General features: G+C 49.2%; 13 protein-coding genes and 1 non-coding gene across 21 annotated transcripts; 8 read left to right on the forward strand and 6 right to left on the reverse strand.

The window, feature by feature from the left end:
- Nucleotides 1-6,087: 6,087 nt before the first annotated feature.
- PALD1 (phosphatase domain containing paladin 1) lies at nucleotides 6,088-27,828 on the reverse strand. The gene is made up of 20 exons (XM_056495587.1): nucleotides 27,701-27,828; nucleotides 20,874-21,071; nucleotides 20,642-20,744; nucleotides 20,311-20,490; nucleotides 20,081-20,236; nucleotides 19,834-19,994; nucleotides 19,663-19,738; nucleotides 18,661-18,809; nucleotides 18,480-18,576; nucleotides 18,250-18,354; nucleotides 15,818-15,913; nucleotides 15,574-15,708; nucleotides 14,444-14,560; nucleotides 14,184-14,363; nucleotides 13,532-13,729; nucleotides 13,121-13,261; nucleotides 12,483-12,554; nucleotides 12,224-12,364; nucleotides 8,673-8,828; nucleotides 6,088-6,433 (listed from the first exon to the last, which is right to left on the reverse strand). Exons 2-20 carry the CDS (start codon nucleotides 21,056-21,058, stop codon nucleotides 6,284-6,286), a joined length of 2,598 nt encoding a protein of 865 aa, XP_056351562.1. The 5' UTR covers nucleotides 21,059-21,071; nucleotides 27,701-27,828; the 3' UTR covers nucleotides 6,088-6,283.
- Nucleotides 27,829-31,780: 3,952 nt separating this feature from the next.
- On the reverse strand, nucleotides 31,781-33,632 carry EIF4EBP2 (eukaryotic translation initiation factor 4E binding protein 2). Its single transcript, XM_056495588.1, has 3 exons — nucleotides 33,435-33,632; nucleotides 32,607-32,783; nucleotides 31,781-32,524 (listed from the first exon to the last, which is right to left on the reverse strand). Exons 1-3 carry the CDS (start codon nucleotides 33,571-33,573, stop codon nucleotides 32,493-32,495), a joined length of 348 nt encoding a protein of 115 aa, XP_056351563.1. The 5' UTR covers nucleotides 33,574-33,632; the 3' UTR covers nucleotides 31,781-32,492.
- A 108-nt stretch (nucleotides 33,633-33,740) lies between these two features.
- Nucleotides 33,741-33,812, forward strand: TRNAE-UUC (transfer RNA glutamic acid (anticodon UUC)). The gene has a single exon. It is a non-coding gene; the product is annotated as a tRNA-Glu (tRNA).
- Nucleotides 33,813-34,884: 1,072 nt separating this feature from the next.
- On the forward strand, nucleotides 34,885-42,034 carry LRRC20 (leucine rich repeat containing 20). The gene is made up of 4 exons (XM_056495589.1): nucleotides 34,885-35,055; nucleotides 35,760-35,909; nucleotides 37,274-37,441; nucleotides 41,530-42,034. The coding sequence occupies exons 1-4, from the start codon at nucleotides 34,986-34,988 to the stop codon at nucleotides 41,679-41,681; spliced, it is 540 nt and encodes a 179-aa protein (XP_056351564.1). The 5' UTR covers nucleotides 34,885-34,985; the 3' UTR covers nucleotides 41,682-42,034.
- Nucleotides 42,035-42,546: 512 nt separating this feature from the next.
- NPFFR1 (neuropeptide FF receptor 1) lies at nucleotides 42,547-47,701 on the forward strand. The gene is made up of 4 exons (XM_056495590.1): nucleotides 42,547-43,167; nucleotides 44,843-45,136; nucleotides 45,690-45,789; nucleotides 46,817-47,701. Exons 1-4 carry the CDS (start codon nucleotides 43,134-43,136, stop codon nucleotides 47,592-47,594), a joined length of 1,206 nt encoding a protein of 401 aa, XP_056351565.1. The 5' UTR covers nucleotides 42,547-43,133; the 3' UTR covers nucleotides 47,595-47,701.
- Nucleotides 47,702-49,109: 1,408 nt separating this feature from the next.
- PPA1 (inorganic pyrophosphatase 1) lies at nucleotides 49,110-59,498 on the forward strand. The gene is made up of 11 exons (XM_056495591.1): nucleotides 49,110-49,248; nucleotides 49,367-49,431; nucleotides 52,323-52,376; nucleotides 52,778-52,897; nucleotides 54,531-54,617; nucleotides 54,881-55,007; nucleotides 55,715-55,842; nucleotides 57,188-57,273; nucleotides 57,496-57,565; nucleotides 58,636-58,675; nucleotides 59,167-59,498. Exons 1-11 carry the CDS (start codon nucleotides 49,185-49,187, stop codon nucleotides 59,196-59,198), a joined length of 873 nt encoding a protein of 290 aa, XP_056351566.1. The 5' UTR covers nucleotides 49,110-49,184; the 3' UTR covers nucleotides 59,199-59,498.
- A 383-nt stretch (nucleotides 59,499-59,881) lies between these two features.
- On the forward strand, nucleotides 59,882-63,870 carry SAR1A (secretion associated Ras related GTPase 1A). The gene is made up of 7 exons (XM_056495593.1): nucleotides 59,882-59,982; nucleotides 60,305-60,379; nucleotides 61,198-61,317; nucleotides 61,760-61,825; nucleotides 62,210-62,313; nucleotides 62,585-62,716; nucleotides 63,216-63,870. The coding sequence occupies exons 2-7, from the start codon at nucleotides 60,322-60,324 to the stop codon at nucleotides 63,330-63,332; spliced, it is 597 nt and encodes a 198-aa protein (XP_056351568.1). The 5' UTR covers nucleotides 59,882-59,982; nucleotides 60,305-60,321; the 3' UTR covers nucleotides 63,333-63,870.
- Nucleotides 63,871-65,353: 1,483 nt separating this feature from the next.
- TYSND1 (trypsin like peroxisomal matrix peptidase 1) lies at nucleotides 65,354-67,342 on the forward strand. Its single transcript, XM_056495595.1, has 4 exons — nucleotides 65,354-66,336; nucleotides 66,409-66,542; nucleotides 66,621-66,806; nucleotides 66,885-67,342. The coding sequence occupies exons 1-4, from the start codon at nucleotides 65,357-65,359 to the stop codon at nucleotides 67,094-67,096; spliced, it is 1,512 nt and encodes a 503-aa protein (XP_056351570.1). The 5' UTR covers nucleotides 65,354-65,356; the 3' UTR covers nucleotides 67,097-67,342.
- A 604-nt stretch (nucleotides 67,343-67,946) lies between these two features.
- Nucleotides 67,947-73,247, reverse strand: SPOCK2 (SPARC (osteonectin), cwcv and kazal like domains proteoglycan 2). 4 transcript variants are annotated; one of them, XM_056495603.1, is made up of 11 exons: nucleotides 72,968-73,247; nucleotides 70,887-70,895; nucleotides 70,655-70,700; nucleotides 70,272-70,386; nucleotides 70,096-70,198; nucleotides 69,907-70,015; nucleotides 69,711-69,830; nucleotides 69,407-69,625; nucleotides 68,733-68,795; nucleotides 68,456-68,593; nucleotides 67,947-68,371 (listed from the first exon to the last, which is right to left on the reverse strand). In XM_056495603.1, exons 1-11 carry the CDS (start codon nucleotides 73,181-73,183, stop codon nucleotides 68,226-68,228), a joined length of 1,284 nt encoding a protein of 427 aa, XP_056351578.1. In that variant the 5' UTR covers nucleotides 73,184-73,247; the 3' UTR covers nucleotides 67,947-68,225. The 4 variants fall into 4 exon arrangements, with proteins under 4 accessions (XP_056351578.1, XP_056351577.1, XP_056351575.1 ...); XM_056495602.1 differs by lacking the exon at nucleotides 72,968-73,247 and having other exon boundaries at nucleotides 67,947-67,996; nucleotides 68,230-68,371; nucleotides 70,887-71,152; XM_056495600.1 differs by lacking the exon at nucleotides 72,968-73,247 and having other exon boundaries at nucleotides 67,947-67,996; nucleotides 68,209-68,371; nucleotides 70,887-71,152.
- On the forward strand, nucleotides 72,824-122,587 carry DDIT4 (DNA damage inducible transcript 4). 2 transcript variants are annotated; one of them, XM_056495608.1, is made up of 3 exons: nucleotides 72,824-72,828; nucleotides 121,299-121,419; nucleotides 121,568-122,587. In XM_056495608.1, exons 2-3 carry the CDS (start codon nucleotides 121,323-121,325, stop codon nucleotides 122,047-122,049), a joined length of 579 nt encoding a protein of 192 aa, XP_056351583.1. In that variant the 5' UTR covers nucleotides 72,824-72,828; nucleotides 121,299-121,322; the 3' UTR covers nucleotides 122,050-122,587. The 2 variants fall into 2 exon arrangements, with proteins under 2 accessions (XP_056351583.1, XP_056351582.1); XM_056495607.1 differs by lacking the exon at nucleotides 72,824-72,828 and having other exon boundaries at nucleotides 121,229-121,419.
- On the reverse strand, nucleotides 75,403-110,499 carry ASCC1 (activating signal cointegrator 1 complex subunit 1). Its single transcript, XM_056495604.1, has 10 exons — nucleotides 110,407-110,499; nucleotides 108,808-108,932; nucleotides 107,613-107,709; nucleotides 106,643-106,740; nucleotides 104,518-104,696; nucleotides 98,479-98,615; nucleotides 96,272-96,391; nucleotides 92,053-92,174; nucleotides 89,935-90,014; nucleotides 75,403-75,969 (listed from the first exon to the last, which is right to left on the reverse strand). Exons 2-10 carry the CDS (start codon nucleotides 108,914-108,916, stop codon nucleotides 75,853-75,855), a joined length of 1,059 nt encoding a protein of 352 aa, XP_056351579.1. The 5' UTR covers nucleotides 108,917-108,932; nucleotides 110,407-110,499; the 3' UTR covers nucleotides 75,403-75,852.
- ANAPC16 (anaphase promoting complex subunit 16) lies at nucleotides 110,056-116,452 on the forward strand. 2 transcript variants are annotated; one of them, XM_056495605.1, is made up of 4 exons: nucleotides 110,056-110,272; nucleotides 111,996-112,153; nucleotides 113,969-114,043; nucleotides 115,729-116,452. In XM_056495605.1, the coding sequence occupies exons 2-4, from the start codon at nucleotides 112,012-112,014 to the stop codon at nucleotides 115,842-115,844; spliced, it is 333 nt and encodes a 110-aa protein (XP_056351580.1). In that variant the 5' UTR covers nucleotides 110,056-110,272; nucleotides 111,996-112,011; the 3' UTR covers nucleotides 115,845-116,452. The 2 variants fall into 2 exon arrangements, with proteins under 2 accessions (XP_056351580.1, XP_056351581.1); XM_056495606.1 differs by having other exon boundaries at nucleotides 110,210-110,338.
- Nucleotides 122,588-125,097: 2,510 nt separating the features above from the next.
- Nucleotides 125,098-141,474, reverse strand: DNAJB12 (DnaJ heat shock protein family (Hsp40) member B12). Its single transcript, XM_056495594.1, has 8 exons — nucleotides 141,307-141,474; nucleotides 137,456-137,630; nucleotides 136,442-136,587; nucleotides 133,584-133,766; nucleotides 132,221-132,300; nucleotides 131,534-131,643; nucleotides 128,813-128,985; nucleotides 125,098-128,014 (listed from the first exon to the last, which is right to left on the reverse strand). Exons 1-8 carry the CDS (start codon nucleotides 141,437-141,439, stop codon nucleotides 127,896-127,898), a joined length of 1,119 nt encoding a protein of 372 aa, XP_056351569.1. The 5' UTR covers nucleotides 141,440-141,474; the 3' UTR covers nucleotides 125,098-127,895.
- A 1,080-nt stretch (nucleotides 141,475-142,554) lies between these two features.
- MICU1 (mitochondrial calcium uptake 1) lies at nucleotides 142,555-227,186 on the reverse strand. 3 transcript variants are annotated; one of them, XM_056495596.1, is made up of 14 exons: nucleotides 227,128-227,186; nucleotides 225,977-226,055; nucleotides 215,293-215,454; nucleotides 207,609-207,780; nucleotides 202,118-202,280; nucleotides 194,266-194,309; nucleotides 183,191-183,256; nucleotides 181,956-182,070; nucleotides 172,675-172,757; nucleotides 165,884-166,081; nucleotides 153,554-153,691; nucleotides 149,504-149,612; nucleotides 144,178-144,267; nucleotides 142,555-143,244 (listed from the first exon to the last, which is right to left on the reverse strand). In XM_056495596.1, the coding sequence occupies exons 3-14, from the start codon at nucleotides 215,451-215,453 to the stop codon at nucleotides 143,081-143,083; spliced, it is 1,503 nt and encodes a 500-aa protein (XP_056351571.1). In that variant the 5' UTR covers nucleotide 215,454; nucleotides 225,977-226,055; nucleotides 227,128-227,186; the 3' UTR covers nucleotides 142,555-143,080. The 3 variants fall into 3 exon arrangements, with proteins under 3 accessions (XP_056351571.1, XP_056351572.1, XP_056351573.1); XM_056495597.1 differs by lacking the exon at nucleotides 183,191-183,256; XM_056495598.1 differs by lacking the exon at nucleotides 183,191-183,256 and having other exon boundaries at nucleotides 226,971-227,130.
- Nucleotides 227,187-228,974: the final 1,788 nt, after the last annotated feature.

Genomic DNA, 228,974 nt, shown 5'->3' on the forward strand with positions numbered 1-228,974 from the left:
CCACCTCTTCCTACCCTCTCCCCACGGCCATGTCCTCATATCCCACATCTCCAAAGGCTGCCATCCTCCCTGCTTCCTCCTTGAGCCCAGCATCCCACAAGCTGGCAATTCCCTGGAAGCAAGAGGACAGCAAAGAGCACAGGAGGTTGCAAGGGTGACAGCAAGAAACCTCTGGAGAGAAACAAACTCCTGCATAGGCACATCATGGCAGGAACAGAGCTCAAATCTTACCAAGGCTCATCTGCTGATGGCACCTAGGCAGTGTTTTTTTGGGATCAGAGCCCTGTGTTCATCCCAGTCCAAACAGAAGCATCTTTCCCTCATCCCAGGGCGCTGCACCTCCAAGCATAGTTTCTCCTCAGCTACTGAGGAGAAAATTCCTGCAAGATGTTTGCCTTGGCAGCCTTGCTGGGAGGTTTTCTAGGGGCTGGGAGTCCCCCCCCTCCATTGCCTTGCCCACCCAGGGATGAGCAGACAAGCTCAGGATCCTGAACTGTAAAGCTGGAAAAGGGATAAATGAGCCAGAAAGGGGAAACCGACGCCGGTCCCGGCTGAGCTGCGAGTTAAGGGATGGTGAAACAAGGTCAGAGAGATTTATACTGACAGCCTTGGATGGCTTCCAGCCCCTACTGTCAGTGGCAGAGGCTTGGAAAAGAGCAGGGAAAAACTTGCTCTCCTTCTAGGAACTGCTCTGCAGAGAGAGCTCGGCCGGCGTGGCCGGTGACAAATAACCCCAAAAGCAGAAAATGACCCCAAAATCCTCATTTTTCTGCAGCAGAGGTTGAACTCCAGGTTGGCAGCACCTTGGTGGGACTGAGGTGGTGGCTGGGGTGAGATTGCTGCTGCCATGGGTGGAAACACACAGAACTCTCCTTCCCAAAACTCCCTGCTGGTGGATTCCAAGAGAAAACAAAATGCTCCCTATCCATGGGGGGTATTAAAGACTCTCCAAGACAGAAATTTAGGACCAAAATCCCACCAGCATCTTCAGCTCTGAGGTTTGGCACAGTCTGGCCACAGGCCTGGCTTGGTAGGAGATATTCATCCCTGCTGTCCTGGCATTCCCAGCCCTTCCCTTTCCCTTTTCCCTGCTGATGCACAATATAAACTAGGTTAGCATCCCTCTCACACAAGCCTTTCCCTCTCCACACATTGACCACCTTATTAATATTTTATCATCTTCCTGCTAAAATTAAGCTTACTGCCATGTAAACCCCCAATCTTTTTTTTTTTTTTTTTTTTTTTTTTTTTTACCTCTTAAATGAAACTCATGAGCATTTCCCAGTCCCTGGTGCCTTGCTCATCCCCTCAGCCCACAGATATTTTTCCAGCATGACCCTCACCAACCAGAGAGAGCTTTTGAGTGAATCCCACTGAGCCCCATCTCCTCTTGTAGCTCAAACTGAGGAAAATTAATTTTTCATTTGCTTGGGGCCAGAAGCACCCTGAGGTGGTGGAGGGCTGGAAAACAGCTGCTTTTTTTTTTTTTTTTTCCCTGCAATATTCATGGAAGAAAAGTGAGAAATAGAGGGAGAAAATCATTCCAAGCCTGGGGTCAGTGGTTTACACACATTTTGCTGCAGTAAAAAAGCCAAGCCTGATTTTTTTTGCATGATATCCATAGGTTTTGGAGCTTTGGAAAAACCTCTCCTTGCTGCCACCTTCTACACAGGTTAGCATTTCCATTGCTCTTAAGGGTTTAGCCAAAAAAATCCCACTTTTCTGCACCATCCCCTTTCAGCCCATGATTTATTCTTGCCTCTTCTCCCCAAAACTTGGGCATGCCTGGGGGTCCAGTGGAGCTGGGAGGGTGAAAAAAGAGGGAAAAGGGGAATTTCTGGTGCTTGGAGGTCTGGTATTGTGCCTATATGGCTTTTATTTTTAGTTTTTCTAGCCCTGGCTCTGCAAAAGCATCTTAATTACTGTTCTTCAGCTGTAAAATGAAACCCAGATGTGCTCCCTTTGCAGAGGTTTCATCAGGGGATTCTGCCTGAGGGGGACATCCCAGCAAGGAAAACATGGAAATTATTATTATTATTAATATTATTTTAAGAGCTCTCGTGTCCAGAGCTATTTGTGGTGGCCCCAAGCCAGCACATGCCTCTTCCCTGCTGCTGTAAATAGAAATTATATCACTCCCAGCCCCAAACACCCTTAATTTTTCACCAAAATTAAAGGGAAACACTCCTGAGCTGGGCCTTGAAAAGCTGATGGCTGTGGGACTTGGGCACAGCTGGCAGAGCTGCCACAGCTGGGCAGAAAAATAGGGAAAAAAAGGGGATTTTTGGGGAAAAACACAGCCCTGAAGGCTCTGATAGCTGCAGTGATTTGGCTGTGGCAGGTTTCCCCTTGCAGCCCCATGTGCCAGTGGAATATTGGCTCCCCAGCACATTTTCCCTTTTGGATGGATAAAAAAGCCATAAAGACACGTGAAGTTCAGCTTCCAAGGATTTCTACTCACCCATAAGAGGAGGAGGAATAAAATCCCTGGCTGAGGTCAGAGCAGCCCTGTTCCTTTTACCCAAAAATGGGTCCCTTTGCCAGGGCCCCTGCCTGATGCAAAGGAGAATCTGGCCAAGACCAGCTGTATTTTTGAACTTTTTAGAATTAAAAAAAAAAAAAAAAATATAATATTGAAAGAAAGGGGCTCTCCCAGTCTGATTTATTTAGGGAGAATTTCACAGAGAGATGGTGGGGTTGGGATAAAGTTTCTTGCCACCTTGTCACCACCCACGCAGCAGATTCGTATTTTTATTTCTTATCTATATTATTGTTCTGCCAGAAAAAAAAAAAAAAAAAAAAAGGTTTCTGGCAGAAAGCTTTGCTCTCTCTGGAAGGAGGCAGCTGATCCAAGAGTACACTGAAATATTCCTCACAGGGGAAAGAAATATGGGGATACCCCCACTTCAAAATCAGATTTTGACCTTAGGATTGAGTCACAGGGGTTTTATTCAGCTCCAAAAAGCTTTTCTTCTATTTTTTAGGAAGTGTTTTATATTAAAATATGTTTAAATAAGCATTTAAAAGGCAGGTTTTTCTCCTGTATGAATAGGAAATGTCATTCAGCTAATGGTTACAGGTTAATCATGCCTCAGTTTATAAAATGTTTTAATTACACCCTTGAACATGAGCTTTGCTACAGGACAGGAGCACCAGTGCAGCAGAAAAACCTGGAGAGGACATATCAGCATACCCCAAACCCTGAGGGATGGGGAAAGCAAGCAGAAGCATTAATAACCCTTTAATTAATTATCCATGTCAAATATAATCTCATTTATGCAGCAGCACAGCTACAAAAGTCATTGAACCACTCACTGCTGTGGTGATAAAGGAGCCAAACTGGCCAAAAAATCCTCTCTGGTGATGATCCAGGGTGTTTTGGTGTGGAGGAAGGAGCATCCCTCCTTTACCATGGAGGTAATATATATATATATATAATATATATAAATATATACAAACATTTCAATAGTTTCTCTCCTTTTCTCTGTCACAGGTAAAAGAGGCACTTACACCATTTATTAAGGCAGCTGTGAGCCCCCTTTCAATCTTCTCCAGCTCCAAATTTCACCTCTTCTAAGCTCCAGCAGCACCAATGCCACAAATAACTTTTTCCATAGGTGGAATAAGGGGTGGATTTGGGTTTTTTTTAAGGGATATTGAGTTTCCATCGCCCACCCCAGCCTATGTGTACAGCCAAGGGTGCAGTGGGATTATTTTGGGGAGTTTTGGGGTGCAAGGCAAAGCCTGGCTCTTTCCCATTTTCCTGTGAGCCTGCAGGTTTGGGAAAAAAGGGTTTGTAGACAAAACAAAGCCCCAAAAATGGGTGATGGAACCCTGTGTCCCCATGGAAGTGAGATGCAGATCTGGGATCAACACCCACAGAGCACAGATCCATGTTTCCTGCCCTGAAATCAATCCCCTAGGAGCACTGGCTGGGATTTAAATATTCAATTCCCTACCCCAAAATTGCCTCAGATTCCCTTGGCTGTATTCCCACACTCCAAACCCTGAACAAGTTGAGGGAAGTGAAGAATTAGGGGTTAACTGAGGGTCAGAAAACCAGTTTGCATGAAAATCAATAAGATGGATCAGCGAGTTCTGGTTTTTTTAATGTAAAAACACACTTTGAGTTTCTTTTTTTGTAGATATTTTGGTTCACACACCCTCTTGCTGATGCTTCCCTGAGAACTGCTGATCCTCCAGGGAATTTACCCCAGTGAGGCTGGAGGTAAATTAAAGATCATTAACCCCATCCAATTAACAGCTGATTTTTACCCCCTGCCATGGGACACCTTCCACTAGCCCAGGTTGCTCCTGGTTGTTATTATATGGAATTTCCAATATTTAATGTACTTAATATTTCTAGAATTTACATTGTATAGAACAACTCTAGGATGTGCATTTTCTATAATTTTATATAAAATAAAAAAAATATAATACGTATAATAATAATAAATATATAATGTATGCACTGTATATATAATAAAATGCATGCTATAGACACAATATTTGGATTTTAAATATGTAATATGCACCTAATAATGATTCTGTATTTTAGATATCTAACATATGACACACAACCCCTTGTTTGCTTTGTCTCTGGCTGAATCCTTTCAGAACTGCCAATCCTGTTCCCTCAGAGCAGAAAATCCAGGCCATTCACAGCCAGGTTTTAACTCCTCATCTAAGAGAGGGATCTGGGTTTCTGCTTCCCCAGCCTGGGGAAAAGAAGGAATAAACACAGCATGGTTGATTTTTCACATTCAAACACACATTCCCATCTCCCAGGACTTTTTTTTTTTTTTTTTTTTTTTTTCCCAGGCAATTGCTGCAGCCCTGCTTTGGAAATTGCTTGTTAGGATGGTGGGAAAGCAGAAAGGAGCTTTTGAGCCCCTCAGACCAGGTGATGCAAAGCTCCAGCCTTCATTACCAAGATTAAAAGAGGCTGGGGTTTCCTAAGCAATTAAAAACTCTGCCTAATTAAGACAGGGCTAATAGGCACGACTTCCAAGGAGAAGGGGAGGGATTTGCAGCAAAAGAGCCTGCAGGTAATTGCCTCAGTAAGGCAGAATAAATGGAGATGTGAGGATAGAGGGGATGTGCTCCTTTAAAAACTAAAATAAGAGGGAAAAAAAAAGAAGAAAAACAGCATCATCAGCCCCTTGAAATCACTCAATCAACTGTCTGACTGCATCAGCAGCAACTTATCCAAACACTGCAACACTCAGCCAGGGGCAAAGCATTCAGGCAGGTATTTCTGCTTGGAAAAAAAAAGAAAAAAAAAAAAAAAAAAACACTAAAATGCACATGCCAAATGTGTGGCTAAGCCAAAAAAAAAGAAAAAGAGGGACCCCTTGGGACTTGGGTCTGTCACAGCCAAGGCTGAAGAAAAAGCAGTGCTTTGCTATTTTAAAATGTTGTTTTTCTTTCCAGCCTCCACCTTTGAATTTCTGCCACCTCCTGCCACTGGCAGCAGATGAAAGCAGCTGCTGGGACAGACAGAGAGTGGTGCTCCTGCTTTTGTGCCTCCCATCCCATTCTCTCCTCCCTCCAAGAGACTTCCCCCTGTTCCCCAAAACTCCTCTCACCCCACTGTGAGGCATGGGGGGCACTGGGAGCCCTCATTTAAATCATCTCCTTTGGATTAATTCATTTTTCACTCTTTCCTTAAAAAAAAAAACAAAAACCTGGCATTAATTTTGCTTTTACTGAGCAGCTTTTGTCTTTTCTGAGCAGCTCAGCCCCTCAGCACCACCCTGGCACTCAATTTGGTCAGTGGGACCCCAAAACTGGGTACCACAGCTGCCACTCCCCCAGCTGCACCCAGGACTAAAAAAGAGATGGGAAGAACCAACAAATGTGCCCAAGCTTTAAAAATACCCAGGTTTGAAGTGACTGGGATTTCTCTGAGTCCTAATTCTGGCTGCTCCATATATACATGGAGCCATAAATACATCACCATATATTTATGTGTATATAGACATGTATATTTGTGTTTATGCACATTAATACACCTCTGTGTGTATAAATAGATAAATTTGTGCCAATGCTACGTTGCCTCAGGGAGAAAAGTGAGGAAAGCCTCGATTTTTAATTTACAATCTTTTTTTATTGCGGCCAAAAGAACCCCAGAAATCCTCCCATCCTACGGCAGCTTTGAGGCTCACCCCTCCCTCCCCACACCCTAATTTTGAGGAAAACAGTCTTTTTTTTTGTTTGTTTTGTATTTTTTTGCTCTTCCCCACCCCAGAGAAAGCAGCAGGGGCTCCCCCCGTGCCTGGCCCTACACGAAGTCCCCGCGGAAGGGACGGGACGTGGCTCCCTGCGCCTGCCAGCGGCCCCGCAGCGTGCACAGGGCTTGGCCCTCCAGGCTCTCCAGCTCTGGGAACCCCAGCTGGTTCAGCACCTCGTAGACCCCAGCCACTGCTGCCACCTGGAAACAGAAGGAGAAAAAAAAAAGAGATTGAATTCCCCTCCCACCCCCAGGGATGCTTTTGCCACCTCCGGGGTGAAGATCCTCAGCATCCCCCCCATCCCAGTTCCACCCCCTTCAGCTCCCCCAGCCTGTCCCCAGCCCCAGTTTATCCATTTTCTAAGCCTCTTCCTTGCTGCTGGGGTCAGCCATCACAGGGTTTGTTGGCTTTGGCACCCTCCTGCCAAAAAGCTACAATGGCTCCTTGTTTGTGCTAAAAACTCAGGGATTATGCAGAGGGAAGGGGCGCCCCGGGGGTCAAAGGCTCCTTGTATCCACAGGTTGGGTGTTTTTCCCTCCCCTCCAGCAGACTGGGGAGGTGGGAAGGGGAGGGATGTAAACACCAGGAGTGGGAGATGTGGCATTAAAAGGGGCAGCGACTTTTGGGGCCACACTCCAAACGTGCAGCACCAAAAGATGCTGCATTAAAAGGTGCTCCAGCAAACCCATGGACAGATATAAATTCCTGCACTGGAAACACAGCCCCAAATGTTGCAGCACTAAAGGCTGCAGCCACAAAAGGTGCAGCACTAAGAGTGTAGCCCCAAAAAGGTTCTGCTTTAACAGGTCCAGCTCCAAAATATGCAGCACTAAAGGCTGCAGCCCCAAAAGTGCTGTTTTAAAAGATGCAGCCCCAAAAGGTGCAGCACTGAAGGCTGCAGCCCCAAAAGGTGTTGCTTTAAAAGGTGCAGCCCAAAAACATGCAACACTAAAGAATACAGCCCCAAAAGTGCTGTTTTAAGGGTGCAGCCCCAAAAGATATAGTACTAAAGAGTGCAGCCCCCAAAAGTGCTGTTTTAAAAAATGCAGCCCCCCAAAATGCTGTTTTAAAAAATGCAGCCTTAAAAGGTGCAGCACTAAAGGCTGCAGCCCCAAAAGTGCTGCTTTAAAGCTGCAGCCCCAGAAGATTCAGCACTAAAGGGTGCAGCCCCAAAAGATGCAGCACTAAAGGCTGCAGCCCAGAAAGGTGCAGCTCCAAAAGGTGCAGTCCCAAAAAGGGCTGTTTTAAAAGATGCAGCCCCAAAAGGTGCAGCATTAAAGGCTGCAGCCCCAAAAAGATGCTGCTTTAAAAGGTGTAGTCCCAAAAGATATGGTACTAAAGGCTGCAGCCCCAAAATGTCCTGCTTTAACAGGTGCAGCCCCAAAAGATGGAATACTAAAGAGTGCAGCCCCAAAAGGTCCTGCTTTAAAAGATGCAGCCCCAAAAGATTCAGCACTGAAGGATGCAGCCCCAAAAGGTGGAGCCCCAAAAGGTGATGCTTTAACAGTTGCAGCACCAAAAAAGTACTGCTTTAAAGCTGCAGCCCCAAAAGATTCAGCCCTAAAGGGTGCAGCCCCAAAAGCTGCTGCTTTAAAAGGTGCAACCCCAAAAGATTCAGCCCTAAAGGATGCAGATTGGGATTGAAAATAATAAGGTACAGTCGTGCAATAATAAAATTCAAATAAATACAAACTATATTAATATTAATATTAATATTAATATTAATATTAATAATATTTTTAAAATTTTTATTATTGCCATATCCCCAGCTTCCCCTTCTCCTCCCTGACTCTCCTTTCACACAGAAGAACCCCCCAGGCACCATCACACACACCCCTGTGCCCATCACTTGCACCACCTCCAAAATCCTTTTTTCCAGGGAAATTTACAACCCCCTCCCCCAAATTCCCTTTCAAATCAGTGCATCCCAAATAAATACAGCACCTACATCCCCCCTGAGTAGGAAATATGGGTAATTTAGGGTCTCTTACCCAGCCTTCCCCCATTCCATAAGGATCAATTAGGGTCTCTCACTGGCCCCCCATTTCTTAAGCATTATTTAGGGTGTCTCACTGGCCCCCTGTTCCATTTTTCCAGCTGGTTCCTGATCCCCTTGGATATTTAATGCCACATCCTATCCTCCCAGACCTCCCATCCCTTGTGCCACCTCTCCTGGCCAGGCAGGTTTGGATGGTGGCCCCCCAGCCCCGGATGCTGCAATTCCCCTGGGAAACTCAAACCAGGGGAAAAGAGCAGGTTTGGGGGTGGCAGAGCTCCCCATCCATGTGGTGGGATTCCATCCATCTCCAGTGGCTTTCCATGAGAGCCACCAACCCAGGGAGCCCCAACGAGCCCAGAAATCAGATACGAGTTAAGACAGCTGCCTGCATCCCAGGAAATTCCTATATAAACGGGAGGCTGGGCCAGGGAAAGCCTCACCTCACGCATCCAGAGGCTGAAGGGCCTCTGCCAGGAGTCCTTCTTCTCCAGGTGCAGGTAGGAGTTGAAGAGGATGAGGAAGATGTAGCGCTCCAGGTACTGCAGGCTCCTCAGCTGCAGCGTCCGCCTCTCCCGCTCGTCCTTGCCCGACTTTCCCTGCAGGGAACACCAGCCTGGCTGAGGCACCCGTGCTGGGAGAGCATCCCAGGGGAGCTCCTGCATCCCAGCCTCAGCCACAGCCTGGGAGAAGCTGTGGGAAGGGCATGGGAAGAACTGTAGAAACTGTAGAAACAAAAATGAGCGTATCCATCCATCCCGCTCCTTCCAGGTCTCATTTCCGTGTGGTTTCCAGCAGGTAACAACATTCCCAGAGCTCAAAAATAACTAAATGTGGGGTGCAGGGGCAAGCTGCACCCCAAACCATGAGTTCCTGGTCTGTAAAGCACTTCCCCCAGGAAAAAACAACTCCCTGGAAGGTGTTCCCACCTGGATTCAGCCTCTGTTTCCAGAGGAAGAGAAGCTCTGAGGTTGGTGGCCATCACTATTTTATATATAAAAATTATAAATATCTCTTTTATATGTTTTATATATATATATATATATAATTTACATGTTTTATACACACTATAATGCTCAAGCATTCATTATTTATATTTGTTGTTTTATTAGATAACTTATGTAATTACACAGATATTAGATACAGTATGTAATTTTTATTAGCATTATTATTGCCATTACTTTTAAGCCCTGCACACTGCCCTTTCTAGGAATTAATAAGTTCTACTAATAATTAATAAGTACTAATTAATAAGTACAAATCAGAGCTCTGATCCCACAGCCCATCCCAAAAAGCAGCAATTTCTCCAGTTCACCCCTTGGGAAAAGGTGTCTCCTCCACCAGTGTGTGCCAGTATTTGTAGGGAGCAAATCCTATTATCCTGTAATTTATCCTGGTACTCTATTACCCTATTTATTTTTCATTCTATTATCCTGTTATTTACCATGTTTGATATTATCCTCTTTATTTCTTATCCTATTATTTGTTGTGTTATTCTACTATTCCTTTTTCTTCTGTTACTTATCATTTTATTCTATTATCCTACTTAATTTTCTTCTATTAATCAGTTTTCTTCTATTACCCTGTTACTTCTCATTTTATTCTATTATCCTATTTATTTTTCTTCTGTTATCTTACTATTTACCTCTTATACATCCTATCACTCATCTTTAATCCATTATTTATCATTTCCTACATTTTCTTATTTTTTCCTCCCAGTTAGGGGTGGGAAACCAAGTACTTATCCCAAATAAAAATAAATTAATAAAAATTTATGTGACTATAAATTAATTAATAATTGCTACATCTGCAAGGAGCTAAGGTTTTCTCTCCCAGCTCCCCAAAAAATTCAGAGGATCTCAGGAACCAGGAGGCTGCAGATGCTCCTGGGTGAGTGAACATTTTGGTTTTTCTTCCCTCCATCAATCATTGAGCAGCTGTTAATTGAGATTTTGGGGCCGGAATTGGAGAGGGGCAGACCAGCCCTGCCCTCTGCTGGCCTCATGGGATGGAAATAAAGGGATGCTGGATGGGTATATATTTCTTATTTTCTTATATATGTATATTTCTTGGTTTAAACCAATGTTTATAACAGTGCACAAGATGAGCCATTTTTAAGTGTTTTTCTGCAACTTGTTAAAACCCTTCCAGGCCACTAAAATTGTGCTAAATCAAAAGAAAAAAAAAAAAAAACCAAAAAAAAAAAAAAAAAAACCAAAAAAAAAAAAAAAAAAAACAAAAAATAAAACTAAGCAATAAAGTTTCAAATAACCACCAATCATTGTATGTAAAAAGTATACAGTAGTCTTAAAATGTATAATTAAAACTAAAAAGCAAACAATAAATCAGCTTCTGCATAATCATATCAGTTTGCTGTCCAAAAATTCTGTTTTTCCTGCAGGATAAGCAGGATCTGAGGCAGCCCTGTGACTGTGACACACCCAAGAGATTCAGCCTGAGAAATGATCCCAGATCCCAGCTGCCCCCTCTGGAACTGCCCAGTGCAATGGCACCCCCAAATCCATGGGTGGGACCACACAGATCTTCCTGATTTAAAGGAAAAATCAAAAATTTTAGAGGGAAAAATCCATATATTTAATGGGAAATCAATATTTTTGCAGCAGAAATGGGAATTTTGGGGCTCAGGACCTCCAGATTTAGAGGAAAAATCAAAGATTTTGAAGTGAAAAATCCATATTTTTTGTGGGAAACCAGTATTTTTTTTACAGGAAAAATGGGAATTTTAGGGCTAAATAGAGGTTTTTGGCCAAGCTGAAAAGTGTTTGGGGAGGAAAGAGTTATTTCAGAGATAACCTGATAATTTTAGGGAATATAGACAATTTTGGAAGAAAAAAGGGACATTTTAGGGGAAGATATGAGAATTTTGGGTGGAAATCCAACCTTTTGGGGGTGAGACTTTGCTGTTTTGGGGGGCAAATCACAGGTTTGGGGAGGCTCAAATCAGAGCCTGGACTGCACAGGATGACCCAACACAGGTCCTGAGACCACCCAGGATGCCCAAAATTGGCACTGGTGCCCCCAAGCCCCCCAAAAGGAGATCTGAGACCACCCAGGATGCCCAAAACTGGCACTGGTGCCCCAAAAAGAGATCTGAAACCACTCAGGATGCCCAAAATTGGCTCTGGTGCCCCCAAAAGGAGATCTGAGACCACTCAGAATGCCCAAAATTGGCACTGATGCCCTCCAAAAGGAGATCTGAGACCACCCAGGATGCCCATAATTGGCACTGGTGCCCCAAAAAGAGATCTGAAACCACTCAGGATGCCCAAAATTGGCACTGGTGCCCCCAAAAAGAGATCTGAGAGCACCCAGGATGCCCAAAATTGGCTCTGGTGCCCCTAAAAAGAGATCTGAGAGCTCCCAGGATGCCCAAAATTGTCACTGGTGCCCCCCAAAAAGAGATCTGAGACCACTCAGAATGCCCAAAATTGGCACTGGTGCCCCCAAAAAGAGATCTGAGACCACTCAGGATGCCCAAAATTGGCACTGGTGCCCTCCAAAAAGAGATCTGAGAGCACCCAGGATGCCCAAAATTGGCACTGGTGCCCTCCAAAAAGAGATCTGAGACCACCCAGCATGCCCAAAATTGGCACTGGTGCCCCAAAAAGAGATCTGAGACCACCCAGGATGCCCAAAATTGGCACTGATGCCCTCCAAAAGGAGATCTGAGACCACCCAGGATGCCCAAAATTGGCATTGGTGCCCCCAAAAAGAGATCTGAGACCACTCAGGATGCCCAAAATTGGTTCTGGTGCCCCAAAAAGGAGATCTGAGAGCACCCAGGATGCCCAAAATTGGCTCTGGTGCCCCCAAGCCCCCCAAAAAGAGATCTGAGACCACTCAGAATGCCCAAAATTGGCACTGGTGCCCCCAAAAGGAGATCTGAGACCACTCAGAATGCCCAAAATTGGCACTGGTGCCCCCAAAAGGAGATGTGAGCCCCCCAGAGCAGGCTGGTGGAAGAGGGGCTCACCTGGCGGTAGGTGCAGATGATGATCTCCCTCAGGTGGTAGTGCATGGGGGTCATGGTCTCACTGACTGTGTCCAGGGCCATGTCCACCTCCTTCTTCATCTGGTGACCATCAGGGAGGAGCTGCACCACCTTCATCACCACCTGCAGCAGGGGCAGGAGCAGCAGGGCATCACCTGCCTCATCCCACTGCCCAGGAGAGGATCCAGCCCCTCCAAACAAGGGATGTCTCCAGGAGCCACCCTGAATCCCCAGGACTCACCTCAAACTCCCCCTTGGTGTACTTGGCATCGGGCACACTCACAATTTCCTCCTCACTCATCTCAGGGATGCCCTGGGGTGGCCAGAAGGGACTGGGTCATTATGGGTTGCACAAAAAGTGTGCCCAGCCCACCAGGACCCCCAGCATCCCTCACCCTGCCTCTGCCAGGCACACAACATGAAAGTTTTATCCCTGTCCACGTGTCTGGATAGACAGAGGACTGTTCCAGGCATGGCTAAGGTTGCCCAGAGCAGCTGTGGCTGCCCCTGGATCCCTGGAAGTGTCCAAAGCCAGGCTGGACAGGGCTTGGAGCAGCCTGGGACAGTGGAAGGTGTCCCTGCCTATGGCAGAGAGTGGAATTGAATGAGCTTTAAGGTTCCTTCCAACCCAACCCATTCCATGATCTCCCTTGCCCTTAACCCTTCATCCTGGGGTGGGAGCTCTCAGGAAGAGGGTAAAGGCTCACCAGGGATTCACCCAAACTTCTGGAGCTCACTGGGAGTTAGGCACAAGCAAATAACAACACCCAGCCCCGCAGTCCACCCACTGCCCACACTCCTTTCAACCCTCTGGCTGTGCCACAGCCACCATGGGCTCTCCAGAGCTTCCCCAGGGCTGGCTGCAGCCCCTGTGCTCACAGTGAAGTGCCAGAGGGTGAGGACAGCGATGACCATGGCTGTGGTGGTCCTGCCCCGGCCGCTGCAGCAGTTGAAGACGAAGGCTGCCCGTGAATCCTCGGCCAGGGCGCTCTTCATGGCCTCCAGCAGCCGGTCAAAGTCCTGCCAGGATGAAGCCAGTGGGGTTTTAGGGATGCAGGACACCCTCCCCGTGGGGTTTCCTTTGTCCTACAGCCTCCAGGTTGAAATATCCCTGTTTCCTTGCTGCCAGATCCATCCTTGCCCACCTGAAGGCACAGAGCCTCTGCGTGCAGCATCTCCTGGGGATCCCCCCCTGCCCTGGCAAACACCCCACCATCACTGAGCATCCAAGAGACATTCCTGCACAGCCTCAGGGCTGGAGGCAGCAGCACCATCCCCTCCCTGGGGTACCTGCTCCTTGGGAGCACAGAAGTCAGGGATGGGGATGCGGCGGTAGGTGAGTCCCTGGCAGGAATTCTTCTGCTGGCTGAAGATCTCCTGAGTGGTCAGGCAGCTCTTGAACATCTTCATCTGCTTCTCTGCCTCCAGGTACACCTCCAGCCACTTCTGGCACTTCAGCAGGTCCCCCTTCAGGGCAGCCTCCAGTTTCTGCAGAACAGAAACTCTCACTGCAACACCCATCCCCCTAATTTTAGCAGGTTTTAATCAATGTTTTTAGATTCAGAACACCTCAAACCCCACACCAGGTTCTGGTCACCAGTTCTGCCCAGGTCCCTCTGCGATTTGATGGGAGCCCCAGGAGCATCCTTTCCCACCAGCTCCTCCATGCAGCCATGCTGCTGCTGGCAGCCAAGCTCCTCCACTGCCTGTCTCCCCTGGAAATCCAGCTGGGAACATCCACTCCCCTTTCCCCAGATGCCTTTTACCCTTGCACTCTAGGCATGCTATAATTCTTTCAGGGTAGATCTCTGCTTTGCTCCCTTGCTCCCAAAGGAAAACAAAACCAGCAGCTCCAGAGGGTGAGGAACTATCACAGCCTGTGGAAATCAACCATGAGGGTTCCTGGGAAATTCCACAGCATCCAGCACCTCCCAGAGCTCACCTCCAGCTGCTGGGGGGAGGCAGCAGGCACGGGGATCAGCTCCTCCAGGAGCCCAGGCTCCCGCAGCGTGTAGATCTGCTCGTTCCCTTCCAGGACCGCTTCCTCCCGCAGGTTGATCCAGACAATGCGGGAATGTTTCCTCTTGGCATCCGTCAGGTACCTCAGGACGCTGCCCAGGGCCTGAGGAAAGGGTGGGAAAGGGTGATGGGGGGCTGGGAGCCTGATGTGGGGTCCCTGCCCGATTTGGGATTGTCCCTCACCTTGGAGCTGGGCTGTGCCGTGCCGTAGACGGGCATTTTGGGCACCCTTCGGAAGTTGGCCACGCTCATCTCCTTGGCAGTGCTCAGCACGTCCGGGCAGAAGCGCTCATCTGCCACCTGGAACAGAGCAGTGTCCAGGCTAGGGATGCCCCTTGCCACCCTCAGCACTCCACAAGCCATGGATCCTGCTCAGGACAAGCCCCCAGACTTTTCCAACGGCAGCATCCCTGCCTCAAAGCCCCACGGCTGCGTTTCCAAGGTGGGACACGCTCTTCTTGCAGCTCAAAGGCACCAATGGCCCTGGCCTCCTTCATCCCACCCAAAAACCGTGGAGGTGCTGCCCAGGATGGATGGGCAGACATCCAGGTGGATGCTTGTCCTAGGTTACAATGTAAAGATGTGCCCAAAATTATGTATTCTGTCACCATCTGCTGAAACCAGGTGGGGCAGTGATCCTTATCTCAATGGAGATATCCTCTGCTAATGGGCCAGTGTTAAAAACCAGCTGGGGCAATGCTCTTTATCTTTCCCATGACCAATCCTTCCTCCAGGGAGATATCTTCTGTTAATGGGCCATTCAGTCCCACTGCATGACTGATAAAATTACATCATCCCACTGGGAGATGCTCCAGCCAGGGGGAGGAGACAAACATTTCCTACCCAGATAAAAAACTGAGATTTGGAACATCAGAGCAGCCCTTACCCACTGGTTTCCAGAGGACAAGAGCTACCAGACCTTTCTACAGGATCACTACTTCAACAAGACCACTTCATCTGGACTGCTGCCACCACCCTGACTAGTGGGGTGTCAGGTTGCATTCTGACTCTGTCAGTGGTTTTTCTTTTGTACTATTGCATGTATTTTATTTTTCTCTTTTTTCCTATTAAACTGTATTTCTGATTTGTGGTCTTTCACTGATTTTGCTATCAAGCCATTACAATTCTCCAGACACATCCAGGTGCACAGGCATCTCTGGCCACACATTTACCCTCACCTGGGTTGGAAGGGAATTCAAAACCATCTAGCCCCACCCTCACCGAGCCTGCCAGCAGGATTTGGACTCAAGACATCACAAAATGAGGAAACCCTTGGCTTCTCCCACCCGTCCCAGCTCTGCACTCTGACTCACCAGCACCCGGGTGCCCTTCGTGACGAGCTCGGCGCTGACGGTGGTCTCGGCGCAGTTCATCCCCGCCTGCAGCCGGCACAGCTCCGGGTGCCGGCACATCCACCTGCTGAAGCTGAGGGCAAAGCCCAGGGGGTACTGCCGGCGGGGGGACGCACCATCAGCCTGGGCTCTGCTCCCCCTGACCAAACCTGCTCGGACAGAGCCCACAAAAAAGAGCTCAGGGGTTGGGCTGTTCTGGCTTTACCTGCTCGTGAAGGTAGTAGTTGAAAGCAATCAAGTAGAAATAGCGTTCGAGGCTCTGCAGAGTCCTCTGGAGGAAATACTCTTTGGTGCTGCTCCCCTGGAAGCAAAGGACAGGGAAATCTGTGATGCTCAGTGCTGCAGCCCCCAGCAGACCAGGAGGCTGGGGAAAAAAGACACTTTGGATTAATTTTATTTTTTTTCTTAATGAAGCATTTCCAGTTTCCCATATTAAGCGGTGCTCAAAGGCATCAATTCACATTTCAGCTCAAAACAACAGCTTCCCCTCAGCACACACTGGGAACAGTTCCAGCCAGTCCATGCTGTCACATGGACACACTGTCCACCTGGGAGAGTCAAACCCAAGGGGATGGGTCTGGAAAATGCAAGGTCCTGCCCCCATTCCAGCCATCTCCATGGCCTTTGGATGAAAAACTCAGGCAGTGGCATCCCTGGGGAGAGAGGGCCCCTATTCCAGCCACACACCCTGCAATATCCTTAATTTCCAAGTGTCTCCCCATGTCCAGAAGCATCCTGGTGCCTATGTTTCCACCAAGCTCTCCTCCTCCTCTTTTATCATCACCTCCACAATCCAGGCATTTTTTCCATCACAGCTATCCCCTCTCAGGGAGGAAACTCAGACCCTCGGGATTTTCCATAATTCAGAAACCTCGGGGCAGGGGGGTTTGTACCTCTGAGCATCCCATCCAACAAATCAACCTGGCACCAGGTAAGGAACACCCAGCATGGCACCCACAAACATCCCCAGAGAGCCTGCTGGAACCCACTTGCCAGGCTAGGATGGAAAACCCTATAAGACAACAGGGCTGTGTTTGGGGTCAGCTCAGAGAGCGGGGTTTGCTCATCCCTGACATTGCACGGCTGACTCATGAATATTTACTTGTTCTCCACAAGAGAAATCCGGCCTGCAGTCATTTATCAAGAGGAAAGGCAGTGGGATTTGCTCTGGAAACTCAAAACAAAGCCTGTGGGGATGGAGCCCTGCCAGGTTTGCCGGCAGCACCGATAGCAGAGCGGTGCTGCTTCCCGAGCACTTGGATTCCTGCAATAAAATCCATCCCAGCGCTCTCACCCAAGGCAAAACTCCTAACAACCCCCCTAAAGAGGTTATGGGTGGAAAGAGGAATGATCTGCTCGTGTTTCAGCCATGGAAAGCCAGGTGTTGTGGGATTCTGGCAGCTCAGCATCCCACACTAGGATTCACCTGCACCTCCATCCCACTCGAGGTCTTAAATCTCCATTTCTGCCCCCAAACCCAGGCAGAAACCCACAGACATCATTCCCCCATGCCCACAAAAGCCCCTCCTCCCCCCAGAACCACCCACCTCACCCACTGCACTCCAGCACAAAGAAGTCCAGGCTGGTTTTCCGATGACTGACTCCCCTCCTCACCCTCCATGTGCCCCCAGCACATTTTCCTGGCCCCTTGCCACTGTTTAAACCTGCTCTTGCTCCACAAAGACTTCAAATAAACACTCCTTGAGGCTTATTTACGGCAGTCCCCCAGCCATTTGTTTTCCAGGAGTCCAGGATGACACGGAGCAGCTTTCCCCAGCAGGGAAAAGTCAGGGAAAGGCTTCAAGGCAATCAGGGAAAATCCCCTGTCCCATGCCCAACCTTCCCCTGCTATGCAAGAGGATCTGCCAGCACATGAGCAGCATCAAATCCACCCAAAAAGGGGAGTATGAAATTTGGGATTTGCCACTAAACATCAAAAAAGTGACAGTAAATTCCTTCTTTTCCTGTTGCTTAATCATTTTCATGGTTTGTTGGGTTTTTTTTGCCACAGGGCACCTGGTTTGAGGTCGCCCTTCACAACCAGCTCTGGCACTTCTGCTCCATGTTCAACATTTAAATGGGAAAATTAATCTCCAAGGAAACTGGAATCAGGCAGCACTTCCACCTGAGCATCCAGCCTCCTTCCATCACCTGGTGAGGAGCCCCCTTGGCTGGGCAGGGAAAACCACAGTTTTCCAGCATGAAAAGCCACCCTGATGGCTCTTCAAAACAACAGGAAAAAACATAAATCAACAACTAGAAAAGCCTGACCTTGGGTGACTATATTTGCAATGACCCCTCCCAGCTCCCAAGGACTTTTACCATCCAGGCTGATATTGATTTTCCAATTTTAGAGCTGATGAAATCAGGGCACAGGATATTATTTGCCCCCGAGGTCATCCAGCAGAAGCAGTAGCAAAGCCCAAACCAGCCTGCTTTCCATTTTATGGCTTTTAAAACAACTGGGGAAGAAAAAAAGAGACACTCCACAACCTTCCAGGTTTCATGTTGCTGGGAAATCTCCAGCTCACAGGAAGCTTTGGGTTCCCAGAATTTACATTCTTCTATGGCGGCGCAAAAACAGCTCGATAAATTTCCCGGTGCCGGCGGCTCGCATCCGAGCAATCCTCTGATTACCTGGATCTGATAGTCCTCCCCAATCCCTTCCAGCTTCTTCTTGTACTCATAGATGGCTTCCTTCATGTCGTGCATCTCCGAGCAGGAGGCGATGGCACCATCCACCTCGGGAGGAGCAAGAAGGAAATTGCTCCATAAGTCTTGGATTTGCGGGGGGGGGGAAACTCCATCCCTCCCTCCCTCCCAGCCACCCTGCTGGAGGGTTCACCAGTTCACCAGCACCCCCTTACCTCCTCCACTATCTGCTGCCCTTTGGGGACCATCTCCATGAAGCTCTGGATGACTCTGAGCCTGTCCCTAGGAGAGGTCTTAGGCAAGTGGGGGAAGCTGCAGCGGGAGAAAGAGGAAATCAAAGCAGCCCTAGAGGGAATGGGCATCCCACAACCCTGCCCTGGGGGCTGCTGTGCTTACTCAGGCTTCAGGGCAGCTCCTCGGTGGTGGAGCAGGAGCAGGGTGCCCATGGCCATGCCCAGGTTGGTCCTGCCCACGCCGGTCTGGCAGCCGAAGAGCAGCGCGGGAGGGGGTCTGCCGGGGTCCCGCAGCAGCAGGCTGGGGCTCTCCTAGGGGGAGAGACACAGGGATGGGTGATGGATGGATGATGGATGGATGGATGGACGGATGGATGATGGATGGATGGATGGATGGATGGATGATGGATGGATGGATGGATGGATGGATGGATGATGGATGGATGGACGGATGGATGATGGATGGATGATTGGATGGATGGATGGATGTATGATGGATGGATGGATGGATGGATGGATGGATGGATGGATTGAGGATGGATGATGGATGGATGGATGGATGGATGATGGATGGATGGACGGATGGATGATGGATGGATTATTGGATGGATGGATGGATGGATGGATGATGGATGGATGGTGGATGATGGATGGAGACTCCAGCGGCTTCCAGGAGAACCAAGTCTGCCCCATCAGTGGCTGGGATGGAGGTGATGACCACTCTCAAACATGGCATCTCCCTTTTGCTCAGGAGATGGAGTGCAGGGAGCAGGACAGGAATGAGTGGCCCACCCACTGCATTCCCCTGCCCAGTGCCCTCTCCACCCACCAGCCTGCCCACCCCACTGGGGACATTCCCACCACTCATCCCAAACCCAATGAGATTTCGTCTTCCAGAACCCTTTGCACCAAAGGGAGATCATTCCTGCCAAAGCCACTTAGAGAAGAGCGGCCTGGAGGTGGCCAGGGATGGTAATTTCTAGCCAGGGGTAGGGATGAACTGCTTCTCCAACAGGATCCTACAGCAAGGGGAGCGGGATCTGCAGGCACAGGCATCCTCTAACAGGCAGAGCTCAGGAAAACCAGAAGATGCTCTCCAACACAGCACAGAAGCAAATCCCACCCCAAGGAGGGCCCGTGGATCAGATGCTTTGCCTCAGCTCACCCTGAGGCAGCGGATGAAAGCATCAAACTGCTCCTCCAAAGGGGCTCCCTCGGCGGGCAGGGGCAGCCGGTGGTACCTGCCGGGATGGGAACAGCCCTCCTTAGGATGGGACCACGGGGGGGGCCTCACCCCCACAACACAAGGAGGAGGAGGAGGAGGGAAGGGAAGGACCTGTAGGAGGGCTGGAGGAAGACAGGCCGGCGGTAGACCTCGTCGGTGACCTGGATGTCCTCGTCGCCCTGCACCCGCACGGCGTGGGGCTCGTCCCGCAGCCGCTCGATGTCGTTGTACACGTGGTACACGCCCTCGCTCAGCTGCGCGAAGTCACGGATCTGCGGGAGACGGGGAAAACCCCGTCACGGCCCCTCCGCCGGCTGCTCACCTGGAGGGATGTGCTGCCTTTCCCAGCCCAGCCCACCTCCTTGCGGATGGCCAGCTCCAGGCTCTCGGCCCGCACGCCCCGCTGCAGGTTCTCGTGGAGGTTCTCCTTGCCCCGCGGGGTGTAGGACACAAAATCCCCCTCCAGCCGCAGGAACACCACGGGCTCCTCACGGACGCAGAAGAAGACACATTCCTGCGAATAGCTCAATGTCTAAAAAGTTCTCCTGGCTTTTTTCCCCCACCCCAATTCCCCACTCTCCCACCAACCTTGTGTCCTTCTCTCTGCAGCTTCTGCAGCACCAGCTTGAAGCCGTTGAGGCTGGGCTGCCCCATCCCGAACACGGGGTAACCTCCCTTGGCCTGACGGAAATTGGGAGCGCCGCAGCTGCCAGTAGTGTTCAAAACATCTAATTTCCCATATACATCCCTGACCATGAAGTATTTCCCCTGCAAAACATCAGAAGAGAGAATGTGGATTTGAGCAAGGTGGGATTTCAACACAACTGAGTGTAAAAATTGATTTTTCTAGGTGATCTTCAAAAACTCCTGAGGTCCCCATAGCCCAGGGTGAAATGAAATTGGTGGCAGAGATGCTCACCTGCACCAGGTAGTGCTCCAGCGTGGCCTCAGAAATGCGTCCCACCGTGTAGTTGGCCTTCAGCAGGTCATCGTGGATCTGGAACTCCTCCCTGCAGTTGTACCTGCAAGAGCCACACACAGATGGGTAAAGGAAAAAAAAAACAATGGCACAGGCTAAGATTGAGACAAACCCCAACATTTGGAGAAGAGGGTGGAGAAGCCCAGAATTTTAGAGGCTGCCGAGGACTTACGTGATGACCACGGGCGCCACTTTGTTGGTGATGATGGACTTGGCCTTGCTGTTGTGGAGCCCCAGGGTCTGGAAGGAGTGGATGCTGAGGGAGTGCTGGTCCTCCATGCTGCCGTCTCCTGGCGCCCGGCTCTCCAGCGGGGATGCCGAGACCGCCTGCTGTGCCGCGCTGGCCGTGGTACCCATCACCCGTGGGCAGCTGTGCAGGGATGGGCAGGGAGCAAAGAGGGGAAAAAAACCAAACAAAACAAGAGAAAAATGGGAAGAGGAATTTATTTTTTCCTGATTTAGCACAGGGAAAATCCCAGGCAACCCCCTGCTGACAGGCGGCCGGGGAAGGAATGCTAAGCCAGCCCTTTCCCTCCCCGCTCCCACAAAAGGCTTTCTTCCTGCCTGCCATGCAGCCTGCTCCATGGGGAGGTGAAAGTAAGGCTGAGGAGGGAGAAGGGGGGGAAAATAAAGGGCAAAATGCTGGATCCGGTCCCTAAAAATCTGCTGAGTCAGCACGTGGCACAGCACAGCCTGAGCCTCGTCCTCTGCTTTCCCAGCACCCACAAACCACTCCAGAGTCCCTCCCCACACGGAAAACTCCTGAACAGACAGCACATGCTGCTGGATATTTGCTAATTCCGGGTGTAGGAGCATGCCTGGAGCAGGTCTGTGTGTGCCAGCCTGGAAGCTGCTTTGGAGCAGTGGGGGGAGCACCCAGGGCAGGCAGGGACCCCGAAAGCAGCCCCTGGGAGCTCATCCCCGAACAAGGATGGAATCCAAAGGGGCAGGGCTGGCGGCGGCCAGGAGCATCCCGCCACACTCCAGCGGGCTGGGACAATGAGCCGACTGTCTGCGCCAGCCAGGGCCGGATCCTGGCTTCCCAACAGGGAGACATGGCAAAAGGGAAGCCTGGAAAACACAAAAAAAATCCCTCTGCCCACTCCTAACGAGATGGTCCCCAGTAAAACCTCCTTTGTGGTGCGTGGGAATAACCCTGGCAGCGTACAGTACCTGCTCCGAATAGCGCTGGGAATAGCAGGAATGGCTTTAACCCAGCCCTACAAATCCTGCTGCAGCTGCTCCTGCTGCCTGTAAGGCAGCACAGGATCCATCCCCTGCTGCAATCCCAGGGAATGTGATGCCCCCCAGCAGCTGCAAATGCCTCGAGTGGGGGGGAAAAGCCTGAGGAAAATGTGCTATTTCTAGCCGACTGTGCCCAGGAACACATTTTCCCCTCCTCCCCACCTCCTTCCTTCACTGCTCCACAGAAAACTTGTTGCTCTACTGTGAATTTTCTGCACCATTAGGCAGCCTGGTTTCTTTAACACACAAGAGCAGGGGGGTGGGGGGGGAAACAAAACCAGCTGTTTCAGGCCAGTGCAGCTCCTCCAAGTCCTCTTGAGTGTTTCTTTCACGTAAACACTGAGAGGGCAAAAATAAAGGGGGAAAAAATATATAGGGAGGTTTAGAGTGTTTCAGAGCAAGCACTCGTGGCTTTGGAGAGCTCAGGCAGCAAGCAGGAATGGGGCACATGGCCAGGATGCTTTTTTTTCCCTGATTTTGCTCAGAATGGGTGCATCTTTTCAACAGTGGGCTGGATCAATCCCTCTGGGTTTGCTCCAGCCATCCCCACGTTGGAGGATGGAGATTCCACCCCCCAGTTTTGAGGCAGGCAGTTTCTGTATTTCCTTTGTCTTTTCTCCCCTCTCCACAGACACCCACCTTCACCCTAAAACCCCCAGGGATATTTTCTTTTCCCGACAAACCACGCCAAGAAATAACAGGCATGAAAGACTGGGCAGATTTGGAAATTGTCTTTCAAACCACAAAATGAATGGAGAGAGGAAATCACATCTCAGCTTCTTCCCCCACTCCCTGCTCAGGCTGGGCAGGCAAAACCAAGCAAGAAAAGTACCGAAATTACCCAGAGTAGGTTCTCAGGGAAGCCAAGGGAACTGCTCTAAAAAGCCACAGGAAGAGGGAAGTGCTGTGTTATCCATGTGGGAGCAGCTATTTACTGGTATTGCTGCATCTGATGGGAGCAGGAGGATTTACAACCCCCCCAAGTGCACACTCTGCAAGCTGGGACACAAATTGGGATGGGTTAGGGAAGCAAAACCCTACCCCAGAAAAAAAGATGAAATTATCTTGGCTGAAAACTTTTCCAAATATTACTGGTGGCTGCAAAGGGAAGAGATGCCATAAAGTCACCATCACAGGCCAGCTGAGAGAAGCAGGAGCCCATGGACCAGCCCACCAAAGGGCTCTGGACAAGCTCAAATATCATTCTTTTCCCCATCACTGGCCAGAATTACAAACACCATGAGAAGTTCCTGCACTGGAACAGGACACCAGAGAAGCTGTCAATGCCTTGGCCCTCCAAGTGCTCAAGGCTGGATGGAGCTTGGAGCAGCCTGGTCTAGTGGAAGGTGTCCCTGCTCATGGCAGGGGGTTGGAATGAGTTAATCTCTAAGGTCATTCCCACCCCAAACCACTCTGGGATTCTACAATTCCAGGTTAGGAAGCTGGGAAGCAAACCACATGGATTTTATGATGGCATTAGCCATCAGCTGGGGTGGTTTGGTTCTGAGCATCCCTTCCCTTTCACCACACAGTATTTGGGGGTTTCCTTCCTAGGAGAGAGAGGATGCAGAGACAACATCCCCCTGCACAGCATCCCATCTGCACCTTGTCCTTCTTTTCTGGGGACAAACCCCAGAAATATTCCTGCTGCCGGCCACTCATCCCTTCACAGACCCCAAAGCCAAGCCTGAGATCAGTCATGGCCAAGGTTCCTGAACAAAGAGCCCATTTTCTCCCCAGCTGCCAAAGGAACCAACACCCTGCACGAGGGCATCCCACCAAACAAACCAGCAGTACCCCTCTCCAGGTGTTTCACTGAAACTCAAAGCACTGCTGATTAATTATTTTTGCTGCTTAATGAAAAAGCTGTGCCTCCAGGTGGGCAAGGCAGAAGTGCTTCCCTTCCTCTCCAGACCCTGTTTCAGAACATCCAGCTCTGCCAAGCCTGGACAGGGAATGCCAGAGGAGCATCCCAGGAATTCCACTTGAGCATCCCCAGCCTCTCCCACAGAAGTCATGATGCCGCATCAATGCTCAGCCCTCCACCTTCCCACCTCTCCTCTCCCCCTCCACCAGGCACAGGGGTTATTCCCACACCCAGGGACCTGGAGAGGACTCAAAGCTGCAGCAAACAATGGACTAAATATAGTGGGAGGTGGCCAGGCTGCAGCTGCAGGATGCATCTGCCCCGGCCACCGCTCCGAGGAGGAAGCGTGCACTTGCCTGGCTGCCTCATTGTCAGCAGGAAATAAATCAAATAAACCTCCTTCCGTGCATCCTCGAGATATTTTATGGCTTTTAAAGCTCTTCTAAATGAAAAGCGAAGCCCTTTGGGGAGAAGAGGCAGCCGTGGCAGCATCCTCCTAATGCATCCATCCTTCCTTGGTGTGGGGCAGCCCCCGTGGCTTTTCAGCATGGAGTTGGTATGGATGCATCCCTGAGGGAGCTGGGGGTATTCCTAGAGCAGTGCTGAGGCAAGCAGGGAGGCAGGAAATACAGCAGGTCAGCAGGAAGCTCCAGGGCAGCCAGAGGGGCATCACCAGAGCCTGGAGGAAACACTGGAGCTGAGCCCCACCCCCCCAGCGTGCTCTTTAACCCTCTTTCCCAAAAAAACAGTGAAAATTAAATTAAACAACACACAAACATCTTCTCTGGGGCAGCCTGGCTGTGCTGGGAGGTATCCCAGAGCAAAGGCTGCATGGGAACAGGGCCCCTGTTGTTCCAGGTGATGCCGGAAGGAAGCGGCCCAGCTTCTCAAAAACACACAATAAAACAAAAAATAAAGGTGAGAAATAACACATTAAACTGCAGATTATTTGGAATGCGTTGTCCACCCACCGAGCTGTGACCAAAATGCCTCAAGTCCACCTAAAAGTGCTTTGCCACAGGCAGGAAAAGGCCCTGGAAAGGCAACATTGCAGGAGCCAGCTCTGCTTTTACAAGCCTTGACTGATTTATTAATATCTTTAAAGGAGCAAAAGTGACTGCCCTACATCCTTACAAGCTCCTCAGAGAGACACTGGTGATGGCCAAAAACATAACTAAATAAGCAGCATTTCCTAGAAAGTCTGGAGGTATTTCCCAGTCAGGACTGGTGCTGCCAATCCCCCCACCAAGCCTCTGCCGAGCACCACAGGGAAGCATCAGTGGGATGCCTGCCCTCAAATCCAAGCAGGAGCATCCAGAATAATGAGGATCAGGCATTTCACACCCCCTCCCCAACGTGCTCCTGTCTTTTGGCACAAAATCAAGTGCCACATCCCCATCTTCCATGTGACCAACTTGCCTTTAGTTACTTCGTTTAAAACTCTTCACTCTGAATCCAGGGAAAGCTGTTTGAGGCAGGGAGTGGAGGAGAAAAGAAGCCACCCCAAAAATGGGGATGCCAATCTGCTCCCCACCATGAGGAGGGTGCTAGTATCCATTGGGAATGGTATCCAGGCTGCAGCCCTCCTTCACAAACCTGGCTTGCATTATTGATCAGTGTTATTAACCTGCCTTGCTAAGCACAGCCTGGGAGGAATTACATCCCTGGATGTGTTGGATGGGGCTTGGAGCAGCCTAGGCTGGTGGGAGGTGCCCTTGCCCATGGCAGGGAGTGGAATGAGATGACTTTTAAGGTCCCTTCCAAACTCAGTGATCCCAGGGTTTTGCAAGGAGCCCACCTGTGACTCCTGCCTCACACCTCCCAAATTCCAAGGCCCGCTGGCAGCTTCCCTGACACATCCCACCCATCCTTGGGGTGCTGCTTTTAGGGCAGGCAGGAGATGCTTGGGCTGGTGGCTGCTGAGGTGAGGGGGTTTCATCAATGAGCAGCAGAGGAAAGAGGAACAAAGCCCCGACTCGGAAACGCTGCCCGTGGTTTCAAGTTCTGTGAGCACGCTCGCCTGAAGGCTTTCCTTCCAGCAGCACAAAGAAAAAAGGAAAAAAAAAAAAAAGGCCATAAAACATGAAGATAAAGGCTGGGGGCATCTCCAAAGAGACCAGCGACCTGTGGGCAAAGCTTTTGTCCCACGCCAAGCAGCTCCCCAGGCTGCAGGAAGCGCCAGAGCCCCACACCCAAAGCAGATGTGCCAAGCTGCTCCCCGCCGGAGGCTCTGCCGAGTGACCCCGCTCCGGATGCCGGGGGGAGCAGGGTGTCCCCGAGGGTGGGGAACTCGGGCTGGCCCCCCCCCAGAACAGCCCAGAGCCACGCGGAGCCGGCCGGGGCGTTTTGGGAAGGCGAGGGCTGTGATTTTGTGCTATTCATAGCTAACCACGGCTCCCCTCCCAGCCCGGGGAAAGCTGCCGGAGCAACGGGACGGCTCCTTTTACACGGGGCGGCTTTTCCACGCCGGGAAGCGCTGCAGACCACACCTTTCCCAGGACAAGCAGCGCCTTATGCACGCCAGCACCGCGCTTTGGGATGCAGGAGGACTCGGAGCTCTCAGATCACCTCTCCCCCGCCCCGCTCCCTTCACAAATAAAGCAAAAATCAAGCAAATCCCCGGGGAGTTTTGCTCACAACAGAGACCTGCCCGTTATTTTTAGGCTCCGTGCAAAGACATAAATCACTTCCTGCCTTCCAGGAAGGAAATGTCCCACCACCGCTGCCTGTCTGCCTCCTCCTCAGGCAATGCCTGCCTGCTCCCAGCCCAGCCACCCCAAAATCTGCTGTTTTCCCCCTTCCAGGAGGGAAAAACAACCGGAGCACAGCTCGGGATGTGAGGGGTGCCACGGCCAGGGAAGACGAGGGGGTGTTCTCTCCGCCAGCACCAAGAGGATGCACCGGGGAAAGGGCAGGGAAGCAGGTCCGGAAAAGTCCGGCAGCCATCGGAAACGCAGCCTGGATGAGGTTTCTGGAAGTTTTCAGCCCCGAGGAGCCGGGCAGGAGCTCAGCCTTGCTCCCAGCACATCCTCTCCGGCAGAGAGGGTGCCTGGGTCGCACACGGGGGCTCTGCGCATCCCGCTCCTCTCGTGGTCCTACAGCGGGAGGCTGCCGAGCCAAACCCCAAACCTCGGCTACATCTGCTCCTCTTCCTCCTCCATCTTCATCCCCCAGCCGTGCAGCACCTCCCCGCTTCCAGAGCTTGCTCCCCAGGCGGTTTTTGGGGGTGCAAGGGGGGCACAGCCAAAGAAGCAAATCCCAAAACTCACTCTGGGAGACTCGAGCCGCAGCAGCAGGCACAGCCGGGAGCTGGGCTCCCAGCCCGGTGGGGCTGGCTTCCAGGCCAAAAGAGGGACAGAAAAGCCTCTTTTAAATAAGAAACGCAACTGGAAGGCAGGAGAGGTGGGAGGATGCCATCCGCAGGGCGCATGCTGGGCCTCAAAACTAGCGATCCATCTATTTTCCAGAGGTTTGAAGCCCAGCGTTGGCTCCGGCAGGGGCACCTCATGGCCACGCTGCGGGATCTGTGCTCCAGGGGCAAAAGAAACCTTCGTCCCATTGTCCCGCCTGCCCTGGCTTGGGGGAGACACACCCCTGCCCAAGAAACTCCCCGGGTGCCCGGAGGGGTTGGGATGCAAAGGGCCGGGAAAAGAGCCCCCACCACCCCCGGGGAGGAGATGAGAGGAGTCCCGAGGGATGCACGGCCCGGGGGTCCGGTAATGCCCGGGATGGCGAGGGGATGCCCGGGGGATGCCCGGGACCGGGGATGGGGCGCGGAGCGGGGCAGGATGCCCGGTCCCGGAGGCTGGAGGGGGGAAAACACCCAGCCCCAGGTTCGGGGGGAGCACGGAGAGGGGGGATGCCCGGTCCCGGAGGGGATACGGTACCTGGGGCGCTCCGGGCTCAGCTCCCGCGCCGGGCCGGCCGCGCCGTCGGGCGCCCCATGGGGGCGGCGGGAGCGGTGGCGGGAGCGCAGCCCCGCGGCCGCGCCGACCGCCGGCGCCTCGGCGGGGGAGGGACCGGGGCGGGCACCGGGATGGGGCCGAGGGGCGTCCGGGACCGCCCCCGGCTCCGGGACACGCCCCCCGCACCGCCCCGGCACGGCCGGGACACCCCCGGGACCCCCGGCAGGCGGCATCCCCCAAAAACAGCCTCTGTCCCCGTAGGGACCCCCCGGGACACAGCATCCCCCAAAAACAGCCTCTGTCCTCTTAGGGACCCCCCGGGACACAGCATCCCCCAAAAACAGCCTCTGTCCTCTTAGGGACCCCCCGCCCGCAGCATCCCCCAAAAACAGCCTCTGTCCTCTTAGGGACCCCCCCTTCCGCAGCATCCCCCAAAAACAGCCTCTGTCCTCTTAGGGACCCCCCGGGACACAGCATCCCCCAAAAACAGCCTCTGTCACCTTAGGGACCCCCCTCCTGCAGCATCCCCTGCCCTCAGCATCCCCCAAAAACAGCCACTGTCCCCCCGGCACGCAGCCCCTGTCGTCTCGGGGACCCCCAGCATCCAGCACCCCCCAGCAGGCTGATCCTTCCATCACCTCCTGGTGACCAGAGAGGGGCTGGGACAGAGAGGGGACAGTGAGATGCCACCACCCCAGCCAGGTTTGCAGTTTTGGGGGTATTGAGGCACTGCCAGCACCTCCCAAAGCCAAAAAGTGTTTTTCCTTCCCAGCAACGGGAGGCAGGGATGTGTGTGATGGAAGCCCCATCTCCCATCTAACCCCTGCCCATTCCACCTTGTCCTGGCACCCCGTGCCCTAGTTCAAAATCCCTCTGCAGCTCTCTTGGAGCCCCTTTGGGCACTGAAAGGGACTCTGAGGTCTCGCTGGAGCCTTCTCCACATGGATACTCAGCCTGTCTCCATAGGAAACATCAGGGCAGCTCCAGAGTCCAGGTCTCAGAGCCATCCTTCCTCCCTCAGGCCACTCAGGCTCCTGGAAGTAAGGCTGCTGCCCACCCAGCTGCTTCCCAGCACCCTGCAGGCACCGTGGTGGGCTCTTGCCATGGCTCCACCAGTACCAGCAGGTCCAGCACCCAGCTCTGCTCATCTCCTGCCTGGAGATCCATCAGGCTTCCCTCATCGCCTCATGGCAAAGATTCTGCGAAACCCCAATCCTCTCAGCTCCCACCTGCCTTCCCACATTCCATCTGGGTTAAAGCAGCGGCTCTCAGAGCCCCCCAGGCAGGACCCCAACCCCACCTCCCCCTGAGCCACCCCAGCATTACAGCCTTGCCCACACCCAGCACCATCCAGAGCTGCCCTGCTGCTCCAAACCAGTGTTCATAGAACACCAGCAGGGTGAAGGAAAAGGAGAAAAACGGCATTAACACGTTCACTGGCACTGGGAAGGAGGGCCAGGAATGTAAACGCAGCCCAGAGCTAGTCCGAAAATGGTAACAGCTGGAAAGAAGGGCTGGAAAGTCTGTTCATTGGGATCTGAGATCCTAGCCAGGCTCCCAGCATCCAGCTCAGCCAAAAAACCCTGCCCTCAGCTGCTCTGCCGCATTTACAGTCCCAGATTGAAAGTTTGTGACTTTTAAAATCGATTTTAATGCCCCAAGAAGCTCCTTAGGGAAGAGCACACCAAAACCCAGGGATATACAGAGTGCAGGGGCTTTAGTAGCTGGGATTAACACACAAAAAACACCCCAAAATTTGGGAAGGAACCAGTTGTCATGGCATTGCAGGGGCAAAACCAGATCCAGGGAAAAGAAGCTCCCAAATGCCCCGTCAGCAATTTTCCTCGTGGTGTTCCTCTCCGGATTTCCCTGACGCTGCAGAATCAAACTGCTGCAATGTGAGCAGAATCCACGGGAGGTCATGGCAGGACCACTCCGAGTGCAGCCAAGCCAGGGTGCTCCCAGAGGCCCCCCCAAGCCCTCAGAAACACCCTCTGAGTTTCACCCATGGACTCTGAATGCTTTGGGAATGTGATGTGCCGCTGTGGTATTTCACACACACAGCTGAGGTGTCCTCAAGGGATGCGTCCCTAAGGGATTCTGGTGGTTTGTGTGGCACCCACAAAAATTTGGGAGCATTCTCTGTAGCCAGAGGGAGGGGACAGACATCCCCTTGCTGCCCAGCCCTCAGCACCCCAGGGTGGGGAAAAGGCTTTTGCAGCTCAGACTCCTCCCCAATTTCAGTGAGTGGTATAAAAGAAACTGAGCTGGTTTAAAAAAAATTAAAAATGTAGCACAATGTAATATATTAACATATATTAATGGTGTCCTGTCACTGAAGGATTCCAGGCCAAGGTTGGTGGACACCTTCCACTAGACCAGGCTGCTCCAAGTCCCATCCAGCCTGGCCTTGAGGACTTCCAGGGATGAGGCAGCCACTAGAGACAGGACAAATGATCAGTCCAACGGGAAAATCAGTGTCTGACATTTTGCAATTTAACCCTCAGCTGCTGGTTCAGGGTTTGACCCTCCCTTGCCCTCTGGGCACGATTCCCATGAGGGGAGTTTGCTCCAAGGGGAAGGGAAAATCCTCCCCGCCCCCTGAATCACAGTCCAAATCACCTCGGTTTAGAAGAACCAAAATCTTTATTGATCGCACTGTAACAGCAACCACTGGCGAGAGCTTTTCTCCTCCCAAACACCTGCTTGAAGAGACGGTAAAAAAACAACAAAAATCCCGAATGGATCCCCTGACTAGCAGAGGAATGCCCTGGTGAGGCCAGGCACTCCCTCCCTGCTCAGCCCCAAGCCCCATTACAAGAGAACCGGAAGAAAATTGCTGGGATGGGGAACAAAGACACAAGGAGGCTGGGAAAGGGGACATTCTGAGGGAAAAAAAAAAAAAAATCAACAACAACATAAAAGGTTTCCCTCCGGCTCCTGTCCATTAACTCACGTTGTCCTTGGATATGGTGTGATTACTTTTGGCTAGCAGAGCAGGTTTCCCCAAACCAGCAGCTGTGCTGAGGGCACCAGGTCCCCACATCCACGGTGGCCGTGCCCGCTCTGCCAAGGATTTCCTCGCCCCCTGCCCCTCCCTCGATCCGAGGGCCTAACCGACCTCCTAGGATCTTAGCTTCAAGGAAAATATATTTATCTATATATAATATATATATTTGTGTGTGTCTCATCACCACCCACCCATATACATATTGCCACTCGCACTCACTCACTCGTGCGCCCACGGCTGCCGCGTTCACCTCACCTCCCACGCCAGGGAAAGGATGGGAAAGACAACCCCACTCCCTGGGGTTGTGCTTTTGCTTCTTCCTCCCCCCCACCCCCCAAAAACGAGGGGGCAGCCCCCGCCTCCTCGTGAGAAAAGCAGCTGGAAGATGGGAGCTCGCCACCAGCGCCGCCCCGTGCCAAACACACACCTAAGAGAAATAAATTACGGGATGGAAAGTGCACAAAGCCTGTGGGATGTCCCCCTCCCCAGTGGGTGGAGCAGGCACTCAGGTGGGGGGCTGGTAAAATGGCACTTGAGAAGGTTGTGGAGCTGGTGATGGCTCCCAACAGGCAGTAAAAAAAAATCCCAGCTGGGAGGGCTGGTGGGACTGGGGGGGCGCAGCCTCACCCTGCACTGCTCATCAGGGCAAGAGTCACACAGAGAGAGGGGGAAAAATAAATCCCATCTCCAGGGGAGGTTCAAGATGGCCACGCCATGCCAGGCTGGCAGAGGGGGAGGTTAACGTGGAAATGCTTTATCCACGACAGCGTGATCCGGCTGGGAGAAATCCCATCCTGGAAACTGAGCAGAGGATGGCATGGATGGCAGCACCCCATCCCTGCGGTGTCTGGCGAGCCCCCCAGGGACACCCAGTGATTCCTGAGACATCCAACGGTGCCAGAGGGATCTTCCCCCTGTAGGATTCACATTTTAAAGGGCTGGGGGATAAAAAAACCCAAAACCTGAGCGCTACAAAGCATTTTCCCAGAGGCGCTCAGCCCCAGCCCAGAAAAAGTCGTCGGGGGTAAAGTGCCCCTTTTTAGTACCAAAAATAAAAGCAAGGAGATTTTATAATATATGGCTACATTGCTGTGAGTCCTGGCTGGCGGGTGGGGGACACAGCCCCTGGCTGGAGGGCCAAGATGGAAGAAATCCGGGTTGGAGAGATGTGGACACGCTGGCTGATTCCACCAGGGACTACATCGGACCCCTGGAGCGCCGAAGGGAACAGGCTCCCAGTGTTGTCCTTTGCTGAATGCCAGCACATCCCAGGGAAAACTCGAAAAATACCCTCCCCAGGGTGCAAGCAGGTGCATGATTTTAGCAGTGATGTTTCCCTCTCCTCCTGCCCAAATTTTCCGGGAGAAGGGGGCAAAGGGGACGACACAGCTCCAGAACCCGAAGCTGCTGGCAATGGGAGGTTTGGGTAACAAGAGGGGAAATTTGAGGGGGGCACGAGGCAGCAGAGGAGGCAAAGGGATGTTTTAAAAAGAAGCCTGGTGGAGATCAGGCTGCTGGCAGGCGGAAGAGGAGGAACAGGGCCAGATCCAGAAGGGATGCTCCGTCTGGCACACGCTGGGACCAGTCACCGGCAAAGGGGGAGAAGACAGAGCTGCACTCCCCCCAAAAAAGAGGGGGAGGAGAAGGGCGGGGAGGGGACGCTGGTGGGGACCTCTGCCACCTCCACCTCGCCGGGACGGATCCTGCTGAGCCGAACGGGGGGTGCACAGGGCTGGGGAGTCGCTGCCTCTCCGTGGTTCCCGCTCAGATATCCATCTCGAACTGAGCATCGTCCCCTGGCAGGAGGCAAGGAGAGCAGCGTTAGGGGCGCCATCCTCCACCCCGAACCCCTCCCGTCCCGCCGCGGGGGTGCTTTACCCATGGATGGCTTGTTCTCCTGGTGGTTCAAGCTGTTGGCGTCCGCTTTGGGCTCCTCGCCGGGCTCGCCGGGGCTGGTGACGCCGGGAATATTGGGGAGGTGACAAGGCGGGGTCTTGGCCATGGGGGAGTTGCGGCGGTCCAGCAGGAACTTGCGGTCGTAGATGATCCGGGTGCCTGGCGGGGGGAAGAACGGGAGGAGAGTGGGGGAATCCGGCTCGGCAGCGCGTGTTTGCCCAAGGAGTTTCCCAGCGGGACGGGCCAAGGTTCTCCGCCAAAGATCGGCGGGGAGGGCCGGGGGGTGCGCGCCGCCGCTCTGCCCGCTCTTATCTGGCCACGCCAGGCGATAATTCGGCGCTGGCCAAACACCCCGGCGGCAGCTGCGTCCCGCTGTCCCGGCAAACTCGTGGCAGGGGCGGGAACGCGTCCCGGGGATGCCGATGGAAGCGGCACCCCCAAACACCACGTGTCCCTCTCCCCCGCACGGGGACCACGCGTGTCACGACCCCCGGGGCGGGGCAGGACCGAAAACACCGAGCCCCTACCGGGAGCTTCCTGCCCGCCCGTCCCGGGATCCAGCTGCCGTCCCGCTCCCGGAAAAATAACAAACCCATCTGCACGCGTGTGCGCCGAGGAGAACGGGCGGCAGGCGCTGCATATCGACCACACAGAGAGGGGATACAGAGGGATACAGGGGGATACAGGGGGATACAGAGGGATACAGGGGGATACAGAGGGATACAGGGGGATAGGTCCGCCCGCGACACGCGGCGCTCGGGCTGGCCCGGGCGCGCTCCCGGGAGGCCCCGGCGGGCGCGGCGCTTTTACCTCCCGGCGTGGTGGAGAAGAGCGTCCCGCCGGGGGTGGTGCAGTAGTCGGCGGGGAGCTGCGCGGCGTCGCTGAGGGTGACGGTGCGGGTGGGGATGGCCCGGCTCTGGCTGGGCTGGCGGCCGCCTGCGGACGACATGGCCCCCGCTCGGCGCCGCGCTTTGTCCCCGCCGAGCGGCGCGGGCGGAGCGGCCCCGCCCCGCCCCGGTCCCGGTCCCGCCCCCGGTGCCGGTCCCGCCCCCGGTGCCGCCCCCGCCCCGCCGCCGCCAGGGGGCAGGCGCGCCGCCGCGCCGCTGTGCCCGCGCCTCCCACGTGGTCTAGCGGTGAGGATTCCTGGTTTTCACCCAGGCGGCCCGGGTTCGACTCCCGGCGTGGGAAGTTTGGCTTTTTCGTTTTGTTTTTTTTTTTTTTTTTTTTTTGTTTTTTTTTTGTTTTTTTTTTAATGAAAAAAGTCGCAGGGGAAAGGAATGCAGCCACATACGCCAAACCAGTGTCAGGACAATTAATCCACTAACACCGGAGGTTTATGTGCAAAAAGGAGACAGAGGAGTCCTTTTCGCTTTATTCGAATAAAGGGAGAGGCCGTGGGGCATTCCCCTGGGGTCTCTCAAATTTTTGGAGGACTCAGCCTCCGTTTTATCCCAATTTCCCTGCCGCATTTCCCTCTCTCCCCATTGGCAGAGGCACTTGAGAGGCACAGACTTCCCAGAACACCTGATACCTGAGATTCCCCTCTAATGTACAACCCTCCCTTTTAATTTTTAATTCTTATGGAATTCATGTTTTTTCCCCAATTGCTTCTTTCATTTTTCAGCAAACCTACACTTTGTTTGTAAAGGCAAACATCTTTTCCATTCATCAATCAGTGGAATCCTTCCCATTGTTTCTTTTCTCTCTCAGTGCTGGTCTTTTCAGCAGACCCACAGCTTGTTTGTAAAGACAAATCCATTATTCCTCTCACCAGGAAAGGAGTTGTTTCCCTGTATCCCACAGCAGGGAATAGCATTCATCTCCATATGCCAAGCCAGGAAAGGAGCATGGATCCCTATATCCCAAATAAGGAAACGGGTTGCATCCCCTTTTGCCAAACCAGGAAAGGGCATGCACACCCATATCCCACACAAGGAAAAGAGACCCATGCCTGTATCCCAAACCAGGATGAATAGGATTCATCCCCATATCCCAAACCAGGAAAGTGGCATATTCAATTCCACCAAGTGGGATGCATCCAAATATCTCAGACCAGCCAGAGGGATGCATCTCCATTTCCCATGCCAAGAAAGGGGATACATCCCCATATCCCAATCCAGGGAAAAGGATGCATCTACATACCCCAAAAGCAGCATCCTGGAAAGCTGGGACTCTCACCCCTGAGGGACACGCCAGCCCCAGCACAGCCTCCCTCCCTCCCCTGGGAACACCGATCCTCTCGGTTATTTTTAGCATCCCTCCCTCTCCCAGAGGCCCGAGTGGCTGTTTCTGCCTCCAGCCCTGGATCCGCCGGTCCGGAGCGCATTCCCGGCGGGTCCCGCCGCCCGCCTGCACAAGAGGATGGGCGAGGCGGTGGCCCGGGTGGCCAGGAAGGTGAACGACACGGTGGAGAACAAAACGGATTCCCTGGGTAAGCCCGGCGCTCCGTCCCGGCTCCCCTAGGATCGGGTATCCGGCAGCAGGGCTCTATTTCTCACTGCCACAGGCTAAAAAAAGCTGTCGGCGTTCCCTCCCCGCGGCTCCTCCAAAGGGCTCTCAACCCCGCAAAGTCAGAGCATAATCCCGCGGGATGTGTCCCCCCTTGCGGGTTTTTCCCCACGTTGCCTTGTCAGATGTGTGCTTCCCTGCGATTTCCCCATTCCCAGATGATACCCAAGAGCGGGGTGCAGCTCATCAAAGGAGAGAGATGAAAGCCACTCGTTTTTATTCCCAGCCCTGGGATATAAATCAGTGTATGGAGCATCGCTCAGGCTCTCCACATCCTCCTGAGAGAAACGTGGGAGGATGGAACTTGCCTTTGGGGAGGGGGCAGGAAGCAGAGCCCATCCCGGGCTGGGATGCAGAGTTTCCATCCCTGGTGTCTCCTGGGAGGGGAAACACAAACCACTCGGGACAAAACAAAAAGGCCACGAGGTGGGAAGCAGAACCAAATGTTTTTCCCCCTCCCCACCGCCTGCCATGGGACACCAGCCCATGATAGTGAGAAACCCAGCCCAGGGAAATGCCTGCTCCGTCCCCATCAGCGCTGGAAAAAGCATCCCCAGGGAATTAGGGACGCGGGGGAGAGGGATGACTGGAGTTTTTAGAGCCCTCCCTGGGTCTCTCTGGGCGCAGATCTGGCCAACTGCAAACTGATGACCTTCCCCGTTGGAATCTACAAAGCCATGAGGAGCGTCTCCGAGGGGATCCGCCGCATCTCCCTGGCCAACAACGAGCTCAAGTCCATCACCAGCCGATTTGTCACCACCTTCAGCCAGCTGACAGGTAAGGCACTGCCACTTCCAATCCTCTGGGGCACTCCAGGAGCCCCCAGGTGGCTGCAGAGGGGGCAGAGCACCCAAGAGTCTTCCCTGAGCTCACACCTCATTGCAAACATTATTCAGACCCCAAAAAATCCTTTTTGCCTCATGCCTTCTGCCCCTGAAGGACGAGGGCACTGGTTCTGGTCTCACCCACCCTTCCAAACTGGTGCCAGGGTCACTCATCACCCGCCAGCTCCTTCCAAGGATGGGGCTGAGGATGGAGGAGGACAGGGAAGGCAGCTTGGGGATAACAGCGGGGCATGGCAGAGACGGGGCAATCCAGGCTGTGCTGACTAATTAGTGAGCCAGTTAATCACTGCAGGAGATGGGAGCCATCATCAGCACCACGGGGACACCACCCTGCAGAGTCCGAGACAGCAGCCAGAGGCTAAACTGCTAAAAAATAGCCATGCAAGCATCCAGAGCATCCAGTGCCACGGTATTGAACACTGGGGACGGCGCTGGGGATGCTCTAAAATCAATTTTGTTCCTGCAATGTACCACACAAATGCCTCTGTGGTGGGTGCCTGGGGAGGCTTCCCTTCCCCTGGGCTGGGGAAAGGAAACACGTCGAGCAAAGGAAATCAATTTCCATTTTCTCGACAGCACAACAAGCCCTGAAGGGGAAAAAAATGTTTCCCAGCAAGGGCTTTGCTCCACCAGCGAGCCAGTCACTCCTGCCATGAACTGTGCTGGGTCTCAGCAGGAACAGCCTGAGACAGCCTGGGGACAGGCTGAATGAGGCAGGACCTATAAATACCAGGTATTAGCAGGGGCAGGGCAGCTTGTGTGGGTATTTATAGTGCAGAAAGCCCTGTGTCACTGGAGAAGGGTGCTGGGACAGCAGGGTTTGGGTTCTGTCCCCAGGAGTGCTGCTCCTGGCCCCACAGGAGCTCATTTCTGGGGTGGGGAAGCATCACAGATGGGTAAACTGTGAAAAACAGATTTTTTTTTTTTTTCCCCACATCCAAAGGCTTTTCTTCCACCATTCTCTTTATTCCTCAGAAGGAATTCAGGCACATGAATATAGAGAGCTAGCCATGAAAAATGTCCATTGGGGTGGTAATTGCACTGACCACAGGAGGAAATATTCCTTATTTTTCACAGACCCTGCTTGCAAAAGCCTGAGGAAACCAACAAAAACACCTCTCCTAAATGTAGTATTCCCAGCAGGCAAATCTGCAATGGCAATAGCCAAAGAAAAGCCTGAATTTTGGAGCTGGAATCCCACTGATGGACCTGGCAGCCCACAGGGGGACAGAGGCTGCACTGGTTATTTTCCCATCTTTTTCCCTGCATCCCAGCACCTCCCTTCTCTCTTCCCAGAGCTTAACCTGGCAGGCAATTACCTGCACCGGCTGCCCGAGGAAATCACCTCCCTGCTGCACCTCCGGGCCATCGACCTCTCCCGAAACAGGTTCCGGCGTTTCCCGGAGCCCCTGGCCACGGTCCCCGCCCTGGAGACCATCGACCTGGAAGAGAACGAGATCGCAGGTGAGATCTGGAACAAAAGGTGATTTAAATGATCACAGCCTGCTTAGCCACTTGTCTTTCCTGATGTTTTCTCCCAGGGAAAAGTTGCTGCAGGCTGTCCTGGTTTGAAGGACAGGTGTCTGCCAATAAAGGCAGAAGCTTCTCTTTGAAATGGAGAATGTAAACCACCTCCCTCCAAATTATTATAATTTTGAAATTAAGGAGCTCTCAGGCAAAGATATGGGAATTAGGAATAACAGTTTTACTTTTACTAGGAAAATTAAATTAGAAATACAGTATTACAAAGAACAATCTCAGAACACTGCCAGAGTCAGAATCCAAGCTGGCACCCGTCAGTCAGTCAGGGTGTTGGCACAGTCCCATTCAATGGTGGCTGCATCCTCCTGCAGTGGCAGATGTGGTTCAGCTGGAGCAGTGCTCCTGGAGAAGGTGCAGTTTCCTCTGAAGGTGCAGGGATGATGTGGAAAGGTCTGGCTTTCCTCTGGAATCCAGTGGAAAGATGGATAACTTGCTGTCCAAAATCTCAGTTTTTATCTGGGTAGGAAAGGCTTGGCTGCTCCCCTGGCTGGAGCATCTCCCAGTGGGATGATGGAATTTTATCAGTCACACAGTGGGACTGAATGGGCCAGCAGCAGATGATATCTTCCTGGAGGGAGGATGGGCTGTGGGAAAGATAAAGATGATTGCCCAGCTGGTTTAAAGATGGCCCATTAGCAGATAATATGTGCCAGGAGATCAGGGTCACTGCCCCACCCACTCTGACAGATGGTGACAGAATTCACATTTCTGTCACATCAACCCAAGACATAAGCATAGTAGGAGCCAAGCCCCTTTCAACCTGCAATGTTGGGATGTAGCTCTTAAAGGCAGCTCCAGCTGGGGTGACCCAAAATCCCCGGATTTCATTAAATATCCTGAGCTGCTTGCAGAACCCAGCCCCAGGAGTGCTGGGCTGGTTTGTTTGCTGCCAGGCTAAGCAAAGGCATAAGCCCACCTGAACATTCCCCAGAGCAAACAGGAGCTGTTTAACACTAAAGAATCCCCTAAATATTAAATTATAGGAATGGTAAGAGATGCTCATCCCTCAGCCCTGCAGCAGCAGTAAAATATTTCATGTGCAAAAGCTGAAAGCTTTGGAGTCTCCAAAAGCTGGGAAAAAAGGGGCAGCTGCTGTACACAGATAAAAAGGGATTTATTTAGGATGCAGCTTTCAAAGGGCCCAGGCTGGAGCATCCCACAAGCCCCAGGGAGGTGGATATGGGAGTCCACTCAATTTTGCTGTCTTATCTGGGGTTGCTCCAGCTGCTGCTGGGAAAGCTGCTGCCTGCAAACACGAGGTTTATTAACAGCCTCACACCAGCAGCTCCCCAGCTGTGCCTGTAGAAACACTGGAATTAAAAACTGCTTCCACAGGAGCCAGAGGAAGGCTCAGCTTTTCCTCACCCTCTTTTTCTCTCCCTCCTCCCAGAGAGAGCTGTCTCACTTTTAGTTCCCTCCATCACTTTTTGAGTTTAATTGGCTGATTTCAATCCGACCTCCAAACAGCATTTTCCCCACTTGTTTTGGGCAAGCAGGGTGCTGGAAGAAGGGAATGCAGATTTTGGATGCTAAAATGCAGGGAGGAAAGGCTGCATCCAGCTGGATTGATCCTGGGTTGGGAGGAGAACAGGGCTGCCAGGCTGGGTCACCTCCCACCAGGCTTCCCTCAGCTGGGAGGTGTCCTTTAGATGTGGAAAAAATAAAAGCAGAGTAAAATTTAACAATTTCAAGCCAAAATGTTGTAGGGATATGTCTGAGTGGTGCACATGATGCTGTGTGGATGCAGAAATAGGTGATGTGAGCTTATTTTACACATTTTCTGCAAAGGGAAGAGGTAGAGGTGGAAGAGCCAGGGGGTTTCAGCCCATTTTTCCCAAGGAAAAAAAACCTGGACAACCACATTGCTCCTACCAGCCCTTCCCAAATAGTTTCCAGGCTCTCCTGCATGTGAGCTTGTGTTCATAAGGTTGCAGATCCCCTGGTTTGTGGTGCTGTGCCAGTGCCTGTCCTCCTCTGCCATCCCAGGGCTGCAAACCCGATTGAAAAGCTCCTGCTGGAGCAGCTCTGACATACTGAGCTGGAGGAGTAGGTGATGTTTTCCAAAGGGAAGCAGGAGTGAAAGGAGATTAATTAATGCCTGCCTGGAGCCTGTGGGCTCTGTGAAAGGAGACATTTAGTGCCACAAGCCACCCTTTTCATCTAAACAAGCTCTTAACCCTGGACTGTAATTATGTATATATTACTGTCAGTGCTTTTAACTCTTTCCCTGATAATTAGAGTTATGGCAAACCAGCTTTTTAAGCTCCCAAATCCATGGGGATGTTTTGATGCCTGGAGCTTCAGCTTCCCTTTCTCTTATTCCTTGATTAATGGTTTAATAGGGATGATGTTGAGACTGCTGCCAAGGCTGGGGAGGTCTCTGCTGGGGGAACTGGGGTTAGTTTTGTCCCCCTGAGATGGGACAAAGGGGATGGCTTCAAACTCAGAGTAGGGTTAGATGGGATATTGGGAAGAAATTCTTCCCTGTGAGGGTGATGAGACACTGACACAGACATTGTGGATTCCTGGGAGTGTCCAAGGCTGGGCTGGATGGAGTTTACAGCAACCTGGGATAGTGGAAGGTGTCCCTGCCTCCACCCAGGGGGTGGCACTGGATGGGCTTTGAGGTCCCTTCCAACCCAAATCATTCCAGGATGGTGTCACAATCTGCTTTAATCAGGTCAAAGCCTTTTCCCTCCCTGATTTTTGCTAAACTGGTGAAGCCAGAGTGAATAATTCAGGCTGCACTGTGTGCCCTGCCTGTCCCTTCATGCCAGGGGTGACTCACTGCTCCTTACCTGGAATTAAGGTGCTGAGCTGCTCCCAGCCTGGGAAGGTCTTGGTCCCCAAAATACTTCACTAAACTCCCTAATTTTAAGCAAAATGGGTGAAAGCACTTTAAACTTTATCATTCTGTGTAAGAGGATGATCAAACCTCTCATTCTCCACTGCCTTAGACAACGATTAAATAGGATGATCTATGAAAAAAAATATTACTTTTGTGCTTCAGGGGAATAAAGAGCAAGCAAAATTATATGGGGGAATGGCAGTGAACAAATCCACCATGAAGAAGAGTTATTAAAAAAATTCATGTGAAGCTCTGCCTGACGAGATATGCTCTCCTAGGGAATTTGTATATGGAAAATAACACAGTTTTCTGGAGCAGAAAGAGGGGGGGAAAAAAAGGCATCAAAGTGTTCGAGTCTTTTTCCAACATAAAACAAGTTTCATGGTTTAAAAGTCACATAATCATCTACCACATATAATTACAACACCACAATTCTGCTCCAGGAGCTGGGATATAAAAGGCTCTTGTCATTTTGGTGGCCAAATCAAAAAGAGATTGATTTAGGTAGATCAGACAGTTGGCCTTTGCAAGCCCAAAAATATTGTGAATTGTTGCAAAATCGATCACCTTTCAATGAGCTTAATGGTTAGGTTTTCAAATCAGTTTCATTCTTGTGCTCTCAGTGGATTCACATTGGGACCCTCCAGCTGAGCTGCACCTTTTTTTAAAGCAGAGTTTGTGAACGCAATGTTTTCTAAAGGACAACACCCAAATTCGTGGAAATTGCAAAACAGAAGGGTGGCTGAGAGCCATTCTGCAGCCTGTCCAACGAGGGCAAAGAGCATGTGCCCTCCTGTTAGCTTGGAGAGAACTCCTGGCCATTGCAACACCAGGGATAAAATCAGGGAATAAGTCTTTGCACATTAATTTAGTGTCCCTGCAGGGTGTTATTAGCCCTGGGAGAGCTGGAGGGCAGTGCCCACCTTGGGTATCTTGGTGTTTGCACCTCGCTGACACATCCTGTAGAATCACAGGATCATTTAGGTTGGAAAAGACCTCTGAGCCCACCGAGTCCGATCGACACCCGTTTGCCCGAGTGGATAAATTAATATTTCTCTGTGTTTCTGTTTGGATCAAAGCCTGCACACAGGTCCATCAAGAGGAGCTTTCATCCCTTCTGCCCCTCCAGCATGGATCCTCACCTCCTGTGCTCTCTTTCCAGAGGTGCCCACGGATAAATTGGCCTCCATGGCATTGCTGCGGAGCCTCAACCTGCGGGCAAACCCCGTCGGGCCCGAGGTGCGGCTGCTGGTCCGGCCCCTCGTCCCCTTCGAGCTGCTGCTGTCTCCGGAGGAGCCTCTCCCTAAAGCCTGACAGGATCCCGAGGGGTGGCTGCCCGCAGAGTGGTTTGGCTCCGGTCAGTCCCTGCCACGCCCCGGTTTCTGCCCCAAAGCCGAGCCAGTGCCTCGTTTTTCCTAAATTAAAAGCCAAGCAGCAGAGCTCCCCCGTGGAGGGATGGCTCTGCCAAATCCCGAGCCAGGCAATCTCCCGCTTACGAGTTTTTGGGGATGCAGAGGAGCTGCAACACGTGTGGTGGGAGGTTTGGGTAAAGCTGGGGGGGATCTGGATGTTCATCCTCCCACCTGGCGGTGATGGGGATGGTGGGGGACATCCCTGGAATTGCTGGCGTGGTGGTGTGCCAAGTGCCTGATTAAAAGCTTTCCTGTTACCTCGGGGGGTTTGTATCTGATTAAATTCAAAGTACCAGTCTTGTCCTGAAAGAAGCCCCTTCTCACAGCTGCTCACTGCAGCCTCCAGCTGGATCCTCCCAGACCCAAGCAGCATTTCTCTGGAAAAATCCTTGTTTTCCAAGGGATTTTTTTCTTCCCTTCTGTTTTTCCACCGTGGAAACCGAAGTGACCCAATGCCAGTGGGTCCCCACACGCTGCTCACCCCGTGGTGTCCCCAGAAGTGTGTGCCCACCTCTCGTGTCCTCAAGTTGTGCTGATTCCCTTCCCAGGGAGAAATGTCCTAGAGAGAGTTGGATTCTCGGTGCCAAGCACACCCATGTCCCTTAGCAGCTAAAAAAAAAAAAACTCCTGGGAGAAACCCCAGGTGTTATCTCAAAACGCTTTATTTAAACATCTCCCTTGTTTGTTCCTTTGGGTATTTAGGGGACAAACAGTTCCCAAAGGTGCGTGCGGGCTGGGGACAGCCAGGAATGGTAAATCCTGTAAATATTTGACTTCCAGACTTGCCAAACTTTGGTAAAATACTATGGTGAGAGATGTTGGAGGAGCTGGGGCTGAGCGGAGCAGCCTGGAGCCAGGACCAGCATCCCTGAACATCGTGCTGCTTTCCCCCGTGTGCGGGTTGGTGGGCTGGGGATTTCCCCACTCGTCTTGAGGTTCTTGGCTTATTTTCCTCCCGGGATGAAGACGGGAGCGCTGCTGGGGACACCGGCCACCAGCTGCCAGCATCAGTGCGGGGACCTCGGCGGCAGCGAGGGGACACAGACCCGACCTTCCCTCGGGAGCGAAGCCGCTCCCTCCCTCTCCCGGTCCCGCGTGGGCTGCCCGCCCCCGCGCTGCCTCACCGGCGGGGGGCTGCGAGCGGGTCCCCCGGTATCCATGGCGATTGGAGGCTCTTTCCCCCCTCCCCTCCTCCGCTGCAGCCGGCGAGCAGCCGCAACCGGCTCGGCGGCACCGCGGCGGCCGCACCGGGGCTCGGGACCGGGCGGGAGGGACGCGGGGAGGGGATGAGGGCGACCTGTGTCCCCTCCCCGGGCAGCAGATCGCCTCCGGTGGTAGCCAGTGCGTGGCAGCGATGCAGCCCCCGGAGCCGGCTCGGGCAGGCGGAGGTGAGTGCCAATACCTGATTTATTTTATCCCCCAAGAAAGCTGCCCACCTCTCATCCCAGCCCCTTTTCCATCAGACCAGGCTTTCCCTGCGGTGGCATCCCAGGGAGGCAGATGGCATCCCAGTCCGGTCCCCCCATCCCCTTGTCACCACGTCCGAGACGTCAGTGCTGAACTGAGGACGCCAGCATCCATCCATCCATCCATCCATCCATCCATCCATCCATCCATCCATCCCTCCCTACCACCCATTCATCCATCTACCCTCTCATTCATCCATCCAGCACCAACCCGGCTGCTCAGCAGTCCCTTATTTTCCTTTCCCCATCTTCCACCTTGCTTTTAAAACCACCTCCAATTCCACAGGATACCGACCTCCTGCTCATGCTGCACTGCAGCCCCAAAAGATAAAGTCCAGCAAAGTTTTAGGCTTAATATCACAGGTTTTGGGTGATCTCATTACAGTCTTTGTTATTGCTCCTGCTCACAAAGCTGGTTCAAGCATCTGATACCGACTATCTGGAGAATCTCGGGCCCTGGATCCCGCTACTTCCTTGCCTCTCCAAGAGGCTCCTTCTCCTGTATCGCCTGCAACCCGCCCCCCGCCCCCCCAACCCCCCCAGCGCTTTTCTGAAATGTGTTGCCCAAGTCCTGCTCCCAGGACTAGGGTATTAGAGGGTGGATAGGGCCCTCCTGCCTGCCGGAACCTGGAGGAAGCCGGTGGTCCCGGTGGCTGGGAAGAGCATCTCGGCTGGCGAGCTGAGCCCCGGCACGGGCACAGGGACGGGGGATGCTCCAGCCGCGCGTCACACGGCGGCTTCGGAAAGCTGTCTCAGCGCAGGGCTGACCTGCAGGCGCTTAGGCTGAGCCCTACAGCTAAAACGTGCCTTTCCTCGCCTCGCCACTGCAGCTCGGGTTCTCCCGGAGCCGGTCCCGTCACCGCTGCAGGCAGCTCCTGCCCACGCCCGGCATCCTCCCGCATCCCTGCCTGCGTGCGGCTGGGGATGCCCGAGGGTGGGAGCTGCCCCCCGTTCAGCCCGTAGTGACAAACGCCTCCGTCAGAAGCTCCCAGATAACGATCGGAATGTGAGGGGAAGGAAGGGTGTGCTCTTCCCCAGCCCCTTCCCCGTGGTTATTTGCCGGAGGGATTAAGATTTTGCGGAATGTTGAATCGTAAACCTTGGAAGCACAAGGAGAAGCAGCGGCAGCCGCCCGGGGGCAGGGATGCTCCCAGGCCAGCCGTGAATGGGAGCACACGGACACAGCTCCCCTAAGGCTGGAGCGTTGGAGTGTCGGGATTTGGATTTGTCTTCCCTTGCATCATCCCCTAGACAATGCCCACGAGATCAGGATGTCTAATTCCACACCAAAAGAATTATGCAAATTATAATGACAACAAGTAATAACGATATCAAGCATTAATTGTATCAAATACTAATGATATCAATGGTATTGAACAATAATGATGTAAAATAATAATTCAGCCAAGGTGCAGCAGAACCTTGAGCTGTGTAACCCAAAGAGGAGGAGACTTGTTGGGGCACGAAGATGAGTCCAGCAGGACATGTCCCAGCCAGTCTGGTCACTGGATTAAATATGAAAACCTGCCTCTGGAGGCATTAAGAAATGAAGGCAATAATTACTTTATTCTCTCCCACCTTCATTTCCCTTCCCCAGGCCCTTCCAATGGCACCTGGTGGCCCAACTCCAGTGCCAGCCACCTCCTGAGGGAGAACTACACCTTCCTGGCATACTACCAGCACTCCTTCCCCGTGGCCCTCATGTTCATCCTGGCCTACACCTTCATCTTCCTCATGTGTGTGGTGGGCAATGTCCTGGTGTGCTTTGTCGTGGTGAAGAACCGCCAGATGCGCACGGTCACCAACATGTTCCTGCTCAACCTGGCCATCAGCGACCTGCTGGTGGGCATCTTCTGCATGCCCACCACCCTGGTGGACAACCTCATCACAGGTGAGCAGGGCAGGGGGAGGGGAGAGACATGAGGAATGGAGAGAAAGTGGGTTTTGGCCATTTGTGCTGCATTTGCTTATTTGTTTGAAGTTCAGCCATTCTTCACCAAGCAACGCTGAAAAAAATTCCTATTATTTTTCTGCATCCACCTTCTCCCGTGCTGGCTCAGCTCTGCCTGTTGACCTTTCCAAAGATAAGGCAGCAGCAGCCAGGCCATAGGGCAGGGTTTGTATTTATTGATTATGGGGTGTGATTTTTTTATTGCCTGGGTATTGGGGTCAAAGAAACAAGATGAAAGTCCTTCTGATTGAGGATCCCAAAGTTGGTAGGAAAAATGACAGCCACCATGTTCCTTGAGTTTCTAAGTGTAATGTGCATCTTTTTTACCAATTTTGGGGTTCTTCTTCAAGGATCCACACTGCTAAAGGCTATTTCCACATTAAACCCCTATTATCAGGGCTTAGCATCCCCCTTCAAAAACAGTGGGTGGGGACACTTAAAGGGAGCTGGGTGAGCCAGAGGCACCTACACCTTCCATGGTGTCCCCTCACAGGCTGGCCCTTCGACAACACCATGTGCAAAATGAGTGGCCTGGTGCAGGGCATGTCCGTCTCCGCCTCCGTGTTCACGCTGGTCGCCATCGCTGTGGAGAGGTACGTTGGATTGGGGACAAGGGGATGTGGGGACCAAGAAATCTCCAGCAGATCCAGGTGCCCTGTGAGTGAAAATCTCCTGGGAATGTCAAGAGCCTGTCCCAGCTCTCTAGGAGGACCACAAAGCTGTCCATGGGGCATTCCAGCAAGCTGTCCTTCCCCACACTGGGCTGAAAACATCAACCTATCTCTGTCACCAGAACTTGAAAAGAGCAGGCACCTCACCTTCCATTCTGTCCTGGTTTGAAGGACAGGTGTCTGCCAATAAAGGCAGGAGCTTCTCTTTGAAATGGAGAATGTAAACCCCCTTCCCCCAAATTATTATTTTAATTTTGAAATTAAGGGCTCTCAGGCAAAGATATGGGAATTAGGAATAACAATTCTTTATTAGGAAAATTAAAATATAAATGCAGTATTACAAAGAACAATCCCAAAACACTGACAGAGTCAGAATCCAAGCTGACACCCGTCAGTCAGTCAGGGTGTTGGCACAGTCCCATTCAATGGTGGCTGCATCCTCCTGCAGTGGCAGATGTGGTTCAGCTGGAGCAGTGCTCCTGGAGAAGGTGCAGTTTCCTCTGAAGGTGCAGGGATGATGTGGAAAGGTCTGGCTTTCCTCTGGAATCCAGTGGAAAGATGGATAACTTGCTGTCCAAAATCTCAGTTTTTATCTGGGTAGGAAAGTCTTGGCTGCTCCCCTGGCTGGAGCATCTCCCAGTGGGATGATGGAATTTTATCAGTCATGCAGTGGGACTGAATGGGCCAGCAGCAGATGATATCTTCCTGGAGGGAGGATGGGCTGTGGGAAAGATAAAGATGATTGCCCCAGCTGGTTTAAAGATGGCCCATTAGCAGAGGATATGTGCCAGGAGATCAGGGTCACTGCCCCACCAGGATTCAACAGATGGTGATGGAATACACATTTCTGGCCACATCAACCCAACACACACTCCCGGTCCTGGTCACTCTCCTTCCCAGGGATGTCCCCACCAGGTGCCCAAAGCCACCCCCAGCTGTCCTCCCGCAGGTTTCGCTGCATCGTCCACCCCTTCCAGCAGAAGCTGACGCTGAGGAAGGCGCTGCTGACCATCGCCATCATCTGGGTGCTGGCCCTGCTCATCATGTGCCCCGCTGCCGTCACCCTGACCGTCACCAGGGAGGAGCACCACTTCATGGTGGACACCTACAACAACTCCTACCCCCTCTACTCCTGCTGGGAGGCCTGGCCCGAGACGGGGATGAGGAGGATCTACACCACCGTCCTCTTCTCCCACATCTACGCGGCTCCCCTCGCCCTCATCGTCGTCATGTACGCCCGCATCGCCTTCAAGCTCTTCAAGTCGGTGGCGCCCGCCCACGGCGGGGAGGAGCCGGAGGGGAGGAGGATCTCCAGGAGGAAGGCCAAGGTCATCAACATGCTCATCATCGTCGCCCTATTCTTCACCATCTCCTGGCTGCCCCTCTGGACGCTGATGCTGCTGACGGACTATGGGCGGCTGAGCGAGGGCCAGCTCCGCCTGCTCGCCGTCTACGTCTACCCGTTCGCCCACTGGCTGGCCTTCTTCAACAGCAGTGCCAACCCCATCATCTACGGCTACTTCAACGAGAACTTCCGCCGCGGCTTCCAGGAGGTCTTCAGGGCCCCCCTCTGCCAGCGCCGGCCCTACGCCCCCCGGGGCCGTGGGACCCTCTTTGGCACCCGCAACCGCGTCTTCACCCAGGCGCCAACCAGCGACTCGCCAGCCGCCTCCAAGTCGGGGCTGCCGGCCCCGCGCCGCGCCGGTGTCCCTGCGTGGGATGGATGAGGAGTCGTGGCCACCAAACCAGTCTGGACCAAGGGTTTGTGGGGTGGGGAGTGGGGGTTTGCCACGGTATGGCCACAAGGCATCGAAATAAAGGTGTATCCTACTGATGACTTGGCTGCTCCACTTCTCCCATGGCACCATCCAGAGGGACCCATGACACCACGGGCTCTGCCAGAACTCCCTTTCCCCTTCCCCAGTCCAGGCATGGGGCCAGGGAATGCAGGGATCCAGGAGGAATGAGGGAGAACGGGCAGTCCTGTGCCATGCTGGGCCATGCCATGGAGAGGCAATGCAGCACCGTGCCGGACCACACTGCCAAACCACACTGCCATGGCCATGCCAGGCAGGACCGAGCCATATTGTGCTGGAACATGCTACTCCATGCCATCCTGGCCATGGGGAATGGACCATTCCATGCCCATTCCATGCTGTGGCCATGCTGCACCAAGCTGGGCTATCCCATGCCATCCCACGCTATTGTACCTCTGCTAGACCAAACCATGCCATGCAGGCCATTCCGGACCACATCCCATGAAGCCACAGTGGCCATTCCATGCAGGACCAAGCCATGCCGTGCCAGTCTGTGCCACCAGTCCATGCTGTCACACCCATGCTGGGCAGAATTGTGCCACGCCAGATTGGGCCAGCCTGTTCTTCTGTGTCCATGCCACCACTTGCTACCGTGGCCATGCTGAACTGTGCTGGGCTAGGACTGTGCTGTGCTGGTCCATGTCTGCCCATGCTGTTGTGGCCATGGAGAACAGGACCATTCCAAGCCAGTCAGAACCATTCCAAAATGGGAAAAACCATTCCAAGCTGGGAAGGGCCATTCCACACCAAGAACCATTCCAAGCCGTGAAGGTCTATTGCAAGCCAAGAAGAACCTTCCAAGCCAAGAAGAGCCATTCCAAGCAGGGAGGAACCATTCCAAATTGGGAAGGGCCATTCCAAGCTGGGAAAGACCATTCCAAGCCAGAAAGGGCCATTCCAAGCTGGGCAGGGCCATTCCAAGCCGGGCAGGGCCATTCCAAGCCGGGCAGGGCCATTCCAAACCAGGAAGAACCATTCCAAGCAGGGAAGGACCATTCCAAGCCGGGAAGGACCATTCCAAATTGGGAAGGGCCATTCCAAGCCGGGAAGGACCATTCCAAGCCAAGGACAATTCCAAGCCAGGTAGGGCCATCCCAACCTGGGAAGGGCCATTCTAAGGCAGGAAAGGACCATTCCAAGCCGGAAAGGACCATTCCAAGTTGGGAAGGACCATTCCAAGCCAGAAAGGACCATTCCAAGTCGGGAAGGACCATTCCAAGTTGGGAAGGACCATTCAAAGCAGGGAAGACCATTCCAAGTCGGGAAGAACCATTCCATTCCAGGAAGGGCCATTCCAAGCCGGGAAGGACCATTCCAAGCCAGAAAGAACCATTCCAAGCCGGGAAGGACCATTCCAAGCCAGAAAGAGCCATTCCAAGCCGGGCAGGGCCATTTCCCGCGCGGCCGCGTGGCGGGGGGCGTGGCCGGGCGCGCGCCGCGCCTGCGCAGTGCCGCCCGCAGCCCCGGCCGGCGGTGGCGAGCGCGGGCGCGTGCGCGGCGATGTCGCGGTACAGCGTGGAGGAGCGCGCCGGGCCCCACAGCCCCGAGTACCGGCTCTTCTTCAGTGAGTGCTCCCCTCGCCCCTTCCCGACCCTCCCTGCCCTGCCGGAGCTCAGCCTGAGCCCGCTCAGGTGGGAGCTGCCGGCGCCTCTCACGCTCGGCCCCCTCCCTTTGCCTTGCAGAGGATGCTGCCGGGCGCTACATCTCCCCATTCCACGATATCCCCATCTACGCGGACGCCGGGAAGGTAAGAGAAGGTCCTGGAAACACGCAGGGGGTCAGGGAGTACTGAAACATCCGGGAGATGCGGGGTGCTGGAACATCCAGGAGATCTGGGGACACACGGGGGACCTGGGATGCTGAAATATCCAAGGACCAGGGGATCTGGGGACATCCCGGGGATTAGGGGATGTGGGAAAATCCAGAGGTCCTGGAAGATCCAGGAAATCTGGGAGTCCTGAATCATCCGGGAGATGCGGGGCGCTGGAACATCCTGAGGATCTGGGGACACACGGGGGGCCTGGGATGCTGAAATATCCAAGGGACATGGGGATCTGGGAGCACACAGGGGACTAGGGAGTCCTAAAACATCCGAGGGACCAAGGGATCCTGCAGGCTGGGACACCCGGGGGAGGCTCCCAGCTCCCCACAATGCAGGAGCACCTCATGGTTGCCTCATCCTGCAAGGAATGAGCTTCTCTCCGTCCTGGCCTCGGGTGGAGCGACCCAGGAGAGGAGGATGGATGATCTCATTCTCATTTTTTGCGTCAGAGATGCGAGTGCTTGGCTCGAGCTCACCCATGCAGGCGTTTTGGGTTAGCTAAGCAGAAAACTGGGGGGTTTTTTTGTAATTTTTTTTGTAATATCTACACCCATTTCTATGGGTGCTGCATGATATTTCAGCCTTGGGTTTTGGCTGCAGCATGGCCTGCAGTATAATCAGAACAGAGGGTGAAGAAGAACAGGTTCAATTCCTGCTCTAGCATCTCCTGGGACATCTTGCCTGGCAGAACCTGCCCCTTGCAGTGCTGCAGGGCTTTCACATCCTTCTAGCAGCCAGTGGTTAGTCAAATTAGGCTGTTCTGAGTAAAAAATTCCCCAGCTTCAGGAAATCAAAATGGTTGTGTTTCAGTTTTCATTTAATGTTTTGGGTTTTTTTTCGGTGGTACGTCGGGGCTTTCTGACTGTGTTCTTTATTGTTGTAGCTTGTTTCTTTCTCTGATATGTACTAAAAAGCTGTGCAGCTCAGGAAATGTAGTGGAGCAGCTACTACTTGTTAGAGAGAGCTGAAATTCAGGGGTGTGGCTCTAGGAAAGGAAAGAAGAATATGCAGAGTTGAGAGATGAACTTCTAAAAAGCAGCTGATTGAGCTACTAAGGTGAAGGTGATGGAGCTACCTGAGGTGCTCTGAAGGTTTTTGCCTTCTCAGAGGGGAAAAGATGGATTGTGGTCATCAAGGAGAATGGTCAAACAGTAGTAGGGAAGCAGTTCCCAGTGCAGGTGCCTGGCAGGTAACCCAGACAAGGAAAATCCAGATAATGCCACGCTCTGCAGACGCCTGCAGAACAGGGCAGGAAGGAGCAGGGAATTGAGTACAGAGGTGAGGGAGAGTTCCTTGAACTGGTAGTGCTCTGACAGGGGAAACTGGGCTGCTGGTGTGCCCTCAGGCAGGCAGTGCTGCTGCCAGCTCCTCTGTGCCAAGTCATTCAGAGAAAAAAGTCTCAATGGCTGAAGGTCGAAGTCCCCGAAGTTACACAATAGTGCTGGTCCCATGGGACTCTCTCTGTGGCTGGAATGCCTCAACACTGAGGTTTTACTCACCACTTAGCAGGTGAGCTGCCAGCTACATTACAGGGCAAAAGACTGCCCCACTCTGTCTGGGCCCCTTGATCTTTATCCTCAGACTCCTAAGACGCTGAGAGGATTGCAGGGTGGTTTTTTCAGTCTCGGGCTGGGCTGTGTTGACCTTACCTGGACCTGTGTCATGGCAAAGGGATGACCTTGGGCTGCTCTCTGTGTGTCTTTGGCCAAGTTGGACCATGGGGAAGCTTCAGTCCTTGCAAAGATGCAGCCCCAAGTCATCTTTCCGTGCCTGCAAAGCTCTAAGTGCCCAGCCCAGCCTGTTCCAATTGCCTCATTCCTTCCCTCGAGTTAGGAGTAAAAATAGTTGTGTGCCTTTCTGCATGCAAAATGCAAATGAGCAGTGACCCCCTGCAATTAAGGGGTTGTAATAAAGCTCTGCTAGGGAAGGGAGTGGGCAAAGTCAGTGATGTAACAGCACTTGTTGCACAATATCAATCCAATTATGGGGCAATACAGGTTCGAGGGACTTTGCCATGCTAATACTGCTTAGGGTGGGGATTAGAAACCTTGCCCAGGCCAAGGAGCAAGGTTTGACTTTTTGTTAAAAAGCCATAATCTCTTCAAACAGCAGCTGTTAAGGTTCAGGCATGGAAAAGCTTGTTTTCTTGGAGAGGAGGCTGACATTGAACTCTCAGCCCAGCTGGATCACCAGGAGATGTTTTCAAGTGTCACCTGTAAACGAGATACAGTGAGATGTGGTTCTGCATTTCTCCCCCACATTCTTATCCTGACACCATGCCACTAGCAAGGTCTGCTTTTACAGGAGTGCCAGCTTGGAAAAAGGGAATCCTTCCCTATATTATGACTAGAATATTTGGGAGTGATGGTCTCACTCATTCAGGGCAGTACACAAATACCCATGCTATTAAATAGATGGCTTGACCTGTTGGTCTTGTCTTTTCTGAATAGCCAGAGTGGCTCTTTCTGGAGCATTAAACACTTTGTATTTAATAAATATAGCCCAAACTCCATTTTGTTATGTCCGGGGTAGTTTGTATGCAGCTGTTTGCCATTGATTTAACTGTTCCTGTAGCCTAGGAATGTGATGGGAATTTTTTTTAGGTGGCAACCTCAATCTGGCCTTTGGGGTGTTTTGTTGGAGTGACTGACTGAGCTACAGGACTTTTATCAGCTGTCTCAAAATTAGCACTGAAAAAAACCCCAGCAGAATAAAATTTGATGTTTTCAGGTGAACTGGTTGGTTTCTGTGCTCACCTGTATGTGTTCCCTAGTTTAAAGGTTCCTTCCCACTCACTGCTCTTCTGCTTTCTTCAGAATGTGTTCAACATGGTCGTGGAGGTGCCTCGATGGACAAATGCTAAAATGGAGGTAACTACACTGCACTTCCAGTCTTAATCCTTGGCTTTGCTGATCCCTCCTCAATTCCACCCTCCAGAATCAGAGTGGTTTCTAACTTCTTCTGTTAGGACTTGCTTAATGCTGGAGTTGTGATGTGAAGGCTGAGATTGCAGAAGCTGGAATGCCTTGGTGATCTCCCATGGCTTCTGATTAAAGCAGTATTTTGTGGCTCTTAAGCCCATGTGATTCCAAGGCTTGTAAGTTTGCTGGAAACCGTATCCCAAGGGATGGCAGTGCAACAGGAGTTGTCCAGTATCTGCCACTGGCATCAGCATTATCTCCTGGCCTCTTGACCTGTCAGTTCCATTTAAAAAACAACAACAACAACTTTTTTATCCATAAAGGGTGAAGCAGAGTAACTTTTCTTTCAGATTTCCACAAAGGAACCCTTAAACCCGATTAAGCAAGATGTGAAGAAGGGGAAACTACGCTTTGTAGCAAATGTGTTTCCCCACAAGGGCTACATCTGGAATTATGGTGCCATCCCACAGGTACTGTGGCTCATCCATCCTGATGGGGAGGAGGGAGGGTGCCTGAAATTGCCACTGCATTAATGAGCAAAAAGGTCAGCAGAGAGTCTGATCTGGAGTGTGGTGTTTGCAGCTGGATATACTGAGGGAAGAGAACTTTTCAGGAAATCAGGAGTATTTTTAAGCAGAAATCCCAAGTTTTAGGCTTCTAGCTGATGTTATAAACAAGCTCCCTGAAGCTCATCCTCAGCTGCTTGGAAAAGGGCTGGGCAGGAGGTGGCAGGTCCTTCTCTGTGGCTGAAGGGAGCTGTCTTTGTGCATCTGGCAGTTCCTTCAGTTCCTGCCTGGTGAAGCACAAGGTTTTATCCTAAAGGTGCAGGATTTAGGCTGAATCTTTATGTAAGACCCTTCTTGCCAACGCCCACCACTGCACAGATGTGCTTTCCCAGAAACAGCTGGCAAGGTGGGATCATGATAGTGGCATCTGGACACATGCTCTTAAATGGCTGGGGACTGCTAGATAAAGAGGGACATCAAACAAGGCTGTTTGCCTCTGATGTTCTCTGAGGCTGGAGTTTCCTCCAGGGAAATAAGCTGTCAGTGACAGATCACAGGCAGACACACTGAATTTGGTATTTCTGCACTTGACAGCAGCACATGTCAAGTGTTTTCCCCACGTGGCTGAACACAGGGCCTTGAAGTTGAGTTGTTTCCTGCCTGAATGGTTTCTGGTGCCTCTTTCTTTGTGCACAGTTGTGTTTTGAAGCCTTTGCTCTGTCATGTGTTTGTGGATCAAAGGTGTTTATACATCAAGAGCTTAACACTTCCTGGTAGAGAAATATGATAGTGTTTGTGAACAGCCCCACAGCACACCCAGGTGTGTAAAAACATTTTCCTGAATGCTCTGAATCCATCACAAGGTCCTGATTGCACTGATCTTGTCCTGGTACACAGAAGTTTGGGAAGAGCATTCTTTTTTATATCTCAACCCACTTAGGAGTACGTGTTCCTTATGATGCAAGTGGGCATGGAGTGCTTTTCACTCCTAATCAGGAGCCTGTTTAAAGCAGCTCTTGTTTTTGGAGTCAGTTAATTGGCTTCTGTGTCCTTCAATGTGCATTCACCACTGTGGGTGAGATGCACTGGGGAGCAGAGTGGGACTCCACATTCTTATCACTTCTCCAGGGTTAACAGTGTCTTTAATTGTTTAATTAAAGGGAAACAATACACCCTGTCTGTCTTCCATCTCTGCTGGACTGCTATCTGGAATTCAGGAAGCTTCTGCTGAGGAATGAATAGGGAGAGGAACAGGCAGGAAGCCAAATCAACAATTGCCCTTTATAGATGTGAACTTCACCTTCACGCAGCTGTGGGACAGAGGAGGAAGTCTGGAAAGTTGTTGAAAGGGGGTTTGTGGGTAGGAGGGAGCTGCTGCTTACCTTTTGGAAGATGAAACCTTTTCACTTGAATTGAGACTTCCCAAGGGAAACAGTAGCCCAAATATCTGACCAGGTGTGAAGTGGGCCATCCTCTGTTTATTCCAGGCAACTGCACACCCAAAATAAACCTGCTTTTTATTAGCTCTTTAAACCTGTGAGTTCTTATTTTTATTATGATTGATTTTGGTGTTGGTTTGGGTTGTTTTTTCCCCCAGACTTGGGAAGACCCAGGTCACAAGGATGAAAACACTGGTTGCTGTGGAGATAACGATCCGATTGATGTGTGCGAGATTGGAAGCAAGGTAATGCATCCTAAACATCTCCTGAAACGTGTAATTAATGTCTCCAAAAGTCAATTACCCAGGGACATTATTCATTTCCTACCTCCCCTCCCTTAACAATGTGATGTTTCCCTCTGCTGCCTCTGGAGATTGTTGCTGGGATGAGCCAGGGCTGCTGAGCTGCTGACAGCAGGAGCTAATTTCGTGGTGCCTGGCTGCTTGCTGGGCTCCTGTTGTGCACCTTGGATGCATCAGTGGGGACAGCCAGGCCTTTGTCCTTGCAGATCTGCTCTAGGGGAGAAGTCATCAAAGTGAAGGTGCTGGGCACACTGGCCCTGATTGATGAGGGAGAGACAGACTGGAAGGTAATTGCTATCAACGTGGAGGACCCAGAGGCAGACAGCTACAATGGTGAGTTACAGGGTCAGTGCTTCCCTTTGTCACCTCTGCAGGAGGTGGGCACAGGGCTCATCAGGACAAACAGAATAAATGCCCCATCATGGCCCAGGGATCTTTAGGGGGAACAATAATTAAAAGTATGAGCACTTAAATTTCTTTTTAAGCATTGCAAAAAGCACAGGTCCTTTTAATTTTGTTGAGGCATTCATTCAGCACCAACTCTGAAAGAAGAGCTTTCCCTTAGAATAATAAATATTGTTTTCTCAGGCTCTGCCTCTCCTGCAGGTCTCTTCCATAGCCCAGCAAGACCTGTTAGTAATTAGGTGATGAGATTTGACAAGATCAGCTCCTTCTGTGCAGTGGTGTCAATCAGATGTGATGCTGGGAGGACAATCCTGGAGCAGAACATTTCACTGGTGTTTGTCACCTGTGGCATTCCAAACACAGGGTGGGCTGTGCCCTGGAAGGAAAGGGATGGTCTCCCCAGCCTCCAACCAAAGCTGTTTAAATGTCTCCAGGCTCCTGGGGGGATACACACTCTGAGGATGAAACACTAACCTCACTGATGAGATACTGTGTCTTAACAGAACCTGTCTCAAATATTGCTATGGCTGCTTGGGAAGGGGCTGAGAGGCACAACTCAGCAGAGCCCCGTAAATTCTGTTATTCAGTGAATTCTGTTACTGCTTCTGGCTAAAAAACCCCCTGTCTCCTGCCAGACATCGAGGATGTCAGGAGGATGAAGCCTGGATACTTAGAAGCTACTGTGGACTGGTTCAGAAGATACAAAGTACCTGATGGAAAGCCAGAAAACCAGTTTGCATTTAATGGAGAATTTAAAGGCAAGGTAGGATCACCTTCTTTTGTGCAAAACCTGAGCTCAGCGTGTGTGGGGATACCAGTGAGTTGCTGGGAGAATGGATTTTTATGGAGCTGCTGATAGTTGATTTCAGTTCATCCTGCTGGTTTTTCCAGCCTTGTGAGTGCAGGAATACCAGAAAAAAAAAATTGGCTGGGGTTAACACTGTGAATATTTTCTTCATGTGGGATCACTTCAGGGCTGGGAGCCTCTGTGTCAGAACCAGGTGGAAAACACCAGGTTTATTTGCTCCAGCAAATAAACCTGGAGCAAAGGCAGCTTTGCATCACCCTTTGCCTCCCTTAACCATTGGCTTTGTTCCACTGCAACCTGGTGCAAGTTCAACATAACTCAGGAGTGAAAACACTTCTTCCTTTGGGCATGAAGTGTTGCCCCACACCCTGTGAGTAAGGCTCTGCCTTGGCAGCACTGTTCCTCTGCCTCTTCTCTGGCTTGGATCAGATAAGTTATTGCTCCTGAGCAGGTGAAATCCTGTTTTGGTGTCCTCACTCCTGCCCTTCCTGGAGTGCCATGAGGGGTTTAGTGAGGTGATTCAACCCCCAGAGCTCCAGAGGTGGTGCAGAGGAGGGGAGTCCTTCCAAAAACCCTCTCTGAGAAAGAAAATGGAAGTCCTGAGGGACTTGTCCCCTTTGGTGTAGCACAGCACCAGGTTGGATGGGCTGGAGCACCCTGCTGCCCCTCAGGATGGGTGAAACCTGCTAAGGAAACTGGAAAATCAGGATAAAGAGCCTCACACGTGCTCTGCAGTGTTTTCTTTGGCTTGGTTTGGTATCAAACCAGAACATTTAGTGCCAGTGTTCACACCAACAAAGAACTGTGTGTGTTTCCTTCTCCAGCTGACAGGTTAATGCCTGAGCATATATTGCTCCTTTTTAAGGAAAGAGGTTGATATGCCTGGAAACAAATTCATTTTCAAGTAGTTGCAAATCCAGATCAGCTGCATGTCTCTTCCTGCTGGCCTGAATTATTTGCCTGGAGTGGAAGTGAGCTCCTGGATAGGCCTGGCTCAGTGAGCAGCAGGGTGGAGGTGCCTTTATAATGGAGCACTGGCCCGAGACTGTGCTCAGTTTCTTTTGGCCCCAAGCTCACTCTGTGACCTTGGCAGATCCTCCCATCTTGAAAGCAAAACAATTCTCCTGTACAATCCTGATTGTTTCAGCTGGGAGTTTCTGCTCTTCCTGAATGGCACCAGAGCCATTCTTCCAGCCCCTTCCAGAGCTGTCTAAAATCAGCTCCTTGTTAGTGATAGTCTGGAGAAGGTGGTCTGGTGCTTCCACATAACATGATGTTTGTTCTCATCTCCCAACTTCAGGATTTTGCCCTGGATGTCATCAAAGGCACCCACGAGCACTGGAAAGCTTTAATAACAAAGAAAGCTGATGGAGGGGAGATCAACTGGTAGGTTAATGCTTGTGGTAATGTGCACCTTCCTCTTCCCTAAACTAAAAACCCTGGAACTTCCCTTCCTGAGTAGTGCCATGCTTTCTGCTGGCTGTCTCCCAGGCCTTCCCCCTCCACCTGGCAGCTGTTAACTGCAATCCTTAATATTCCATTATTTAATGCTTTCCTTGGGGGGAAGGCTGGGCTTGCACGTTCTCACAAGTGCCCAATGTCTTCCAGCACCAACCTGACAGTGTCTGACAGCCCTTTCTGCTGTAGTCAAGACTGTGCAAAAGCTACTGTGGATGCAGTAAGTACCAGTTTGAGTGGCCAAATCCTGGTGTTATTATTGGGAAAAAAAAGGAGCAATTTGTGTGGTGAACTCTATGTGAATGGCACATGGCATGCTCAGAATGTTTGGGGTGGCTGAACACCTGCTTCTGGTTTAACAGGGTGGATGTGGAGCAAACCAGACATTCCTCCAGAGGCTTCTTCCTGCCCTTAGTCATCCAAGAGATGGAATCCCAAACAGAGTTTGCATGGAGGGCTAAACTTCTGAGCTGTAGTTTGGCTGTCAGCTGTTCTGAGAGGCTTTTAATGTTTGGACTTCCAAGAGCTTCACAGTACAGGTCTCCCTTTGAGAAAAGGGAGTCTAATCCCCCAGGGATTTTGCACACTTCAGAATGAAGAGCATGACATTCCTGGTGTAGTTCTCCTGTCCAGCCTCAGGAATTAATTTTGTCTCCCTAGACTTGAAGAGTACTGCTGTTGGCAACCTGGAAGGGCTCAGAGGGAGGGGACAGGAAAATCCAAATGCAAATCTGGCCTCTCTTCCATAACTGGAAACCCCAGTCTCTCTGTAGCCTTGGAGAAACCTTTAAAACCATTGCCTTGTTTTCTAAAGTGCTGATGTCCTAATCAAGGGTCTCAGTGAAGTTTTTGAAAGCCCTCATGGAGGATGTGTCACCAGACAGGGATTTTCTTTGTCTTTGGTTGTTGAATACAAAAGGAAAGCTCAGGGAAAGCTCTTCAGAGGAGTCCTCAGACAGTCCCTCTTGCCTATATTCCCCCATATTTTTTAAACCAACTTTGTAGGTTTAAAAAAAAGAGCAGCTGCCTGCAGCTGTGTAGGCTCTGGAGTGGGAGCTGCTGGTGCTGGGAATGAGATGGCCCTGGAGGCTGCACTTGGAGGAGAGCACCTCAGGCACATGGGGAACTCAGGAATTTAGGAGCTCTGAGAATGACAGGACATGAGCTCAGTTGTTCTCCCACAGCTGACCATGGTTTTAAATGGTGCTCAGGAAGGGCTAGTGCAGCCTAAATGATGTGTGGAGAGTGCAAGGACACCTCTGGTCTCTGATAACACCCTTCTTGTTTCAGGCACCGCCGTGTAAAGCTGCCAGCCCCATCCCACCCGAAGGTGAGTCCCAAAACCCACCCAGGCATCCCAGTACAGAGCAGGGCCTTCCTCAGAGGAGATGGAGGAAAATGAGGGTCTGAACTAAACCTGGATGTTGTTGTAGCCAGGGCAAGCTGGGGGTGGTGTTGACAGCAGAAAGAGGAGCTAGGCTGACACTTCCAATCCCTTCATGGGGAATAAACCTGTGGAGAAATGCATCTTCCATGTGGGCATGGGAGTTGGAGGCAAACTTTGCCTCCCTGACTCAACTGAGCCAGAGGGAAGCCTGGCTTGCTGTCCTTGCCTGCACCAAGCCATGGATGCTCCTAATGGCAGCCTGAGCAAGGGCGACTGCTTTGGGAAAACAAATCCAGGGTTGTGCCAGAACCTGTTTGCTGTGCTGAGGAGCAGAGGAGCTGGAGGTGACACATACACACTGCCACATGACTGCTTATATATCACTCTACATAATAACTGGGGACTAACCTCTTCCTTTTTTCTGCCCCACACAGTTGACAAGTGGTTCTACTACCAGAAAAACTAAGTCCCAAGGGTGGTGGTGAGACAGCTGTGTCCTTCCCACCGAGGAGCTGCCACACGCGGGAATAGACCAGAAAAAATAGCTTCAGTGTCAGCAAGAAGGCCTTGCCTGTAACTTTGCTGATTAGAATTCCACACCTAGCAGTGACGTGTCTGCCAAGGCCTGGGGGAGGCTGGAAGAAATAATTTATAAAATCCAAACACCCTGCTTGTGCATGGTCGTGGTGTGCTCTAAATCGTGACAGGAGGTCACTCACCTGGGACATGTGTACGGATGCTAGAAATAAAAAACTACTGAAATCCAGCGCTGTGGGGCTCCCTGTCCTTTCCCTCCCTGGAGCTGAGGCGTCAGGAAATGACCTCAGAAAAGACCTCAGAGATCATTTAGTCAGCCTGTAGTGCTGAGTGCCACGTCCAGTCTTTCCTGAACCCCTCAGGGAATGGCGACTCCGCCACCTCCCTGGGCAGACCCCTCTAAGTCCAATCACCCTTTATGTGAGGAAACCCCTCCTCACGTCCAACCTGAGCCTCCCCTGGAGCGGCTTGAGCCCGTGTCTCTCCCGCTGCCCTCAGTGCTGCCGTGAGGGCGGCCTCGTGGGGTCGGTCTCGAACCCGCGTCCCCGCGGAGCGCGGGCGGGTCTCGAACCCGCCGCAGCCCCCGGCGCGCGCGGGGCCAGCGGGGCCGGAAGCGGGCGGGGCGCGCGCTGACGCGTTTCCGGCGGGGCGCTGGCGGCGGCCGCGGACGGGACTCGGTGGCGGCGGCGGCGGCGGCCCGGGGGCAGCCGGGGGTGAGCGGCGGGGATGGCGGCGTGGGCCGGCGGGCCCCGGCGGGATGCTCAGCGGGGCGGCGGGCGCCTGGCGGGCCCGGGCGAGGGGCGGCGGCGGCGCGGGGGGTGACACGCAGGCAGGGCGGGGGCGGGGCGGGGGCCAGGCCGCGCCGCCCGCCCTTGAGGCCGGTCCCCCTCAGCCCGGTGGCCCCTCATCCCCCGTCTCCTCTCACCCCCGTTTCCCTTCGCCCCCGCTCCCCACGACACCTCCGATCCCCCCGTCCCACACCCCCTTTAAGCACCGACGCTTTGTAACTCGGCGTTTGGGTTTTGTCCCCCGCAGGCATTTTATTTCCAGAGATGTCTTTCATCTTCGAATGGCTCTACAACGGCTTCAGCAGCGTCTTGCAGTTCCTAGGTAATGCCGCGGCTCCCTCCGTGCCTCAGCAGCCCCCTCTGGGTCGGTGTGGCTTCTCCCGTTGCTAGTATCCCATAAAATCGGGGCTGGCCAGTGCAGAGTCTGGTGAGGAAGCTGCACTGGTGCAGAGAAACTTTGGAAGTATTTGGAGGCGTTGTGCTCCCACTCAGGTGTTTCTGTTGCCCCTTAAAACCCTGAGAGCGGCTGGGCTGGCACCCAGGGTCTGTCCAGCCCTAGGCAGAGGTGCTGCCTCGCCAGGGAGTGAACCCCATCCTCCTCATCCTCCTCCCAGAGTCCTGGATTCCAGTGGAACTCCTTGCTGGAGGATGGGGTGCCCATTCTCCTGATCTCTTGAAGGGATGATGGGAGGGACAGGGTGAGGAAAAGTCCTGCTGGAAACCTCTGGGAGTTTTCCTGTGGCAGGCACGACAGAAATCAGTTTATGCCAAGAAAACAACGTGTTGCTCCCTGCTTTGCACTTTTTCCTGGACAGCTCACTGCTGTCTTTTGTGAGTTTGTTCAGTTTTCACATCTTTTGAGGGGACAGATTGATCCATAATACTCTGCTGCACACTGTGCTCTGCTGCTTGGAGGAAAGAATGGAATACTGATGGGAACACAAGCTTAGGAAATGTCCATTGCTGTAAACATGCCTTGGGAAAAGCCTGTTAGAGCTGTGTGTGTTTTCCATGCTGGCAGTGTGCACAGGTGGCAGCAGAGCTCCGGGAAAGGGCTTCCCAAAAAAACCAGCAGCAACGTTCTGGCTCCAGGATGAGCCCACTGGGGTTTTCCTCTTGCTTTGTTCCTTCTCCTCACAGGTTTGTACAAGAAGTCTGGAAAACTGGTGTTCCTGGGGTTGGATAATGCAGGGAAAACCACTCTGCTGCACATGCTCAAAGATGACAGGCTGGGTCAGCACGTCCCCACGCTACATCCCAGTAAGTCTCACTGGGAAAAGCTTCCCACGTTGCTTTTCTTCTGGATTTTTGGTGTAGGAAGACACCTTGGTGGCAGCTCTGCCTGGGGGATTTGAGGATATTAAAACTTGAGGTAAAGTTGCAGCTGCACTGTTCCTCCCCAAGTAAAATGCATCTGTGTTTTCCACTCTAGAAATGCTCAAGAGCTGGTGTGGCTCAATTAATAGAAAGGGAAGATTTTCTTAATAAAAATTGTAATAAAGGGTAATGATTACAGATTAAAAATTATTTTGTGCCCTCATGATTTTATGAAACAGCTCCATTTTGGCCACTGAATTCCACAGGAAGTGCAGGGAATTCCTTACTGGAGGAGCATGTGTGATGCCAGCACAAATGCCCGAGAAATTCTGCCCATCACAGTTTCCTTGTTCTCCTGAATCCCAGCCTGTGTTTTCCATTTCAGCATCAGAGGAGCTGACAATTGCTGGAATGACCTTCACGACTTTTGATCTGGGTGGACACGAACAAGGTAAGGAAAAAATGACCAAAAAAATTGATCCTGACGAGCGTCAGCGATTAGCAGTGCCTAATTATTTGTTGCCTGGATTTATATATGGAACAACATGTGAAAGGGACCTCCTGGCTGTAGGATTGCTTGGGAGGAAATGCTGCCAGTTCATGCTCTGCTGCCTGAAGTATTTTTAGCTGTGGAAGACTCCAATATAATTTAGTTTGCATAATTGATGAATTTTTAGTTCTGCACTTTCTAGAAGTTTTAAACACAGGTTTTTTTGCCCTTTTATACACAAAACTGTTGGAAGGAAGACACCCTGGCTAATGGTAGCTGAGGTTTGGTGGAGTTTTCCCTGTGTGGAGATTTCACAGGGTCATGTTTGTCCCTTGTGTCTTCCAGCTCGCCGGGTCTGGAAAAACTACCTGCCTGCCATCAATGGGATTGTCTTCCTGGTGGACTGTGCAGATCACTCACGGCTTATGGAATCCAAAGTTGAGCTTAATGTAAGTACACTTCTCTTCTTTCCCTTCTCCAGGACCTCTGATCAGCTGAATTATAAATAACAGCCATCTCTCCCAGAGCTGGAGGAGCCTGGATGTCCTTGCTTTGGCTTGATTGTGGGTTTAGTTCAGCCTCAGGGGTTCTGTGAGTTTTTCACAGGAAGCCCGAGAAACGAGCCCTTGTTGGTCGCAGAGCTTAAACAAATCCATTTTCTTCAGGAACAAATCCTTTTTTCCACCTCTCTCCTCAACTCTTGTTGGCACTTGCATGCAGGCATTAATGACAGACGAGACAATATCCAACGTGCCAATCCTTATCTTGGGAAACAAAATCGACAGACCGGAGGCCATCAGCGAGGAGAAACTGCGGGAGATCTTTGGGCTCTACGGACAGACCACAGGAAAGGTAGGGGGGCATCCAGATCTCGGATTGTCACAGGCAGATTGAGGCCTGGTGGAGTTGTTACTGGGAATTTGTGCATTAATTGGCCAAGGTGAATCAATAATAATGGTGATGTGACTGAAGGAAGCCCGGGAGAGAGAGAGACTGTTTAAAAGCCATGGAGTGGTGGGACAAGAGGGACTGGCTTCCCTCTGCCAGAGGGCAGATTCAAGTGGGAAACTGGGAAGAGATTCTTCCCTGTGAGGGTGGGGAGGCCCTGGCACAGGTGGCCCAGGGCTTGTGGGATCAGGCAGCGGGGTGGAATGAGGTGATCTTTAAGGTCCCTTATAACCCAAACCTCTGATGATGCCCTTGGGCAAGTCTTGAGGCTGCTGGGATTGCCCAAAGCGCAGTGCACGCAGGAAGGGGCCTGCGAGAGGAGCTCCCCTGCATGGCTGTAGCTCACCAGGCTTCCCTGAGTGCAGCAGGGGCGCAGAGGTGACTCCTGTTTGGATTTCCCCAGGGAAACGTGCCACTGAAGGAGCTGAACGCGCGGCCCATGGAGGTGTTCATGTGCAGCGTGCTCAAGAGGCAAGGCTACGGTGAGGGCTTCCGCTGGCTATCGCAGTACATTGACTGATACGGCACGGACACGAGAGTTCTGCTCCTCTGGACTGATCCTCTTCACAGCTTCCTATGGACTTTTCTATTAGAACATGGAAGGCTTTCCAAGCCCGTCCTGGCTTTGTCCAAGAGACTCCTGGTTTTCCGGCTGCCCTTATGGCACAGTGGTGACACCACTCTTTTCCACGCGCCGCTCCTGAGTTGTCCCTGCCGGTTGGGGTGACAGCGGGGCTGCTCCAGCCTGGGAAGGCAAAACTCTGCACAGCTGAAAAAGAGAGCACGTCTCACCACTGTGGTTAATTGACTTCAAAAACAAACACACGAAAAAGAGAAAAACAGAAAAGGAAAAAGCAATTATATTTTTTAAAGAAAGTGTTAATGTAAATGGCGTCCCTTCTAACTTTTTAGTTTAACGTTCATCTTGTTTGGTCCAGAGTCTGGTTTAGGGTTTTTTAAAAATATATTTAACGGTATTTAGGTATTTCACAAATTACTGAACCAAGGTATCACGATATTAGAAGTGCTCAATAAACATAGCATTTGGGCTTAACTGAGCTGTAGGGTGGCTGTGCTGTGTCACGCTGACCGACGACGGCGAGCTGCCGTCGGGACTGAGGTGTGCAATTCCAGCTTCTTTAGTTTACAGGGATTTTATTTTTTTTTTTTTTTTTTTTCTCTCTATTTGGGGAGGAGCACCTGGTGCAGGTGTTGGGGGTGGTGTCCAGTGGGAAGGGGCTGCCTGGTTCCCCCTCAGGCCAGATCCTTGAGGATCCTCTGGCCACGCCATCACAGTAAGAACCACGGAGCTGTTTTGGTTGTTGTAGCATGGAAGTGTTTGACATTTGCATATCATGAGGTGATTAATGTAGACTCAACAGGTTTCTTTTATACTCTCAACGGACTTTTTTTTTTTTTTTGTCTGAAGTTTCATTGCTGTCTGGCACTCATTTTCAGTTCAATAAAGACATGTCTTTCTCCTCTGAAGGGGCAACGAGCCTCAATCTGGCTTGGTGTTTGCTGGGCCTTGGGGCCATCAGAACACCAGCCACAGAGTTCCAGGAGGACTCTCAGGCACAGGGTGGGATTCTTGGGGCTGTGCTGTGCAGGACTCAATCCTTATCGCTTCCAACTCAGGACACTCATCCCATGATTCTGTGACCTGTGTGGTGCAGCCAGTGAGGGAAACTGAAGCAGGATGGAAGAGCCGCTCGCCTCTGGGCTGGCAACCAGGGAGGGCTCATGGCTTGCAGGGGCTTTGCTCTTGGTGTAACAAAGGCCAGGAAGGGGCTGGGAGGAAAGGGGGCGATGGGATTTTAGCACTCCCAAAGGATTCTACCAGTCTCTGTTGGAAATACAGGTTTGGTACTCGTTTGTGCTGCGGGTGAGGAGGGAAGCGAGCGTGGCCGTGGGGTGTCCGGGCCTGGGCCGATGTCCCGAGGGGAAGCGGGACTGCTGCGGTCCTGATTCTCCCAGGGAAGCGGGGATCGAGGGAAGGCTCCGAACCAGGCATGCCTGCTGTCCGGGGGAAGCGGGATGGAGGGAAGGCTCCGAACCGGGCATCCCTGCTGTCCGGGGGAAGCGGGATGGAGGGAGGGCTCCGAACCAGGCATCCCTGCTGTCCGGGGGAAGCGGGATGGAGGGAAGGCTCCGAACCAGGCATCCCTGCTGTCCGGGAGAAGCGGGATGGAGGGAGGGCTCCGAACCAGGCATCCCTGCTGTCCGGGGGAAGCGGGATGGAGGGAAGGCTCCGAACCAGGCATCCCTGCTGTCCGGGAGAAGCGGGATGGAGGGAGGGCTCCGAACCAGGCATCCCTGCTGTCCGGGGGAAGCGGGATGGAGGGAGGGCTCCGAACCGGGCATCCCTGCTGTCCGGGGGCAGCGGGGCCGGAGGAGCCGCTCCGGGCCGGGGGCCGCGCGCCGCCCGTGAGGGCCCCGCGGGGGGCGTGCCCGCCACGTGCGCGCCGCGCCGCAGCCAATGGGGAGCGCGCGGGGCGGGGCCGCAGCCAATGGGAGCGCGGGGCGGGGCGGGGCGCGGCGGCGATGATGGCGGCGGCCCCGCCGTGCTGCGCGGTGCGGGTGCGGGGCGCGGACGGCGGCGGCCATGGCGGCTGCAGCGGGCTGGTGCTGAGCCGCCGCCCCGCGCTGGTGCTGTGCCACGCCGCCGTCTTCTCGCCGTTCCTGCGCGCCGGCCCCGCCGCCTGGGCGCGGCCCGGCGCGCTGCCGCCCGGCGCGCTGCGGCCGTGCCCGCGGCTCAGCGTGGTGCTGGGCGGCGAGGCGGGCGCGCTGCGGGAGCTGGAGGCGCGGCTGCTGGCGCTGGTGCCGTGCGCCGCGTTCCGGCGGGCGCTGGAGCGCGGGCTCGGGCGGGCGGAGCGCTGGCGGTTCGGGGCCGAGGGCGAGGCGGGCACGGAGCCGCGGGCGCTGCCCTGGTTCGCCTGGCTGCGGGTGCCCGGGCTGGACGCGGCCGAGGGCGGCTGGGCGGCGCGGGCCAGCGCCGGCTGCCTGCGCAAGGGGCAGGCGCTGCTGGCCTGCGGCTCCCCGTTCGGAGACCTGTGCCCCGAGCTCTTCCTCAACACGCTGAGCCGCGGCGTGGTCAGCAACCTGGCGGGCGAGGAGAACGCCCTGGTGCTCACCGACGCCCGCTGCCTGCCCGGCACCGAGGGCGGCGCCGCCTTCGTGCCCTCGCCCCAGGGGCCGCGCGTGGTTGCCGTGATCGCCGCCTCCCTCTGCTGGAAGGGCGCCGAGTGGGTCGGGCTCACGCTGCTCTGCTCGCTCGCCGCCATCCTGCGCAGCAGCGCCGGTGTGCTGGGCGAAGCCGGGATCGCGGTGCCGCCGGTGCCGGCCTGGGTGGCCGCGGTGCCGGCGAGCGGCGGGCAGGACCCGCTGGGCTGGACGGCGCTGGTGGAGTGCGGGGCCACCTGGGGCTCCGGGGTGCTGCTGGCACCGAGGATGCTCCTCACCTGCCGGCACGTCGTGGAGGCCAGAACCCCGCTCCATGTGACGCCGGCGGCCGGCCCCGGCCAGTGAGTGCGGCTCGCCCTAACCCCGCACCCTGCGTGTCCCCCGCCATGACATCTCTTTAACCTTGTCCTCAGGGATGCCGCCGCGCTCAGGGGACGTGTGGTGTTCTCCACCGAGGAGTCGTCCCCCTTCGACGTGGCCGTGGTGGAGCTGGAGGAGAGCGTGCCAGGCTTCGTCCCGCCGTGCCTGGCTGACACCTTCCTCCCAGGTAAGCGATGGGAGGACGCGGGCTGTGGGGTAGGGACTGCCGCGCCCCCTTCACCACCTCCTGCCTCTCCCGTCCCAGGAGAGGAGGTGAGCGTGGTGGGCTTCGGGGCGCTGGGGCGGGCGTGCGGCCCCTCGGTGACAGCCGGGGTGCTCTCGGCCGTGGTGGCGGTGGCCGGGCGCCCCGTCATGCTGCAAACCACCTGTGCCGTCCACGGCGGCTCCAGCGGCGGCCCGCTCGTCTCCTCCCGCAGCGGATGCCTCCTGGGTAAGCCGGGGGTGGGTGGGAGGGTCCCATGGGTGTCCCCCGGCCGGACCCAGTGACAGATCGCTGTCTCCCCGCCAGGAATCGTGACCAGCAACACGCGGGACACCGGTGCGGGGGCCACCTACCCGCACCTCAACTTCTGCATCCCCATCAGCGTCCTGCAGCCCCTCGTGGCTCGCTACCGCCGCACCGGCGATCCCGACGCCTTCGCCGGGCTCAACCGGGTGGGTGAGGGGGTGCGGGCCACCTGGCAGCTCCAGCAGCGGCCAGGGCCCCCCAGCAAGCTCTGAGCCCCCTCCCGGGGGGCTTGTGCCAGGGACAGAGGTGCCACGGACCGAGGTGCCAGGGATGGGGCTGCCACGTCTCCTCTCGGCCCCGAGCACCTGGACTCCGCAGAGGCGGTGGAGCATGGGCAGCCTGGGGCAGGGGATATGGCACAATGCCTTTGAAAGCTGCTGACAGCCCCAGATTGGGGAGGTTTGGGGTCTGTGTTATCGTTTTATTTTCTCCCTGGGGCCATAAATGCTGTGAGTTGAGGCCCTGGTGTCCCGTGGTGCTGAGTGGCTGTGGGGAGGGTTGTGGGGTGGCAGGTTGGTCCTGTAGGGGATACTCTGGGTCATGAATAGGATTGGATTGGGGTTTTGTTTGGGGTTGGGGTAAAGCATGGAGAGGGAGTGCTGTTCTGAGTCCTTCTATGGCTCTGGACCCCGTGGAAAGGGTTTGGGGCTCTGGAGAGGGTCAGGAGCTGGGGAGGGGACATACCCCTAGGGAGCTCCAGGTTGATGGCAGCGGAGTGCAGGAACCAAACCCAGGGCACTGACTCCTATCCCAGCCCACTCCCCAGCCCAGCAGTGCCCACTTACTGGAGGGCACAGCACCACCCCCTCCCCAGGACACCCCTGCAGGGCTGGGGGGCACGGGGGGCGCTGGGGGAGGAACGGGCGGGCGAGTGTTTGACACAGCACGGGGTATTTATTTCACAGCCGCTACACAACGCCGGGGGCCGGGGCAGCCACGCAAGCACAACATGAGAAGGGATGCGGGGAGGAAGGGGAGGGGCAGCTTATCTGTAAGGGGGTTTGTTGGTTTTGGTTTTGTTTTTTTTTTTTTTTTTTCCTTTTTTTCCCACTTTTATTAGCGCCATTTGCCCGGTTGAAGACCACGCAGCAGCACACTAGGCCTACAAGGCTCTACCCAAAAAAAAAAAAAAAAAAAAAAAAAAAGCTCAAATTCGCACTAGAGCGGCCCCCCCGCCCCCGCTCGCCCCCGACCCGGGCGAGCGCCCCCTTGCCCCGTCCCACACGGGGCCGGAGGGGCGGAGCACCCACCCCATGCCACACCGGCAGCGGGGGGCTCACGGGGACCCCCGGCTGGGGGGCTGCCTCCCGGCCGTGCCGCCCACCGGGCTCTCCTGCTCCTCTACCAGATGTAGCCGCCGTCGTCGCCCTCTCCCGCTTCGCCCTCCTCTTCCTCGCCTTCCTCGCCCGCCTCCTCCGGCTCCTTCTCCTCCTCGTCCTCCCAGCCCACGCTGCTGCCGAAGTCGCCCGAAAACCCCGTCGCTTCGTCTAGGAAAGGCGAGGGGCAGAGGTTCAGGGGCGGTGCCGCGGCCGCAGCCCCGTCCCCGGGCGGGCTCTCCCCGCAGCTCTCACCGCAGTCGGGGCTGCCGTGGCCGCGGGTGCCCGTCAGCTCGGCCCCGTGCTGGTCCACGCACCAGCACTCGCCGCCGCCCGGCTCGCACTGTGCCCGCCGGTAGTAGCCATCCTCATCGCAGCTGGGGATGAAGGTGCCTGCAGGGAAGCGATGGCCCCCCACCCCCCAAGAACACGTGCAGTGCCAAAAAAGCCCCCCAGGGAGCTCCCCATCCTCATCCCGGCCCGGCTGCGCGGGGCACTGCTGCGGGAAAGGGCCCTGGGGCATCTCACTCACCCAGCTTTTTTTTGGTTGCTTCTTGGATCTGAATCTTCTCCAGCTCCCTGAGACAGGGCGGCTCTGCAGCAACGCCACATGCTGCTCTTAGGGTGGGCGTGGGGGGCAGCCCCTCACCCCCACACCTTGTGCACCCCATCCCTGTGGTTTGCATCCCCCAGAACTCCAGAGTCCAACCCCCCAGCACCATGGAGTACATCCCTGCAGACCCCACAGTGTACACCCACCCTGGCCCACGGAGTGCATCCCCCCAGCCCCATAATGTGTATCCATCCCCCTGGCCCCATGCTGTGCACATCCCCCTAAACCCAAGATGTGCTTCCCCATGACCCACAGCGCAAATCCATGGTTTCCAGCCCCCCCAAACTTGTGTACCTCTCCCCCTAAAGGCAAACATCACACAAACACCCCAAACCCACAGCAAGGATTGCCCCATGATGTTCATCCCTCCCACACACACAGCACGGGTTGCTTATGACCCCACGATGTGCATCCCCCACCGCCAGGTCCCACAGCACGGATCCCCCATAACCCCGTGATGTACAACCCCAATCCCACAGCACGGCTTCCCCAATCCACGGCATGAATCCCTCAGCACACGGAGCCCCCAGCCCCGCGGGGCGCATCCCCCTGACCCCGCCGTGTCCCCGCAGCTCCGCCCCGCCCTGACGCACTTTCCCTCCAGAAGCAGAAGCACCACTCGGCAGCGGAGACGCGGCCGTCCTTGGAGGTGTCGCAGGAGTTGAAGAAGGCGCGGATGCACACCTCGTACTTGTCCAGGTTGATGGCGGCCAGCTCGGCCGCCTCCAGGAAGAGATCCCCGCTCGTGTCCAGCCGGGCGAACATCCACCCCACCGCCTCTTTGCAGGTGGCCGCCACGCTCCTCTCCAGCGCTGCGGGGTGGGATGAAGCCCGTGGCTCCCGGCCCCCGCAGGGACAGCGCCCCACGTCCCCTCCCTGCGTGCTGGGGCCACGTACCGGTGGTGGGGCTGGCGGGGAGCCCGCCCGAGCCGTTCTGCTTGGCGTTCTCACGCAGCAGCTGGAACCAGTCGCGCAGGCGGTCACCCAGGTCGGCCAGATCCTGCCCGGTGCACAGTTCTGCGGGGTCCAGCGGGGCAGCGTCAGGCCGGGCAGAGCTCGGGGACGGTGCCCCGGTGCCCAGCACCGCGCTCACCTTGTTTGCTGTCGCCGGCAGGGCTGTGCGGGGTCGGGCAGGGGCACTGCCCCTCGCACCGCACCGTCAGCTGCTTGCTGGCCAGGCACGCCTGCTGCTCCAGCTTGCACTGCGGGGCGGCAGCGGGACGTCGGCGGGGGGACACGGGGCACAGAGCCCCGTCCCCGCGGGCCGTGCCGCTGTCCTTACCGCCGAGCTGTAGGTGTGGCCGTCGGAGCCGCAGACGGCGGCCACCGGGGCGGCGTGGCAGGGCTTGCAGCCCCCGTGCGCCTTGGGGCCCAGCGGTTTGATCCTGCACGGGGGGAGAGGGTGCTGAGCCCCCGCCTCGGGCCCCCCTTCCTCCTGCCGGCCCCCCGCGCTCCTACCTGTGCTCCAGCTTCTTGCGGCTGATGCACATGGCGCGCTGGTAGCCCTGCGCCACGCACACCTTGTGCCGGCTGCACTTCACCTTCTGGCAGGGGTCCTTGGTGGTGTCCAGGGCTGGGGGGGCAGAGAGGGGCTGGGGAAGGCGGGGACGCCCCAGGGGAGCCCCGGCAGCGCTGGCCAGCAGCCGGCCCGGCACAAAGCGCCATTCAGGATGCAGCTGGGCAGCCGGCTCGGCACCAGCTGCTGCTTCCCGGTCCGCACCGACCCCACCACAGGTCCCAGCCGGAAGGGAAAAGCCCGGGATTGCAAGCGGAGAGTGCGACACACATCCCCCCCTAATACTGACTGGCACCGAGCCCTCTGTACCCCATCTCAGCGGTACCTTCATCCCCGGGCTGGTTGTCCTCCCAGCTCTTGATGTAGTCATCCTGCGAATTGGGGAGAGCCTGCCTGAGTGCAGGTGGCAGGAAAGGTGACACCGGGCCGGGCGTGCGGCCCGGAGGGGCTCCCGCTGCACACACCCCCTGGGAGGGCAGGGAGCAGGGACGGGGAGCAGGGAGCAGCCTCCCCCCACACGCGGGGTGTCACCCCCTCGGCAGCCCCTCGAGGCTCACCTCCACCTCCTGGCAGCACGGCAGCGAGATGGCCCAGCCGGCACCGAGAAGAAAGAGAAAGAAAGAGAGAGAGAGAGAGAGAGGGAGTGTGCCCACGGTCAGCTCTGGGACAGCCCCAAGCCCTGCTCTCGGCCCCAACCCACGGGGACAGGCACTCCGTGCCAGAGGGAACCCCAACCTTTCAGTGCCCAAAGCTCTCGGCACCAGCCCTGGATATCGCTGGCACCGAGCACCAACGTGCACTCCCATCTCTGGCTCTAGACCTGTAATCCTGGAGAGCCTTTAAAAGCCTTCCCCCACCAGGCAGCTGGGAAAGTCGGGGAATAGGGATGGAAACGGCATCGGGTGGAGGAAGCCCCTCGGGAGCCCAGTGAGGACCTCAGGGAATCCCCGTGGTGCTGCCACCCTGATTCTTCCATCGTGAGCCCAGAAGGAGTGGGCCAAGATGGATGTCGCTGCCTGGGGAGGCAGAACTGCTCCCACAGGACCCCGAAAGCATCCCGGGGGTGTGGGCGAGTAGCAGGGACTCAAGCACTCCCAGCCCCACGGGATGCTCCAGGGTGGGCTTTGCCATACGGCAGGAGCATCCCAGCCGCCCCGGGGAGGGTGGGCAGGGTTTGGGACGGCAGCTGGAAGCAGCGGCACGGGGGGCAGCTCTGGAGGGGATGCCTCGCTCCAGCACGGCGGTGTTTGCACCGCAATCGATAGCGTTCCCGTGCCGTGATTGGTAACACTGCGGCGCCCGGCAGCTCCCTGCGGCCGCCGGCCTCCTCCCCGTGCACCCCCCCACCGGCGCTGCTCAGCCGAAAACCCCACAAATCCATGGATTTGCTTATTAATCCAAGCTCGCCGCCAGCAGGGCTGCAGTCTCCCCAGCGCGGCAGCCGTGCCAATGCAGGGTGGGCCCCACGTGTGCTGCCAGCGCCCGGGGATGGGGATGGCTCGGCCCTGAACCCCCCCGGGGATGCTCGGTGCCATGGGGGCACGTCCCCTCGAGCACCCGCAGCCATCCGAGGTCCCCAGTGCTGGTGTTGGCCAGAAGGGGTAATGCGGGCAGGGGTCTCCAGGGGAGGAATTCACACCTTGCACCCTCAGCTGTGCTCTGCCTCCCTAACTGGTTTATTTCGGCGGTGGTGCCCCCCTCCCTGCCCTGCAGTGGGCACATCTCCCTTCCTGCCATCCATCCATCCATCCATCCATCCATCCATCCATCCATCCATCCATCCATCCCATCCTCGCTGCCAAGGTGAACCCGAGTGTGCATCTGAACAAAGACCCGAGGGGTGGCTCGGGGTGGGGGGGAGGCTCGGGGTGTGCCCCCTCCCCGCCCGGCTGCTGCAGGTGTCCTGGGTCTCCCTAGGATGGGGCTGCAGCACCATGTCCCCCACCCTGAAGGTGTAAAACGAGCCCAGAAAAAACCCCGACCGCTCCGTAAAATTAAGGGCTGGAGCTAAATGCCATCGAGGCTGCGTATCACCGAGGGGTGACAGGATCCTGAGCTCGGTGTGCCAGGTGTGCAGTGCCTGCATCCTCATCCTCCCCGCCTCGCGTCCCCCCATCCCCAGGGGTCACCACCCCGCGGAGGCAGCGCCGGCTCCGGCTGCGGCACCGCGCGGGGCTCCGGGGGAGCGGGATGCTCCTGCCCTGCTCGGGCTGCGCTGTCACCGAGGGTTTCGGGCCACGGCGCAGCCCCCGCAGCGGGCCCCCATGTGGGGGCACGGCAGAGGGTGCAGGGGACAGCACCCGCGGTCACCGGAGAGGGTCGCTTTGGCGTTAAGCCCTGGCCATGGAAGCACTGGCATAAGCCGCGCAGCTTTGGCGTCGGGCAGGGAGGCGGCGGAGCTGCCGGTGAGCATCCCCCGGGTACCGGGGCCGGCAGCCGCCCACGGCCGCGGCGGGATGCGGGCACCGCCGAGCATCCCCGGGATGGGGCCGGGGCCGGGGAGGGTCGCGCTGCGGCAGCCGCAGCGGCGGGGCGGGGAGCGCGGGGAGCGCGGGGAGCGCGGGGAGCGCGGGGAGGGGGCTCTCGGTGCCCGGCAGCGCGTCCCGTCCCTCCCGCCCCGCTGCCGGCGCGGACTCACGTCTCGGAAGCGGTTCCAGTGCTTGATCCTGCCGCCGTACTGGGAGATGGACGAGAGCCACTGCTCGTCCTCCATGAAATTGCCGGGGCTCTCCCCCGCCGCGGCGGGCCCGGGGCCGGTGGCGGGGCCGGCGGCGGGCCCGGGGCCGGCGGCGGCGGCGGGCAGGAGCAGGGCCAGCAGGGCCAGCAGGGCGCGGCGCCCGCCGCAGCCCCGCATGCTGCCGCAGCGCCGGGGGGAGCGGGCGCGGTGCGGAGCGGTGCGGTGCGCACGGGGAGGCGCCGCCGGCGAGTGCGGCCGCGGGGCGGCACCGGGCGGCACCGGCGGGAGGGCGGGGGCGGGGCCTCCGCCGCGCCCGCCGCACCTGCGCGCCGGCACCGGGGCGGGGGAGCCCGGCACGGCTCGGCACGGCTCGGCACGGCACGGCACGGCACCCTTCTGTCCCCGTCCTGCACCCCCGTCCCGCGTCCCTCATCCCGCATCCCTGCCACATCCCCATCCTGAAGTTCTCGTCCTGCACTACCGGTCCCTACCGCGTCCCCATCCCGCGTTCCCCATTCTGCATCCCCTGACACACCCCTATTCCACATCCCGCATCTTGCATCGCCTGCCACACCCCTATCCTGCACCCCTCATCCCTGGTCCATACCGTGTCCCCATCCTGCAGCCCCCATTCTGCCCAGTCTCCATCCCACATCCAAAGTCCTGCATCCCTTGGTCCCTGCCATGTTCTCATCCCACATCCCACATCTCTGTCCTGCATCCCCCATCCTACATCCTTCATCCAGCATCCCTGGTCCCTGTTAGGTCCCCATCTCACATCCCCCATCGTACATCCCCTGCCACATCCCCACCCAGCACCAGTCATCCCACATCCCACACCCCTCATTTTTACCACGTATCCATTGTGCAACCCCCATTCCTTCCACATCTCCAACCTGTATTCCCCATCCTGCATTCCCAGCCCCTACTGCACCCCAATCCCACAGCCTCATCCTGCAGCCTCTATCCCTGCATCTCCCATCCTCCAACCCCTCTCCCTGTGATGCTTACACTGCAGTCCCCACTCCTCAGCCATCCCAGCACAGCATTTTAGGACTCCAGGGAAGACTCCCACTCCTATCCCAAGATTTTGCTTTTGGATTTTCCCCTCTTCTCAGCGGGGGAAATCAGGGCAGGCAACAAGTGGGCTCCCTCACAGCTTCAGCTGGGGATGCCACAGCACACATCCAGCTTCTCTTCTTTCTGCCAGGATACTCAGGATGGGAAGGATAACTGCCAGCAAACCCCAGCGACGACAAGGAAAAGATCAGAATCCTTAATTCTGCCTGGGGAAGGAGGTGTGAAATGAATTTTGCTGTGCCAGGCTAGAGCAGTGGGATAAGCTGCTTACCAGTGAAATTCAACCAACTTCCAAAAGAATTGTCACTAAAACATGTTGACACAAGTGGGAAGAGGAGGAGTATGCTCCAATTGTCAAAAATTTGTTTGGTGAGAGCCGTTAAAAACTCATCAGGCAGAAGCTTCCCAAGGTGCATCTCCCCTTTCCTGGTGGCGGCGTGAGCAGCTCCCGGGTCTGTTCCGAAGAGATTTGCCAAGTACCTCTTCAGGCTGGCGGGAGGATGACAGCAACTGGTGTTAAGTGCTCTCAGCACCTCCCTGTGAGTGTGTGCTGGTGCTCTGCTGCCTGAGGGAGCCGTTTGGAAGGCGGCTTTCAGAGAGCACAAAGGCATTCCGGAGCCAAGGAAAAGGACACAAACAGCCCAGGCTGTGGCTGCGTACAAGCAAGGGCACCCAAGATGATTTGATTGCCTAACAGGCAGGCTTAAAAGCAGACAGGCAGTTTGGTCTGGGAAACACAAACAACAGCACATTTGGGAGGAAAAAGAAAAGCAATCCCAGTTCCTGAACGACTCCCACTGCTGTTTGTGCATGGCCAAACAGCTCACTCTGCAGGGAGGATATAGGGTGAAGATCTCTTAGACATGATCACCAGGACATGTGGGTTCTGCTGGAGCACCCCTATCCCTGGCTGAGACACTCCCCACCTCTTCCACAGCATGATTCCATATCCCTGGAAGCAACTAGGAATGGGCAGCAGCACTTGTTTTGTTACAAAACACCCAAGCACCAGCACCTTCCATTTTTCAAAGCGTTCATCCTAGGGCAAGTTGAAATCCTGTGTCGCTATTTTTACCAAATGTGAAGATTTACAGGAAAAAGCAGCGTTGTCTTGAGATCTCTGAAGGATTCACAATGGAATCAAAGAGCTTGGTGCTGCTTTTAATGGAGAAACCACCCACAAGGCATATGTTTTTTGACATGCTCCTCAATGGTCACTGGAAAGAGCTCTAACCATCAATGCCTTATTATCATAGTTATGTTGCTGTGCTGGAAGTTTAATTACAGAAACTATCAATGCAACAGGAGATAAACACTTTGCTTTTGAAGGGAATTAATTTATTTGGAGATCTACATCACACAGGCACGCTGCTGGAGATCCAAGCAATGCCTGACCTCAATATCGTTAAATCGTGCTCTGGGGAAGCTCTCCTGGATTTTAAATACTTATTTTAAGAACAAACTTCCTTCTTCTGAAAAAAAAGCCACGTTTAAACACCCAAAAGCCCCAGTTCTAGCTGTTTTCTTGGAAAACCAGCAATCCACGGGCACCAAAGAAGCAACTTTGTGACATTTTGAGGAAAGGAGGAGGAAGGACCCCGACAACCCCCAAGGAGAGGGCAGTGGGAAAAACTGCAGGGAAATGCCATGGTTCCCATGCTTTGGAGGAGTCATGAGGCATCCCAGCTTGGAGTTCCCAGGTTCCCATTGAAGATTCATGTCCCATAAAACCTTTCAGTGAGGGATCATGCACACAGCAGACCCGCTCAATAGAAGCACAGCTGCCCAGATGTTGCATAGTATCCAGAGGCATCCGAGGAGAACCTCTGGGAGAGAAGCACTGAGTCCAGCTGCACCTCCCCGAAGTGGAAATTCTCAAAGAGCTGAAAGAAAGAAGAAAAAAACCACTTGAAGGGCACCAGAGAAATGGAGCCTGCAGCTGGCCCATGGCTCTGTCAAAAGCCTCTACTCACAGATTGGTTTTGCCTTTAAATCAAAGTGTTCTTTACGTTATTTTTCCCACTAAAGACTGCACTTGAACTCTTTTTATCTACAGCAGCAGCTGCTCAAGCCTCCCCTGTTTTGCTGCCTGTGTCACTGAGGGAGAGTGGGGAGGCTGCTCACTGCTCTGGAGGCACCACCCCCGGGTGGCTCTCAGGCTCTGCAGGAGCAAGGCTTGAGGCCAGGAGGTTTGCACCAATCCAGGCCACAGGATGCAGGACTTAACAGCTACAGCTCAGTCCTAATTCTAACTAGAGGCACAAGGCTCCTCATCCCAGCACTGACCCTGCTTTGTTCAACAAATCCGTCTTTGTTCGGCGAAGACTTGAGTGCAAATGAAGGAAAGCAAGCCAAGTCCGGCGCCCGGGGGTGTGTCCCTGCCCGCTAATCCAATCCACGGAGCAGACCAACAAAATGACATCAGAATTTCTTACAAGAAGTTATTGCTGGAAAAGCATCGTGTCCAAGCGTAAAGTGCTCCTCCCGTTCCATTAAGCAGCAGGAAATTGCTCTACCTGGGAACATCAGCTGTGCCTCAGGAAAAGCTTCTCGGTGCAGATGCTAATTTGGAAGCTCTGTTTAACCGGGGAGCTGTGAGTCACTGAGAACATGAGCAGCGACTTCTCCCCACCTTGGAGATCCCCAAAATCTCCATTCCATCTGTCTCCTATTCAATTTTCTATCTGTCCCTGCAGGCGTGGGCTTGAGACAGTCCCACAGCCCTTCCTGCCCTTACAGAAGGCAAGAAGGAAAGCCAACACATTAAACCTCCCTGAGCCAATGGTGCATCAATTCCTCCACAGAGGGAATGACTGAAATCCCAAATAACTACTTAGCATCTGAAAGGCTGCACTTCACCTCCTCCAAAGAGGCATTTGGCTCTGCCTGGCACTGATTTGGGCACAACTGCTCTTTTGTTGGTTCTCCCAAGAGTATTCTGTTTTGTAAATACCCTTTTTTTCCAGAGGAAACCAGCTAGTTTTTTTTTTTTTTTTCAGGACAATTCCTGGGTTTGCTGAAAAGAACCATAGGGAAAGTGATTCCCTGCCCATCTTGGGGCAGAGCAAAAGACCCCAGGGCAGCAGCCTGGCCTCAAGGGACACTGTGAGTGGTGGCTCCAAGGGGTCACTGCCCTAAAGAGCAGCCTGCAGAAAAGAAGCTGTGCTAAGGAAGCATCTCAAACCGGGAGAGGAGGAAAAGAGAGGAAAAGAGAAATGATGACAGCCACACAAACTCCATTTCATACAATTAAAGATTTATACAAGAAAGATTAATTATGTTCCCAAAAGCCTGCGTCGTTCACGTTGGAGGACTTAGGATAAAACGTCTCATTAATAAGAGATGGCAGTAAAAAGGGGTTGGTCACCTTTCTCTTTTTGTTTTGGCTGACCTCAGAAGGAAGGATGGTTTCCTGCAGTGCTCTGCCACTGTGCCCACTCACCCCAAACCTTAACACCTGTCCCTGTCACAGTGGCTGCTCACACTGTCACTCCTGTCCATCACACAGCACTCTCCACCCAGGAAAAACAGAAATCACCTCTCTCTTGATTCCTAACAGAGGGAGTGGTAGGTGTGCTGGTAAGCAAGGAGTACAAGGATTTGAAGAGGACCCCCCAGGACCTAAAGGGGCACCAAGGGAGCTGGACAGGAACTTTGGACAAGGAGTCATGGGACAAAGAAGAATGGCTTCCCACTGCTGGAGCATGATTCTGATATTAGGAAGAAGCTCCTCCGTGTGAGGTGGTGAGGCCCTGGCACAGGGTGCCCAGAGAAGCTGTGGCTGCCCTGTCCCTGGAAGTGTCCAAGGCCAGGCTAGATGGGACTTGGAGCACTCTGGTCTAAGGTTGTCCCTGACCATGGCAAGAGGGATGGAACAAGGTGGAGTTTAAGGCCCCTTCCAACACAAACCATTCCAGGATTCTATGAAGAAAACAAATTAAATGCTGGGATGTGCCAGACTCATCAGCAGTGCTAGAAGTCAAACCTTTCCACAAAATAATCAAAGGAAGAGTTTTATTTATGCTATTGCTGCACACCACAACCTGTTCTTCTCACTAAACACAGACACTTCAAAGCAAAAATTAGTTAATGACACAAACCTTTCCCGAGCCCCTCTTGCCTCACACAGCCTCAGGCATGTCACAGCAGAAGGATGATTGGGAAGCCCCAGAAGACACTGCCCAGGTCAAGGGCCCTCCATTTGTACACTGCTAAAAGTGCAGCAAAGCCATTGTACCAAAGCACTTTGTATTCCCTTGGCTTTTATAAGATTCACCACCTCCCGTGTGTTCGAGCAGCTGTGTGTTTCCCAGGGAGGAACGCTGCTAGAACTATTGATTTTTGGTAATGTGGCTGTACTTTCTGAGAGTAAACATGCTACAAGATTTAGAGGACAACCACAGACACTTTTTCCTGCTCTTGTTTCAGGCTGGCTTCTCACTGATGCCCCTGTGCTCTCTGAGGCTTCCCATGACAGAAGGCACCCGACTCCAGGCACAGAGATCACTGCACATCTGAGACCTGCCCCAGGCAGTGTGGACAGAAGCCTCTCAAACATCATCCTCCAACACCTCTGAAACACCAGGAATCCTCCAAGACCTCTGAAACACCAGGAAGTGGCTTCCCATCACGAAAGCATCCTGTGCTCAAGTCCCTGGGGACTTGGGAAGAGATTGCAGAGAGCCAATCCTTTGCTTTTGACTTTCACATCTATTTATCTTGAGGAGAAGCCAAGCAGAGCCAAGAAAGATATTTTTAACTCCCCCCTCTCCCCAGCCACCACGGAAACGCTCTGGTTTCAGAGGAGCCCTGGAGCACAGCTGATGAAATGCCTCCTGGGAAAGCATCTTAGCAATTCTGCACCAGGAAAGAAGGTATCTGGAGGTTGTTGCCCTTCAGAAGCAACCCAAAGATTGGCCAACTCCCCTTCCTGTCCTTTCCTATGCTGCCAAGGGCCCACCTTTGCCTGAAAAGGCTGCAGGGAACAGGAGATGTGGATCAGGAGCAGGCAGGAGGGAGGCAGGGGAGGAGAAATGCAATCGCCCGCAGAGCCGTGTCATTTGATTGGAGTGGGACGCCAGGCTCAGCAAAAGCACAGTAATTCTATAAATCCAAACATGCCAAAGGATTTATGTCCTCGATGCCCAAGGAATAAATAAGAGGATGGAGGTTGGGGTTGTTTTTTTCTTTAAAGTATTATAAATGAGAATGAACCTGATGGAGGTAAAGGTCAGCTTACAGAATCAACACCACGCATGCAGTGCAAGCCACTAACTCCCACCAAGGGAATAGCACTTAGAGGACTAAGTGCCCTCTGTCTCCCTGCTGCCTTCCCAAATTGAATTAGAATGGAATAAGGAAAGAGCATTGTTAACTTTTAACCCCAGACCCAGCACCTCCAAGCAAAGGCTCCAGGGATGTGCCCTGCCTTTCAAGCCACAGACAAAGGTTTGGGAAACGCTCAGCGAGGATGGCTGTATCTCCCATGGGGACAGAGCAGGTGCCTGCAGAGTGGCAGCAGCAGCATCCCAGATTTGTGGGGATGGCACAGACTACAGCCACACTGCCCTCCCCAAAAGCCATGAGTTCCCAAGAGAAGGAGAGAACTGGATGATGGATAACCCACATGCAAATTACCATAGGCCCAAGTGCTCCTCTCTCATCCTGGGGACTGGGTCCAAGGACACACCACCCAGGTCATGATGAAAGGCAGGCAGCCCTGTGGTCACTCCCAAAAAGCAAGTTTTCCTCCACTTCTCCCCCCAGAGTCGTTTATCCTGAGCCAGGAAAAGCCAGCAGCACCACTGTCATTTCTGACACCACATTTTCTCCCATTTAAGATAATTCTGTTCAGATGCTGGAAACCCTTCTTCCTCTGAGGTCTGTTCCCCTCGATTACCCACAAATTACCCAGCAGACCTCGCCTGGGATGAGACAATCATTTTCTGAAGGAAAACAAGAGGTTGAAGACTTGTTTTGGGAGAGATGGAATCACACATCAAACCGCTCGCTCCTTGCGAACCCGAGCCAAAACTGCTCGTACAAACTTCAACCCCTAAACCACAACAACTTCCTTATCAAAGGCAGAGCAACAGATCAAACCCTCTCTGCCTCTCTGTTTTCTTCCCCTTTTTAAGCCTGTGAAGTAGGTTTTGCTGAGGCAAGGAGGAGGATGACTCCTCAATGAAGAAGTTAAAAGAGGCGCCTAAACGATGTCGTGTTCCCAAGCGCGGGTGTTTGTCAAGCTGTCCTCCTCGGGGGGCTGGCTTCCCACAGACAACTCTCCTGGAATGAGACAGCACCTCTGTGTTTCAGCCTGGGAACAACAGCAATAAATCACAGCTAATCCACATAAGGACAGCAGCGATGTGTTTCAGCTCTGGTTATGAAGAGCGGAGGTGCCAACGCAAACTGGGGCTTTTAAATCACCTGTCAAGGGCTCAACAAGCATGAGAAATATTAATGGATTCAGCTGGAGAAGCATTGGGGAGTGGGAGGACAAAGTAAGTCCACAGAAAGGAAGGGAGTCAGAGGTATTTAAAACTTCCTCCACGTAATCTCTGGCTTGCATTCATGCTGCCTTGGCCTGGATTTTGCCAATACCACCAGGATTATTGATCAGTTTTGAAAGCCTTACGTCGTTTACAGTAGTCAGCCAAAAAAAAGACCCATCCTGAATTTATAAGAAGTCCAAGCAGCTCTGCTGAGTGCTTTGGAAATACCGAGGGAGCAACAACTCACTGCGATGCCTTGCAATTAAAAATTCCCACTAACAAGCAGTGATACCACGGGATAAAATGGATATGCACACACACACACACACACCTCTCTGGACTGTGGGGAGCTGTGCTGTGAACTCCAGCCCCAGAAAGCAGTGCCTTAGGGCTGGGCTATTATAGATCAACAGCACAAAACTGTCCCCGGTGACTCAGCGCCGCAGGCGAGCAGCGCCGTGTAATGACATTAGCCTGTGACAATCCGCCTCACAAACCCTGCTGCCCTCAGCAGGGAGCTGAGGGAGGGTCCTGTTATCCATATCTGGAACAAACACAGAAATTAGCGACTTGTGAGAGGCTGGGAGGAAGAGGCTCCCAGCTCCAGGAGCCTACAGCTGTGATGAGCTCACTGTCGCTCCTGCTGCGTGGTCCATGCTGAGGGTGGGACGCCAGCAATCCCTCCTCTGTTTCTCCTGGGTGGAAGATGTTTATCCACCCCAAGATGCCATCCAGGAAGGGTGTGAACAGGCTGAGCACCACTGGGCTCTGCCTCCATGGTAGAGCACGTGCAGAAGGATCATGCTGTTGTTCCCTTCGGGGAAGGGGAGGAACAAGCAAAATCCCAGGCACACGCTGACAAGCATGGAGAAAAATTAAGTGGCATTTCTGAAGAGGTGCCTCAATACAGAGCAACACAACCTGTTTGTCTGCAGACTTTCTGTGTTCTCCCCCGGAAATTTTTCCAACTCATAAGGGATGATATGTTTGAATTGAAGTTTGTATAACAGCTTGGGATGGAAAAGATTGGAGAAGAGCAGAGAACAATCACCCTTCCAAATCATCTGGCTGAAGCACAACCACAGCTCCCATGCCAGACACAGCAGGAAAGGAAGGTGATGACTCTTCAGCAAACTGCTGGATTACTGATACCACTACCAGGCAAAAAGGACTGATGGAGGAAACGGCAAAAACATGGAAAAATTTAAAATCTCAAAATATTTAATTTTGGAATGTGAAAGTAACACTGAGAAACACTGATGGGTTCTGAGAGAGTCCACTGAACTCCAGCGAACTCTGTCCATCTGAGTTCCTCTGATTAACCTCCTTTGCTGCGCAAAACACAGCCTCCAATTCTGCTTTTGGGATTCCATCTACTTGTTTAATATACCTCAGTCCTGCAGCCTCCCACACAGACCCATCAGGACCTCTCCAGAAGGCTATTATTTCCACAGCTGCCACAGTTCCCTGCTGCAGGATGTGCTGGCAGTGCTCCTTCTTCCTCATCCCAAAAAACTCACCAAACCCCATCCCACTTGTGACCCAAACTCCCCCAAACCATGACAGACAAACCCCAAAGCAAAGCCCCTGGTGGCTCCCAGAAGATGAGACACAACCAGGCAAATTGTCAAGATCTGGGGAGTTTGTTAAATGAGTAAGTTCTTTTTCCTTCTATTTTTGACTTTGAAAATTTTCTGAAACAATTTGGTGCCAAAAAAAGAAATACCTGATTCCTGTGTTATTCACCCTGGACACCACTCTGCCAATGATTATCTGTCAGAGATTTAATTGTGCTTGGAAGTTTGCCAGGAATAATGCATGAGAAGCATAGGAAAAGCAGGTAGGCAGGCATTCATCCAGAGAGGCAGCTTTTCCCAGCATTCCCAACCTTCTCCCCAAATTAGCAACTGCTTCCTTTCCATGGCTTTTTAAAGAATGGCTGGCTGGCCATCCAACATTTCCCAAGGCAGTTTCAGGTGTTGCAGTCTTGGGAAATGTTGTGCAGAGTGACAAGGGTGGAAGATGGGTAGGAAGGACAGAGACAGGGTGGTTGTCACCTGGGCTGTCACCACCAGCACCAGCCAGAAGGCTGCAGATTGTTTTGTTCTGTAAGTGTGCAGCTGGCTCTGGAGTGTCTCTCCATACCCAATATAGCATCCAGTCCTTCCACATGGATAATTCAAGGAACAGGCCCTTCCCCTCTCCTTTTCTTCCAGCCTCTGTCAAGATTTAAAAGGCAGCAGCAGAGACCTTTTCACCTCATCTCCCTTAGGAGGAATAAAGCAGGCAGACTTCAGGAGGGAGAAAATCTTGTGTCATAAAAGTCCCAGTGGCCTCTCTCCTGGGAGATACCCAAGTCAGGGCTATCTCCTCTGTGACACAGGAAAATCCCTCACAATTAAATCACCAGTGCAGTCCCTTGGAAACAACAGAACCATCCCTCTCTGGCAAAGTACCACCAGCATAACAAGCAGCAGCAAGTTCATGGAGAAAGATGCAAGGTGCATGATGGCAGGCTTCATTTTCATATTTTTATTTCCTGAGCCCAAGTTGATGCCATGTACGCACCAAGAAGCTTTTGGTACGTTCACAGATGCCATCTCATGGGTGTTCTGCATGCATGTAGGAATCATGAAGTGACAAATGGAAGAAAAGACCAGTGAAGATCATTGGCTTCACCACCCTCTCCTTCTCCAAGGCAGGAGGAGCTTGGTGGTGGCAGATCCTGGATTAACATCTCTGCTCCCTCAAAACAAACAGGACCCCTTTTCCCAGCTCCTCTAGAGCAGTGCTTCCTTATCCTTGACTTTACAAAGATTTTCTTAATCCCTTAAGCCCACTATTTATCATTTTACCATACACTACTGGCAAAAGCATTCCCAAGCTTCAAGAGCTTTTCCTATGTGCTGCCCTCCTTCCCTTTGTCAGCCTCAACACAACTCTTTCAGCCCCAGCTTGCAGGCATTTTCTACCCCTCCAATTTTCTTACTGTTGTCCCCTGTGCTCTTTGCACCAATCCGTGGTACCCAAAACTGGACAAATCCTTCAGTTTAGAGTAGTCAGAGGTTTACTTTAATGGCATTTGCCTCTTTTTTAATATTTCCACAGACTGACTCAGTCTGGAGCAGCCCCCCATAAGCCAGACCCTGGCCTGTCAGGCTGGTATTGAGGAACTTCTCCATCCTATACCCATGCCACTGCTCCCTCCTGGACCTGTCCTTGTTCACAGCTGCCTGTTTGTTTCTGCCTGATTTCCCAACGTTGTTTGGAGCTCTGCTCCCTCCTACTCATGTGTGCAATATTCCTGCCTCTCCCCAGCTGTGTTTCACCTGCAGACCTCAGAGTGTATTTCATGCTGCCTGTAACACCCTCCTGACCTCCACGGGTGGGACCAGAACGAGGTTTCCAGCTCTGTGAATATGGAAGCAGCTGATCCTTCTCTGACTGCTGCCATGTGAAACCTCAGCTCTTCATAAAACTGGAGCAAAGCCACCTCAGCTGCCAGAGGGTGATGCAGCAGTGGGGAGGGTGACATTCAGCAATAGTCTAAATTAATCTGTCAGGCTGGATTTTTTTTCAAACAGAACTGTTCAGGGCCAGATGCAGGCCTTTGTTCAGCTGAGATCCCCTCCCTCCAGGATCCCCCCCTCCCTCCCAAGCCAAATCCAGTGGTGCTCCTTCCTGGCACTGTCACACTGCAAAACCTTTGCTGTAGCTCACAGTTTTGGGTCCATTCCCCCCATCACAAATCCATGAAAATTCATGTGCTTCAGGAAATCAAACCCCAGTTGCTATGGTGAAAGGCATTCTGCAAACTAAGAAACAAATACAAGTGGGACATTTGGAGGTTACCAGATTTTTGCACGTCCTTCAGACAAGAATAAAAAACCTTTCAGCAAATTAAAGGTTCTGATAAGATCCCAGACCTACACCTCAAACGTGAGGGATTTACAGCACAACTGAAGGAAATTAATAATCAAACACTGCATATCTCCACAGAAGCCTCATCCCCATGGCTCCTATTACAGCAAATGCAGCAACAGTTTCTAAGAGCTGGGCTTTGCTGCAGAGAGGGCAGGAGGCTTGAGAGGCATCTGGGAACACCAGGACAAGGAGCTCCCATCAGTGTGACCTCTCACTACGCCCACAAACACCAAGAGGAGGAGTCTAGCTACAGAGCCAGTAAATTAATTCAGACAGACCCAGAAAATTATCTAGCAGAAGGGTCATGGCACCTTTGGGATGAACTGCCTACTTTTGCTAATCAGTGGGTTGGGGCTTTCTGCATTTAATGTGCTGGGTTCTTGCCTTCTATTAAGGCGCTGCTGTAATTCAACCCCTGCCAGCTCCATGGAGAAATATCATTTCCTTAAGATCAAAGAGGTGATGCTGCCCTGGCTGGCTGGTGGCACAACAGGGATCTCAGGGAAGTGAGGAGGTGGGATCTCTCCAGGTGGGAGGCAGAGGCACCCACAGAACCTCCAAAAAGCTCAGCTGCTGGCCTGGGTGGGAGTGCAGTGGTGCAGGGGCAAGAAGATTCAGAGACTCTCAACAAACCCTTTTCCAGCACTCACAGCTCCTGCTAAAATTAGAGGGGTGCAGAGCAGCTCTGAGAGAAAAAAAAAGGCTTCTCCTTTTCTTGGTAAGGTCACCAAAGAGATCTCAGTCACACAAAGGCAGCACAAACCTTCTGCACTGTGTTCTCAGTGCAAAGGCTCAGCCTTCCCCCAAAACTCCAACACTGCCTCCAAGGCCTGAACACTCCAACAAAGATATTTTCCCTCCTTTGTCTACTCTGCCTTTTCAAATGCCCACTTCAGATTCCTGTTTCATCAAATGCAAATAGCACGAAGATGGCTTTTTCTCCCCCTGAAGAATATAATTCACAGGAAAGCATTTTCACAGCAACCCCAATTTAATCTCCTTTTTTTTCCCGTGATTATACAAACTGATCTCCAGTCTCATCTGCTCAACTGTCACATCCTCCCATCCCACTGTTGCTCTAATTGCACACTGCTGAGCCCCCTCGATTGTTCTGGTACCTCTTGGTAATGGCAGGAATTCTCCCCTCTGCAAAGTGGCATCACAGCCTTTCATTCCTGCTTTTGATTCTTCTGCAAAAACGAGGTGAGGAAAGCACTGGCTTATTTCTGAGATACTGATGTTGCACCACAATCTCTTATTCAGTCTCTCCTCACCCCAGTGGATTTTTTGTTTGGTATTTTTAACTCTAAACTTTCCAAGCAGCCACCTCCTGTTAGGTATTTGTTCCAGCTGTCAGTCCTACTTTGGATCTACATCTTTACCACCTTGCTGAGGATAACAAGCTGTTCTTACCCTTTCTGAACACCAGGCAGTCTTGATCCTCACCTAACACCAGTTCTTTAGCTCTTTGATTTCACCTCAGCTTAGAAATACATCAGGAAAAGACTCAGCCTCCTTAAATCCACAAACAAAAATGACAAAAAAGGCCTGGGTACCTGGCTGCAGAACATGAGTCAGAGCTGTCTCTGCACAGGTGCAGATGTTCATTTGTTTAGAGCTTGGTGGGCTTGGGGTATTTTGAGGGCTCAGGGGTTTCTCCAGGCCAAGGATTTTCTCTCCCACTGCACCTCTGTCTGTGGCATTGCATCAAATGTTTTAAACTGAACTACTGCACAGCACAGCCACTGCACTGCTCTCGCCCAGCAGGACAGGCACTGTGACAGGGAACACCACTGGCTCTCCAGTGCATCAGCCAGTAAATGCACCTTCCCCCTGCTCCCAGTGAAAGCAGACACAGTGCCATAACTCAATACTTTTATGCAGGCCTCAAAAGAGAAGGAGCCTCATCAAATGATGCCTTATCTGACATAGAAGCCCTCTCTGGTCACTCCTGCAGCCCCACTGCTGGACCAGGCCACAGCAGCATGTGTCACCACCTTGGCTGATCCCGTTCCCAGTCTCCCATCCCAGCTTAAAGTCTCCCCTAATGCCCTAAGACATAAGATGTGCAGCTTTCTGCTGCTGTACCTCAGTAGCTGCTCCCTCAATATTTAATCTTGTAAGCTGTTAATGCACAGATCTGTGCTAAGCAGCAGAGTTCAGCTTTTTCTGCACTCAAAATTTGCTTCCTTCTTGTCTGAATGAGGCAAAGGCCATTCATTTACTTCTCAGCCCTCAACTCAAGCCAAAATTCATTCCATTTTGACCCAGCGAGAGTCCAGGTGGTTTTCTTCCTTTCCCTTAAATGCCAAACAGAAATTTTTGGCCACTCAGCCCTTTCGCATTTCTTTTCATTTTTATTTATTCACTGCAGGCTTAGTTTTTTTTTTTTTTTGTTTTTTTCTCCCACTAAACAAAAATAAATAAAAGCCCGGAGGCAGCGCAGCCGCGTCTCCGGAGGTGCCGGCAGCTGCCCCGGCCGCCTCCGTGCCAGCGCTGTGCCAGCTGCGGCGCAGGGCACGCGGCCACCGCCGGGGCACGGGTTGGATGCTGCCAGCCTGGCAACTCCCCTGGCCCAGCCCTGCCCCAGCTGAGGGGGCTTTTCAGACAGAACTGCTGCCTCCTCCTTTTGCTGGCTGAGAGATCCCCTCCTGATTGGAGCGCGATTTCGGTGCGTGACTGGGATGTTCGAAGCCAGCCTAGAAGGAATACCAGAAATCACTCCATGAAGCATCCCCAGCTTTTTGGGAAAAGCCAGAGCTTTGCTGGATACAAACCTATTGGGTCACACAGCCCCTTGTGCTCTCAGTTCCACCTATGCCAGGAAAGCTTTTTCAGGGATATTCTTCAAGACAGAAGTAATTTAAACTCCCAAACGCAAGTCATCCTACAGGATCTATTTTCTGAGCAGTGTGGGAAGGTACCGGCCTGCACAACCATTTATTAGCACAAATAGGAGTGTATGTTTAACTCTGTGGAACGGCTAGAACAAAGGATTATTAAATAAAATTCCGATTAGTTCAGCTGAAAGCAAAATACCAGCTGGAGCCTGGTGTAGCGCAGGCATGTTATCAGCAAACATGTGCTGCCAGCGCATCTGCACACACACACACACACACACACAGAGCTCTGGCCATGGGGAGCCTCAGCCTGGAACAGCAGAACCACAACACTTCCAACACTTCCATGTGCTCCATGCCCCGACAGCTCCAGCCCTGCCCTGAGTCTTTGGCCCTACAGGGCTGCACAATGGGATGGAGAGTGATGAAACCCGAGTTATCCCACTTACCCTCCTACCAGCAGCCATGCTTTGTTAGCATTCCAAGTGGGAACACAGCCACTCAGCACAGCTATCACTGAGTCCCACTGCCTGGAATCACATGGGGGGCACATGGCTCTCCCTCCCACCAGCCTGCCTAACTCCATGCTGCCATATTCATTAACAGCCCAGCGTTTAGATCCTGGTGCAGAAGTTAACGAAGCCACTTTGTGAGAGGGCAGCCTCCCCAGCAGCAGATAAATAATGGATATAAAAGCAGGCTGGGAGGGAACTGGTGCATCCCTGCAAGGTCATGCTGGAATGCATCAGTGGCTCACTGAGGCTGGGCTCCTCCGGTAAGAAGCCTGGAGCTATTTATGACTCATGTAATTAATTAATGCCAACGGGCCTTCTGCTGCAGGCACGTGGGAGACCAAAGGGAAATACGAAGCGGGCAGGTTAGGAAATGTAGTGGAGGTGGGAGAGAAGGATGACATTTCTTGTGGCAAGACATGCTTTGAAGTAATTACCAGCAGTCCAAACAGCCAGCAGCTCTTTCAGCTACGTCAGTACAAAATCAATTAGGAGCTTTAAAAATGCATCGGGCTCATATTTCCAAGAGCATCAAGAATAAGAAGTAGCCTCAGAGGGAGAGCAGTTGCATTTCCAAGCACTGTAAGCAAGACCCTTCCCCAGATCCTCAGACCCCACGAATGGTGTGGCCAGCAGAGGGAGCATCATTAATACCTTCCCAATCACAAACTGCTTGGGATGAGAGCACAGAGGAAGACCCACAGTCTGATTTTATGTGTCTCTAAAGCCTGAGGACAAGTTTAACAGAAGCAGGAGAAAGGAGCAAAGGTGAACACAGAGAAAGCAGAGTCCTGCAGGCACTCAGGGCTCCTGACACACAGCTCCCCCTTCCAGAGCCAGCTCTCCCAACACTGGGAGCTATCCACAACTGCAGATCACGTCAAGAAAGGGACCAGGGCTGTGGCTTCCCTGCTCCTGCTTGCAATACTGCAGTCTCACACTGCACACTCAACATGTGGTGACGCTGAGTCATGACACCATGCTCCAACAGACCGTTTGAGGACAATGAGAGCTTAACCTAATTTTGTCCCTTTGTTTGTCCTCTGCACACAGATCAATCAGTTCCACTCCCTGCCTTCACATCCCCCTGCATCCAGTGCCTATACATTATTAAGACTGTAAATACAAATAAAGTGCACCCTTCCCCTCCTCTGGGAAGGCTCTGAAGTCCTTCTGGGCTGTCCAGCTCCCACCCAGCATGCATCCTCTCTCAGGTCTCTTCATTACCAGAATATCTTCTTACCATTCCCCAATGTATCCATGCATTGTCCTCGCTCCCTCTTATCAGAGCTGCCTGCAACAAATCCTCTCACACAATGAGGATTGCAGATTTGCTTACAAGCCTGTGCTGTTTTCCATTTCTGCTCCTCTGTGCTTCTCTTTTCTCTCTGGACACTTGCAGGGTCAAGCATCACAGCATCAGTCTGCCACAGCCATCTGGATGAGCAGCAGAGGCTGCCTGCAGTCCCAGCCCTGGTTGGCAAAGCCTGGGAGTCTGCAGCATGCTCCCCTTTGAGCCTTACCCAACCTCTACAGTCTGGGGGATCGTGGTTTCTACCCTCTGATCACTGCCAAAGCCCTCAGATCCTGGTGGGACTCCCTACCACTACCTGCTATTTTTCAGGATCAAATCAATAGCAAAGATTAAAAACAAGAAGAAAACAGTAAGTGAAACAAGAGTGGGGTTTAGTTTCATAAATATATATGAGTAGAACAGGAGCAATGAAGAGCTTCTTTCTGGTGGGCTGAGAATCAACTCGAGCCTGAGTCTCCAGGGTAAAACAGGAGCAAAGTAAATGACAACACAAACACCCACTTAGCATTCATGCTTCATATTCCTGCTCTGAGCCTCAGCAGCTTTAGGAACACTCCTGTTAAAATACTGTAATGCTCCCAATTACAAGTGATCTGGACTGTTTATTTTCTAAACAGAGTCCTGCCAGCCCCCCACATCCCCCCCCTCAACCCCAGGAGATCCCATAAGCCTAAGACAAAAGCAGTTTGAAGAGGTGTTTTGACCTCTTTTGGCTATACAATATCCATAGCTGGCTCCATTTCCCTAATTGTTTCATACTGACCTTGAGGATATTTTGGCCATTAAATGATTCCCGCTCCTTGAAAGATGATTTACCAGTCATTGTGTTGTTTCGTTCTTCAGCTGTAGAGAGAAATGCCACCACCAGAATGAGCTTCAGATGGGAGAACTCTGTGTGCTGTACTTCACCCCCCACTCTGTCCCTCCCCAAAATCAGCTGCCAGCTAATAAGCCATCTTTGCCCAGCTCTCAGTGCAAAAAATCCCACTTCCACTTGGATTTTAGGCTGGAATTGGTGCTTCTACTGGGATCATCTCTCGTTACCAGGAGGAAAGGCCTTAAATCACAACTACTGCCGTGGTGATTCTGTAGGGCTGACTGCTCAGGGCAACACACCTGCTTCTCTCTGGCTCGTTTTCAACCCACATCCTGCCATGTCAGGGTGAGAGACAGCACTTGTGTGGCCTGGAACAGCACCAAATTCCAGGCTGAGCATGCCAGCACAATGCCAGGCGGGATGCAGACGGCACCGACACAAACCTGCACCATACATGTGGTGTGGATCTTTTGGGGTGGGCACACATCCACACACACACACACAGACTTTCAGAACAGCAACCCAGGCCTACAGGAACTGCCAAAAGTCTGAGATCCATTTCCTCAGAGCACGTTGGGGTTTTTATATAACCCCCAGTGCATGATCTGCTCTTTCCACAGGACCTCTGCCTCATTCAGTAAATACATTCAGCGCTTCTTTTTCATCTCCATCATGAACTGTGAAGTCCCCCTCACATGCAGCTTGCTATTCAAATCCTGTGTGGAATACAAAGCAACTTCTATGGCTGTCTGCAGAATGCTCTCTCCCTATTGTGTCTGAATGCCTGGCATGCCTCATGGGGTTGTGCAGAATATAGACTCGAATGCCAGACCTAGCTGCCCATGTGCCTCCCCTCACACCCAGCCACACCAGCACTCTGGGGTCACATTTTCAGGGCTCAGCTTGAGAGCTGAACCCCATCTTTACAAGGTTTCTATGCCGTGGGTGTGTTTGACTTCCTCAGCAGTCAGACCCAAAACCTACCCAGAAAACGATGACACAAATCACCTGCTGCTATCACTGTCCCCGCAGGAGACTCACAGAAGCAACAACTAAAGAATTCTTGACACAACCTATTGCAGTGCACAGGGGCCACCATGCCAGAGCACACACATTTCCACACAGAAAACCAGGCTGTAACACACTGCCCCTCCCCAAAGATGATGTTTTTAGGGCTGCTTTCTAAAGTAATGTGATCTGAACGGTGCTACATCCAGGGCAGACCATCTTTTGGCAGAGACAGCAGATGCCACACACTCAAGAATAGCTCACATTCAGCTTCTCAGACGTCTGCATCTGATTTAAGGAGAAAGACAATGGAATCACTTTCCTAAAGAAATGGGCAATCTCTAAGTTGACCAAAGAGGATTATGTTTTCATCTTGTTTGAAGGTCAGCACAACACATGGAGTTGTTACTCAGTTTCAATTTTACACTGGGACATAGAGAGCCCAAGATTTCACCTCCATGAGGAGCAGCTGTCCTCACTTGCTCTGTTCAGCCTGAAGGAGACAGGGGAGACTTCATCAGGGTCTGCAGCCTCCCCACAAAGGGCAGTGCAGGAACAGCCCTGACCTCTGCTCTCTGTGACCAGGGACAGGATCCAGGGGCATTGCTGTGCCAGGGGAGGTTGGATATTGGGAAAAGGTTCTTCTTCCCTCAGAGGGAACACTGAACAGGCTCCCCAGGGCTGACAGAGCTCCAGGAGCATTTGGACAATGCTCTCAGGCACAGGGTGGCATTGTTGGGGTGTCCTGGGCAGGGCCAGGAGCTGGACTGGATGATCCTATGGGTCCCTTCCCACTCAGGACCTTCTGTGATTCTACTTGAATGTATTTTTCCCCAGCCCAGATACTATGAGCACTATTGGGTGACAAGGTTTTGAATCTATGTCTCTTGCTCATTGCTTTTTTTAATTTTCTTCTGGGTTTTATCTGCAGACATCTCCTCCCCAGCCCTGTAGGTAAGAAAAACCACACTGAAAAAGCAAACAACAAAATCATCTGCTGAGCAATGGGACTACTTTAAAAGCATTTAGCAGCACAGATGAAGGCTCTGTACTCACTTGGATCTTTCCTGAAGAGAGTGTTCATGACTGTGGCATGCAGCTTCACCCTATCCCATTCTTTAAGCATCAGGCCAGAGGCCACAAACCGCTCCACCAGCTGATCAGCGACCATCTGCAGTCTGGAAAAGCACAAAAAGAAAGAACAGGGCCATGTAAAACAAGGAGCCTCTGCATCATCAGCTTTTGGCTTTTCAGCCAGGAGGGCAGCAAGTGTGAAATGAAGTCTCTGCATGCACACAGGAAAGGAGCTGGTCCCTGATGGAAAGCGAGCAGAGGCATCAGGATTCAGCTCTAATGCAAAAAGTTCTGACTGTTGGGCAAAGCTTCCCCTGTGATTGCTTCTGCTGCAAATATTCCACGAGGAAGGGCAGATTTAGCACAGCAGAGAGCTTGTTCACAGTGACAGATGTTACTGGGAGCTGAAGGATGCATCTTTCTACTGCCAGGAAACACAATGTGACTCTCCTTGCAAATGCTAAAATCTGCACACCCGCAGGGGCTTGGGCACCTTGACTCCCAGAGGATCTGCTCAGGGACTGCTGCAGCCTGGATCCTCTCTGTCCCACATAACCAACCCAGCCACTGGGTTTGCTTTCTGGAGAGCCCAGAACGTGGTGACAGGGGGCACAAACCCAGTCAGCACATCCTGGTGAACACTCCAGCTTTGGAGCTACTGAGCAAACAAAATCCAAGGACTTATTCCCACCTTAGTCTGACTGTCAGGATCTGAGAGCAGACCCACCCTAGGACAGGCAGCAGGAGCAAGAATCAGAGCACTGCACTCATACCTAAGGAGCTGAAGGAACTTCCAGGTTGCTGCTGTGCCCAGAAAATTTCTGCAGTGCCTAATTCTTACCAAAGGCAGCGAGGATATGCCAGAATGAGAGCTTTCCATCTCTGAAAATCAGGCCAGGGGTTATTAAGTCAGTGTAGAAGAATCTGAGCTTCTCTCAGCACGTCCCAGGGATTAGAGAGCTTTCTGCTCCGTGAGGTCCCACCATGTTGGTGTCTCAGCTGTGGCAGAGCGTGGCCTGTCCCCAGAGCCTGGGGCTGCCACGCTCTGCATGCCAGCTCCAACCCCACTGCCCCTCACAGGCTGCCAGCCCCCATGTGACCACTTCAAGACTCTCAAACTACCAATTGTCATAGCTTTCTACTATTTTCTGGCTTTACTTCAGTGATTTTTAAAATTAGCAATGACAAAGATTAAATGAATATCATTACAGACAATACTAAAACAAATTAATGGAGAATAGCTCAAGTGAAAACGGTGCTTTATTACGTTATAAAGTTAATCAAGGAAATAAAACAAATTAGAATGAATTATAATGGAAATTATTTGCCATGTGGGAGGCATCAGAGCATGATCCCTCTTTCAGTCTGAGCCATTATATGTGCAGAAGGGCTTGCCAACCCCTAATTCTGTCTGCAGTTATGCAAGCTAAGTCAGGATAAATCAAATCTCCTGCTTTACAGCTTAAGCTGATCAAGATCATCCAAAGATCAGGAAGGAACTCCACCCCTCAGCCATGCCAGGAACTACACAGAGCTAACAGGACATCTTGCATGAGACAGGAAGGCACACACCTCTCTCCAGCACAGGCTGCAGCAGTCTGATCCAGCACAGGAAGCCTCGTGGCTGCTACTCTCCTCTAGTATTGGCCTTGCAGCTCAGAAACTGCTTTCCCATTTCCCTAAGCAAGGCACAGCAGGTTTCAGCAGGCAAAAGGTTCAAGGAGCTGCTCAGCAATGATGTGCGTCACAAGCCAGAAAACAGAGCAGGGTTTTCTGGAGAGATCACCATTTGTCCCCTCTTTATAATCACTGCTAGTCCAACACAGTGTCTGCTGGAATCCCAAAGGAAGGAAAGGCTGCTCTCCATCAATACAGAAACACCTTTTTTTCCCTCTATAGAGCTAAATATTTTTCTGGATGTTTGCTAATAGCTAAAGAACTAGGTAAGGAGAGAAGTGTCAGGTGAATGATATCAGAAGGTGCTTCACCCAGATGATGGTGGGGCACTGAACAGGCTCTCAGGGAATTGTCACCAGCCCCAAGGCTGCCAGAGCTCCAGGAGCATTTGGACAACACTCAGGGACAGAGTGGTAGTATTGGGGTGCCCTGGCCAGAGCAAGGAGCTGGACTCAATGACCCTGGTGGGCCCCTTCCAACTCAGCCTATTCTGTGAATTCATCTGCATGTGAGGGCAGGACCAGCCTGGGCCTGGGATTAAAACCTGAAATTGCTTGGCTCTCTCTGAGTATGCTGCTATGCAAAAAGCAAAACAGGTGCTGTGGAAGAGAAGTGCAGCAGTTTCCAGGTGCCATGCAAGCACAAGGTCTGGTTTTGGTAAAAAACCTCAGCTAACAGATCTCTGTGAAGGCCAGTGGACACATCAGTCCTATCCTGGGGGAGTGAGGAGTGCTGTTTTCAGCTTCAAGGCAAGGTGGATTTGAAGACCTCACTTCTCCCCCCTGCCCAAAGCAGCTCTGCCACCCGTGATGCACATCAGCACTTCCTCCAGCATTGTGCCTAAGTGGGTTCTCATCACACAGGGTACAGCTGGCATCTGAAACAGAGCACAGTGCAAGCACCAACAATTCAAGCTGTCCCCAGAGGCAGGCAGTCATCACTGTCAATTTAGGCTCTGCTTACGCTCTACAGGATTTCTCTCCCAGCTCCTCCTTATTTTCAGATGCAGCCAGTCTGGCAAGCACTGCACCTCAGAGAGAGCCAGGGCTCAGTGACTCAGGAGAAGAGGCCCAGACCTCAGCTCCCAGAGCTGGTATTTTAGATGCTCTCTACAACAAAACCCACAGAAAGGCATTTGGGTCATCCAGTGTCTGTTTCCATCTCATATTTCCAAGTGCTTCTGCCCTCTTTCTCCCTGTGCTCTGTCTTCTGGCTGATCTCTGCCTTGCCTTGCTTCTCCACCCGCCCCATCTGTTTTTATCTCACCTCTTTCAGGGTAGGACAGACTTCAAAGTGCAAGAGCCAAGAAAAGGAAAAGACTTCAATTCCTACTGCCTCCCAGCACTTCTTACATTTTTTATTTTCCCACTCATTTCCTTATCCCACTTCCGATCTCTTACTTCAACACAGTCTCCAAAGTGTGGTTTTAAGCAGGGCCCCCTCCTTGCAATCTCCTCAGCCCTCAGGGAAAGGATATGCCAGAACATATCCCTTCTTCCCTGAGCCAGTCCTTGCTCACAGCCTCCCTCCTCAGCTGCATTGCTCCATGCTCCTCTGCTAGCTCCTGCTGTCCTCTAGCAACAGGAAGAGACAACAAAAGGGCACTGCTGTCAGGCAAAGAGCAGGCTGAGGCTCAGAGACAGGAGGTAAAGCTCTTTTGGCTACTCCCCTTCCCTATTTCTGGCAACCACCAGCACAGAGTACAACAGCTCTTATGTTAATGACAGAATCTACAATGGTTTGGGTTGGAAGAGGTGTTAAAGATCATCTGGTTCCAAACCCTGCCAGAGGCAGAGACACCTTCCACTAGACCAGGGTGGTCCAAGGGTGATCCATGTTTCCTCAGTCTTCCAAAAAGTACCAAGATGGTGCTGCCACTGGTGACGTGGTCCTTGCCAAAAATAAGATGAAGGAATGTTGTCCAGACACTGCCACATCCTGGGCAGTGCTGCTTGTAGAGCTGAAGCCATCAGCCACAGTGGTGAACAGCACAAACACTTCAACTGACACCAACCAGGCTTCAAGATTTTGCAGCAGCAGCTCCAAATGACATTTCACACCCAGCACCTGTTACAGACTGCTACAGACACACAAACCAACTCTGTAATCAGGTCATGCTCTTCTGAGGACCTTCTGGGCTAACTGGGTTTTAAGAATAATTAAGTGCTGCAGAATACACCAGCCTGTCCAGATTAATCTGGATTGCAGGTTGGGAACTAGACAGTAGAGGCCAAATCATCCTGCCTTCTAAGTCATCTCAGGAGTATCTCCTTGGCCATCTCATCCCTGTGCAAGCTGTGACTCCATTATTCAAGCTGACAGAAACAAACGACACCCTTCAGCTGCAGCACCAGTGACTGATTTAAAGAGCAAACACATCACTGCCTTAACCGCTCCAGGAAGCAAGGATGACTTCATCTTGGTGACTGCTGGCCTGAGGACTGCCAGCAGCACCCAGCAGCTCCTGAGGGTGTTTCCCTGGCACTCTGGGGAGGAATGAAAGACAGGAGCACGGGGAACTCACCTGTCTGAGCCATCCTTCATGTGGACTTTGGCATAAAGGACGTCTGTCATGGTGGGGTCGTCGTTCATGTACTCCACTCCTGCCACCTCCACAGTCAGGGGCTGGCCTCCAGTAATTTGGCTGAAACCCAAGAAATCCCTCATGTTAAAAAGCAAAACATCACATCAGCTCTTGAAATGTAACACATAGCGCTCCTTGTGCACATACCAAATGTTTGGGTTTACTACAGGAAGGAAATTAATACTCTTCTTGCTGTAGTGAGACACTAATTCGAAGGCAAGTGGGACTTAAATGTTATGCAGAGCCTATGGGGCAGTGAACTCCACTGAAGAGCTCTTTCCTGTCCCTTATTTTTGAGCTTGCTTGCACTGAAAAAACCCAAACTCAAAAAATCTCCCTAATTCCTAAAATCAAAAGGCTATGGCTGCTATTGCCTTATCACCTCAAGTGGTAAAAGAATTTAAATTCATACATTTGGTGTTTCAGACACACATTAGTCAACTTGTCAGTGCTCATAGGCCAGCTCAACATGCAGATCTCCATCCACATGTCAGAAAACCCACCAGAAGTTAATAGTTCAAGTTCTCATTCCAGAGAGGCTCAACTGTAAAGTCTCCAGCTCTCTGATTTTTGCTGGGAAAGGTACTCGATACAGAACACAGCTCTGATGCAACATCCAACCAGTAAATAGAGCTGGTTTAAAATCAGCTCCAGCTCTTCATGCAGGATATAATATGCACTCCCACACCTGCAAAAGCTGCAGAGTGTATCTGCTTCCCAACAGGCCCCCTCCTTGCCTTTCCCAGCAGAGCATCCCAGGGAGGCAGGGACTGCAGCCAGTGCTCCCTGTGAGTAGGTGATGCCTCGTTTAACACAGAGGACTTGTAGAAAGAACAGGGAGTGTCTGGGCAGGGAGATGGAACAAACACCAGTTTAACAAGGTGAGTGTGACTTTGCTCTGACCTTGCTTACTTCTGTTCAGCTTTTGAGGCTCTCAGCAAAGATTCCCAAGTGAAATAAGCAGAGCATGATTTCCCTTCCCAGTATAGTTACTGGGAGGGAAACAGCACAAATGTACTTTTATGGACATCCCACTAACAGCACTAAAGGTCATGTATTCTAAAAAGGGTCAAAAAGGTCACAGCTATTTTCACAGGGCACTGCCTGCACTTTAGAAAAGGAAATGAGAGCTAATGAAGGTTTATGTAGGTGGAAAAGAGCCTAATTAATTTTCCAAGTATATTTACTTGGGTGTGGAAGGGGAAATAAACTAAAGGTTACCTTCAAATGTTGATTCCCCCTTCACTAAAGGAAATAGGGAGCAATGATTTTCTCGGCATCAGTTCAATCCACTTATGAGGAAGCTGGCACTTCCCAAATATTGCATTCAGAGCCTCCCCCTGGAAACACACTTGCATTTCTGTTCAGCAGCTGAACTGGAGCCATCCTTTTAAAGGCAGAGGTATGAATTCTGGCCACGCATTAATTCCCACAGATATTAGCAGGCACAGCATGGCCAATTCTTCACACACCGAGGCAGCAAATAAATGAATGCGAAGGATCCATGCTCTGTGTGCAAAGGCTTGGCAGAAATAAATAAATAAACCAGCCCCTCAGGCCATCTTCAATTACTAAGCTGACCAGAGATAAGCTAATTACGGTGTCACTGGACCACATTTGCAGCTCCAGCCCCAACATCTGCAGCTGGGTGTTAACAGGCAGCGAGGCAGAGCAGCACGGACCGTTTCAGGCTGATCTCTCCTGATGGCTTCCCTGCACACAGCTCCCCTCATCCAGGAATGCATGTCAAGGACACCTCAGCATCTGCTCTGAGGCAGGAGGGAAGTGCCAGAGCCAGAGCCCACTGCAGGCAGCGTGCAAAGGTAAGGGAGCTCAGCCCTCCCTCTGCAGCAGGCAGGGGACAGCGGCTAAAACTGCTCATGCAGAAAGAGCGTCAGGAAGGGCAGTGAGCAGAGCAGGTTTTCAGGGAATGCTGAGGGTCTGAGCTGAGCTGCAGATGCTGTAGGGCTCTCTGTGGCTGCTCAGTGATTTTTACTGCCCCATTAAAATCATTCAGCCTCTTTCTAAATTTCTAGAGTAAAGAGAGACTACTGAGCTGCTCTTCTCTTTGCTGTTCCTTGTCACGACAGAGTGCTGCTTTCCCCTCTCTCAAGGCCTTGGTGATGCCACCACTTCCCACTACTTACTCCACAAAGTCCTCTTTGCATCTCTGCAGGAGGTCACATGCTTTCTGGATCTCTTGTTCGTTCAGGAGCACCAGTGTCCCAAGAGTCAGGTGAAGCTTGGCAGGGTTCTGGAACAGGCTGCTGCTGACCCCGTGATCCTAGAAATCAATCCATCACAGAGAGGTGTCTTACCTCATCCACACACACCCTGCTCCATCACAGGGATAAATGCTACAGAAACAGGTGCCAAGTTAATGGCATCAATCCTTTTATCTCTGGTCGGGTTGGGAACGACTCGACGTTGAACATTTCTCAGGCTTTGTGAGGAAGCAAGCTCATCCTGGCAGGTGAGGCAGCTCCCTGCCTGCTTTTCCACCAGAGCTGCTGAGCAGCAGCCTGGAAGATCATTACAGCAGGCTGTAACTCGGGACCCAGGACCTGCAACATTCACTCCTATGGGGTTTTTTTGGGAGGAGACTTCCACAGCTGTCGATGCATCATCTGCTACCAACAACTAACTCAATGCAAGCCAGCTCAGATTTAAAACTCAAGTCCACTTCTTGTGCAATAAAGCTGAGACCAGCTGTAATGACAAGCTCTAAATGGCCTCTAAATCCTGTCTAAACACAGGCTGCACCTCACAACAGAAGTACAGCTAATGCCAGCTCTGATAATTATATTTTTCTTCTTCCCATATGCCCTATAGTTTGCTGAGATGAATTAAGTTTAAATTCCCTTTATAAGAAGAGCTGCTTGTTGTTGCTGGGGAGGAACTGCTCCCAGGTGGAGCAGTGGTTGCATCCAGCTTTTAGAAACATGCTACTCTGTTCTTGGATACTTATAAAAATACCTCAAGGAAGGTTAACACACCCATATTAAAACAATTATTTCCACTTAGTGGCCACTTCCCATCAGCGCATTAAATAACCTCCAATTTTAACTCCAGTAGAAGCCAACCTGCCAGGCCATAGAAGCTTTCTGCATCTGAAAAGAGTGCACCAGCTGAGAACAATAGCTTTGAAGTTTCTACTGCTTTCCAGAGCTTGAAATAAAACCTCTCAGATGTTTAAATGCTGCAGTATCTCAGCCCGTCAAGAGCTTAATGCCCCACATCTTGCTCAGCATTTTTCATGCCTAATGACCACGTGCAGGCCCTTCTTTACAGCACAGCTTATGGGCTGGACTAGGGACAAGGCAGGCTGCAAAACAGAGGCCAAGGGGCTTGCTCCAGCAGCCACAGCCTGGCAAAAACCAGGGATGGCCCCATTTCACTTTCTCCGTACCTCCCCCTCCCTGCTGTAAAAGTTTTGTGGCTTCCTTTAATTCATGCTGCTGTTCACATGCATGACAGGACATGATTTCTCTCTGTCAGCCTTTTTGCTCCAGTGATACCTGCAGTCAGAGAATATCTGGCCCATCACAAAACAACAGCCTGGCTAACAGAAACTGGGAGAAGTTTTAACTTAACCTTGCCACGGACAACCAGCTGAGGTCACTCCCACAGAATGCACAGATGAGGGACAGCAGCACAGGCCTTTGCAGGTCAGAAAGCCAAAGCCCTGCCCTCATTTTCTGCCCCAGCACAAACTGTGCTGTAAACATGACCCTGCCCCAAAAGCAGCATTTTCCCCTGAGGTTTTCAACACCTGAGTGTGGGCTGAGAGTGGCACGTCACCTCCACAAGCCACGCTGCTGCTGCTGGGGAGTTTAGCAGGGAAGAGCTGTGCACAGTGAGCAGGCCAAGACCTAGATAATCCTCCTGGTTTACTCCCTAGTATTTCAGGCAGCTCCTCAAAACCCTGCTTACACTCCCTACTCTTTCACAGGCCGGCAGATCCCATTTCTCCCACACATAAAATAGATGCTGCGTCAGAGGTGGCTCTCCCTGGAACAGCACACGTTCCTGCAGGAGTCTCAGCAGCCCTTCCTGGCTGGATACTGCTCACCAGGATGGAAAAAGCCTGGAACTCAATTATTCTAATCCCAGATCATGATGTGCGATCAGCAATCACTGAGTCACCTCAGAGGAACCCGCCCTATTGTCCTTCCAAAAATTTACTGTTCAAACCTGGGCTCTTTAAGGTTTATCGAGAGGCAGGAAGAATAATCCCTTTATGCACTATCCATATGTGATGACTGTCCTTTACAGCTTATGCCTCTCCCTAACACTGCCCTGTCATGGTTAAAAAAACCCAACTCATTTCCACTCGGTCTTTTTTTCTCCCTCCTGCTACCAAAGACTTCTTTAGAAGGAGCACAGAAAGGGTTTTATCTGGGAACTCCAGCTCTTTGCAAAGCCCAAGCATGTTGTCCCTTCAAATCTAAGACCATAAACCACAACACACTTCAGCCCTTCTACCTGACAAGGTAAGAGATCAAGCTCCTTAGCTCTTCTACCCTGGCTGTGTCCTCTTTACTGTTTTAAGAGCTCCCAATGTTTGCAGACAGCTTTGTTTTTCGGGTTTTTTTTTCCCCTAAGAGCAGGAAGTATCCTGCCATAGCATGCCAGCTATGAGCCCTCTGCCACCCTGATCCACAAACAAAGGAGCAAGCCAGGAAAACAGCATTTGCACAGGATTGACTGAAGAGCTAGGGGCTCAAAAAACCCTCCCACTTTCTGTCCCTTCCACTCTGAGATACAATAGCTCATTAGCAAGGTTTGATACTTACAGGTTGCCATACATTACAGCAATCATGTTTCTTTTCCCTGCTACATCTGCATCCTGTTCAGCCTGCAAACGCTGCGTTTGCACAGCTCTCCAAGACCCAACTGTGATTTTTCACAGCAATGTTACCGTGAAGTCTCTTCCCTTTTCCACCTGCATGCTCAGACGTCTCAGCTCTCCTCACTCTGACACCTACATGACTGTGAGAGGAGATTTCCAAGGTCATCCAGACCTCCGACTGCACCACATCAGTGATGAGCCTGTCCAGGTGAGCCACCTCCCTGTATTTATATTAAACCAACCAAAAGAGAGCCTCCCCTCAGCCCTGCTTCATATGCCTGGCAGCCCTGACTGTACAGCATGAACAACACCTGAAGTGTTCTCTATTTCAGCACAAGGTTTATCTTCTAAAAGGTTTTAAAGACACACACAAAAAAAAACTTAGAAAGCGTATACCCACCAACATAACGCTATAAAATATAAATGAATGGTTGTCATGGTAACTGCTTCAGAGAGAAACAGAGTCCCTCTCAAATGCTCAATGGCCAGAAGAGATCCTCATACACACACAACATACACACCTGGTCCTTTCCCTTCCTTACCATTATTACCCCTCATTCAAAGGCTGAAGTTTACCCAATTCTGTGCTGGTTTTCACCAGGTAGAGAAACGCCTGCTTCTGTCACTGAAACCTATTCAGATTTCCTCAAGTATTCCGAGAAATCCCATTGCTTTGGACAAATCTATAAGCTCTTTTATTGCTCTGTGAGGCACAGTTTTGAATTACTGTTTTTCATTACTGATGTGCTTTCTAGCAGACCCTGCTGTGAGATAAAGTGGTATTAGAGTGGCATTACAGGCTGGAGGAGTGATTGAGAGACGCACGGGGCTGCACTGTACTCCTCCAACTAACAGGAAGCAATAAATACATCTAGAAACCTGTTTGCTAATACCAGGAGAAGGAAGGGCAGAAAAATAAAGCACTATATATTCCTAGGCTACACATATGCAACCCCCTGAATACCTGTTACTGACTGAGTTCTAAATTTCAAACTGAAAACTGAAACCCTAGAGCTGATATTAGTGGTGCCAGGAACACTTCAGGCCCTTACAGGACTTGGAGCTGTCCAGACACAGGACAAAAACTGCAGGACAGACAGAAGGCCAGGCAGGAGGAGGAAAGATGAATATGGCCAGTACCTGGTCTCAGCACTTCTCTGACTAAGACTGAATTGCTGCAGTTTTCTGAGGCAAGGAGCATGTGAAGGTTTGCAGATGTTCCCAGGCAGCCCCTTCCAAATGTGACTGACAACACTTGGGGAATGCACAAAGCCTGTGAACATGTTTTCAAGAGGATGGCAGACAACCCCCACTGCCCCCAGAGATGCAAACTGACATTTAAGAGTGAGCAAGAGAGAAACAATGTGACAGACAAGACCAGGAGGGGTCTGGAGAGCAAGCAGGACCACCAATGGAGGCTGGGCCAATGGAGGGCTGCAGACATGGAACCCACCCAGGAGGCAGGAAAAATGAGCACTCTGCTGGGTGAAGGGCTGGTCCTGTGTGAGTCTGCTGTGCTGCAGGATTAAAACAACTGGAGGAGAGCACAAACAGCAGCATTGCCTGCAAAGATGGATAAAACACACATCTTAGAAAAGTGACACTGAAAGGACTTAGAAAGCTCCTAAGAAAACTCATCCAACACCAGGGCAGCCTGGAAGCCAGAAGTCAGCAAGTTGTATGGGACAGACTGAGGTTACTGAGGAAGAGAAGGAGGAGAAGGAGGATCAAATGCAGGGAGTCCAGGATGCCAAGTCCTCAGGCAGAGCAGGGTCAGATCTCCAGGAAGGCCAAGTGAAAGGACTGCAGCAGCCATAAGCCCAGGGACAAGGGGTAAAGAGCAAGAGAAACACCAGGCTGAAAGCAGCAGCCTCAATCCAGAGCCAATGGCACCAGTAGCCTCTACAGAGCCCTGTGCAGGTCACCAGCCCCTCAGAGATCTGCTCCTCTCACTGTGTCCCACACAAGGACTGGAACTAGAAACCAACAGAGGGAGCCAGGTCATCACTTGATGCCAGCCCGAGGTCCCAGCAATCCATCCAGCCAGCACCTTCCCAGGCTAATGTTTCCATCCCCCTGCCTGCAGGGCATTCCTTTAATCAAGGTGAGCTTTAATAAAGGTAATGCTGCTGGCTAATGAGGAGAGATCATCTTCCTAGCCTGAGGGAAAGGTTCTCCTGGCATTGCACTGGCTAATCTGTTGGCCAAATTCAGTTGTATTTAATGTCAGCTGCTAGAAAGCTCCTAAGATGTCGTGGAATTAAACAGCTGGGAGGAGAACAGGCGCTTAAATCCCGACTGCCAGGAAAGACAAGACTGCAAAGACAGCTCAGATCTGCTCCTGGAGATGAAACAACTGATGCAAGGGACCATGAGAACTTGAGCAAGAACTCTTATCTCCCCAGATATCAGATAATTCACACCCATGGCATGAAGACATAGGAAACTAAACTTCTTAAGCTGTGCTATCTGCAAGATTGTACTTTCCCCTTAGCAAGGCACCAGAAGAAGTGATGGACATGAAAGTGAAGAGTATTAGCCCACAGAGCTCTGCAGTGTGTGTGCAATGTAACCTGATGTGGCCACAAAGAGACTTCTCTCCTGCCTAGAGACATCCTCCAGCAGACACAGAGGACATGGCAATTTAGAAACACCATTTCCTCTCCTCAGCCCAGCCCTGTGCACTGACACACCACTTTTGTCAGACAAGAAGTACACTAAAACAAACCACGGAATGCAGAGCTTTCCCTTCATTTTCTTCCTCATTTCCCTATGCCTAACTATTTCCTGCTCCTCCCAACACGAGATCTGAAGGTGCAGGAGTGCTGTCAGCACAAAGTCTGCTGGGGAAGAAGGGAAATGATGAGATTTGCAGGATGGCATGTGCTACCAAGTCATTTCTTGCTCAGCTCTGAAGATGACACCCATCTTCCTTCACTGTCAGGAGCCAAAAGGAAAGTGAAACAGAAGCAGCAGCAAATTTGTGAATTCCTATCTGGTTTCATGGTTATATAAAAATCATATAAAATGTAGACAGGTCCACTACATTATTTAGTGACTTTCCTATTAAAAACAAAAACCTCAACCCTCTTTTGAAGCTTAGATATCCTCCATTCCAGAAAAACCTCTACTAACAATTCACTAAGTGAACAACTCCACTTTCCAGAAAATTTCACAATAGCACTCAACAAATGCACAGCAGATCTCCTAACTTAAGCAAAAGGCCTGTTGAAAATGCATTCCTAGGAAACAGAATAGAATAAGGAAATAAGGAAAATGCTGTGACAAAAAATGAGACAGCACTCTGCACTCTGACCCTCACGTGGATCCCTACCTTTGAGCACTTCTCCAGAACCTCCTCCTTGAACTGCAGGAACTTCTCCTGGATGGCAGGCTGGTTGAGAGCAAAGGATAGGAAGTGTGTGAAGGGCTGTTTCTTGCGGAAGCTGTCCAGGAGCACATCGATCCGCGTCCGGGCTGAGACCACACCGCTCCGCTGCTGCCCCGTGATCACTGCAGGAAAACACAGCAACACCTCTCTGCTCCCCTGAACCTCTCTGCTTTTAGTCCCAGCCTCCTCAAGAAGCAGGAGGAATCAAAATCCCCAACCATGCCCTGAAAAACCTGCCAGACTCTCTGCCCGACTTAAAATGCCTGACGTGGCTGTGTTTTCCTCAGCAAAGACAGGATGATGGCATCGAAAGCATCCTTCTGCTGTCCAGAAAGTCATCTCTGAGGGACTGAAAAACAGTAACTGAGAGACCACTGTGTTGGGTTGATGTGGCCAGAAATGTGTGTTCTATCACCATCTGTTGAAACCAAGTGGGGCAGTGATTTCCTTACCTCCATGGCACATACTATCTGCTAATGGGCCATCTTTAAACCAGCTGGGGCAATCATCTTTATCTTTCCCACAGCCCATCCTCCCTCCAGGAAGATATCATCTGCTGCTGGCCCATTCAGTCCCACTGCATGACTGATAAAATTCCATCATTCCACTGGGAGATGCTCCAGCCAGGGGAGCAGCCAAGCCTTTCCTACCCAGATAAAAACTGAGATTTTGGACAGCAAGTTATCCATCTTTCCACTGGATTCCAGAGGAAAGCCAGACCTTTCCACATCATCCCTGCACCTTCAGAGGAAACTGCACCTTCTCCAGGAGCACTGCTCCAGCTGAACCACATCTGCCACTGCAGGAGGATGCAGCCACCATTGAATGGGACTGTGCCAACACCCTGACTGACTGACGGGTGTCAGCTTGGATTCTGACTCTGTCAGGGTTTTGGGATTGTTCTTTGTAATACTGTATTTCTAATTTAATTTTCTGAGTAAAGAACTGTTATTCCTAATTCCCATATCTTTGCCTGAGAGCTCCTTAATTTCAAAATTATAATAATTTGGAGGGAGGAGGTGGTTTACATTCTCCATTTCAAAAAGAAGCTTCTGCCTTTATTGGCAGACACCTGTCCTTCAAACCAGGACACCCATCAACTCAGGGGCCCTTCAGATTTCTAGAGCATTATTTCAAGTTTTCATATAGGCAGGCAGAGTGAAAATGCCAAGGAAATCTATCAAGGATCAAGACGGTCCGTGTCGTTTGTGCATGCACTTCAAGGCACCAAACAGAGAACACTTGAGCTCAAAAGGGAAGAACAGCAAGGAGCAAAATTTCCTTGGCTTCCTATTATTCCATGTTTTCAACATCTCTCAACCTTCCTAACAGTCCTTCACAGTTCTTGGGAAGAAGTCAAGACCCACTCCTTGAGAATCACCACCATGTTCCTGCACAGCATCACAGTGGGATCCTCTCAGCACTTTCTCCTCACAGCTCTGCCACAAACACCCCTGCACACTGTGCCAGCAATCTCTGGAGCAAGCCCAAAGGAATACCCACTCTGGCAGGACCCACATGGGTCAGCTCTGATGAGCAAGGCCTCCTTTCTTTTTAAATCCCTGGAAGTGATGAGAGGGAACATATGGTACAAGAAGCCCTGCTCTCACTGCTGGGATCTAGTGACAGCACCAGAAAGCCAGGAATGTCATCTCAACCCTTCTCATATTAAATCATATGCAGATGTTTGTTTTGCACACAGACAAACAAGGTATTTCTCTGAATGCTTATTTCAGTTTCTTGTTGATGGAATACTATATTAAAAGCAAAATTTAAAAAAAATAAAAAACCAACACATTCAGGACCCAACTTCCCAAGCCAGTCATTTAAGGCCCAGAAGTGTCTTTTTTTTAAAAAAAACAACCCTGTTTTATAAGGTTTTACAGACAATAAAAATAAACTCAGGAGAAAAGTGAAGAGACTTTCCCAGGGCCAAAAAGTGAGTCAGTGCTGTGTCAGAAGTAGGAATTAAACGGAGAACATCTCCTGTACCCCCTCCTCCCCGCTCCAAATTGTGCTTGTGCAAGAGCAGATAAAAGCACATTAATTTTATGTGTATCCTACTCACCAATTTCTCCTTCCACTCCAGGCTTGGGAATGCTGATGGAGGTTCGAGTCTCTGTTTCTAGTCTCTTCTTGGTTTCCCCTTTCTTCCCAATGATGTACCTGGAGGCAGAAAGTACAAGAGTTTCCATCACACAGTGACACTGAGCCACCTTCCATCATGTGTGTCCAAACCTGGATCCTCTGTGCTGCAGGGATGCACAAACCCAGCTCCATGTGCAGGACCAGAGGTGATTCCCAGGACTTCACACTTGTCCAGCCTGGGACAATGTTGAGCTATGGCTCACAACTGGTTAAAGCTAAAATAACTTGGTAGGTCCACAACAGCTCTGCCCACCACATTCTGCCATAGCCTCTCCATCAGCTGGGTTATCTCTTTTCCCATTATCCCAGCTGAGGAAGAAATAAGGGCTTTTTTCTGCTTTTTGCTTTGCTCAAGGTAGTCATTGGCCAGAATCCAAATACACAATGGACCACTATTCCTTCTCTATATTTCTGCTAAACTATTCAACTAATAAAACTGTCAAATATAACTAGATAAAACTTTGAGCACTACAGGTTCCCCAGTAAACAAGGGACTGGAGTAAAGAGCCAATTCCAGTCCCTCTCTCTGAAAGCTTCAACAAACTCCCCCTGTCAGGCTGCTCACTCCATTTCTTCCCCCCTTCCTTCTCTCACCCTCCTTGATGCTTTTATGTTCAAGGGAAGAGATGCTCAAAGACTCTCCTGCCAGCCAGCAGGCACCACCTGCTGTCCCCACCACAGGGATGGTAAGGAGTCAAGAGAGGCCCAACTGCACTAGAAAGGCATTTCCAATTTCCCCATCCCCAGCACTCAAACCCAGAGCACGGAGCACATTCCAGAGATCCAGCACTCACCCCAACCTCAAAAAAAAAAAAAAAAAATAAACATTCTGTGCTCAACTTCTTCCCCAGCTGGCAGCAAATCAAACAAAGCAAAGCACACAGGCTCACTTGTATAAGGGGCTGGGAACCTCCACCCGGCACTGGAAGCCTCGCTCAGTCTCCTCCACCACAAAGGCATCGCAGGGCTCGTCCACGTCACCGGGACCTACCAGGAAAACCACATCAGACCCTGCACAACCCCTGCCAGTGCTGTATGCAGGACAACAGCCTCCTCCCAGCCTTCTCTCAAGGTTAAATGAAGGAAGGAATGGGCTCCTCTCTGCTCTGGATAACTGCTTTTTATTTATCACCTCGCTACCAGCTCTGGAACACATAATGACTGCTTCTAAATCCAGCCAGCTGTGAGGTGCAGGAAGCAGGTACTTACAGCCCAGGTTTTTACTCAGCTGGAGTTTGTGCAATTCCCACACAGTGGGAATGGTCTCTTCTGGCAGCCAATTCAGAAATTTAAGGTTGCAGAAGAACACAGATAAAAGGTGAGGATGGTTTTGGTCCGAGGGTTCGAGCCATGGATTTAGAAACAGCCTCAGAGGAACAGACATATCCGAAGGCATGGATCAAACAGAACATCCTGAAAGAGGTTGTGCTTCCCTTCCCCTTCCCAACACAAACAGGGATGAATTTGGATGGAAAGCACCTTTTTAAAGCTCAGTGCAATCCACTGAAAGGCAAGGTGGCAGGACAAACAGGACAGAACTGCCACACTCCCATTTAAAAAGTAACACTGGAGCTTTTCTGTGCCCACAACAACTCACACACAACTACAGCAAACATACAGGCAGAAAGACAAAGTAAAACACACCAGGATAGGAAGAATTTTGTCCCCAAAATAGGCATCACCTTCCAAAAGCTGCACTGTAACAGGCCAGTTTTTAAAGGTACAAGCACCGCAAGGACAGAGAGTCTTTACCAAGCAGCTGCCATATCTGCAAATAATGATGGTAAGGAAAAGAAAGAAACCTGGGAAAAACAGATCTACAGAGGTAATCTGGTTTTTCCTTTTCCTGGATTCAGCAAGCAAACTGAACAGTCAGCAGCATAGTCAGCCAACCCACTTGGGATAACTGGGGCTGCTTCCACTTTGGGCAGGATTATCAGGGACCAGGGCAAAGCCTTTTTCTCCCTCTTGAACATCTCAATCCACATGGGCAGGTCCCTGTGCTCACAAAGGCATCAGAGATGACACTGAGAGCTCCCTAGGTCCCCTGTGTTGATGCTCACAGCTCCTCACATCACTCCTCACCTGCACAGAAGTCCTCCTCCTCCTCAGGTGGCAGGTTCTGCTCTTGGATGAGATTTTTCCGGTACACTCGCCCCCCGATCCTTATCAGGGGGGGCCGCAGCACGTCCATCCTGCTCCTCCTCCTACTGCAACAAGAGACAGCCATGCTAACCCAGGCCAAAGAAAAGCTAATTTTGGTGTTTCCTTGCTCACTGGGTTGGGAGGGACCTTAAAGCTCAGCTCTTTCCAGCCCCCTGCCAAGGTTCCACCACCCCTGGTTGTTCTGATGCTTCTGTGAGCAACCTGTGCCAGGGCCTCCCCACCCTCTTATGAGAACAATTTCTTTCTAATATTCCATCTCAACCTCCCCTCCTTGAGCTAAAAGCTCCTCCATGTAGAGTCTTCAGAAAGTTAACACCTCCTCAAACCTTGTGTGCCTCAATCCAAGAGTAATTTTATGAGAAGTCACAAGTACATCAAGCGAAATCAAGAGAAAACGGGAAATTTTAGCGTGAGGTATGTAACTCTGAAACTCACAGGCTTCAGCTAAAACTCACTGTAACCTCAGTCAGTGTGACATTTCATACTTTCTTTGGGCTTTAGCTGGCACTGAGTTAAAAACGTTTAGAGTGGAGAACATTTAATGGTGCCAAAACAAAGAGCCACAGTGTTCTGTCAGAGATGTCACATCTTCAACACTTGAATTTCTATATTCACTGGCATGTTAATTTAATATTTGTTGTCTCTTAAACCAGAATCTGTTACTCAGAAAATATAGTTTCCACCAAAAATATCCACCTTTGTCAGAAGGTTTACCTGTCCACTGCAACAGAACAGGAAAAAATTAAGAGCTTGCCTAGGGAGAAATTAGAATTTATTACAGTGACATCAGGTTGAGGTTAATATTTCTCCCCTCAGTTCGAGCCCCACCTTCTTAAATGACTCACAATCATCTGAACTTACACGGAAGATAAAAAAACCTTACACTCCAATAAAAGTAATAATTCCCGTAGCTCAAGGGGAGAAGTGCAAAGATCAACTGTGCACAATAAGAAAATCAGTCGCTGGGGCTTTAGCTTCCAGGCAGGCTTTTTTTGGACAGCTTATGCTTTTAACACATTGGTGCCACAATTTCTTGATTTCTGACAAGTGAGCAGCAAAGCGGGATGCACAAGGCGGCTGGGGCCGCAGCCGTATGGCAGGACTCAGAGGGGCTGTGGGCAGCTCTGCGGGGAACAACTCCAGGCCACCCGGGGAGGGCGGCAGGGGCACCCGCAGCAGCAGGACCGCTCGGCTTTATTGTTCATATTCCTGCGGGAAGGCAGCGGCGGCAGCGGGTCCGTCGCCGCCGCCATTTTGCCCCCGCTCCCTTCCCCGCCCCGCTCCCCCCTCACGTCCCGCCGGAAGTGGCGCGCGCCCGCCCCATCGTGCACCGCGAGCGCGGCCACGCGCGCCGCCCGCACCGAGCCGCCGTCCGCGCTGCCAGGTGAAGGAGAGAGGGCTCGGGACGGGGCCGGGCAGCGCCCGTCGCGGGGCGGCGGCGGCCCGGAAGGTGAAGGGAGACGGGATGAGCGCGCGGGGAGGGCGGAGGCTGCGGCGGCGCGTGGGCTCCGCACTCACCGGGAAGCGGCTCGGAGGGGCCATGGGCGGGTGGGCAGCCTGTGGGCGTGGCCCGGGAAGTGGGCGTGGCCTTGTGGGGCGGGACAATGGGGATCCCCGCCCCCCAAGATGGCGGCGCCTGAGGTGCCTGAGGCGTTGGCTGGGGGTTTGTGAAACAAGCCCAGGCATCGCCCTGACCTGCCGCCTCCTCTCCTCCGCTCTGTGTTTGTTTAAAATAAACCCCCTGCAGCCACACTTAGGAATCTGTCGGGTCTGCGAGCCCCGGCTGGCATCGTTTCAGCGCAAACGATAGTCGCACCTTCCTTGCGAGCAGCGAGCTGAGCCTGAGGGTTTGCTGAGGGAGGTGTTGCGTAGCATAAATAAAAGTTTGTTTTATGCCTGCGTTTTTCTGTAAGCCCCCAGCCTGCTGTGAGTTGCTGTGTTCTGTGTTACACACAGTAACTTTGAGCACTCTGGGGAAACTTAAAAGGAGTGGAGGAACAGGACAAAGGGAACGGCTTCCCACTGATAGGGGGCAGGGTTAGGTGGGGGATTGGGAATAAAATATTCCCTGCGAGCCCCTGGTACAGGTTGTCCAGAGGAGCTGTGGCTGTCTAATCCCTGGAAGGGTCCAAGGCTTGGAGTAACCTGGGATAGTGGAAGGTGTCCCTGCCCATTGCAGGGGTTGGAATGAGACGAACTTTAAGGTCTTAAAACTCCATTTTCTCCACCAAACCCTCGAGTGCTTTCCAGGGGCGCTGTCTGTGTACCCTCCAGAGCCTGCAGAAATGTACTAAATGCAATTACAGAAATGAATGAAATGGGCAGGGCAGTTCGGAATTGCTTGTAAGTATTTGGAGGAGCAGCAAGTGTTGTCACTGATAAGGGTCAAGTGACACCTTTTTTACTATCAGAGAGGTACATGAAGAGTTTTAAGTCCTGTGTTGTGACAAACTGTACCAGTTTGGGTACAAACTGAGTACCCAAACTGGTACAAAGCCAGTACCTCTTAAAAACAAGGCTGAGAAGAGAGCGTGCAAGAGGCAGCTGGAATTTGCTGCACAGGCATTGCCAGTTTAAGCCAAATACAGCGTTTTAAAGGCAAAAGCACATCTGGAGTGATGCAGAAAGCAGCTGCTGCGAGTTAGGCACGGCGTGGCTCCGTGCAGGAACTGGCAGTCCCACAGCCTTCCAGGTTTTATGAGGCAGCAGGGCTTCTGTGCTTGTGCTCCTGGAAACAAGAGGGGGGAAAAAAGGAAAGAAACCCCGCCTTTTATGACCCTGGGGAGCTGGACAAGTTCCAGGGCAGCTAAAGGCCAGTGAGCTCAGGCCAGCAGTCTGTAGCTCTGGATGAATTCCCAGGGGAATTCCGAGGGGTCGGAGCAGGGGTTACCATCAGTTTCGGGGTGTGACAGCTCTGTGCCCGTCCCCACAGTGGGTGCAGGCAGCTTTCCCACACACTCAGGGCAGCCTGGACGCTCTGGGGCAGCAGAGGCGGCTTCATCCTGCCCCCATCCGTCCTCGGGGACGTGTGGCTGCTGGCTCTGCGCCCCGGGGAACTCCGAGACGCCCGCCCTTCCTAACCCAGGCTCTGCTCTTTGTCCTGCCAGGCCGGGCCGGGGTGCAATGGCAGCCTCCTCCTCATCCTCCTCGGCCGGAGGGGTCAGTGGCAGCTCCGTGACAGGCTCGGGGTTCAGCGTCTCAGACCTGGCGCCGCCCCGGAAAGCCCTCTTCACTTATCCCAAAGGAGCCGGCGAGATGCTGGAAGGTGATTGCTCCTGCCCTTCTCCTTCCCCAGTTTCACACCCCACTGGCAAAAGCTGGAGGTAGAGAGGAAGCACCAGGGCTTGGTTGGTCCTGGCTTTCCCACCAGTTGTTCAGGAGGAAGTGATTTTTCTGGCAGTCACCTGCTTTTTAGCTCCATGACAACACTTCAGACCAGGAAGCATCTACCTGAAAGGGAACATGACTGTGTTAATTGCTCATTGTTAGCTAATCCTTTGATGTCAGGCAGGGATTACTGCGAGGATAGCTGAGACAGGAGTATTTTTCTTGGCAGAAGTAGTAATTTTCTTGGTTTGGGTTGGATTTGACTGGGTTAGTCCAGGAGGCAGCTTGTCTCCCTGCCAGCTTGCATCTGGGTGCCCGAGCCCTGCCGCCGGCTTCGTCGGGATTGTGGAAGCAGAAGCCCAGCAAGCTCTGAGTGAGGGAGGAAGGGCAGGTCCTCCAAGACCAGAGTCTCTGTCTGCTCCCCTTGAACTTCCCTTGTCACCATGGGATGGCTGGAGTGTCCCTACAGCAGCACAGGGCAGCTGGGAGCTGATGGCTGCGCCGTTGAAGGGTTGTTTTTATTACACATTAGAGCCCATATGCCAGGCTATTGAAGTAATTATGACTAAAGGTTTGCTCACAGAACTTAACGAGCCCTCAAAACAAATTAAAGTAATGAAGCACTTCGTGTTACCAAATAGACAGGCAGCTGTTCCTCCTGAGAGCCACTCGGCAGGACAGACAGGGAGTCAGAGGAGAGAATCCAGCATTTGGGGTGGAAAAGGCCTCCAAGACCCCACCTTGTCAACAGCACCAGAGCCCTGAGTGCCATGTCCAGTTGTTCCTTGCACACCTCCAGGGACAGTGGCCCCACCACCTACCTGGACAGCCCCTTCCAATGTTTTTCCATGTAAAAATTCCTGCTAATGTCTCCATGGTGCATTTGGGGCAGCACTTGTAAGAGGAAGCTCTGAGCACGGTAAAACTCCAGATCTTCCCTGGCGTTCAGCTTTGGATTAGATTTTTTCCAGAGTTTTGTCTTTGAAACTGCTCTCCATGTTGTTAAGGCACAGAGCTTTAAATGGATTGTGCTTTGGGCTTACCCCTTTACCAGGAACAACCAAACACTGTCCCTGGTGCAGGAAGCTCCAGGCTGGCTTTTTAATTTCTGACACCAAAGGTGATACACCCATTCTTTCATCAGGCAGCTACCAGTGGAGAAGCTGCAGTTTCCTCTTCAAAAATTCCCACTGACTGATTTTTATTGCTGCTTTAACTATCTTGCTTGTTTCTAAATAAATATGTAGGTATTTTAGGGTTTGTTAGAAGGAGGCAGTATAAACTATGTCAGTGCTTGGTAGACAATTAGCTATGTTTTCCAGATTGCTCTATTTCTGAGTCACTTGTGTGATCAATTACTGACTTGAATGGCAGGATACACATTATTTGAAACTCTGTGTAGGATTATGGTCTGAGCCTGTGGGAAATCCTAAAGCACTATAAGGGCACGAGCGTCCAAGCCCTGAGGGAATCAGAGACTGCCATAACATTACCTGGCTTCTCTTCAGCTTAACTTCTATTTAAAATTGCTTATCAGAGGGGATGTAACAGAATTCCAGCAGGGATGTCTTCATCCCAGGTAGCATCAGGAGCCAGCCAACAGGGTTACAGGGGCTGCATTCAGCACAGGGGAACGTGTCGGAATGAGGCAAGGGGGAACCCACGCCTTAAACATAAAACAGGAGGTCAGGGGCACTGAAGGCTGCTCAGCCTCAGACTCTGGGGTTCAACCATGTCCCTTTTGTGTTTACAGATGGCTCTGAGAGGTTCCTCTGCGAGTCAGTGTTCAGCTTCCAGGTGGCATCGACGCTGAAGCAGGTGAAGCACGGTAAGCGCCGAGCGCCGGCCGCGCGTGGCTGGGGGAGGGCGGCGGGGGCAGAGCCTGACCTGCTCTCGGCTGCCAGCCACAAGAAAGCAGAGGGAACGCTAAGTCAGGCCACCACTGAGCCCTTTTGCAAGCCCTATGCAAAGCTCTGGGAGCCCACAGAGGCTGGGTGGGAACGGGCTGTGCCTCCCGAAGCTTGTTTATCCCTGGCTGTGTGGCAGCACAAGGTGAGGCCCGAAGAGGAGGTTCTGGGCAGGAAACGCCCACGCTCTGATCTGGGCCCAGCGCTGAGTGTCTCTCTGGCCTGGGGCACAGAGACGCTCCATTCCACCTTTGTTTCTCTGCTGAGCCCTTGTGGCCCTGGCAGGGTCAAGTGAGGTTTCCAGAGGCACTGGGGAGGCGGCCACGCGTGGCGTGGCGTGGCGTGACAGGGCTGAGGCCACTCCCTGCTCCCCAGGGAGCAGCCTGACATCCTGTTTGAACCTCTGCTTCCCTGCCGGGCCCTTTGCCCTCACCCAGGTGCCTGTGACCCAGCGATGGGCTTGGCTGGATCACAGAGCCCAGCAGCAGATCCTGTCTGCTGCTTGAGGGTCACATCCTTTCTGGTCCCCGCCTCTGGTCAGCCAGAATGGTACTTCCACCTGTTGTCTCTGAGTGGAGAGGTTTCCTGTCCTCCTCCGGTTGTGGGGGCGTGCAGCAGCTTGCAAGGCCGTGATGCTGTATTTCTGCACCAGAAAGCAAAGCTGAACTCAGAGCCATTGTTCCCACAGCTCTGCTGTGGCTGTAGCTACCAGGGGGTGTTACATGGCCTGGCAGCCTGATAGACACCAGCCTGTGGAACTGTGGAGCACCTCCCTGTTTTCTCCCGTTAAGAAAGGTGAAGGGCTTAAAAAAGAAGATGGAGGTCATAATTTTTTGGCTTGTTTGTTTGACAGTTCCCAAAAGGGTGCAGGAGGTGGAGTGGGAACTGTCTCTCTTAAAAGAGACCCACTGCTGCAGTCAGCATAAATCACACGCAGTTTATCTTACGCCCTGTGCCAGCCCTGGGCCGTCTCTCCAAGAGGCTGCAGTGAGCTCACAGCACTGTTAGACTTCCAGCAGAGCTGGGAGAAGGGATGTTCCCATCTCTGCACCACTGTAGCACATTTAACTGAAAATGGGCCCTGTGTGCCCAACACACGACAGGTTATAAATAAACCTGAGAGGAAGACATTGTCTGGGGACCTTCCTCTCATTAGCAGGCTCTGGTTGTAGAGCCTCTCTGCCACACTCATCCAGGTCCTCCTCCAAGGACCTTCTTCAAAAGCACAGTTCCTCCTGCTGCACCCAGCTCTACCGTGGGCTGACCAAGCCCTCTCTGAACTTCTCTGTTCTTCTGTACTATAAATATTTATGCTTTATGAAATGAGCTTCATCCTGTTTTCACCCCCATGCACTAATGGGCCTGATGTTCCCCTGTTAGGACTTGAATGTACATGGCACGGGCAGGGATGGGTAAACACATACTGGGGCAGAAAAGCCTGTCCCTGCTTTCTCCTTGCTGTTTGTACAGAGTGGGTTTGGATTCAAATGGGCTCTGTGGGTTTTATTCTGCCCTGCTCCCCACTGACAGCTGGGAATTTGCATCTAATTGAAAGGTTTAATTGCACTGCCATTGCAAACCACAGTTACCTTTGAACTCCTCGCAGATCAACAAGTCGCAAGGATGGAAAAACTTGCCGGTCTGGTGGAAGAGCTGGAGGCAGATGAGTGGAGGTACAAGCCAATAGAGCAGCTCCTGGGATTCACTCCCTCCTCGGGCTGAGCGTGTCTGGATTGCTGCTGTCAGGGAGCAAAAGAAAAACATTCCCTGGCCTGGCTTCAAAACACCCCCCATCATTTATCAGATGCTAACAGCTGCATCGGCAAGATGGGGCTTTGGGTTTTTTTGAGAGTGGGGATCCCCCGTGAAGCTGCCAATAAACGGAAATGACGGGATTCTCTAGGTCCTTACAGGCTGGCAGGGCTTGGTTTCTGTAACTTAGAAGGCAGGATGAGCTGTGCAGCCCTCGGAGAATCTCCGTGTTGTTTACAGAGGAGGGCACAGGGACAGCGTGGCTGCGGGGTTCCCGCTGGAGCGCAGCCGGGGCGCTGGGTGAGCGGGGAATCCCTCTGGAGCAAGTGCCAGGAGCTCCTCAGCCCCAGCTGTCCTGCTGGGGGATGGACACAAACTGTCCTGGGGTCGGGTGAGGGGCCAGGCGGTGTCACCTCCTCCAGCAGTGCCTCAGCCACTGCCCGAGCCATTCCCCCTTCATGGCCGTTTCTCTGGTAGCGCTGGCAGGGCGCTGCTCTGTCTTTAATACCCTGAAACTTTGTCCTCTTTGTTCTGTATTAGATTTCTCTGTGACAATAAAACTACTCTGAAACTCTTTACCTGGTCTGATGAGGGAAACATTCGGCTGTTTGGGAGCTAAGGAGGTTTAGTGAAGCTCAGAGACAGATTGACTGTCATGATGGTAGACTGGAGTTCAATGTGAGAGGAACCACACCATGCTCAAAAGTGGCTTGATTTAAGACAGATTTTAATCTTGGTTTAATCCAGCCAGAGGAGAAGACCCTGGTTTAAAACCATCCATTTTAATCATCTTGTTTTTCGGTTGTACTTCACTTCTGTTCTTGGAGGGAACTGGATTTCCATGTTCTGGCGTAACCATTTCAACATGTTGATTTTCCATGGATGAGAGCCTTCGCCCCACGGCTCTGCTGGCCAGCAGGGGGTAGGAGCAGCACCGTATGCAAGCAATTATTTGATTTACTGCTCCAGATGCCTAATTTTTCCATTTTCAACATCTTACTTACGAGATGATTGTATTTTTCACTCACTATTTCAGCCCAGCCACATCTGCATTGAAACAGATTAACTGGGATCCATTCCCATTTTAGATCACCAGCAATTAGCTAAAACTGAGGGGGAGAAGTGTGCAGCCACCTTCTGTGTTTGTTGCTGCTAATAAATCAGTGCCAGTGGCAGAGTCAGCTGGGGGCAATCCGGAGCCCCACGCTGCAGGTGAAGCCGCGATTCCAGCTCCGTGGAAATTCACCGGAGCAGGGCAGGGGCGTTCTCACGTAGGGCTGTGGCTCCGTGAGACTGTCCCACGCTGGCCGCCCCGGCCCCGGCCCCAGCCCGGAAAACCTCCTCCCCAGCCTTGGATTGCTGCCAGGCCCAGCTCTGCGGGGGCCTCCTGCACAGTCAGCGGCTCTCCAAACGTGACGGCAGGCGGGATTCAAACTCCATCCCAGATGGGAAAGGAGGGAGCGCTTCAGCCCTCCACTTTTTTGTTTGCTTGCTGGCATCTATTTTTAATCCTTCTTATTCCAGCCACCTAAACCACCTTGGCCAAAGCTGCCAAAAATGCTCACCCCATATCATTGTGGGGGGCAGCAGATCCCCCAAATCCCCTCACTCACACCTGATCCCCCCTACTCGCTGACCCAGCACAGTCAGGCACAGAAAGAGCTTTTCCTTTTCACTGGTCAACTTGGGAAACTTTTCCACCCTGCCCTCCTGGGATGCCAGGGGCTCGGTGCCTGCAGCTCTGCCTAGGGGAGGCAGTGCCCAAACATTGCCCAGATTTCTGCATCCAGATCCAAAACACAGCGGAGCTGAGATTGATCCCCCTCTCCCTCCTCCCATTCCTTGTTTTCCAGCAGTTTCTTGTGCTGGGACAGAGCAGGAGCAGGGAACGTCCCCAGCCAGCTCCGTGCTGTACATGGTGTGTTTGTATGTGTGCCCAGCACCAAAATAGACACATGTGTGAGAGCCATTGAGAGGAAGTGAAAAGTTCACCCTGTACAGTACTACGAATGCAAAAACATGTTGTTGGCCGTTCCCTCCTCCCACTCAGTAAACACTTTATGTAAGGGCAGGGAGAACTGGAGGGATCCATATGGGCAAAAACCTTCCAGGCTCCCCCTTCTCCAAACCCAGGGTTTCCCTGGCAGCTGGAAATTCCAAAGCCAACCTATTTCCTGCCTTGCAGATCAGTGGGGCTGTTCTGCTGGATATGGATATGTTAGATTGGGGTGTGGAAGCCCCTTGTCCCGGGGGTCCCGGGAGCTCGGAGTCCGCAGCAGGGGGAAAGAAGGGAGCTGCCAGAAAAAGTTGATGCGGGGAGGGGAGGGGAAATAAAAAAAAAAAAAAAAAAAAAAAAAAAAAAAAAAAAAAAAAAAAAAAAAAAGCCGAACAAAGAGCCTCGTTCAGGGCTTGGTGGTTGGTTTTCCTGTGGGTGCTCGCAGCAGAACGTTATGTACCGGCACAAGCCCCGCTCACACCTCCCCTCCCCGGCTCCTCTCGCCGCTGGCCGCGGCCCCAAACGCCGGCCACGGCGCCAAGGCACGCGCTCGCCTCGCTGCCCGGGCACCTCTCCCAGCAGCGAGGATGCAGCACCCCCAGAAACACCCTCTGCCTTCTTTTCCCCCCGAAACACCCAAGGGGAGATGAGTTTCACAGCCCCACGCCCTACGGTGCCGACCCAGCGCTCAACTTTTTGCAGCATCTCGGCTGCCAAAACCTGTCCGCCGCCCTGCTGGATGCACGTTCCTTGTTCTCCGCCCGGCTCCTGCAGCTGCTTGTCCCAGGGGCGAGAGACGGGCCCGCGAGGTTTTTTGGCTGTGGCACAGACCTGCCCGGCCAGCGGCACGCCGGGACCTGCCGCCGCGTCCCACGCAGCCTGGCAGAGCTCGGGACACGCAGGGTCACCTCCCGTGTGCCTGTCACCCCCAGCCACAACCAGGGTGTGAAGGACACACACCCCACCAGGGACTCAGGGGGCACAGTGAAAACCATGGTCTCTGCCACCCGTGTTTGTGCCAACCCAGGGTGCAAATTTACCTAAGAACAACTTTTTGGGGAAAAACCGTGAAGCCAGGGCCCCCTCCGTAGCAGCAGCCCGTGGGGCAGGAATTTGCTCCCCACCATACAGGGGGCACAGTTTGCGCCCGACGTGAGCCAGAGCACTCGCTGAGCCTCTCAGTACATCTCCTCCCTTCCTCCTCTTCCTCCTCCTCCTCCTTCTTCCCAGCCCCTCCCCCTGCAGCCTGCAAAAGCGCTGAGCTCAGCATATCCCGGGCAGGGGCCCAGCCAAGGACCCTCCCCAATGCCAGCCGCTCCCCCCGCCGGCTCCTGCTTAACCCTTTGCAAAGCCGGGCTGGAAGTCAGAACGATCGAGTAAATCCCATCACAGAGACGGGAACAGGCTGTCCAGAAAGCCTTGATCTGTCTGCTCTCCCAGGAAGGACAGCAGGTCAGAGGCAAAGACACGCTGCTCGTCCACAAAAACCACTCTGGGTTCACTACCAGCAGCAGGACCAGGGGAGGGGAAGTGCAGGGATTACCAGCACTGGAGCTTAAACTTTACTTTCCAGCCCAAAGCCATTCCTAGAGGCCCTGCTGCAGAGGAGCAGCCTGGATCTCAGCTTCTTTAGGGAAGCAGAAGGAGCTGCCAGCCCCACATTTTCTCCCTTCCCCTCCCAGCTGGATTATTTTATTGCACGGATCAAAAAATTACATTTCCCTTTAAAACTTGCCATCACACCAGAGCTGCTTGCTCTGCTGCCTACCAGGAGATGTTATGGCAAAGAAAGAAAAATATTTATGCTTGGCTCCAGAATTCCAGCTTATTTTTAGCAAGGCGCCTTCCCTGTGGTCCTTTACCTCTTTTTTGTTTGTTTGCTGCTCTCCCCCCTGTTTTGACCCCCCAAACCAGCAGATCCTCATCTATTTTCAGCCTCGTACCAATGACTCGGTGGCTGTGGGGAGAAACAACCCACGAGGTACATTTTGTGAAAAACAGGATCCCAAGCACCATCCAGCTGAGCGTGCAAATATCGGGGTGTATTTTTAACAGCTGGGGTTGGGGCATTGTTCATTTTTTTTTGTCCCAAAAAGCCAAGGAGCAGCTCTGCAAGCTGCAAGCTCAAGCCAGGACTTGTTCCCAACTCCCCACACATCTCTGCTCTCTGGGATGCTACCCACTCCCCCAGCCTGGACTTCCACGCCCAAAAAGCTGAAGGATTCAAGCTCTGACCCCTAAAAAGCAGTGGTGGTGGTGATGCTGGTGGGGTGCCCAGACCCTCTGCCCATTGTCACAGCAGTGAGTGGGGACCCTGCCCCTCGCTCTTGGCGCTGCACCGCGTTTATCACCCGGCTCTTATCAATCTCGGCTGGGGAAGGACAGGAGCTGAGATAGGTCCCGGGGTGGCTGCGGGCTGTGCTCAGCCCCTCCGATAAAGCCGCAGGCAGCGCAGCGGGAGGACAAACAAAGCCCTTTATCTGCAGTCGGGCTCCTAGCGCTCCTCGGGGTCTGCCTTTGGGAAGGTCACGTACGCGGGGAGCGGCTGCGGGGGACAGCAGAGCGGGGGCTCGGGCGTGTCCCGCCCGTTTTTGGGGACACCAGGGATGGGGGCAGATGGAGGTGACCCCAGCCTGGCACTGACAGAACCCTATCCCAGCCTGGCCCTGCGCCCCCTGATCTGCAATGAGTTCCACCATCCCTCACCGCCTGAACAAGCGGGACAGGGACAGCGAGCGGGACACCGGGATCGTGATCGGGCTCCCGGCTCGGTTCGTGCCTGGAGCGGGGCAGCAGGATCCGGCCCCATCCCATGGCAGGGCAGCGGGATCCGGCCCCATCCCACACCAGGGCAGCAGGATCGGGCCCTATCCCACACCAGGGCAGCGGGATCCGGCCCCATCCCACGGCAGGGCAGCGGGATCCGGCCCCATCCCACACCAGGGCAGCAGGATCGGGCCCTATCCCACACCAGGGCAGCGGGATGCGGCCGTGCCGGTGCAAACAGCCCCTGGGGGACGAGGCGGATCAAGGCCTACCCCATAGGGGAGCCCCCATTGCTTTCCCAGCCCAGGGAGGCTTCGGGGGCCGCGGGGACACGGCGGGTGTCCCCTTCCCCACCGGGAATGCGTGTGCCCGAGCGATGGGCTGGCCCCCACCGCGGGGTCCGGGGGTGCTGGCCCGGCCCGGCCCGGCCCGGCCCTGACGCAACCCCCGGTCCCGTTTGCAGCGCCCGGGCCTGAGGGAGAGGGGCGTGGCCCCAGGAGGGGGCGTGGCCTCCCCGCTGTCACCGGGCAGGAGAGACGCCGCGGACGTGCCCCGCGCTCCCATTGGCGGACGCGGGGAGGGGGGCGTGGCCCGGCGTGCCGCGCCTATATAAGGGCGGGGCACCGGCGGTGCGGGCAGAGCGGCGGCGGACCCGGGGCCGTGTCGGTGCTGCTGTATCCGGAGCCATGCCCGGGCTGTGGGAGCGGCTGGCGGGCGGCGAGCGGGGCCGCCTGGAGACCTCCGACTGCGAGTCTCTGGGCAGCGCCTCCGGCTCGGAGGGAGGTGAGTGCGGGGATGGATCGGGGTCCCTTAGGCGGAGGGAGGGCGGTGCTGTGCCAATTAACACCCGCACACCCCCGGTGTGTCCCAGAACCACCTCCGGGATCGCTGTCTCAGCGCCCGTAGCTGACCCGCCCGTGTCTCCCCGCAGATGCCGAGTACGCCGAGGGTGTCTCTCTGCCGGACATGGACCTGGAGCTGCTGCACGACCCCGAGGACGAGCAGCTGTGCGCCAGCCTGCTGGACGTGGTGCAGGCGGCGCTGGGCCGGGCCCCGCTGGGCTCCCGGCGCTGCTGGCGGCTGCTGATGCCGGCGCAGCTGCAGGCGCAGGTGCGGGCGGAGCTGCTGCGCCTGGCGTGCAGCGAGCCCTGCGGGCTGCGCGGGGCCCTGCTGGACCTGTGCGTGGAGCACGGCAAGGCTTGCCACGACGTGGGGCGCATCGCCGCCGACCCCGCCGTGGTGCCCACCTTCCAGCTCACCCTGGTGCTGCGGCTGGACTCGCGCCTCTGGCCCAAGATCCAGGGACTCTTCGCCTCCGGGCCGGCGTTCGCGCCGCTGAAGCTGAGCACGGGCTTCAGGGTGATGAAGAAGAAGCTGTACAGCTCCGAGCAGCTGCTGATCGAGGAGTGCTGATGGAGGAGCAGCCGCTTTCCCAAGCGCTTCGGAAGAGCCGGGCAGAGCGTGTGGCGGCTCCTGGCAGCCGCTGTAGTTTAGGTTAGGCTGGAGTAGGGCTGTAGGTGGAAGTAGTTGGGGCAGGCTGAGCCCCGGTGCCGGGATTTCCCGGCGTGGAGCAGCCGGGAGCCGGCGGAGGTGGCTTCACGCCCTCGCTGATGGCGGGATGCTCCCGGAGGCGGCAGCGGGGCTGCCGGAGGGGCGCCGCTCTCCTGATGGCCGATCAATCATGGGGCTGTTTTTTCTGTTTTTTGTAAACCAGGATTGTAATCAATGGGGTCTCAGGGGGAGGGGGTCTGGAGCAAAGGCAGAGCCCGCTGGAATTGTCTTTGCTCACGAGAGGGGCCGGAGGGCAGGACCCCTGGCCCTGACACGCTGGGGGCACTTCGTTGGTTACAGTTTACACTCATACACTTGATGTTCAAGTGCGAGAATTCCTATGCAATCGTTGTCGGGTGGTTTTTTTTACTTTTCTAATAAAACTTGTCTTGATTGATAACCTGCCGTCTCCCTGTTGTCACCTCTGCTCGGGGCAGGGAGGGGTGGGGGGATGATGCAACCATTGGTCTGAAATTCCCTGCTGGCACCCTCGGGATGCCTTTCCCTGCGGTGGCAGCTGCATGTTTTGGGGATGCTGGGGAATCCCACGGGGCTGTGACTCAGGGGGGCTGAGTCAGGCTCCTGAGCTTGTTTGTGCACCCCAAAAACCTGCGAGGGGATGCTGCTCCACGGTGGGGAATTGGGGCAGAAACCCAGGAGAAAGGGCTCTAAAATTGAGGGAGAGGAGGGTCACACCTGCAGGGGGGGCACGACCCAGCCCCAAACACACTCTGCAACACCGAGGCCAATTACCCAAACCTGCAATTAGAGGCCTCGGGGAAGAGGCTTTCACTCAGGGATAATTAAGCTGCTTGGCAAACGAGCAGCCCGTGGAAGGTGTGGGGGGATAAAACCAGTCTGAAAAGCCATTTCCATTCACATGTGAGCTTGTTCTGGCTCAGCCTTGGGTTGGTTGATTCTTTTTTTTTTTTCTTTTTAAATATCCTTGTGGACAGACAAACAGTAACTTTTTAATGAGAATTTTCACCATTAAAACTTTGATTTTGACACAAGTGACCCAGAACTGGAGTGGTGGGAGCAGAGATTGCTCACTGGTGTAAGTATCCTGTCAGGGCAATGCTGGAAATGCACCTTTACACACACACACACACATCCTGCAAAGAGTGGAGATTTCCCCTAAAATTTTGGGGTCTGGAGCATTTCTCAAAGGATCACATGCTAGAGCATCCCCCCTCCAGGTGAGGGGCATCCCCTGTAGGGTCATCCAGCCCAAACCACCCCCAAAGACACTGAGAGGGGTGGAAAGGCAGCTCCAAAGCCCAAATTCCTTGCCCAGGGTAGCAGCACTGCCAGCAGCTCAGCTGCCAGTCCTGCTGAGGCATCCTGAGTCTGAATGGTATTTATAGCTCCAGAAATACATGGATTTTTAAATACTGAGCTCCCAAGGGGTGGCCCTGCTCTTGTGACCCCTGCTTGTCCCCCACCAGCCACTCTCAGGGAAGCTGAGGGGGCTCTGCATCCCATTTTTTAAAATGATCACACCAAGAAAACAAAAAGAAAACCCCACCAAAACTCCCAAAAAGCCAATGCAGAGCAATGGCACAGCCTCTGTCCTGGGGGTGTCCTGAGAACCTTCCACGTGGGACCACATGCTCCTGGACCAGCCCCAGTTATGAAGGTGAAACTTTGCTTTTATTTATAGCAAAATGTCCTCTCCATGGGAAATTTGGGGGAGTCTCAAGGTCCCTGGAGTTTGGCAGCTCCCTGGAAGGTGCAGAAGCTGTCAGTGAGGCTGGATCAAATGTCTCCCAGGACAGGGGGTGAGGCCAAGGGATATTTTGGGATCTGGGAAGAGCCAGTGGGGCTATTTGTGGCACCAGCATCAGCCCAGGGATCCCAGGTGCCAGCAAAGAGAGATTTTTTGGGGGCATCAGCAACAATAAGGCAAATGAGAATTTAAATCCCAGGATAACACGAAACCCTCCTGTTTTTGCTACCAAAAATAATGATGGGGGGAAAGGGGTCCCCTTGGCTGTCAGAGGAGGATGTTCCTGGAGCACCTGCCTGCCTTTGATCCCTCCCTGCCTTTGGCAGCTGCTCCAATTAAAAGCTTGGGCTAACGAGCTAATGGGCAGCTCAAACCTCCCACACCTTTGGTGAATGGGCAGGGACCAGCACACCCTGAAATTCAAGAGTGTCTCCCATTGCTCCAGGCTGGGAATGACCCAAAATGCAGCAAAACCACCCCAAAACTGGGCTGTGGATGTGCCCTGTGCTGGCAGGGCTGACTCACTGCCAGAGGGGAAATGGCAGGGACAGGATGTGACTCTTGGCCTCTGAGAGGGGGAAAAAAGGGAAAGGGGAGAAATTCCCACTCTTGCCCTCTGAGAGCAGGGGAAAAAAAGGGGAAATTCCCACCCAAAGCTTCCAGCACTTTGGTGCATGGGCTTGGGAAGGGAGGTGCCAGAGGGGTCCAGCCTGCCCCAGGGAGGGGGATGTGAGGAAAAGAGACCTATCCCAAATCCATCCCCAAGGCTTTGGGGCCAGCAGGAAGTGCTCTCAAGGCAGTGTCCCTGACTGGAACAAAGGCAGCCCCACCTGATGCCAAAGGCCACAATCCAAAGGACAGTGCTGCCAGGCTGGTGGCATGCTAGGATGAGAATAAGGAACCCCCAGAAGAGCTCAGCCAGAACATGTGGGGCTAATGGGATGGGAGGAAGAACCGGGAAATCCCAGTGGAATGAGTCTGAAGCAAGAGAGTCCTGCTGGGTGTTTGCTGTCACCTTGTCAGGACTCACATCCTCTCCATCCTCTCCCTGTCCTTCCCTCTGCCACCTCAGGGCAGGAGCAGAGCTCTCAGCCACTGGGATGGCAAACACCCCAAATTCCACCAAGGAGCTGCAAAAGCAGCTGGCTGGAGCAGGGATCCATAGGACACCAACACAGCCAGAGCTTTTCACATTATAAACATTTATTTATAGATGTACAATTGTATAATTAACTCTAAATTGAGAGATACAGCCTCTGTGAGCATCCACTGGGATCCACTCTCCCTCCTTATGATCCATGGATATCTACCAGGAAAAATAACCCAAAGGCTTTGGTGGGCAGGCTCCAGGCAGGGAATGGCACTGGGCAACACCTCCAGCTCCTTCTGGGAGCAGGATTTTGGTTTAACCCCGTCCCCATCATCCCTGTGCCTCTATTTCCAATCCTGAATTTCCACCCCAATTTCTTTTGAAGGTAGAGGAACCATGAAAAAAAAAAAAAAAAAAAAAAAAAAAAGGATAAAACCCCATAAAATCAGGTCCAAGCCATGGTGGCTGTGGGATAACAGGGCTTGCAGCCAAGGGGAGGCTGAGATTTCACAAAATAAATAAACAGCCAAGACAGAGCGCAGGGATTCCTAAGGACAACGGGATAAAACCACTTCTGCCAGCCCACCCAGGAGTTGCTCTGCTCCCAACTCACCCCCCTGACTGTGCCAGGGGATGATTTTCACTGGAAATGTCTTTAGACACGAATGAGCTGCAGAGCAGCAGAAGGAAAAAAAAAAAAATTAAAAAAAATCCAGTTTATTCCATGGGAGGTGGCTCTGCTCATGCTGGCTTTGCTTCCAAGAGATGGCTCCTCACCTGGAGCAGCCTCCCACTGGTCTTGCCCTTGGTGGGGCAGAGGGCAGAGCAGACACCCCTGATCTCCCCCAGCAGAATGCTTTGTTCCTTGTGGATTTGTGGCATTTTCCAGGTGTCCTCCAGGAAACACGAGCTGGGGTGTGAAGGCCAGGGCTGGGTGGGTGAGGACACGCACAAAACCTCCCAACAAAGGGCCAGGCTGATGGAAAGCCCTGATTAGCAGGCAGAATTCCAGCAGACTCGGCAGAAAAAGGGAGCTATGTGCACAAATGAAAACCAAAGACTGACGAGCAAAATCCATCCAGGACAATCCTTCAGCTGACCCCTGGCTCCTGCCGACGCTGCACATCCACACCACGCTCTCTGGGACCCCCTGCACTTCTGGGATTTTAGTTTTTCAGAACCCCAAGAGCAGGTGTATGGACATCCCCATCCATAGAATGTCCTCCTGTGAGCAAAGCACAGCAAGTGCACAGGGATTCCTGTTTCCCTGCTGTCCTGCTCCCCAAAACGGACAGAAACCAAAATAATTTAATCATCTAACCCCTGCATAGTTTAAAAGTATAACATATATACAGCTATAAATTAATGCTAAATAGATTATATTTTCTTTTCTTTCTCTTTAGTGTTTTCTTTTATCAACAAATTGTCCCACTTCTCTCTCCACTGGCGGCGGCGAAGGGTCCCCTCTGCTTCAGGACTTCTGCAGTTAGTTTGGGTTATTTTCCACTCTGGGTGTCTGCTCCAGGAGCTGTGGGATCCTTGTGGGATGCTGGGAGCACGCCAGCAGTGTTGGAAGAGGGGGGGAAGGAAGACTGAGAGCTGGATTTCCTGTCCCAAGCACCGCCTGTGATCGTCAGAGAGGGGCAGAGAGAAGAGAGAGGGGCAGTTGTGCGTTGCTAATTCTCCAATTCCATTTTTCAGGTAAGGTTTGATTCTTTTTAAATAGCAAAGTCTGTCACCTCGGCTGGGTGCACTTCCCCAAAAGTCTTCAGGCATTTCTGGGAACAAAAGCAGCAGCGGTGTCAGTCTCCTCTCTGGACAATCTGTGACTCCCCCTGCCTTCCCCACCCCACAGCAGCTTCTCCAGGCTCTTTCCAGACCACGGGTGCAGGGAGGGAATTAAAGAAAAGCAGGTAATTAACACCAGAAGAGGCACAGTCATCCAAATGAGAGAGCGGGCTGATCAAGATAAGAACGGATCCAAAACCAGGATACACCCAAAAAAAAAAAAAAAAAGCCCAAAGTGTCCCAGAGGATCTGCTTTAAAGGCCAAACTTTCAGATTGTCCAAACTGCAAATGAAGCAGCTCAGTCCTCAAGGAATCCCTGTGAGCTGGAATGGTGTCCACACAATGCCTGGGATAAGCTTCACCCAGGAGTTCTTCCATAGAAATCCTGTGTTCAGATAATTCTGGGGTAGTGGGATCTGCACATTTCACAGCCAGCCCAGCAGTACCTGGTAGGTGAAATCAGCCCAAAAATTTGTGCAGAAAAAGGACTCCAAACCCTGTGGCAATTTTTTTTCATTATTTTGGTGCAGTTCTCCCAGCACATCGGGTCTCACATGTGTTATTCAGGCTCTTCTTAGTCCAAGCTCTCCAAATCTTCCAGACCACCCCCACCAGCTGCTTTTCCTTTTGTTGCCAGTTTAACCCAGTAAGTTACTTCTACAACCTGCTGGGAACATTTGCTTTGTTCTCCTTGAATGGGAAGGCCATGGGAGGGGGGGAAAAGGAACATCTGTTGGATGGGACTCCATTCCCTGTCAGCACGTGCTGGGGATAACGGCTTTCCCAGCAAAACAGGCAACAAAACAACCAAAACCAAGAGTTCATTAAAGCGTGGGGGCTGGATGCCACAGCACAGAAAACAACTTCCAACCCCACCAAGGGGTGCTGCCCTGCTCCCAGAGGCCAGAGAAAACAGGGAGCCTGGAGAGAGCCGAGGGTGCCGACATGCAAAGGAAACCCAATCAATTCCTGATTTAACGAGGGAGCGCTGCTCGGAGGGGACCCTGCACCCCGAGGAGACTCCTGGAGGGCTGTGTCTCAATCAGGGATCTCAGTGATCAAAGCAATGTGCTTCCCTGCTCATACTTGGGCTGGGGCTATCAGTGCAGGGAGGCCTGGACGTCTGACAGTCTGCTGCAGCTGGGGGTGCCCATCTTCTGCGCCCGCTGGTACAGATCCGAGTCCCCGAAGTAGCGTGCCCGGTACAACAAGCCTTCCTCTGCAAAGGGAAAAGCCCAGAGTCAGGAATGCCCTCTGGAAAAGGCTCCCCCTGCCATGCCTGCTCCCCAGGAGGCACCTCCAGCTGCCCAAGGTGAAGCAAAGGATGAGGATGAGGAAATGCCCTGCGCCCTTCAGGACAGGATGGGCGTAAGAGCTGCTGACAGCTCATCCATCCTGGGAAAGGCCATGGGAACCCGTCTCCAGTCCCAGGAGGTGCATGGGCAGCCCACACAAAGGCTACCCCAGCAGGGCTCAGTGTGTTTGGATCCTAGCCCCTCCAGCATTCCAGTGCTGAAATTCTACCCCAGAGCCATGACCATCACAGCAGCCAGAGCACACAGGTTGCCCCTGGACTCGTTGCCTCCACCCCCATATTCCAGGATATTTGGCTGGATCATCTGCCTGGGCAGCCCCCACAGCCCTGGGACACATGACACCAAAGGCAGCAGACTTTGCAACGCTGCCCTAGACCAACTGAAATATTACACAGAGATCCCAGAGGTTCTACCTTCCCCCTCCACTGGAGATCAGAGGTATCCTGCTGACACGGCAGGGGAACCTCTGGGGCACAGCTCTTGTCTGACCAGTTCTGCAGCAGTGTTAAAAAGCAAAACAAAACAAAAAAAACCCTCCACATACCGGGCCTGTCATGAGGTCATAGACTGAAAAAAACAAAGCCAACAACACAGGAAATGCGCTGGCACTGTGTTAAAGTGTAACTTTAGCAGGACTCAGTCCCCAGTCAAAGAGCTTTCCAAGGCAGCCCATGGAGCAGCTCCTGGCCCCCAGCACTCACTCTGCTGCTTCTCTCTCCAGCAGTTATTCCGTAGGTTTGCAATGTAGTCGTCCTCCACGCTCCGCTCCACGTTCTTCAGGCTGGTGCCCGTGTATTCCTCAGCAAAGCTCTCGGACACGTAGTAGGGGACTTTCAAGTGCTCTGTGACCCTCTTGTGTGTGTGACCCACAGACCTGGTGCAGGGACAAGAGCACAGCAGTGTAGGACATGTTTCAAGGGCACAGCAAAGCCCCCAGCTCAGGGGATGTGATCCCAAATCCCTCACCCCTAAGCAGCCACCGGCTAGGAGGGTTGGAAGGGAGCTGCCAGGCCTCCAGCAAGGAGAGCAGAACTCTGAATACAGACATAGCTCCAAGACACATTGCCCAGGGCCTAATCCCACTTAAAATAAAATGTTCCCTGGAATTTTCATTAAATTATTAAATCTCTGATTTCTTCCATTTGCAAAATTGGACCAGCTCTGTGCTGCCTGCATCAGTCAGCACAGAAAGCACTTTCCAGAAGGAAATCTCTCCCTCCCCTGGCCCTGTGGATTTGCATTTCAGACAAAGCCCTGCTCTTGCTTCCCCTGACACCCCAGCAAATGGAGAGATCCTCCCTGGGGTGTGTGTGTGAGCTGTAACACAGGAGCTGGGCCCAAATGCTGGATTTGCCAGGAGCAGCTCCACCTGGAGACGTGCCCAAAGTTCCCTGTAATAAATACCAGCTGCTGCTGCTTGGAAAGCCAGCCTGATTCTTAAGGCAGGTATAAACATTAACTCATCCAGCTCACTCTTCAGTGTGTTATCAGAGTTTACAGGTGGGGTCCCAAGACTTCCTGCACATTTCACCAAAGCTCAGCACTGGTAACTGAATGGACTGAACAGGAGCACAGAGCTCTGCTGGGATTTCTCAAGGCAGAGGTGCAGCCTGGAAAAAGCCAAGCTCACTATTTTCCCTGTCAAGACAGAGCCCTGAGCTCTCCCAAATCCTCTCCTGGATAAATATGGGCTGCAGAGCATGCCCTCACAGGAGAAGGACTGGGAATGGCAGGGCTGCAGCAGCACACTGGGGTGTGAGGCATTAAAATCAGGGCACAAGAAACCTGTCACCTGCAGTCACACATACAATTATGTCAGGCCAATTCCAAGAGGTGTTACTGAACAGCAACAATCAGGCCCACAGCCAGCAGGAAGATCCCTTTTGGAAGAGATTTACAAAGGTAACAGTGGTTCTTTAGTGACAGCTTCACTGTGAAGAAGTGGCATTTAAACCTCTGGGTTCAAAGCTTCTGCTGCCCTGCTGGCTGAGCTCAGGCACAGCTTTCCCTTCACTGATCCAGCAGCTCCTCCTGCTGGCACTGCACTGCCTCATTCCAGCTCAAACACCCTGGCTGCTCAGGAAGGCTGTGGGAGGACTGGGTGAGCTCATCTGCCACCCTTGTCCAAATCCAGGCTTGGAAATCGTGTTGCTTGCTGCTACCTGAGCATGCAGAGACAGGGACAGCACAGGGAACAGGGAATGGGGCAGCAGAGGAACATCTGGGGCTCAGGGATGGCTTCCTCTGGCAGCTGGAAAGGCTGGAAGCAAATCCCTGCCCACTTAAATGCTGCCCTCCCTTCAGTGTCTTCTCATCCCACAAACTCTTCACCAGTATAAACCAAACTGGTGTCTAATGCCTGGTTTTACAGTGATAATACCAGCTGTGGAAATCACAGCTCAACATCCTTCAGCCTCTCAGAATAACCCTTAACTGTGCCAAAACCATCCCATCTTTTGGTCCCAAGCACCAATGTCACAGTCTTTCTTCTGAATCTGAAAGCAAAGCTGGGTTTTATAGCATTTAACATCACACCCCTGCCCTGGGATTGTTCAAGGCCAGGTTAGATGGGGCTTGGAGGAACCTGGTCTCATGGGAGGTGTCCATGGCAATGGCAGGGGGGTAAAACAAGATAATTTTAAGATCCCTTCCAATTAAAGCCTTCTGGGATTCTATAATCATTGGCAAACATTGCTACCTGTGAAAACAGGCAGGAACCCCAGGCTGCCCTCTCTAAATGCACATAAGGAACTCACACTGAACATGTATTAGGCTTTTGCCAAGAATGATGCAAGCAGACAGAAATCAAGCCTGTTTTCCCACTCTTTGTTAGCACTGCAAAGTGACTAAGGACACATTCCATTAGTCACCAGAGGGAGCAGATCAGGGCATTTCCACAGGATCTAGAACAGAGCAGTTCCACTTTCACATCCTCAATGGCCAAAGCTATTTCATGGCAAGATGAGAGCTCAGAATCAGGGGATTTCTCTGGGAGTGTCTTTTATTCCTTATCCTCTTCCTCTACTGCATTGTACCAAGACTTTCATGGAGAACATGGCTTTTGTTTTTCACACTCTAACTCTAGACCTCAGTTTGTTCCATATGGGATTTTGGTGCTGCCCTACAGCCTCCCCAGACTATTTAGTCTGTCCCCTTCCATGACAGACACAGCTGTGGGTATGGACTGCAGAAGGTGCCTGGCAAGGAACTGTCTCCATTAGGGAAGTGAGCACCCTACAACTTTCCCTGCCCAGCTTGAGAACCACAAAGACTTCACTGACAGCAGGAGCAATGGGGTCAGGAGATAAAGCAGAAAAGACAAAGAAAGCCAGGAAGAAGGGAGGCAAGATCCCTGTCCCCCACCCCCCTCCAGAGCCCACCCCCTCCCCATGTGGGTGAGTTTTAGGGGAATGGGTACTAACAGCCTGTGGCTCAAACTGTAGGGTGGGCTGGAGACCATCATCTGGCTGAGAGCAGACACGATGATCAGGATGAGGATGGGCATCAGCTGGACAAACAGCCCCAGGCCACCCTGAGGGAACAGAAACACACAGTGGAGTGCCACCCATACAGCTGGACAAGGATCCCAGGGCATCCCTCTCTTTCCCTCCCTCCCAGTGCTCCAACACTGCTTTTCACAGGGAGCAACCCAAAATCGCTGGGGGGAGCCCAGCAGCTCACAGGACAGTGTGACTTTGAAGGTCCAAACCCTCTGGCCCTTCTCTGGATGTGACAATGGGCAGAGGGAACTGCCAGGGGGAGCTTTGGGAGGGAATTCCAAAAGCCTCATGCCCACTGTTTGTTTTTCTAGAGCAAACTAGTGAGCAGGACTGGTTTATGGATAGCCTTTTCCCCCTTTTCCCCCTCTCCTGAGCTCCCTTCAGTTCCACCTTTAAGCTTGAGAAAAAAAATATTCAGGAAGTTCTTGGTTTTTTTTTTTAAATAAAATTGGCTCTGCCCAGACAACAGCCATAACCCTGACTCCAGCTTTCTGTTCAGGGGAGTGGCAACCAGCAGGACTGTTTCACAAGCCAGCCACAGGAACCAGCTCCCAGTGATGTGCTGGGAAAACCTCCAGGCTCCCAGATCCCAGTGTGTTTTCCACTCACATCCCCCTGGTGCTCTCGCCTGTCCTGCCTCTGGTGGTAGGTGTATCTCATCCTGCCATTGCTGTACACGTGAACGTTACCTGTAGGAAAAAAAAAAAAAAAAGGTGGAAACTCTTATTCCAAAGTCACAGTGTGGAGGGTGCTGCTGGCTGCCCAGGGAGGGACCACAAAATCCATGATTCATGTCACCTGCCTACAGGCTGGAACAGGAGTATTCCTAAGGTGGTTTGAGTGCAGAGTGGGCACAGAGATTACAGTTCTGTAAGATTTTGCAGGATCATATGAAAACTCAGCTTGGAAGTGACCTCAGGAGGTTCAACCCTCTGCTCAAAGCAGAGAACACCTTGCACAGGCCTTCTCTCTTCTGATGGAATAATTAAAACCAGTTACAACCAGAAATAATTCTGGTGTCTTTCCCACCCTGCAAACAAAGCTCTTCCATGTCTTGTTTTAAATGTCAAAGCTACAGCTGCAAAGGGAGTCAGGCTGAGAGAGCAGCCTCAGTTCTCTTGGGACAGTGAGGAAAGGGAAAAAGAGACTGAGCTAAAATAGCAACATGCTGTTTTTGCAGGAGTAGCTTAGTCTCTCTGCCAGGCAGAGCACGAAGCAAAAGGCTTCCAGATGCCTTTGAGTCACTGGGGTTGGGGTGCTATGCTTAGATTCCAGGCAGGAAAGAGCTAACAGAGTGAAATTTCTTAACTGAAACCACTTTTTTTTTTTTTTTTTTTTTTTAAGTTTGTCCACAAAGGTTCTCACTTCCAGTCAGATATGACTGGAACAAATACAAAGGAATCTTCCAAAATATCCTTTTCCTGACCTGGAATCTGTGCCTTTTGAGCAAGTAAAGTAAGAGATTCTTTCCTGCTCCCCAAGCCATGATAAGCACTGTGGACAGACAGGACATAGATTTATTTTTCAATTCACAAGGTGTAAATTATGCTGCAGAAATATTATTTTCTTTTTTTTTTATGGGACACGGGGGAGAAAAGGAAGTGACCACTTGGAGAACCTGTTCCAGCTGTGTGGCAGAGCAGACAGAAATCAAGAACAAGGCCCAGGTGTTACCAGAGTTTGCTCTGATAAGAAGATTTAAATTCCAAAAGCCTTCCTTAAAACAGGATTATTTTCACAACCACCCTTAAAACAAGTCACTTTTTGTTCTGGCAGCTGCTAGATGCTGCCAGCATGCAAACAACCACCTGAGGCTGGCAAGAAGTCCAGCTCTGATGGTTGCTGAGTCCTCCAAGGATGAACCATTTAGGAAACTCGAGGTGAAGCAGAACTCCCAACAAACCCCACCCACACCATTCCAACACCCAAAGGATGAGGCCCCACGCACGAAGGGAAGCTTGAAGGTGCTTACTGGAGGGAAAGCCACCCCCAAAGAACATGTTGAAGAGGTCCTCGGGGGAGATGTCGGCCTCGAAGCCGCGGTGGAAGTCGTGGCTGTGCCCGTGGCGGGTGGGGTTGAGCTTCTCATCCCCGAACTGGTCGTACTGCTTCCTCTTCTCCGGGTTGCTCAGCACGGCGTACGCGTTCCCGATGGCTGGGACACGGAAAAGGAGGGACAGTCAGCTCCTTTCTCCCACCCCCAGCCCTGCAAACTGCCAGCATTTGTCTTGCTCGTCCTACAAACCAAGAGATTCTTGCAACAGGTACCTGGCACGCGCCTCGGGCAAATCCAGACAGGAGGAAACCACACTCCTTAATTAATTCAAATGAAGAAGCTACAATATGACTTACAAGGATTTGGTGCATGTCCTCAGAGAAACCCTTCAGCTGTAGGCAGCTGGGTAGGGAAATACAATTTTAGTTGACAAAAGTGGCATTAAGAGCCTAAAACTAGAACTGTGAAGAACTTAAAATACAGGCTAAATCCTTGAAAGAGACTGTAAAACTTTCCATAAAAGCTACTAAGGAAACATTAGCCAGAAGTTGCATCCATCAGCTATGAGTTTCAGTTCTTCCAGATGCCACATTCAAGGTGCATAATTACAAGGACTGTTAACTAATGCCTGTGGGGCTGGAAATGTACTGGAACTAAATCCCTGCCAGGTCCCTCTCCTTCCAGCCTCAGGAGTTTGACCCCCTTCCCCAGAATGTCTGCCTGCCACCCTCCTATTTGTGTACTCACTTCTCCACACACTGCAGCTTTCCACTGCCCTCTGTACCAACCTGCTACAAGGACCCAAAAATGCCCATGGCAGTGCCTGCTGTGTGAAAGTCAGGGCAGAAGGGATGGAAAAGGGGGATAACGTGCCCTTTTGGAGGAGATCACCTCTAAGATTCAACATTTTCCCCATGGTCAGATGGAGGTGCAGTTTCTTCCTGGAGTGGAGATTTGGAGGACAGAGGATGTAATGCCAATACACTCCTTCTCCTTTTTGGTTATAATTAGTGCACCCAGAGCAAACATTTCTAGAGCCAGGCAGGGAAACTGGTGGACAAGGACTGACCCAGAATGTATCAACCACGCAGCTGGAAACAACAAGGGAAGCGACAAGAGTGGTTCAGGGTCTGTTCACTGACTTTGTGCTGACAAATCCCAAGAAATGCCTCATGTCAAAGCAGGATTTTAGCTCCAAGTAGCCAGGCTCAAGGTTTTTTCCAAGAGCAGACAGGTAGTGATGCAGATCTGCCAGGAGACAGCCTGCAGTCAGCTGGAACTGTAAAGTGAGACATGGGCTCAGCACAAGAAGCAGCACCTTATCAGCTGGGAAGGCGAACGCCAAGACTCCAGCTAATACATCAACTAAGGAAAAATTAACTCATATCCTCACAGCAGGGCACGTTTCTCCCTTCACCCCCTGGAAGCACACTGGTGGACTTCAGCTCAGCTCAGGGTTTGAAGGACAGGAAGCCATGGAGGCAAGGGCTGGAGGAGATAACCCGCAGTGGGGGATAAAGGGCACTTTGCTTAACGCTCCACTTCTGGCACGTAACTCCTGCCAAAGCCTTGGGCAAACATCATTATTCAAGATAACAGCTGAGGAAACCTGCCTTTGGCCACTGAGGGATCCAAGGATGAGCCCTGGAGAAGCAGCTCTGCTCAGGTAGAGCTGATACCTGTGTGCAGATGCCCTTTCATCTGACCCCCAACCAGCACAGGCTCTCCCAAGTAGCTGGGGGTCAGTCACTCTTTGCTAACATTTATCAGTGAAGGACTGAAGTCTTAAAAGGCTTGAACAAACCTTACCTAAGACTTTTACTGCTGAATTTGCGTCTGTGAGCTCATCTGAATACTGTACTGGTACACTCACATCAGGCAGCCCTGCTCCCTGCTCCAGGAAAGGTCTCATGCACTTCACTCCCAAATTCAGGCTCCTTTGGGGTGGAAGGTGCCTTAAAGACCCTCTCATTCCACCCCCTGCCATAGAGCTTCCAATTTCCCAGGTTGCTCAAAGCCCTGTCCAACTTGGCCTAGAAAACTTCTAGGGATGGGGCAGACACAGCTTCTCTGGGCAGCCTGTGCCAGGGCCTCAGCACTGTCTTGAGTAATGAATTTCTTTCTAAAAAGTGGCCAGAATCAGACTATTTAAAAGGCTTCCAAACCAGTCCTTAAGACTGGCACCAAGGAGCTCTGTGTTTAGCTTAATGATAATAATCAATCTTCCACAGCTTGCAAGGGAAAATGGGATTACATGTTCCAAGCAATAGCATCTCTCTTGGAAAATTACTCCAATTTTAAGGTATATTATTACCCAGGAAACATCCCTGCTGTATTTATAGAAAGGCTCTGAGAATTGGGCTCTGCAGCAGAACTAGAGCTCCTTTTCTGAGCTCTGGCTGGGCTCACTTGTATGGCTGCTGCAGTTTCACCCTGGAAACTTCCACTTGGGATTTCTATCCACCAATTCCATCCACGAACGGTCGGGTTGTTCCTGGGATGTTTCTGCACAAGTTAACTGGGTTAATCCTGACAGAATTCCCTCCTGAGCAGAGAGGCAGGAGGTTGGAGCAACACACAGGGAAGGGCTGCTGGCAGAAAGAGAAGGAAGCTTCTCCTTATCCAACCAAGAGGTGAATCCTACCCGTGCCAACCTGTGTTTATTGTTTTAAGCTCATACTTTGGTCATGACATAACCAGCTCTGAATGGGGGCAACTTATCAAAGAGCAGCTTTATTTCACTCTGCCTGACTCATGGGGTTGTTTTTGAGGGTTCTGATGAGCCCAGCTCAGTGAGAGTTGGGGGCAAACCACAAATCTGGAGCTGGCTTTACCTTTGAAGGCCTCTGTGGCCCCTGGAGCGTGGTTCTTGTCCGGGTGGAACTTCAGGGCCAGCTTCCTGTAGGCCTTTTTCAGATCCTCATCAGAAGCTTCTCTGTTGACTCCCAGAATTTCATAGTAATCTTTGCACTGCTTTACCCTGCCAAGGGGAGAGAGGAGCAAACAGGGACACTGAGTTCCAGGAGTGAAAACCTCCTTGTCTCGAGTACTTGTCAGCTCTGAGGCTTTTCAGGCAGCACAGTTTCCATGGATGTTGCTCAGGGATCTCTGGATTACTCAGAGGGTGACCCAGTTGTTTTCACAGACTCACTCTGGCTGTGCCAGCAGGACCAGCACAGAACAAGTCAGGCCAGTGGAGGTGGAAGGGCCTCTCCTCAGACCCACACAGGAATGTGATTGGCAAATAAACTTCACATGTTCACGTGCTGGAGGCTGTTTGGGAAGGACTACAGCACCTGAAGGATATTGGCCTTTCCCCCATCACTCTCTCCTCAGCTAATTCCCAGATCTAAAACTTGTATCAGCTGAATTCCAGAGAAAGAAACAGGGAGCAGCCCAGGGTGTGCAGCCCAGTTCTTCCTGGGCACACTCAGCCCAGCCAAGGCATCTGCTTCTCATGTGATGAGACAGAACCCAGCAGGCTGGGTTTCTAGAGAAGTGGATGACATAACAAACATTCCTGCAAGCCCCTTGGAGTGGTTCTTGCACAATTCAGGCCGTGCCCATAACCTTAAACAAAGTTTACCAAGTGACTGCATCTGCAGTCCTTCAGCTTCTACGATGGGCAAAAGGGAGAAAGGAACAAAGGGAAACCTGAAAAACAGGGTTTGGGAAATGAGAGACTCAACCCAGCTGCCTACCAGGGCTGCTGGAGCTATAAATCCTCCTGGACATATTTTTAACACTATTCCATGTGGTTCAAAGCTAAAATCTCTAAAATACTGTGAAAAGCACGTGAGCACCAGGTGAGAAAGTCAAACAAGTGCCCCTGAGAGCTGAGCACAAACCTCTTCACTGCATCCAGCTGGTCCTGAGTGTAGCCCTTGGGGGCCTCCCCCCCAGCCTCTCCATTGGCTGATGGGAAATCTCCACTCATTTTCCTGAACTGAGGGTTTGTGGGTTCCTTGGACTGGGACTGGCCATTGGCTGGTTGCTCGTTCTTGTTGAGTGACTCAAGCAGAACTGAAAGGAGAGAAACAAAAACATAGAGAAGAATGCACCAAGCTCAACCTGCCCTTCCAGCTCTCCCATGAAGACTCCTCTTCATCTCTGCCATCCTTCCCCAGGAAGACCCTTGCCTTTCCTCCCATGTAATCTTGCAGGTCCTGTTGTTTCTCACCCAGGTGTGAGGGCTACTCATGAAGATATTCTGAGTCTCCCAAAACACACAACCTCCATAAAAACCCTAGGATCACCCAGACAGACAGTCCATCCACACCAGATCAGCAAAGCAGTGTATCCCTGTCCTTTTTTCCCTTCTATCTCTCCTCAACAGCAAAGCATGTCCAAATTTGTCCTCTGGCACGTTCTAAAGTGTATTTTCTTCTTTATCTCCTGCCTTTGAGAGCCTACTGTGCTGGGGAAGCAATGTAATGATGCCATATCTTTAGAGAGCTCAGAAAATAATTCTGTGGGCTGCCAATCCCACGGGGACACTCCCCTTCTGGGGACAGAGCTGCAGCACTGCTGGCTGCCAGCTCTTCACACGACTCACACGGGTGCTTTGTTCTCCAGTCACTACAGCAGCTGTGAAATCACCTTCTTCTCAGTTACTGCTGTGTATAAATCCACCTTCCCTCTTCTCTTCCTCCTTGCAAGGCTCAGGCACTGTCTTCCAACCTTTCCAGCCAAGAGGGGACAAACATCCAGGCCTGGCCTAACCACCCAGGTGAAACAAAGGAGGGAGGCTCCAAGCATCTTTCCATCATGCATTTCCCTGGCAGCTGCACAGCACCACCTTTTAAAACTGCTTTTTAAACCAAGCATCAGACTGATTTCTTCACCCCCTTAAAAAGAACAGGCACACATGCTACAGTGAAACCCAGCCAAGGATATTTACACAGGCCCCAGTATCCTGAGCTTGCAGTCCTTCACCCAGACCCCAGAAGTGGGAAGGACGTTCCACCTCCTCCCACGGATTGCACACCACAGACCTTGCACTACGGGGTATCACCTTCTTTAGGCAAGTGCAAACAACACTTGCAGGCCAAGAGATGAGCCAAGATATCCTATCTGGCCCCAGCACTTGGAGGGGGCAGAAAAATCCACTCACTAATCCAAAAGTCAATACAGGATGAGGGATGAAAAGGACAGTGGGCTAAGGAGCAGTAACTCACTGGATGAGCTTTTGGGGCTTGGGGGCTTCACAAATTTAAAAATAATTTATTTTAGGAAAATAAACCCTTCCCTCCCTCATACTCCCAATGCTTCAGTGCTCACTGAATTATAGTCTTCAGTTTTGCTCCTTCCAAACCTGGAAAGATCTGCCAGGTGATTTTAAATTTCACCTCATGAGGCTGTTCCCCCACCCACCCACCTTCCTGCTGCTTTGAGTTTAGTTCCCTACAGCTTACCAGGAGATTTTGATCCCAGAACAGTTTGGGTTGGAAGAGATCTCAAAGCCCATCCAGCTTCACCTCTTGCCATGGGCAGTGACACCTTCCACTATCCCAGGCTGCTCCAAGTCCCAAAGTCCAGCCTGGCCTTGGACACTGCCAGGGATCCAGGGGCAGCCACAGCTGCTCTGGGCACCCTGTGCCAGGCCTCCTCACCCTCCCAGGGAAGGATTTCTTCCCAATATCCCATCTATCCCTGCCCTCTGGCAGTGGGAAACCACTGCCTCTGTCCAATTCCTGGTGAAATTCTTCTCAAATTTTCTTGAAGCCCCTTCAGACCCTGGAAGGAGCTGTGAGGTCTCCACACAGCCTTCTTTTCTCCATAAGCAGCCCCAGCTCTCCCAGCCTGGCTCCATAAGGGAGGTGCTCCAGTCCCCTCAGCAACTCCATGGCCTCCTCTGGGCTCTCTCCAGCAGCTCCAGGTCCCTCCTGTGCTGGGGCAGCTCTGCAGGTGGGGTCTCACCTGAGTGGGGCAGAGAGGCAGAATCCCCCCCTTCCCCTGCTGCCCAAAGTGCATTTCCCAAACCCAAGCACAGAAACCCACAGATGGCCACAGGTCAGTCCCATTTTGCTCTACAGCCCCAAACCTGTTGCTTTTTGCATCCTCTGTGCAGCCCCAGCACTTCTCCTCCCTTATTAGCCAATATTTGCTGATTCTGATACATTTTTCCCCAACTCCCACTTAAAGATGACCAGTGTGTGACTGTGCCTCTGCCAACGTGCCCTGACCCAGGAGATTTTTGCTGCAATCCCCTTGCAAAACCCTTCCCTGATCCCAAAAAGCCCAGCCAGGGTCAGAGTTTGCTCTGAGCACGTTGCTGAGTATTGCCAAACTAAGTCCTGGGAAAGAGATTTCCCAGGAGCTGCTCAGAGACTCAGTGACCACTGTGGGATCTCTGGCAGCATTTCCCAACTCCAGAGCCAGCAGGAGATGGAGCAAAGGGTCCTTGGATGGGAATCTTGTCACAAATTAGCAGGTTGTGTTTAACATTAACCCACCCTGGCCTCTGCCTTCTTCCAAACGTCACTTTTCCTACCCAGTAATTTCACCAAAGGATAAATTCTGGAGAGAAGGGAGGAGAGGAAAACCACATCACCCCACACACATGACATGCTGTGTTTGAGGGAGAGGGAAGAGGCCTGGTGCAACCAAAAAGAGGATTACAGGAAGCCTTGGGACAAACAAGCTGCAAAGCTCAGCCACAGGATCCAAACTCAGACGAGGTCACAACAAAAAAAAACCCCAAAATTTAAATCTACAGACGTTTGCATAATATTCTGCAATGTAAGAACATGCAGGGAAAGAATTGTGTTTGGCTGCTTTCACAAACCACTTCCCATATTAATTAAAGCTTTCAGGAAATTACGAAAACGAGCACAAATCTGGCAGAAAAGTCTTCAAGGAGGATTATTTTGTTACTCATGTGAGAGTGTGAGCTCAGCCACGGCCTGGCTGCCTGCAAGCAGTGACATAACTGCTTGCAACATAATTGCTGGAGGAGGAACAGGAGAGGGAGAGGAGGAATACGATGAGAACAGGAAGAGGAGAGGAGGAGGAAAGGAGGAAGGATGAGGAGGAGAGGACGAATAAGAGGAAGAGGAGGAGGAAGAATATGAGGGGGAATGCAGGAACAGGGAGGAGAGGAATAGGAGAGGGAGGGGAGGAGAAAAACAGGAAGAGGAGAGGAACGAGAGAAGGAAAGGAACAGAAGGAGGAGAGGGACAGAAACAAGAGGAAAAAAATAGCAATAGGAGAGGAAGAGAAGGAATAGGAAAGGAGAAATATAAGGAGGAGAAGAAGAGGAGGAATGGGAGAAGGAGTGTAATAGGAAAAGAGGAATAGGAAAGCGGGAGCAGAAGGGCGTTTCGCAGTCCCCCGAGAACTTGCCGAGCTCTTCCCTCCCCTCAGCGCTGCCCCACCAGCAGCGGGTGTCGTGCCAGCGGCTCAGGGGTCCCACAGCAGCGCGGAGCCGCTCCCCCTCTCCTTTCCGGCCCTTCCTCAGTGGGAGCCCCCGTTAAATAGCCGATCCCAGCCCATCGGAACCGGGTCCCAGGCGGTACCCGGCCTCAGCAGAGACCCGGTCCCGCAGCCCGGCACCGCCGGGACCCCCGCGGAACTCGCTTTCCCGGCGTGCCCCGCGCGCACTGCGCAGGCGCGCTGAGGGTGAGAGGTCAGGCCCGGCGGCAGCCGCGCAGGCCGCGCTGCCCCGGGCCTCCCGCCGCGCCCCCGGCCCGGCGCTCACCGCGGACCCGCTGCGAGGGGTACAAGCGCTGCGCCTTCTCCAGGAAGCGGCGGGCCTTGTCGGGCTGGTTGGCCTTGGCGGCGGCCAGCGCGATACTAATGCACCGCTCCGCCTCGTCCCGGTTCGACTCCATGGCGGCGGCGGCCGGGCGGGGGGGGCGGAGAGGCGGGGCCGGGCGCGGATCGATGACGTCACAGAACCCTGCCCTCAGGCGGGCGGGGCCGGCGGAGGATTTTTGGGGATTTTGGGGGAGACGAGCCTTGGGCGGCTCCAGCCGGCCCCTCAACAGGGGGTACCCCGGATCCTGCTCTCGGACGGGAAGGATTAACCCTTTCAGGAATTCTCTCCCATTCGAGTTTCCTGCCTTTGAAACAGGTGCTGGCTGCGGGGACTTCAACAACCTTTATTCCAAACGAGAGAATTCAGAGACAGGTGACATATCCCTGGCAGGAGGGAGGGAAGGACAGCTGCAGCCGGGAAGGGCCAAAGCTGCACTCCCACTTGGTATTTGGGGTGTGATGTGTGGGACAGCACGGGCACCCACACCCAAAGCAGCCCAAGGAGCAGGGTCTGGCTGGGAAATGAGGGAGCAGAGGAAGATGAGTGATCAGGATCAATATCCCTGTATGAACCAAGGAATTCCAGGATGGTTTGGGTGGGAAGGGAGCTTAAAGCTCATCTGGTCCCACCTCCTGCTCACCATCCCAGGGTGCTCCAAGTCCTGTCCAGCCTGGCCTTGGACACTTGCAGGGATCCAGGGGCAGCCACAGCTTCTCTGGGCACCCTGTACCAGAGCTTCCCCATCCTCCCAGGGAAGGATTCCTTCCCAATATCCCATCTATCCCTGCCTTCTGGCAGTGGGGAGCCATTCCCCATGTCCTGGCACTTGAGGCTCATGTCAGTATTCCCTCTCCATGATTTTTGTCATCTCCTTCGGGCACTGGAAGGCCACAGTGAGGTCACCCTGGAGTTTCCCTCCAGGCTGAGCAATCCCAGCTCTCCCAGCCTTTCCTCACAGCACAGCTGCTCCATCCCTCTGATCATCTTGGTGGCTTTGTCTAGACTCTCTCCAGCAGTTCCATGTCCTTCCTGTGCTGGGGAAGTAAAGTATTCCAGGAGTGATTTATCCCCTTTGTCTTTCCAGCTCTGGAAAGTCACGTGGTTCCCCCTCCCCAAAACACCCCATCTTCAGTGCCTCAGCCCCAGCCCTGGGGGAGGATCTGGAGCAATGCAGAGACAGAGCCAGGCTGCTGTGAGCAACAACTTTACATGGTATTTTACAGAGAACAGCACCCAGGAAACAACTTCTGTCAGCCCCTTCCTGGTACAATTCCCCATGGAGAGGGCTCTCCATTTAGGAAATCAGTCAGGGAGCTCCTGCAGCAGGATGCTTGTGCAAGGCAGGAAGGGCAGGAGAGCCAGTTGCTCCACTACTGCTGCCCTTCTGCAGCTTTTGGCTGGCTGAATCCTGGTCTGGGATGCAGGAAATCCAGGAATTGCCCAGCTTTTCTGAGGAGCAGTCTGAGAATCAAAATAAACTCCATGCCATCTTTTCATAGCATTAATTAAATAAAGGTGATTTGGGGTCCAGCTCTCAACCAGGGCAGAGGTGGTGGCAGTAAAAGTCCTTTCCTTGTTCCTGAGAGAGGAATATTACGGAGCCAGCAGCAAGCAAATACAGGTGTGGATTTCTAATTTGGCTTGACCCCTCTTGTTTCAGCCAGCCTGGGCTCTCCAGAGCTGATCCAGGGAATGGGGGTGCTCCTTCCCCCTGCTACTGCTGCTTGGGAGCTGTGAAGTCCCACGCTGTCTCCTGGGCACACTTCCACATGGCCCTCATGAGCCGTGTGAAGCCCATGTCCTTGGGCTTCTCCAGGCCTCGCATCAGCCGCTGCTTCATGATGGCAACAAACTCCTTGTTGCTCAGCTCCCCATTCCCTGCAAAAAGGAGGAAAAGTATCAGAGACCCTCCACCAGCCTCTGTGAAATTATACACTCCATGAGTGTCCTTTGCTGCAGAAACTGAGACCACATTTGGCTCCCACCTCCCAATATATCCTGCTGAGCGAGGGTTCCCGAGCCACAGAGTTTAAATCCCAACCCTATGGATGCTTGCAGGAGGCAGAAAAGCAAATGCAAACCAAATGTCTGTGTCTTCCCAGAAAACACTGCTTGAAGGAAATTATGGGTGCACAAATTTTTCTAATGGAGTAGAAGGGAAGATTTGTTGATCTGATGAATGAGGTTATGGAGAATGCAGTCACTGGGTACCAAAATTCCAGCAAACTATCAAGGGGTGAGCAAAATTCCCTCCAATACTGCAGGCTTTTAATGTCTGTAAACACTGATGGAGTGAAAACAACAAAATATTAATAAAAAGGTCTGTGCCTGTTTTTCTACTTGGTTTCTTTCTTGGGGGGCTCCTCTGGCAACCAGTCTTTCTCCCCAAAGATTTGCTATAAAAATACTTAGGAGATTTTCCTCTGAGAGAAGGCAAATGGAATATTTGGATACACTTCAGCTCACTCCAATCTCCAGCCTGATCATCTGGCCTGAAGATTGTATTAGAACAGTGGTACTGAAGCACAGAGGAAAATAAAACAGGAGATGTGACCTTAGAAAGGCACAAAGCCCCAGACCAACAAATTTCCAACAGTTTCCACACTGGAGCCCAACAAATTGACAGCAGATCAAAGTGTGCACACCAAAGCCCCAAGATCCACATCTCACAGAGTGGGAACCACCTTCCCAAAAGGGCAGGGGGATCACCCCAGATCCATGGACGAGGAGCATGGCCAGAAGAGCCCTTTTCCCTTGGATTTCCTGCCCTGGGCTAACTCTCCTTCCTGGCTGAGGTTTGGGGTCGCTCACCGTCGCAGTCGAAGAGCGCGAACACCACGTCGCACACGTGGTCCGAGAGCTCCACCTTGGCCACTGTCCTGGCCACCTGCTGCATGGTCACTGCAACACAGGGAGGGCACAGGGTCACACAGGGCTCAGGATGTGCCAGTGCAGCAGGAGACTCCTGCTCTTCTGTGGAAAACAGCCTTTGTGTCTTCAGAGGGGCCTGGAATAAGCTTGGTCAATGAGGCAGCTCCTTCTGACCGCATTCCAAGGATGATACTCTATCAAGCAACTATCCCAGCTGGGAATTCCAAAAACTGCTTGTCCTGTTGCAACCCAGTCATTGCAGAATGAACCCACCCACCCTCCTGCAGGGAGCAGACCAGATTAACCTTGCAATAAAATAAAGACTTGTAAGGAATTATTTCCCTTTTCTCTAGCAGCAGAGAAGCAAGCAGGAGTTTTATTCCCACCTTTAGAAAAGGGCAATCCATGCAGCTATCAATCTGGCAGGGTTAGGCAGTTGATTTTGCTGCACAAATGGGGAAAAAAAAAAAAAAGCCCCCTCACTAGGCTGGTGTGAGTGTATTTAAAGTTCAATTGCTTCCCTACAAAGCCTGACCCAAGGAAATGCCATCCACAGCAACTGGGATCAATGTTTAGCTGTGGAGTAAGGGAAAAGAGGGAAGTGGTGCATCACAAAACCAGGCTGAAACCACAAACAACTTCTGCTTTCCTCCACAGCATCCTTATGGGTTTCTGCACCCCCAGTCCTTCAGGAATTTTAGAGAGTTAAATGTGTCAGGAAGGAAAAAATAATCATCCAATATGTACCCTAAAAGGATTAATTACAAACTGCATAAAATATTTCTAAGAGGATTTTTTTTTCATTAATGTTTACATTATTGGTACCTTCCACCCTGTTTCTATTCCCCTGAGTGAAATCTGGGGTTTTGTGAGAGGAATTCACAGCCACCATCAGGTCCTTTTCCCCATAAAACCTCTCCTTTTACTAAATAATGCAGGACAAAATTGAAACGACACATTGTATATATGTAAAATATATATAATCTCAAGCAGGACCTTGCTTTTAAAAACTTATTCTTTTTGAGTGAAATTGCTTTTCTCCATGAGTGAGAAATGTAAAACTTCTCTCAAGATGCTCCTTTGATACCATCTTCTCCTCCTGGTGCCCTAGGTGCCCTATGGCTGTAGATTAACATGTAAAATAAAAGTCAGATTGATTTCCTACATCACAGAATTCCAGAAGGGTTTGGGTTGGAAGAGGTCTCAGAGCTCATCCAGTGCCACTCTCTGCCATGGGCAGGGACACCTTCCACTGTCCCAGGCTGCTCCAAGCCCCATCCAGCCTGGCCTTGGACATTGCCAGGGATCCACAGCTTCTCTGGGCACTCTGTGCCAGGGCCTGCCCACCCTCCTAGGGAATAATTTCTCCCTAACATCAAATCTAAATCTCCCCTTTCAGTTTAAAACCATTGCCCCTTGTCCTAATTCCTTTAATTCTAAGTCATGTTTTTCTGCTGAGATTTTACCTGCTCCTTCCATCTCTGCAGGGAGTCTCCTGTTCCCTCCCCTCCTGTTTATTTTTCACAGCCACAGTTTTCCCAGCTGGAACTTGTACTCATGGCCACCAGTTCCTGCTTCCTCTCTTATTAATCCAACTGCACAAGTGTCAGCTCCATCCCATAATTCTTTCCTAATGACAAAATGACTTCATAGGGGCTGCACGACTGTGCTGTGCTGGTTTTTAAGGAATCAAAAGGAAGAGGGAAACCATCTCCACTTTCCACTTCCACACACTCTCCAGACCACAAGGTAACTCAGGGAAGCAAATAAAATTGAGTAAACCTGCTGGAATGATTTCTTTACCATTTCACAAAATTAAATAGATGCTGCCTGGGGAACATCTCTTAAAGCCTGTCCAGGTTTAGGATTCTGGGATAGAAATTCTCCTGGATTTCATACCATCAAAAATGAATTCCACATTTCTATCTTGAAAAGCTTCTAAAATTTCCTGCATTGCTATCTCCCACTGGTTCCTTTAATGAGTTATTTTATGCAAGTTTAGTGTCTGACAGAGTTATCCTTTTTTTCCACTCTGATTCCCAGAACTGCACCGTGAGCCATGCCTCACTGAGTGCCTGCAAACGAGGCTTTGCTCCAGGAGACAGCCTCTCCAGATGGCAAACTTCACTTCTCCCCTCACACTTGAGATTAATCACACATGTGGCCAAAAGAATGGACAGCTGGGCTGCTGCCTTTGTTTTCCAAATGGCACTGGGGGTGATGGGAGCACAGCTCCCTGCCCTGGACCATTCCAGGATGGAAAGGCAGGACATGTGTGCTGTGGGCTCCCAGAAATCAGCCTCATGTTGATGCCCACGTTTCATTTCAAGGCTCCCAGTTGGAAATGCTGGATGCTATCACTGGCACTATGGCCACCAAAATCTATTTTACTTTTCACAAACCATTTGCATGAGTAGGTGCTGGATCACCCATCCAGGAAGGAGCTGGATAAGCCTTGTGCAATGCTGTGTGCATAGCACACACATTTTCCTTTGTCTCCTCAAACCGTGAGGCTGCAGCCCTGCAGCTCAGCAGAAGCTGTTCTGACATCAAAGGGAGCATGACAGAAAGTCAGGGAGATCAGGGAGAAAAAAGCAGAGCTCCCAGACCAAAGGAAGAGCCAATCCTGTTTGTGCAATACCCACAGCCAGAAACGTGGAAAGAAAGGAGGTTCCTTGGAGATATGCCAAACCTGACTGCAGGTGGCACAGGGGGAGCAGCTGCAGGGATCCTGTTGGATATGAGGGTCTGCAGAGAACCCTCACAAGTCCTCCCCTCCCAACTACCAGCACTGCCATTATTCCAGAGGAGCAATCTGAGCTGTGCTTCCAGGGGGGCTGACTTCTTCCATCCATCTCCAAAGCAGAGGAAAGCAGGCAGCAATTCCATGACTACATTCCAGCATTCCAGCTCACCTCTGCCTCCTTCCCCATTCCCTGTCCACTCTGCAGCTGTTTCCAGCAGCATCATTCAAATAAAATGATTTTCCAGGAACCTCCCTGAGGCTCCAGCCCTGCTCCAAGCCACGGATCAGCAGTGGGCTCAGCTGTCTCCTCGTGCTTTGGCCCATGCATGCCTTGTCCTAAACCCCAAAGGAGTTATCCCACACCAGCAGAAGGGCTGCTTGGAAAGCCTGGCTGCACACAGTGCCAGAAAAAGTGCAATTCACACCCTCCTAAAAGGGGAGTAAGTTCCAAATTCAGTTCATGTCCTGCTTCCAGCTATGAGTCCAGGCTGGAGAAGTCTTCCTCGTGATTTAGGAGAATGACAGCTATTATGTTGCTGGGCAAATGAAAGATGGGCAAACAAATAATCTGGGTGTTTATAAATGGGTCATTAAAATACAGGTTTATGATCCTTTTTAAAAGAAGATGTGACTTCAATTCAGCACAGAATACAGGCTGTCAAGCTCTGGCTGTTTGGTACCAGCCATTTTTCCCCCTCTGAAATTTTAAACAGCATTTCTAAAATCATAATAATGTTTAATGCATTGTTAGCAGCAAGTTATTACACAAATTATTACACTCTTCCTAATTCCTATCCCAGTGTAATTTTTACATTTGTTAGTTTGTAACCAGCAACCCTGTCAAAGCTTCACTTTTGGGAGGGCACACCCCATTTATGGTTTATTTGACTTAAATCTGATTTCTGCCCAAGGAAGGTTTCCTTATCCCAGCCCAACACTCCCAGCTCAGTGAGCACGAGCTCATTAATGGCCCATAATTAAACAGCAATCACACTGATTTACCAACTGCACACAGACCTAAATTCTGCAAAAATGTATATTCCACGACAGGATAAATGCTAATTTCCCGCAGGCACTGAGTAAATTTGATTTGCTGGGCTATTACCTCCTCTGGGATGCTGCAGAAAGGGCTCAGAGCAGCAGCAGCACACCCAGACTTTGTATTTTACTTTTAAATGAAAGAAAATCCTGTCAGGTTCTTTTAAGTCTTAAGGTAATGATGATCTAAACCAAAGAGTACAGATGATTCCCCCTAAAAAAATTTAAGATGAGAAGGGCTGCTAACATATACAAGAAGAGATGTGACACACTGGTTACCCTCTGTAATTCCACTGCCCCAAAAACTATTAATGCCTTAATATTCCCACAAGAGAAGCAGCTGGAATAGCTGACTTCCAAAATGTTTAATTCTGCAGCTGCCTAAAGAAATCAGCTTTAACTTTGTGGTAGACAAGAGTTTCCACTTAGCCTAAAAATCTCTTAATGAGTTTGCCATGTCTTTTTTATATTCTCAATGTGTTAAAAAAAAAATCCCCCTTAAAAAAACCCTAAAGACCAAAGCACCCACTTGTGAACAGATCCTGGCAGCAGAGTGGGACTTTGGTTTGAAACATATTTTGGGAGTTTTTTGCCTTTTTTTTTTTTTTTTTCCTACATGAGTGTGTTAGATCTAAGAACATACCTGAGCCACACCAGCTAAGAAAAGGAAACATGATGAGGAGAAGGATATGGATTGGTCTGATCAATAAACCACATTATTACCAAGGTCCCCAGGAAACACTAGCTCTGAGGTTTATTCAGCCCACTCCTCTGGACTGTGGGTTATCTGAAATGGAGTCTCTGGACAGACTTTAATGCTCAGTCTGGGACCTCAGTGGTGTTCCAGGGCTCCCCCTTTTTCCCTCCAGCACTCCCAGGAGGGAAGATGTTTGCCACTGCTTGGATTTCCAATTAGAAATGCAGCCTTTATTTCTAGGCAAAGTCTCTGATTTTTGAGCAAAGCTGAAACAAAACAAGGGTTGAGCAGTTCCTACCACCAGCCCCACTGCTGCTGTGCCTCTGCCACATGGATTAGAGCCCTCCACAGAAGAGAACTCTGCAAGAATTGTTTTACAGTCATTTTTGAAGTCCTTTGTATAAGGACAAAAAAAGGTCACTTCAAGAAGATGGGAATGAAGAAGAAATACTGAGATCTGGAACCACAGCCTGTGGCACACTCATTAGGTGACCTTGGTCCTTCTGAAGGCACCACCTTGAAATCACTGCTTCCTCATCCATTCAGGGTACACATGTCAGCCTTTTTTCTCCCTGTATCTAAAACTGTGGCAGTATAAAACTAAAATCCCTCTTTATCCATGGATGTAGTGAGCCAAGCACCTCATTACAGGGAGGAATTGCAACTTGGGTACATTTTCAACCTGACAGCCTGGGCTTGTCTGACATCTTCCTAACTCCAAAGACACAGCATGAGTTGTGCTGCCTCAGGCTTTCAGCACCTGAACATCCCACAGCTTTTCATACCTTTATCAAGAGAAGCTCCAGCCATGTGGTAGAAGCTCAAAGCTGTGTCCACGTCGTTTATGTTCTTCAGGAAAGTGAAGAAGTTCTCCACCTCCTCAAATGTCAGCCCCTAGGACAGAGAAAAGACACTCATGTGGCAATGGGAAAAGGAGATCATGGACACTGTCTGGAAATGACACAGCCTGAAGTTGTAGCCAGAAGGAAATTCATCCACACACTCCAAAAACTCAACCTTGGAACTTGAGGATGTGGGTTGTGACCTGGACTTTTGTTCCCCTCCTGGCCCCACCAGTCCCACAAGGGGAAGGGACTGAAAACCATTTCCCATGTGAGCAGACACACCACAAGCCTGCAGCTGGGACGTAGCTGAATTTGCAATTCACCTGCAAACAGGTGAATTGATAATTTATTTTGAAGCCTGCACACTTGCAATGACAATATCAGTCTGTGCACTGTAAGGTCTCTCCCAAGAGATTTGGGGATCCCTGGGGGAATCCAGTGTGGCAGAAGGTGGCACTAAAGCACAGAAGTGTCCCAGTTGGCTTTGCTGCTGGAGGCAGGGTCCCTGTCCACCCACTTACCTGGGCCAGGTGAGAGCCAACAGCCACGTTCTGGGATAGTCATGGAAAAACATCCTGAGATCCCCAGGAGGAGAACTGCCAATGAGCACAGCTCTGGGAACCCCACCTGGTTACACTACACCTGATCTTATCACCCAGTTCAGCTCCAGCACAAGCACAGCACTGCTGGGACAAGAGCTGGAGCCTCCAACTCCTCCAGCAGAGGCACGGCACGGAGCCAAGGGAGGAGGTGAATCATCACCACAGTAATAACCACTCAGACTCCCTCTCTGGGAGACATAAATCAGCTTGTCAACAGGAGTTCAGGTTCAGGCTCCTCCTATCCTGCCTGGCACGACAGATTGATAGAGCAAGATACTAAAAATCCTAACTGCAGAACACGGCACAGTTCCATGGTCTGGATGTGTTCAGCAGGTACTGTCAAATACAAATTTACACAATCTGCTCTAACTCTGCTCAAACAGCTTCTAATGAGGGAAGAAGCCACCAATCTTTTGAAAGAAAAAGAACATTTTTAAGGCCTTTCCATACAGACATTTGCAGCTTGTTCCCATCTTTGCTGTATGTGGCACTGCACTGATGATCTACGTGTGCACCATCACATGCAACAGCAGCTTTGTCAGCCCTGGACTCATGGATCTGGGCCAGAAAGGATGAGATGGCAAAATGGGAGAGCACATATGGACAACAGAGCTGACTGAAGAGAGAAATCCCTGGTGACTCTGCAGGAGCTTTCCTTGAATGTTTTTGCCTGCTCCTCTTCCCAAGAGGAACACTAGGATGTACAGCAGAATTAAATTAAATACTGTCCCAGGAAAAAAAATGATGCAATAAATCAGGTACTTCTGCAGGAAGCACTGCAAAGATCCCTCTGTTTTGCACAATGGTTCTACAAGAGAAAATATCTTTGCAATTATCATGATGCCTCCCTGCCTGGGAGCAGGGCACTGAGAGTGTGGAAAGCCTGGAGGAACCACAGGTGTGTGCCAGAAGAAGACATTGTGCTGTGATCTCCCTGCTCTGTCTGGGACATCTGAGCTTTGCAGTGTTCTAAGCAAAAAGCCACAAACCTCATATTTTCCTGGAATCCCCAAAATGGCAGATGTCAAGGCCAAGCAAAAATGGACCCTTGTTTGGAATCCTGGAATGGTCTGGGTGGGAAGGGACCTCAAATCCCTTCTCATTCCACCCCCTGCCATGGGCAGGGACACCTTCCACTATCCCAGGCTGCTCCCAGCCCCACCCAACCTGGCCTTTATGGTCCTTTCACCAGCTGAAAAAACAAAACCATTGACACACATGTATCCTACAAATCGTGGCTTTCATGTGGACAAAACCACTGGATGTCTGTAGCAAGAATACCATCAAAATTATGAAATTTAATTTTTTTTTTTTGAGGAATCCTATAGGTGAGGCTAGCACCAGTGTTAACTCTGTTCCAGCTACCAGAATAAAATAAAAATCAGAGACTGGGACAGCCTCAGGCAAGTCAACAGATGAATGATTGCCTCTTTCAAGGCATTTGTAGCTCCAGCTGTTGATTCAAAATCAGCTGAATCCCTTCATAACCCAAGTAATCCCCATGAAACAGCAGCAGGGAGACTCCAGAAGCACTTCCCTGCTTGTAACACAACAGCTCAAACATCTCCTGCAAAAATTAGGACTTTTCACCTGGGAATTCCACCTCACTGCTATCTCCACAGAAAAATACCCCAGCCAGCCCCTGAAGCACCTGTAGGAGAGGACATGAATCACTGGTTTCTGAAGAGACAGCTTGGTTTTCTAGCAGTTAGGGGGGCATAAACCAAATACCTTGCTTGTGAATATTGCTGGTGACTCAGATCCTTTTTACTAGAAGAAAAGCAGCTGTGCAAGAACAGCTTGGGGAGGACACTCATAAGCAATGTTAGACAAAACAGAGTGTGGCAGCTCTGCTGAATAGGCAAAGTTCACCTATCCAGGGTAAGATGGGATTTTTCCTCAAGAAAAATAAAAATAATGAAAGCAGATTAGCAGTTAATAGAAGAAAACTTATCACTCCCAAAAGCAGGAATGCAGAATAACAGCACTGGAAAACAGCTAAAGATTAGATTAAACCCAGAGTTTTGTTGTTTTGGAGGCTGCCAGGGTTGCCTTGTGCAGTCAAGGTTATTGCATCAGACAAGGAAGACAAGGTTTGACAGATTCCATAAGAAATATCTCTCAAAAGAACTACACTTCCAAGGGAAAGCCTTGCTGGGTGACTTTGGGACAGTTTATGGGCATTTCATGCTCACCAGTGCAAGGAATCATGAATTTTTCACCCATTCTCTTCCTTGTAAATATAATTCTTTTTGCCCTATTGCCCATTTTCTCTCCTTTAAAGTCCTTGGAATAAAGGAAGATAAAGATTTGCTCAGAATCTGGCTGGCTGTAAATAGAAAGACAATCTGGCTGATTTGGGGATGAGGAATAAGGTAAGGACAAGAAGTTCTTCCTCCTGCACAGATGTCAGGGTCTTGGCTTACACATGAAAGGAAGAAAACATCTGCTGTAGGAAACCTTCCAAAATAAATTCCTTTGCCTCTTTTCTCACACATCCAGCTACTGTTCAGTAATATCTATACACACATATATATATAAACCCAAAAATCACAGCAAAAGAATCAACAATTTTCAAACTTCAAAACCAGAGCTGATCTTTTCTATTAGACACATATTGCATTTAAGCACTTTCTCCTGGAGAAATCAAATTGTTCCTGTAAATGTAGGAATCCTACTAAGGAACCAAGAAAGGAGTAGACCCTGACCAAAACTTTTGTTTTATAACACACTTGGCACCTCAACCAGCTAAGAAATAAACTCTGGTTGTGATGTCAGAAGAAAGCAGCTCTAAAACAGCCAGCCAAAGACTTTCCATCCATTCTCACTTTGATGAATTGCTTGTTTATATCCCAGTTAATAAAAGAGCATTGGGGCTTAATAAAAGAACATCCATTATAGGGGCAGATGTAAAATTCTAATGCTCAATAATTTCTCAGCCCATACTTGCCTTACCTGATAAAGCACATCTTATGGTACAGATATCTTATTCCAAGGTCTCTCACTGAATTAATGAGTGTAGGGTATGCAAACTTACTTCTTTGTAAATTGTGAGTAATTTTTCCCAGAAGTTAATAACTAAATAATAAACTGCCTGGTCATAGCAGCTAATGAATCCAAGGTCGAGCCAGGAACTGGGAGCATGGCTTCAGTGTTTGTTCTGGCTCCAGACCCAAGGTGCCATTCAGCAAATTGAATTTTTAAAATTACAGCATCTATTTTCATAAGGAACAAACCTACAGCCTACACTGGACACCCACTGCACTCCCAGCTCTTCCCTCTCTCCTCCATGGCTTAAAACGGAGTAGATGTTTTTCCAAAGAAGATTGCTGAATCCCCAACCTAGGGCTGAGAAAACTCCCCCCAATTTCCCATGCATGCCACTGACCTCTCCATCCTGGAAGTGCTTCTTGAGCTGTTTGAGCATGACAGTGAGTTTCTTGGACTGCACCCCGCTGTATGCCAGCAGCATGCTGCCGAACTGCCGCTCCGTGATCCGCCCGTCCACGGGCTCGTGCCGCTCGAACTGCGCAGAGGAGACAGGGAGATGGGAACAGAGCAGCACAAAGCTCCACCTCACCATGCAGCATTGAAAGGCCACCAGAAAATATTAACACTGCAGGAAATACTGCTGGAGGAAGAGTCCTGATGTGCTCCAGTACCTGCTGTCTCTCCATGTTCACAGCCTTTGTATCTCACCCTCCCAGGGAGTGGTTCCATGGCTCCTCCAAACAGGGACTGTTTAATAAACCAAAAGTCTTGCAAAGGTTTTCTCATTTTACTCTGCAGTGTCCCAGCAAGGGAAGGTTCATGAATGTCTCCAAACTTCACTCTCCCCTAATTCTCCTCATCCTCAGACCCTTCCAGTCCCTGACTCTTAATGCTGCTGTGAGAAAGGTTTTCCCCACTGATCCATCTCTCCAGCAGTAGTTTGTCTCCTGGCTTCCACTGCAGGGGGGGAGGGAAGAGCCATTCCCCAGTTTGGGTAGGTGCACCAGGTCTTTGCCTGCTGAATAATGGAGATTTCAGCCTTTCCTTTCCCCCACCTCTGTGAATCTATAAACACCAACTAGACTTCACCCAGCTTCACAGATCTCAGCACTCAGCATCCCTTATTTGGGATAATTATATCCCTTCAAATTTCCCAGGAAACACAAGACTAACACTCCAGCTGATCACAAGCCAGATGACATTTAACAACAAAATTAATTTTTAAACTCATGGGGAACAACTTGGTACCAGTGATTGACATTCTTCTGCCTGCTGAGTTGACCATTCCTGCCTCAGCTGCTCTTCAGTGCTAATAAATTTTTCATTATTACCATATCAACCAGATTTTGGCTGCTTTTCCCAGTGGGAAACCATGGGATTCCTGGTAAGTGGAGCACCAAGGCTGGAGGGATTTGTATGGGTGACTCTGGCAGGAGGCAGATCCTAAATGGAGAAATTCTGCTTCTCAGCCCCCCCTTGTGCTTTCACCTGAGTGACCCACACAGTTTGGGGGGAAAAATGGTGATTTTTACTGTCATCTGATACAGGCTTTGGGGATCACTGATGATGCAAAACGTGGGTATCTCCCATTCTCTTGTGCTGGGGAAAGGAGAGGGAAAACTCATTTGCTGGAAATGTTCTTCATTAAAAAGCAAAAGTAGTAGTTTCTGCCACGCCTGAAGAATGCAAAGAAAATGCCCCTGGGACACAAAAATCTGCCTTCAGCACTGCTTCAAAAGCAGCCCTGATGCTTTCTTCTGCTGTAATATTCCTAATTTCATCCCCAAAGACACAAATCAGCATTTTTCTACCAACAGCCTTAAAATACCCTGAGTTTTAGCAGAGCTTTAGGTAGCATCCTTAATTAAAGGCTAGGAAATGGGTCCAAATATCTCAGCTCAACCTCCTAAGTGGTGACTGTGCTTAGAGAATCTCAAGTTGGTGTCTAAAAGCCCCCTCTCCCCCTGCCCTGCAGTAATGATCAAGCACTGGGCAGCTCCATGGGATAACACAAGCAAGCTCCCTGCAGATGGGGAAATGAAGAACCAGCTCCCTGCAGGTTTTTTTGGAACAAAACCTTCAGATTGTGGTTAGTTTTGCACTATCAAATGCAAAAAAAAAAAACAGAAAAGAAAAATTCAAATAATTTTCATCTTCATTTTTCTACTGATACATCACACAATTATTCACAAGAAATAAAAAAAAAGTCTGAAAACTGTGGAACTATTCTGCTTATTATTTATCTCACTTTAAAATGAACATTCCAACATTAAACCTGAACATTCAGATGCCCACTGTCACATACAGTGGTGCCCATGGCAAAGGTCAGCCCAGAAAGGTCAGCTGGATGAACACATCCAGTTCCCAAATTCAAATATGAGCACCACTGAACTGAAAAAAAAAAAAAAAGCAGCAGCAACCCAGTGAGGGATACAAAAAGTTCAAATCTTGCCTCCAAGCTACTGTCAGATGCATTTAAATTAATTACAGAAGGGATAAACAGGGCATGTCATTTAAAGAGAAATTTCAGGGAGGGAATTCTGCTTTTTTTTTTTTTTTTCCTCTAGTATGTCAGAGATTGTGTTTATCCATAAAGAAATGTGGCTTCAAAGGATTTGTGGGTGGAAACCCATTGATTCCTGATGGAAGAAAAGCCCCAGCTACTCCTGACACCCCCTTTCCCCTCTCCCTGCCCAGGAGCAGAGGTACATCCATGCTCCTCTACCCTCTGGAATGTTTTCTAGCCAAACACAATTCACCCCTTGGAAATGAAGGAAGTGCAAAGCCTACAGGAATTTTTCTTTCAGTACTCAATACACAGCCTACAAACAGTGTGAAGTGTTAAAACCCTCTGGGTATTTTAAAAAGCAGGAAAAACAGTGCCCATTCCCAGGTAACCACAATTATTTGCCTCCATGCACAGGATGGTACTGTACAGTTTTTCTGGTTTATTTTTCTGTTTACTGGGGGGGAAATAATCCCAAACCCTACAAGGAAGGGATGTAGGGCACAACACACTGGGATTTATCACAGGCAAGCAAGTTCTCTGACAGCATTTTCCCCTTTCATGGATCTTAAAGAAGGAAAAGTAGGGCTAAAGCAGCATTGTCTAGAAGGGAATGGAGCAGCTCCAAAATCCCACTGGGACAAAGAGAGGACAGGGGGGTCTTACACCACCCCAAATTCAGCACACACACAACCAGCCAGGGAGTCCAGAACCTCCAGAGCAGCTTCCACTTGCAGCCACTTGGTGCCAGCAGTGGATTCTGCATCTGCAGCAGGCAAGGAGAATGGGACAGAATGCTGGCCACTGTTCTTCCTGCAGGCCAGGAAACCTGAGGTGCTGAAGAAATTAGCCTGAAATATAAAAGGCTGTGTGTTTTGAAATTCATGAAAAGCCAACGTGATGTGAAAGGAAATCTAGGGTGCTTATGGAAGAGTTCAGCAGGAATTGGAGTGACAGGACAGGAGGGAATAGTTTCAAACTGAAATAAAAGAGGTTTAGATGAGATACTAGGAAGAAATTGTTTCCTGGGAGGGTGGGGAGGCCCTTGGCACAGGGTGCCCAGGGAAGCTGTGGCTGCTCCTGGATCCCTGGAAGTGTCCAAGGCCAGGAGGAGGTAGAGGAAGGTGTCCCTGCCCATGGCAGAGGGATGGAATGAGATGAGCTTTAAAATCCCTTCCAACACATTCTGGAATCCTGTGGGAAGGGAGGAAGGCAGGAGAAATGGGGTGCAGCCCTTGGTCCACCAGCTTTGCTAGCCCAGGCCCAGCAGCCAGTCCAAATACATAGCAGGGTATTCCTGATTTATTTCTCATTTAAAAGATTACCCATAACCTTAAACACACATTAAATAGTCCCAAACTCCCCCACAACCCTGACAGGATGAGCACATTCCTGCTCCTCTATAAGATGAAATGCCCAGTTTTGTTCAAATAACCCCACTCTCCTTCCTTCTGAGAGAAAAGCTTTCTCACATGAGGAGAGCAGAGGACAAATAAGCAATTTTCCCTGCTTCTACATCTCCTCAATTGCACAACTTTATGGAAAAGCAATACAAGGACCCACCATAAAACAACAGACCCATAATATCTTTTCTTCCTTGCTTCATTGTTTTTTTCCTCCACTAACTCAATCCATCTTCCCCTGCAGGAAATCAAACCCCAGGCTCTGAGGAGCATCCAGCCCAAACCAATTCAGAGGCACCACCATGAGAAACATCCTGGTGGGGAACAGAAACAAAAAAACCAAACCTAAATGCAGATATTGGTTTCCTTTAATCTCTCCTTCTGTAGGAAATGAAGCAGCTCTGATGGCCTCAGAAAAAGGCCAAGTTTGGGTAGCACACACTTCTCAGGGGAAGGTTTCTTTTCCCAGCTGACTCTCCTTCCTCCTCAATAAATTTGTCTTAATCAATAGTATCACTAGGGGAAGATTCTACCTAAAACTCCAGTGCTAAAATCCTCTCTAAGCAGAAAAGGGGAGTTTTAAAAACTGTTTGAAAAAGGAGGAGCAGTGTTTTGTGATTGCTGCCAGCAGACCCAACTGGACCCTGCTCTGCATTTGGGGAAAGGACACCAAAATCCTCAGAGAGGGCTCAGCACCACCAGACAACCATGAGTGGATGTCAAAACTTCCCATGGAAAAGCAGGATAAATTATACCTGGAGATGATGCCCCTCCTTCCTAACCTGGCATTTTTGGGCCTGACACACTGGTGGCTTGTGTCTCCTGCTTTGTCTGCTGGAGAAGAAAATGGCTAAAACAACCTCCAGGCCCTTGCACTTGGCACAGACAGCATTTAGGATCCACCAAATCAGTGCAGGACAGAAACACCCAGCTGTAACACCAGCCAGCATGATGAAAACACAGCTCAGACTTTTCCTAAAGCAATGCCAAAAGGATACACCTCCTCTCCTCTTCAAACACTCATATTAGCTAAATATCCAGCTGTATTTTAGCAGGCTCTAACATTTCTAGGAAGGCAAGCAAACAGATGATGTATTCCCTACAATCTCAAAGCAAGGATCTGAAATAAATAAATGTATGTGTGCCACATTGCTAATTGAGATAGCAAAGAGAAATACATCCAACAAGGACTTTTGGATGGGGAGAGAAATGCTGAGGGATGATCTTGGAGCTTCTTTCTGGAGGTTAAAAAAAAAACTTCCATGGGAGAAATATTGCTAATATGAATTCTATTAGGTTTAGGGGGAGTTGAAAAAGGTGACCTGCTCTGTGCATAATAAGGAATCAAAAGGGTCTGGGAAATAATGATTTGTAGGGTAATACTCAGATTCATAATATATGACCCTTTAAAGTGGTATTTGCTCAAAGCTTTATTTGACAGGCTGTAATACATTATTTATCTGCAAACTACTGCAGCACTGGCTCTGTTTACTGTTCTGGAGAAGGAGGCTGCCAGGATCTCTCATCAAGTTGCATATACAACTATGACAGGAAGAAAAAGAAAGGGGAAAACACTGTTTATCTTCCTAAATCCCAGCAACCTCGTCTGTCCAAAAAAATTTAATGTATTTCTGAGTAAGCTGAAGTGTTTGCACAGGCACCAAAAAAAAAAGAAAGGCAAAAGTTTCTAAAGGCTTTTTGTTTGGGAAGATTTAAAATACTTTGATTGAAGTTTTAAAATACTAAATTTTTTTTTGGGGGGGCAGTGGGAATAATTGTGCTGAAAGGAATTTTCTGTGGATATGGATCTAAAGCACTGCGTTTTGTAAGATGAAGCTCAGCCTGCTCTGGACACAGCCTACACAGAGCCCCTGGGTGTAACTACTGCATTATTTGGTAAAACCCACTCAAAGACACAGCTCCAAAGATGTTCAGAGCAGCCAGCAGCAGGAGGAATGAAAATGGGAAGGAGGAAATGCCAAACCCAGCCTGGACCATCACTTCTCTTTACCTTAGAGAATAATAAAGAAATGAAAGAAATGGGAGCTATTTTCACATGAGAAAAATCCAATTTTCCAAACACTCTCCCTGTTCACACCTTCCTCCCTCTGCCTAAGAGAATATGTAGCAGCCAGGTTAAAAATGTCCATCTGTCAGCAGCAGTGCAATCCCAGCAGACCTGATGTTGGAGAGAAGCTTTGGTGATTTCAGTGACCTTGGCAAGCCACTGCTGTCTGCAAGGGGGAAAAATTCATTGCCACCACCAGCCACTTGTTCTGCTTTAATGAGCAATTAAAAAAAGGTTATGTAAAGATGGCTGCACCTGAACTTCAGCCCCATGAATGAAAATATCTTCCTGCAGGCTCTGAGCAGATCCCTGTTTTGAAATTCTGTGCAGTGAGGGAACGACAGGGAGGAAACCTAAAGAAAAGGAATTTGTAATGCTAAGGAGAAAAGACAGGTCTGATAAATTAAAAGGATGGAGGGGAGAAGAGTTGAGCCATCTCCTCCCTTGTCTGCTCTCCAGACCTGCCTCTGGCACTGCCATCCCTGCCCTTGACAGTGCTCCTGGCACCACAGAACAGAGCAGTTTTTCTGTCCTGCATGCTCCCTGAATAAGAGGAAAGTTCAGAAGCAGAACAAACTCCCAGCCTTCCTGCAGGAAAACACACAGGACAGCAGAGCTGTAAACATCAGAGTGAAGCCATTACTCTGAAAAACACCAATATCTAAATCTCCATGGAACTGCTGTACACAGTTTTATTAAGAAATACGGCTCCCTTGCTGCTTGTTAAGAGTTCACACTATTTTCTGCTTGACCTTGGTGCTCAGTTCCTCAAGAAGAATAAGTTTGCAGGAGTTTAATTCAGTGTAGCAGGGAAAAGGGTCCTGCTCTCATGTCCTTCCTGCATCAGCAGAAGCAAAGCCAGGGCTGAAGCACAGCCAGCAACATGTGGAGGTGCAGAAGAGCTCTGAATTCAGAGCCTGGAAGGGGAGAAAGAGCAAGAGGACTGAGGTGTTTGCTCATCCAGAAGGAGGAGGCAGAGGTCAGGCACCTCCTACAAGAACACATCCACACAGACATCCCCAACCTATTGCCCACCAACTTTTGCTCCTCTCTGGCTGTTGGCTAATTTGGTTGTGCACACAAAAATGAGAGCATCTATGCTAAATAGCTTATATTTCCTAATTCATGGACTCTGATACAAACCTGCACACATTCCTGTGGCAATGAATCCAATGACACTGCTGGGATTTTATTCACAGGGGTCCCACACAAGGCTCTGCTGCACTGCAGGAGCTCAGCAGTGGATTTACACACCCTTCAGAAACCAGAGGAGCCTGCTGGTACAGAGCAAAGCCTTTCACTGCTGCTAATGATGCAATAAATAGAAATTCCAATAAAATCCTCCACAGCTTCCCCTGCAGAGCCACTGCATCAACCATGCTGAAGTCACTGGTCCAAATAGAAGCAAGGCAGCAGTGGGTGTTCTCTCACCAGGTGGTTGCCCCATGAAGCATCCATCCCAAAAAAGAGGATGCCACAGCTGCTCCTTTGTGCTCCAGCCTGTCCCAGCCATACTCACAAGCAGCTGCAGCACACCATGGAACACTCCTGGACCACTGGATATTTTGGTGACCAATGACAGGACCCAAGGGAAGGGCCTGAAGTTGTGTCAGGAGAAGTTTAGGCTGGATACTGGGAAAAGGTTCTTATCCCAGAGGGTAATCAGGCATTGAACAGGCTCCCAGGGAATGGGCATGGCCCCAGGGCTGCCAGAGCTCCAGGAGTGTTTGGACAATGCTCTCAGGCACAGGGTGGGATTGCAGGGCCAGGAGTTGGCCTCCATGATCCTTGTGGTGCCCTTCCCACTCAGGACATTCTGCTCCATATGCTCTTATAATCCTGAGGCCCCCAAAAGCACCCCACAGACTCTTCCTCTGCCTTTCAGGGTGAGGCACTGGGAGAGTTTGATTTCTCTGGTGCAAATTTCCTCACTTGTACTAGGGAGGAATCATTTAGGAACAGCATTTATGGCATTTTCTGGCTGAGGCACAAAGACCAGCTTTCAGTAACTCACCCATGACAGCAAACCCTCAACCCACCAGCACTGCCCCTGCTGAATGGGAAAAGGGACAGGAATCAGCCTGCCTTGGGTTTCAACTAAACTTTCCCTGGTGCACACTTAGGCATTTCATTACCTGCTCTGCTGTTCCTGATTGATGAAAATGACTTGCCTCAGACTCCTTTATGGTGACTCCTTGTGTTTACTGAGACAGTTATATCTCCCTTCTGCCTTTCCTTTAAGCTGCACATGCCATGGCCTCATAACTTATCCCTATCCTCAGATTTTTTTTTTCCCATACCAATGTTCCACTCTGAATTCTTCCCAAGTCTTTGGCTGACACTGGACAAGAACTGAATGCCAGCTTTTCCCCAAACCTGAGGCAGTGCAGTAACCTGAAAGCCTCACATGACCCTTTCCACTCACATACCAAGACAAAAGCAGGCTGCCAGCTTTGAATGCTGTCAAAACCAGGATGAGCTGTCCAAAACACTTCCACTAGCTGCCTAGAAATTCCCAGATTACATATGTGTATGCAGGACTGTGCCTCCTACAGAGCTCCCTGATGTGAAACTATTCACAGTGGTTGGATGATCCCACTTTTAACTGGACATGTCACAAAATTCTGTCACCTACTCTCATGGCTATCCATCAAAGGCAGGGACATCAGCCTCACTTCTGTTCCCTAAACTCCTCACACAGGAAATGCAGAAGGAGCATGTAGGTCTGCAGGGTAACTCCCCTCTCCTTGGCACTAAATCTATCATGGCTTTGTGCATCTCTGACTTTAGTAAGTACTTCTGGAGGGCAAAGCCTCCATACCCAGATCCTCTTTTCCTCCAGAACTGTTTAAAGGTTATTAGTTATCACCATACCTTTTATCTAGTCAGGGCCTGACAACAGTGGCACAGACACATCACTCATCCTCTGGGATAAACAGGACTCATGGGGCACACTTCAGGCTTTCTGTATTTAGCCATCAGCCCATCCTCCTCTCCCTCCCCTGCAGCCAGCTCAGGAAATCAGTAATAAAGAACACTAACAACCTTTGTACCTGTCATTAATTGCCCCACTGAAGAGGCAATTCCACTAGTGCTGGCTTGGCTTTTCAGATGTAAGGATCACATGAAAGAAGAAAAAGCAAATCTGGAACTAAAGCAGGAGTTCTAGATATATGGGTTATAGATACAGTACTAGGTGTAGAGCTGACAAAACAATGTGAGTACACAAAATCCATTACAGGATTGCTGAAAGGGCAGAATTCATAAGGAAAAAGGGGAAATATGACATTTCCCATCATTGCTCCCACAGGGGCTGGGTCAGTGGTGAGGCTGAAGTGAGAGGATCAGCAGGTAAAGGACAACTCTGAGAGACAACACAGCTAATCGTGACTGAGACTGTCATAAAGGTGACTTAAAATCAAATAAAAATGTCTTGTATGAATTCAACTGCAAATTGACTTCTAAAAAGTCTGAGTTTGGGGCCCCTCCTTACAAAGCTCAGCCAATCTGACACTGTCAGACTTCATTTTTCAGGCTACTCAAGACAATTTACTTAAGTTACTCATTTTCCCCCTAAATGACTGCAGCAGAAACAAAGATTTGTGACTCATTACTGCAAGTTTTGCTGCCTGTGTTAAAAAATCACTGAAAAAGTGAATTGCTCTGCCAGCCTATATAAAAACAAGGCAGAATCCCAAAAACTCCTGAGTAAGCTGTAATAACAGAGCAGTTTTTAATACCTGCCACAGGATTACTTGCATACTAACTATTCCAACACTGGGACTCAGAAAGGCACTTACAGATTTGAGTTATTACCCTAAAACCCAACTGAGCAGCATCAGAAATGCCTTCTGAAATCAGAATATTTGTTAAGACAGGCCTGAGATCCCAAAGGATCTAATGAGGTGTGTGCAGATGGAAGAGCATCCATCACCCCTTCTTCATAAAAACCAAAGCAGACAGTAACTGGCATTGGGCAAGAAAACAGGAATTTCCAGGATAAAGAAACCTGGTGCTGTGCTCAAGGGTGCTGGCAGGCAGTAATGATGCCTTTATGGTATTTCATAATATAAAGACATTTATTGTCCCCAGTTATAAATAAGCTGTTAAAAAACCAACTACTATTAGTCAGGAAGATGCACAATTGGCTGAAATCATCACAACCTAAATGGTCACAGCAGAAAAAGAACAAGTAACATGAAACTGAAAAAAAAAAAATCCCCATTGCTTCTTAAAGAGGGAAGTGGGAACCCATGGAGGGTCAGTGCCCACCCCTGGAGTGAAAGAGGCAGTGGAAAACCAGAGCACAAAAAAATCTGTTTCTCTTGCTTTACATTCAAGTTACAGCTGATGTTCCTTCACCTTAAAAAGTATTTTATTCCTTTCAATTTGCAGAGGCACTGAGGAACTGACCCAGTTCACAGAGAACATTATCTTCAAGCAGCCTATTCCCCCTGCAAAGGCAGGGCCACACCACCTGCTTTAATGGCCATGAAATGAAGGCAGTGAACTGTGCAACTGCCTTCACCAAAATAAAATAATCAGTCCTTGGCTCAGTCTCTCACTTGGATTTGTAAATTCCAAATCAAAAAGGGAATAAATTCAGTTTCAAATTGCAATGACTGACTTGATGAGAACTTAATAAAATGCTGATCACACAATCTGAGCATGTGAGCAATAATATACAAGACTGAAGTGACAGAGCTCTGAAAAGTCTTGTCTTAATAGGCTGGGGGGCATCTTCTTGTGAAAAAACCTTAATTCCAATGCAAATAAAAGCCTGCTTTGCTCAAGCCAGGCTGAACCTTGGATCCTGATGCAGTGATTGGCACCATTTCCAACTGAGTCAGCTCTACCTGGGAGCTGAGACAGACCAACAAGTCCCCTGTTGCTGTCCTTGTACTGATTTTATATAAAAGAACCAAATTTTGAAGGGTGATGCTTAAATTTAGGTTATATGACTGGAAGCAGGAGGCTGGGAGCTGCTGTTAAAACTCAGGGCAAAGCAAATTAAAAAGGAGATTAAATTCAGAAGAGTTGGACAGCATTTCTTATAAAACATCCAGGAGTGAACAACAGAGGTCACCTAATAGAGACCACCTATTTAGGAGCATACAGATAAGCCCTGAACACTTTCCCAGCAGAAACATTCAGAATAATAAAGCAAACAGAAAAGGTGGGGACAAAAGCAGAGATGAAGAATTTTGGGTATGTTATAAATCCAGGTCCTTTAGGATTAGGATTAGGACTAGGACTGACACCAACCTTCCCCAGCAAGGTAACAATGAGTCACTCACAAGCTCTGTTGTTTTTCCCTTAAATCATCTCCATCAGCAGTGCCAAGGCAACAGCCAGGCTTTTAGAGGGACACACACCCAGGATGTGCCAGCTGCTCCCCTAAATCCACAAGAGCAGCCACCAAAAGATGCTGGAGATGTTCCCTGGGGAGTGCCACAAGCACTGAAATGCTCATCAGGAATTTAACATGTTTGCTTCAAGTATATGCAAATGCTGTGCTGAACATACTAAACTCCACTATAACTCCCTGAACTGTGATTTTTTTTTCTTTTTTTCTTAAAGTTATTCAAACCTGCTCTAAATTGAAAACCCAGAGGAGCACCAGGAGTTCACACCCACAGCCTACAGGGCCTGGCCTAAGCTGCAGCATTCCCCAGTGCCAGAAAGACTGGTAACAAACTGAATAAGCCAGGCTGCAACTCACAAAAAAACCTCTTTAAATTTATCATATCTTCAGAGCAGCAAGAGTTTTATTGCTTAGTATTGTTCATTTTTGTGCTGACACCTGTTAAATAAACAGGTTTTTTTCCATTTCTCTCTTGTTTTGGGTTGATGTGGCCAGAAATGTGAATTCTGTCACCATCTGCTGAAGTGGGTGGGGCAGTGACCCTGATCTCCTGGCACATATTATCTGCTAATGGGCCATCTTTAAACCAGCTGGGCAATCATCTTTATCTTTCCCACAGCCCACCCTCCCTCCAGGAAGATATCATCTGCTGCTGGCCCATTCAGTCCCACTGCATGACTGATAAAATTCCATCATCCCACTGGGAGATGCTCCAGCCAGGGGAGCAGCCAAGCCTTTCCTACCCAGATAAAAACTGAGATTTTGGACAGCAAGTTATCCATCTTTCCACTGGATTCCAGAGGAAAGCCAGACCTTTCCACATCATCCCTGCACCTTCAGAGGAAAACTGCACCTTCTCCAGGAGCACTGCTCCAGCTGAACCACATCTGCCACTGCAGGAGGATGCAGCCACCATTGAATGGGACTGTGCCAACACCCTGACTGACTGACGGGTGTCAGCTTGGATTCTGACTCTGGCAGTGTTTTGGGATTGTTCTTTGTAATACTGCATTTCTATTTTAATTTTCCTAGTAAAGAACTGTTATTCCTAATTCCCCTATCTTTGCCTGAGAGCCCCTTAATTGTAACAACTTGGAGGGAGAGGGTTTACATTCTCCATTCCAAAGAGAAGCTTCTGTCTTTATTGGCAGACACCTTTAAACCAGGACATCTCTGAAAAAAAATTTCCCCAAACCAGTTAAAAAAAAGACAACTTAACTCTGTTTCCTAGAAGAACCCCATTCAAAAATTTTCTCCCAAATTTGCCCTCAACCATGACAGCTGTACAAATTCCCTCTGCACCCTCCCTGGGCTCTTGCTCCTCCCTCCAGCAGCCCCACCTTGCAGCCAACCCTCCCCTGCAGAACAAATAAACCAGCCCAAACCTCGAGTTTCAGAATATCGTGCTGCAGCTTGCGCTGGAAGTCCAGGAAGTGGGAGATGGTGAGCTTGCCCTTGAGGTCAGCCCCGAAGAAGTAGGTGGTGAGGGCCGAGTTGAAGCCGGTTTTGAGCGTGTTGCCGGTGGTGGAGCGGTCCCGGTGCCGCATGCCCATGCTGGTTTGGGAACGGATGATGCTCTGCACCTGCAGCACAGGGAGGGTGGTGTCACTGCCCAAGGTGTCTCCTTAGACCTGAGATCACCTCAGGAGGACGTACAGGTGGTTTGGGGCCCAGCTCTTTCTGATGCCTGCCAATGAGAGACTGCAGGAGGCTGTTCTGAGAGGTTTTCATGGTTGTTTATTGTTCCTTATCTCAGGAATTCTTTGTCCAGCTAACAGCGATCTGTCCAGCCAGATGTCCAGGGCAGAATCTGCCTGGTGGAGGCAGGACTTATCTTTTATACTCTAAATTACTTATTTGATATTTACAATTATTTTCCAATACAATACAACTTTGTTAAACTGTCCAGCTTTGTCCCCATCCAATCTAAAAGTGCCAGCGTGTCACCCAGCATGGATGACACAGAGAAGAAGGAGGAAGAGGTATCCACGCCCCAAATCCTCCATCTTGGCCACATGTCCTTTATCACAAACATTCTAGAAATCTGCTAATTCTACATTCTAACATTCTAATTTACACCCTGTTTATTTTTGCAGCTTGCATTTCTTCTCCCAATGGTGCAAATTGTTCCAAGGAGCTCAATCCAGCCCCTGAGACACCTGGGTCTCATTCGAGGGTCTTTGGGGACCCTGCCAGTGGGGTCTTAAACCTCCCAGGGAAGCCAGAGGAATACTCTGGGCTCCCACAGATAGCACAATCAAAACCATACCAGTTAAGTGCCACTGTGAGGACTCCAAGCTGTGTCATCCTTCTTTCTTTTCCTCCTAAAATTCTCAGAAGACACAACAACTAAAAAGTTTGGCTGAACTGAAGAGAATCACGGAATGATTCGGGCTGGAAGTGACCTTAAAGAGCATTTGCCTGGAAGTTTTGAACTTTCTGTGCTTTCTGACACTGACCCCCTGGCCTTGAAGAAGGCTTCTAAATTTGAGTGATGGAGTTAAAATCACAAGTTTGTAGTTGAATAGAAGTGTGTGATTTCACATGGTGAAGGGTTTTTTAGAATATAGTAACAGGTATGGGACAAAATGGGGTGTTGTCTCTTGTGGAGGTTCTCTGGACCTCCAGGTGCTCTAAGGCACTAACTTTGGAGCTCTTAGGCTTTTACTACGTCAGGTTATCTTAAATAAGCAAAGCAGCTAATAGTTAAAAAGGTTATTTATTACAAAGCACATCTTATTACAAAGCACATTAGTCTCAACAGTACACACACAAGCAATAGCAAAAAGCAATGGCAAAGCAGCTAGCAATAAGCAAATGGCTAGAAGCCAGAATGGCCAAAAGCAAGTGGATAAAAGCAACAACTCTCTGAATATATAGTCTTAGATAGGATTTTCCAACAAGCTAAGATGCAAGCTCAGACCACCACTCCTTAACCTATTAGAATTCTAGTTTCTTAGCACATCAGGAATGTATAGAGCTATGCATACAATTTATCTTGTTCTACCTAAGAAATGTAAGTAATGTTTTTACAACAATTCTATTATGTTTAAGCACTGTCTACAACTGTGGGCCTGGAGCCCCTACTGAAGATATCAGTATGTTTCAACTTTTATTAGAACACTCACTGCTAACTGTGGCATTTGAAACTTTTCACTTGCTGAAAGCATTAGAACTCACTTTAAAACTTATTTAATCTCTGCACTCTGATTTCTCTCTGAAGAATTCAGAGAGACTCCCTAACTCACTGACTCCAACATCATCCTCCTTTTCTTTTCCTCCTAAAATTCTCAGAAGAGACAACAATTCAAAAATTTGGCAGAACTGAAGAGAATCACAGAATGATCCAGGCTAGAAGTGACCTTGAAGACCATTTGTTGGAACCCAGAAGCCTGGGAATTTTGAACTTTCTGTGCTTTCTGAGAAGGCTTCCAAGTTTGAGTGATGGAGTTAAAATCATGGGTGTGTAGTTGAATAGAAGTGTGTAATTTCACATGGTGAGGGATTTGGAATTTGGGGGTTTGAGAATATAGTAATAGGTATGGGACAAAATGGAGTGTTGTCTCCTTCTGTCTTCTTCTTCCTTCTTCATAATTTCATGTAATAGCTTTTGGCTGGATAGTTAGTGCTGCACTGCACATCACAGAAGTTTGATTATTGGGTCAAAAGTATAAATAATAAAGATGTTAGTTCTTTATTGAACTATTTAGCTTTAAAAGACCCAGCTAGCCAGATTTGTCTCCACTTTGCTTGCTTTTAGCTGGTAATTAAAAGTATTACAAAACTCTCTGTACTTTAAATAAAATTTAATAAACAACCAAGTCCAAACAGAAAAAAATTGTCTCCTTTGTGTTCTTAATCCTAACTCTGATTAAAACAAAAAAAAAAACAAAATTAAAAAGAAACTACTAATTAAATAATACAACAACCCATTTACAACCATCTAGTTCCAAAACCCTTCCATGGGCAGGGACACCTCCCACTAGACCAGGTTGCTCCAGGCCCCATCCAGCCTGGCCTTGAAGGATGAGGAGTTCACAACCTCTCTGGCCAACCTAGGGTTTGGTTTTTTCAGCTCACTTTAAAGAAAGAAGAGAAGCAAGTGCTTAAAATGAGTTTTAGGAAACAATTCAGCCAGTTTGCACATAAATATTCTGATCCTACCCCTGGTCAGCAGAGCGGCTTCTTCCCAGCAAAATCCCAGGAGATGGGAAAAGCTGCATTGTGGGGAAGAAAAAAACTCTCCAAATTTAAGGGGGCAGCCAAGCCAAATGCAGCCATCACCTCTCTCCATCCTCAAGCATCTCACTCAACTATCCAAATCAATCTGAGTGATTATTGCTGGGATATGAGAAGCCAGGCTTATTCTCTGTGTAGTAACTATCTCTTCCAACAAAGCAGCATAAGGATTCATATTAAGGACAACAAGTTTGAGAGAGGAGGGGAAAAAAGCCACCTGACAACCCAGGCTTCCCAAAGCTCCAGCAAACACATCTGTTTTGCCATCAGCCTCTTCCCCTGCTGACAGAAGTTGGAAGGGACAAAGAAAAGCAGCTGCCAGGAGCTGCAGCTGTCACAAGGATGCCAAAACCTCATTATTGTGGTATCCAGTGTGTTCAACTTTTTCCTAATGGCTGGAACAGCCCCAAAGGGGATGCTCTGGAGGAAAGGGCTGTGCTGCTGCTGCTGGGTTTACCTTGCTGAAAACCCTGAAGCTCAACCAGAGAGTGCTGGCTGTTCTTACACTACAAGGAAAATCAAGTTGAGGAGAAAATCAAGAGGAAAAAAAGAAAAGAGGTTTTGAGGCTTTTTAGTCACTCTGATGTGAGGAAGGATGTGGGGTGACCTAATTGTGGCCTTCCAGTGCCTGAAGGGAGCCTGCAGAAAGAAACAGGGAGAGAGACTATTTACAAAGATAATTTACAGTGAAAGAGAGGAGCTTTAGACTAGATATTAAGAGGAAATTCTTCTCTGTGTGGGTGGTGAGGCCATGGTAGAGGTTGCTCAGAGAAGCTGTGGCTGCCCCATCCCTGGAAGTGTTCCAGGACAAGCTGGACAGAACCTGGAACAAGCTGGGATAGTGGAAGGTGTCCCTGCCCAAGGCAGGGAGGTTGGAATGAGATTTTCTTTAAGGTCCTTTCCAAACCAAACCTTTCTGATTTTTGCACTGTAAATAGCAACTCCTTAGTTTGCTTTGTGCTGCACTGTTAACTGTGAGCTCTGCATGAAGCACATTTTGGAGACAAATATTTATAAATTGTCTGAAGCAAGGCAATTTATGGCCAGCTTGGAAAAGTGCCCCTGCTTCTACATGAGTGTTTACCACACTGCAGACTGTTCCACAGAGCAGCCTCTCCTGGGTGTTATTTCTATGGAATCCTATGGCTCCCTGCTCCTCTCCCATCTGTAACAAGTGTTGGACAGGTTGAGAATCCACCTGTGGGCACTGGAGCCAAAATGATTTAACCAGTCCCTGTTTTGGGTAATCCTTTTAATGCCCAGAAAAGCAGGCACCACTGCAAGGAGCTGCCCTCACCCACAGCTCATCAATCGTGCAAGGATGTGGAGCTCTGAGATGCTCCACTGTTTTTTTGGTCATATTTCAGCTTAAGTGTTTGTGATGTTTCATCTTTTGTACCAGATGAAGGGAAAAAAATCAATTAAAATAGTTAAAGACTCTAAGAGAAATCACTGCCTGCAAGTTTTCTACTTTTCAGCCAGCTTTTCTTTAAAAATAGAGGAGTAAACTAACAATTTACATGCCAAAGGATGAAGAATTGAAGGCAATACTGATGCAGGCATCACATTATTCAGGACTAAGCAATAACCACATGCCTCAACTGGATAAAAACCCTGAAACTCTTCATCAAGACTTGAAGAAATGAAATGGTTTTTTATTATGAAGCCTCCAACATAGTCACATATTAGCTAAATTACTGAAGTAATTTTCTTTCCTGATGAGGGACCTGCTGCTGGCTGCCTCCAAAGACAAAGTGTGAGGGAGGAGTAAGAAATTCATTCCCATGTGCTCACAGCCAGCAGGGATGGAATGATGCCTCCCTGATGGTCCTTTTCTTCCCCCTCTTTTTCCACCCATTCTCCCCAAAATGATGTTGCTCTTTTAAACTGCTGCATAATGCTCTGAGAGGGCCAGTTCCAGCTGCTCCTGCCAGGTAAGATTTACAGGATGGAGCTACAAATCCTGCCATCCTTCATGCTCTTCTCAAGGCATTTCCATAAGGACTGAAAAAAAGGATTTATCACATAAACAATTGTTTGTAATGCTGTGTGTTTGCATAATGAGATATATGTGCCTCCCTCATGAGCTGTGTTTGTTCTTGCAGCAAATCAGTGTCTTCACAGATATCTTCCCACCTTCCAAAATAGCTCCTTCATCCTCTGACTCTCAGGCTCTGGAAGATCAGCCTTCACCCAAATACTCTGATGCTAACCACAAACTTTATTCCTTTCCATACAGGCAGTGACACATGTAACCAGCTTAACAAAAATACCTTCCCCTTCCTAAGGACTTTTAAGTGACTTAATGCATGTGTAACTTCCTCTGGCCTACTGGAAGATTTGAAATAATGTAATTCAATTTTGTGCCCTCACCTTCATAGAGATTAGGAAACATTCATCCTGTAGAAATGTTCCTTTTTCACTTTACATGGCTCTAATAAAAAAGCCAAACATGACACCTGTGTTAACACTTTGGCATCACTGTTATTTTAGTAGGAGGTTAATCGTTCTCTGCTTCTCCTAAATTCATCTCTCTCCATAATTGATTTCATTCTAGAACATTACAACTCCCATAAATCACCATTTGGACTGTTCAATATGATCACCTAGCTGCAGTGGAGTGCTATCTTCAGGCACTATGCAGATAGAAGGAAGAACAACGATTTTTACTTGGGGAAAGGAAGGAACATGAACAAAACCCCAGGTGTGCATTTCAAGCTGTCAAGTGAAGTGATATCAGACTGCAGATAAACACAGCCCAGTCTCCTCACAGTCCAAAGGTGCATCTCAAACCCTGCACTTACCCAGCTATATGCCATGGCTCTGGAGCAAGCTCGTGATGATGACATCATACACACAGGTCATAATTTAAGGAGGATGACAGCAAAAGATTAGAAAGGGACAGTATTTCAACAGACCTCCTTTGCCACTAGCTCTTCCCATTTATAGCAAGTGCCCCAAGCACGACCTTGTAGAGACTCCTCTGCAGTTAATTACTCATTGAGCCAACTGATGAGTAAGAATCTGTCCCTGGACTCTCCAGGGCTGCTTCATTCTTGGGTAACACTTTGTAAATGCATTTAAATTTCCTTTTATGAACAGCACACACAGGTGATTCAGGATGTGATTGCAGGGTGTTTATAAGTTCCCAATATCTTAAGGCTAGAAATAGGCAAGAAAAATCACATTCTTCTGCCTGGGGAGGGCAAATCTTTTCCCCACTGACAGCTCAAGCCTTCAAACTATTCTCACTTGGACACAACCATAAATCACAGCTCATAGGAAGAGCTCACCAGTATCAGACATAAAGGCTAAACTCATTAAAACACCTGAAGCAATGTCCCTGTTGATGAAGCCTTGTAAATAGTAGAGGACTAATGAAAATAAGCTCTCAATAACACATTTTTGGATTACACTGGAATAAGTGGATAAATTCTCCTCTGAGGCAGACTTACCTTGGCTATTATCTGAAGACAAAGTTAAGGAATGCAGTAGAAGCTGTGAAAACAGTAGGATGAAAATCCCACTTTATCAGAAGAGTGAAAAAAAAGTTTGTTGTCTACCTTGAAGGTGACTTTTGTAAAGAAATGTTACAGAATCTTAGAATGGTTTGGGCTGGAACTCATCCAGTTCCACCTCCCTGCCACAGGTAGGGACACCTTCCATTAGACCAGGTTGTCCAAGGCCCACCCAACCTGGCCTTGAATGTTGGTGACAAAGTCACAGCAAACCTGAGTTTGTACTGCTGGTTGAATGAAAACTTTTCTCTTGAAATATCCAGTTTAAAGAAACAAAACAGCAGGCACTGAAGCAACACAGCAGAGCACAGAAGGGAAAGGAGCAAACCAGCAGTAAGCACAAATAGAAAAGGCAGTAAGACCACAGAGGAATGCTGTGTTTATGGCTAAGATGCCACAGCACTGATTGTTCAACTTGCCTGCTCAAACTCTTCCATGTCCACCTCGCCGTCACCGTTCAGATCAAACATCTTAAAGGCAATTTCAAAATTCCTCTGGGGAGCTGGATGAAAAACACAACAAATCAAAAGCCAGTTAACCCAGATACAAAAGCTCAATTAAAAAACAAAGAGCAGAAGTTCTGAATGACTTTATCCATAAGCAATTTTACCTAATTCTTTCAATTTTAATAAGGAGATGCAACTCTTAGGAACCTCTAGCTATGAGCTTCATGGTGTTCCTTTTAGCAAAGGTAAAGGACAAGGAGCTGTGAAGAGGAGATATTTCTGGAACATTTATTCTATTTACAGGTGGAAAAAGCTGGAAGGCAATATGCCATCTGACATTTCTAATGACAATTAACAGAAAATGATGCTGCAGCAAGAGCTCCAGCCTGTTCCATGCAGTCGAACACCAGTTTGGCCAGAGGATGCTCCTCAGGCACTGCACTCTCTGTTCTTCCCATGGGTGAGGAGCAGACCTGGAATTTGGGCAGTTCTCAGCTCTTTCCTTGCTGTAGAAATTTCAACAAATCATGCCCAGCCTGTCTCAGCCCAGTCATGACAGTGAGATGAGGTGTGGGCTGGAGCTCACAAGCTGAGATGCTGCTTGTACCTTATTTTTCATTGCATTTAGTCTGTGCTGTCATGGTTTATTTAGTCAGAACTGCAAAAACATCTCTTGAAAACCCAGCCAACCCCACTCTTATCCCTGCAGCCCACCACAGAATTTCAGCACATTTCCAGTTTGGGCTCTGTAACCCATCACCATTTGAAGCTACAACACAGTGCCACAATTTTTTCCCAAATTAAGTTAATATATGAGGATTTATCATGCTCTGCTAGTTTCAAATACACACCTCCTACAGGATTTGTGGTGTTTGCTGGGATTTCTAGGGAATCCTCTGGGCTGCAACTAATGCTAAGGCTGTCATCTAAAATGATCAGTTAAAACATAGCTCCTTTTGCCATTTCCCACCCAAATCTAATGTGGATCACTGGTAAGGTTCATCCCTCTTTAACCTCATCTGTACAATCAACTTTTAATATTTCCTATTTCAAAGAGTAATGAGTTTTTGCATCCACTCATTCTGTGGGAAGGAACTTCCCAAATGGGGAAGGGAAAGGGGAGGCAAAGAGGAACCACTCAGACAAAAGGAAATTAATCTGGAATTAACTGAACTGGATTTTGGATGTTGTCCCTAACTTTTACATAGTGTTTTCCACTTGCTATAATAATTAGCACTTGATCAGGAAAAGATTCAGCAGACAAACACTTTGTGCCCAAAATAGAAGAGCACTGGGGCTGATGGCAGGGACAGCCTGTCACTACCTGCTTGATATACACAGCACACGTGGCCCTGCTGTTATCATCCCTGCATTTCCAATTTCCCCCTGCCAATCCCTCGGGCTTGGAATTCCAGACACCACGTGCAGGAGCAAGTGTCTCCTGTGACCAGCAGCACGTGGTGGGTCACCCCCTTTTCCACCCACATCTCTGCTGTGCCTCTGCACAGCTCCTGCCTGCTGGGAAGGGGAGACCTTCACTCCCTGTCCCTTGTTAACTCTGTGTTAATTGACCTGGGGACAGCCTGTCCCCAGCACCACCTCCATAATCTCTCCAATGACACATTGAATTTAAGGGATTAAGCCTCCTCTGTTATCCATCTACCATCTCCAGTAATTAATTCCTCATTTTCTTAAAGAGCAACAAGCTTCCAACTACCCCCTTGCAATTTTATTCACTTTAATTGCAAGCACTGCATGAAAGCCTGGAGGCAATTTCTTCTTATTAGCCCCAAAATCTGGTACTGTGGAAATGGTGTTTCCTCTATAAGGAAGAGGAGGAACAGACAAAATTCTTATCTAGTTACAAGGTTCTAGGAAAAAAAAAGCAATCAACACATATTTCTTACCCCATTTTCTCTACTGAGTGTATAATGATGTTTAGTTAAAGATTAGGAAATTAGTAAAAAATTACTCCTTGTGAAAACTGTCACAGGTTGGGGTTTTTCCCCTCCCTTTTTTAAGGAAATATATAATAAATACCACATCCCATTTGTGCAGACACTTGGTGAACAGAGTAAAATACTCACTTGTCCCTCACAAGGGCCATTTCTCTCCTTTTCCATCTCTAAACACACATTTCCATGAGCAGTGTTATCAAAACCCCAGAGGAGAACACCACCTCCAAAATTTAAATGAGCAGTTCAGCAGGAAAGATCTGCAGGGTCAGTATTTTCTAAAGACAGGGAAGGGTGGCTTTAAATTGGCAAATTCAATTAGTTCATTCCTTCAGCTAATAAATGGCATGGCAGGATTCTCCCTTTGATCTACACACCCAGCTCCAATTACCTGTAATGACACTTCAATCCAAACGAAGTGACCCTGAGCCAGGGGAACCAGAGGGCACCCAAGACAATTAGCTCATCCCACTCCTGCTCAGGAAGGAATGTTCATTAGGGATGTACATCCCTGATGTCCAGGACTGGATTTATGGGGGCTGGGTGAGATGATTCCTGCCTCTCCCCTTGGCTGTGATGCTTCTGAGCAGGATTTATGTGGGAAGAGCTGCCCTGACAGGGGCCAATCCCACTGTGCTCACCTTGCCCATTTCCCTTCCTCTTCCTTACATCCCTCAAACTCACAGACCATAAAAGCAGCAGACACCAGATTGCCCAGCTAAATGGAGCCTTTCCCTCTCTTATTTTGCCCCCCAATTTTACCATTCTCACCTACAGCATCTCTAAATTTCCTTGCTGCCTCCTTAATTAAGATGCCTCCAAACAAACCCAATATTCCTCCTGCAGTGGTTTCCAAAGCCATTTAAAGGGATGTTTAGTTTTCATATGGCAGGATGCCTGTCTTGATAAGGGAAAACCACCTCTGAATTTTCCCCAAGTGCTCTGCTGCATTCCCAGCTCTCTCTGATGGTGTGAGCTGTCTCCTCACCCTCCTTTTTGACATTATTAAAAATTGAGACTGTTTCATTGTGACTGATTTCCCTTGGGAAACAAGGCAGAAACTGGTCAGGGCAACTACAGTTTCTTTTTTAGCTTTATTTCTGTCTTTAGATGTTCAGGAGGAACAAACAGTTAACACAGAAGCATGGAATGGTTTGGGTTGGAAGGGAACTAAGAAATCACCTATTTCCAATCCCTTCCATTAGGCCAACATGGTACTGAAGCCCTAGCACCAGCAGTGAATTCCTAGCTTGGAGATAAATGGAAAGATCTGGTTGAAATCATTCTTTAGATCTGTAATTCCACCAGCTCTCCATGCCAAGTTGCTTTTTCAACTAACCCAGGGTTTAGTGCAAAGGGCATTTAACATTTCTCTTGATTCATTTGTTCCAATCAAATATTTGGGGGCAGAAAGAGAGTAAGTAAAGAAGAAACCAAATATAGGAATGTTAGAGAGATGAGTGTTCTCCACCAACAAACAAATAACAAGCAGCAGCACTGACCATGGAAAGAAGCCACTGGGATCCATCAGGGTAAAGCCCCTGGGAAGCTCAGAGGGATGAGATGGGTTGATTAGACATCTTTAAGCCAATTATGCCATTTTAAACTATTTTCAATTATTCAATGGACCAATTTGCAGCACTCAATTGCTCTTTACGGCCCTGTACTCTCAGCAAAAGCAATGCACTCTGAAACACATTAAAAGCTTGCTGATGAGAAAGGCCACATTTCCTTGGTTTTGTGCTCATTTGGGATCTTCTCTTTCCCAAAAACTCAACATTCCACACTTGGAGACACCTCTCAGAGTATCTTTCCCTCTGACCTCCAACAGAGGAACTGCATTTTAGGAAAACAAAAGTCTTAACACACTTTTGGAGAATACCCATTGCTCCCTTCTCATGGAACTGGGAATTTCTTTGCCAAAGCAGGGTGATTTTTTTGACCTGGTTTTCAAAGGCTACTCCTTTGAAAGCATTGGAATATCTTGTATTTTGGTGGGAATTTATACACAAAGCAGCTCATGACTCCCAAGGCTTAATAACTCCCCAGGAAACTCCTGCATGGCAAGAAAGATCAAGAACTCAGCTGGGAAAAATCAGTCATTGGGAGTTAAATATCCTATGGTTGCCTCTTTTCCATTTATCCCAAAATTAAGAAAAATAGATGTTCAAAGGCCACAGTACCCTGAAAGTGAATCAATCCCAAATTAACACAGTCCTGAAGCACAGACAGCTATCCATAGAATACAGATGGCTGAGCCATAGCTGCAGTAAATATAGGGAAATAAAACCATTAAACTTAATGTTGCAGATATTTTCCTTTCAAATTATTCCACCATTTTAGAAAATGAATCCAAACCATACCAAGTTGGGATTTTTTTTTTCATGTTCATCAACCCAAAAATGTAAGTAACAGGCAGCTAAAAATCTGAGCCCACAGCAGAGACACTGAGCCACAGTATCATCAGTTCTAGAGGAAAAATGGATTATTGCTTCTCACAAGAAGGATCAGAACTAACTCTGAAATAATGCAAGTGTGTAATCTTGGGGTACTGGGGAGAAATTCTTCCCTGTGAGGGTGGTGAGGCCCTGGCACAGGGTGCCCAGAGAAAGTGTGGCTGTCCCATCCCTGAATCCCCCATCCCATCACACCACATCAATCCAAGGGATGAAGAGATGAACAGAGGAAGACCAGGTGAAGGATACAGCTTACAGAACCTCCCATGCCCTAATCTGAGTTTTCAAATCACTTGGGAACCTGTCAAACTGCCAATTGTGAAAAATCTTCCCCATTTCAGTCCTTCTGTCCTTGAGCATGGCACAAGTGGGATGCCAAGCCAGAGAGCTCTCCCTCTGCCAGGAAGCAACCAGGCTTGTGTTTGGAAGCTGGGATATTCCTTGGAAGATGCTGCTCAGATACATCTTGGAAATGCCACACAGCAGTGACTGGGCTGGCAGAAAGGTAGGAAGAAACCCCTGCTCCAAATAGTGAGGCTGAGATGGACCCATGGAGGGTCTTGAAAGACTGAAGATAAAATTAACATGAACAAGACTACAAACAAAAATAGTCCTGTAAACTCAAAGCAACTTTTTCTTGTGAAAATGAGTTAAGATTAACCAGCACTGGTGAAGATTTCAATCATGGAGCTGAAGATTTTCCTGTGAGCCAGGAATAATTTATTTAGAACAGTCATGGTCCAAAGAGAGCCTGGAGATTCCAGTGTAGGAGAACAAGTCCCTCCATGCCAGGGACATGCACAGAGCTCAATCTCTGGCCAGAACATAATTTCCAGAGTTAGATGGCTTGGCATTTATTCCCTAAATACAGGACAAAAAAAAATAACAGAGATGAATCTACCTTAAGTGAGAGCTACCTGCTCTGATACAAGAATCTGCAGGTCTGCTATGAGAGCCCTGGCAAAAAGCTAATTACTGTGGCTTCAGCCAGTGTTATTTAACCCTCCTGACAGGAGGATTAAATCCAGACACAGCAACAGTCCAACTGTGGAAACAACACCAATTTATTCTTTTAATGCCCTGCTCTCTTCAGTACTTGGTAATGAAGGCAGAATTAGTGTGCCCTGACAATGGACCCCATTTGCTGGGAATCTGCAGTCACTGGCAATGGAAAAGCTCTTTTTCTCCTTCCTCCCTTTGTTTTGCTAGTTCCAAAGCAAAAACCTTTTTGGTCAGGGAAGCCATGTCTTTGTTTTCCTAGGACATTCGAAGGATCCAGGGGAAATTCCATCAGAATTTGCTCATCTTTCTACCTCTGCCCCAAAACATGAGGAGCAGCTGAAGCAACAGAAACTGTGGAGTTTCCTCAAGGCCCCTCAGCTCTCATTGCCTTTAGCAGAAGGCTGACTTTCAGAAGCAGCTAAAAGCTGTTTTATTAGTTGTTTTAAAAATAAATTCTCACAGAAACGCGAACAGACAGTGCTGGAGCGAGAAATGGCTCGTAAATAAGATACAGTGACAGACTCATTTTCTGAGCAATGTGCAAACAGCTGCCTGAGAGCAACATGAAATGGAGCCTCCAGCCCTCTCTCCTCCTCTCACTCCCCTTTTCACAGAACTCAGCAGGAGGGAGCTGCAGGTCAAGCTGCAAAGAGAACTGAAACAAGAGTTTGGGGAAGCACTCTGTCTTGGGTTGCAATACAGGATATGGCCAGAAATGTGAATTCTGTCACCATCTGCTGAAGTGGGTGGGGCAGTGACCCTGATCTCCTGGCACATATCCTCTGCTAATGGGCCATCTTTAAACCAGCTGGGCAATCATCTTTATCTTTCCCACAGCCCATCCTCCCTCCAGGAAGATATCATCTGCTGCTGGCCCATTCAGTCCCACTGCATGACTGATAAAATTCCATCATCCCACTGGGAGATGCTCCAGCCAGGGGAGCAGCCAAGCCTTTCCTACCCAGATAAAAACTGAGATTTTGGACAGCAAGTTATCCATCTTTCCACTGGATTCCAGAGGAAAACCAGACCTTTCCACATCATCCCTGCACCTTCAGAGGAAAACTGCACCTTCTCCAGGAGCACTGCTCCAGCTGAACCACATCTGCCACTGCAGGAGGATGCAGCCACCATTGAATGGGACTGTGCCAACACCCTGACTGACTGACGGGTGTCAGCTTGGATTCTGACTCTGGCAGGGTTGGGATTGTTCTGTGTAATACTGCATTCCTATTTTAATTTTCTGAGTAAAGAACTGTTATTCCTAATTCCCCTATCTTTGCCTGAGAGCCCCTTAATTTCAAAATTATAATAATAATTTGGGGGAAGGGGGTTTACATTCTCCATTTCAAAGAGAAGCTCCTGACTTTATTGGCAGACACCTGTCCCTCAAACCAGGACACACTGCCAACACCCAGCTGACCACAAGGACACAGAGCCATGGGGGCTTCTTGTTTCCCAAGTCTCTCATTGATCAGTTTGGAGTCTAGTGAGCCAAACCAGACCATGACTGATCTCTCCCCATCACTCTCCCTTCTGCCTCCCACCCCCAGACCCAATCTCCCAATCCCCCTTTGGATTATCCTGCTTAGTGCTCAATATGCCACCTTCCTTTCCCAATATTTATTTGAGTTTATCCATTTGATGTTATCTACAGCTCCACCTTGTCCAGGCACTTCCTTGATGTTTGGGTTATTTAAACACCACAGGGAGGAAACCAATATTGAACTGTCACATTTAAGATTTACTTTCCTCATTCTATTTGATTTATTTCCTAGGGAAAACAACCCAATCAGGGACTACTGGATTCCTGCAAGGCAATGTTCACTAGTCAGAGAGAAAACCAGTGGGGTGCAAGAGTAAGTTTTCTATTTAGCCACAGGGCAAGGTTTGGTTGGGAGTTTATTTTACAAAAGCAAATGCTTTAAAAATGAAACCCAAACTCTACCTCCGGGGAATCACTGTTTAACAGGAGCTCCAGAGACATTCCTTCATCTTCAGTAATCATTCAGCAAACTCCCCAAATGTCTACAAGTCAGCCTCAAAGCCCTGGATTTTTTTTTCTTCCCTTTTTTTTTTTTTTTTTTTTTTTTTTTTTTTTTTTTTGTTAATTTTCCTTTATGAAAGCTCCTGCCTTGCCCACCCTTCACATGGCTCCTCAAAGTCAGTTCTGTCTCCTCATTAATCTAATTCCCCCATAACTGTGGACATGCTCAAAAGCCCTAGAACAAGAGGAAAAAAAGCCTGTCCCTCCCTTATAGCCTCCAAAACAAAGTGGTCTTTTCCTTTTATTCTCACAACGAGATAAAGCAAAGTAAGAGCAATTTCTCTTACTGCTGCCTGCGGAAGCACATGAAATTAATTTTGAGCCCTGTGTACTTGATTAGGGGGCTGTTCACCACCAGCACAGCCATAAAAACAAGGGCAAGAGTGTTTTCCAAACCACACTCAGTAATGTGATACCAGAGGTTGGAGAGTTCATTGTCATCTGTGGAGGCTCAGATGAAAAGCCCTCATTACACAAGTGAATACCTGAAATCATTTTGGCACAGCCCAGATGAATGTAAGAAAGGAACAGCAAAGGTCCTAAGAGCAGTTCTGAGACTCAGTCAAATAAAAAAAAGCAGATTAAAGTCATAAAACAAATTCCCTGGCATGAACCAGCTTTATCTCTCTGTTTGTTTTCACAACATGAAGGTCACACACAAGTCTGCCCCCGCCATGTCCATTTGACAACAAACAAGACCTTGAGCATTGCTGCTTCCCAGGAATAGATCCTCAGCAAACGAAGAGCTGCCTCTCATGTCTCCTGTTACAACATGCAAGAACATGAGGGAAGAATACAGCACCTGTTGCTTTGACAAAACATCAGTGTAAAACTGATGTAAAACTGATGTAAAACTGAACAGCACTGGGCAGGCAGCAGTGGGCTCTGCAGGTAACTGGGAAACATACATTTTATAAATTCCACAAATCAGCATGGAATAGATACTTACAAGATTAGATGGCCAAGTTTTCTCTTTGTAAATCTGAAAATAAAATGCCTCAAGTTCATTTGGACAGTGGTTTATTCCCCCTTACCCCACATTTTCTAATGGGGCTGAGAAACTGCCATTGACTTTGCTGTTTATGACACAGCACCTTCCAAGCAGTCAGAGCAGCTCTGCAAATGAGGTTTTGGGCTTGACTTCCACGTGAAGAAAGTCTAGAAATGCCAGTTGACATTACCAAAGGCTTCAGTTTCACTGGTTCCTGCCAGCAAAGCAAACTTTTCAGCACTGGCACTCGGAGTGCAGACGACTTTGCTGGAACAGATTAGCAGATCATGGAAATATCACAAATGCAAGTCAAGTGCAGCAGGGTGAAAAGACAGAAGGTATCTGATGATACTTGCTGAAATGTAAACAGCTTAACTTCTCTCCTCATTGGATTACATCACTCACAAACCCCAGCTCACCCAAGTGAAAATACAGCTGGAAAAAGGGAGTTTGGAGAGGCGTGAAACCAGTGAAAAGATGGAGATCTGTGTCCATCCAAATCCAAGAATATCATATGAACACATCTCCATTTACAGATCTGAACAGCAGGTCAAGTGACTCATTAAAAAAAAATTTGTCACATTTCAAAATGAGAAATAAATCTTCAGAAGTCATGGATCTGCTTGTCTCTTTGAAGCACTGGAAGCTCAGGCTAAACCACATGAAGCAACAGCAATTGCTCAGCTCGAGTTGCAGGCAAGCAACTTTTAGGCCTTTTAGGGAAATGTATGTCAACAAGCTTGTGAACCCTGAAAAGTTAAAAAAAAAACAGGAATTGCAGGGGAAATCCCTGTTGTACTTACTGGAAAGGACTGTGGTGAGGAAGATGTAGTCAGAAAAAGAGATGAGGCCACATTCTCCGAGCGCGTAGAAAATGCTGTCCTCGTCGGCAAACTTCTCCCTCTCCTGGGACAACTTCTGCACACCCCAAAGACAGGACAGAAAGCACCAGGTGAAACAGAGAAATGGAAGGCTTGACTTGTATCCTCAGCACCAACAAGCCATTCCATGGACACACACACCCCTACTATCTCCATCCATATCCAGGGGACCCTTTCCAGCCTTTGGGTCTGTTCAGAACAGTTCTGCAAAGATCGGTGCTTCCCATCTGCAATGGGGGATAAGGAATTGCACTGGATTTGTTTGTTGGTTCAGCCCAGCTGAAACACACATAAAACTATGGCCAGTTTGCTTAAAATCTTTAAGACTAGTGGTAAAAAAATCAGGACTCAAAGAGGAAATTGTTGTATTTCACTGGCAGCTTTTTAGTTAGACTCTCTTGTAGAAAAGAGCCAAGAAAGGACTATTTGACACCAATCAAAAGTCTGATCAAAGTTATCCAAACTGCACGTGGGTGAGAGATCACAGGGAGGACCAGGCCTGAAACCAAACTCCATCTCTCTCTTGCTGCAGTTCTTTTCCATTTATCAGCTCACAGCATCTGACTAAGCCAAAAATTCGAGTCCCTTTGATCTGCAGAACCCCCAAAGGCTGAAAAGGATCCACAAAACTGTTAGGGAATCCACGCTGGTGACCCACTTTAAGGACACAGTAGGAGGAGGCACACACACACAAAGAGAGGAGAATTCAATTAATACACAGGAGAGTAGGGGTGGGTGAGGTTATTCCATGGAAACCAGGCCATGCAAGCACACGCAGGCACGGTGAAAGCAAGGCTGGATTTAGGAATGGTTTTAGGAAAAACCACCAAACAAACACCACCACACGAGGGTCCAGCTCCACAACTGTCCCCCACTGTTACCTCTGTCTAGCGGAGATCCCATCATATACAAGATAAAGGAAAGAAAACTGGTTAACCAACAATAACAACAAGCAGGCAAAACATCACATCAAGTTGAATGGTTAGGCTTGCCAAGAGCAAGGAAAGTTTGCAGCAACCAGGTGGTTGCTGTGACTGGAAGCCTATGGAGATATCCCAGCAAGTGTTAGCTCATAGCTTCTCCACTGTCTGCAGCTGTCATCCACCTCAGGTTTTTGGTTTTTTTCTTTTTTATTTTTTTTTTGAGCAAGAACTCACCATTATATGTGATTGCAGAGTGGGGATGAGCTCAGCTAATAATTTAGATGAAAATTTAACCTGTATCTGGCTTGGAAACCACAAGAAAAGAGACAAAAATAATCATACAGATCACCAAAAACACCACAGTTTCCAGGGAAAAATAGTTCAGCTCTATTGATCACATAAAATTGTTCCCAGTAACTCTGCCTTTACCACCTGAAGAGCACCAGGAATTTAATAAGAGATGAGTCACTACCAGCAGACAACATGCTAATGGCCTTCATTTGATGCAAGATAACAGCCATTTATGCTTATGGGGTACCAGGTTGAAATATCATTTCCACTAAATATGGTTTTGCTTTCACTCCTGTAGAGATGGATCCAAAGCAAAGATTACATCAATGCTGATGTGAAGAACAAACATCTGGTTTTCCTTTGAACCAGAGGCAGGATTTGGGGAGAAAGCAGCTCCCTGGGACTGCTGCTGGAGGTGTTGCCAGCAGCATCTCACCTGCTCCTGTGATTTATTGCCTCTCTTGGGCAGCATTGATCAAAATTTACCCATTAGCATCTTGCTTAAAGAATCCCGTGAAAAAGTTCCAGAAGGTGGTTTATTAATTTTTATGGGGTTTTTTTCTGCACTTAAAATTCATAGTCAGAATCAAACAGCTCAAAATATTTATCATCAGATGAAAGCACATCCATAGATTAACAATAAAAAAGGATATTAAGTTGGTGTCTGAAACATAAAGACAGAGGGGAGGGAGAAGCATTTACCCATTTGCACCTCACTTTGAGCAAACATAGTAAAAAAATGTTATTTATTTATATTAAAACCAGCATCTACTTGTCACTAACCCAGGGAACACAAGCTGTAACTATAGTTCTCAGCTGCCTGTTGATTGTGGAAAAAGGAATTTCTCCCATTGATTTTAAGGGAAAATAACAACTGCCCTGATCAATCAGATTTTCAGGTTCTCAGCAGTAGAACAAAAGCTTTAAAAATTTCCCAACTCTCCCAATAATTTTCCTCTGTCTCAGTGAGAAGTGTTTGATTGCTTTCCATGAACTCTGTGGGAAGCTCACCCACTATGGGAAAGGCTCCTTTTCCCAGGAGTTGCTCCCCACCATGAAACACAAGGAGTGATACATAACCTCCAGGAAAAATAATATAAAAGAAATCAATCCACCTACTTCACAAAGCACAACGTGGGCTGTTGTCATCCTTCAAAGCTCAAGGTGGCTGACCCAAAGTCAGTCCTCACTAACACCTCAAACCATCCTTTCCCACATCCCACCTTCCTTCCAGCACACTCCCATCCAGCCAGAAAGGGAATGCATGGTACCAGAACACCCAGGGAAAATTCCCTTTCCAAACCTCCATCTTCTTTTAGAGACAAGTCATCTCCACAAATTAATTATCCACACCTTTTTGTATCTGAACACAAGGTAATTCTCAAAGTGCTCAGTTAAAACAGTCAAATGTCTTCCACTTAACATTTTTTTCATGTTAAATCCACTCCCAAAACCAGAGTAATTAGTTGAGATCATTCAGCAAAAAAACCCATTTAAACCTGAGCATTCACAAGTAAGCAAGCCATGGGGAACACTTTACAATTATGATGTATTTTTTAATCAAGCAGTAGATTCATATTTAACAAGCACACAGATCAGCAGACACCCTTATTAACATGTAAAAAGAAAAAGAAATCCAAATATCTCAGTGCTTTTGGCACAAGCATGGCTGTGTAATTCAGTGAGAAGCCACCAGTCCAGTCTCAGTGGAACAAAACTTGTGACAAGTGTACAGGCAGATTCTCTTACACTTCCAGATAGTCAAAAAAATAACTCAAATTCAAGATACAGAGCTTGGTTTGCCCTTTCCAACTCAGGCTCCAAGCTCAATCAGCACCAGGATGTGGTTTAACAGATCAATGCAGTGACAAAGCTTCCCCAAACCCACGTGCTAGAGGAAAAAATTGTGTGCTGCATGCAGAGTTTTTCCATGTACAGGCTGGCTGCAAAGCACTCAAATAAACATCACAAACTTCACATATTCCACCCCAAAACTGATCTGTTGGAGCCTCCCTTAAGTTAAGGACATGGTACAGCTTCCAAGTAACAAAGGATTGGTGGAGAAACCCCAGGGAATCTTTGTGTTCCCCACCAAATTTCACCTTTATTTTGGACTTTAGAATTGTTTTCCCAGGGGCTGAGTGAGGAGTGAAACCAGGTAATATTGAATTGTGCACCTCTGAAAAATAAAGGTGTATTTGTGCAATTGGGGGGACGCCTTCTCTGCAGAGATGGACACAGGGTTCTGGTGCTCCCAACTCCTAATGCAGGTCTAGAAAAGCCTGACCACCTAAATCCTGGCAGCTCCACTTCATCTGGCATTCCAGAAACTAAAGCTTTTAATTTGGGAAGAACACATTCTTGGGAATTCTTGAGAGCTGCCAGTTTGGGTTTCCATCTGGAGAAGGAAAGGAGACTTTGGGCACGTTTTCTCCTTTAACTTACATTTCAGCACCACATTTGCACTTCCATGAACCAAAGCTCCAGGAATTTATCAGCCTTTGTGACCTCTTACAACTTCCAAAACAACAATAAATAAATACCCATGAGAGAGAATGATACTTCTACAGAACCAGGAAGCAATTCTGTCAATTAGCAAGGGATTCCAGATGAAGAATAAACCACCTTTTATTGACAAACATCATTGTACTTGCTTTGTTCCTTTGGAACATGAACACTTTCAGGTGACCAATATTTGTGTGAGCAAATACAAACCCATGAGTGCAGAGTGAAGTCACCTGGATGCAAAGCAATTCTCTTTCAGTCCCAACTGACCACCTTCAGTTATGGAAAACACCAAAATAAGACTTCTATTCAGGTATTTTTTTCATGGTTAACTGTAGGCATGTAGGAAAAGAAGTCCTATTTGCCAGCAGGACAGATGTGGATTATTGCAGTTTTTCCCAAGCAGAGCTGTTGAAAATCCAAGGAAATATATACTAAGAGACTTGGTAAAAGACAAGGGAAAACCCTTAATAAATTCCAGTGCAAACCAGCTTGCTGTGGTAATTAAAAATATGAATATTTTTAACTCTGTCTGCATCAAAACACTAAACTGGAAAAAGAAGGATTTAAAATTTTTCTCTTTTTTTTTTTTTTTTTTTTTAAGATTTAAAGAGTCAAAGCCATGTATCTAGAGATTTCAGGCACCTCACTTTATTTAACTGGATAAAGAAATAAAAAGGCTTTCAGGATCAGATTTAAAAATTGAGCCTTTCAGCCCAAACATTCAAAAGTCCTTTAGGGAAAAAAAGATGGTCCCCCTGCACCATGAAACACAGACAAAAATGGGACTTGGGGGAAAATTGAGGGATTTAAGACTTTTAAAGCCAGTACTGTAATGATGTAAAAGAAATAATTTTTAATGCACCGCCTGGCTTTTTAATATCACTTGTTCTATATCATGAGATAAGAAAAAAGGGTTTGAGGCTGTGATTAGAAACAGCACAAGGACCTTTTGAAATGATAAACCTCTTTTAGCATGGGAAAGCTCACATTATCTGGAATGATAATTTATTATGAAGTCTGCACACCAACACAGGCAAACACAAACAGGTTCTCTATAGCAAATTGTGGTGGCTGAGTGCTGACCTGAGAAAATGTTTAAAATTTACTGTTGGAAAATAATTGGCAGATAATACCTTTAATGAGTATATTTTAATCAAGAGGTTTCAAAAACTTTTGATTTTGGGGGTTATTTTATCTGAGCATTTACAGAGGGGCACAAAAATATAGAGCTGGACATGGGTGAGGATGTCCTGCACATTCTCTCACTTTAAATTTGAGCACATCCAGAGATGGAAAATCTGGGCAGCAATTATTACTGCAGGTGGACTCCTGTGACTGGAAAGAGAAATCTGCATTCCCTCCCTTCCAGCAAGGCTGTAAATATTCCAACCACCTTTCAAACAAAGGGCACCTGAAATGCAAGGCCAGCATTCTGTACAACCCAGAAAATGAACAACACAGACTTTCCCAACCCTGGGCAGGCAGCAGAGCCACTCATGCAAGGGAGAAACCCCTGCAGGAAAAGCAAATAGGAAATGCCTTGGAAAAGGGACAGTCTACACTTGTGCTCCCCTCAGCCCTCTGCAGGGTAATGAAATCACAATCTGCACGAGCACTGGGGCATTTTGCATGGAAATTTAATGGGCAGAATTGATTAGGGTCCTTGATGGCTCACATCAAGCTTCTAAAATGAGTTGAGCTTTGCCACCTTTGAATTTAAATGGCTGTTTAGGTCTCTGATGGAAATTGGGATGCTGCTCTCCCTCATCTCAGCCTGCATTACCAAGATCAACTCATTGTTCATGAACTCTGCTCCTCCTCTCAGGCAGAAATCCCAGTGTTAAAGGACACAAGGAAGAAATAATTCTCTATAAAAAGTGATTATTAAACATTGGCTCAGTTGATGAGGTTGGGGCTGAACACTTGGTACTCACCCACCAAAATCTTGCCCATTTTCTTTCCCTCTCTCTGTCTTTTTTTTTTCCTTCACCTGCTTCTCCCATCTAGATTTTACTTCCTTTTGTAGCCAAGTGAGTTCAAGCATTAAACATCCTAAAATATTCCCTGCCACCATCCATACCCTTTCTCCCCACTAACACCATGTCACCCAAGGACAGAGCTCTTAGAGCTACATTTTGTGTCCCTCAAGTATTAAGCATTAAGCTAACATGAGGAAAACTATCAAAGAAATTAAAGCCAGAAATACTCCAGAATCCATTTTTGATTAAAAGACTGCACACACCCACTGAGGGCTTATTACCAAGTTGTTTATTTTTCCCCAACTTTCCCTGTGGATTTCATTAAGGTCACAAAGCTAAAGGGCAAACTCAAAGTGCTTAGAGATATTTTCCTTTTTACTTACTAATACTGAATGAATTCCCCTTTGGTTTCCAGCTCTTTTTTAAGAACTATAACAACTAAATATATTCTTCCTAACATATTCTTTAATACAGTTCACTCTACATAATTCTATAACTTGAAAAACTCGAGTTTGCAAATGAAACCTTTCCCAAACCTACACACCTTCTAACATATGACATTTCCCCAAAGCATTTGGCCAGGGAATCTAACTTTGTGGCCTCAAGGGAAAAACACTATTTTCCAGCAGACCCAGCTCTATCACAGTCTCATTGAGCTGCAAGATAAGACAGAAGCCTCAGAGGACACTGTGAACCAGGAGGGCAGGGAGATGCACATCTGAGCTTTGCTCAAAGCAGTTCCTGTTAATAGAGCCAGGTACTAATGGTTACCCTGAGGACTGTTCCCTCCACAAGCCAAACTCAGGTGTTCTGAAATAAATCCTTCAGGCTGAGGATCAAGGAGAGCACTCAGGAGTATTTATCAGAGGAACAGGGAGCAGAGGTGAGCGTACACTGTCCCTTTCACATGAAAAGTGCATATTATGAGGTCTGAAGCACAAACTAATCAAAGCACATGCTGTCTGCTTTGTACCTGCCAGAAATCCTGGTGGGAGAGGAGAGGGTTAGAAAAGGGAAGAAAATGAGGGAATGCTTGGTTACACCAAAAAAACCCACAAACCCGAATCAGAATAAAGACAAATATCAGAGACATTAGCAACTGGAAGAAATACCCACTGGGTACCTGGAAACCAGAACAAAAGAGGACAAAGAACAACCAGGGGAGTTTAGTAGGAGCCCTGTGGAAACAAGCAGCAGAATTAGGGATACAAAAAGGTAACAGCAAGTAGAGTTTTGTCAAAGCTAAAATACACCACAAAGGTTTGGTGGAGGAGGTAGGAAAGGAAGACACTTGTTCTGTAGCTAAAGCAGCCCAGGTGCCCAGAGGGATGTTTGTGCACTGTGTTAGAAGGAATTCAGAATTTTCTTTGATGAAATCCAGTTTTATTAAAAACAAACCAAGAAAAGAATTTGCACAGTTCAGTGTCCACACAGGTCCCAGCAAACAGAGAAACATCAGAGCTAACTGAAGCAAACAGGAGGGTCAATTTGGTTGGGAGGGGGAAGCCAACAACCAAAGAAAGCAACCAACATGGACAAGGTGTCAGCAAAGAAATCCAAGAAGATAAAAACCTTCCCAGCTCAGCTTTGCTGGTTATCTGCAATGAACTGCATCTCTGCTTGCTTCCACAAAGCCACAGGCAAGGATTTTGCCTCACCATTTCCTTACAACACTTTTAGGGACAGCAAAGGACTGTTCATACAAATCACTGTAAGGTTATTATCCATGGAAGAAGATGCCTCCTGGTAATTATGCAAATACTACCTGTGCTGAGATCAGAGTGAAGGAATTTAAAAGCAGGAAATCTGAAGTTGGACACAGACATTTGCTATGGATTATGGACCAGAATGGCTAAACACTTCAAGGTGTCTCCAAGCAAGCCATAACCCAGCCTGATACATTCATTTCAAACTCTGTCACAACAGATGCTGGCAAGACTTCACACAGGTGCATTTAGAGAACTCCTCACCTGTTTTCATTGCATTTAACCTGGAGAACATCCCAAGTGTCCTCCAAGTGCACCTGCTCTTTACTGAACTGTGATACTGGCAACATTTAGAGTTGCATCCTTTGGAAGTAAGGTTTTAGGGGCACTTAAACCCCCAGGGAGCTCAGAGCTCTGACCCAGTGTCTGGCTCCTGAATGACAGCAGGACTTCAGGCTTGTCTCACTTGCTGCAAGTTTGGGTCTATGGCAGCTCATCACACTCTGGTGGGAGCATCATGTTCCAGGCAGAACCCATCCTCAGAGCAAAGGATCCCAGAAATTCCAGTTAATAAATCAATTCCTTCCCACTTTTGCAAACCTGTGAGCAGGATCCTTCAATCCACCAGAAAAGGATGGTCCACCTACTTCCAGTCTTCTCCCTAGGAATTCTCTCTGAGTACTTTTTTCAAGCTCCTCTGCTCCTGAGATGCTCTTTAAATCATCTGGAAAGAAATCTGCCTCCTGAGCTGACCCCCAGCAAGTGCTCTTTAATGGACACACACCTTCAGGTCAGGGCAGCTGAAGATACTCATTGCATTGGTCCATGATATGACCCTGCATTATCCAGTGGAAGTGAATTCCAGAGATGTTTTAGCAGCCCTTAGAGGCACCACTTGAAGTATTTTCCTTGCCCTTCACCTTGCTTGGCATTACTTTATGGCATCCCCAAACATCTAGAGAAGTAAACATAAATGCTGGCAGGAAATACTTAAGTCATAAATTTAATTAGAGGGCACTGAAAGCCTCTCTAATTACTTACTGCAGGAGGGGAAGCTGTTGCTGGTAGCTCCAAGGCTCTTGCTATTATCAAGCAGTAGCAAGGAATTCTCCCCACAGGAGGAAAAAGAGCAAGTCAAGTGTATCCTAATTAAACTAATAAGCCATCTAGAGTGGGGCTTTTATTTCCTAAATAGGCCAGAGCCTATTTAAGAAACACAGAGCCTAAGTGTTTCTTAGCAGCACTCCAGCTCACCTTCACCTTTCCACTGGAAGTTCAACTGGGAGACACTGGGAGCTCCTGTGCTGGCTCACCAGGGTGGTGACAGGGTGGATATGCAGCTCACAAATCAGAGCAGTAACACCTACTGCATTGTTTCTTTGAGAGATGAAGCTTGTCAATCATTAATGCATAAGCCAAAAAAAAAATCTCATCAATAAACAGAGCACGAAAAAAGAAAATTTTAAACAAAATCTGCACGACAACTTACATAATATTAATGAAGCTTATGCCAGGTTAGAAGTGCTAAGAAATCTCTACTACTTAGTGAGAGCATATTCATCACAAAAACATGGAGTTATTTCTCCTACAGATGTGTTAAAAATGCATTTGCTTTCCCACTGCCAAATGCAAGAGGGAAGAGACAGTGGAAGCACAGCAGACAGACAATCATGGTTGAGACAGTGTCTGTTCTCACACCAGCCTTTTGCTCAGGCCCCATATGAAATGGCTGCAAGCTGATTAATATCCTTCTTCCACTCTGAATGAATAGTAATCAATGCCTCTTTTCCCCTACTTTGCTGAGCTTGCTTCCCTAGGGAAGAAACCACCACTCCTAGACAAAAATGGAGCCACAGGTTGCCTCCCTGCACACACGAGCCTGTGCTGGCACACACATCTGACCTAAGGTTTGTGCTGGATGAGTGTCTCCAGGGTTTTTGGTCTTGCATGAGTGAAGAAAAAGCATTTAGGCTCAAATTACAGGAGCATTGCTGCCATTAATAAGGCAGTAACATCCACCTCCCTCTCCAGTAACTCTGTAAATTATCAGTAGGAAGAAGGAGGGGCAGGAAGAGGGGGAAAAAGGTGGATATTATCTTCTCACCCTGGCATTCAGTCACTTGCACAGCAAGCTGGCTCAGAAACCCAACAAAAGCACAATACAGAGGCACATCACTCCCCAAAATCTTCTGGCAAGATCAGTCCTGATCACCCCACAATGGCCAATTCATTGTTCTGATAGCAGTTTTCCCTAAATAAAATGGGGTTCTGTGAAAGGAGCAGCTTGTACATCATCTCACTAATGCTGCAGCATCTAGATCTCAAACACACATGCTTGAAATTCACACAGATGCTACAAACACTGTCCTGGAATATGCAATTAAAATGCAACTAACTGACAGACCTTTTAACTGAATCTCCTTCTAAACTACTGCTTGCATTCTGTCTTTGCTTGGAACTAAAATCCTCTTTCCCACTCTTCAGACAGGATCTGGCCTGTGGATTGTCAGTGCTTTTGAGTAGCACAGCTTGCTTATATCTGATTGCTCACAAACTCCTTTCTCCTTAAAAAAGGAGAACTTTCCAGTGACCAGGCCTATTTTTGAGTACCACAATTCCCATGTGTGACATCCATGAGGATGCTTAGGGGACAGTGATGACCCTCTCACTCTGCTGCCAGAGCTCAGCAGCTCCTTCAGCACACAAAGGCAAACCCCCCCCCAGGTAGAGGCTGCTTTGATAATCCAAGAGGAATGTGTGGCTGGAATCAGGCACAGAGGAAGAGATGCAAAAGAGTTTTATCACCATGCACAGTGAAACTCAGAATGCACAAGGTCAGCTCTGCAGCACCACAGTTGAGCTTGGCTGAGGAAAAGCAGTGTTATTTTTTTAACCTGGAGCCCAAAGCAAGCAACAAAATGAGAACAAGTTGCTGTCAGATCAATCTACTGTCAGCTTCCTTCATTACCCAGGGAGAGCCAAGGCCAGCTCATTTTATCCTCTCCTCAAATTATCCTCTCACCTGGACATTACCACTGCCCTAATAGCCACAACCAGATGTAGCCAGCCCCAAGGTGTCTTTAAGCAGACAGCCAAGCAAACAAGAACCTCATTTCTTCATTTTCAGAGTACTTCCAGGATGTTATTAGGCTGTAGAAAAACCAGGTCCCAGGAGAAGATAATAATAAAGCAGAGTCCATTGCAGTCCCCTAAATCTGCTGCCTCACTTTCAGGCAATCAAACCACAGCATCCAAGTGCAGCAGCAACATCTGTAAGTTATATAAAAAGCTATTTCAGTCTACTACAGGTCAGAGCCCTGGGTGTTGAGGGGCAAAGAAACAGAAAGTTGAGTTCAAATGATTTGCCTTTGGATCTTTTATCCAGTGTGCTGGGAATCAGCTGCAGAGTGCTTGGGAACAGAAGAGCGATTAGCAAAAATAGTGTGGGATTCAGCACTTCTTCCCTACAAACAAATCTTGTTTATGTAAAGCCTAAGGGATGAGGGTGATAGCTTGACAAGACAGAATGATGAAAGTGAGTGAATGCAAAACAGACTGTCATGAAACCAGAGGGAGAAACACTGAGTATTTTGCAAAGAATATACGTCCTTCCTTTGCTTGGGTTGTTTTTTTAAATCACAAAAAGCAGACATCACGTTTGTGGCAGGGAAGAAAAGAAAACAGGTGTTCATGACATGCTTTGGAGCTTTATGTATCAAAACTATCTGCCAAAATCCACCTCCCTGCTGCCTGTTTTCCAGCAAAGCCCTGCTCTGCTGCCTGGGTAACCAGCACATCCATCCAGTGCTCATGAGAGGGACCCCAGGTATTTGATCATCTTGTTGTTACCTGTCCCTGCTAAAAACAAACCAGGGAATTGCACATGTTCAGCCCACACTGTGTTTATATAAAGCTTTAATTTCCTTTTTTATCCCCATGTTGAGGCTTTCTGGAAATGCCTGACACTCTATGTCAGGTGCACCCTGCAGCAATAGGGGGTGAGATGCTGATGTCCCTTTGAAAGTTTTATTTTCATATGGTTCAGGTGAAAAATGCTGCTAAAAGCTGGAGGACCATTGTGTGCCACTGGTGAAATTATGGAAAATTAACTAACCTGCAGTCATCTGCATCAAGGGGTCCATCTGAGCTGCCAGTCCTGGGGCAGAGCTGCCTTTACCACCCCAGTGGGATTTACAGGATGGATAATTAGGTCTGTGAGATCCATAATAACTAGTGGGATGCTACATGGCTCCACTTTTACAGGGAGACAAAACTAGATCAGAATTTGCTTAAGTTTTACCAACACCTGTCAGGACAGCACAAACACCCAGAAACAGTTGTGCAGTGCTGCAGGAAGAACCTGGGGCTCAAAAGGGAACAGAGAAAGGCTGTTTGATGGGGGGAAATAGAGGAGTAAGACACAGGAAAAAAAACCACAAGAGCATCTCCTTCCTTTAGGAATATGGATTGGGGCTGGAAGGGAAAGGTCCAGTGAGTTTCCCCTGAAATGGTTTTAACTTGTGAGGCTCTCACACAGTCAGAAAGAGCAGCAAAGAAATGTGATTACAACCCATGATTTCCCAGCCCACCAGAATATAGAAAGTGGTAATATTTTGTCTGTAAACATTAAAATAAGGTCCCTTTATAGAAACAATCTTTCTGTCATTTCAGAAAAAGCACTGCAATGCTACTGAAAAACAAAATGCTCAGAAGAGAACACTTGACACAGTTCATTTAACTTACACCCTCACACAGGTAATAACTGAAGGATTCTAGGTCAAAAAAAACATTAAATAAAATACATTTAATAGGCTAATGTGCTCACCTTCCCATCATAGCGTTTCACTATGAATTGGTCCAGGCCCAAGTCTGCAAGAGAAAAGAAATACTTACAGAAAAGAAAGCTTTTATGGCATAAAATTAAGTATTTTTTGTGTTCTCTGATGGAGAGGATTGAAAAGTAAAATGCATAGTCTGAGTGACATGTGTAGAAAACGTGACAGGAGGAAAATTTTATTTAGTTTTGTACATTTTGTATTTTGAACACAAAAAACCAACAAACTCATGGAGTCAGAGAAGAATTTGCCTTCTATAGCAGGGCCAGCAAGAGCCCTGCAACCAACACCTCTCAAGAGCCTAAAACACCCTCCTCAAAGTAGATCCCTGCACTATTAGTATTATTATTATTATTATTACCAGGCAAACATTTCACCTGTGACTCTTGGTGGTTTCAATACCATCTTTTGAATGGCTCACAAATGGAAAAACAAAGACTTGCTCCCATAGCTAAATGGGATATTCCCAAACAAATCCAAAGCTTGCTCATATTTGAGTATAAAACAAATGGATGAAAGGAGATAAGTTGTAGATGCATTTGTATGAGCAGTTATTCAGCTGGATAGGAGAGGGATTGTTTATACCAATAAAGTCTCTGATACCTTCACAAAATACTTATTTATGCTGAAGAAGGGAGAATATCCCAGAATTAGCTGAGTTAAGGTACAAAACTCTCATCTAACCCTTAATGCCAAGCAGTCTGCATCTAACACCAGTAACTGCACATAAAAGCAAGATGACAAAAAAAAAAAATCAGGAAGATTAATTACCTGAGCTTTGCAATCCAAAGTCAGGAAGATGGATCCTGAGAAGAGCTTAAGCAGAACTCAAGCTGAGCATTTTCAGTAAAACTCAGGAGAGTACCAGGCTGATTTTTGGTGCTCTGAGAAATAAAACCTTCCTGAGAGCAACGTCCTGTACATTTTCTGCCACTGTTTATGGTAATCAGCACATTCTCATTTCAATTTAAATTAGAAAATAAGATGAAAAAAACAAAATAAAGCCTTCTCCATGCCTGCTGTGTCACCTGCTTTTGAAAGAGGATAATGAAACCCTTCCTGTCTACTGGAAAGTTCCATGGTATTGTGCAAAAAATGGAATTATTCATTGCTCAAGGGTGACCCCCTTGCCCTTTGTGACCCAAAACAGCCAAAATTCCTCTGCCACCAATTTCAAAGGTCAAGGCAATTGTCACAGGGCTTTCTGCACTTGTGAAAACTCCAACCAGAAAGCACCTTCTCAATATTTCATGGGCCTGATAACAATGCAAATTGCATATTCATAATATTTTCAGTCTTTAATCTTCTGAATTGTGCTCTCCTCTAAGCAGTGGGTATAAATGCAGTAAGTATTGGTGCATTTAGAGGAAGGATTTGTCTGATAAATGTGATTATTTGACTACAGACACTTTATGTGGTCAGAGCTCACCCTGACCATCCATCTGGATGGTGACTTAAGCTGAGCTTATGTCCCTGTGTCATAATAAAGTCATTTCTCAGGAACACCTCCTCTTCCCATGCCAGGGAAGGCTGCTGAAAGACAGATCTCTGACAGCCTGACATTATACATGTACTCATGGAAAGCCAAAAAAAGGCCATGGGTTAAAAATAGCAAGTGAAAGTATGTCTTAATGGCACCCCCAGCAACTGGACACTGGGAAAGCAAACAGGTTTCAATAGAGAGCCAAAGTGAATGGATGATTGTGTAGAGAACAGTAAAAAGATGAGCTGATAACTGTCATTTTATTTCTAAAAACACAATATATTTCTAAATCTTTATAATAAATATTCATGTAATAAATATGGGAATAATAAATATTAAAATATTTAAAATATTTAAATATTTTCCAACTCAGATGATTCTACAATTGTACTACAAGCACATTGGTTCCCACCTGTGTTCTGTATGGCCACCCTCCCAGCCATGCACAACATCCCTTCTCCTCTGCTACATTAATGAAGCTGAATTCCTCTGTGAAATTCCCCTTACATAGATCCTAAGAAGCCAATTTAAGAGCTGAAAAGAAGAATTTATGCTTAATACATACACTTTTACTCTATGCATTTTCCTTTTCCCAGTACAGTTTTATTTTCCTTTTAAAGGACTTAGCTGCCTGTTTTTCCCCAAGCCATTAAACCTGGCAAAAGGACACCAACAAAGAAGGTTTGCTGCCTGATTTTACATAAAAAATGTAATTTAAAGAAGCTTTTCCCCCAAGATGCTGCAATAGGAATTCAGCATTTGTGTAGGCTGACAAGCCAATGGGAACACTGGAGGGATGAGGACAATCACAGCTGAACAGGGGAAGGGAAGAATGTCAGTTATTACACCTCTGCTTTTCAAAAGGCAATGTTCTGTTAAACCACACTCCCAAGACAAACAGCCCCTGGCTGGGCTATTGCTGCTGAGCTGCAGGAACACAGGCTAATAGGCATGTTGAATCAGGAAAAAAGAGCTTTTCCACCTTTCACTGAAGAGCAGGGGTGAAAAAGCATTCTCCCAGAAGTGCCTGAAAGGATTTCCTCAAGAGATGCAGGAATGAAATCCAGGAGTCATTTCAGGAAGATACCTCAAGCTTTCCTGGGACACACACCATGGCTAGTCTGGATTCAAGTGACTACCCAGAGCTCCACTTGTTGTTTCTGTTGAACAAACTCAGAGTTTGCACCATGACCTGCCCCAGAATACATTTATATTTACTGAGACCCTGCACAACACCTCCTTTCCCTACACATCCCTTCTGCTCCTGCAGCAAAGGGCTCTGCACCAGCCACTCACTGCCAGCAGCATTCCAGTGACCTGCAATGATTCCAAACCAGCTTCCCTGGAATGTTTAACTACCACTGTTTATTACTCCCACAAATTCTGATGCCACCCAAATAAACAGCAGAACTGCCATGGAGGATCTAAGCACATAGCACCACTAGAAATGTTATTTCAGAGTAGACTGACACCATTTACTCACCAATACCAGGGATATAGGCTGCCACTTTTATTCATGTGATGGTACTTTCACTTTAAAAATGATTCAATATAAAGCAAAAATTACTTGACACTCACTGCCTGCCACAATGGGGAAAAGAGGGTATTCAACAGCAGAACTGTACTCCCTGCATTTACTTTTCTCATTTTGGGCTGGGGAGGATGTTTTCATGGAGAAAGAATGAATTATGTAAAGGAAAAAAACACAGAATAACTTGTTCTTACTCTTGTTCAACAATAGCCAGAATCTAAAATCAAATGCTTATTATATTCCTATTGATTAACAAAAACATACTTTCCATGGATTTTCTCAAAGGCAGCTAATTACCACACTTGATAAATATGCAGACAATTACTAAGCTCTTCATGTTATCTTGTAAAAATAAATCCATAGGCAGTAGGTTATAGACTGCAGTTCTAAAAATCATTGAAAAAACAAGCTTCCAGCAGAAGGACAATTATATTGTGCCAAGAACACAGTTGAGATCAATTAGAAACCACCATGATTTCCTCTGGGATACCATCAGCTTCTCACTGATGGAAAAACCTTTTAAATTCCTTCCAGTCTTTATATACTTGTCAGATTTTTCACATTATTTGGGTAACATTCACTCACGATCTGCTTTTCACCCCCCACTGCTTAATATATAACATGGACTCTTTTTTTGCCAGCAGATGAATAAAAGGGCTAATTATGAAGACTGAAGAGCCTGCTAACTGTGCTTGTGATATGCCACATTATGGCAGGAGAAAATGCTGGAGCAAGCTTTCCCCTCCAGAGCTCTAATCCAGCTTCTGATTGTTGTGTTCAGAGTATTTCCCCCCTGAATCTAAAATGTAATCTGCAAGCAAACAATGAGCTGCCTGAGACTTCTCAGGGGACAACAGGCTGGGGTTTGGGTTCAAGTCCAGGACAGAAGGATCAAGGGACTTGGGTCTCATCTATCTCCTCTTCTCCAACAAGCCAGAGTCTCCCTGTGAGACATCCATTCCTAACACACCTGGCCAGCCACACCTGCATGGAAGCCCTCAATTATGTGACTTTCAGCACATTCATGTAAATGCATCTCTTGCTCCTCCTTGGCTCTTTTCCTCACATCAGGCATGGATGATTCTTGCCCAGGCATTATGTACTTCTACAGAAGAACAGCCCCACCTTGTTCAGGAGACAATTGGTGTTACCTCTCACTCACATCCTTGCTCTGAAGAGCTCTTCAGACAGAGCAGATGTACTGGGGAAGAACAGAGAGTGAATTCCCAGAAGGACTGGAATCCCCTGATCTCTAACTTCCTTCTAAGTCTTAAATATCCCAGCTGACCACTCTGTGAAACTTTAAGGACCTGTACCAGCCCAGGGAGTTCTCTCCTCCTCGTTACATGAGTGCTTGTCTCAGCTCCTGGCTGCTGGTTCTACAGGAAATCAGATCCATATTTCATAAACTTTAATCAAAATTACAAATAATCACTCACCCATTGTACTACCCTAGAGGCCAGCTTGTGCTCAGTTTCTCATGCAGTTCAGATATGGAAAACAAACCATTTCTAACAGGAGCAGCAAGCTGTGCACTCTGATGCAGCCACCAGGAATCAGCTCTGTCCTTCATGGCTCCTTTCCTCTGTCACCATCCCATGCCCAGAGCCTGCAGGGACACAGCTGCTGCTTCTGCCTGGGCTTCAGCAGCATGTTTAGGGTCTCCTGCATTCAAACAAAAAACCAGCCCAACCAAAAAACTTTCCAGGAGTTCTGATATTTGAGCTGCTGCTCATTATGCAGTGAAACTTGAAATGCATCTTTCCTATGGCAGGAGTCTGGGATAACCAGAGAGGTTAATAGAGGAATGGAAGAGCAGAACTGGTTTGGGAAGAACCTGCCCTCATTACAGCATGCTGGGATGAGATACAAGATGTATTTTTTACCTCTTTCAGTCCTTGTTGCAAAAGCCATAGGAAAACTAATAGTGGCTGAGCATGACACAGCTCCTTCCTAGTCCAGGATGCTCCAAAATACTCACTTTCCTCAGGAAACAGTCAGTGCAGAATGGACCCTGATAAACTTGGGAAAATGGAGGGAACCCATACAATTCCCACCAAAGACAGAGTAGTTTCAGCTTATTTGGGACTGGGGTTGCAAGGAAGCACCAGGCAGGAAACAGCCATCCCTTCTCATCCACTTGCCTCTCAGGTACAAGAGAACGTGGGAGAAAAAAAATAATACAGGACTGCAGGGAGCAGAAATCACCACCCACGCCTCTCCTGGCACTTGAACTTTCCAGATAGCACAGAAAGAAATTATTTTTTTAAAGCAGCTTTCAAGTTTAATGCCATTCTTTGGCTTTGTCTGACAAACCATTCCAAGCTCAGCAAGCTCGTGTCATTCCTTAAGCACAGCTTGCCTACTTGGGAATGCTGTGGCAGGAATTTTGACTGAACCAGAGAAAACAATCTAGAGGAGCTGAGGAATTGGAATTCATTTTCCCCAAGCTAGCAAAATGCAGGCTAGAATTAAACTGACACTTTATTGACAATAAATCAAACTTTCCCCTACGTAATCCATAAAAATGAATCAGGCACACGATACCTTCACAGTAGATGAGCAGTTTAAAAATAAATACAACAGGGACTCAGCTACCTCATTACTCCAGATCACTTACATTCCACAGTGTTTTCTCTCCATAAAACAGCAGAGGCATTTACAAGAAGTTACTCCCTGAAATTACACTGAAGGATTACCAAGAGGTTTCCCAGGAACACACCAGGCTGCATCACAACCCCTGGGAACACCCTGGGATGGAGGCAGGATGCTCCAGCCCCAGTGGAGGGCACACCCAAGTCGTGACTCAGGAAGAAAGCAGCCCCAGCATTTCCCAGCTAACCTGTAACCTCAATTATCCTATGAGTCAAAAGCAGCAGCAGGGTGTGAAGTACAGAACTCCTCTGGCCAGCAGGTAGCACTCTTTGTTTTCAATTTCTGGTCTGAAAACCAGACCTATCTTCCTTTTATTTTTTACTACCAGCTTTAAAAACATTTGAGAACAAGGTTATGGCTGGTTTGACTTTATTGTAGCAATAAGTGTTTTACTCTTCTACTGTTCATTATGTATTAAAAAATCCCATTTACTGTGATTGTAAAGATGTACAGAGCTGGTAAGGAACAACCACCCTAGAGCAGCTCCATCTAGAAGCAAATCCACAATGGTAAGAGTTCTGAAGACAGATTTTTCAACTCAGCAAAATCCAAGATGCCTCCCTTCCTACTCTGCTGCTGATGGGCAGCCCAAGCTCAGCTTCTATCCCATTCCACTTGCTAAAAGCACCTAAGACCACTTTCTTCCCTTACAAACTGCTGTGTGCTGTGGCTGGCAGCATTTGCAGGCTTCATGGGGCCATTTCAACAGCCAGGATAACAATGGGAAGTGAGTGGCTAAGACTGATGAATTATTATTTCCCATTAGTCACCTCTGTTTGCCTCTGAGCCAGGTGTTTGCTGAGCATTCTTCCACCTTTTTGCTGTACACACCCTAAAATGAACCAAGTAAGTGGAAGAAGTAAAAGAGGAATCAGATGTATTGAAATGGAACACAGGATGTTTTCAGTTTTTCAACTTCCAGACAGGTGCTACTGCTTTTCAGTAGCAGTAGTTCAAGAAGTTTGAGATAGACAAGATGGTAACCTACAGCAATTAATTAACATGGAAACTACAGCCATTTCCAGGGCCTGATTGAATCCTAAATGTCAATTCACCTACATGCTTTAAACACTAATGCCAGGATTATTTTTTTTTCCCTCCTGCACACACTTCATATTGTTATTTTCTAAGCACAAGGGTACACAGTATTTATTTAGCAGCTGTCACCTAAGATATCAAAACAGTTTCACAATTTGGACAAAAACCCTGCAGTCAAGAAGTTAATATTTGGGGGCTGAAGTTCTTCATTAATGTCTGCAGAGACAAGGGAAGTTTTAATTTGTCAAAAGCCTGTTTCATTCTTTGAGATACAATGTGGGAGACCAAGAAACATGATCTCCCACTTCCCACCCCAATGGAATCCAGACAAAGTCTCCTGCTACCCCACCAACACCAAATATTCAGTACACAGCTTCCAGACAAGAGCAAGGTGTCTCTCTCCCACTTGTAGATTGCCAAACCCCCCCATGTACCACAAAAAATTTAAAGATGGCAGAGATGAGCCCTACCCTGACCAGCAGCACCACATGGGGCTGCCTCAACCCCTTCAGAACATTTAGGTTGGAAAACACCTGTAAGATCATCTATTCCAGCCTTTATTGCTGATGTTTCCCTTGCCAAATCAACCTCCTTGTGTAGGTTTAGGAAGTGTTTCTGTCACAATTAATTTGGCCATAAATAAGAGATTCAATTCAAGCAGCCTGGTTTATTAATAGGCTCCTAGGTAAACAGTAATGGGATGATTTCACCCAGTGAGTTCCATCCTAAGCTGCAGAAATTATTGGTCAGAGAACTGAGCAATCCAAATTCCCAACCAATCATATGTGTTTACCCAGGAAACTTCAAGCTCTACATAAAAGGAGGGCACCAGAATAAAACTCTTTTGTCACATGGATACAGAGTGCTGGTGTCTTTGTCTCAGACCCAGCACCAATCAACATCACATGTTTCAGGTAATCTTTCCCTATTAAATACAGGAGAAAGGCAGCCCATCTGCTCCTCAGGGGCTCACAGCAGCCAGATCTCAAACAGCACTTTGGGAAACATGAAAGGGCTCAGGCTAATTTTGTGCTTGGAGCAGGAGAGCTTCAGGAGAGGCTGGGAAGTTGACAGGCCAGGTGAGCAGAGACTGGGGAGCACCAGTTCCCCTGATCAGCACCCACACCCCACTCACTCTCTGGCTGTTTCTCGTTGGGGGTGATGGATCTCACGAAATCCTGCGGGGTCATGAAAACCTCGGACTCGCCGTGCTCGTTGATGACCTTCAGCGTGGCAAAGTACCTGAAGATTTTGTCTGGTGTGGAGTAGGCTCTGATCCTGTTCTCATATTCCATCACCTGGAAATGAAATGTAGCCAGCATTAGTGTATCCTGTCCCCGCCCCACACTGACTCTTAGTCCTCAAAGAGATTTGCCACAGGAAAAGTTGTGTGCAGCAACACAACTCTCGACTCTTTTGGCATTATTCCCTTCAAAAACACCTAGGAAAATTGGATGTATCAGCTGCTGATGTCCTAGGATTAAGAACAAACACTAAAAATCTTTATTATGAATAAATTTAGACTGTTTATGGTGGCAGAGGAAAAACAAATTCACAAAATCCCTGAAGGTGCTTTAAAAACATGAGCATAAGAAAAGACACTGGCATCCTATTTGTGAATCTAAAGCAACCCAACATTTTAACCACAGCGTTGAAAGGTTTGATTTGTGATTAATATGTGAAGGAAAAGTCTTGGAAGGCTGGGAAGAACCTTTACTTTCAAGCAGAGTCTTGGAAAAAAATCACTTGGAGCCACAGCTGGCTGCTCAGTCACCCAAGCTCATTTTTTCCTCTTTTCTATCACATTGGCAGAATTCCCCAAAACTCAGTCCTCTCTACCAATCTGCTTGTTCCTAACTCTGCCAGCAGTGATTTTTTTTTTTCTAGAATCAGCTTCCCCCCAAACAGCTGGAATTAATCAAAGACAACAGACAGATTTTCTAAACAAAATCCCAGTACAAGGCCACAAGGGTGGAAAAAGGCACAGACACCTACACTTCATAATGTATTAGCACAGAAAACTTTCCTCCTTACTTCAGCTTTTCATTCCTGCATTATATGCTGTGTTTAACAGTCCATAATGTACTTGAAACCTGCAGCTGGCCAAGAGCCACAGGAGGAAAAGATCCCAATGATGTGCTGCAAGAGAACAGGCAAGATCAAGGGTACTGCCAAGGCAGCTCTAGATCATTCCTGGCTTTGATCCTGGCTCAGCCTTGTCCTTAAATTCCTCAACAACTTCCTCAGCCTGATGTTTATCAGACAGAAAACACCCTCTCTAGTTCTTCCTATTTCTAGGATTTAAAAAAAAAAAAAAAGCCAAATGTTTTGAATCCCCCAAGCCAGGCTTTGGTAAAGCAAAGCCTCTCTCCTCTTTATTTGCCCCAGCTCAGATCTCTAGCAATGCAACCACAGATGACATTATCTAGAATAACAGTTCCTAAAGCACCACCACAGCTTTCCAGAATCCATATATCCTTGCATCAACCACTACAGACAGTTCCCTCCCTCATGCAGGAGAAACTTTTTTGCTCCTAGGCCCTTTGCACTTCTAATCAACAAACCTAATCCCACATTTATTGCTTCAGTCCACAAGGTTCTGTGCAGCTAAGGGCATTGGAATGAGGACAATTGCTTTATTGCCAAGCTCCAAGTCCCAGTAAAAGATGACACCCACTTTTCCAGCTCTGTCTACTGCTCCCACCTGGCAGGAGGCAGCTCCTTATGCTGAAGTGATCTGTCGTTTGTGGGTGCAGGTCCATATCTCACTCCTGCCTGACTATAACACCCCACCCAGCTTAATCACTCAGACACAGCTCAGTATTTTCACCTTCAAGGAAGACAAATAAACCCAAGGACAGTATGAAACCCTAGACTGGAGCCAAGAGCAGACACCACAGACCACACCCAACTCCCTCCATCCATGGCAACCCTTCACCACTAGCCTGCTTTCTAGCTAAAAAAACTCATTAGCCAATTTTTCCAAGCCTGTGGAAAAATTTCTTGCAAGGCACTATCAAATGCTTTCCCTCCACCCAGCTGGGCACAACTCAACAACCTCACTGCTGCACCAGAGACAGGAGTCCTGACATTTCTGTCAGTAAAACCATGTTTCATTTTAGCCCACCTGACTTCATACCCACCATGGCTCTTCCCTCTGCCTCCATTTTAAGCCCCTGCTAAGATGCTACTGTCAGGCTTGCTGCTTTCAGGTGTTTTTCTCCTCATGTTTAGAATATATAGAGTATTACTTCCACAGCAACAACAGCTTACTAACATAGGCTAAAAACCACATCTCCTGTCTCAGCCTACAGCACAAAAATGCACCATCTAGACCAAAAAGATGCTTTTTAGCATCTCACAGGCTGCTTTCATCACAACTGAAATCTCACTTCTTGCACAAGCTTCCCTACAAGAAGGGAGCAAATGCAGCTTCTTCCCTTTTGCCTGCAGCTGAACTCACAATTACATCATTCTTGGTAATGAGCTAATCAGCTGGCAAAAACTGATAAATGTTGCAGCCCAGCTCTGACGGCAAGGCTGGGTGCAACACGAAGCCAGGTCAAGAAGGGAACAGCCAAGATGCTGCAAATGGGGGAAGCCTCACTTATTCATGGTGCTGAACATCAAGTGGGTGGTAACAGGAGTGGCCTGATCCCCAAAACAAATGTGGAGTTGAGATTTGGGTGCAGACAACCCTTTGTGAGGGGTTTTTGCACTGCTTCAAAGCAACCTGCACTGAAAATCATGCCAGGAAAGTATCTCCTCTCCTGACTTCTCACCTTTCTCTAATGCAAACCAGTCCTCAATGCAAGGAAGACCACTCAAAATTCTCATCCTGCCCCCAGAACTGCAGCCTCATGTAATCAGGCACCTCCAGAAAGATATGACCAAAGGGAAAAATCCCTTTTCTGCATTTATTTGCAGAGCATGTACTGAAGGAGAAAGACAAGTAAGTAATCCCTGTTGCTCTACCAGAGTGAAGGTGTGTTGAGACTGTCAATGTTTATGCTAAGCCTCAGGTTAAAAGAAAAAAAAAACCCTAAATCCTATGCTGACATGAAAATAAAGCTCTAAATTAACATCTCAAGGCACAGAGCACCACCAGGGCTTCCCTGACTATGCAACAGCACAGGGCAAATTAATTAGGACTCATTTTCTTTGTGCTTCCTCCTGTGACACACACCCAAATGAAGGCTCAGCACGAGGAACATCCCAAGGCAAGGTACCTGCAGGACCCAAACACTGCCAGAACATCTTGGTAAGTCAGCTCTACTGCTGCATGTTAATTTTAGCAAGTTAATTAACACATCAGCTCACCCCCATCCTTTATTACAGCTCATTAGCCTTCAAACTATATTGAAGCACTCAAGTCATTTTTTTTCCTTTTCTGCCCTACATATCCAGGGCCTCCACACTGCACAGACAACACGTGCTTGGGAACCATCCACACACAATCCCAACACCTGAGAGTGGTTTGTGCTTCAGCTTCCCCCTCTCACTGGATCACTATTTAAAACAGCAATGTCAAACTTAATTTATTGCTTCACCACTAATCATCACCTTCATTAAAAGCAACATTAGGATAACAAACAAGTGTTAAACACTTCCAATTAGGCTTAATTTTTTTTTTTTGCAAGGAAAATCCCACGCTAGTTTCAATTAATTAGGGGAAGAGCTGGGAAGAGTTTTTACTGTGGGTGGTGGTTTGTTGGGGTTTTCTTAAACACTAGAAGAGTCAGGAATCCCTGAGGTGCTACACAATTAGGGGAGCAGGGGCACACCTTCCCCTGTCATCTGAGCTGGCCACATTCAAACGCAGCTCCCAAGGTGACTCACTGCAGCAGCTGCTGATCAAACACTGAGCCCACAGGAGAGCTGCTCAGACAGGGAGCAGGCACCTGGGACAGTACCTGGCACATCCTGCCTTTAGAGGAGCTCTTGCAACATTGGCATTCAGGCCACACAAGGTACATTCTGTCTCCAGGCTGCAGAGAAAAGGCTTGTGTTGGCACAAAGATGATGGGGCTGTCCCCAAGGAAATTGCTGCTCCTGAGCTCCTGCCAGAGGAGGGCAGACTGGGATGAGAAGGGATGCAGGCCACACACTACTCTCATCTTTTGGGCACACCTGGCTTGTGGCTTATTTGGAAATTATGGCCATATTCCTCCCTGACTAGTTTGGGAAGGAAAGAGCTGGTCAACACAGGTGTGTCTCTAATATTAAACTGGAACAACAGTCCTTGCCTGTAAAAAAAAACTTCCTCTGGCTTCCCCAGCCAGCAGCCACATGAGACAAAAATGAAACTTTACACTCACTGTATTCAAAAGTAAGAGTGGGGATGGAGGTGGACTGTGGTTTGCTCTCTGCAGCCTGCCTCCATCTGCTGACACTGGAAAAAACCAATAACCTGCTTTTCTTGAGTGGTACTGGCAAGAGCTGGAGCTGTCAGAGCACCTGCCACCCAAGCGCCACGAAAATCAGCAGCTTCCAAGAACCCACATTCCTGGATGATTCTGAGTGAGTACCTCAGCACAGCATCTTATTACCTAACTTCACTGAGCTGCCACCAGCATGTCACAACAGGACAGAGTCTGGAGCCCCAAATACCACCAGGCACTTGAAACCTCAAGTTGTGTAATCTTTTCTGACCAGGAACCAAAATGATTCAGCAGCTTCAAAGGAAACAGCTCTTAATTTTTCATGAGAAGCTGTTAAGCCACTATATGTGACTACCCACAATTTAACAGCTAATGAGATGCAATCTCCAGAATACAGGCTTAAAAATAAATATCAGAAGCAAGTCATAACAAAATGGGAGTAGATGCTCTTCACTATTCCTTTCTCCTCTTTGGTGCTGCAAAGGTATTACATCATCCAACACAGGCCTATAAAACTGACATCCAGATGGGCTTAAAAAATAAAATACTGCTGTCTGCCAGCTCCCAGTTACAGGATTCTGTCAGATCAAATTACACATCCTTTAATAACAGTGGTTTCAGATAGAGCCAAACCAGTTGTCAGTTGTGAGGAGCCCAAAGCTCCTGGAACTGCCCAAGAGTGAAGGCAAGTCACAAGTTTATTACTCAAGTATTCCTCCTCTTGAAAATGTGTCTGATCTGAAAATGAAATAGCCAGAAGCATCAAGAAAGAGCCAGGACTAGCCAAGAAGGGGGACTGAGGCTGTACTTCAGCAAGTACATTTGCAAAGGTTAATTAAATGAAGAACTGAAGCACACCTTTCCTGTAACCCTCCCTTCCACATTCATCCTCTACTCCTTCCAGCATGCACTGTGTATATTCACAGGCAAAAGGATGGACTCAGACACACATGCTGAATATCCCAGATGCTTTAAAAGCTTTGGCACCAATTCCCTGCTTTGCATGCATCATCCTACCAGCCATCAGTGCAGAAGCCTTGATTATCTTGGACATGCAAGTGCAGGTGGGAAAAGAGGTCTCCATTTCAGAGGAACATACAAGTTTGGAAAGTTTGGAAGTTTCAGCCTACAGAAACTCATGGCAACATGCAGACAAAGTAGCTTCCCAAAACAGTAAGGTCCCTTAGAAAATAAAGACAGGTACAGAGCAAGTTTTCTCTCTTTGAAGATGCCCAAGTTTGGTACCTTGCGGTCCCTGAACCCGGAACGTTTCTTCTTCTTCCCTTCGGGCGGCGCCTCCTCATCGCCCGAGGCCACCGCCCTCCTGCCGCTGCTCTCCTCCTCCTCCTCCTCGTGCTTCACCTTCTCCCCCGGCTCTGCCCTCGGGCCGTGTCTGACTGAGTCTTCAGCGTAAGCTCTGCTCCAGGGAAAAGAAAACAGCCCTTTAGGAAGTGACAGAACCATCCTGCCGGGCTCCACCTGAGTGCAACCTGGTTACAATTCGGTGGGGAGGGCTGCAAAGTAAAAGTAAAGAAGTGACTAGTCCCCTAAATTCCCTAGTCCCCTTGAAATTCAGTGTGCTTTCTCCCCTGTTGTGAGCTAATTTCCACCCCACGACAAAACCCAGACTAATGGTCACAGTAAGTTTTCCCAGTCCAAATCAGTGAATTATGACACCCTCTCCCAAAAACTAGACATGCAAGGAACACCGGGAGAAGGGCATATCATACCTCCTCTAGCACTAAATTCCACCTCTGCTTCCCCAGAAAGATAGATAAAGTGACAGAAATGTGTTTTACCATCAGCACTGCAGGATTCAGGATGAACAACCTTTTGTTTCAGCTCAGCTGATTTATTTTCTATCTCCAGCAGCTGACAGGCTGTTTTATCCCCTTCTTCCACCAATGACTCTTCTAAACTCCAGAGCTGCAGGATTTGTGACAACAAAACTGGAGTTGTTTGTCCTCAGGGTTGAAATAAAACTCTACCAGAGCACAGGACCCTTTTTCCCTTGCTGTTCAAATACAAAGATCTTCAGGCAACTCTTTTCCATAGACCAAGACTCAACACTTCAAATCAGAGTCAGGAGCAACTCACAGAACTGCAACTGGCAATGGGATGATTAAATAAAAAGCAGGACAAATCCCTAAGCCAAACAATGCTCTGGTTTTTCCATGCTTTACTTGTAAAGCAGTTTAGAATCAGACAGAGCTCAGACCACATTAACATCAGTGAAATGATAATCTCTGAGGATCCGTTAACATGTCACAAGCAACAAAGCCAACGGTTTGACAAAATTATTTCTCTTTCTAAAGGACTCAAACAGCTCAGGGAAACATCCCAGCCTGCCCATAATTTAAGCAAATCTGCCTTTACTTTGCATTCCTGGTGCTTTATTTTGGACTAATCACAGGGTATGGAGTTTACACACAGGTGCTGCTCCTTGGCCACTTTGGTACTGCCTGGAACTATGAACGTGGTCATTCACAGCTGTGTGAGTTTGTTTTAAAAGGGCTGCCTTGGGAGAAAAACAAAAACAAACCAAGATTTTTGAAGTCTCCCAAGCTCTAAACAAAAGGCTACACATAATTCATCCTACCAGTTTCCTGGAAAACACAGATGTGGTATGTAGCATGAACAGAAGAGAGTCTGTGTCTGTCTCCCCAGGAATCACAGAATCATGGAATGGTTTGGGTTGGAAGGGGCCTTAAAGATCCTCTAATTCCAACCCTCTGTCCTTCCACAGCTTGCTGCAATCTCAGCACATCAGCTTCCAAGAAGGAGAAATGAGGGTAGGTGTTCCATCAATTAATTTAAATGCTACCAAAATAAAAGACAACTCTCTCCTTATCAGCATCCAATAATTCACTGACAGCAGAGCACAAGACAGATGGGAATGGGCTAAAGAACTGCAAACGTCCACAGTACTGGTGGGAAGAAGACACTTCATTATTTAAGGAATGGTTTGGGTTGGAAGGGATCAGCTCAGACAAGGGTTCAGAGGTTTCTAGCTCACTGTGGGACAGAACACAGCTCCATTACAGGGGTCTGATGTAATAAAACACACAAATGCTCACTGAAGAGCAGTATTAATCCTGCCCTTTCAGATAAAAATGGAGTTTTACACGCTTCCTGTTCTGAAAAGGCCCTGAGTCTCAATTTGCCAATATATATTTGTGAGTCTTACAGCAAAGCACCACCTTTATGACCTCCACTGAACCAAACTTTCAGAGACAGCATCCAAACCTGGGTCCTCCACAAGTATCTTAAGATATGGAAATTATTTCCCTGGAACAGTCTGGCAGCTGACCTCTCTTGGAGCATGAAGTCCATGCTGGCACCTGTCCTGAAGCCTTTCCTGAAAGTTTAATCAGCACTGGCACACCCTTGAGGAGCTGTGGGTTTGGCTGAAAAATGCAGCTGCCAGCTGAGGCTACACCAGCAGCACTGACATGGAAAGTCCCTGTGCAGGCAGGATACCCATCTTAAGTAGCTCTGAGGGAGTCTCTTGGGAAAAGGGGACAGAAAAGCAATAGGAAATCAACTGCTTATCTCCACAACTAAGCTATTCCATAGGAAAGATGCTGGAGAATAGCTGCATCAGGAAAGATTTGCTTGACTGACAGCTAGCAGACCAGGGAAGGGATAGATGAAATTGAAAAATCAAACATTTTCAGCACATCCCACGCATTCCTTCAATCCATCAGGCTGTCAAGTCAGTTGCTCCAGTGATACAGAGAGAGGCTGTTTGAATACAGTCAGCTTTTTCCTCCCTCTGGTTTATCCAGGTAATTAACTCTGCTCCACAGGTCACATCACCATCCAGGAAAATGAGCTCTGAGGAGAAAGGCAGAGGCTGTAGGCTGATTCTGAAGCAAGGTTTAAACAGCTTTTCCTCACCTCCAGGCCACTGGCCAAACTACTCACTGAATTAACCACTGAAGGAGCACCTTCTCTGTGTATTTTACCACCCTCTGCTGAAATCCTTGGCTTCCAACAACTTCCATACTCAGCTCACATAAAAAAAGCCTTTCAGTGCAGATGTCAGAATATGGCTGGGTTAAAAAAAAAAAAAAGTCCAAAACTCCAGAAATATCCACCCTGCTGGACTCCCCTCAGCAAGTGAAGACTCTCTCTTCCCCTGTTTGATGAGGCTGACTTTCCAATGGAATTCCTGGTGCTGCAGCTTCTGAATGAAATGAAAATACAAAGCCTCTCTTCACTGTGTGCCAAGACCAGCTGCCAGCCTTTCCCCATGGAGTGTGCCTGTCCTGGATCCTGAACACTACTGCTATGCTTCAACCATTCTGATCTCTTCAGACTTTTTTTCCTCTCCAGTGAACTGAATTCGAATCAAAGACTATTTCCCACCCACTTAGCAATATCTCCTTTGAATCCTTGGAGAAAGCCAACAATCAAGTGTAAGATTAGATTCCTCATCCTTCCCTAGAAACACTGAACTACCAGAGGTCTGCAATGATAAATTCTCTCTTGGGGAATCATTTTTAAGAGAGCCAAACACATACAACCATAGGATATACAGGCAGGAAGGATGCTGGGACTCACACTGGGCATTGGCACAACACCCCAAGTTGCATCTTCCAATGAACCACAACCCCTTCCTTGAAAGTATTTTTCATCTACGAATGACAGAAGCAGAACAGTGTGAAAAAAATCACAAAGCTTTGTGCCAGAGATAACAGTGCTCAGTTATTCTAATCCTGAAGGCAGTAGCAAAGCTCTCAGCTATCAGTTGCTGTTCAGTCTCAGGAGGAAATGGAAGAGATCTAACAAGGAGTTAGGCACTCAGGAGTCAGCAAAGATGCTGCCACCAAACCAGAGGCAGGAGGGAGGAATCCTGCCTGACACATGTTGACTAAGAGTTGCCATTCTCCCTGTATGTAAACATCTGGAGACATCCCAGGGAGGTTTAAAAGCCACTTAAGACTTCAGGACTTTCATGCTGTAATGCAAAAGCAAGTTTGGACATTCATAAAAACAGGCAACCTCCAGGGATCAGGAGAACTTTCAGCAAGGAGCTCTGTCTCATCCTCAGCTCCACATTCAACATTAAATTAGTTACCTGAAACTTTAATAAGAAATTCACCAGAGAGGATGAAGAGCCACAACTCAATTTTTCAGTGTGCTGCCACACTCACAGGGCTCTTTCCCACTTTGATTCCCTCCTCATCTCTCACATACTCAACACTGGCATAAATTAGCACAATGAATTTGTGGCAAGAATTTCACACAGGCAATCACCCCAATGACACATGCTGCAGTGTCCTGACATAACCCCAATATCCTTGTGAGCTATAAATCTGCTATTTCTTAATCCAGGAGATGCTGCTTTCATTCCCAAACAGAGCTCACCGCAGTGGACTATAGGGCTGTGCCTCCAGGATCTGATCCTTTCCTTCCCTAATGTCCATGGAGAAAAACTCCAGGATTCAGCCAAAAGACAATGGAAAGAACACAGTGTTCCTTCAAGACACCAAATGTGTCTTTAAGCCTAAGGAAAAAACCCTCAGCACAGCAATCCCGAGGATAGTCTCTTGAGTGTGTCACCTCTCACAAAGAATTATAAAAAAGCACAGAACCACAAAATGGTTTGGGTTGGAAGGGACCTTAAAGATTGGCTTCTTCTATTCCCATGACATGTAAACACATGAGAGGTCTAAAAACAAACTCACATGGATAATACCTATCCACCTACATGGATAATACCTACAACTTCTCATCTTTTCTCCCATACACTAGGTTAAGTTGTACCTGACACATCTATAGCTATAAAACAGGTTTCTCCCCTCTTGACTATGATGTATGTGGTTTCCTTTGTTTTACTGCAAGAGAGATTTTTTTAAAGTCTGTTTCAGCTGGCATAAGATATTTCCAGCAGTTCTCCCATTAAAAATGTATTCTAAGCAAATTACTCTAAAACCCCCAGGACACTGGTGAAAAAAAAAAACCAAAAAAACAGTGCATTCTTAACCAGAGTTATACAATCCCAAAACAGTTTGATTTGGAAGGAACTTTAAAGATCTTCTAGTTTCATGGTCAGGGACACCTCCCACTATCCCAGATTGTTCCAAACCCTGTCCAACCTGGCCTTGGACACTTCCAGGCAGCCACAGCTCCTCTGGGCACCCTGTGCCAGGCCCTCACCACCACCAGGGAACAATTCTTTCCCAATATCTAAACTAATCCTGTCTTCTGGCAGTGGGAAGCCATGAACTTGCTCCAACAAGGTCCATGTCTGTCTTATGCTGAGGTTCCCAGAGCTGGAGGCAGCAATTCCCAGAGCAACACCAGTGTCCTGCTCTTATTCTCACCACTAATTTATTCACACAAGGATAAAAAAATGGATCATGAAGTATTTTCAGTCCATCATGAAGAGCACTGGTAAGACTGCTTACAGAGACCCCCAAATCTACCTTTGCTCCCTTATTTCCCTCAATGTTAGACTGATTAACAAGCTTCAGCACCAAAATACCAATTTAAGTGCTCTCAGATGCCCCCAGATTCAACCAGGAAGGGTTGTGACACGAAGAACAGACCTGCAGCCACTTCCTAACACTCCACAAGGGCATCAGGAACTAGAGAGTACAAGTTTTACACCAGGATCAGTAACAGAGTATTTTTTACAAATGTTAAGCTTGCCACAAACTGTGAGGTTTAGTACTTCTCATATATTAGTGCCTCATTTAGAGTAGCCAATGACTGCACCAAGATTAATTTCAATTAATTCAGTTCATTATGCCAATGCCCAGATACTTAATTGCTTCTCTTGCCAGCTGGAAATCCTCAGAGTTTAAGTTATTGCTGAGAAAGTGTAAACTTCATTAGTCTTCTAAGCTCAGCTATTTGCACTGCTCAAGTATTCCTCACCACAGGAAAACTGAGCAGTAAGAGCTATTCCTGTTGTATAATAATTTAGAGGAGATACATTCCCCAAAAGCCAGGACTTCCTGGAGGGCAGGGAAGGCAACAAGACCAACACTTACCTTCAATGGACCAAACAAAGATCCCACCAACCCACCTCCCATCTTAGGAAGACACAATTAAGTCTATTTTGCATTATACAACCATAGGATTTTTCCATATTTTTCTCTCAGACTTCACCTTACAGTCTCCACTTGAGAATTCCTGTTTTTCTTCACACCATCATCATCATGTACTTATCTAGCCCAAGAAACTTAAAATTTCCAACTGCTTCTTGATCTGGCTTGTTACATCTTTAATGCCTAAGCTGTAAAGAAATATCTACATATTCATCTCTTAATTAATTATACTTACTGCTACTTCCTGTACTAACTCAGGGCACACCTACCTGAGTAACTCAGGATGTCATTACAAACACTCTGTACTCACCTGCTCAAACTCTACTGATCACCTAATTTCCATCTTCAGAAAGACAAAGGAAATTCCTTATTTCTTTAAACAAGGCTAAAATGCCCACTTGAAAGTCCATTTGAAACTTCCACAGACTCCAGTATGAAGAATTTTCTACACAAAACATATCAGTTTAGTTCCTTGTTTTATTCAGCAGCTTTATGCCAAGTAATTAAATTAATATTGTAAGCTTGGGTGCACTTTTATTTTGTAGTTGCTGACGTTGAGGATTTATTTCATGGCTCAGATAGGAAAGGAATACTTGAAAGTCTGTACAATTCTATTTAGTGCTTTATGGATTTATAAAAGATGAAGGAGATAGAGCAAGGAAAGGCAAAACAAGTAATAACAGCAAGTCAGCCTCTCCAGATTGATGAGAGTTGTGTCTCTCTGACTGATTTCTATCAGTCCTTGCAGCTGAGGAAAGTGCCCAAGGGCCTCCAAGGAACAGCAAAGTACTCCAGGAGCCAAAAATCCTTCCCTGAAATCCATCCCTGGCCCAGCACTCCACATAGCACAAGCACCATTCTCCTGATAAAAGCGACACCAGCACCTGAAAATTTAGCTGGTTTTAAAAGCAAAGGAACCTGCTACAGAAGGGAGATATTAACTCTGTGTCTCTGGGACAACTTTACACAGGACATGGTGTCCTACTGATTTTCTGACTGTGTTGAGGGTAAGATTTGAAGTGGAAAAAACCTCACTTGCTTCCCTGCTGGAAAAGGGGCATTATCCTGGCCATTCCCTCAGAGGCACTGACTGCATCAGTGCAGATCATTAGCAAAATGCAGCACAAAACTGGATCACAGTGTTCTTCCTCCACTCAGCAACTCCTCTTAGCAGAGAGTTGGGTTTGACAGCTCTAAGGAACAGCCAGAACAATTCCCATCACCTTTCTCCCACTTCATTAAAACTAGAGCCTTCTAGCCACAGGTGAGCAGAAAGCCAGCAACAAATCACCTGAGCATTAGAATGAAAAGAACACAGGCTTTCAGCAAATACTTTATTTTTACAGTCTAACTGCAGTCATGTGCTTGAGTGACACTGCTGGTGCCATGCTGCTCCCATGGGATGGAAGAGGAGTCCCTGTTTTACTTCAGACATTCTCCCCAGTTACTGGAATGAGCTTTGAGACTCATGAGGTGTCTTAAGGCTCTGACCCTTAAAATCCACATAAACCCTGTGTGCTGCTACCTTCCCACCAAAAGACACACTGTCCCCTTCTGCTCCTCTGCTGCATTTTATACATGAAAGCAGCCAGCAGACCACACAAAAAAAAAACCAAGAGGAGCAAACCCCGCCCCTGTTTCAACCAGAAGCTGTGAAAGCGAAGGTTTCTCTCTTCGCACCACCACAAACCACCAGGCAGGGAGGAAACCACATCAAAGAGCCCGTGTGAGACAACGCCTTAGCCCCGAGCTCTGTGCATCCCTGAGCACTCCCGGCAGGGAATCCCCCCCAGCCATTCCATCCGTGCAGCAGCAGCACCGCAGGTACTCACCGGGGGCAGAAGAGAAATTAGATATACGTGTATTACCTCTGCCAGAGGAATCTGGCGCTTGCTGTGGCCGCAGAGGTCCCGAGGAAAGCCGCCACCAGGAGCCTCCGCCGGGCGCCGGCGTGCGGGGCTGTGCCGTGGTAGCGCCGCGACACCGCCGCCAGCCCCGCGGCCACGGGCACGAACCGCAGCCGGAACATCCTGCACAACGAGAACTGCTTCAGGGAAACAGCAACACAAAGCTTCCCAGTCCTGAACCCAGAAAGGTTTCACAGATTAAACAGCTTTCGGTGTGTGTCGGGTTGATGTGGCCAGAAATGTTGAAGTGGGTGGGGCAGTGACCCTGATCTCCTGGCACATATTATCTGCTAATGGGCCATCTTTGAACCGGCTGGGCAATCATCTTTATCTTTCCCACAGCCCATCCTCCCTCCAGGAAGATATCATCTGCTGCTGGCCCATTCAGTCCCACTGCATGACTGATAAAATTCCATCATCCCACTGGGAGATGCTCCAGCCAGGGGAGCAGCCAAGCCTTTCCTACCCAGATAAAAACTGAGATTTTGGACAGCAAGTTATCCATCTTTCCACTGGATTCCAGAGGAAAGCCAGACCTTTCCACATCATCCCTGCACCTTCAGAGGAAACTGCACCTTCTGCAGGAGCACTGCTGCAGCTGAACTACATCTGCCACTGCAGGAGGATGCAGCCACCACTGAATGGGACTGTGCCAACACCCTGACTGACTGACGGGTGTCAGCTTGGATTCTGACTCTGGCAGTGCTTGGGATTGTTCTTTGTAATACTGCATTTCTATTTTAATTTTCTGAGTAAAGAACTGTTATTCCTAATTCCCATCTCTTTGCCTGAGAGCCCCTTAATTTCAAAATTATAATAATAATTTGGGGGAAGGGGGTTTACATTCTCCATTTCAAAGAGAAGCTCCTGCGTTTATTGGCAGACACCTGTCCCTCAAACCAGGACACAGTGTTAGCTGTTGGCACATACCTGGCTGACACAACCAACTGTTTATCAGCATTACTCCAATTCCTCAGCCTTTCCCCAAAATCCTCATCAAGAGGGAATCTAACCCTCCTGCAAATGTTTGAGGCCAGGCTGGATGAGTCTTGGAGCAACCTGGTTTAGCAAAAGTGTCCCTGCCCTGCAAGGGGTTGGAACTGGATGATCTTTAGGGTCCCTACAAACCCAAACCATTCCATGACACCATGAAATATTTCCAATTTCCAAGGCATGGAAGATGGCAGCTAAGAGCCACTTGGCCAGAAGAAAAGTTACAGCTGGGTCTTAAAAGGCAAATTTAGCCAAATAACAAGCAAATCTATCAAACAAAACCCAACCCAGGCATTTGAATTTTCCTAAGAAAACGCTACTGTTCTTAAATCCCTTTTGTTTAGCTAGCCTGGAGCAAAACATTTATATTCAACTGTAAGTACAGGACAAGTTTCAAAGTGTCAAAACTTATAAAATACAATCCATACCCCATTACACATGCAACAGAACAGAGACAAATGGGATAGCAGAGCTACAAATCTAAACATAATTACAAGAGAGAAAAAGGAACCACAGAAACACCACTGCATCACACAGCAGCTGTAGGAGGCAAAGCATTTTTTGGTTGCTCACAGGATTGGAGGCGAAGGGTAAATGCTGCCTTTGAAAAGAAAATTTGCTGCGTGTTCTTGTGAAATAAAGGTTTCATTTCTGAGGCAAATGCAATTTTTTCAAGCACAAGGTCAGCCTTAAAATTTGGAACAGAATGGTAAAGGAATTCCCAAAAAAACACAGAAGAGAAGAACAGCAGCTTAATTTTTCCTTTTATTCTCCATTCTTGCCATTCTACTCACATATTCCCAGGCAGTGAATAACCACAGAATAGAAAAATAAAGCCATATGTATTGTTTTTCTGTTAAACTATTAACTTCCAAAAATGAGGATCCTGGGAGCTGTCTGTGCACACACCTCTCACATGTGTGGTGCCACTTGCTGCAGGTCAGGATTCCACAACAGAGAGATGTGGAATTTGGGATGGGAACAGAGGAAGAGAAGATAATCAAATATTCAGCAGATAATTTTGAGGGCTGGAGCTCAGTATCTTTTAAGGCCAGGAGAAACCCTTGAATATTGCTTTTAAATTTCTGTTGTTGTTATTAGGGATGGGATTAAAGAAATGAGAGATGGAGACTTAGGTGTTTATTAATTCTTATTTATGTTACAGTGAGTGTTATAGTATTTTTAGCTAAAAAGTTTAAAATGGTGACAGGGTGACATATTTCACTTGTTACAAGGTCTTTTAAGGCTTAATTGTTTAATTAAGAACTAATACTTAGTTTTATTTTTGACTAATGACTAAACACTTGTGACTTGCAGTGCAGCATTTTTTATACAATTAAAAAGGTTCCACCTATACCCATGAAAAAGAAGGTGAAGAAAGAAACCTTTGTTCTAAAATTTTCATTTTACTTTATACTTATTGCTATATTCTAGAACTTCAAATTCTAAGTTTTCTACTATGTGATATTAAACATTTTTATTCAAACTAGACACCATATTTTAGTTCTATTATTTAGTTCAATCTGAGAAGCCTTCTCTAAGGCTTAAGCTCAAAAGTAGTGTTCTTTTGGAGGTCTGTGCCTGACAGCACAGAAAGTTCAAAACTCCCAGTTCCCAGAGTTCCAAAACCTGAAGACTTCACAGCACAATCAAGCAATGAAAAATCATTAACAAATCCCTTATCAGTGGGCTTTTTTCCTATCAGATTAAGACTTCTGCCCAGTCCTGGCACAAGGGAGGTGGAGGTGACAAAGCCACAGGCTGCCCATCCATCCCCACCCTGGCTTATGGGCAAAGAGCACAAATTTCAGTGCTCACAGTGAATCCATCCAAACAGCATCCATTTGCTATTCATCTGTGCTCCTATTAAAACTGGCATTATGGCTTTGTTTATTCCTTTTCAAATAAACAGGTTTAAAATTCAAGTGTTAATGGAATGCAGCCAGCTAACAGCACTGATTCTCCAATCCTCTCCAGTTCTAACAACAATGAGATGGTTATGAAAAACAACTCTGATTTCAAATTTTAAATTATTTCCACTCTATGCAAATCTGATGTTCCCATTTCGTCTCCAGGGCTGAATTTCTGTTCCATATTCAAAGGAAAATCTGCATGTGTTACTTTCCCCAAGAAGCTATCCTTGCCCTTTCTAGGGTTCCCCATCCAAATTACAGCTTTATATTCCTAGCATGTATTGGATAAGGGAAATATTGCCAGTATCATTTAATCAACCAAAATGAAAATTAAACCCCACAGCGTTTACTTGGGAGCTTGAAGAGATTTTTCACAACATTTCTGATTGTTGGCTTTAGTGCTGCATAAATGTTTACTCTGCTTGAGCCTTAAGAAACACTAAATTATCTGCTTTGTCCAAGCAATCTCCATCCTTGGTTCTGCTGGGATGTTTACCCAGAGTGCTCACTTGCTAGCAACTGCCTGAGAGAGCTGAAAGCAGCCAGTTCTCACAACAGCTCCAAAATAAAAAGCATCCTTATCTCAGAACAATTTAAAATATCCCTTTGGAACATAAATTTCCCATCTGCAATTTCTATAATCTCCCATAATTTTCTTTTTTTTAAAATCAAAAGTGCCATGATATTTGGTATATTTGGTTAAAAACTCCAGGCACTGAAGTCAAGATCACTTGAGAGAGCTGATCCTCACTTTTAGAAATATTAAAAATAAGCATCTTGCCCTGTGCAGCAACAAAAAGCTCAGCACCACAGCTTGCAGTAGAGCAAGGAATAAAACTGAGATCAAGTATAAAAGTCTCATCAACTGATGTGATTACAACTAACAATAAGGAACAACCCCAATTCCTGAATTATTTACTATAATAAAAGATTATTTTTATAGGATACAACAAAGCAGCCCAGAGGGAAAAGAAACCCAACAAGCACTTAAATTTTATGCTTGCTTATTTTCATTATTTTGGAGTTATCATGATGTTCTAGCACTAGAGCTATAAGGAATCTGTAGACTGTATTTATGTTTCCAAGAGATAAGCCAACCTTACCTTAAATTCTTGCTCAGAACAACTCTACAGTTACTTTCAAAGGTTGAATCAATATCCTTGGACAAATTAAATAGCTGGGGCTTTTTTTCCAGAACAGAATGACCCATCTCCTTTTATTTATGCCACAATTCACAGTGGTTTTCTTTTAAGCAGAAGAGTCAAGAGAAAGACTCAAACCCACTAGGAAAACAGGAAAATACTTCTTCCAACACAGGACAAAACAGGTTCCATTCACACTGAGACCACACAGGTCACATGAAAAGAAGAAATGCAACTTTAGTTCAACAGTTACATCAGTTTTGGCTTAATGTGAGTATTTAATTTCCCCAAACAATGACCCTCTGTCTGCTAATCTGCTCTCCAAGGAAACTGAGACAAGCTGTCCACCTCTGCCTCAGCCTTTCCAAAGCCTTAGATTTTTCAGTCCAGGTAAGAATTAGAAGATCCCAACTCTTGCATTCTTTTCAGATAGCAAAAGGGTAGAATGAAAAGACTTGCTCCAGTTTCTCCAGCCCCCTAATTAGCTCCTAATTCCAAGGCTGAAAGCAGTAAGCAGCTCAGCCTGGGGAAAAGGGACTTCCCACACTTGGGTACACCCCAGAACTGAACTTTTTTTGGCCTTGTGGGGATCCAAAGCAGATAAAACATTTGAAACAGAATTTTGATGTCAAAACCAGCCTTGGCAGCACAAGCATGTGAGAGGGAGAACAGAAATTCAATAAACCAGTGGGTGTTTAATTTTTCATCACAGAAGGGGTCACTGGCATTTATTTGAACCATTTTACTGGGACATGGTCAGCCCATGAATTAGTGCAGAATGTCAACTGTAAATTTAAATATTAAATATGCAGGAAGACCTTCTGAAAAAAAAAACAACTGTATTTAGGAGGCACTATTTAAGCATAAAAACTCCTGCAGAGACTGGCTGAGATGGAGTCACTAAGAACTCAAAGAGCTTTCTAGAGCTGTGTGTTTATTAAAAAGCCAAGTTTAATGTTGCCAGAGCACATCAAGACATCCTGACCCAACAGATGCTGTAGGAAAATTCCTCACCTGTTCCCATCTCAGCCCCTGACTGTCAATTATCCCTCAGCTCTGCTCACTGAAGCCAGAGCCAACAGCAGAAGGGTGTGAGAGTAACAGCTCCCAGCTCTCCTGTCTCCATCTTCTCAAAAGGATTGGGAAGAGGGGAAGGAAAAATTAAAATGGGGGAAAAAAAGCACAACAAATCCAATGGAAAGGAAAAGTCAATATGCAGGGGAAAGGGTGAAGCAATTAGGAGAGAAGTTTCACCATTAACACTGAGATTCATAAACCAGAGGGAAAGAAAACCTCATAGCTTCAACCTGCCTCCACTAAAATCAGTCATGACTTCTCCTTCCAGAGAAGCTGTGGCTGCCCCTGGATCCCTGGAAATGTCCAGGGCCAGGCTGGATGGGGCTTGGAGCAGCCTGGGATAGTGGAAGGGGGTTGGTACTGGATGGGCTTTAAGGTCCTTCCCAACACAAACCATTTTATTATACCATGAAATTTGTATAAGAATAACCCCTGAAAAGGTGCCAGGAGATGTATTCCAATCTGGATCCACTCCTTTCCCCATTTCCAAGACAGACCCAACAGCTCCTGCTCTTTTCCCCTCCAAATATCCAGCTTTACCAAGAGCAATTTTGAGATAAAGAATTTCACACCTTACTGAAGTTATTAGCCTACCAAGACACATAAATCAGTTTTGGGAAAATGAAATCTAGCAGCAAAAGTAATTTCTCCTCAGGTAAGAGATTGGGGCAATATTTGATCACATTAATTTTGCTGGAGAGGAACCACATTTGTTTCAGAGCACGATTCAAATTGATGAAGAGTCAACCAAGTATCTATCAATGCAGAAACTTAAGCCATAGCCTGGAAATTTCTTTTAAACTGTCACTGCAGTTCCTAAAATCCTCAGCCCTGGAAATGACCAATCCCCAACTCCACAGCTCTGTAACTACACCCAGCCTCCCCTCAGGGATAATCAGTGACATCCCTCCCCTCATGGCTTTATTCTGCCACATAATTGTACTGATTTTCAGAGCTAAGGAGAGAAGATGATGCATTGCAAACACACAAGCTTTTAGATTTAACTTTAATAAAACATTTTTATCAATTGCAGCTGGATTATTTTTAAGGATGTAGGACAGCAGCTAGCTTGGGCTTCCCTTGAAAGGGAGACAGGAGTGTTTACATCTTTGGTGCCACTAAACTGGCAGAAGAAATTTGGCAAATTCAACAGCAGCCCCAAATTTAACCTGGGAGCTGAGTCCCAGAAGATGTGAGTGGATGGATGCAGCCACCACAAAGCACAGCTTTGGAGACACAAATGAAAAATGAGTGTACCCAAACAGAGTAAACTGGGCCCATCTGCTGCAGCAGCACTGAAAATAGCACCTCCAGCAAGGATACAGTATTTCCTTGCTACTTCAGACTGTCAGACTCCAGCAATGCAGCCTTAAACTTCCACAGAAACAAATGCCAAATGCTGCTTTTTCCAGGTTAAAGCTTTCCCTTCCTTTCCTCCACTCAAAATGCAGCACATTCCTTGAGCTTTTCTACCTAGAAAACATTACAGTAAACCCTAGCCATGAAAAACTGCCTAGAAACACCTCCATAGATGTCAGAAGAGCTGTAAAAACAAAAAACAACCAAAAAACTTCTCACCCACTTATTAAAGATAGCAATCCTGCTTCATGAGCTACTTCTGCCTTAATCAGTAGAGTGAAATTTTCTTTTTCCAGTTGCTATATAAACTAAAATAAATAATCAGGGTGCCTTTGCAAACCAGCCACAGGAGCAGGTGCACCAGAGCACAGCTATTTCCACACTGATTTGAGGAGCAAAAGATCAAAGAACTGTTGGCAGAGGGGTAGAAAACATAACACATCTGCCTTTTCCTATAAAAAGTTACAGCCAGCAGGAATGCATCTGCTTAATGGCCTGACTCATTTAACTTGCCTTGCACAATCTCTGTCCATAAGGCATGATTTCCCTGAGAATTCCTAACTTTCCCACAGAATGGAGAGATTCTCCTTGAAGCTCTAGCCACCTGCATGTACCTCACAACAAACATATTTTACTGCTCTGAGATACTTTTTAAGAAATGGCATTTGGCTCCATAAAAAACAGTGTTAACTCCTACTGAATAAACATGAAAAATTAATTCTGGAAGAGAAAAAATTAAGAACAAAGCAAAAGCCTCTCTAGGCTGACAAGGTGGCAGTTAGGCAGGCTTGAGTTATCTGCAGATACAATTCCAGCTCCACAAAGAGACAAAGGTTTTTTGAAGGTAGAACAGACAGTGGGTTGTCTTAGAATTTGATATGGTGAAGTCTGAACTCCTCTGTGACAAGGAGGAAAAAGATTTGTGAACTCCCCAAGAACCTGAATATCACAATGTGGTAGTTTCTCCTTGGCTGAAGTTGCCTTTTAAACAGGAACATCACCTACAACCACATCCTCCTTAAGAAAATGCTTCTTCCTGGCCAAAGACTCATGATTTGGTGGCTTTCTTTTCTACACAAAGAAAATTTAAATTAAAAACATACTGAAACAAACAAACAAAAAAAAATCACAGCACCTGTGTTTCATGCACCAGATGGAGATTGTTTGGTAAATCAGGAGTACAGCACTGCTTTCCCCCAAAAAGGAAAAGCAAGTCTGAATCCCTGCAGTTGCTTTTTCAGCAGCACACTGTTGGATTAGCTTGAACTTCAGAGAGGATAAAAGAACATGGATAAGCCAGGCTAGTGCCTTGTGCTTTTAGAACACAGCCTGAGGAGCTCAGTTTCAGCAGGAAAAAGCCAGCAGCAAACACTGGGCTCCATCCAAGGTGGGCAGGCAGGCAGCACACCTGTCTGTATCACAATTGAGATTTTTGTGAGAAAAAACCCACTGCTCTTCTACCTCCTGATGCAAAAATGCCAGAGGTGGGTAGTCTGCACCAAACAAATGAAAACACAGAAATTGCAGTGGTGGTACAGAACACCAGTGGTCCACACAGACCCTGGGGCTGGCTGGTGTGTGTCAGCACAGCAGCTTTGTCTGCATCAGACAGGCTACAAATTCTGGAGCCACACAGATTCCCAGGGCTCACGTTTCAAGCACAGGTCAGCTGCAACTTGGCTTGTCTCAAACCATGACCTTCTTTCTTGTTGTCTACATGAGGATCTCAGATTTCACTTCACAGGGCTAAAGTAAGAGAAACAATTAAGAATTTAGCTTGAGAGACCTTGGAGCCCTAAAATAAATTGCCAGCCCAAACCTTGAGCCAGTCTCAGCACAAAATTCCCAGTTACAACCATCAGTGCTTTGGTTCTTCCAACCTCATCCTGCCCCACGTTCACTCTTCACATGGTGGGACTACAATTAAAAGCTGCTCTCAAGAGAGGTTAAATCCAAAATTCATGGAAGCAAATGCCATAGCAAGTGTCTCTGGGGAAAAACAAGTCCCTGTACTCACAGACAGGACAGCAGACAAACATAACCCAGAATTTACTATCCAAGGACTTTTCAGGTAAGTCCAAGGAAGCCACAGTAAAACAATCCATGATCTAACAGTCTATTTTCCCTCTTTTAAAGGATCTTAAATCTAAAACTAAGAGGTGAGGCTGCCACAGGCTTTGGATGGTGTGTGCTTAGGGAGACAAAGTGCCTCAGGCTCTACTCACTTTCTGCTAAGGATCAGTGTATTTTTTACTTGAAGTGTCAAATGCATCACCCTAAAGATAAATATTCATCCTCAGCCTTTCAGTAGTAACAAAAGAGCTGGAGAATGATTTTGGACAAGGACATGGAGCAAAAGCACGAGGGAGAATGGGTTCCTACTGTCAGAGGGTAGGGTTAGATGGGATATTGGGAAAGAATTCCTTCCATGTGAGAGTGGGCAGGCCCTGGCACAGGCTGCCCAGAGAAGCTGCCCCTGGATCCCTGGAAGTGTCCAAGGCCAAGTTGGACATTGGTGCTTGGAGCCACCTAGGATAGCAGAAGGTGTCCCTGCCCATGGCAAAGGGTGGAACTGGATGATTGTTAATGGCCTTTCAAGATTCTGTGTTTAAGAGGGAGCCACACCATCTGCACCACACTTTTCTTAAAACAATTCAGTTTAAAAAAGAAAGGCAATATTCATCTCAAAGATGTACAACAACCCAAAGAGCCTGGGTAACTGCTTCCTGCTAAATTATCCTAAACAACATCATCCCACCTGAAGTCACATCTACACCAAGACACTTTTTCACTGCCACCCCTTCAATGTCCCAGCAGGAAAACACAGCACCTGGAATTAATATAATTAAGGTTACTTTTACTGTTGTACTCATGTATCATCAGCCCCATTGCACTGAGCTGTGTTAAAATATTGGGTCCCAATATGTCAACTGGGAAACCTGGGAAGAAAAAACCAAGTATTTCCATATCCCAGCTCACTTCAGGAAGTGTTACTGCAGCAACTGGAACAGCATAAATCAATGTGTTTTTATTATAAACTTAATATGACTGCTACAGAACTTATTTTGCTCAAGAAAATAAAAATGGTTATTTCCACATTCCAGATCTAAACATGCTGATGGCTCCCTCAGCTATCCCCTGAAAAATGTAACATTTCTGAGCTGCTGCTTCAAAGCCCTGCCCAGCCTTCAAATGATTTGCAAGTCTTGCAGTCTGAGGACAAAGGGATCATCTCTCCTCAAACTTTACCATGAGTTTGCCCAGGAGCCTGCACAGAGAAGTGACACAGCCACCAGTGACACACAGGGCACTCCAGAGGGTCTCCAGCACACAGACAATAATGATAGAATGATGTGCCTTGATTCTTTTTCCTCCAGAACATGGAATTTCAGCTTCCTTGGTTCAGGAAGCATTAGGGAATATCACAAAAGTTTCTGCAGGAAATGGGTCATTGGGAGAACAAGCCACTTCCACAAGGAAATAAAGAGGGGTTACATGAGCTTAAGGTTCATTATAAACACCTTCCACTATCCCAGGGTGCTCCAAGCCCCATCCAGAGTGGCCTTGGATATTTCCAGGGATCCAGGGTCAGCTCCAGCTTCTCTGGGCACTCTGTGCCAGGGCCTCCCTACTCACACATGAAGAATTTCTTCCCAATATCCCATTTAACCCTGCCTTCTGACAGTGGGAAGCTGTTAAATGCTCTGTTGCTCCAGATGGACAAATGCATAATTTAAGTATCTTTTATTAGCTTTAGTGGTATTTTTGTTGGGGCTTTTTTTATACCTCCCTATGTTCAAACACACTTTTAGTGAGCACTTGATGTTTTTTTGGTGTTGGGAGTTTTCTTGCATTTTATGAAAGTGGCACAGCTGAGGTTGGGTTGACAGAAAGCTACAGGCAGACAAATTTTTTTTCCAGGGCTCACTGTGGTCTGGAAGCACTTGCACCAGGAAAGTCACCACAACTTTGCACTCTGCAAAAAAAAGGCAGCTCATTCTTCTACAGCTTTAAAAAAAGCCCTAAGAGAACACTCCAGGACAAGAATAATTCTATACAGGGTGTATTAAGGGTAACAATCAGCCAAATGATTGATTCACCAGTTAAAGCACCTGAGAGCAGTGAGTTGCACAGCCCAGCACTCAGCAACACCATCCTCACCTGCAGTGTATTTGCTCCCAGTTTGCAGCTCAAGAGGCCACAGAGAACACAGGGAAGTATTTCTCAGCTGGGCCTTGCTCTAAAAACGAGAAAGAAACATCATAAAGATCATAACTTTGTGTTGCACTCAATTTCCCTCCTGGCAGTCGTGCCCTGCAGTGCTCACATGTATCGACCTCAGGAAATGCATCTCAGACTGAGCCAAAAAAAGCCAAGAGGAGGAAAATGGTCAACAGCTGAATAAAGGAATTAAAGATAAGCCAGGCCTTTAACTCAAGCCTGAGCTGGCAATGAGGATTCTAAAGGATAAACCTGCAAAAATCCTGCCTGGTTTGACCTGCCTACAGCCAGATTTACCATCTTTCCCAAGCAGCTCATTAAACTAGAGGCAAGTAGAGAACACATAAATCATGTTGTGATAAACATCAGGCATTTCTGCGCTCTGAGCAGTTTATTAACTCAAATTCACCCTCAAGGTTTTCCGACACGAACTGCACATCAAGCACAGCCGGGGCCATTCAGAGGAGTTAAAGCTTTAAAGAGCCTCCATCAAGACAAAGTGGTTTGACATGAGCTCTAACACACGGCGATAACTCACACAGCCCGGCGATCCCACAACCAGCAAGAAAACCAACCCAAACTTAACTCAGAGCTCCCCAAAACACTCCTTGCAAGGCCCAGAACAGCGGCGGGATCCTTTTTTTCCTCTGAGCCCCAGACCCGCGGGTTTATTTCCCAGGCACAGCGTTTGTTATTACGGGACTCGGGGATGGAGAAGCCAGACGAACACAGCCCGAGCCCCGAGTGTGCGGGAAAACCTGGATTTCCCAAACAGCAGCTCAGCCTCAGCCCCGGGGCCTGAAATCCCTTAACCCCAAGCCCCCTCAGTCCCCTGAGTCCCTCAGCTCCGGGAGGCAGGACTCTCCTATTCCCCGAGACCCGCTTCCATCCCCGGCAACCCCTCCTCAGCCCTCAGAGCTCCCCTCAGACCCACATTCCAGGGCCTTCCTCGGACACTACCCCAGTTCCACGTCCTAGATCACTCAGCCCGGTTCCCCATCAACCCCAAGGCCCGGAATACCGCAGCCCCGGGGCTCTGAAAGCCCCAACCCGGAGCCGCCCCCTCCGGTTCCCCTCAGGGCCGCGCTCACCTCAACCCCGCCGCCGCTGCCGCCGCCCCGCCCCGCCCGCCGCGCGCGCTTCCGGGGGCGTGGCCTGCGCGCAGGGGGCGTGGTTTGTGGTGGTGTGGGCGTGGCCTGCCGGCGGGGGGCGTGGCCTCGCCGTGAGGGGTCGCTGCGGGGTTGGGGGCGTCCGTGCGTGCGGAGGGGTTCAGAAACTTCTTTGTGTAGCTTTTATACAGCCTGTGGTGAGTGTTCCTACGGGTCCTGTGTGTAGCGACTGAGGGGATTGGGTATAGGGCCTGAAACAGCGCGTGTGGGGCCTCAGGGGTTTAAACACATGGAGTGGAATGCCAGTATACGGGCTCTCAGGGGCCCATAAATATATATATGTATATGGGTTCTGTGAGGTCCATATATAAGGTCTGAGGGGCCCACCTTTCTGTAGATAGTCTGAAAGGTCTGTATATAGGGTCTGAGATAGAGGCTCTGAAGGTTTCTGAGGGACCCATATATGTATATATGTGTATATATATATATGTATATATATAGGTTCTGAGAGGTCTATATGTAGTGTTTCAGGGGCCAGAGAGACAAATAGCCAGAGGCTCTGAAACGCCTGTAGATGGGATCTGAGGAGCCTATATGTATACATAGATATAGATATAGATATATAATATATATATAATATAATATATATATATTCTGAAAGGTCTGTACATAGCCTTAGAGGCTTATCTATCTATGGTGCATATATATATATATATATATATATATATACACACATATACATATATACATATATTTATATATTCTGAAAGGTCTATATAGTATCAGGGTCCTATCTATCTATGGTATGTATATATTTTTATATATATATGTACTGGAAGGTCTATATATAGTATCAGGGTTCTATCTATGGTATATATATATATATATATATATATATATATATATATATATATATATATATATATATATATATATATATATATATATACTCTGAAAGGCCTGTCTATAGGGTTTCAGAGGATTTGATATATCTGTACAACCATAGAATGTTACAGAGTTGGAAGGGATCTTGTTCTCCCACTACCCCAGGCTGCTCCCAGCCCCATCCAACCCAGCCCTGGACACTGCCAGAGATCCAGGGGAACTACAGCTGCTCTGGGCAGCCTGTGCCAGGACCTGGCCACCCTCGGAGGGAGGAATTCCTGCCCTCTCCAGGGTCGTGGGTGGGTGTGGCAGCAGCTGCAGCCGTGCCCAGTGGCCCAGGAATGGGATGGCAGCGGGAAAGGAAAGTGAGAAAGGCATGCTGGGGTCATGTGCACCTTGGCATCTAGATCAGAGGGAGGATTCACTGCTGGGCAGGCTAATTTTAGGTATTTTAATTTTAGTTGCTTCCAGATGCCTCTTAGGCTGTCTCTCCTCAGGCTTTAATGTACCCCCCCCAATTAAAAACCACATTTTCTGGAGGCATAAATAGACAGTGATTGCTCTTGAGGAATCCAGGAGGATGCTGAATCCTGACACTGTGTTGAGGGGATTTTTAGGATGCTTTTGGCAAGGCTTAAGGGGATCCCAGAGGTTTAGAGGGGTTCTCTGTGGGGCTGAGGTCTGGCCATGTCCAGATCCCAAAAAGGGGTGGGAGAAGCAGCCAGAAAACACTGGCATGTTTGGGCAACTCAGGTGTGGTTTGTGATGAGACAGGGATCACCATCCTGCCCAATCCAAGGGAATTTTCTCCTCCTATCCTATTGCTCCATGAGAAACTGGGCAGTGCTCAGCCTACAGAAGGTGGCTAGTACCATTCCTTTATTGGCAAGTAGACTCTGCCCCCCATCTCAGGGCTGTGCTATTTTATCTGCAGCAACCTGGAA

The sequence above is a fragment of the Oenanthe melanoleuca genome, chromosome 6, assembly GCF_029582105.1.
Source record: "Oenanthe melanoleuca isolate GR-GAL-2019-014 chromosome 6, OMel1.0, whole genome shotgun sequence".
NCBI lineage: Eukaryota > Metazoa > Chordata > Aves > Passeriformes > Muscicapidae > Oenanthe > Oenanthe melanoleuca.

Coding starts and splice junctions, on each gene's coding strand:
- ASCC1 (XM_056495604.1), bottom strand. CDS start 108,916: ATGGACGTGCTGCGGCCCCCCCTGATAAGGATCGGGGGGCGAGTGTAC. Junction 96,392..98,478: donor TGCAAAGAGGACTTTGTGGA/GTAAGTAGTGGG, acceptor CTTGGGTTTCAG/CCAAATTACTGGAGGCCAGC. Junction 90,015..92,052: donor TCTCTTCAGGAAAGATCCAA/GTGAGTACAGAG, acceptor TTCTCTCTACAG/CTGAAGAACGAAACAACACA.
- PALD1 (XM_056495587.1), bottom strand. CDS start 21,058: ATGGGTACCACGGCCAGCGCGGCACAGCAGGCGGTCTCGGCATCCCCG. Junction 19,995..20,080: donor AGCTGGCCATCCGCAAGGAG/GTGGGCTGGGCT, acceptor CGTCTCCCGCAG/ATCCGTGACTTCGCGCAGCT. Junction 18,810..19,662: donor CTTTCATCCGCTGCCTCAGG/GTGAGCTGAGGC, acceptor CTCTCCCCCTAG/GAGAGCCCCAGCCTGCTGCT.
- EIF4EBP2 (XM_056495588.1), bottom strand. CDS start 33,573: ATGTCGTCCGCAGGCGGCCGCCAGCCCAGCCAGAGCCGGGCCATCCCC. Junction 32,784..33,434: donor CTTCTCCACCACGCCGGGAG/GTAAAAGCGCCG, acceptor TCCCCCCGCCAG/GCACCCGGATCATCTACGAC. Junction 32,525..32,606: donor GGAGAACAAGCCATCCATGG/GTAAAGCACCCC, acceptor GCCTCCTGCCAG/GGGACGATGCTCAGTTCGAG.
- NPFFR1 (XM_056495590.1), top strand. CDS start 43,134: ATGCAGCCCCCGGAGCCGGCTCGGGCAGGCGGAG. Junction 43,168..44,842: donor GCCGGCTCGGGCAGGCGGAG/GTGAGTGCCAAT, acceptor TCCCTTCCCCAG/GCCCTTCCAATGGCACCTGG. Junction 45,137..45,689: donor GGTGGACAACCTCATCACAG/GTGAGCAGGGCA, acceptor GTCCCCTCACAG/GCTGGCCCTTCGACAACACC.
- ANAPC16 (XM_056495605.1), top strand. CDS start 112,012: ATGGCAGCCTCCTCCTCATCCTCCTCGGCCGGAGGGGTCAGTGGCAGC. Junction 112,154..113,968: donor AGCCGGCGAGATGCTGGAAG/GTGATTGCTCCT, acceptor TTGTGTTTACAG/ATGGCTCTGAGAGGTTCCTC. Junction 114,044..115,728: donor GCTGAAGCAGGTGAAGCACG/GTAAGCGCCGAG, acceptor AACTCCTCGCAG/ATCAACAAGTCGCAAGGATG.
- LRRC20 (XM_056495589.1), top strand. CDS start 34,986: ATGGGCGAGGCGGTGGCCCGGGTGGCCAGGAAGGTGAACGACACGGTG. Junction 35,056..35,759: donor GAACAAAACGGATTCCCTGG/GTAAGCCCGGCG, acceptor CTCTGGGCGCAG/ATCTGGCCAACTGCAAACTG. Junction 37,442..41,529: donor GGAAGAGAACGAGATCGCAG/GTGAGATCTGGA, acceptor CTCTCTTTCCAG/AGGTGCCCACGGATAAATTG.
- DDIT4 (XM_056495608.1), top strand. CDS start 121,323: ATGCCCGGGCTGTGGGAGCGGCTGGCGGGCGGCGAGCGGGGCCGCCTG. Junction 121,420..121,567: donor CGCCTCCGGCTCGGAGGGAG/GTGAGTGCGGGG, acceptor GTCTCCCCGCAG/ATGCCGAGTACGCCGAGGGT.
- TYSND1 (XM_056495595.1), top strand. CDS start 65,357: ATGATGGCGGCGGCCCCGCCGTGCTGCGCGGTGCGGGTGCGGGGCGCG. Junction 66,337..66,408: donor CCGGCGGCCGGCCCCGGCCA/GTGAGTGCGGCT, acceptor CCTTGTCCTCAG/GGATGCCGCCGCGCTCAGGG. Junction 66,543..66,620: donor GGCTGACACCTTCCTCCCAG/GTAAGCGATGGG, acceptor CTCCCGTCCCAG/GAGAGGAGGTGAGCGTGGTG.
- SPOCK2 (XM_056495600.1), bottom strand. CDS start 71,135: ATGGGAGTGCACGTTGGTGCTCGGTGCCAGCGATATCCAGGGCTGGTG. Junction 69,831..69,906: donor TGCCGGCGACAGCAAACAAG/GTGAGCGCGGTG, acceptor TGGACCCCGCAG/AACTGTGCACCGGGCAGGAT. Junction 68,372..68,455: donor CCACGGCAGCCCCGACTGCG/GTGAGAGCTGCG, acceptor CGCCTTTCCTAG/ACGAAGCGACGGGGTTTTCG.
- MICU1 (XM_056495596.1), bottom strand. CDS start 215,453: ATGTTCCGGCTGCGGTTCGTGCCCGTGGCCGCGGGGCTGGCGGCGGTG. Junction 144,268..149,503: donor TGGAGCTTCTCTTGATAAAG/GTATGAAAAGCT, acceptor CCTGTGTTGCAG/TGACCATGCAGCAGGTGGCC. Junction 143,245..144,177: donor CGCGCTCTTCGACTGCGACG/GTGAGCGACCCC, acceptor TCCTTTTTGCAG/GGAATGGGGAGCTGAGCAAC.
- PPA1 (XM_056495591.1), top strand. CDS start 49,185: ATGTCGCGGTACAGCGTGGAGGAGCGCGCCGGGCCCCACAGCCCCGAG. Junction 49,432..52,322: donor TCTACGCGGACGCCGGGAAG/GTAAGAGAAGGT, acceptor TGCTTTCTTCAG/AATGTGTTCAACATGGTCGT. Junction 58,676..59,166: donor CAGCCCCATCCCACCCGAAG/GTGAGTCCCAAA, acceptor TGCCCCACACAG/TTGACAAGTGGTTCTACTAC.
- DNAJB12 (XM_056495594.1), bottom strand. CDS start 141,439: ATGGAGTCGAACCGGGACGAGGCGGAGCGGTGCATTAGTATCGCGCTG. Junction 133,767..136,441: donor GGCCACAGAGGCCTTCAAAG/GTAAAGCCAGCT, acceptor TCCGTGTCCCAG/CCATCGGGAACGCGTACGCC. Junction 132,301..133,583: donor TGGGGGTGGCTTTCCCTCCA/GTAAGCACCTTC, acceptor TTTTTCCTACAG/GTAACGTTCACGTGTACAGC.
- SAR1A (XM_056495593.1), top strand. CDS start 60,322: ATGTCTTTCATCTTCGAATGGCTCTACAACGGCTTCAGCAGCGTCTTG. Junction 61,318..61,759: donor CGTCCCCACGCTACATCCCA/GTAAGTCTCACT, acceptor TTTCCATTTCAG/CATCAGAGGAGCTGACAATT. Junction 61,826..62,209: donor TCTGGGTGGACACGAACAAG/GTAAGGAAAAAA, acceptor TGTGTCTTCCAG/CTCGCCGGGTCTGGAAAAAC.